The sequence below is a fragment of the Sycon ciliatum genome, chromosome 6 (genome assembly GCF_964019385.1).
Source record: "Sycon ciliatum chromosome 6, ocSycCili1.1, whole genome shotgun sequence".
In the NCBI taxonomy this organism is placed as follows: Eukaryota; Metazoa; Porifera; class Calcarea; order Leucosolenida; family Sycettidae; genus Sycon; species Sycon ciliatum.
Window position 1 is genome coordinate 28,271,893 of NC_088648.1, and position 237,097 is coordinate 28,508,989.

Here is a 237,097-nt window from a genome sequence, read left to right on the forward strand (position 1 = left end):
TTTCTCTGGTGTTATGTTTTTATTTCTCCAGCTATTACATGCCCAGTGCCTACAATACCTAATGCAGTGGCGACACCGGTTGTTGCTAGTGTGCCTCAACAGTATACAATATCCTGCTCCAGTGGATTTACACTCGTCGGGTCAAACACTGTCACATGTCCAACTGCAAATGCCTTTACAACATTTCCCATTTGCCAAGGTATTAGCATATACCAAACCATTGGGGATGAATTATTCCTCACATTTTTTGTCCGCGACAAATATACGTTGGACTTCGGAGGCACTCGTTGTCCTATAAACAGTCGGAAGTCCACTAGGGAGTCGAACTCGTGCTCTAGTTGTATTTCTATGACTCCGTCAAACTCATGTGACATCCCGTGTAAAAAGTCGAGACTTCTAGAGATATTGGTTCATTGGAAATCTCTTGGTTATTGGAATATCGCTGTGCAGCATCTGATGGTTCTGTGGTATTGAGAAAAAAAACAATGAGGTCAAGTTTATAAAATAGCCATTGTCCACTGCAGCGCACTCCAAATGCAGTTCCAGCTCCATACTTGTGACAAACAGGTCACTTGCAGCGATGTAACCTTCCCTATATCAGAAGTTTCATTTCAAATAATTCAACCCGTACATGCGAGAAATCCTGTTATAGTCATTTTCGAAATGTGAAAAAGATGGTTCATGTTGTGAGACCAACCGACAAAAAACGAGAAATGTATTCATTGTTATAGCTATGAATAGGATGAAGGCCGAAGACATCACGCAACTACGTTACTTGTTCGACATGACTGTATTTACTGTGTATTTTATAACAAAAATATTATTGAAAAACCCATAATCGATTTTCTTGTTCCTATCATCAGTGGGAAAAATAAGGAACTAACACATTTCTATTTACAGTACTTAACTTCAGTTTCTTTGGTTGTATCCTTAGTTCCGTATTTTGCCCACTGATGATAGGAACAAGAAAATGGATTATGGGTTTTCAATAATATTTTTGTTATAAAATACACTGTAAATACATGTCGAACAAGTAACGTACTTGGTCCGACTTATTAAAATGTGCGTTTCGCTTCAAACGTCAGCCAAACAAATTCAAATAAACTCAGGACAGAACAAACTTTCCAGCTACCTAACACTATCCTTTAGTTGCCGATTTGTGATGTTGAAGAAGAAATGGCTCCAACCCCAAAGGAGGCAGCGTCTCAGGATCCTAGTCTTTGCGAACCATATTCTGCTATTGTCGGATGCGAAATGCACACCTGCTATTGTGTTTGGTCTTCAATTCCTATGCACCTATTCAGCCACTACATGCCCTGCACTACCTGTGATTACCAATGGATACATCACAGCCACTGTGGTTAGTTTTACAATTGGAGGTACCGCAAGTGTCTCATGTCTTCCAGGGTATGAAATAACAGGGACTGCCACCATCATTTGTGGTAGTGGTGGTCAGTGGCCTAGTGGCGCTTCTCTTCCTACTTGTACATGTAAGTTATCCAACTGTCTTTTTCAAACAAACCTTGAACCAGTGTTTTGCCTTCATCACATTGTTTGTCATGTCTTGAAAAGCTCCTTATTTGGTGTATATATTGTAAATAAGGCCCCGGTCACACCGAAACAAGCCACTTTGGGCTTGTTATCGCTGGCGCTCAGCTGGCTTGCGTGATCCCTGTGACGCGGTCACACCAGACCTTGAGTGCAAAGCTTGAATGGCTTGTTTTTCTTACCCGCCAAATTTTGAATATCTCGAAACACACCAATGTTTGCAAGAAACTGAAGAGCAGAACGTTCGCGATCTAAAACTGTACTTGTTCTAGTGTTCAGTTTTGATGAAGAAGCAAAGGAAGCCCGGATTCTGAATTGCGAAGTCGTGCTCTTTTTATTTGTTCGGTGTGCATGGACGCGATGGTTCGGGTGGTGTTTCCTGATGTCGAGCTTTCTGCCCCGCCGGTTGCCGTTATTGAACTCAGTTGCAATCCACTCTGTTCTTTTTTTTTTTTTTTTTTTTTTTTTTTTTTTTTATACGAAAGTCCACTATATTCCCGAATATGTGCGAGAAGTGGTGGCGGGGCCAGGCTGCTCTGCCGACCTCAAAGGTCTCGGCGTCTACGCAGACAAAGCGCGCCATAATGCAGTAAAACCATGTAGAGAGGAGGAAGAGGGGAAATGAATAATAGTGAGAAACAAGGACAATAGGTAGATGGTCGTGAGAGAAGCAGAGTGAAAGATAACGTCACACTGTGGTAAGGGGGGGGGGGCGGAGGAGGATGCTAGTGAGGCACTGGTCTAAACCGTTTCATAGGGCGTCGGTGGCTGCTTGCCAGTTCAGGTGCAGCAGATACTTGTTGCATTTTTCTTTGAATAATTGGAGCTGGCTGGGTTGCGGCCGTGCTGGTAGAATGGTCGCTGGTAGGCTGTTCCACAAGGGAATAATGCAGTCTGGGTAGGAACCCTGGAGGCTGCTACGAATGCGCACGGGCAGCGTCGACTTGAGCTGGAGCGGGTGGCAGTGGGCAGTCTCCGGGGCTAACCTAGTGGATCGACCACCCGCTGGGCGGGGATTGGCTGGAGGTGGGAGGATGGGCTTCAAGGGGCTTGTTGTTGGAAGGTAAGACAGCTTGAACGTGAACGAAAGCGCAGCAACCAGTCGGCGGTGTTTCAGGCTGGGGAGCCAGGCGCCTGGGCCAATCACCTTCAGTGCCTTGTGCTGGATTTTGTCCAGTCTGGATGTACCTGACCCCATCCACACCAGGCAGCAGTATTCCATTGTTGGCCGCACGAAGCCTTTGTAGACTGCCGTGCGGCCGCTGGAGTCCAACAGGGGCGCAACCTTTCTCAGGAAGTGTAGGCGTTGGGCAGCCTTTGAGGCCACGGCCCGGAGGTGTGCTGCGTAGGACAGTTGCGAGTCGAATGCTATGCCCAGAAGTTTAATTTCCTTCTCTTCAGGAACAGTCACTCCATTGAAGAGCACTGGTGGGAACGCTGGGGGAGGCTTGCGGTGGTCGATGATGAGGGCCTGAGATTTGGATGGCTCGAAGGTGACCTTCCACTTGGAACCCCAGTGGGAGACGGCGTCCACTGCTTCCTGGAGTTGTGCTGCAGAATCGGATATGCTGGCGGTGGCAGAGATGCACTGATATAGTGTCGTGTCATCTGCATACGTGGCAAGCTCAGCACCAGCAGGCAAGGTGTCCTCGCAGTCATTCACGTACAGGAGGAATAACGTTGGTCCAAGGATGCTACCTTGTGGTACCCCTGCTTGGATATGGTGCAGGGAGGACTCTTGGCCGCCCACAACAGCCTGCAGGCGCCGGTTGTGCAGGTAGCTTTCCAGCCATCCGAGAAGCGGGCCGTCTATACCGTACACGGAAGCCTTATGCAGCAGGCCAGCATGGCTGACTTTATCAAAGGCGCCTGCTATGTCTATCGCCAAAACATGGGCGGCTCCTCCTAGGCCGGCTGCTCGGGACCATTCACAGTGGAGCTTGGTTAAGACGTCGGCTGTGCTCAGGCCCTTTCTGAACCCGAACTGTTTCGCAGAGATGACATTGTGGGACTCCACGAAACTGGTTATCTGACGATTGACAATTGTTTCCATCACTTTGGATATGATAGACAGCAGAGACACAGGTCTGTAGTGTTGAGGCAGGTTCTTGGATTTCTTCTTGTGAATGGGTGTGACTCTAGCTGTCTTCCAGGATGTCGGCATAACCATGCTGTAGAAGCTAAGGGAGAACAGTTTGGAGAGTGGCTTACTTAGGGGGTCGGCACACATCTTCAGAACTCGCGCGGGAATGCAATCCGGTCCAGTAGCTTTCGATGCATTTAGGCGCCGGAGTTCTCTCTTGACAGTGGCAGGGCGGAACCGAACCGTTGAGAGCTTTTCAGCCGTGCGCTTTGCAACGTGGGGGAAATCAGTCGCTGGTTGGTTGGCGGGGAAGTCGTCGGCGCCCAGGCTGCACTTTGAGGCGAAATACTGCCCAAAACACTCAGCTTTTTCGGCATTCGATACGCATTCCAAACCAGGCTGCGGCGTAAGAGTTGGGATGGACGTGTTTCTGCTGCTGCCACCTGCTTGCTTGATGGTAGACCACCACGAGCGGTCACTCAGGCTAGCTTTGGAGAGCTTAGTACGCAGGGTAGCCAGGCGGGCCACCTTGGCATGCTGGAGGATGTCATTACAACATAGAGTGGCTGCTGAGGCTGTCTGCCGCGCTGCTGTTGACTTCTGCCGTCTGGCAGTAGCCCAAGCCCTCTCTTTTGCTTTTATGGCATCCGTGCACTCAGGGGTCCACCAAGCTGGATCCGTCGGCCGGGATGTGAGTTGCCGGGATGGGATGAAACGTGACATACCCTGGAGGATAACTTCGGTGATGTTGGCGCACGACTCATGAGCGCTGGTGGTGAAGGCAGTTGACCAGTCATAGGCTAGGAAAAAGTGACAGAGGCGGTTCCAGTCTGCTTGGTTGTACCGCCAGACAGTGCGTGTGGTTTTTGGTTCACGGAACGCAGAGATAGGGAAGTCCATGGTGAGGACAGCGTGGTCAGAGGACCCCAGTGGGGCATGGCATTTCACCTGAACCGGTTCACTGAAGTCAGACATCACAAGGTCCAGGGTGTTGTCTCCAAGTGTGGGGATGTTGACATGCTGCTCCAGGCCATGAACATAGCAGAGTTCCTCGGCTGCTTCTCCTGCCGAGGTAGTCTTGGTGCTCCCTAGCCATGCTGCATTGTGGACATTGAAGTCCCCTGCGAGGATAACATAGTCACCGTGGCTGCGGGCCTCGTCTAGGTGGGTATCAAGGTATTCGATCAGCTCGGTGTCTGTCCCGGCTGTGGAGCCTGATCGGTAGAGTGCACAGATAACAATCTTGGACCGGCTAGCTGTTGATACAGATATCCATATCACTTCGTGGTGTTCCGTGCTGAACCGGTCCAGGTGCTGGAAGGCCATGTTTGATTTCACCCAGATGGCAACTCCGCCTCCATGAGCGTTTCTGTCATGTCGGATTGGGGGAGTGTAACAGTTTTCCCCTGTTCTCTATAACTTTACACTCCCTCGCACCTCATGCGTCTTACGCCTGTCTATTAGCACCTTCATTGGCGCCATTGCCACATGTATACTATCACATTTTGCATATAACTGGTCGAGGCACGCTCAACCAGGCCTCTTACTTTTCAAGTTTGATTAAACCTGTTACACTGGTAGCAGAGGATGGTTACTACTCTGCTTTTGGCAGGTGTTCTGGTCGCTCTGCTTACGCTCCTCGTACTCGTCGTTCGGCTGATAAACGATATCAAGACCGCTCAGCGCGTTAGCCAAGGAAACCGAACGATACATCCGAACTCGGAACCGTGGGAGCCAACACCCCGCCTTACGAAAGAGCCGCCTGTGTTTGGAGGAGATTCCGCTACATTCAAAGAATGGACGTTTGCAATGGACATGGCCCTACGGTCGTTGGCACTCCCAAATGCGGCACAGAGGGTCGACTACGCGGCAGGATTTTTGACTGGAAACGCTCGTCTTTGGTTGATAGCGGCATTGGAAGCTAACCAAGTGTTTTCCGACTGGCCTGCTCTGAAAGCGGCACTTGGCGATGTGTACGGACCACGGCACAACGAGGAAACATCGCGTATGGGACTAATTTCCGCAGCGCAGCGCGGGTCGCTGGACGCATACATTGCTGCTTTCACTCGCCTCAGCCTGCAAGTGCCGGAAATCGACCACAACACCAGAGCGCTGCTGTTCGTCAGGGGTCTAGTGCCGCACATCCAGCGACAGGTCATGCGTGAGCATCCACGTACCCTGGAGCAAGCTGTCATGGCAGCAAACACCGTGGAGCAGTCGTCAGGGCCACCGGCGTCAGGGCCACCAGCCAGTAGAGAGTCGCGTTCCGTGCCCAGCTTCCGTGGTCAGGGCCTCCGCAAGCTGACGGACCAAGAGCGTGTCCAACTGCGAGCAATGGGACACTGCTTTGCTTGCAGGAAGCCAGGCCACCTCGCTAAAGACTGTACTGAGGGTGGACAGCGCTACCCAAACGCTGGTCGCCAGTAAGAAAGGGGGTGCGCTTACTGGCGACGACCCAAGCACCCACGCCGGTACCAGTCGCTAACCGGTTCGGAGCTCTGGAGGTTGAAGACGTTGCTCTCCAGGAACCTACGGAGCCGGAGACACCCATAGCTGTAGGAAATTGTCCCGTTGCAGAAAGGTGTCATGTCAGCAACGTCAGCGTCGGCAATGAACCTGAACACGACCTACTGCGTATACAGGGAAAGATCGGCGGTCGCCGTGCAGTGATGCTGATAGATTCCGGTTCGACGCATGACTTCATTGCAGACAGTTTTGTTCGAAAGCATCATCTTGACACGGATGCAAGCTCAGCAGTGCTGAGCGTAACATTGGCGGACGGCTCGACCAGCGAGGTCCCGCAGATTTCCACACGCACGCTAAGGGTGACAGTCGGGGGCTTCAGTGAGGAACAGCACTTTACTGTGTATCCCCTGACTCGCTACGACGCTATTCTTGGCAAGCCGTGGCTTACAAGGAACAACCCCAGCATCAACTTCCGTACGAACGAAGTTCAGTTGGACGGTGAGCCCTTTGTTGCCAAATTGCCTTCAGCTAACCCGCCGACAGCCGACCGGCCATCTGTGGAAAGCATGTTTATCAGTGGCCGACAAGCTCGTCATGCCCTGAGGAGTGGAGCCGAGGGGTTTCTTGCATGGGTCACTGCTGCAAACGAGGAGAATCGTTCCGGGCCACAACTCCAGGAATCAGAGCAACAAGACATCCAGAACCTGCTCAAGAGGTACCAGGATTTATTTCCAGACGAGCTGCCGAATGAGCTTCCACCGAAGAGACCAGTCGACCATGAAATCCAGATAGAAGATGGAGCCAAACCACTTGGGGCGTAATTTATGGGATGGTCGGTCCCGAGCTTCAGGAGTCAGGAGGAAATCCCGGTAGACCATTACCAAATCTCCCACCTTCAGCTTTCCCTCGACCCTTGTTCATCTACAGGAAACACACCGTTCTTCTTAAATTACGGTCTAAATCCCAGAGCGCCACCCGACTTCCTCAACCCTATTCAGGGAGGCAGAGATTCAGCTGATTGGTTGCAAGCAAGACAAGACGCGGTCAAGATCTCACAAGATGCGCTAGTGGCAGCTCAAGCTCGTCAGGCCTTCTATGCAGATCGGACAAGGGTCGAGGGAAAGCTGAAGGTGGGAGATTTGGTAATGGTCTACCGGGATTTCCTCCTGACTCCTGAAGCTCGGGACCGACCATCCCATAAATTACGCCCCAAGTGGTTTGGCCCCTTTCCTATAACCCATGTGGTCGGCCCGAATGCCTACAAGCTCAAGTTGCCTCATACCAGCCGCTGTCACCCGGTATTTAATGTGTCGGCACTCCGTGCCTACGAGAAGAACGCTATTCCTAATAGGAGACAGCCTACGCCTCCGCCTATCACGGACCTTGATGGTCATGCCCGCTATGTGGTGGAGAACATTCTCAGTCACCGCCGCCGGCAGAATCAGCTTCAGTACCTAGTCAAGTGGCAAGGCTACTCTGATGCCACTTGGGAGCCTGAACATTATTTGTTGGATGAATCTGGTAATGACATTGTTCCACTTCAGAAGTACAAAACCTTGGCTTCTGCCCGCTGAGTTTTGCAGTTGAACTTCTAGTTTCACCTTACACATTTGTTGAGCTTATTACATTTTATTTGCATGGAGTTTCAGTCGTCTTATTGTGTTACTTCAGTGCGAAGCCTTTTTTCGTCTCGCACGTGTTTGCGCTTATTGTACTCTATTCCACTTGAGCATTTGGGTTATAAGCTCCTTCCTCTCCATAGGAGGGGGATGATGTAACAGTTTTCCCCTGTTCTCTATAACTTTACACTCCCTCGCACCTCATGCGTCTTACGCCTGTCTATTAGCACCTTCATTGGCGCCATTGCCACATGTATACTATCACATTTTGCATATAACTGGTCGAGGCACGCTCAACCAGGCCTCTTACTTTTCAAGTTTGATTAAACCTGTTACAGGGAGCGTATCCGGACAGACAGACCTCACTGTCAGTGACCTTTGCGGTTGAGAATTTTGTCTCCGTAACAGCGATGACATCAGGTGAGGAGCACTTTGCAGCATGTGCAAGTTCACCAAGCTTTGACTTTAGGCCAAAAGCATTGGTGAGTAGGAGCCTGAGGAAGCGCTTCATTGGTGACCATGTAGGTCATGTTGTGGCGCAGATCCGTTTGATCTCTTCAGGTCTCCAGCCTCTGGTGGGGAGAGGTGGGAGTTTCTCCGTTTTTGGCCACCAGGCAGTGGAGTGGAGATGATGTCTGCCGGTGGTGGTGGCGGCGGCGGCGGCGGCGGCGGGGAGGAGGTTGAGCCCTGCTGCTGTTGTTGCTGTTGCTGTTTAGTCAGAACACTGGCAGAGGTGCTATTTCTGCTACTGTGGCAGTGACTGCTGGTGCTGCCCTCAGGGCTGGTTTCAGAGAACCTCCATGGCCTGCAGTATAGGGGTCTTGGCCAGAAGTTGGGCGCTGTAACTGTGGAGAATGAAGTGGCATCGATGGTCACTCTGGCGGAAGCACGCCCACTTTCTGACAGCCATACACTGCAGGTGTGGACAGGGATAGAGGCGCCCAGAAACTCACTCCTGGTTTTGATAAATTGCCTGAAGTGGCTCTCAGTGCTATCTGTGGCGATATTGCCCACGTACACTACGGCACGCTTGTTCTTGGGTGGTTCTGAGGAGACAAGCTTCCATGAGTCATCCTCGATAACATGGAAGATTGGCTTGCCGTTGGACTCTGTCACATCTGTCTGAGACTTGGACTCTGTCACATCTGTCTTGGGCTGTGACTCAGAACACTCTGCCTTTGCCAAGCCACCGCTTCCCTGGGCCTGGGGGCCGTGGGGCTTTCGATCCGCGCTTGTGACGCCAGTACGTGATACGGTGCTGCTGGGTTCCATGTGAGCTGCAGCTTGCTTGGCGCTGCGTTTGCTGGCACGGGTACTACCGGTACTACTTTGCGTACGATGTACGTCTGCTTGAACTGGTGAGCTGTTTCTCGTCGTCTTCGACTGCATCCAGGCAATGGCGGAGTTTTTTGAAACAACTAACTCTTCCTTCAAATCTTTTACTTCCGCTGCCAGCTCACCAATTTTGCGTTTCATCCGCGCTTCGCGATCAGCAGACTCTGTCGCGAACTTTGCCAGCGTTTGCATCTCTGCGTACCCGGCTTTCTTCATGAATTCGGTCGTGAGTGTGGTGCCTTGTCTTGGCCTCAAACCACAGCTCCAACAATCTACGCAGCAGTCTAGAGGCACAGCGGCAGAAATCCATGGTTGTCGGACAAAATCCAAATCAAACTGAATACAGTGTAGTTGGGGTAGACAGACTCACGGTCAAAACCAAAGACACAGAGATAGCACGGTTCCCCGAACACAAGAAAGAACATCAATATCAGTTCATCATGTCAACTTGCTACATGGTGTGCTCCGGAGCTCCAAGCGCACTCAAATTATTTTTTGAATTTCGGCTTTCAGCTGCTTGTACAAGCTGTGGCTGAAACAAGCCGGAAAAAAACGGCTGAGAGTCAGCCACGGCTGAAAGTCGCTTGTAGGACATTTTTCAGCCATTTCCATGGTAATAGTGACGTAAACAAGCGCTTGTTTCGGCTGAACGGCTGAATCGAGCTCGGTGTGACCGCGGCCTAACACATGCATGGCTTTGAGTGACTGGCCGGGTGACATGGTCGGCAAGGTGATGTGGTAATCCCGAAAAAACTAGCTGTAACACAAAACATTATGCTGCAAGTGCTAATTTGAAAATTTCTTCGGGTTTATGACTAGCATGCTGGTCATGGAGACCCCATCGCATCTGATCAATGCCGGCACTCGCTCAATACCTTTATATAGTGCACATACCGCACGCACTGGATCGATCACTGTACAAACAGCCACAACTCTAGAACGGAATATCGCATCGCCATGACCAATAGCTCATTGGAACAGTTTTGGACAGGGCTTTCCAGAAGTGTGGCAGTAGCTTAACAAATGACGGACTGCCGATAAATTGAACACACGATTTCGATCTTATCATTTTTCATACTTTCGGTCTGGCGATTATTTTGCGACATTTAAGGCATTTCACCCTCCCAATACCAGCCATTCAAATATCGATCCACGTGGATCGATGCAATAGGCGATCACATAATATTTCGTCATACGTTCAACCATTGTCGTATTTTTACAAATGTGGGCTCTACGTCTTCAGAAAGACCTATCGACTGCAACTATCGCTTTGTCTCCTTGGTGCATAATTGGCGCACGACAAATCTCGAAGGTAGTGCGCGATCAAAAATGCGCACTCAAACATTTTGAGTCGCCGTCACGTTGAGAATAATTCTGATATCTTTTCGCTTACCTAAGGCATTTCGGGGCTGGAAATCCTCCGGGTTTTAGGTATTTTCACAAGAACTTCGTCTGGTTTCTATGAGCCACGATATTAATAATCAGTGAGCCACTCACTGGTAGATTGCACTGCGCGTATTTGTTTGACTTTGAAAACGTCTTTTTCATCACAGCGCAGCACACACGAATGGCGCTTGGTGTTGTAGTTTCTAAGAGCGTGTGACTGCCATCATAAGCTCTCCAGAGAGTGGTTGTTTGTGAGAAATGGCCAAAGGAGAGCAGAGGTATTACAAACGTGGTATTTTGTAGGCTGTGAATTGACTCAATTGCGAAAATAATGGGTATTGAAAGGGAGACTTCCCAATGACGTGTCAAGTGCAACATGATGTACATCGTTTGAATCGCTTAAATCTCACGAGTTCGGGGCAGTTTAATCGTACTTCTACATTGAGTTTGAGCTCCGAATCGAAGGATGCTGTTGAGCACAATAGGGACACTGTTGACAAGGCTAAGGGCGTCCTTGGGGTGCTGTATGCTTCGAAAGCACGTGGAAGATGACAAGTGGGAAAGAGCTTTCCAGGAAACCTTAAATTGTAAAATCCGTAGACAAACGGATGAAAATTCTGCATGAGAATTGCCAGTTGGCATCTGACAGAGATGTCTGGCAGTCGCACTGTGCATCTACTGCTTACAAAGCTGTATAATGCCGTTTATTATTTTATTTTTTTAATTTTACTATTATTATTTTTTCGGCAACGCAGATGATGATAATGATGATGATGTTGACAAACGAGCTGCTATCTCTACAACTACACTGTGGCACTGAATCAGATGCAGTAACAATGCTGTGGCCGTGAATCGTTAATTAACTCATTTATTGCTGCCTATGCATTTGCGAAAATATCCACTAGGCGACGGTAATTAATTTCTAAAAATGGGGATAGGTAGATGCGCTACGGATGTCTTTATTAAAAACCCTGTGTGTGGATGATGGAATGGTTACCATCTTCTTGTGTACAATGCAGTACGAATGTGTCCGGCACTTACCCCACCAATAAATGGTTCAATAGTCAGCAGCTCCAGATTACCATATGGAGTGACTATATTGGCATGCAATGATGGCTATCGACTGACAGGAAATAGTGCAACTGTATGCATGGCCAATGGTGTTTGGTCAACCACAATGCCGACATGTACAAGTAAGGTTTGAACCCAATGCGCACAATTCATCATATGTTGATTTGTATGTTTCAGACCCCCCTACGTTGGGTTTCTCATTATTTGCAATATCTGTGACTCATGATACTGGAGCTTGCGCTTTTCGCCTCCTTAGGCTATCAATAATCTGATTCGCTATTATCTCTCCTACGGAGCAAATCAACCGCTTCACTTAGCAAACCTGCATGAGAATGCAACAACTGTGCTCTTTACACACTATTTCATGGAATTCAGTCTTCAGTTGAGCTTCAACAGCCTGGAGAAACATCTGATCAGCCTCTCTATCAAGGCCATAGTTTAACCAGAATTGGATGGCGAGCTGGGGCATTGACGATCATGGACTTTCAAAAAGGGTCGGAGAACCCTCGGTCATTAGCAACGCTGTACCCGTTTGTTGCAAGTCAGCGCTATGCACAAAACCTCGAAAATAGATAAAGATCTTTGGGAGATTCACTTGCAGGAAAGTTGTATGCTCACTTTGGATTGACATTTTGCTCACTCGCAACTGGCATCAAAGGAATTCATCCCTCGTCAGCTGAACTTCCCAGTTTGATCAATCTGAGATCGATTTGCAAACATACTTTGATTTTCCCAAACATGACTCCTAAAACGGAAGACGTGTGATGTAACCGGATATTCTGGAATTTCCAAGCTTGAGCGAGTGAATCTACAATGTCTGTTGATTGGATATGTTTCCATAGAAATTCAATGTCCTGCAAGTCCAACGTCTCCTGTAGATAAACCCAGAGCTCACTAACGCCATCAGAGAAAAACACCGGCTCTACCGTGCCTACCTGCGCACCCGGACGCCCTGCAACTGGACAGCATACACCACTCAACGCAACAAAGTTACTCACCTTCTCCGAATCGCTAAGTCTACATATGTCAGTAATGGCACTGGGACTAGCCACTCCACACCAAACCTACACAAACTGATGCGCGGCCTCCAGTCATCAGAACAAACTACTCTGCCAGACATGCTCTCCCAGGGCCAGTCTCTCTCAACCCCCGCTGAAAAAGCAACCGCCCTGAACGCTTTCTTCATCTTGCAGAGCCAACAGTCAGTCACAGGGTGCCACGAGGAACTCCCCTCCATTCATTCCCCCACACCCAATACCCCTGGCCTCACTACACTTGAAACAACAGCCCAAGAGGTCTCAAATTTACTGTCAAACCTGGACCCGTCAAAGAGCCCTGGCTGTGATGGCATACAGACACGCCTACTGAAAGAGGCAGCCAGTTCACTTGCGCCATCCCTATCAACCAATTTTTAACATCTCCTTCGATCATTGCACTATCCTGCAAGAGTGGAGGGACGCAACAGTCACCCCCATCCACAAGAAGGGCAGCAAAACCAGACCCTCCAACTATCGCCCGCTATCGCTACTCAGCGTGACGTTGAAAGTACAAGAGAGGATAGTTGCAGACCGCATCTCGAAGCACATCCAACCTCACCTCCCCATCAGGCTTTCGGCCAAACGATGGCACCACATAGCAGCTATCTCGGTTAATCCATCAGATCACCGAGAAAAGAGACGCCGGGCAAACAGTAATTGCTTGCTTCTTCGATCTATCTGAGGCGTTTGACCGGGTGTGGCACCAAGGACTGCTTGCAAAATTGGCCCACCTCGGACTCGATGGCAAATGCCTCCAGTGGCTTGCCTTTTATCTCACGAACAGACGACAACGTGTGCAAATGGACAGCAGCAAATCAACCTGGCTGAACATTCCAGCGGGGGTACCCCAAGGCTTTGTCTTGGGGCCGCTTTTGTTCACGGCCTACACAGTCGATCTGCCAGCCGCCTTAAAAAAATCGCAACACTGAGTGCAGCCAGTTTGCCGACGACACTGCCATCATTGTCGCTCATGAGAAATTTCTAGCCGCAGAAGAGCACCGCCAGTCAGCTGTGACAACCGCGGCACAGTGGCTGAAGGATTGGCATCTCCTGGTCAAAGACAGTAAGACCACTGTCATCCACTTTCACCACACCAACCGGCCACCTCCCAGACCACCATCAATCACACTCAACGATATCAACCTCACTGTGGCCTCAAGGCATCCCCAACTTGGCCTCCTCATACAGCAGAATCTATGCTGGAACTCGCGTGTTGACAACACCATCACTAAAGCGACCAGGAAGATGTTCCTTCTCCTGCGACTACGCAATTCCTTAAACACTTCTGCTCTCTCCTCCATATATCTAACCTACATCCGCCCTATTCTTGAGTATGCTTGCACTGTCCTTTCACCCCTCCCCGCAAACCTGAACGATCGGCTTGAGCGCATCCAACGGCGCGCCGCTCGCCTCTGTTTGCATCTCCTTCTCTTTGAACACAGAACCCACTCGGTGCTGCCGCACCGACTCAAATGGTCATCACTCAGCAGCCGCCGTACCCTCTCTCATATCCTTCTTGCACATAGGCTATCACTTGTCTGACTCGCTATTATCCTACGGAGCAAATCAACCGCTTCACTTAGCAAACCTGCATGAGAATGCAACACCTGTGCTCTGTACACTCTATTTCATGGAATACAGCCGTCAGTTGAGCTTCAACAAGCTGAGAAACATCTGGTCAGCAACCCTGTCCAGGCCATAAATTAACCAGATTTAGATGACGAGCTGAGGCAGTGACGATCAAGGAATTTTAACAGTGGGTCAAAGAACCCTCGGTCATTTGCAATGCTGTACCCACGTTACCCAGCTTGTTGCAACTCACCGCTATGCACAAAACTTCGAAAATAAATGAAGAACCTTGGGAGATATACTTGTAGGAAGGTTGTATGCTCACCTTGGATTGACATTTTGGTCACTCGCAATTGGCATCAAGGGAATTCATCCCTCGTCAGTTGAGCTTCCCAGTTTTATCAATCTGAGATCGTTTTGCAAACATACTTTGATTTTCTCAAACATGCCTACTAAAACGGAAGACGTATGATGTGAGCGAATATTCTGGAATTTCCAAGCTTGAGCGAGTGACTCTACAATGTCTGTTGATTGGATATGTTTCCATAGGAATTCAATGTCCTGCAAATCCAACGTCTCCTGTAAATGGCGCAGTGTCTAGTGGTGGTCGAAATGCTTTCACGATCAGAACATACTCGTGCAGTACCGGATATAAACTATCAGGAGCAACAACAACTGTCTGTCAAACAACTGGAGCATGGTCTGGAACACCACCTACATGCAATCGTCAGTACTTCTTCCTTTTTTTTCACTAATTCTTTTATCAAATAATTAAGCAAATGTTAGCTCGAAGTGAGTGCCTGTATATTGCACATCTTATACAACTGTTGATCTCAGAGAGAGAGAGAGACTAAAAGACAGATCCCAAACTCACCTTTACCTTTCCTATTGTGGCGTGCTTCCGCTCATAAAGCCTTGGCGCTATATTCGAATGTAGGGCCACCGTCACTTATAATGTCATGGCGTTAAAAGCGGTTGAAATACCAAGAGCAAAATTTAATGGACTTGCATGTGACTGGTTCTGCCCCAGTGATTCATGTTCTGCTGGCACATTTTTGCAAAGGCGCTTCTCTTTCTGGCTCCGCATATCTTATCTCAATGAACACTTAACCCCAGCAGCACTGTCATACAAAGTTCTTGTTGGCTCTCCCTGTCAGATACACTGGCTTTAGAACTCCCCAGTATTCCTGTAGGACGCAAATCAGCAGCGAACGATGAGCCCGAGGGTGATACGGCAAACTGTGGACATGCAGCATTGCTAGTCAAGTACTGCTGTTCATACCATCTTTATTGCATTGGCACGGTGCTGGGGCTCTCCGTGAGGTTGAGTGGAGGAGGAGTTGTCTGGAGTTGGTTGGCTGCATTCAGACCAGTAATCGAGCTTAAGTGATCATCAGGGGCCACTGGTGGAGTATCAAGCTGGCTGACACCTCTGTCAATAAGCTGCTTTTGTGTTGCGGCTTCCAAGTGAGGCCATTCTGACTGTTGCGGCTTCCAAGTGAGGCCATTCTGACTTCAAAGTTTGCTGGTTCCTGTGCTTTGCAGGTGTTGTGTGTGGCGGTCAAGTTGCACCTTCTAATGGAGCTATTGCTACCATGTCTTTGGAGATTAATGGTGCAACTATTTTCACCTGCAATGCTGGATACAATGTAGTCGGCAGCAGTGCCTCTGTTTGTCTTCCAAATGGAACTTGGTCGACATCCCCACCAACTTGCCAGCGTACGTATACAATTATTCAAGTTAAAATATGAAATCAATCCTTGAAGAGCCAGAGCCGAAGAAATGTTCATACATGCATTGTATTCATGGCTAAGGGGAAGAATTAGAGGAGGATTAAGATGAGACGTCAGGTGGTTTCTCTGTACTTCTAGTCAGGTGTCTTATAAGATCCAGGTGTGGTTAAGCTGTCCGGCCTTTGGAATTCTTCTAAAGTCACTAGATGTTAGTTTGACTGTTTGTACGTCACAGTATGTCAGTATTTCCCGTTCTGGCATGTAATTCTGTTGATGTTTTGTTTGGTGTATTTGTGATTCTGTTGTTATAGTGATACAATGTCCTTCCAACCCGGTGTCTCCTACAAACGGCGCCGTATCCAGTGGTGCTCGAGATGCCTTCACGAACAGAACGTACTCGTGCAGTGCTGGATATCAACTTTCTGGCACAACAACAACTGTGTGTCAAACAACTGGAATGTGGTCTGGAACACCACCAACATGCACTCGTCAGTACTATGTGATAATGTTGTCTTCATTTATGTTCAGAAATTCGGAACCACGCTTCACGCAGCTTCATTATAGCAACTTGTATTGTGGCAACACTGGCCAACACTCAGATGCACTGCTTCTTCACACAGCTGAACAATTCTTCTTTCTTCTCAACGTTTCGGTCACTCTGACCATCTTCAGGATGAAGCAGACACGGAAGCAAGCCAGACTTTAAAACAACAAGCTGGCTAGGTGCGTGCAGAATACAGCGGGGAGAACAAAACAAAAAAACAACAACTCCCAAGGGAAAAAATGACACATGCCACATGATCACAATAGGGGTGCTAGTCCTCCGTGTGAAAGACTAGGGCGGTGATAATTATGTACAACCTGTGCCACATGACTACAGTAGTGTGGACAGTGCCAACATAATGCTAAAGTCTAGGGTGGTGATACGTACAATTTGTGGGTGCTAAGGTTTCACATGGACAGCTATCACTCCAATGAAAAAAGCCAGGCAACCAGAGTTCACAGGAGATCCCAACCACTGCTGGTGTCGATATTAGGCTCCATGTCCCGGATCTTGACCGCTTCCCGAATCCTTCTCCTTGCCCTGTCTGGCTCTGTCGCAAGCACACAGACGTTGGCGAATCCGGTCTGCCCCAGCGACAATGGCTCATCGGCATGGAAGATCCGGTAATGCTCATCCAGCGGCTTCCCTCGGACTTCGTTGCTTGCATTATCATTGTGCTCCCTTGATCTTGTCGCAACGCTTCGGCCAGTTTCACCCACATAGTCATCACCGCAACGGCACTCGAGGTGGTATACCACGTTTCGGCGGGTGCAGTCCACTGCACCTGCTGTACATGCCACGCAAGCTGATTTCGGTCTTCCCCTTCTCCTTGGCTGCTGCGGATCAACGAATTTGCGGCATAGGGACTTGTCCAAAGCAGACCTGCAAACCCGCGAGCTGAGCCGAGCATTCTTGTATATGATGTGGGTGTTCAGGTGATATTTGCGAATACTGCACCTTCTTGTGGATGTGATCGGTTTTGAATGGCAGCTTGAGTGTTTTGCGAAAGTCCTTTTTCTGTTTGGGTCCTGTCGGTCGTCCAGCCCGTTCCCGGGCCTTGTCAATCACTGATTGGGGGAAATTGTTGAATTTCAGCACGTCGATGACCTTCTTTTCACTCCTCCGGCGCGTCTCAAGTTCGTGGCAATGAAAATGTCTACGTATCTAGAAAAAGCCGAGGCTCTTCTCTACGACGATTCCAAATTTGAACTTGTCAACCTCACCATTGACGACTGGGAGAAGGAGACCCGCAATATCATTGAGCGGATCTGCAAAACCACGCTGGAGAAGGATCTTTACCAAGCTATCCTCCCAGGTGATAATAAGTTTCCGATAATGTATGGTCTGCCCAAAGACCATAAAGCAGGAGTGCCATTGAGACCGGTAGTGTCAGCCTGCGATAGTCCAGTCACCAATGTCTCCATCCTCCTAGAGCGAATACTTAACCAGTGTCTCAAGTTCATCCCAGCTCACCTCGAGAATACAGTGGAAGCATTGGACAGCATACGCCAGCATTACCCCGACCTTCAAGCTCCACCCGGATACCATTGCATTGACCATGGATGTGGTTGCCCTCTATCCTAGTATCCCCATCGTGGACGGTATTGAGGCAGTTACCAGAGTTCTGCAGCAGCATGTCAGTGATATCGACACGTTTGGCCTGAGTATTCTCCAGATCAAGGAGCTGCTGTCATTCGTCCTGAGATCCAATTATTTCCGTTTCGGCTCCATGACCTACCATCAGAGAGAGGGCGTAGCCATGGGTAATAATCTGGCACCCCCCCCCCCCCCTTCGCCATTGTATTTATGCACGACCTCGAAAGGTCACTGTTGCAGTCTGCGCCCGGCGCTCCTGTATTGTTCAAGAGATACATCAACAACATCTTCATGCCGTGGGTATTTGGATCGGCGCTCCTCTGTCGTTTTATTCAACACTTCAACGATGGTAACCCACTGATCAAATTTACCCACCAGTCCACTGAAGAAACGGGCTCCACTGACTTCATGGACACCACAATCCATGTGTCAACAACTGGAGCCATTTCATACGAGCTCTTCCGCAAACCATGTCACAGTGGCTTGGTGGCTGACTACAAATCCGCCGTTCCATATCAACAAAAGTTCTCAATTGCCTCTTCCGAATTCCTCCGTGCCTCTCGACTATCATCGGATAATGAGACCGCTTGTTCAACCATGTTCGATTGGGAATAAAGGAAAAACGCTGCATCGCAGCCTTTTCGGACCAAAACCAGTCGACACAGCGTCCAAAAGACTACAACATATGGGCCAATCGCGGTCATCCGTGCTACTATAAGAACGAAATAGCGCTTTTAGTGACATTTTGCATACGAATCCCCATCTTGTAGGGCGCAGTCACCCAGTTTCGGTGGAAGTGCGCGAGTTCGATTGGGATTTAAGTAGGAAGGGAGAGTCTCAGCTTTCTCGGACCAAGACCATTCGACTCAGCACCCCGAAGACTACAATTGGTGAAATTTTGATTTTTGCCTTAACTTCCCCTTTAATTGCAGAGCCAGCTCACATATCAAAGATTCACAGTTAGCCAGGAAAGCACTCGCAACGAATATAATCGAATTGTAATATTATGTGGGACTGCATTTTAAAATATTCGATTAATGTAGGAGCTAACCGTTGTTAACATTCACGTACCATTGCTTTGCTGTTGGCCTTTCTAACGGGTTCCTTAACCCTCCTTGCGTGTGTGCACAATCTTGCTCTCTCTACATACTGCTGTGTATCATAGACATCACATGCCCACGCTCTACGCATGCACAGATTTTCTGTGCGCACAAAAGAGCTTGGGGTCTTTCAAGTTTCCTTGCCTGCAGTCAGCTTTCAAATCCGGCCAGAGATTATTTGAGTATTATATTCTGACGATGGCTCGTTTCTCGACCAGAAAAAAGACGCCATTGGCCAGAGTGGCAGCTCAACCTTCGGATACAGGACGTAATGTGCGTGTGCGGCGAGATCCTGTTCGTCTTCAACCGCCCAGAACTCCAATATCTCCCCACTTGGATTCTGTTGTCTCCGATGTTGCGCCGTCAGTTTCTTCTGCCACCGCCTTGAATGTGGTCCCTGATCCCGGGGCGGCAACTCAAACTTCGGCTGCAGGCAGTAATGCGCGTGCGAGGCCAACTCCTGTCCGTCGTCAACCAACCGGGACTCCATTATCCACGACCTCTGTCGTCTCCGACGTTGCGCCGTCAGTTTCTTCTGCCGCCGCCTTGAGTGTGGTCCCTGATGTACTTGCTTCGGCTGTTTCTCAGGCCGTCGGCCAGGTCCTCCAGACCCTGATGGAGCGAGTAGAGCAGTTGGAATCTGCTGCAGCCGTCGTGCCGCTTGTCAACTCCAGCTCCGTTCATGCATTGGGCCATCCGCCGGCTGCTCGTCCGTCGCTCTCTGTGCCTGATAAACTCCGCGGGCGAATTGAACGCGGCGAGTTTATTGACTTCGATGACCTCCTCCCGGACCAGCTGGGTGTGGAGCCCGATGTGGTCCAGCTAGCTGTTGGGGCCAACCGCTCTGTCCAACTTGTACAGAAGCCAACTCAGGCCCAGCGCCGCCATGTCCACGATGTAGCGTCATGGCTCGAGGCGTTTACTGTCTACACAAGAGTAATTGTCGCGGCGGCTCCAGATAGGGCGAATGATTTGCTGGCATATCAGGCCACTATTCTGGATGCAAATAACTCGTATCAGGTGGACGCATGGCTAAGTTATGACAGGCGTGTCCGGCGCGCCATAGCCTCCCAACCACTGTCGAACGACTGGGCTATCATCGACTCTAATTTGTGGCAGTCGCCATCCACCAGCCGTGGTCGCCCGCCATGTTCGCGCTGTTCTCTGGTGCACCCAGTGGCCCAGGCCCGGTGTCCCTTTAGACCAGGGCCTCCATCCGTCGGCGCTGGGAGTGGAGGTCCGCCGCAGTCCAGCGCGCCAACCCATCTTGGGAAGCCGATCTGCCGCAACTTCAACAAGGACCAGTGCAACAACTCATTCTGCTATCGTGCCCATGTGTGTCTTCAATGCCGCGGGAAGCACCCAGAAGTCAAATGTGGCAGGGGACAGTCCGCCACCTCAGCGTCTGCTGCGTAAACATTCTGTGGAGACCCCCATCAATGTACGCCGATTAGCCGGGCTCCTTAACCGTCATTCTGATCACTCCTTCTCTCGCTTTGTGTGGCATGGGTTGTGTCATGGTTTCACGATAGGCCATTCTGCTGCTATATCTGGTGTTCATAGTTCTCCCAATCACCTGTCGGCTATCTGTAATATGCAGTATGTTTCTTCCTATTTGACCGAATGTTGTGAAGCTCGGCAAACAGCAGGTCCATTTCCGGAGCCACCCTTTCTGTGCATGCAGACATCTGGTCTGGGTGTTGTGCCGAAGTCCAATGGAAAACTTCGTGTGATACATGACCTGTCGTCTCCCAATGGCAGCAGTGTCAACGATGCTATGCCACGCGGGCAGTTCAGCCTGCATTACGACTCCGTCGACACCGCAATTGCCGCCATTATGTGCCTCGGCAAGGGCTCCCTCTTGACAAAGGTAGATATCCGTAATGCATTTCGCCTGTGGCCCGTCGCCCCCTCGGACTGGCATCTTCTCGGGATCCGTTGGAACGGCAAGTACTATTACGAGAAGGTCCTCCCATTTGGTCTCCGTTCCTCACCATTCACCTTCAACCAGCTGGCAACGGCTATCAACTGGGTCCTTGTCCATGTCGGCTCATTGCCCGACGTAATGCACTACCTCGATGACTTCCTCGACATCTGCCCACCAAGCTCCTCCCTGGCGGCCAAGCACAAGGCCATCATCTTGGACTTGTTCCAGTTCTTGAACATACCTGTCGCCACAGAGAAAGTTGAGGGCCCTTCCGCTGTCCTCACCTTCCTCGGTTTGGAACTGGACACCGATCGTTGGAAGTGCGTCTGCCTCAGTCCAAGCTTCTGGACCTACATCGTTTAGTCTCTACCACCCTCGACAAGGGTTGCGTTCTCAAACGCGAACTCGCCTCACTCCTGGGCCACCTCTCGTTCGCTTCCAGAGCAATTCATGCCGCCCGTACATTCTTACGCCGCCTGTATGACCTCGACAAGGCCACCTCTGAGATGTCATCTCACCGAATGCTGCACCTCTCAGCCTCAGCCAAGGGTGCCCTGAGCTGGTGGCACCAGACTCTGTCAACATGGAACGGAAAATCATTTTTCCTGCTAGAGAAGTGGATGCCCAGCGCTGACCTCCAGTTGCAAACCGACTAAAGTGGCGCCATTGGATTTGGAGCCTTCTTCAATGGTCGCTGGTTCAGAGGTGACTGGTCTCCGCAGCAACTGGTACTAAGCATTTTCTACAAGGAGCTCTTGGCCGTTGTCGCGGCCTGCGCCACATGGGGGATCGAGTGGCTGCGGCTGCGTGTGGAGTTTCGGTGCGACTACCAAGCTGTCGTGGAGTGCCTGAAGACGGGCACGAGCCGGTCTCCTGCAGTCATGGCACTCATCCGCACCCTGTACTCAATCTGTGTGAAGCACAATTTCCTGATCCGAGCATCGCACCTGCCAGGAATTTCCAATACCATCGCTGATGCCCTGTCCCGGAACAGGATGGATGCCTTCAGGACCTTTGCTCCTACAGCTGCGGAGCGGCCTGACACCATGGTCCAGCCGATCACCGAGTAAGTGCAAAGACATTCACTTAGGATGCAGATAGCGTTCTCTGTCGATCCTACTCCACAATATCAAGCTGTCTTTATGCCTCTAGAACAACGGTCTTGTGCAATACATACTTACCATCTATATTGGTTGTTATCACCCGCTATCTACTCTGGCCCTAATGGGAATGTCGGCATGGGCAGTCCCCCGTAACTGGCCTCATAAACCGCTCCTGCTCAACGCAGGCCGACCCACCAACTCGCATGGGTCACAAACCGCTCCTGCTCAGCCCAGGCCGACCCACTTGGTCATATACAGCTCCTGCCCTCGGTAGGCCGACCACACGATTCGTTAACGCGGACTCAATTGAGGCCAGCTACTCTGCCCGATATTCCCATTCTTCCAAACTCACTATCTTGTGTTTTGGTGTGTCGCGTCCTGAACGCGTGTGTGTCTACTCTATACTCTAGCATGGGGATTAGAATGTTAAATGTTCGGTTAATGTAGGAGTTAACCGTTGTTAACAGTCACGTACCATTGCTTCGCTGTTGGCCTTTATAACGGGTTGCATAACCCTCCTTTCGTGTGTGCTCAATCTTGCCCTCTCTACATACTGCTGTGTATCATAGACATCACATGCCAACGCTCTGCGCATGCGCAGATTTCCTGTGCGCACAACAGAGCTTGCTGTCTTTCCAGTTTCCTTGCCTGCAGTCAGCTTTCAAATTCTGACCCACCCTCCTATTCCCATTTCTTACTCTTACACTCCACTCCATATATGAGCCGCAATCAGCGAAAACGACCCTTAGAGATTTCGTAATTTTTTGGAGAAAAAGGTCGATTTGTGACGTTCAACGATTTTTGATCGCGCTGGAGAACAGCGCGACGACTTCTTGAACTCCTTGCTTGAAGTAATTTATTTTGAAATTGAAGTGGTGTCGAGTGGCGACTCCAGTGTTCCTTGATCTTGTTGCGATGTCTGCGGACGCCAGAGCTGTTCGCAGAGTACACACAGCAGTCATTGCCTACAGCTAGCTCGAGCCTGGTGGGGAGTGGATGTTGAAGTAGCCGCTGAAGTTCAGAGTGAGGATGAAACGTTCTTTTGTTCCGACATCGATGTCGACAGCAAGGCGGAATCGCAGCCGTCATCTCCTGCTGCGATGCGGCTCAAGGTGGCCGATGACTCGTCAGAATCGGAAGATGAGGAGTCGTCAAGTGAGATAAATTCTGAGTCTGGGGCTAGGGACGGTAGCGACGTCGTGTCTTCAGCTGCGGAGGAAGAAACGGAAGACGAGATTGCGAATTGACTCCACGCAGGATGCAGGTGCGAATATGTCGATCATTTTTCCGCACTCATCAGCTATTCTTTATCATTATAGCTGCTTACTTCACTATTAATTTCAAAAGTATTCAAGCTGCCCACCCACCTTGGAATGATGAATATTTATTGTACACATACATCGTATACATACATTGCACCAATTTGGAGTACATATTGTATATTGGTGTATACACCCGTTTAGAATCGGAATATTGAACTTTTTCTTGATTGAGCTCCTTCAGTAGATGTGGTTCAACAAATTTCTAACCAAAAAGGAATTTTGAAAATTTTGACCCTAAGGGCTGTTTTCGCTGGTTGAGGCCCATATTTTGAAACACATGGATGCGGGCACTCCTCCGTAACTGGCCTCTCGCGCACTACTATTAAACTCGCATGGGTCATAAACCGCTCCTGCTCAACGCAGGCCGACCTACCAACTCGCATGGGTCACAAACCGCTCCTGCTCAGCGCAGGCCGACCCACTTGGTCATATACAGCTCCTGCCCTCGGTAGGCTGACCACAGGATTCGTTAACGCGCACTCAATTGAGACCAGCTACTCTGCCCGACATTCCCATTCTTCCAAACTCACTCTCTTGTCTTTTGGTGTGTCGCGCCCTGCACGCGTGTGTGTCTACTCTATACTCTAGCATGGGGAGTAGAATGTTAAACCATAGTTAGGGTACAAGCCACATTTTATTTTGATATACATAGTTGTTATAACGTACGCACGCAAGATTCATCCATGCAACTCGCGTAGGATAATTTAGAAGTGAACATGTAAAATGGCAATCATGGAGAGATAAGCAGCAGAGACACGTCAGTGCTGTCGTGGCACTAATGGCGCTATGACACGACAGTAAAGGCCTCGTCAGCTCGTACCAAAGTAAGACACACGCCAGTCATGCAGACGTAATGCAGAAGAAGACTGATTCATAATGAGGTAAGACATTGTCACTCTTCGTCATGCATGCATCAAAGGAGCGTAGAACGACTCACGTAGAAACACACGTAGAACGACACACGTAGCAGAATGTAGATCGTACGACTAATATTAATAATAGATCAATCTATAACAGTTGTTTATACTGTTACTTGGTAAGATATTGTGATAGGGACTTGATTGTTTTTCTTCTTTTCTTGGAGTTTATATAATAGAAAGGTGTTCGTTAACTCGAGAAAGAGTGAATGAAAGAAGGGAGGTGAAAATGCAAAGGAGGACATTTTCCCCGTTCAGACCATTGCGAATTTCATCCATGAATCAGATTCCAGGACAGGTCTACAGTCCATCCATCGGAAACAGTCCAACTGGCTTTTGAAAGTCAGATTTTTTTACTAGAGCCACGTAAACCCGTCATGTGTGAGCCATGAATAAGGGGAGTGGTGGCGTGGTCTGGTTGTGAAAGGAGTTTCAAGCGTCTTCAAATGAGTGTGGTCAATTGATTTTAGCGCTAGGTGAGAGCTTGTCACACGGAGGTTGAGTTTAGACTCAGCGATGGCGACAGGTGTGGGATCGCGACAGTAGGGCGTCTAACAGTAGGTCGAAGTACACCTGGGCGCCAGACTTGACGGCGTCTGTGACAATAGGGCATTGCACCGTAAGGCGCGAGAACATTTTGCCGCGCAGACAGTGAGGCGTATGGACCACACGTCCCCGAGACAGAATGTCACCACTACCACAGGGCGTCCATTGCCTTTTGATTAATTTTTTTCAATCTTCAAGTTTGCTGTGAATACAATGTAAGTTTTATCGAATTATTCTCGAAAGTAATGGTGGTCAGAATTGCCAGTCGCTCGTCCACCTCCACATACTTCTTCTTCCTTGGTGGTGGTGCATCTCCTCCTTGTAGTCTGGCTCTTTCGATCTCACATGTTTGCTGCTGAACAGAAGAATCCGGTCTTCTCCAGGTCCGCTGTAGAACATCAGAAAGTTCTTTTTATTTGCTGTCAATTTAACCCTAGGACGGTCACCACTTTCAGTACTCCTAGAACGGCCAAACAGTGTCATTTGACACCTGCATACATTTCCATGTCTAAGACCTATGATATAGGTTATTATACTTGTTGTTTTCAGTGCTGGCTATCACTAGCGGCATTTATGATGTACACAACACTTTAGGATTCACCCAGACACTATTGTTGGCCAGACGCCTCACCCGCCAGGCTGTACGACTGTCCACCGCGCATCCCCATCAGTTACAGAATGTTCTTCCTGTCAATTCCCGGAACAATGTGAGCCGAGCCTTTCCCCACTCCGTCATCCCAATTTGGAACCAGCTGCCTACCTCTATCATTCCCCACCCATTTCACCCAAAGAACATCCAAAAGTTCAAGACAGCAGCTTATCACCATCTCCTCAGAACGAACTGGCACTGGGCCACTCATAGCATACGCGAGTAAGAGGGTACAGTGTCCTACCCTGCTTGGACATACATGTAATCTCTCCTCACGGACAGTCTCCTCTTGAATTTAAAAGTCTAACAGCGTTCACTTCAATATTCAACTTATTCTTTTGCTCACTGAGCAATACAATCTTTCCATTTTCTTTCTTCTGTTTTCTTTTTCTTTTTCAATTTAATCCTCCCCACCCAATATCCCTTTGGTGCGTCCATGGAGCTATGAAGCCGAGACCTCTGGTCGGCGGAGCTTAATGGGCCCCACCACCACACTCCATCATTCACCCCAGTGTCTGGAGATATTTGGATTTTGTAGAAAGAAAAAAAAGAAAGAAAAAAAAACGCAACTAAAATACGATGTACGAGTAACGGCAATTGCGAAGGATGAACTCAATTACAGGCAAAACTTCAACTACTTGCATATAATCACAGAGTTACAATAACAAGCAATGTGTCAACGTCACTGGGCACATGGGGAACTGCTTTTCGGGAATACTTGCTTTGGCATCATCGGATTACTCGACCGTCACGATGAATAACACGCAGTAACAAGTACAAACATGGACTGACTATGAGCATCATTGTTTCACCAAGCTGACACATATTATGCTGCTAGACATGGTTTTAAAATTAGGCTAGTAACGACTGCATTTTAGACTCTTTCAAAGAGGTATACCCTTCTCTTCTCCTTGGCTGGCACTTAGCAACCAGATGCCATGACTATCTACAAGCTTATTGACCAGTGCAGGAATGAGCGTTTTCTGGATGTGCATGAACTAGCAAAGGTCTGGGATAGTGTGAAGGGGTTGATGCCTGTCATATATGGGCCAGTGCATGCAATACCGTGTCTAAGGGCAAAATTTTGGAAAATTTTTTTTCCCTTGAAAATCAATCACAGGGGTCTAAAGAACACCTCTGTGGAAGATAAAGTTGGATATCATATTTGAAAGTATACAGAGACCATGATTTCTATGGCATTGTCCAACACGGAATATGCCTTATATTGCATTATCTACAGTGTTGCTGAAAACAGCTACAGGTTTGTGAGGCAGACTTTAGTCTTGCCCAAGACATTCAGTGAAGGCTGCCTTGTTCTCCGCATGACAAAACCCAGCAACATTGTCCAGCAAGTACTTTCGGCGTAGAGCTGACAAGCCTGCTTCTGGAAGCACATCAGGAAGAGAGCTGCTTGAGAAGCCTGTGGTGTCACTGGGATTACGCAGCAGCTGGATGGTGTCACCTTCTTCAGCAGCCGACGTTTTTTTCATCTTGATTTTGCCTGGTTGTTCTTTGGTCATGTTGAAATGCTGGTACTGTGTTATGCCAGCAAGGCGCTTGAAGTAACCCTGAAGAAAGGAATCCCAGTCCCTCCACTCCCAGTTTTTCGTACTGGCGACGTTCGAGCAAGCAGATTCCGTAACGACACTCACGAGCTGCTCCATCGTGTCAATATCACCTAGTCGGTACTTTTGCTTCGCAAGACCGAATCCTCCATCAACTGAACACCGAGTGTGGCCGACCACCATAAAGGAGATATCAATCTGATCCTCCAGTCCGCATAGCAAACGCCAGCAAAGATACGCCATCATTGTTTTGTTTTTGTTTTGGCCGCAACAGTTGTCACAATGGAGGTGGAGCTTGCGGCCATGAACGGAGCTCTCAAGGTAAGCATGTAGCATTGATATCACACAGTTAGGGTTGTGATTCAGCTTGTTGTCTTCTCCCATTGTTTGACCCTCATGGTAGAGATGATGAATTTGCTCTTTGGATGCTTCATTGACGATGCCGAAGTCATTCACACGGAACATAACTTTGTAGTAGACCGGCCCTGGTTGTCTCGCGTGCTGAGGCAGGACGAATTGCTCGGCAAAGTCGAAAGTCAAATGAGTAAATTCAGGGTTGGCTGGATTGGCCACCAGAGATTCGGATGCCTGTTCAATCACTGTCGTGTAGAACTCGCGCTCTTTTTGTGCAAGGACCACATGGTCACGGAGCGCTTCCGTCGCAGAAATCTTTTCATCCTCTGCACGAGCAGAACGAATATCGTCCCTGAGCAGCTCACACTTGTTGCACACATCCATCCGCCGCGTCATAAACTTGATGGACTTGCACTTTTTCGTCCACAGGTACAAAAATGCACGGTAACCCAGGGTTTGCGCTTCACCGGACTGCTTTACGTATTCGGAGTGTACGGACTTGTAAGTGGCAGATGCAGGTAAGTAGATGGGAGCTTCCTCACCTCTTCCTCTTGGGGCTGCAGGCATTGGGAGACCGAACACTAAGCTATAGTTCAAGATGAACTGCTGTGCTCTGTCTCCCACTTCTGCTGGAAATTTGTTCCAAGGCACATTGCCAACGTTTCCGTGAGCACCTGGGTGACAGCTACCATTCTCCACATCCAGTTGCAGACGACGCAAACGCGTTCTGCCAACCATATGCAGCTTCATGAACGCGGTGCGACACACAATGTGGCCCATCACAGTATAACCAAATGTGATGCGCGTACGCTCCGGATCCGCTGCGGAAGCTGCAGAAGCTGTCGACTGATTATGTACGACAGGGTCGTCGCGTGTGCAGCGCGCAGCCAGCACACCAATCAAAAAAATGTCGAGCTCTTTGGATTTCATTGCCGAGACTTGGTCTTGGTAGTGAAGGATTGAGTTCGAAGTGAAGCTGCTATAGTGGTTGCTCTGCACGCAGCCACAGCCTTGAAGAATCAGAGAGTCCACAGCGGCAACGCTCTGAAGCGCGTCTTGTTCATCGTCTTCATCGTCGCTTGCTGAATCAGTGTCTCCACCTGATTCCTCGGCACTCGACTCACCTTCAAGCTCAACCCAGGAGTCTTCCACGCGCGGGCGCTTAGCAGGAGGCTCATCAGACTCACTACCAGACAGTGAGCGAGTGCAGCTGCTAGTTGCCGACTCCTCCGACTCGCCAAAGAAACTGTCGTCTTCCGCCTCGAGAACTTTGCCGATCTCTTCGGAGGCGCCGATAATCACGCGGGCGGTACAGCCGGACCGACGTGCTGCTCGGCTTCTACCTCGAGTGTGACTACTCACAGGCCCTTCCTCAAGTGCTTCTTCCAACTCCTGCTGTGCCGCCACGTCCATGATGATTGATGAAAGTCGATCGCTTGTCGCTTCTCTTGAGATCGAGCTGGAATGTCGACAAGATCAGCGATCAAGCTAAAAAAATGTTTGCTCTTCTTTCCGATCGATTTTCTCAAAATTCTGAAAGAAATCGGTTTCCACCGAAGACACGTTTTCGCATGCACTGGCCCATATATTCATTTATGTAACCGTCTTGCAGGGGGACATCTTCTGGAATAGTCTTTGTTGGGTAGATCCACCACATTCGATCGAAATAGTCAAGGACATATCTCGTCTTTTGCTAGAATTGGATTATGTGGGGCTTACTACTCTCACCATGTAAAACATAATTATATTATGGCTCTAGGTGGTCTACACTAGGCGGACCATTGTTAATTCTTGCTAATTCTACCTTCTACGTCTACCGTCTTTGCTTCCTACAATGTAATCTTGAGAACAAAATGCAATCCGCGATTATTGGCAATGAGGTTAGATGATAGTTCACTTCAATTTACCAAAGTGCTTCATACTGCAACTCTTTCTTCTCCAACAGTTTCTTGACCAGTAATGCATTGATGATAAAGTTATCAATTATTACTTAGCAATCAATTTCTGCAGCATCCGGGGGCCCCTAAAGAGAGAGACAAGGCATCACAGGGGCTGCCTACCCGTTTAGCCTGAAGCGTGGGAGGAAGAGGTTTGGTTCAAGAGCCTTATTAGCTCGTCAAGTAGTTAGAAAGGATAATCTACACAGCTCGATGCTTGCGATAATGCGGTGTACCATCTCCAGGTTACAGAGTTGCGATTCCTCTTCCTCAACACTATCTATTTCGGGGTCTCCACCACTCCTGCAACTGTTTCTGACAATTCCTTGTCTGGACTATCCCGCAATCCTCGTCTGCTCTCTGGAGGCTCGTAAACCTCAATGCATTCTGAATTCACAGGTACTCAGGCGTTGTGACCGTGCGATTCGCCCTCATATGACAGAACAGATCCACCACTGCCAATGGTCACTACACTTGAACAGCCATAAAATGAAGATAAAGTGGGCAATTTCGCTTTGATGGTCATAAGATTCATGCATGGTAATAGGCGACATCTATTCTAGTATTTCCTTGGCCGTCAGACCGCGATGGCTCCTCTAGGGTAATTTACAGGGAATTGACAGGGATTAAGCAGTATCAAGGACGATAGCTGAAGAGTGTTTGTGTAATCTGTGCACTAATAGTTACCCACCCCAAATTCGCGATTCTCGCCCGACGGTTGTATGTTGATAATTTATTTTGTCCTGTATTCAGCGATTTTCCTGCCCATGCACCTTTCTTTTGTCTTGCTTGGCATGCGAGCAACTCGATATGGCTAACACCTTCGAAATGTGTTCATATTTTTTTCATCTAGCTGCACTAATGGCTTTTTATAGTGCAGGTGTCAAATGACACTGGTTGGCCGTTCTAGGTATACGTACTCGCCATTATGGTACCTCATCAATTACAAATCAAATATTTATGGCAGACGAAAGAGGAAGCAAAATTAGGAATAGTCACAAGATTTGAGCTTATTCTGATTAGCCAAATTTTGGTAATTCCAAAAGTTTGACTCGCGCGGTGTCAAATGACACCGTTGGCTGTTTTAGGGTTAAATTGCTCCGGGAGAACAAGTTCTGGTAAGTTTCTTGGATTTGGAGGATCATTACCGGCAGCAAGTCGTTCGCGCTGGATAGATTTCTTAAGGGAAGATGCCTTAGGTAACGAGAATAGGCAATCAGCAGACAGATCATTCGTTGCAGCTCTCAGAACGGCACTCGTTGGCTCAATTGTCGTTGCGGCCCTTGTCCGTAGCTCCTCCTTGGCTTTCTCGACTGTGACACGCGTCGCATCCGGTGGGTGGCAGTGGTGAACGGTCTTGAACACGTCATCCCTGACAGTTTTACAGCGTCCCTTGCATTCGCCTCGCCGCTCACACCTCCAGTAAGTCGTGTCCTGTAGTCCGTCCTTGTCCTTGGTGTACGAAAACCCCTCATGGATGAGGAGTCTCTTCTTCTTCTTCGTAGTAGATAAGTGAATACCATCGGCTTGAGCTGCCATAGTCAGATTCGGTTATCGGTTATGACTAGAAAATCAGAACATTTCTTGGGATAATTGGGGGGGGGGGGGGCGTACCTTTGTTTTATTCCGAGGTGATTTGTTCAGTTATTCAACATGGGTCGACATTATACAGTTTAGCGCCGATTCGTCTCGCCTCCGACGTGTCCCAACGCATTGATGTCTCAGTGCCCTCGTGTCTCAGCGCCGTGATGTCTCAGCGCCCTCGTGTCTCAGCGCCGTTTGAGGGCGCCGAAACGTCTAAGCGCCCTAAAATCTCGCGCCCTTTCGTCGTAAACCCTGTCGCGACAAGGTCCAGAGTTGTCAGCGTGAGACTCCCCGTGCGAAGCGGCGCTGAAGGTTAGTTCGCGATCGAAATTGTTTCTTTGGTGGCGATCTCGCTGAGTTTGTCCAGCAATGGCGAGTCTCATATGCATAGCAATGCAGAGCCCTCGTAAAATCGACACTGGATACTGGTGGCTACGATAGTCAGTGCTGGAGTAATAGCGACTGCGAGGAGAAGCTGGATGTCGACCCGCTGAGTGATCTATAATTATTTCTACATCGGCAACGTGATGTTGCAGACACTAGTGAAGGGGCTTCTGATGACGCAAAACAGAGAGCGTAAGCGTAGTATAATCAGTACTCTACCATGCCAGCCGACGCCAAGCTTGTTTCTGCCTGTGCTGAGAAAGGGGATCCCTAAAAAGTCAAACCGGCTGAACGCTTTGGGGCAACATCTTTACGTGGAGAAATCCCCAAAACGATGAAAGAGGGAACACTGAAGAAGTGTTGCTCAAACATAAACAGGCTTCTATCTTCAACCCATAGCAAACTTGAAGTTGAAAGTAAATATTTTCGCGATCACGCTCGAGTAGAATTTTGCCAACTGTGACGTTTTGGTGACTTTCTCGATTTGTTGGCTAAACAAGAAGCCACTTTTTAGCTTGGCGCGGTTCATATGTTGATTTTTATGTTTCAGACCCTGCTACATTGGGTTTGTCAATATTTGCAACATCTGTGACTCCTGATACTGGAGCTTGTGCTTTTCGCTGCCTTAGGCTATCAATTGTCTTACTCGCTATTATCCTACGGAGCAAATCAACCGCTTCACTTAGGAAACCTGCATGAGAATGCAACACCTGTGCTCTGTGCCCACTATTTCATGGAATTCAGCCGTCAGTTGAGCTTCAACAGGTTGAGAAACATCTGATCAGCACCCCTGTCCAGGCCATAATTTAACCAGATTAAGATAGAGAGCTGAGGCAGTGACGATCTTGGACTTTTAAAAAAGGGTCAGAGAAGCCTCGGTCATTTGCAATGCTGTACCCTGATGTATCATGCTAGCTACTCATGTATTGCGCATGTACTTCAAGTTGTTATCACCCGCATAACGCGTATTGTTACATTATACGCCTTGCTTCACGTGATTACGTCATGTCTCTATTGGACGCATGCACGCATCCATATTCTGGATTCATGTGTTCTTCTCCTTGCTCTTCTTCCTCACTTGAGAATGTAAATAATTAGTTTCTATTATCTGCTCACCAAACTAGTTCCTGTTGTCTAGTAGTAGTGGTGTGCATGAGAACATAACATGGCGCAGTGAAGTTTCGTACCTGTGTTTTTCTAGTTGCCCGTGGTGCATCCCGGTTGTGTTCGCACGAGGCCTGCAGGTCCAATTACATTTTATTATTTCTCTAGTCGTGACCGTCTTCCGAAATGTCAGATGCAGCTGCACCAAGTGTGCCGAGCGCAGATATCGCTGCTCTTGCCGATCTCTTCAAAAAGCAGATGGAGGCAGCCAATGAGCGAGAGAAGCGTCTTGATGCAATTATCACTGGTCTTACTCAACAGAGTCAGCCTCGATCGTCGCCAGCACCGCCAGCTCCAAAGCCTGTCGCGGCGGAGCGACCCATGCTGCTGTCTTCCGCGTCCCTGTCAGAGTTTGCTGCCTGGCAGGAACTGTGGGAAGACTTCTCTCGGTGCCAGCACCTGACAGCACAGTCAAGGGAAACCAGGGTATCTGCCATCCGTCAGTGCCTTGACGAAGACCTCAGACGTTTTATCAGGGAGGGCACCATTGTCATCGCGACCAATCCTGATGCGTGTGACGTCTTGGAGGCGGTCAAGCAGTTTCTTCGCCGACAAAGAAACCCGATACTTGACCGAATTGAATTTTATAAGCGCACGCAACAGAAAGGGGAATTGTTTGACGGGTTCCACACTTCCCTGAAGGAGTTGTTTAACACGTGTGATTTTGTGGAACACGAGCTCTGTTCTGTCTGTTCGGCACGTGCCTGTTCTACGTGCAAAACTAATCTTGCACGGGTCCACGCGGACATGATGCGAGACCGCATTGTTATCGGTATCCTGGACGACACCACCCGTCACAAACTGTTGTCCACCTCCGACCTGACATTGGAGGCGACAGTCAAGGTGTGTCGTGCAGAAGAGGCAGCCACACAGACCAGCCACCATATCCCTACCTCCGGCCAAGTCAATGCTGCCAGGAAGTCGTCTTATCAGCGCGCGAAGGTAGCTTCACAGCCCCCAGTTGAGGCGAAGCACACCTCTGCTCGTGATAAGTGCCGTAACTGCGGACGCACAGCGCACACGAAATCGCCGTGTCCCGCGATCAACAAAGTGTGCCTTAACTGTAATGGAACGGGTCACTTCCGGGCAATGTGCCGCAGGCCTGCCAAGAAGCCGGACAAGTCGTCCAAGATCGCACACTTGCGACTCAACCGAGCATCTCTGTTGGACGACGCAACAGTTTCCGTTGCCACCCAGCTTGTGACCGAGCCAGAGCCCGTAGCTCTTAGTTGGCTCCCGGATACTGGTAGCGACGTTGATGCCATCGGCACTCAACACCTTGACCAGTTAGGCGGATTTGTCGAGAACCTGCTTGACGACATCGACGATGTTCGTACCGCAGATGGCGCCAGTCTCACCCCTGTTGGCAAGATTTCGGCGACTCTCAGTTGTGGACCAAACCAGCACACGTCCACCATTCATGTCTATGATGGTTTGACTGATGCCCTCCTATCCCGTTCATCCTTGCACGCCCTAGGATACTTGCCGTCCGGCTGGCCGAAGCAAATCGCAGCAGTCCAACAGGTAGTCCCATCGGTCGTTCCCGATGCACCTGCGGACAAGGTTGTGTCCAAAGCCACCGACTCAGAGTCGATGAGAGCCGAACTCCTAGCTGAATTCGCTGACGTCTTTGATGACTCTGTGTTGAAGCCAATGCTTGGTGGACCTATGGAAATTAGAGTGCGAGCTGATGCTAAGCCTGTCGCTGCATATCATGCCCGCCAGGTCCCGCATGCGTACCGTGACCAAGTGAAGTCCCAGCGTGATGACATGGTCCGGGATGCCATCATCGAGGAGGTCACCGAACCCAGTGCGTGGTGTCACCCAATTGTCATCGTGGACAAGAAGGGGACAAACGAGAAGAGGCTCACCGTTGATTTCAAAAAGCTCAACGACCAAGTCGAACGCCCTGCTCACCCCGCACCAAGCCCTCGTGACGCTGTATCCAGCGTTGGCAACGCAAGATATTTCACCAAGCTAGACGCCCGCCACGGCTATTGGCAAGTTCCTCTGAGCGAGGCCTCCCGTCCGTTGACCACGTTCATGACACCTTGGGGTCGGTACAGGTACCTACGCAACCCACAAGGATTGGTCTCTGCCGGAGACGAGTTTAATCGCCGCACCGACGCCGCGTTCGCTCATATCTCCCAGTTCCAGAAGGTCGTTGATGACTGCCTCGTCTACGATAATGACCTGAACACCCACCGATCTCACGTCCGGGATGTCCTGCTCTGCGCCCGGGAGAATGGCATTACTCTGAGCGCCAAGAAGTTTGTGTTCGGCATGCCAGCCGTGGAGTTCTGTGGTTACCGCATCAGTGCTGACGGCTGGACCGTCGATGATGCCAAGGTTAAAGCTATCAGCCAGTTTCCAGCTCCCAGCAACCGCACTGATCTCCGATCGTTTATGGGTCTTATCAACCAGTGTGGTGAGTTCACCCCGCACCTGTCTGAGCACGCCGCCCCGTTGCGCCCATTGCTCAAGACGTCCAACGAGTTTGTATGGGACTCAGTTCACACAGACGCAGTCAACGCTGCCAAGGCTGAGCTGTTGTCACCATCAACGCTGTCATTCTTCCAACGTGACCAGCCACTCCGCCTAGAGACCGATGCATCTGCTTTGCATGGCCTTGGCTACGTTCTGTGGCAGTTGCAAGATGGCAAGTGGCGCATTCTCCAGTGTGGCAGTCGATTTCTGTCGGATCCAGAATCCCGGTATGCTGTCATCGAACTGGAGCTCCTAGCTGTCGTCTGGGCGGTGAAGAAATGTTCTCTCTACCTCGCCGGTACATTGTTTGAGCTTGTCACCGACCACCGGCCCCTCACACCAATCATCAACTCGTACTCGCTCGATCAGATTGAGAATCCCCGGCTCCAACGCCTGGTCATGAAGCTTCGTCCATACCAGCTGCATGCCACTTGGCGTAAGGGTACTGACAACGCTTTCGCCGACGCGCTGTCCCGCAATCCAGTGGATGATCCCACCCCTGACGATGAGCTCGGTGAACACCCAGCCCTTCGTACTCCTGCCATACGCGCTTGCATTCGGAAAGACACCGAAGGCCAGATTGCCAATCTCCGGTTTGCCGAATTGCAAGAAGCCGCTCGAGCTGACTCGGATTATCAGGCACTCCTCACCACCGTCCGGAACGGATTTCCCGACGACAAACGCGACTTATGTCCTGCTGCCCAGCCGTATTGGACAGTCCGTCATCATCTTACAGTCGACCAGGACCTGGTACTGAAAGGTCCTCGCATGGTGGTCCCGCGTCCCCTCAGGCGTAGTGTGCTTGACGACTTGCATGCTGCTCATCAAGGTCTCAACCGTACCAAGGCTCGTGCTCGCCAGGTGGTGTATTGGCCCCAGCTGTCCAACGACATTGACAATATCGTTCGCAGCTGCGCTGAATGCCGTCGCCACGCACCTTCCCAAGTGAAGGAACCGCTGCTGGCAACTGAGGATCGTTGTCCTGCCCTCCCGTTTGAGAGCACCAGCGCGGATCTGTTAGAATGCCAAGGCTACCAGTTCCTGGTATACGTGGACCGCAAGACCGGCTGGCCCTGTGTTGCCAAGATAGGACGCACCGCCACCTCCGCTGACGTAGTCCGTGCGTTCCGAGGCTGGTTCGCGGATCTCGGTGTCCCAGCTGTCCTGACGACTGATGGTGGTCCGCAGTTTACAGCGCAGAATTTCTCCGCCTTCTGTCAGCGTTGGCAAGTCCGCCACGCCAGATCCAGTCCGCATTACCCACAATCGAATGGCCATGCGGAGGCGGCTGTCAAGGCCATCAAATCTCTCGTGTACAAGACCACCACCAACGGAGATATTAATGTCGACGCCTTCCGTCGTGGCTTATTGGAATGGCGTAACACTCCCCGTAGCTCCGGTCAGAGCCCAGCGCAGGCCCTGTTTGGCCGCCCCCTGTCGTCATTCGTGCTTGCCCACCGGACCAGTTTTGCCCCAGCGTGGCAAGAAACCGCTGACGAAATCGACAGTCGTGCCTCTGCCCAGTCTGAAGCAGCCAGTCAGCACTACAACCAGTCTTCCCGTTCTCTGCCTGCCCTCCGCCTTGGTTGCCCTGTGGATCTACAAGATCCCCGCAGCAAGTTGTGGAACGCCCGCGGTACCATTGTCGCCATTGGGAGCCACCGCGACTACATGGTCAAGCTTCCCAGTGGCCGAATATACTGGCGAAACCGTCGCTTTCTTCGTCCTGTTGTCTTGCCCGTAGCACCTGCACAGCCGATGCCTGCTACCCCCATCACTCAGCCTGCCCCGCCAGTCCGGCGCAGTCAGCGAAGCCGCCAACCCCCGTCTAGGCTGAATATTTCGAACACTCGTGGCCAAACTTATGATTAGCTGCCTGTGTGTCTTTCTGCCTCTTGTTGAGCTCAGCTATTTTCGTATTCAGTTATCTCTATCTGCTTTGCCGTCCTTTCTAGTTGGTATTAGATGCCTTGTTGTCATCTCAGAAGGGGCGTGAGATACATGTATGTAAATGTAATTGTTATATTTCTATCTCAGGAGGGACGTGATGTATCATGCTAGCTACTCATGTATTGCGCATGTACTTCAAGTTGTTATCACCCGCATAACGCGTATTGTTACGTTATACGCCTTGCTTCACGTGATTACGTCATGTCTCTATTGGACGCATGCACGCATCCATATTCTGGATTCATGTGTTCTTCTCCTTGCTCTTCTTCCTCACTTGAGAATGTAAATAATTAGTTTCTATTATCTTGTCACCAAACTAGTTCCTGTTGTCTAGTAGTAGTGGTGTGCATGAGAACATAACATACCCACGTTACCCGGTTGTTGCAATTCACCGCTATGCACAAAACATCGAAAATAAATGAAGAACCTTGGAAGATATACTTGTAGGAAGGGTGTATGCTCAACTTGGATTGACATTTTGCTCACCCCCAACTGGCATCAAGGGAATTCATCCGCCTTCGGTTGAACTTCCCAGTTTGATCAATCTGATATTGATATACAAACATACTTAGATTTTCTCAAATATGACTTCTAAAACGGAAGACGTGTGATGTAACCGAATATTCTGGAATTTCCCAGCTTGAGCAAGTGACTCTACAATGTCTGTTGATTGGATATGTGTCCATAGGAATTCAATGTCCTGTAAATCCAACGTCTCCTGTAAATGGCGCAGTGTCTAGTGGCGGTCGAAATGCTTTCACGATCAGAACATACTCGTGCAGTACCGGATATCAACTATCTGGAGCAACAACAACTGTCTGTCAAACAAATGGAGCATGGTCTGGAACACCACCTACATGCAATCGTCAGTACTTCTTCCTTTTTTTCCCTTATTCTTTTATCAAATAATTTTGTAAATGTTACCTCCAAGTGAGTGCCTGTATATTAAGCATCCTATAAAACTGTTGCTCTCAGAGAGAGTAAAGGGACAGATCCAAAGCTCACCTTAACCTTTCCTATTGTAGCGTGCTTCCAGTCAAAAAGCCTTGGGGCTATATTCAAATGTAGGGCCACCCTCATTTATACTGTCATGGCGTTAAAAGCGGTTGAAATACCACAAGCAAAAGTGAAAGTACTTGCATGTGACTGGTTCTGTACCAGTGATTCATGCCCTGCTGGTACATTTTTGCAAAGGCGCTTCTCTTTCTGGCTCCGCATACACTGGCAGACATAGAGCCATAGACAGCACTAGCAACATCATGCAAATTGAAAGGTAGTTGGCGATGGCCAGATGTTGCACGAGAAATCCTTTCTCGCTCAACTCCCTCCCATTCGGTCGATCATTGTCCGTAATCAACGGTCGAAAGGTCTATTCGTATCAGGAAGGCCTCGGCTGTCGGCTCGAAGGCACCCGAAGACGATCTGAGGTCCTGAAGCAGAGTTATGACAATCGAACGAAATTTGCTGGCACAAGTCAGCCGTGAATTTGAAACACGCGCAAGGTGGTTTCCCTGACTCGCTGCCCACGCATTCACACATGACATACGTCATTTTCCAGCTACATTTCTCAGCTTTCTCCTTTAAAAAAACTGACCGTTCTGCGATCGAAATACCGTATTTCCCCGATTATAAGTCGCACCCCCATTTGCACGTTGGAGTAATATTGTTTCGATATTATCCACTTCCGCAGTAAGTCATGCTCGATTGTAAGTCACATCAGGTTTTTTACCCTGAATTTTAGTGTAAAAAGTGCGACTTATAATTGAGGGAAATACGGGAGTTGAAATGGCTGAGAATTTAGTGCTGCGCTCGTAGGTCTGGCATTGGAATGCTTACATTGCACTGCGGCGTTACCCCTACGACTCTGTCAATAGCGAACTGGGTATGGCTGCGTTCGTCTTGCCCAGAGGTTTCCATAGAGTTAAAGATTGTGAGAATCCTCCAAAGGCTATCGATGTTACATCCAGATGAAAATGTGAGTTTGTGAAAATCGTGCGTCGGCTAAAATCAATTTAGGTGCTAAAGGGCTAGAGGGGAAGTGTACCCTAATATCAAATTTCACCAGTTGTAGTCTTCGTGGTGCTAAATTGAATGGTCTTGCTGAGATTCTCCCTTCCTCCTTTATTCCCGATTGTACTCGCCACTTCCAACGAAACTGGGTGCTAGATGGGGATTTGCATACAAAAATACCACGAAAAGCGCCATTTCGTTGATATAGAAGCACGGATGAGCGTGATTTGCTCATCTGTTGTAGTCTTTTGCATGCCGAGTCCACTGGCTTAGGTCCGAAAAGGCTGTGATGGGCCGTATTCCAAATCGATGGGTTCAAAAGGGAGTTGGTTATGAAGCGTATGACGCATAGCATGTTCGGATCGGAGACGCGCACCAAACCTCCGTAGGTACTACTGGAGTTTGCGCAGCTTGTACCATGGCAGCTGCAAGTCTGCCTTTGTGGCTAGCCCTACCCACAGATGGCTTCTCAAACAGTTAACCAGCGTAGCGCAGCAAATTCTCTCTAGACTTCGTCGACATCACTAGTGGAAAGGCACAGCCAGGGTCACCTCCAAATACCACCCCGGAAATATTCTGCAGAGTCGATTCTCTTCTGCGTAGGACACTGCAATACTTATGTTCTGCTCGACACTGAGGCTGGTGGGCGTCTTTATCCACATGATCCGGCGACGACCAGTCCATTGTTCAATCTTGCCATCGTCCTGCATGCTTGTAATGAGTTTGACAAGGATTTTATGGGCTGTGTTGCCTCGAAGCATACCAGCGTGTCCGGTTATCTTCTGATTAAACTTCTGCAGTATAAACATTTTATACATCTCTTATCTTTTACTTTTTTGAATGCTCTTCTTCATTTTGTCGGAACACATCATTTTGTACTTGCTTTCTATTTCAACTCCTCTAATATTCCTTCCGTACACAGGCAGAAAAATATTATAACAATCACATAACACTGCACCTTTACATCTAATACAACCCCATGACAGTATTTTTCCTAAGCCACTTTGGTGTTTCATATCTGAAACTTGCATCTTTTCGCATGTTTCTTGTTGCTTCCAATATTTTGAAGGCGTCCTGTGTAGCGGTCAAGCTGCTCCTCCTAATGGAGCTATTGGCAGTATGTCGTTGGAGATTAATGGTGCAACAATTTTCACCTGCAATTCCGGATATAATGTAGTTGGAAGCAGTGCATCTGTTTGTCTTCCAAATGGAACTTGGTCGACTTTCGCGCCAACTTGCCAGCGTACGTATAATTATGATTATCTAAGTTGATGTGATGCGGGAGCTGTAACAAAATAGAAAATCAGTCATTAGAGAGTCAGAGCCTAAGAAATAATGTGGATACAAGCATTGTACTCATGGCTAAGAGGACGAACAACATGAGGTGTCAGGTGGTTTCCCAGCAATTCCCGTAATGTGTCTTAAGAGATTCAAGTGGGGCTAAGCTGTTCTGCCTTTGGAATCTTTCAAAGGTCACTAGATGTTACTTCCTCCACGTCATCGAAATTGTCGCAGTTTGACTAGTGACTTGTCACTTGTTACTGACAACTCCATAAGCTAAGCCATTCAAAACCTATTACACAGTATGATAGTCTGAAGACTGAAGTAACGTTCCAGGACAGTTGGACTGAGAGTTTTCAGGCAGAGATGAAGTTCTCGTCGTCGCTGATGTCAATGGACGCAAAAATATCGTTCCGAAATATTTCAAGGAAGGTTGAAAGTTGGTCGCTCCTCATCTCAAACGCTTTGACTTTCTCCACAGGACAAGAGCTGCTATGCTTGTCGTCTGCTAGCTCTGGATGATTTCTATTTCACCAACAACGAAGCCTAGTAAGATCACACGATCGTTGCGAGGTCGGTTGATTATCGTCGGCGGAATCACCTCGATCTTGAAATGAACTTTTTTTAGCCGTGGCATGCCGATTTATTTTAGCTGTGTGGTCACTGCTCATGCACGTAAGTGTACCATCACGTTCAGTTCGCCCTCTGGTATACCATGTTACGGCACCTGCGCGTGCATCACTAGCACTACGTGTAGAGTCTACATGGCTCTTGCAGGTACAGTCATGCACTGAGTGTCTCAGCCAGAGTGACAAATTTTATCGCTGTTGCAGGCATTTAGTTTGCTGGCCCCTCGATGTTTCTCCATGCGCTGCCACTTGTTCCACCAAGTCATTCTCACCCCAGCTAAGGTAAAACAGTGATGAGGCTTGAGTGAATGGCCATAAGCACGAGAAATGTGCAGGCTGCAAAGCCTGACTGATCTCAGCGAGTCGAAATTACCATCGCAGCGACATCAACGAAGAAGTTGCGTCTAGTTCAAAAATGCCAGCTTCCAATAACAGAAAATAGAACTTTGCTGTCACCCTATACTGATGACTATCGCCTATGTCCGATTCCTTGCCTCTGGTACGAGTGCTGGTGAGTAAATACCCCGGTTTATATCAAAAGTCAAACTGCGACAATTTCGATGACGCGGAGGAAGTAGTTCGATTGTTTGTTGTTCGTAGTAAGTTAGCTTTCCCTATCCTGGCGTGGGTTTCTGATATTGTATTTTTTCCTGTACTTGTGATTCTGGTGTTATAGCGATACAATGTCCGGCCAACCCAGTGTCTCCTATGAACGGCGTTGTGTCTTCTGGTGGTCGAAATGCTTTCACGATCAGAACATACTCGTGCAGTACCGGGTACCAACTATCTGGAGCAACAACAGCTGTGTGTCAAACAACTGGAGCATGGTCTGGAACATCACCAACATGCACTCGTCAGTACTATGTGATAACCTTGTTTTCATTTAGGCCAAGTAAAAAAAGGATTGTTTATGGTCCGCGACCGCCCCAAATTTTCACCATTTTGGCCGAATTATTATATTTTTAAGTACTGGTAAAGTACTGTAAGTACGGCCTCTAATCAGCATGGCCGTAGATTTTCGAAGGTGAAGTCCACAGACTGAACCAAAGGTTAGTTGCTAGTACGGGCTTGAAAATGACTCTGATTATCAGCTGCCTGGTTTCCTTCGGTTTTTCTACGTAACGTTGGTTGTTCCACTTTTCATCATTAGAATCTTCAAAATTGTCTTGCGAGGCGTAAATTATTCATTGCTAACGATTCATCTGCATCACATGGATTTATCACACTCTGCGCCAAATGGGTTCAAAAAATGAAAACGGAGAAAAATGCATGTCTGAGGTTGCGAACACCTACCCTACAGCCAACCATGGATAATAAAAATAAAGTTAAATAAAAAACTACTCAACAGTACTTCACACTTCCTTTTCCCCGCGTTATCACCTCAGCTATGCCAGTTTTGTATGTTGAAACCCCCTATATAATAGCAGTTTGGTCTATATTTTTAATCATTCAACATCTACCTTCACTGATGAGCTATGTATTAGCGAAACAGCTGTCTGAAGGAGTTTATCAATATCGTATATGGAAGTGTCCTCGCAATGGTGATGGTTGTGTGCAGGAGGGTCCAGTCGGCTAAAGAGCGCAGTGTAATGGTGGAGGTGACTCAACTTTTTCTTCAATGGCCGAGAGCTCTGTCGCACGCTGTAATAATATTCTTTGTAGAAGTATAAATTGTAGAAGTATAAATTTACCAAATAGATCCATGCCGTAATCTCAATGAACACTTAACCCCTGGAGCACGGTTATACAAAGTACTTGTTGGCTCTCCCTGTCAGATACGTTGGCTTTAGCACTCCCCAGTATTTGTGTAGGACGCATATCTGCAGCTGTGGATATGCAGCATTGCAAGTCAAGTACTGCTGTATATACCGTTTTTATTGCGTTGTCACGGAGCCGGGGCTCTCCATGAGGTTGAGTGGAGACCCAGTTGTCTGGAGTTCGTCGGCTGCATTCAGACCAATTATCGAGTCTGAGTGATCATCAGGAGCTACTGGAGGAGTATCAAATTTGCTGACACCTCAGCCACTAAGCTGCTTTTGTGTTGCGACTTCGAATTGAGACCGTTCTGACTTCATTGTTTGCTGGTTCATGTGTCTTGCAGGTGTTGTGTGTAGTGGTCAAGTTGCACCTTCTAATGGAGCTATTGCTAGCATGTCTTTGGAGATTAATGATGCAACTATTTTCACATGCAATTCCGGATACAATGTAGTCGGCAGCAGTGCATCTGTTTGTCTTCCAAATGGAACTTGGTCGACTTACCCACCAACTTGCCAGCGTACGTAAACGATTATTTAGGTGAAATAAGAAATCGATCCTTGGAGAGCCAGAGCCGAAGAAATGCTGATACAGGCATTGTATACATGGCTGAGAGGAAGAATAAGATGGGACATCAGGTGGTTTCCCTGCACTTCCCGTCAGGTGTCATATGAGATCCAGGTGTGACTAAGCTGTGTTGCCTTTGAAATTTTTCTAAGGTCACTAGATGTTACTTTTACTGTTTGTGGTTCATGGTAAGTCAGTATTTCCAATTCTGGCATTGTTTTTCCGTTGATATTTTGTTTGGTGTATTTGTCATTCTGGTGTTATAGTGATACAGTGTCCTGCCAACCCAGTGTCTCCTTTAAACGGCGCCGTGTCCAGTGGCGCTCGAGATGCCTTCACGAACAGAACGTACGCGTGCAGTACGGGATATCAACTTTCTGGCACAACAACAACTGTGTGTCAAACAACTGGAACGTGGTCTGGAACACCACCAACATGCACTCGTCAGTACTATGTGATAACCTTGTTTTCATTTATGTCCACGTAGTTGTAGCGATTGAGTTGTGCTGTAGTGAGGTCTATAAAAAAAGTAGGAAAAGAGAGTATAATCTGTCGAAGTCATAATATGTCAGGGTGCGCATGTATAATTCATAATTATCATTACTTCCTTCTTGGCATTGATATATCCTCAGGATGTTCACACATCAAGGATTCACAGTTTGGCAGGGAAAGGGAAGGAAAATGGGTATGATCGAGTTATAACTCGATCATACCCATTCCCGAATTGGAATCGCTGAGAATGATTCTTTTTGGAGAATGATCATTCCACCTCACATGCTGGAATGAGCATTCTCATTCCGGTATCAAAATGAATAATGGTTGCCACGAGCCAAACTATGTAGCATCTGGTTCAAGTGCCTCGAATCATGCACTCAGAAGTACCTTGACTCTCTCAAGGAAACTAGAGTCTGGTAAAAGAGAAGAGAGCCGCCGTTCCACAACGACATCATGGAATTGGTATGTCAAGTGATTCCTGGTTGATTCTGGCACGTTTGTTTGGTCAGGTTATTCTTACCCATTCCCATTCTAGAATGGTTGTCCTTTACATTCTGAAAATGCCCAACCAAACGCTACCTAAATGTGTGGAGACAACTCGGCAGCGTCTATTTTCAACTCATCTTTACAGTTCTCACTGATTTTCAGTGCACACAACAAAGGATTACCCACGTCATTGCAAAGGCAAATTACTCAGCTCTCCTGAAAATTGATTTGAGTTTTCTCTGACAAAAGTTGGATCTGTCGAATGTCTTGAAGTGGATGTAAAGGAAAAATTGCAGCTGTTCTAGCATGTGTAAATCCAGCTTGTGTTTTCAGTAAATGTTGTGCACTGTATGACTTTTAATTCTGTTTGTAGATTGTCTTCCTGGCGATGTAATTTTACTGATAACACTTGGTTATGGTTCAAAGTTCACACTATATGGGCCTCAACCAGCGAAAACAGCCCTTAGGGTCAAAATTTTCAAAATTCCTTTTTGGTTAGAGATTTGTTGAACCACATCTACTGAAGGAGTTCAGCCAAGAAAAAGTTCAATATTCCGATTCAAAACGGGTGTATACACCAATGTACAATATGTACTCCAAATTGGTGCAATGTATGTATACGATGTAGGTGTACAATGAATATTCATCATTCCAAGGTGGGTGGGCAGCTTGAATACTTTTGAAATGAATAGTGAAGTAAGCAGCTATAATGATAAAGAATAGCTGATGAGTGCGGAGAAATGATCGACATATTCGCAGCTGCATCCTGCGTGGAGTCGTTTCGCAATCTCGTCTTCCATTTCTTCCTCCGCAGCTGAAGACACGACGTCGCTACCGTCCCTAGCCCCAGACTCAGAATTTATGTCACTTGACGACTCCTCATCTTCCGATTCTGACGAGTAATCGGCCACCTTGAGCCGCATCGCAGTAGGAGATGACGGCTGCGATTCCACCTTGCTGTCGACATCAATGTCGGAACCAAAGAACGTTTCATCCTCATTCTGAACTTCAGCGGCTACTTCAACATTCACTCCCCACCAGGTTCGAGCTAGCTGTAGGCAATTACTGCCGTGTGTACTCTGCGAACAGCTCTGGCGTCCGCAGACATCGCAACAAGATCAAGGAACACTGGAGTCGCCACTCGACACCACTTCAATTTCAAAATAAATTACTTTAAGCAAGGAGTTCAAGAAGTCGTCGCGCTGTTCTCCAGAGCGATCTATTACGAAATCTCTAAGGGTCGTTTTCGCTGATTGCGGCTCATATTACCCCACCCATTATGGATGGGGATAAGCGGTGGCATAATCTTTCCAAGAGTCAAAACTGACAATAGCTGAGCTTGAGAAACTGGACTGGTTTCAAAGTTCTAGAGGGAACGTTGTTCGTTTTCGTAGGGGTAAAGAAGATATGACAATGTCATGTGTTTGGGTTCGAAAAATTCCAAAATGACTTTTGGAAAAGCGAATGAATGGAAATGAAACACAGTGGAGAAAATATTCTTCGTAGTGAAGTACTTCTTTGAAGAAGTACAAATACAATTGAAGGCACAAATACATGTGCAAATATGTCCAATAAAACAGTGCCTGTTATCACAATTAACACTTAACCCAAGGACTGCTGTTTTACAACGCACCTGTGGGCTCTCGCTTTCAGGTCTGATGGCTTTAGAACTACCCAGTGTTTGCGCAGGACGCAAACGAGCCGGGAAGGATGAGCCCCAGGGTGATACGGCACACTGTGTTCATTTAGCATTGCAAGTCAAGTGCTGCTGTTCCTTCCGTGTTTATTGCGAGAACACGGTGCTTGGGCTCTCTGTGAGTTTGAGCCGAGACCTAGCTGCCTGGATTTCGTCAGCTGCATGCAAACCAGTCATCGAGTCTGACTGTCAGGGGCTACTAGTGGAGTATCAGTCTGGCTGAGACCCCACCCACTGAGCTACTTTGTGTTGTGGTTTTGAAGTGAGACCATTCTGATGTGGCAATGTTTGCTGGTTCCTGTGCTTTGCAGGTGTGGTGTGTAGCGGTCAAGTTGCACCTTCTAATGGAGCTATTGCTAGCATGTCTTTGGAGATTAATGGTGCAACTATTTTCACCTGCAATTCTGGATACAATGTAGTCGGCAGCAGTGCATCTGTTTGTCTTCCAACTGGAAATTGGTCGACTTCGCCACCAACTTGCCAGCGTACGTATACAATTATTCAAGTTAAAATAAGAAATCAGTGATTAGAGAGTCCTAACAACAGAAAAGTGTGGATACAAGCATTGTATTCAAGGCTAAGAGGTAGAAAGAGAGAAAGAAATATCGAGGTGTCCGAAGGTTTCCCAGCAATTCCTATCAGATTTCTTATGAGATCCAGGTTTGACTAAGCTGTGCTGCCTTTGCACTTCTTCTAAAGTCACTAGATGTTACTTTGACTGTTTGTGGTTCATAGTAAGTCAGTATTTCTCGTTCTGGCATGGTTTTCTGTTAATGCTTTGTTTGATGCATTTGTGATTCTGATTTTATAGTGATACAATGTCCTGTCAACCCAGTGTCTCCTATAAACGGCGCCGTGTCTAGTGGCGCTCGAGATGCCTTCACGAACAGAACATACTCGTGCAATACTGGATATCAACTTTCTGGCACAACAACGACTGTGTGTCAAACAACTGAAACATGGTCTGGATCACCACCAACATGCACTCGTCAGTACTATGCGATAACCTTGTTTTCTTTTATGTCCAGGTTTTTTGAATAGTTGAGTGGTGAAGAAGTCAGGAGGTCTGTAAAATTAGAGGAAATTGGCTATTGAAGTCCGTGATTGGGCATGTCTAATGCATATCTTATCTTCTTCTGTGTGGTATTAATTTCTGATCATGTTCACATATCAACCATTCACAGTTTGAAAGCTCAGTGGAAAGCTGAGAAAATAAAAAATAAGCTTTCCACTGATATGTCGTTTGATATAGCGCGACGTGGATTCACGGAGCAAGGAAGAGCGAAACACAAAATACGCTTAAAAATGTTGACAATTTGTTTGCGCAGTGAGTGGTCTGTATCTATCAGTATCGCTCAAACGGGGCATCTCGCCTATGAGACATCGTTGCACGGCGCATGTGAAGTATAGCTCAAAGGATTTGCTTGGACTTCACGAATCTGGAGAACTTTGAATCGTTGTCCTGCGTTGAGTAAAACTTCAGAACCGAAGAAAATTGTCGAGGTGGGCACAGTATCTCACTCAGGCGCAATAGGTAGGCCTTTGCGGATAATGCCGGCAGAAAAATTGGCAGAATTCGGTACTTTTCCTGGTAAGTTTCATGCATGCTTGGTATGTGGATAAAAAGAAATGGAGCAGAATTCGAGGAATTGCCCGCCATAAGGTTTTTATAGTTCTGCCAATTTCACTGCTTTTCGAGCAGAATCTGCCACCTTTTCGAGCGTTATCCGCCAACGCCTAGCAATAGGGCAGCTCTCAAAAGGCATAAATACAATTGTATTTCTCCTGTTATATCTAGTTGAATGATTTGGAGGAAGGAGATCTGTAGCTCGCTGATGAGATCGATAAATGTGAAGACATTCCGCAGCTCGTGATTGAAATTATTACATTTTGCAGCTGTGCACTCGGGCTGAAGTACGCATTAGCACGTGCCCTGGCAGGAGTACGTGTGTTGTGTCCTGATCGGACTCTGAACTGATTTATAGTTTCCATTCTTGAACTTATATGAAGGGGCACAAGCGAAAAGGGACGTTATCCCGCGGTACGTGATTTCGGGAATATCTCACTTGAAGCGAATCAGCTGATTTCTGACTTTCACGTTCGGATCGAACTTGAAACCGTGCGTTTTTCTGGGATACGTGATTTCCTCCTCAGCCGCCTTCTTCAGGCCTTCTTTCTGGATATCGGGGCCTTCCTGCTGAGTGATTTTATCTGCGCATATGTGTGCGATTGTCAGGGTTGCAATGTCTTCGTCATCGTCATCATCGTTGACGCTGTCTTGATTCATCTCACACAGCTGGTCTCTCCCTCCTGGCCGATCCACTGGTGCCCTAGGCAAGACATCGGCCAGGAAATGGTCCTTCCCTTTCCTCCAATCCGCCATGAACTGAAATGCCTGCAACTTCATAATTATTAATCACAACAAAAGTCGGTTTTCAATCTTATCCAGTGTATAATGATTAAGCATGGGCATCAGTCTTTTGTGACCTGTGATAATCGTGAATTCTGTGCCAGTCAGAAATACATTGCATTTGCGTGCTGCCCAGAATACTGCCAAACATTCCAGTTCTATCATAGCATATCGCGATTCAGTTTCTGAAATGAATCAACTGGTGCACTGAATTAATCACCAAGCGCCCTCTTGAAATTGTAACAATGCAAATCCGAGGCCATTCTTTCTGGATGCATCTGTTTCTAAGTGCAATGGACTACCAAACCGGAAATATGCCAACGTTGGTGTGTCGAGAAGTGTGTGTTTCATTTCAGACATAGCTTGATTGTGTTCTGTAAGTCATAGGAATTCTGTTGATCTCTTCAACAAATCTCTTAGAGGCTGTGTGTGAGTGGCCAAACATGGTGTGAATTTAGCGAATTGATTCGCAAGCCCTAAAAAAGATCTGAGGTCGTAGGTGTGCAAAATTCTCGAATTGCTTTCAACTTCTCATCTGCCAGTGTCCGGCAACCATGCGAACGTGACTTGGACATGGCCATAATCCTGATTTGTCTCCTATTTCAGTCTGACCGTGTCACTTTCTTCCAATGAGACTCGTTGTAGAGAGATTCTTCCCACTCGCACTTCGTGCACCTAGACTGGGTGGCTGTTTGTTTCTCCGGCGGATTCCATGGTGTTTTTTGTTCCTGATTGCCTGCAAATTTCTCCTTCTTGTACTGGGATATCCTCAAAGCTTTTAGTTGTTACTCCTGGCATGTTTGTTCCATACCTGACTGCGTCTGCGCTGCAGCTTCCTCTGCATGACATAATTATTATTAATTTTATTATTATTCGAAACTCGGGTATTCAGCCAATAATAAATGTAGAAAAGGAAAAGGATATATGGAAACGAGTTGAGAGTAACTCTCCACCACTGTAACTAGATACTATATACAGTCAGATAGTGCAATAACTAGGCACAAAACTGACAGAGTAGTGAGACATTCGACGTCCTGACACCTAGCTTCAACACATCTTCGTAGCGCTAACCGACGGCCTTCCAACTTGGAAGGTTCGAGGTTATTGAGAGACCAAAGAGGGGAAGGTAAGCGCATCTTGCACTTTCCGACTGTATGTGATATCTAGTTACATTGGTGGAGAGTTACTCTCAACTCGTTTCCATATGTCCTTTTTTTCTACATTTATTATTATTATTATTGCTATCGCTTCCTCTAGCTTTGTCGCGACTTTTATGAGGAGCTTCATCGCTTCACGGTCTCAGAGTGAACTTGCTTCACGCGTGTGTTGCGGTGCTCATAAGCTTCAATTGTGGTCCTGTAATCATGGCAAACGGCTTCCAAGGGACTTTGGAAATTACACACTGCATTTAACTCCTTGAGGATGGTGTAAAGACTGGTGAATGTCTCTCCCTCTGTTTGGCATGCTCGATAGAATTCCATGCGATCAAGCAAACCATTCCTTTGTTTCCTGATGAAGATCTCAACAGCTTGAAGCCAGTCATCCACCATGGATTGCTCGTTCAATACGATGACTCCTTGCCTTGAATATCTCCGCCGTTCTTCGTCCACGCATTGTATAAGAACCGTTTTCTGTGTTTCTTCCTTTGCTGCCCTGATGCCTTGACACTTCGCTAAGACAGACCGTGCCTCTTTCCAACCGACAAAGTCTGCGAGACTGGCGATCGCTCTCAGGATAGGACGGTCACTGCAGTAGACTGTCTTGTGCTGTCTTGCTCTGTCATCATTTCCTCTTTGACCGTTTCCGTTGTGTAGTGTCCTTTCCAGCGCTGCGCTCACGCTTGAAGTTGTTCTTGGAAGAGTTGAATTAGCTGTGGGATAGCGTCCTCCTTGACGTGATCTGTCGGGCTTGTTCCCGTCGCATTCGCGTCTGACTGCGCCATGTTGTGTCCTGATCTGACTCATCTGATTAAATTTTATTGTGTCCATGCTTGACCTTACAGTTATATTGATGAGAAACTGAACACAATGCAAGATGACTTCTAACTCAACACATAAGTGATAGCATCAACGTTATCTAATCTCGCACTCCATGTATGACACTGTATGTGTTATCACGTGACACAATATCACATCAACGTGGAATCGGTAATGGCTCTGAGAGTGTTTTAACCCTTTCAGACCCATTGTTGATTCTACGATTTTCAAAATGAAGCCAGCTTGATGGGGATGGGATTTTCATTGTTTGATATTTTGTTTTCAACTACAGATCCAGACGCCACAAAGGAATAAAGCATGCGCTGAAGAAACAAAACCAGAACACATATTCACATGTGTCAGCCCTTCTTTCTCACGTTTTCAAAGACAACGAAGAAAAATGTAGATTTGTTCATGGATAGAGAAGGGAGGAATTGGTGTGTCATTAGTGCTCATGAATGTTCCTAGGAGACTCAGAGAATGTGACAGTATAGTATTTGTATCTCTGCTCCAAAGTAGCAGTCAGGAGATGCTTGTAGCATTCACTTTCAAGAAGAAAAATGACAATTGCTCAAAAGGCCTTGCTATTTCGTCTTTCGTCTCGTTTTCGTCTCATCTCGTGAACAAGATGTGGAATAAGAACCGATTGTTTGGCACCTGCATGAGCAACAATGCCGGTTGGTGCTGTCTGCATTTCACGACGTGTTCTTCGCGCTGAGAACGGATTGTCATGGGACGATTTTGTTCCCACCTGCAGGATGCGTAGTCTTCAGGAGCACGGCATAGTTGATTGCTCCTGGAGAAGAGCATAATGTTAAGTTGCTCACTCCACTCGCTTGACAACTCTAATGCAATCAAATCTTCAATGCCTCCATTTATCTTGTTTTCTTTGTAGGTGTTGTGTGCCCTACCCTTAATGCACCCACGAACGGAGCAATATCACCTGGCGATAATGAGGTTTTTGCCTTGCGAAGATTCACATGTAACACTGGATTCAATCTTGTTGGCAATTCAGCATCTGTGTGTTTATCAGGTGGAACTTGGTCAAATGTCACACCTCAATGTATTGGTGAGTTATTTCGTATAGTTGTGGCTTACTCACTTCTACCCATTCCATTCCATTGATTTACTTCAACGAGGTGAGGTTAGGTCTGTATTGTGCATATGGCCGAGTGGAACACAGAAGTTCTTGTTGGTGTATCACGAGGTCTATGGGTGGCGGTTCGAGCTCTGCAACCTCCTGTGTGCTGACATTATCATGGCAAGATTGACGGGGCATAATTGATAGGGCCGCAGGCGCACAAAAGGAAAGCTGTGATCAGAAGAGGTGTAAGCATACCAGGGGGAGACTAGCTGTCGATGACAGCATTCTCTCTTCCGTGTCACTTATCGCCAGTGCACGTTATAGGGCGAATCCAGATCGACTTGAAATTCGAAGATCAGGACCTACTATTAGAAAAAAGGGTGGTCACTGTTTTGAAGCTAAGATGCACGCATTTATTATATCTACCGTGAAAAATGATCCGGACCACCAGTTTTTTTTCTTCTATTGTGGACACGTAAATAATATTGCCATAATAGTGTGGGCGATGATGGAGAGTACACAATCATAGTGCTGCATTACACGTATGGAATTACTTTTATAGCCCTATTATTCGGTGCGATTTACAGAACTTGGACAAACGCTACTCATTAACACACGATTTCTGCTCTGTATAGCTGGCTGTATATGATAGCTGCTCCTTTGCCTAGCTTTCACACTATCCCTAAAGATGCTCTGTGCGCAGAAAGGCTGCTAAAACATGGATGACAAAACCAAGTTCAGTATTTTTCAAAGCTCTGGGGAACAAGCTTGTCAGATCGAATGCCTTCCTTCTAAATGAAAACCTGTACGTCTGATCCATCACATGTGAGATTTTATTGTGAGGCAATTTTGACATCTAACCAATCAATACGTTGTCTGGTTATTATTTTATTAAAATTAGCGGCGCGGAGACAATAACTTTATTAAGTCGATCAGCCGAATCAGCGAAGCGGACATTGGACGTAGTAATGGACAAAAATGAAAGATGGATAATAAAGTTTCCTAACAAGTTTTCTAGAGACATACATCAGGGAAATACGTCTCAATAATGAAATATAGCAATAAACAACACTACGTGGAAGAGTACGAATGCACTATGTGAAAGAAAATAGGAAGTAAGAAGGTGAAATGCGAATGACAAGAGAATTGTTAAATAATAAATGGGGTGGGTAGATGAGAAATAATAGTGATGTGAGACTCAGAGAGGGCGAAGTGTACTGCTCACCCCTGTTAATGGTTCACACTTCTCTTGACTTTCGCGCTTCACCTTCTTTTTTCCTTTTTTCTTTCACATAGTGCATTTCGTACTCTTCCACGTTTATACTGTTATTTAATGCTGGATTTCATTATTGAAACGTTTTCCCTGATGAATACCGCTAAACAAACTGTCAGAAAACCTTATCATCCATCTTTTATTTTTGTTCATTGCTACGTCCAATATCCGCTTCGCTGATCCTGCATATTTTAATACGCTTCGCGAGAATGAACAGTCATGTCTGCCTTCTTGCCTGGACAAGTGAATTGTCTAAGCTGTCACAACATGACGAAGAATTCTTTGCTTTATGCAGGAATACAATGCTCAGGACCTTTAGCAAATCCCACCAACGGGCGAGTGAACACATCAACTATCTCAGTATTTAGTGTCTCGACATATTCTTGCAACTCAGGGTATGAATTGGTTGGCGAAACAAATTCCATCTGCCTTTCCACGGGCCAATGGTCTGGACCGGCACCAACTTGTAGCAGTAAGTTTCCAAATCTTTGTACAACGTTCTATTCTCCAGTGGTATTCATACTCAGCTTAATTATGGCCAGCAATCGAGGACATCTGGGAGTTTTGCACTCGTCCGAGGTGCGATTTTTGGCCTGGGCCAAGCACAAGGAGAATCCTTCTGCCAAAAAAAACCCTGAAGAAAATGGTTTTTGTTTGATCCTTTCGTGTAATATTTGTAGCCATTCAAAGTTATTTGCTGTCTGGAGCAGAAACACTGAAATTGACTAATTACTGCATGACTGAACTCATGTAGTCATGTACTCAAGCATGAAGCTTCCACTGATTTAAAAGTTTTTTTCTGGAGTGAATCCTGCTCTGTGGCCCTGAATGAACATTACCTGCGCTTGCGGGGCAGCTGAAATGGATCACTAGTGTGTCTTGCAGCGGATGTTTGAGTGCTCATTGTAGATTTTGATGGTAATTGAAAACTCTCAAACCACAGTCGGCGCGGCGGTGGGATTACAGTTTTCTTGTTGATTGATTTTAAGTGTTTCATCTCGTACGAATGTCTGTATCGTACTAGTGAAGTGGACAGGGTAATTTTCTTCCTCTGGTCTTCGTTCGGCCGACTTTGCTTCGTCTTCGTCGATTCGAAAAAAATTATGTTGATATTCAATGTACGTTATGACATGCGATTGTTGGCTATGTTATAATTCAATACGGGTATTCTGAAAAGGGGTATTTGGTCAGTATACTTATTATGAATGAAATATGTTGACAAAGGCGATGGGCAAAATGTTATAAGTTATGACTAACTGTCCACCAACGTAACCAATAGTAATAAAGAGAAAAAGAAAAAAATCTGCTGTCATCGCCACACTACAACAAAGTCATGAAAGCTTTTAAAAATCGATTTTCCTGTCACATTCATCATTGGAATGTCGTGACTAAATAGTATCCGTGTGGAACAATGATTAAAATATTAGTCAATCAAAAATGTGTTACTAGAGCAAATTAAAGTGCTAAAATAGAATGAAGAAAGGTGGGACAATACTATTTATTAGTGTCTCATCCCCCCTCCCCTCCCCGTAGGACTCGGTTCTAACTTCACTTCTATTGTCCCACCTTTCTTCATTCTATTTTAGCACTTTATTTTGTTCACGTAACACATTTTTGGTTGAATATTTAATCATTGTTCCACACGGATACTCTTTAGTAGCAGTTAGTTAGTTATTATTAGTGTCTCATCCCACCCCCCCCCCCCCTCCTCCCCGTAGTACTCGGTTCTAACTTCACTTCTAACGCTAGAACTAGAATGCTAGAACTGGGTCCCTGTTTTTGAGTCCTAGTGGTGACAGTCAATTTTTCTTCCCGTTTGTGTCTTTCCTTCAAACTAGTGAAGGTTCTAGAAATGTGTAATACGACAAACAATAATGCCGTGCACCTACGAAATGTTTTGTCTCCACGTCGATTTTTTGAATGAAATATGTACAAGTTCTTCTACTTTTCTCCAATACTTATATTAGGCATCAACTGCAATGCTCTTCCGTTCATTTTGAACGGAAATGTCCAACCTGGTCAAGCACCACTTATTCGAGGTAGCACTGCCTTTGTCAGCTGTAATGAAGGATTTTCACTCTCAGGGATGAGCACTATAACTTGCCAATCAGATCTCACTTGGCCTACAGCACCAACATGTTCACGTAAGTGTCCAATAATGCTTGCCAATATTGGGCAACGCACCGAGCCTTTTATGCTCTCGTCATATATCGCTTTCTCTTTTTTTTCACCGCATTATGTCAATCCAAGAAATTGTGAACGGTAACATTTTGTTTTTGGATAATGCAACAATCCCTCCATCTTAAATTGTTTGGAATATTTGGTGTGTCTAATGGCTACTGAGAGTAATAACCTCCCTTCCCACTTGAACTGTTTGACCTCACACTCTCCTTGATCATGATCTCGCTTTCCAGTATTATCCACTGGCTTGGGTAGCTACATTCTCACTCCGCATCCAAACATTGCCATAGCTAACAAGGCAAATTAGGTCATGACGTAATCAGGGTGGTTATAATTATTTTATTATAGCAAACGTTGGGCACCTATGTAGTTGGGGTTGTGACATCGTACTGGTTCACTCACAGCCACAAACCACAGATCAATGAATAGTGAATACTAACAACACTTGTACTGATGATTTAGAAGGGGGCTTAGAGAAGGCCTGCTGATATGATTACAGGAAGGTAGCACACTTAGCATTAGGAGACCCTGCCGGGAGTGTGGGAGAGCAAGACTAGACTAAGAGAGTAGGTAGCACGCGAAGACACGGGGGTGTAGTTGATCTTACCAAAGGAGGGAAAGGGGTGAGAGAAGAAGGGTTTGCAGTACAATACAGCAATTACTAATGAGAGGGGAAGCTTGAATGGTACAAGGTGAACACGAAGATAGAAGTCAGCCGTACAGTAACCACAACCTGAAGGTCAAAAGGTAAAGATCAGCGGGAAGCGTATGAATGTGTGTCGTGTTCAGTGGTGTGCAGATGTGTATGTAAATGTGTACGGGAGTGTGTGCATACCAGAATGTATAGTTGCATGTATGGGGCAAAGGGGCCCCTACAAAACTTATGTATCCTCGTGCAACTGTCCAATCCAAGAACTGCCGAAGATCCTCGTCAGCTGTGTATTACAATACTCAACGCTACTCAACGATTCAACCAATCATTTGGCTGTTCTTTTTTTTCTTCAGAAATAAGATGCTTGGCCCCTCTCACCCCTCCAATGAATGGCAATATATCAAATGGAGATAATGTGTTCTTTAGTATACGAGAGTACTCATGCAGACCTGGCTTTGAACTTCAAGGTGCCAAATCTACCGCATGTCAAACTAATGGAAACTGGTCAATGTTACCTCCTACATGCAATGGTAAGTGAGGCAGTACTTTTTTTTCAAATGAGTCTGTCATGCCAGGCATAGTTGGATGGTCTAAGACCATGATTGAGAAACCTATTGTACCAGATTCGAATCCTGCTTGGAGACGGTCGGATTTTGTCTAGCAATTTTTCAGCCGTGCTGCGACCCACAGTTAATTGGAAACTCGTGGCGTGCCACGCCACGAGCGAAACAGCGAAAAATGGATGCAGTGAATGGGATTTTCGGTATTTGACCACTTTGTGGTCGGTCCCCCCCCCCCCCCCACCGCTGCGCCTTGATCCAAGAGGATGGTGGCTTTCTTGCGGATCTGGAAAACTCGGCTTCCAGCAGAGTCTTGTGGAAACCGTCATTTCGTCATGACATGCATGCCTCCTTCCTGGCAAAAATATGTCTACAACATTTTGCAATGTGATACATTTGATCATCAGTAAAAAATTCCGGCAGTAGGACAAGAATCGTAATATTGAAGAATAGATAATAATGGCCACAGTACTACAATCTGGAGTTGAATGGCATCTTTATCTGGCTACCATCTGTAGTAGCCATTTCCATCACCACAGAAGAGTTAAAAGAGCATGTCTGAGAATACCAAAGTATGTGTGCTAGTGCATCTCTCCGATTTCGCTCAAAATTTGCAGTTAGGTTCCCTTTGGGGTGTGAATCGATTGTGCAAGGCCCTTCAAAAGCTTTCTGAAGGGAACCTTGAAACTTGCATACCCTCAAAAATTGCCGAAGTATCCCATTAAATGAGCCACGCCAAAGCTAATACGAACAACCTACAAACAAAACTCCATCAAGCCAACATTGCCCCACCTTAGAAGAGTTCCTGGAAAAAAAATGGCCGAAGTATCCCATTATTCATGGGTCTAGAAACGAGTCACGCCAAAGCTAATACGAAAAACCTACAAACAAAACCCCATCAAGCCAACATTGCCCCACCTTAGAAGAGTTCCTGGAGCAGTACCGCTTAGCCACGCCAGGATCCCAGAAGACCAGGGCAATCACCCCCTGACTCCAAAAATGATCGGTTTTGGAAAATAGCCAATATCCAAGCGCTTGCTAAACAGCCAGCTACGTCCTCAATTTGCAAGAACTATACACCGGCAGATAGTTGAACACCTCTTCAAGCGCTGAGGACATGTCCCCCATCTACCTTTTGGGGTTTTATTGAAATAAACTTTTTGAATTTTTCCACTCCACCATGCTGAATTTCGGCCAAAGTCCTACCTGGGCAGGAAAGCTCGCCCCTCCGCGACGTTTTCTCAGCAATCTCTACTTCAATACTACTCCCAACACTGCAGAACGAAGTGTATTGTTGACACTGACAAGGAAAAGCAGCGGTGATCACTTGTCACTCCAAACGACAAGCTTCTGCTTGCGCCACCAATAATTTTTGGTGCGCCGTTGATGCAAAAGTTACTGAAGTCCTATTCAAAGTATTGGAATTTTATTGTAAAATGCACGGTGAGATCGCGTGCTCTGTGACATAGAATGACGCTTCCTGGATCAGGGCCATCGATCGCGATCGTGCCTGGAACGCTACTCGGAACAGACCGTGATGGCTGAGGTAAGAAGCGCTGCATGTCCTGCTTGACCTGCTGAGAACCCCCACAAACTGTCCTACGAGTGTTGCAATGGCAGCAAGCCGTTGAGTCATACAAGGAGAGTTATGCATCTTTCACATTTACCTCCTGCAATCCAGAACATAGACCAACAGTAAAAGTTCCTTGTCTTCACGTCGATGCTCGACTAGAGCTGCTAGCTCAGTCGGTTTGTGTTCACTGGTACGCAAACAGCACTGGCTGCAGTGCATGCACTTGTCTTGTGAACTGAACGATATATTTCTTACGTTATAAAGAATGTGATTTCATCATCTTTTCACTGGTCTTCGAGCTACATGGCCAGGGAAAGTCCCGGTACGTAGGCCTACAACATGGTCAGCATGTTTTGAGCGCGGTAACAACGTGAGTGTGATCACTTCCAGACCAACGGGCTTTCAAGGCAAGTAAAAAGTGCACTTGATGAACGTGACTCTGAAACCTCGTCAGCCGTGCAAGGACTTCGCATTCTTGCGTCATAAGGCACGTGATTACACCTTGCCCGTTGTAGTAAAATTCAAGAATTGTGCTCAGGACTTCAGTCACTTTTGCATCAAGAGTCGCATACAAAAGTATTTATTCGGTTGGCGCAAGGAGAAGCTTGTCGTTTGGAGTGACAAGTGATCACCGCTACTTTTCCTTGTCAGAGTCAACAATACACTTTGTTCTGCGGCGTTGGGAGTGGGTGTTGGAGTAGAAATTGCTGAGGAGACGTCACGGAGGGGCGAGCTTTCTTGTGCAGGTATGACTTGGACGTAGTTCAGCATGGTCGACTGGAAAAATTCAAAAAGGTTTATTTCGAGAAAACCCAAAAATGATGATGGGGGACATGTCCTCAGCGCTAGAAGAGGTGTTCTACTATCTGCTGGTGTGTAGTTCTTGCCAATTGAGGACGTAGCTGGCCGCTTTGCAAGCGCTTGGAAATTGGCTATTTTCAAGGCGATCATTGGCTGCTTCAGGGGTGATGACCCTCGTCTTCTGGGAGCCTGGTGTGGCTAAGCAGTACTGCTCCAGGAACTCTTCTAAGGTACGGTAATGTTGGCTTGATGGAGTTTTGTTCATAGCTTGTTCGGATATGCTGTAGTGTGATTCGTTTGTAGACCCTAAATAATGTGATATTTCGGCCATTTTTGAGGGGTATGCAAGTTTCAAATTTCCCTTCAGAAACTTGTTCAAGGGCTTTGCACAATCGATCCACACCCAAAGGGAACCTACCTGCACATTTTGAGCGAAATCGGAGAGATTCGCTTGCACACATACTTTTGGTATTCTCAGACGTATTAGGAAATACATGCCTCGTATTCCTTTTTTCATTCCGTAACTCAACACAACACCAGATACGAAAGAAAGAGGCATGTGGCCTCTAATTTACTAATAGTTTGAAATTCGCTGTGAAATCCAACTTTGAAATTAGAGAAAAACTAAGTGGTGGAAGTCAAAACATGAGGCACACAACTAGTTGTGCCCTTCGCAACCGTGTCATGTTGGGCAGAATAAAGAGAATGATCGATTAGCACAGACAATGCAGGCTGCATGTGGCTGTGTACATAATATCAAGTTAGGCTACTAACGCTGTGAGTGTCGATGTGAAGAAGAAGTTGGTGCGACTTCAGCAATAAATTATATGGTTTGGAGGCAAGAACGTTGTGAATGGCCAACGATCCTCAGCCCTTGTTCAGCACGTGCATGAGCGACACTGACTCACGCTGCTATATGGTGTTCACTAGATGTTTGTCGTGCTGGAAAGGGAGTGTCTCTGTAAGTTTGTATCCCTGGTGATGTTCGTGCATGCAGAGCTTTAAAAGTAGTGCTCTTCAGGCACAATCTTCCTCAGCGTACTCAAGCTCAACTGATGAGGGTTGACTTGCCCGAAATACTGTGTATTGAGCAGGAAGTGGTGCTTCTTGCAAGTTTGCGGAGTGGACGGTTCGACGGACTTCTCGTGTGCTCTGGATGACAGTCATGAGTCAGTTCAAGTCGGCAGGAAAACCGCGGGCTCCCATTTAGGGAGCAACACACTCTTCCCCTTCATCATACATGTTCGGTTAACGTAGGAGTTAACCGTTGTTAGCAGTCACGTACCATTGCTTCGCTGTTGGCCTTTATAACGGGTTGCATAACCCTCCTTACGTGTGTGCACAATCTTGCTCTCTCTACATACTGCTGTGTATCATAGACCACATGCCCATGCTCTGCGCATGCGCAGATGTCCTGTGCGCATAACAGAGCTTGCTGTCTTTCCAGTTTCCTTGCTTGCAGTCAGCTTTCAAATTCTGACCCACCCTCCTCATCCCATTTCTTACTCTTACACTCCACTCCACATATTTTGAGACACACGGATGCGGGCACTCCTCCGTAACTGGCCTCTTGCGCACTACTATTAAACTCAAATGGGTCATAAACCGCTCCTGCTCAACGCAGTCCGACCCACCAACTCGCATGGGTCACAAACCGCTCCTGCTCAGCGCAGGCCGACCCACTTGGTCATATACAGCTCCTGCCCTCGGTAGGCCGACCACACGATTCGTTAACGCGCACTCAATTGAGGCCAGCTACTCTGCCCGACATTCCCATTCTTCCAAACTCACTCTTGTGTCTTTGGTGTGTCGCGTCCTGCACGCATGTGTGTCTAATCTATACTCTAGCATGGGGAGTAGAATGTTAATGCTATTAGAACTGATGGAAATATTTTCAATTGAATGCCTACATCATTGTATTGCAAAAACTTTTCAAACAGTTTGAATATGAGTTAGACAAAAGTAATAATCAGAATTGATTGGGTTATATTAATTTTTTATTTCTCCTATTTTCTTTTGGACATAACCTAGGATTGTAACCCACACTATCCCCCTGCATGCATTCCCCCAATACACTTCGCATACATACCCGGTACTCATTCTTCCGAGTTCCCTCACGTTACGATCTTGCATTTTGAAAAGCCTACCCATAAATTTCATATGGCATTCAATTGACCGTAAATTTGGCGTCTCTCAATGGATTTGAATGAAATTTTCACCACACACTCCTGCCACTATGCTGGCCCTCTGGACATGATTGAAAAGTTCTTGCGCCTCACTGTGGGCTTTCCAGGCCGGACAAACTCAAAATTCCGGCATAGTGCCACAGTATGCGAGCCACCCAGGAGCGCAAAAATGACATTTACATTTTTTCACATTTTCGTGCCCATTCTGTCCGTGTGCGGGATCCAAACCTGAAACAAGTCCAGGAGCAGCCATGAGTGGTGGGATAGGTCCCCTCAACGTGGCCCTTGCATCTGTCACAACGGCAGCAGTGGGCGTTCTCTCACAGACTCCCGAAGGTTTAGCACGTGCTACGAGGTCGTACGTTTGATACAACATCCACTGCTTGGACCTCCACAGCAAGCTATTTCCACAGCGCTGCACACCAAATCCAGGATATCCTCAAAAATCTGCAAAGACTACCACTCACGTTCCACTTCTGCCTAGTGCTGAACCCTACCTGACTTCTTGGCACGACTCCAACTTGGCAAAGTCACTAAATCAACGTCAACTACAATAATCAAGGCACATATCTGCAACGTCACGAGGGTACTGGCAAAAGTCCTGGTGCACGGCGACGGGCGAAGCGAGCAAAGTCCGCCGCCGCGCAGCCCAATACTTGGCTAAAAAACAGTCAAAAACAGTGCTGCCTACAAATGACAGCGTGCAACAAAAAAATCTTTCCTTGCAATGGCACATTTTCGGCCATAACCCTTGAACGGCTCGTCAGATCGGGACCAAATTTTCAGATTTTGCAGCTATTCATGCAACAACAAAGAACAACAAAACAGAGAATACATCATCGGAATATCACCTGTGTCACCTGTCGGACAGTGCTAGTTGTCGTGAGTGGTATTCCGATGATGTATTCTCTGTTTTGTCTGCGTGGTAGGTCTTTGTTACATCTTGCCGTGTTGGAAGCTTTGTACATACGTAAGTTAGACCCTGAGCTTTGCGTTCAGAAGTATAATGTGTTGTCTTTGCAGCTGTTTGGCACTGTTCGCCGTGAAGGTGCGAAATTGATCCCTTGATCTCTTGATATTTCTCTCTTTTTCTTGTCACTACGTTTTTGTCACTTATTGGATTTGCATGCTGTTTTCTTGATTCTTCACATCTATTTTTTCGTGTCACTTCTACACGTAATTGGAGTGATATATTTTTGAACTTCTTTTCCTTATAGTTGTAGTCTTTTAGCTTATTTCCATCATTCCCTGTAGTATTTTGACAAGAAGGGAACGAAAACGTTCAATACTTTGACACATGTCCTAGTTGTCTGGTGGTGACTCTTGCGTAGATGCATGCGTAGATAACACATTTTTTGTAATATGTTCTGCCTCCGTCCTACTTTCAAATTATTATTATTATTATTATTATTATTATTATTATTATTATATTCTGGTCAATAAATGCGAATAATGCATCTGCCCCATCTTCAAAATTGTGAATATCCCGGAAAAGCCAGCGACCTTCCGAAGCAACAACCGGTTGCGTGCTTTCGGGCTTGCTCGGTGCAACACATTTTCCACGGTGTACCTACTTTTCCACAATTTCATGAAGGAAGTCCTGCCCGATGTTTGAAGGTTGATGTTCTGTTTTGGGAATGGGCCCATAGCTTTATCACCGCCATTAACCGCTTGCTCCTTCGACTCGGATCCTGTGTCAGAGTCATGGCGAAGCCGAGGCAATTAGTATTCACTCATCTTCATCTGCTGCATATTACTATGTGTCTCTTTGTTCGGTCACTTTTAATTCTTTGCCCAAAATGATCCAGTCACTCTCCTCGCATTCTTCCCCAAACTCCAGCCCCGAATTTCTTCAAATTCAAGAGAATTTCTTTCGACAGCTACACTACGCCTGCCGAACATGGCTTCCGCCAGACCGACCTAAACTCAAAGGAAGTTCCAAGAATATTATACCTGCGCTGGCACGTCATATCGTTCAATGTTGCAAATGATATAGTGGATCACTTTCCACCAGTTAGGGCGAAAAATGGTCTGTTTCGACAGGATTCAGGATTACGATTTTGACCATAGCTACACGTGAAATATGCATATTAGCATTTCCATGTGTACAAATTGCCACCTGTCCCCTATCTACTTTCTCTTCAACGTGTCCCTCTTTGTGATATTCACGTGTGTTTCAGAACCAAATTCGCCCTCTTATTGATGCCTGTAGTATGTGGAGTCATATGATGCCGTGCGGTAATTCTATGTAGCACCCCCTGGCATTTCGGAACAGTTCCCAAATTTTGGAGATACAGCCCACTGCCCCAAACACAATACAAAACAAATAAAAGTCCCAACATTTGGGGGATTCTAACCGCCCATATCCCAGCAACCATATTCTGAAATTCGCAAATGCATCATATGATGCCTCTGGTAGTTCTAGGGTTAAGCGTTTTCTTTTTTTGGATGAGCCGATTGGCCATGGGCACGTTTACGAGTTCTGTATACACTGTACAGTGTACACAGTAAAGTGGTTGTGTATCGCGGGCTATAGATGTGTGTACAAACTGTCATAACTCCGTCCAAATATCTCGGATTGCTAAGATTGAAACACCGCTGGAAATGTCTTGTGCTCAGCGTTCCAGGGATATAAAGTTCTTCGCGATACGACAAGGTATGACCGAGCGGCCATGGCTTTTGTGTCAACGACGGGAAGAATGCATTGGATGCGTACGTTAGTCGTGCTTGCACAATGCCAATGTACACAATATGAAACGACTGTTAGGATTCTAGAGCTGTAGTGGTTTTGAAAAGGAGTACCCTGCGTCAAAAGCATGCAACACGTACAGTGCAATATAAAAAAATATACTGTTTCCCTATCAAGCTATATCGCAAGGAATGACCACTGTATCCACATTTCTAATGATGATGTGTCTTTCCACTTTTTTGACAGAGATTACTTGTAACAGTGTTCCTGTGGCTCCAAACAATGGTTTCCTCACATCCGGTGTGAAGACAATTGGGTCCACACGTGTGTTCGGCTGTAACGCTGGATTTGAACTCGCTGGAACTAATGGAGTCACTGTGTGTCAAGCAGACCAAACCTGGTCATTGACTACTGTGATGTGTGCACGTAAGTCAAATATTTACTATCACTGCTTGGCCACTCTCCACTCAACTGCAAAACCTGTCCAACACTATAAATGTATTGTAGAAATTTCGAGGATGTATCTATAATTTCAGCCATCAGCCCTTGGCAATGTCCGTGAGGTATGTAGAGGTTAGTTTATATAGGAAACAAACTTTATTCCCAGCAGCTCTTACTAAAATGTAAAAGTCAGCGATGCTCTGTTCCTATCAGTTGCTGTGAACACCTTGAGTGGAGAGTGCTTGCTCGAGCGTTGAACCCGGGTTATTATTCCAACATTCCCAGTTCGTAAGGCTGGGCGGGGTTGTCAGCAGGCTTTCATTAATTCATCTATTCTTATTATTCCTGCTTTTCATCTCATTACAAAATATGCAGCGCATTTTTTCCATATGCGCATAAAATCTAGACTGACAACCTGCTTGCAGGCGTAAAAAAACCTGAGTAGTGGTCTCAGTCCTCATTTGGTAGACTTACCTGTCTTTATAAATGTAACTTACTCTCTCTCTCTCTCTCTCTCTCTCTCTTTCTCTCCTCAAGACTGTCAGGGACCTACGTAAGCTGAAGCTTGATCAATCTATACTATTTGCTTTTGGTTTTTTAATCTTCTAATCTTCTCTTTCTAATTTCTGTTGCATTTTCAGATGCTCTTATTAGTCTATCATTCATAGTATACCTCTTGGCTGGCATATTCCATGTCGATTACGAGACCGGAATGATCGGAGGAGTGCACTGCGCCTGACCAGCACAGCTCTTATAGCACCTACTACTCCTATGTTGTCTTTGTATTTTGTCTTTGTCTCTTTCATTACCCCTATTACTTTGTAGGGTTGTGCACATAGTATAAAAAGGGCGTAATGTGTACTCCGCATAACTACGACACGTCATTTAAGAGTCTAAGTCAGAAAACAATAAAGTACTGGAATCCAGAATCTCGCTCACTTTCCAGTATTCTTTCGTGAATATAATTCTATCAGCTGCATTTGGATCGGAGAAGAACAGGTCCGGGCATGCAAAATCCAGATCAAAATTACTTGCGCTGCCTATCTACGTTTACAGCATACTTACGGTTTCATGGTGGTGATATTTCATTGCCCAGCACGCAAATGAGCAGCAAGGGATGAGGGGGGGGGGGGGGGGATATACCCCCAACGTAAACATGCAGTGTCACGTCACAAGCATCTATTTAGATGTCACGGACAAATTCTAGAAAACGTGCTGCTGTTCAGCTAACTACAGTTTACGAAGAGGTCAGGTTATCCTTGTTATAACACACTTTTCATCACATCAGCTTTTCCTAAAATGTAAAATTCTGTGATGCTCTGTTATGCTGTTGTTTCACAGGCCGAGCATGCCCTAGCCCACCCAACATCACTAATTCTGTTGTAATGGCTAGCCCAACAAAGTCCTATGTATATGGAGACAGTGTGTTTGTACAATGTAACACTGGACATAGTGGTAGTGGCAACATAACCTGTACATCAGCTGGAACATGGACAGAGTTAATGTGCTTCGGTAAGTTCATTCGTACGGTAGCAGGCTGTTTCCAAAATTCACAAGAAGATAGTCTTGATTTGTTCTTTAATAATTGTTTTTATTGCAGAGAAATAAAAATAATAGGTGAAGAAACACAAGGAAACAAGTAGCTTTAACACATCTCCAATGTGCAAACCATCTCCCCTTCCGTCCTACCCTACCATGAACCTTCCAAGTTGGAAAGCTGTTGGGTGTTGATCTACTGCAATAGGTCTCAAGTCGTTGAATGCCTCAGTAGTCTGTTAGTTTTGTGCCCAGTTACTAAACAATCAGCTTATGGGATAACATTGTATGACACTCACCGACGGTAATGACGCTGTACAACTAACAGCTCTAGCACATATTGGATGCGCACTCCAACAGCCTTCCAACTCGGAAGGTTCTAAGTTACAGAACTAACATGAGGAGGGGAAGGTGAGCGCAACCAAGATAAGCACGACGTGAAAGACATTGGTGGATGTTCATGGATGTAAATGACCATACTGGCAAGACCATTGGAAAGTAGGGTCAAACCACGATTCAAGGACGCAAAGTAACATTTCACGCAACTTGTGTGGCTCAAAAGGTGTGAAGATTAATAAAAGAGGAAGCTATGGGAACAAGAATCATGTGTGGAATGTTGCTTTGTGTCAGCGGTGATGAATCGAGCGATGGCGACTCCGACTGAGACCCTCTTCTTTTGTTGATATGTTTCCGGAAGAAATAACTGGTTATCAGCCCTAGCTCATCTTGGATTCGCAATCCAACTGCCTTCCAACTTGAAAGGTTCTAGGTTATTATGAACACATAGGTGGATATAACTTGTAGTTCCTTGGTCCGTTTTCCATTTTATACAACTATCCTTGGATCTCCATCCCAGTCCATTTTTCCATAGCTGTTTACTTATGATCCATGTGAGACGTTTGGACTAGGACAAGAGGTTTATTCTTGAAGCTATGCAACATATGTTACTTCAGTCTAGCTAACCAGGGTCCACACGGAATTTGTGGCTGGCGTCGGCATGCCTGGCGCTATCTCGTTCATGTCAGGCATCCTATCATCAAAGACAGCTGGCCACCCTGTTTATTTATTTATTTATTTATTTATTGCAGCATCTCATAGCACAGTGAGAACACCGGCCAATACAAAGAGAGAGGGTGTTAGCCAACCACGGCAAGGAAGGGAGAAGGGGAGGAGAAGAAAAAAGGAACCGGCATGGATAAGTAGTGATTGCAACAAAATGAGAAACACAAAATCAAAGTCAAGGCGCGACAAGGCTCTTAAAAAGGCGGAGGGAAGAAAGGTCCTTAGCTTCTTGGGGAAGTGCCAGCCACGCAGAGTACGCAGTGAAAAGGGGAGAGTGAAGTAGAAAGGAGAACTTGGGTTTCGGAAGGGAAAGGGAGTTTCTCGTGCTACGGGAAGAAAACCAGTTGAAACAGTGGAGGTGAGGTGGACACAGATTGAGTTTGAGAGAATGGATAAGGGTGAAAAGATGTTCAAATAGGGCTTTCAACTGAAAGGTAATAACGTGAACCAACTCGGGAGAATAGGGGAGAATGGCTGCAGGGCGATAGTGCGGGTTCAAATAACACAATTATTATGTCTTGAAAAAATTGAATAAACGATTTTTTTAAAACATCGCTATGCTTTTTTTGCCCAGTCCATAATCGTCACTGTGGTCACTCATCACATTCTCGTTCGAATGTTTTTTTTGGGTGCGCTCCTGGAATGTAAGGATTGGGTAGATTGCGGTGTTGTAATGGATGCAGTTGTTGTATAAAGAGAATGTTGAGATCATTAACAGAACTCTATGCGGAAGAGTGCTTGTCAAAGGCTACGCAGACAGTAAGAAATGACCAAGCAAATCTCCCGCCTGGAGACGACAACTTTGCGACAAGATGTGTCGACATCAAGAGGCATCCAGTTGGCAGGAGCAAAGACTTGATCTTTACCATGCCCAAACTTGCTCCCTGCCCGCCGTTCGGTCCTTAGGCGCATGGCCGTCATCACGTGATGCACCATGGCTGGCCCTATCCCGTACATAATTCCTTACCGTGCAGGCAAAGACTATTGGCCACATATTGAAAAAAGGCTTTCGGCTACAGGATCATAAAGTGACACAACTTTACTTTGTAGAATGTGTATGTATGCGAAATGTATCGAGGGAATGCATGCCATGCAGGGCAATAGTGCGTCTTCGAACCTAGCTTGGGCATTGAAAAAAAAGATGGAATAATGAAAAAAGTGAAACCAGACAGCTATGCTTTTTTGCCTAGCTCATCATGCATGCTATTTGAACTGATGGAAACGCTTTTTCAATAATGTAGCCAATCAGTACTTTTAACATGCATGAGGAGCTAGGGAAAAGAGCATAGCGTAGAGCTCTGTGCTTTGAAGCTCTCTCGTTAGAAGGAGATTCTACTTTCAGCTCAGTGGAGATTCTTGACATATCTTTAAAGTAGGTCTGATTGAGGTAACTTTGCTTGTCCATCAGGGATTATTAACCGTTTCATGTGTTCTCTTTTACAATATGTTATTCAGCAAGCAATTGTGGCTCATTGGGAGACCCAGTAAATGGAATGGTGTTTATGAGTGGCGATGTCTTTGACTCAACTGCTTTATACACATGCTCTGCTGGGTACAACCTCAACGGATCCTCTTCTGCAACATGTACTCACAGCGGAATGTGGTCATCTCCAACACCCAGTTGTGATCGTAAGTTTATGAAACTGACTTGCAACATAACTCAATAAACTTTAGAATACTGGTGTCAGGTACCTCGTCTCGCCTCGTCCAAGTCATCACCACAACATCCCAAACTTTTCTTCCGCAATTCTCAGAAGTTTGTTTCATGTGTATATCAAGCTTGAAACAGAATCGGATAATAAAAAATAAAAAATTCAACGGGTTCGTGTACCGGGCAGGTCAAGAACAAGGAGTCGGACAACTCCCTGGTCAAGAACCACCTTTCCGCTTCCGTGGGACGCCACTACCCCATGATCAGGCGTCAGATGCGTCGGATAATAATATTAATAATAATACGCCGATATAATTAATGGCATAGATAGTACTTACGGTGTTGCTTGCATTCTCGCTCTCCACAGCAACTCCACTGCGCGCTGCGTTCTATGTATTCCTATTATGTACACTGACTCTCTTTCTCACTGACAGGGTTTGCTGCCACCCTGTTGCTGGTTGCAAGCACCCTCTGACAGACCAAACCGATTCGCTTCATTTTTGCAATATTTATCTCCTTTCGATTTGAATTTTTGTTTGTTCTGCACTCTGACTTTTCTTTGTTGCATCTGCGCTTTTAGACGCGGAACTTTGCTGTCACCATTATTATTATATCCTTGGTTACGTTGTACGTCGACTCATCGATGCATCATGCATGATTTGTGATCATCTGCTTTTCTGATCTTCATGCATGCACGCACTGATGTACACGTAAGCCAATGCACGCACCCGGGCACGGTTTGCTAATGACAGCGATTTGGCGATCGTTGTTCTTGGTTCTTTTCTTGTTGTAATCTTCTGTTTCTCCTACCTGGTCGCTTGCTGCACTGTTCTGTGTGAGCAACGGTAATGGTGGTTTGTGGAGTAGAGTAATGAAGAGGATTAGACAACAGGTTCGCACAATGGTCGATTGATGACATAGCGCCTTGCTGGTGTCTTGCACGGACCTGGTGCTTGGTGCTGTCCTTGGTTGCGAACAGTTCGATTTGTAGTACAAACTGTTGTCCGCAGCATTTTTGGCTGCGAGTACGAGCGAGGGTTTTGTTTGTTGGAGTCTGAGGTCGCGGCCCATTTCAGACAATGTCCTCAGCTCCTGGATTTTGTCCTGTTGGTGCGGCAGTTTCAACTGCTGGCCTTCCACAGGTCGTGTCAGATTCTGTCACGCAGGGGACCTATCCTCCTCGGATGTTGGTCAGTTGGATGGCGAAGACGGCGATTCTGGGGACGAGGGGGGAGCCGACGACGATGTGATCGGAGGGGATGTCAAAGGCACTGAGAAAGAACAATTATGTTCGAGGGATCCTGACAAATGAGTTCGTTCAAGGAAAATCCTACGGAGATCGAAAAAGAACCGGTCCACACTGGTGAGACTCAAAACTGAGAGAAGAAGTCAGGAGAAGAAGCGACAATAAAGAACACACCAGATGTCATATTTGCAACTGAAAATATTTCGCGAGAAATCATTTCTCGCCTATCTCGCTGCGCTTGGCCGGCGAGAAAAAAAACCTCTCCAAGGTGCCCAGCATGCAACCCGTACTCACCCTTGTAATCTCTTTTTGTTCCGTTGGCCTGGGTAGCTTCTTGCGCTCTAATATCGGCCATAGCTACCCAGACACTATTATCTTGCCTTCCCTCTTACTTGATGTCTTTCACTTCCATTATGTAGTCAGTCGTCTTTGTCTCCGTCTTCTCGTCTCCCATAATAAATGTCGCAACTCGTACCGGTCTCAAGTTTTTCCGTTGTGTCTGTGAGTATGAATCCTTTCAGTACCTCCACTCTGGTATAGGATTATTAAAAACTTGGGATAAATGGCTCCACATCGAATCTTAAAATAGTTTAATACACCACTGGTGCGTTCCAAGCCCTAATTTCAGGTATTAGCAATGAAAGTGCAATACGTTTTACGGTGTCATCATCAGCCACGACAAGCATCCAATCTTCGCTCATCATAATTCGATTTGTGAAACAGACTAGGCCAGGCTCTTTGTCCCCAGAATTATAATACTATACTGAGTGGATATACAAGTGCTTCGGTGCTGCCAGAAAGGGGAAGCACCAACAGCTAGCTACTTTAATCTTGTGAAGTTGACCATAGAATGATTCCATATACATAATAAACATCCCATCTGGCCCACAACACCGCTCTTGGCGGCAACAGAATGAATGAATGCGGATGCTCGCCAGTATCCAAACAATTGGGGATTATCGAGGAAATGCGGACACCCAATTGGCGAAATAGTGACAATTGTTTTCAATGAAAATTAAAAGCCTCCAAATCCAGTGATTTGCTGGCTTCAAGTTGCAGAATCCTTATGAAACATTTATCGTGAATTTTCAGTTGTGTTTATATCAATCCAAGCCGCAAGCTTTTGACATAAATATTTAACACAGCGTATTTGGGTACCGCACAGTTTGTGCTATTTGCGCCGATTTTGTATAATCTATTTTGTTTCCATAAACATGTAGGAGTGAACTGCGGCCCATTGTCAAACCCGATAAATGGTCGTGTGATAGCAGCAAGAAATTATTTCGAATCAACAGCAACCTACACATGCAGCGTTGGATTTATTCTCTCTGGTCAATCAGCTACAACATGTCTTCTGAATGGCACATGGTCGTCGCCACCACCTATCTGCCAACGTTAGTTCCATGTGTTTAAATCTACTCTAGGTACTTATCAACTAAGGGTGCTGAAAGACTTAAAAAATTGAAGAATTTTGGACATTCATCACCATGACAAACAAGGGACTTTCATTGTAGGTTAGTTATGCTCTAACCGCTGAGGTTGGGTGTAGCTTTCATCCGACCAGAGGCTGCTCGCCATTCGCCAGAAATTGAATACTTTCATTCATCTTGGGTACCACCTAAGAAGACCCTAGGGTCGGTTGGGAGTGCCCAAATTATATGATTAAATGTGAAGAAGAGGTAGGAGCAACACACAATTCCTCAAAATAATACAAAACAAAATCTTTCAGTCCTTTAACTCACACTTTGAGGAAGACAGGAATACCCCTAATATGTCCACATATTGTTGACCAAGTTTACTGTTTACTAGTGAAATGGTTACAGTGCATACTGTCTACGGTACTAAGCATTTCTCCAGCAATTCATTCAAGAGTCACTCACAATATACTGAACAACAGATGTAAAGTCGCCCTTACTTTCCAGTATTCTTTCGAAAATAGCTATTAGTAGTATTTGGAGAAGACTAAGACCGCAATTGGCGGTTGAAAATAACATATCTCCCCAATAGTAATCAGTAATACTATAGCATATTTATGGATACAATGTTGTTATAATTCATCATACAGTCAAACCTCTTTAGGACGAACATCAAGGGACCGATGATGCTTGTTCGTAATAACTTATTGGGAGTTCTTCTTATCCGTATGTTATACCCAGTGAATACACAGTGATTTATCCAATAGAGCTATGAACACTAGTTCTTCTAAAGCCAAAGGTTGTCTTATCAGTGTTCTGAGGTTAGACTGTACCTGTGTTTGTCCTTTTCACTTCGGTGTTACAATTAATGCTACCTATTCTCAAATGTTGCAGCTCGACCATGCCCTAGCCCACCGATCATCAAAAATGGACTGGTCATGTCTGCCTCCTCTCCATCCTATGCATATGGTGACAGTCTGTTTCTCCAATGCAGCATGGGACATAATGGTAGTGGAAACATCACCTGCAAAGCAGATGGAACTTGGAGCATGTTGACATGTTCAGGTAAGAGCAGATTTTTCTCTTTGAAATCTATGAAACGCAATCCATCCCAAATAGTAATATGAACTGGGGAATCCGGGCACCTTTTGCGTATTACTTGTAGGGTTAGCGGACATCATTATTTATTGGTGGTTGATTGTTATAATTACTATAACCAATGCCAATGTACTCGAATGGAGAGCCAAGGATACTTGTAGCTCCTTTGTGCTGTATCCTTTCTACCAATGCTAATGGTTGAAAATTTGGGGAGATATGAACATCCCCTACTAGGCATTGGCGAATCATGCTTGAACAGGTGGCAGATTCTGCTCGAAAAGCAGTGAAATTGGCAGAACCATACGAACCTTATGGCGGGCAATTCCTCAAATTATCCACATACCAAACATGCATGAAACTTACCAGAAAAAGTACCGAATTCTGCCAATTTTTTCTGCCGACACTATCCTATCCGCAAAGGTCTATCCCCTACTCATATCATCAAAAACACAAAACAAAGAGGTTCAATGTGTTTCTGAAGTATGTTGTTCATTTATTTCCATCTGCATTATTTGCATTATTTGTCCAAAACATTAATCAATGATTTTCTTCAATGTCAAGGGTGCAGGTAACTTGGACTTATGCTTAACATTTATTTCGAGGACACCGAGCTGTTCAATAATTTTTACATTGTAAATCAGAATATGAGGTTGTTGTGAATTCGCCGATACTTAAATTGTTTGTTGCTCATTACGTGGAAGCTCGCGTTTTTCCTGGCAACTTGAATTCTTCTCTGACGAGCTCACAACTGCCATCCGGATCTGTTAATGGCCAAAGATTATCAGCGCTGGTACAGCACCTCCATGAGGGACACTGACTGACACTGCTCTCTGGTGTCCATGGGGTGTTTGTCGCCCTAGAAACGAAGTGTCACTATAAGTGTGTATCCCTGGTGATGATTTGGTCTAGAGAGCAATAAAAAAGTGGTGCTCTTCAGACACGATCTTCCTCATGAAACTCAAACTCAACTCATCAAGAATGAATTCCCCCAACCACTGTGTATTGAGCAGGGAATGGTGCTTTCTTGCAGGTTTCGAGTGGAGGGTTCAATGGACTTCCCGTGTGCTCTGGATGGTAGGCGAGCATCAGTCAAGTGAGAATTCAAGTCGGCAGTTAAAGCGCGAACTCCCGCTTAGGGAATAACACATAATTCCATAAGCAATCAGGGTCTATTGATACCATGTTTATTTGTCCTAGAGTGGTAGGTAATGTCTGGTCAGAAAATGTCTGTAACAAGGTTCATAATCATCCTCTCAAATTATGCTTGATCTTCAACTTGTCATTTAATATGTTTGTATTGAATTTTCTTACTTTCGCAGCAAACGTGTGTGGTGCACTATCCAAACCTACCAATGGAGGAGTATTTATGACTGGCACTACTTACGGAGCAACAGCTTATTTCTCGTGTAATATTGGTTATAATATCAGCGGTACATCCTCTATAAATTGCCCCACGAGTGGAACATGGTCAGCTTCCACACCCAGCTGCTACCGTAAGTTCATGTATCCAGTGACTAACACTAACTGAACGTCTTTATCGGCATCTTCTGGAGAGGTTTCAACATCGTAGAGTAGGGTTCTTAAACTTTATGTTGAACAGCTAGCCCCCCCCCCCCTCCCCCCCCCCCAAGTTCAAAAACGGAATCACTTTTTTAATTTCGAAAGAAAAGGTGTCAGCACCGACGCAATCCACACAGTCAAGTAAGCCAATTTTGTAACCGAACGTTTTCGTTCCCTTCTCATCATGGGTAAGTACAGGGAATAAGGAAAAATGTCAAAAACAGCAACTTTTAGAGGTACGGCAAAGGCATAGATCGAAAACCTCACGCGATAGGTGTGTGAAAAAAATAATCAGAACTTGTCAAAAACAGGGTGAACGTGAAGAAATGACTAAAACATAATGAAAACATTAGCGAGGGGAAGCATTCAGGACACTTTCACGATGATTACAAAATTGGCTTACTTGACTGTGTGGATTGCATTTGTGCTGACAACTAATTGCTTTCCTTTCTAAATTGGATACACCTCCAATTTTTTCTTACATTTTTTAACTTTCTTTCATTTCTGGTAATCCGTTCCACAAAACAGAAGATGATCCCTGGGGATAGGGAAATAACCGACTCATAATTCCACTTAGCACGTCATTTCACCAAAACATGTGTTATTTCATTTTCGATACCAATCATGAGGACTAACGACGGGGTGCGAACTTGCAAGTGTGAAGTGCTATACCGAAATAATGAAAGACCTCCAAATGGGCATGTGATTTATCTTGGTAGTTCACTTCTATGACTGTTCTCACTGAACTTCTCCCGTCATTCCAATAAAGGAAATCCCGTGTAAGTGTTTTTTTGCTAGATTTCAAGGTAATCAATCCTCGACATATGACAACATTAGCCTAAAAACAAATACCATTACTCATCAAGCATCCCCTTTGCATCTTTCCATTAAACCAGTGAATATTCGTCAATAATTATTAGTTTTGTTGATCCTTGTTTGCCGAAACTGCATATTATGCATCTCTTTACTGTCCAGGGGTTACTTGTGCTGTACTGATGAATCCCATGCATGGTACTGTAAGAGTAACAGCCAATGATTATCTCGCAAAGGCTAATTACAGTTGCAATACTGGCTACGTCTTGTCAGGTGACGCTGTAACTACATGCCTTCTGACTGGACTATGGTCCTCACAGCCACCCACCTGCCAACGTTAGTACCACATCATGCCAACATTTCCCCTGCTCTTGTTTGCAATTTATTAAGGAGTCCTGAGTATGATTGTGAAAGTCGAGCATGAGAATTAATAAAGAAACATCGCCACAAATGAAGTTCTCTAATGCCAATAAGTAACATATCCATTTCGTGCACCTACCGATAATGGCCGATAAAGGAACCCTCGATTTTGAATTGTTGGCAATCATCTCGTTATGCATCAACAACATGTACATGTAGGAGATTGTGTTAGTTATACTTCATCTTTTGCTGATACTACTTTTTTGATCTGCAGCTCGACCATGCCCTAGCCCACCGATCATCAACAATGGAGTGGTTATGTCTGGCCTGTCAGCATCCTATGCATATGGTTACAGTGTATTTGTACAATGTAATATTGGGCATAGTGGTAGTGGTAACATCACATGCACTGCTGATGGAAGCTGGAGCACGTTGACATGCTCTGGTACGTGATTACCCCTCTCCCTAAACAATGATGTACCTGAAATGCCTTTGACAACTGCAGACCTAATCTATCATAACTGTGGCTTGGATGAGGGCAGTGAGGGTGAAATATGATACGGTACCCATTGTTACTTTAAGCTCTGCAGTGCTCAAACATATACATTACTTGTTGTGGAATAAAAGTAAGATGCCAAGATTAATTTGCCAATGGTTTTCCATGAATTTCAAGTGGTGCATTGTGCACTGGATCTGCAATTACAGACAATCGAATCACTTCTTGAAGAGTCTACCTGACATACCAAAATGCATGTTCAAACTGACCTAAGATTTCTTTTTAAAAGCCAGATAGGTTTTTTTTAATGGCTCAAAAATCAACAGATCATTCCGATACCCTTCACAACACATAGGTTCCTGAACCCAGTGCGGTGGATCAATCCATATCTATCCACGTATAGTCATACACTGGTTCACATAATAATACTTCAAGACTGTTCTAAGTAATAATTCGCTGTTGCCATCTTCATTAGGTACGTCAAATAGTAGTAATAGGTTTTTTCATTGGTCCCGATGATACCACACGACGCTTGCAGATCACAGCACGAACACTTCATTAGCCACACTCCACGAAAGCAAGTGGTAGTAGTACTCCTGACAAATCTTGTTTCATTCCATAGATATAACGGGGAACTCATCAGAGGAGAAGCAGTTGTTGAATGAAGGGGTTTAGCTGAATAATGCTATTCAGCGTTGTGTGATCTCGTCGGGTCAAATGAAAAAATAATATTACTACTGTTCTAAATGTAGAAAACTAAAGGACATATGGATACAAGTTAAGAGTAACTCCCCATCACTGTACTTGGTCCGTTTTATCGCAATTGTCGCTTATCTATCGCAACTAAGAACATGAGTTTTTTCACCGCTCTGTAAAATTTCCAATACGCATAGTGAAGAAGCATGACACAGGATTCCTGTCCGCCACAAGAAATAAATTCAGCGAAGGAATCTGATGTAGCAAGTCGAAGAAAGGAAGCAAGGTTACAACAAATGTACAAAAGAAAACAGCGACGGAGCGCGTTCTTCCACTCACACTTTAGTTTATCCGAATCTGGCTCTGTATCACTCGAGCTGATGCCACTTGAGCTGACATTCGCTGGTGTGTATCTGGTGGCGTAGAGTATCTCTTGCTTTCTCCACTTGGCATATGGCAGGGATGGGAAAGGAACAGTCGTGGCTGTCACTTTGGCACTTGGAGGAAGGTGGGCAGCGTGACCCGTCTGTCACTACAGTACTGTGTGTCTCAACAATGTTTTTGAATCAGGCACACATCCCTCTCCAGACAGCTGTCATACGCTCTACTGGATACGCTGACCACGACTCTTGTCCTGCCGCTGGACAATGTCTTCTTTGCCACCACCTCGCCATCAGTTTGCAGGCTTGCAAAGAATGCCAGCGCCAGATCATCATGGTCATTGCAGTTCAAACGTGGCAGCTGAGCTGGCTGGCCTGGTCGTGACTGTCACGCTCTCCAGGTCAGGATGTCGATTTCTCCTGCTACAGTTCCGGTCTTTGAGCTGCGCTTGGCTTTTCGCTGCAGTGACTGTGTGCATTCACTGCAGTGCATTCACTGCAGCGAAAAGTTTCCCACTTTCCCATCAAAATTGTACCAATCGCGATGCCACTGGCGCTAATCGCGGTGTTTTTTTTCTTTCTGGTCTCCTTTGATCTTGCCATCCCAAACGAATGTGAGTTAGATATCGAGATCGGACTGGGTTTTACATGTCAAAAGGTGCGTGGGAGATAAGCGACAATTGCGATGAAACGGACCAAGTAACTGGATTCTATATACAGTCAGAAAGTGCAATAACTAGGCACTGTTCTAAGTGTCAACATTTATTTAATTCGGACTACGAATAGCTCGGTTATAGGAATGTTCCCATATGGGAACAACAGGATCAAGGGCGCAAGAAAATACCCAATTTGCTACGATACTATTGCGAGTGATGGGATTCACCAAAATGACTGTGGAAACCAAGTGGATTGGTGAGAGAAACATATCCCAGTGTTGGACGACGTCCCTTGTGCCAAAATATACGAAAGCAATTGATAAAGAAGAAGCGCGGGTCAAATTATTCAACGATTTTGTATCAAATCAAGCGACGTCATTTTTATGAAGTAATGCCCTAGAGCACACTGAGTGATCGGAAACTAGAGAACGAAGGATCAAGCTAAATCCCTCAGTAACAAACCATCAGTCGTATGGAATGATCTTGTACTCGAACTGCGCAACGTTTTGCCATAGCGGAGACAAAGTAAGTAAACGGCATACGCATACTCCTCCCAACCTAATATCATCCTTGTTAGTCTAATAGCGTTTCGCGGCTAATGCCTATGAAAGGAAATGTCCGCAAAATAAATGGTTTTCATCAGTGGTTGCTGGATTCAAGAGGCGTAATATCAACCACCGCCTGACGTAGTTGACAGAAATTGTGTCCTTTACTCGGTTTGACGGACTCCGCAATATTAGCCATGAAAAGGAGATCATAGATAGGATAAAACATTCGATGAGCAGATACATGTAACATATCTTTACTCTTCTGCCCTGGAACATGCCACCGACGAGTTTCCATATGGAGAACATCACCTAAATCTGCAAGAGCCCCTTCTCATAACCTCCACAACAATTGCCAAACAAATGCAATTTAGGTGGAAGCTCTCTTATAATTCTGCACAACGTTTGGATATCATTCAATTCCTCAAAGTCACTTTTGGCAGAGAATCCGCGGGTCAAATTCATAACCTCACCCGAACTGATAGCGACAGTCAACTTTGCGTATAACGGCACTCGGCGGAACATCAGAAAAGTGTCCTTATCATAGGATGGTGTCTTTTCAATGGAAAATTCCAAATTTTCGCTGGATCATGGTTGAGAGGTGCACCTACCCTGCAGTAGTAAACGGGCACTGATTAATGAATATTAATTAGGTTGAGGGGAATACACCAATGGGAACTGTCTGAAGAAAAATTTGACGGTCGCCAACAAGACTCGAACAAGGGAACTTCGCTCGAAGCCAGCAATGCTCAAGCCACTGAGCTACGATTTAGCCCGTATCCCAGCAGACACCGCTAAACATTCTCCTCACACTTCGAAACTTATGCTTCATGAGAATCCACGCAGGCGACTGGAACTCAGTGGTCACTGCAATCGGTACATTTCACGTCCAAAATAACAAGAAATGAGCCTCTATTATATATTTTTGGTCTTAAAATATTTTTGGGGAAGAGTGTGTTATCGCCAAAATCGCACCAACCTATTCTTCACATTCATATTTTTGAACAATGTATATTTTGCAGCAAGTGATTGTGGCACAAGCCAGACACCTGTTAATGGGATGTTGTTTATGAATGGAACTACTTATGGCTCCACGGCTTCATTCACATGCGATATTGGTTACAACCTCATTGGCTCTTCATCCGTAACTTGTACTGAGAGCGGAGTATGGTCGGCAAGCTTTCCCAGCTGTCGCGGTAAGCTAATGATAATTACATGTGTGGTACCTTAACTAGACGGTTGGCTTGTTCGGAAGTTGAAGTAGATAGTCGAGTGTACTCCACATCAAATATGATATTTCTGTTATTGTAACAATGAAAGTGAGATCAATCACAAATGGGTGTGCTAGCAATTTCCTACTTGTAATACAGATAGAAGTACATTTTGCACGAGTCTTAGCTGGAGGGCCGATTTTCAAATTCCTTTTCTGTTTGTGAACGATTGGACAGCCACAGGTGCAACATGCTCTGAAACACATGGATCCGGCTTAGTTTTGCTTTTTGCACCTGTTGTAGTGACTGTGAGACTTATCGTCAAACCTCACAGTTAGATGCTATATCTGTGGGTGAATTTATGGAACGTTCTCGGACGTTGTGGGTTAAAGGCGCAGCAGTTTGCTCTCTAGGAGCTTAAAGTGCCGGAAACTGGGAAAAGACTATATTAGCCCGTTGTAACACTTATATAACCGTTATAGGATATTTAATGGCCCCTGCATCTTTGATGGCTTACCTCTGATGCTGCCTACGGTTTGACCTCATAAGATTGGCAATTGCGAGCTTAAAAAGAGGTCATCACCTTTAGATCAGCAGCTGGAGTGCCTCTCAACTCTAGTGAATTCTAAGTGTTGCCTGGGTAACCCTCATCTCCTGTTATATAACGGTATTCTCTTCGCTCTAGTTAAGTTTTTCTGTTATGATTTCTTGGGTTTTTCCACTAGGTTTTCTTATTATTAAACTTATTATTTGGTGCACATTTAGCACCATGTGGTTTGTGATTTTTTTCTCGGTGCATGGCTCATTAACACGGTACGCCGAGCAAAGGGTAAAAGTTGTTCACAAAAAGGGAAAAAACCCAAAACGCTGCCCAATGTGGAAGAACTTGAAAACGAAAATGTTCTGCCGGATAATTTGTTCGCAAATAGTAATTTTTGACATAAGGATACGACGAGTCAGTCAAGTGTCAAGTAAAGTCGGCGGAATAGCGCGAGCTCCGGTGTGGGGAGCAAAACCCTTTCTTATAAGGATACGAGTTAAGAGTAACTCTCCATCACTGTAACTAGATACTATATACAGTCAGAAAGTGCAATAACTAGGCACAAAACTGACAAGAGTACTGAGACATTCGACGTCCTGACACCTAGCTTCAACACATCTCCGTAGCGCTAACCGACAGCCTTCCAACTTGGAAACTTCAAGGTTATGGAAATACCAAAGAGGGGAAGGTTTTTGCATGCATGTACCATGCATGAATCTGATGATCAAAAATGCGAAATTGCCCACTTTATCTTCATTTGATAGATGTTCAAGTGTAGTGACCAATTGCTGTGTTAGATCTGCTCTGTCATATGAGGGCAAATCCTACGGAAACAACACCTGAGTACCTGTGGATTCAGAATGTATCGAGGTTTACAAGCCTCCAGAGAGCGGACAAGGATTGCGGGATAGTCCAGATAAGGAATTGTCAGAAACAGTTGCAGGAGTGGTGGAGACCCCAAATGGATCGTGTTGAGGAAGGGGAATCACAACCCTGCAACCTGGAGATGGTACACCGCATTATCGCAAGGATGGTGTTGTGTAGATCATCTTTTCTACTGGACGAGCTAATAAGGCTCTTGAACCAAACCTCTTCCACCCCCACTTCAGTCTAAATGGGTAGGCAGCCACTGGGTTGGTGTCTCTCTCTTCATTGGCTCGGGATGCTGCGGAAGGTGATCGCTAAGTAATAACTGATAACTTCATCATCAGTGCATCACTGGGCAAGAAACTGTTGGAGAAGAAAGAGTTGCAGTGTGAACCACTCTGGTAAATCGAAGTGAACTATCATCTAACTTCATTGCCAATAATCGCGGATTGCGTTTTGTTTTTCAAGATTACATTGTAGGATGCAAAGGCGGTAGACTTTAAAGGTAGAAGTGGCAAGTATTAACAATGGTCCGCCTAGTGTAGACTACCTAGAGCCAAATGTTTTACATGGTGAGAGTAGGAAGCCCCACATCGTCCAATTCTAGCAAAAGAAGAGATTATGTCCTTGACCGTGTCGATCAAATTTTGATGGATCTACTCAACAAAGACTATTCCAGAAGAGGTACCCCTGCAAGGCTGTTACATAAATGAATAGATGTGACAGGCATCAACGCCTTCACACTATCCCAGAACTTGCTAGATCATGCACATCCAGAAACCTCTCATTCCTGCACTGGTCAATACGCTTGTAGATAGTCATGGCATCTGGTTGCTAAGAGGCACCCAAGGAGAAGAGAAGGGTACACCCCTTTAAAAGAATCTAGAATGCAGTTGTTGCAACCATGTCTAGCAGCATATGTGTCAGCTTGGTGAAAAAATGATGCTCATAGCCAGTCCATGTTTGTACTTGTTGCTGTGTGTCATTTATCGTGACGGTCGAGTAATCCGATTATGCCAAAGCACATATTCCCAAAAAGCAGCTCCTCATGTGCCAAGTGACGTTTACACATTGCTTGTTATTGTTACTCTGTAAAATTAAAAAGTAAATTATCGTATCCGTTCCCGAAGGTAACTTAGATTATACAAAATTCTTTTGCAAAAAATTGAAGTTTTGCCAGAAATTGAGTTCATCGTTCGCAATTGCCGTTACGCGTACATTGTACTTTAGATGCGTACAGCCAACAATAGTGTATGGGTGAACCATCATAAATGCCGCTAGCTAAAAGAACCTACATCATAGATCTTAGACATGGAAATATATGCAGGTGTCAAATGACACCGTTTGGCCGTTCTAGGAGTACTGAAAGTCGTGGCAGTCCTAGGGTTAAAGGGCTCTGGATGGGCAGTCTTCGTTTTCGTGCAGGCGTTCCATTTTCTTGCCATGTTCATTATGTCCAGGCTATTCGAATGTAAACATCACGTACGCCACATTTTTGGCATAGTGGGCAATTTAGATCACCAAAACATGGCGTATGTGACGTTTTCGTTCAGATAGCCATGACAAGATGGAACGTGGCGGGAAAATCGTATCCCTGATACGAAAACGGAGACGACGTACCCAGACCCCTGTACCGCGGTTTGTTCCGTCGTTCCCAGCTGTTTACGTCAAAAGAAAGATGTGCGCAGAGCTATAGGAAAAGAGGATACGTGCCTGTGTGAATGCATGAAATCGACATCTTCCAGTACGTCGTATTGCAAAAAGTAATGTGTGTTGTAACGTATTATGAATAGCCTATAATGTGAATGGCCCATTAAGAGTTGGGACAAATTTTACCTTGTCCGTGTAGCAAATATTGTACATCTGGCAATCAGTGTAGGTTCACCAGCGGTTTGTTGATACACGATGTGTCGAAATACACGAGGCTTCTCACCATACTTTGTCGGTCAAGTAATGGGAAGTAAATCACAAATGAAAGGCTGCCATCCACCACGACACAACTACGCTCTTCAACAGGTCTCGACACATTGCCACGGCAGGGTACCGGCCCGAAAAAAAAACAAAAAAAACACTTTCTCTCGATCATGGCGCTGATGCAGCTCCGAAAGTGCTGATCCACTCACCATCAGTAAAGCGACACATCTATCCGTACAGAATTTTTTCATACAGATGTTTTGATTTGCGGGTAGGTGGATGATGGGAAATTCTCGCTCCACATACATGTATACTGGGACACACAGAGACATAGACAGCAATAGTGACACTTCACAAAGTGAAGGGTAGTTGGCCGCAGGCAGATGTGAACCGCATAACGAGAGAGGTATGGAAGCAAGTACTGAGAATAGAGTGTCTCAGATGGAATAGGCGTGCCAGTGGATAGCAGAAATAGGCCATGATGCAGAGCCGCTTGGGACCGTCAGATTAATTTTTCTGGACCGAGCCAGCCGGGAAAAAACCCTCGCGCCGACGGACGCAGTTTCGAGGGGAAAAACGGGTGTATATCCCCTATACCGATTAGGCATCATGTAAGCATGGCAAGCACATCACGGCAAAACGTGATAAAAAAGCAATGATAATATGCATAGAAATGAAGGGTGGGAGGTCAAGGACACTGGCGAAACTCAAAACTGACTGAAGAAGTCAGGAAAAGAAGCGACAATAAAGAACACACTAGATGCCATATATGCAATTGAAAATATTTCGCGCAAAATCATTTCTCGCCTATCTCTCTCGCTGCGCTCGGCCGGCGAGAAATAAATCTTTTCAGGACCGAATGCTGCTGTTGATCCATTGTTTGGTAGAATACTTCGCTTAAAAAAATCGAAAATTGGCTCAAACAGGAAGTTTGCCTTAATGTACAAATGTATGTTTGGATGACTTGTGTCTTACATCTTTACTGTACAGGAGTTATGTGCAACACACTAATGAATCCCATGCTTGGCACCGTAAGGGTAACAGCTAATGATTATCTATCCAAGGCAACTTACAGTTGCAATGATGGCTATGTGTTGTCTGGTGATGCTGTGACTACTTGCCTACTGACTGGACTTTGGTCCACATCACCACCCACCTGCCAACGTAAGTACTCAATTATGCCTTACTTTTTTGTAATGGTGTACACCAACTACATGAGTTCGGCATACTAATATTCCCGTAGCTATGCAGAAGACGTTACTTCAGTAACGTCTGGCGCTAGCCAGGGTCCACACAGCTTTAATTTGGTGTTTGTTTGTGTCATGCCTGGCGCTATCCCGTATCTGTCCCGTACCGTATCGCACCATCAAACACAGCTGGCCAATTTGCTGGCTTCCGTATCTGTCCCGTACCGTACCGTACCATCAAACACAGCTGGCCACAATATTGGTCGTATTATGTACATGTAGGCAGTGTCTTTTCAGTCACGACCATTGTCGTCCTCGTCTCTCCATTCCCGGTGGTGTAGCTGACCCCCGAATCGTTTCAAACTGCGAAGCTCGGAGGAGTACAGTGGTGGCAGAGGCATGAGTTGTGAGTGGAGACGGTTGCTGGAGATGGATAGTAATGCAGGGAGAAGAGTAACGCTGCCTGACGATGCGTGGAAAATTGTTTGAACCTGCAATTTCAGTTTAAGCGTGGTGGATTTCTAGACGATGTGTCCTCATGGCTATTTTTCAACGCTTGGCCTATCGCTGATATCCCTGCGTGGGATGTTCTTCCAGTGGAGTCCAGGGGGGACTTCGGGTGCCCACACTCCATCACCTTGTTGATTGTTTCGGAACTGGAACTTGGGGCGAGGGTCACTAGGGCGCGCAATGTCGTCTTTGAGGAATACTCTTTCTATTGCTAATGAGTGATTAGCACGGGCTTTGTGCACCCGATTCTGGATGGAAGTAGGGCACACTCCATTTTCCTCACAGCGCTTAAAAAAGATAATATCATGTGAAATGTTTCTAGCCAAGTAGCGTTTGCGCAGAGCATCATTCAGGGTTTCAACCTGACTCCTAGATTATCTCCGTTTAAAATATGCAAATACTCGACGTGGAGACAACAATTTTATAATAGCAATAAAGAGAACAAATTCTGCAGTCATCGCCACACTACAACGAAGTCATGAAAGTTTACCAGAATTAATTTTCTTGTCACATTCATCATTGGAAAGTCGTGACTGAAGAGTAACCATGCTGAACAATGATTAAATATACATTCAATGATGTGTGACGAGAACAAAATACAGTGCCCAAGTAGAATGAGGGAAGGTGAGACAATAGAAGTGAAGTGAGAGCTAAGTGCAGCGGCGGGTGAGAAACTAATAATTATAACGCTAAAACTGTGTAGTGAGACAAACAATCATGCTGTGCACCTATGAAAACAATTTTAACGCAACTACATGTAACCACCGATGGCACCAGATCACATCAGCTGTTGTGCAACGCAGTTACAGATGCGTACAAGGCAGAGTACTGGTGAAGAAAGTTGGCACTGCAATGGTTTGAGCTACATTCTTTGTTGTTAGTACTCTGATTATCCGTATTATCCGTATTCACATGGCCTTTGCCATTCATTCAGTATATTAATGTCATTAATCATGATATTCTTGTTTGTATTAGTTTATGTGACACCATTTTCTATTTTTCTTTGCCTGCCTGCCTGCTGGCGGCCTTTTTTCGCATGGTTCGTTGCAAGCGAATTTGGGCGAGCCCATTGACGCGGGAGCACAAATAATAATAATAATAATAATAATACATGTTTCTTTTGCTTTTGCTTACAAAGATCAGGCTTATGCAAACGAATACAAACAGCCTCAAGTATTTTCAACTGACTAGCATACCGTGCACGACAAAGAACAGAAAAACTAAAATCATCATACACCTGCAGACACTTAGGGTGAGACAACAAGTGAAGAAAAACCGCAGACTTCTTACGATCACAATCACCATCTGATTCCTCGTCTCCAACACTTGGCGAGGAGTTTGACTTGCTGCTTGCTGTCATTCTCGGCCAGTAGTGCACTGAATCTGAGGTAGTCGTGATAGGAAAGGAACGAACGAGCCGAACTATACAGACGTTTAAATTGAGACTTAACAGAACAAAATGTGTCACTAGAGCGCGCAATGTCGTCTTTGAGGAATACTCTTTCTATTGCTAATGAGTGATAAGCACGGGCTTTGTGCACCCAATTCTGGATGGAAGTAGGGCACACTCCATTTTCCTTACAGCGCTTCAAAAAGATAATATTTTTTGAGATGTTTCTAGCCAATTAGCGTTTGCGCAGAGCATCATTCAGGGTTTCAACCTGACTCCTAGAGTATCTCCGTTTAAAAAAAAGAGTATTCCTCAAAGACGACATTGCGCGCTCTAGTGACACATTATGTTCTGTTAAGTCTCAATTTAAACGTCTGTATGGTTCGGCTCGTTCGTTCCTTTCCTATCACGACTACCTCAGATTCAGTACACTACTGGCCGAGAATGACAGCAAGCAGCAAGTCAAACTCCTCGCCAAGTGTTGGAGACGAGGAATCAGATGGTGATTGTGATCGTAATGTTGAATTCGAAACAGGACGACTGACGACACATTATCCAGACATTACAACGGGAACAGGTAGGTTGGGGGAACGACATTTATTATAGACGACGAGACAAGAGACCAAGACGAACGAAACGACTACATTGAAGAGTGAGAAAAGAGAGAGAGAGAGAGAGAGATCAAGTCTGAACGGCAAGATAAAGGGCCTGGGTAGCTATGGCAAATATGGGCGCGCAAGTAGCTACCAAGGCCAACGGAACAAAAGGAGACAAAAGGTGAGTACGCAAGTGCATGCAGGTCAGCTAGAAAAGGTACGGGAGGAGGCGCCTAACATACCACCCCTCCATGAAAAAAATCCCGCGTCCTCGCGGAGAGAAAAAAAAGAGAGAAAAAGATTTTAAAAAATGACTGGAGGAGAAAAAACACACACACACATATTGCACGCGCGCACGGATCTCACGAAAGTGTTCACTAAAAATGCACTACAGATCATTCCTGTACTACTTATAGTGTGTAATAACTATTGGAGTTTGACGAGGAACGTGAATTACTAGTATTTTGCACGGCTAATACAGCCTAGTCACACTTTTGCTAAACGTCCAAAAATTAGAGCGTGGCTCACCATGATCGGACCCCTAACTTGGTAATGTTTTACGAACACACGCGCACGCACACACTACAAAAAATTCAGGAAAATACATTTGACGAAGAAGCATACAAAAAAAAAGAAAGAGAGAAAGGTAGCTGACCTGCATGGCTTGAACGAGACTAGACGAGGTTGGTGTAGGAGAGACGAGGTTGATAGAGACAAGACGAGGTTGGCGTAGGAGAGACGAGACTGACATGGACGAGACGAGGTTGACATAGACGAGACGAATGGCGGTTGAGGACGACTGGGCATGGGATGATCTCAGGGTCGTGGGTCGATCAATAATCGGGCGCCAATGTTGAATTCGAAACAGGACGACTGACGACACATTATCCAGACATTACAACGGGAACTGGTAGGTTGGGGAACGACATTTATTATAGACGACGAGACAAGAGACCAAGACGAACGAAACGACTACATTGAAGAGTGAGAAAAGAGAGAGAGAGAGAGATCAAGTCTGAACGGCAAGATAAAGGGCCTGGGTAGCTATGGCAAATATGGGCGCGCAAGTAGCTACCCAGGCCAACGGAACAAAAGGAGACAAAAGGTAAGTACGCAAGTGCATGCAGGTCAGCTAGAAAAGGTACGGGAGGAGGCACCTAACAGTAAGAAGTCTGCCGTTTTTCTTCACTTGTTGTCTCACCCTAAGTGTGTGCAAGTGTATGATGATTTTAGTTTTTCTGTTCTTTGTCATGCACGGTATGCTAGTCAGTTGAAAGTACTTGAGGCTGTTTGTATTCGTTTGCATAAGCCTGATCTTTGTAAGCAAAAGAAACATGTAGTTGCGTTAAAATTGTTTTCGTAGGTGCACAGCATGATTGTTTGTCTCACTACACAGTTTTAGCGCTATAATTATTAGTTTCTCACCCGCCGTTGCACTAAGCTCTCACTTCACTTCTATTGTCTCACCTTCCCTCATTCTAGTTTGGCACTGTATTTTGTTCTCGCAACACATACATTGAATGTATATTTAATCATTGTTCAGCATGGTTACTCATCAGTCACGACTTTCCACTGATGAATGTGACAAGAAAATTAATTCTGGTAAACTTTCATGACTTCGTTGTAGTGTGGCGATGACTGCAGAATTTGTTCTCTTTATAGCTATTAAAATAATTATTTGTAAGAAAGGGTTTGCTCCCCACACCGGAGCAAACCCTTTCTTACAAATCATCGCCGAAGTCGCAACCACTACTTCGTAAAAATAATTATTGTTTCCTTTTCTTTGTGCGTATCTCTTGTCATCTCTCTTTTCCGTACGTCGCACACCAGATGTACTACTAACGCTGTCTTTCTCTTGCTATCTCTCTCTGCTTGCTGTTTTTTGTTTCTGTTGCCACTGTCCCTCATCATAGCCATGCTTGGGTGGTGGGCGGCGTGACCCGTTAGGGTAGCTGTCAATACAGTACGACTCCCTGATGTATAGGGAGACTTTCTGGAAAGAAATAGGGAGACGAGGAGGAAATGAAATTAGAATGGACGTTAGTTGCCGAATAAGTGATAGAATGCATCAGCAAAAACATACTTTGGAAGAGAGATCCCGTCGTCTCCAAAAAAGGCGTGAACAGGCGGGTCAGCGCCAGTCACAGGAAACGTTGGGAGAGAGATCCCGTCGATTTCAGAACGCCCGTGATCGGCAGAGTCAGCGCCATCCCAGGAAACATTTCCATCAGTTCCCACAACATGCACGATGAACTAAGCCACAAAGCATTGCGTAGGGCCCTGAGCTTCCAAGCTCTCTCGTCATTGTCTAAGCCAGGCATGAGGATCAAAGATGTAGGGGCATAGAATTGCTTCTAAAGAATCGTAGCATCTGGTATGAACTGGGTACTCCAACTTTCCCCCAAAAATATGCTAAGCAGCGATTACATGCCCAGAAGGGGCAGGGACAAGGAAACTTTTCATCTGCACAAAAAAAAAGAATTTAAAGAGTGCAAAATTGCAAGTCTGCTCAAACTTCATCATGAAGAACTCGGATCTCTTCAAGGCCACAACTCAGACTCGATGTCAAACCATGCACGATAAAGAGAGGATGAGTTGGAATGCTGATCTGCCGGCTTTCAGACTACATAATAAAGACGACGTGAATGACTGATCCTCTTGATCATTTTGTTTGTGATTATAGGGATACCAACATGTGCAGTCCTTACAATCGCAAATGGATTATTCAGTGAACACCAGACACGGAGAGTGAACGCAGTTGCGAATGCGACTTGCAACGCAGGATACCAGATCAACGGCAGTAGATCTGTTGTTTGCTTAGAAAGTGGAAAATGGTCTGACACTCCACACTGCACGGGTGAGTTGAAGATATAATCCCTACTATCTTTCTTACCACATAGAAATGAGATGTCATGTGCAACTACCTGCATTCTTGTGGTCAACATGACCACCCACTTGCCAAAGTTAATATTGAATTACCGGAATTGCATTGATTGCTCACAAGTTCAAATGATTTCTCTTTTTTATAGGTATACCAACATGTGGAATCCCTATAATAGCTAATGGGATATTCAGTGAACAGCAGACACAGAGAGTGAACACTGTCGCCAGTGTGACATGCAATGCAGGATACCACATCAGCGGTAGCAGATATGTTGTCTGCTTAGCAACTGGAAAATGGTCCGACACACCACAATGCATAGGTAAGTTGAATCCATTTCCCAAAGGCGTTTTCAATGGAGTGATTGTATATGTTTTGAAGGTTTAATATTTTTTATTATAATATTGAATTCAGGTCAAAACTCTTAGTTCTCTGAAAAATAACATGTTGGGATAGCCATCGCATCTGAACTCGCATCTAAATTTGTATTCCGCTCGTAATGCTGACAGAGTGATAGTGGGTACGCATCCGTTATGGTCAGTGCTGGGGCTAAGTCCATAGCGTCGTCGATGACTCTGAGAACTGACTCATGCTCTGGACTGTCTTGGTACTCCTTGTGAGTTTCATGCTAGATTGTACACGGCGGACTGGTCGAAATCTGGTATAGTTGGCGCAGTCGATCGCGTAACTAACGCCCACCTTTTTTCCTTGTTACAATTCATTCTTTTCTCACTGCACTATGTGAGTGCTATTATCATAGTTCTCACATTGTGCGTACTTTTATAAAATCAATGTTTTAGATGGATAACCTCCAGTGAAGATATTCTACCGATGAATTTGACTTTGTAATCGATTTTGGAAACCTTTATGACTTCTCATTATTCCTAATTTTGCGTTCCTGTGTCCACGCCGTTTATTTAGAAAGCATACTTTATTTAGGAATGGGTTTCCTCCCACAATGGACCTCGCGCTATTCCGTCGACGACTTTAAACTTGACTGACTCACGACTGCCATCGAGAGAACACGAGAAGTCCATCGAGCCATCCACTCGGCAAACCTGCAGGAAAGCACCGCTGCCTGCTCAATAAACAGTGTTCTCTGGTTGGCAGTCGTGAGTTAGTCAAGTGTCAAGTCGTCGGCGGAATAGCACGAGCTCCAGTGCGGGAGCAAACCACTTCCTAAACAAAATCATCGCCGAAGTCGCAACCTCTATTTCGTACATATATTCCTTGTCAAGTTAAATCTCAGGTAAGGCGAGCTTTTGTGAAGACGAACTATGTTCAAGCTTGATTGGAACAAGTTGAGGAGTTCGAACCTTCGTCCACGTACTGGCACTGATTTTTTTCGGTAGTGAAGGCCTCTTGTACGGGTAAAACGATTTGACAGTATGTAACAAGATCGAAGACATACTAGTATTATATTTATATTTATTGCAACATCTCAAGATTCAATGGAAACAGTGGCCAATGTGAAGAGAGTGGGTGAAAGCCAACCAGGGTGATAAATATAAGTATCTAAAAGGTCAGGAGGGACCACAAAAGAGTAGCCAAAGCTTCAGCAAAATGCTGCGATGAATTCATTGCACATTGTACTCATCTGTTGCCGGTTTATGTTATGAATACATGCATAAATTTCCAGCGGTTTAAAGATAAAATGCAAATGCACGCCTTGATTGCACCTAGCACCTCTTGCTTTCTTTGGCCTTTTCTGAGCGACCAAAATGATAGTGCAATGAAGAGTAGTGACAGTGAGGGGTGGGTGACACCAGCACAATGGGCGGGAACACACTGTCACATTCTTCGCCTTCACTCCTCGTGTAACCCCGATTCCACGTCGGACCCTGCGGGTCCTAGCGGAATCTACGATTACACTTCGGAGCTTCGGCTTCGAATGTGACAGTGTGACTTTTAAAGTGATCCACCACCTCAACCAAGGCAAGGGCGTAGCCAAGCATTATGCGCGAAGGAGAAGCGCGCGTGTGGAGTGAAGGAACAGGCATCTCGCAGAGTGCCTGATATACAGTAAAAATGTCTCTATGTATCGAGGATACACCATATGCACAGGTGCCCTTTAAGTCGGAGACAACTTGAGAAGGGAGAAAAGGGTGACAGTCAATTAAAAACGACTGGCACATGACACAGATAATAATACTGCGACACTATGGCGACAAGACATGCATCCAGCTGCTTCAGCTCGTCTGCCAAGCCCTTGTTGGTAACGAAAGCCTGGTACATGGTGGGTCGGGCACAAGGCACACGTGCATGCAATACCGGCGTATCCGCCATATCAGTACAAAACAGTACGAGACTGATCTGGTTGCTACCTATGGTTGCGTAGATATTCCAGGATATGTACGATAAAATGCTATCCACAGTAATACCAGACAGATATGGTTACTTGGAACTGCCGTTGTGCGGAAAGGGCCGCGCTGATATCACAAAAGGTGCTTGAGAAATAGGAATGGCAGTATATTGTTGGCACTGCACAAATGGCGACCATTTGATGTTTATTTGCAGCAGCAGGCAGGCATAGTGGGATGGTCTAAGACCTTGATTGAGAAACAGAGGGTACCAGGTTCAAGTCCTGCTTGGAAGCGGAAGGAATTTTTCCAGCCGTGCTGCGACCCACAGTTAATTGGGAACTCGTGGCCTGGCACGAGGGTAACATGGATGCAGCTAATGGGATTTCGGTCTTTGACCACTTGGTGGTGGGTCTGATCTACTCACCTCCCACCGTTTAGGCGCTGCATCTGCGCCTTTGATCCTAGAGGGTGGTGGCGTTCCCACGGCGGATGCGGAAAACTCGGCTTCCAGCCGAGTCTCACGCGAACCGTGAAATTTATTATTTTTTTTCATTGCTCACAGAGGTGCATCAGCCACCTCTGACTTCGTGATCATGCTTCCAGAACCATGTATCTAGATACAGGTAAACCTGCCTTAACCAGACGCCCGTGGTGCAGCGGAAACTGGTCTATGACATTATTCCGCTTGATATAGGGATGCACGTTCGAGCCACAGCCCTTTGGTGCAGGAACATTTCCCAGTCAATACGGGATTCTGCTTGGTATAGGAGCAAGCAAACACAGGTAGAACTGTACTTGCGAAACAACAAAATGAGCCTGGCAGAACGGCATTAAGTTATGGGCGTGACTCTGGGCATGAAACAAAGCACTCGCCGGTGCTTGCAAAGCCACGAGACCATCGTTCATCACCAATGGACTAATGGTTAGAGTGTGGCAAGGCCCCCGACAGGGCCTGCCCACTGGCGTGACGGACGCAACCATATCTACAATGACCGCACAGTCCACAGACATGGGTGGATGCGAGTTAGGCACAGACATTGGAAAGGCACTCCTGCTTTTCATGAAATTGCCCTGACCACACAAGGAAGGCACGACTCAGGGCAAGAAACAAAGCACTCGCTGGTGCTTGCAAACCCACGAGACCATCGTCCATGGATAGTGGATGGATGATGTATATAATAACACATGGTACGGAGGGCATTATGGCTGATTTATGCCCTAGTGCGTAGCCCGAGGTCGTGCACCGTAGCCCAAGGGCCGCAGGCCCGCGGGCTACGGTGCACGACCGAGGGCTACGCACTAGGGCATACAATCAGCCATAATGCACGACACACCATGTGTTTATTATAGTTCATACATGCCACGTGCCTAGTTGTAGACAAATAAGGTAAACATGGTCAAGGGAGGAGGAAGGTTCCAATCAGCTGTCATATGAATGAAGGGTCGAACAAGATCGGAAGGAGCTTTCTCCGTGGAATGATAGAACGTTTTGTGTCAGATTTACTTGCAGTTCCAGGAATATCTCTTTGCATTTTGGTGTTAGTGTTGCCTATTGGGCGGTACGGAAGTTAGCTGATTCGCTGCTGCTTTGGCGTTAACGTTGGCCGCAAACATCCTTGACCAAGGGGCACTAGTAATTAGACTAGTTTTGAGAGTACATTGTAAGTGTTCTTATTCGGAACAATGATACTTTTTCACTTTCATCTGAGATTTTGTTCGCATTGCTTTCAGTTTACTTGAGGTCCATGTGTACACTGGACAATCATGTAGCTAGGTACATTTGAAGTACAATGTAGATGTAACTGTATATTTTGTAGGAGTTCGAGATACAATCTGATCTCTTCCAGATAGGTAACTTTGTGATGCATGTTCACCTGTTGACTTGTTCGTCTCAATTGACTTGAATTTAGTAATGCATGGTAATGACATGCTGTGTGCTATTGTCACGTTGTTAAAAATTACTTCTCCTATGTCGACATTGCTAGTAAAATATAAATGTTTTGGACGGTGCACGTCAGTAGTTTCGTTTTGTGTGGTGTGTGCGAGTGCATGTGCCGTGATGTGGTGTCCTTAGGAATGGTCCCATGTGTTCTATGTGCGCTGGAGTACTGCCCATTATGTACCAGGTCACTGCCCAAAAGGCATGGCTTGGTGCATATTTGGCAGTGCACCAGCGTACGTAGTACGCCTGGGGTCATTCCTAATGGGCATGGGTACGCCGTACCCGGGCATTATCGTCTGATAATGCCCTGGTACGGTGCTGCTCTGATTGGCCAAATGCTAGCAACGACCTGACAACAGGCACGTGACATGTATGAAAGAGTGGTTAGGCATGCAACTTCACATAAACTTAAAAAATCCATATGATTGTAAGGAATAAATGGAGGTTTATCCAATTTTGAAAGAAAAGTTGTCAGCACTGACGTATTCCTCTCAGTCACGTAAGCCAATTTTGTAACCGAACGTTTTCGTTCCCTTCTCATCATGGGTAAATACAGAGAATGATGAAAAAATGTCAAGTACAGCAACACATAGAGCTACAGCAAAAGCATAGAAGGGGACGAAAACGTTTGGTTACAAAATTGCCTTACTTGACTGCGTGGATTGCGCGGGTGCTGACAACGTTTCTTTCGAAAATCCATATGCTATGCTATACTATGCTATGCTATGCTATGCTATGCTATGCTATGCTATGCTATGCTATGCTATGCTATGCTATGCTATGCTATGCTATGCTATGCTATGCTATGCTATGCAGATTGGGTATGCTATGCATAAAAATTTTTGGTCAGATCTGGACCAGGTGAATTCTGGAATTCCGGATGAGACAAACGAAATTGTTCAGTCTCTTGAGGTTCGTCCTCAAGAGGCTTGAATGTGTGCATCTTGATGGTGGTTGTACTTAGCAGGTCACTGGCTACGTGCACTGTTCCAGAAAAATTTCCCAAAAATTCACTATTTCCCGCAATGCTTCCTCGCACACAATGAGGAGTTTTAAAGCCACTTTTCTGCCAACTATTCCTTAACTCGCAGACAGCACCATGGCGTGCCCTGACTTACTTGCCCCTGCCAACGGGCGGATAGACAACGGCAGCCTGGACGTAGGAACACAGCGGAAGTACTCTTGTTCGGCTGGCTACACAACAATGGATCCAACAACTACATTTTGCTTGAAAGGTGGACATTGGTCTGAACCAGCTCCAGCCTGTACTCGTCCCTGTACATGTAAGTGAAGATTTTGTTTGTTTTTGATCTATTTGAAATCGTTACTCCAACAGCAAAGTGTACAACTTCAAAGAACATTGAACAGTTAACACGATACCTGAGGGTCATCGGAAAGGGTGTGAGATAGGAACAAAACCACACTTACTTGAAGCCTACTTGCTGCAAGAACCATGGCTTATAATAAAAACTAGTTACCTCGCTATAGGGAGCAACAACATTTAGTGCTTCATTGAACTTTGTTCGCCTCTTACTCACTTCGAATTTCCTCGATTTTTCGGACCTCAAGGAATAATGGATCGGATAAACCTTTGTCGAAGGGTCAAAAATTCAGGGGCGGGCGAAGTCCGTGCGCTGCATACCACGCGAGCAACGCTATAGCTCTGGAATTTAATGCGTGAACTGTGTTGCAGAAAACAACAAGACGATGCACAGCAGACCATAGTAGACGCTCTTCAGTCGCAAGTCTGAGCGCCTGTGCTCTGTGTTTCCTACATGTGCACTTTGTGTGGAATTGTAGAATAATCGGATTTTTTCTTGAGTCGTATTCGCTAGATTATTCGATCGTAAAAGTCAAGGTTCGTTACATCACTACCTCTGATGCACTTTCAACTTGGTTGACAAGATTTAACCCTCATTCCAGGTTATGGTGTCCAAACGGATCCCATGGGTATAATTTTGAAATATTTTTACTTTGCTGCATCACATCCCCCTGAAACTTCATGTATTCCTCAACAAAAGACTAACCGAAATTAATAAATAGTCTAGGTTAGAGGTTCATGATGGATTTCACTTTTATTACCGAAAATGTGAGCGGGGTCCAAATGGACTCCAGCAATATAAAACACAGGGAAGTGCAACAATTGCGATAGTTTTGGTATTTATCTACATGGTCACCGAATACATGGATGATTCCCATTGAAGTATGAGGCCCTACAAGAACCTGTTCGTCTATAGCCATAATCCCTCATTCTATGTTCACTTTTTTCCTGCGTTCCCAGTATATGGGGTATTTTTTGACCCCAGGAACGTTTTGGGTGGTATTCTTGCAAACTTGCAAACTAATCCCGACAAACTTCAGAGCTGTCAACAAATGCGGTTTGGTCAGAGCAGTGGTCTATGGGAAGGTAACACAGCAAACAAATAATATAAAATGGAGAGTTTGCAAGAATACCACCCGAAACGTTCTTGGGGTCCAAAAGGACCCAAATACACTGGGAACGTAGGAAAACAGTCAACATGGAATGAGGATTAAGGTGTGAAAGAGAGATGTGTGAAAGCGCTGATGAAGTCCACTTGTTTTGTTTCCAGCAAAATATTGTTCAGATCACCCAGGAAGAGGTAACTACTGTATAAGTACAAATTTTCTTTCACGATATCTTTCGTTATTTTACTCCGTTGGCAGGCTTCTTACATTCCAAATTTCATTTTTGGTCGAGGTCTGTCACCTCGAACGTTCAGAAAAATAACTTAGTTTGGTTACTTTGGTACAAACTTTAGTTATTTTGTGCCCCCTAACAAGTATAGCGAAAGCTAATTCCAAACGAAAATTTGTACTTCTACAGTAGCTCAGAAAAAGTACTTCAGAATTGCTCAGATGCAAGACCAGGAAACAAGGATTGTTGAATTCACATATTCGTCAACCAGACCATTTCAACGTCGAGGTTGGGTACATCTGCCCTCTGGAAATCAAGAGCCGTTTTTGAAATACATAGCCTCACTGCCTCGTTTCCATCATGGCACCCATCGCAGGTAAGCACTTCCAACTTTCCAAGGATGGTCTTTCCGGAATACTGTGAGTGCCAAAATTCGAGTCGGATACACCAGAGCTCAGCCAGGTCTTAGTATTGCCAATGTGTCCATGTCGTGTTGCTCAAGTTCGTATTACCTGTCACCCATATCTTATGCCTCCAACTACATAATGTTGATATGACAAACAGAATATATTATGCGCACGTATGGGGAGTACAACGGTTGCATCCGAGGTAGAACGGAGCTGCGTGCGAGTTTAGGTGATCGTAAGGTGGCATACCTGTTTTCCCTGGTATGGATTCATGTCCATTGTTTGTTTAGCTGTCAAGAACTCACCAGTGGGGTTATGAAAACTAAAGGGACAAAAAAATGTGGAACCAGCGTTGGGGCCATTTAGTTGCAAATACGTGATTACGTGAAACTCGGAGGTGCAACCACAGCATCCAATCTCTCTCTCTGCCTCTCTCTCTCTCTCTCTCTCTCTCTCTCTCTCTCTCTCTCTCTCTCTCTCTCGCTCTCTCTCTTTCTCTCTCTCTCTCTCTCTCTCTCTCTCTCTCTCCGCCTCTCTGTCTCTCTCACTCTCCATCTCTCTCTCTCTCCTCTCTTTTATGTATGTGCCAATATAATATTATACGAGTTGGAGTCATGTTGCTGATGTGAATAAGGTCGGCAAGAACTCGCATTTGGTTCAGCACAATGTTCAGCGCCGCGCACTCCATGCTATCGGCCCTGGGGCACACCTACCCAGCTTGGCCATCCGCCATACTGTTGCCTCGCTTGCCTGCCTGTACAAGCTGCACTACTTGCCTGGTCCACCGCAGCTGCTCTCTGTGTTGCCACCGCGCCATATCACCTCTGCCAACCCCAGAACCCGCAGCGAGCACCGTAGTGTCAGTGGCCAGGACCACCAGCTCCAACACCAGCTGCCTGCATCTGCCCCGCTGGCGCTGAAGCGCTCCTTCCCACACAGCAGCATCAGCGATTGGAACTCCCTCTCTGCCGCTCTCCTGTCCCAGCCTCCCCACAGCAAGAGAATGCAATCATTCAAAAGAACGTTTATCGCCATCTTCGCAGCACAAACTGGCAGTCGATTTACTATGAATAGTATGATGCCATGATAGTTTCTCCCCACAGTCACTCATGTTAAGCCTTGGGTTTGGGGTTTTTTTCGCATCTTTCTGACCTGTACAGCTCTATCTTCTTTTTTTTTCCTTGTTTTGGTGCGTGTTTTTGGCCGTGACGCGGAGACCTCAGGTCGGCAGAGTCATCAATGCCCCACCATCACTGCTGCGTCTAGGCACAGCGCCTGCTTTTTACTTGTCAGTTTTTCCTAGCCTCCGTACCGTTGTCTTTCCTTATTCTTTTCGAGCTGGTTATGTGAACATAGTAAAAATATACTACCTCCGACAAGCGAAACTTGGCGCGTTTTTTTACTTCAAATTGCTAGAAATAACTCACACTTTACAATCAAAACTAATGATTGACTCACCAAAATTCAACTTTGTATTGCTCAACGAGGACATTAGAGACATCTGTTCGGCTGAATCACTCTCCTCTGATTCAGAGATCGCAGCTTCATCTGGAGAGGAATTGTTCCTGTTTTGAGACGAAAGTGCGACTAGAGCGGATTCAGTTGCAGCAAGTACCTCTGTTGTAATCGCTCTGAAAATCTCGATGTCGCTCCTGTGTGCTGTGCTCGAGCGACGGTGTCGAGTGTAGTCGTTTCCGCCGCCACTATCCAGGTCGACGTGGTAAGAACTGTGCAACACCTCCACAAGCGCCTGGACTCCAACTGTTTTGCTGGGTATTCTCGCCAACTGACCAAAATTGCCTGCAGCAATTCCTGGCGATTTTCCTTAGCCACCAGAGACGCATCGCTCTGGTGGCTATTGAAAGACGCTAGGATTGTTTGGCATGGACGTATGGACTCTGTGCTGGCGGAGTGACCAAGTGGAGAGAGAGAACTCCTTGGTTTTCCATTGAAACCAAATATTACAAATTTTTATCTTTTATGTTGAAGAAAGCAAAAGGGCAACATGTTACAAGTTATGACAAACTGTCCACCAACGTAACCAGATCTTATACAGTCAGCGAGTGTGACAAAATGGCACAAAACTGACAAGGACCGGGTTAAATAATTATTATCTTTTAATTAAAATTTATAAACTTTGTCTATCTTCTATTATGTCTATCGTCTATTATATCTATCGTTCTATGACCAATCAGGGGTACAGGGGCTGCACTTCTGTCTCTGAACAAGCGATGGTGCAATTATTAATATGTGGATTTCTGCTGAATCTGTCTCTGCGGTGGAGACTTTGCTACCATAATGTGGTTGCAAAGTCTCGGCCATATAATATGATGTGCTCACTAACAGAGCACATTCAACCGTGCATCAGCCAGCATGAATTTCAGATTCCTTGCTTGGATTACGATAGTCATCTGCAGAAGGGCATGGTCCTCGCAGATAAGAATGTGTGATTTGTTATGTCCCCGTTTTCCCTTCAGCGGAACAGACAACACCATCTTCCACATCGTCCAATATTGTTGCAGGAGCTATTGGTTTTCTTGTTGGATTGATAATACCTGGTGGTTTGATAATACTTTATTTGGTGCGATATCGAGGCACAGCTAAGGCAATCACCGTGACAGAGACCGACAACGCCAAGCCATCGGCCATTTTTGTGAGGCGATTGACAAAGAACGATGCGTACGAAATGACTTCAACTGCAGTCGAAACAAACCCCGAACCAGAGTATGAAACAATGAGCCCGGCATAACTTTCAGTGTTTTCTATGTTTCTTTTCTTGCATCATGCACCAACAAGGAATGAAAGGCGCTGTTTGCATATGCTTAATCATTAGCTGTTTGTTGTTTGCTGTATGTCCTAGCTTGCCATTATGTCTTCTTTTCGTTCAGGAGTAATACTGAATGTCTCACAAAAAAACGCCGCAGCCGGCAGATATAGTTGTCGTATCAACGATATTGTTAAAATAAAAACTTGCAGGAAACATGCCCCTTCACCAATTTAGAACTCCTGTAACGCTTTGTTCTTTTTATCCACAGCTGCCTAAAATGCAATTTTGGTGCCCTGCAATGCCAGGTGCTCAAACCCGGTATTGCCAGCCATCATGCTGACCGTCGACTGACCCAAGTTCAGACTTCCTTGATGATGGCACCGTCTGCTGCATCCTAGAAACAAGTGCACTATGCCTTTCCTTTGCCCTTATAGCTGCTATACATTATACTATGCTTGCGCCACTAGAAACAGCATCTGTAAATCAAGTGCTTCAGGTAGAGCTTTCCTGTTGTGTAAGAGAGTCCATGCTCATAGACCACCCTTTTCAGGTGATCTACGGATATTAGAGAGTTTCCGCATAACGTAATTACGTTAGTAAAAAACGTAGTCGATCTACGGAAAGTCTTACGTAAACTGCATGCGGATCTGGGTTCCGCCATACGGAGTTTTCAAATCGCGTAGCTGCCCTTGGCAACTCCGAACGCGGCAGTGTACGACCAGATCGACATGGGGAAAGAGTCATAAATTTGTACACAATCCATTAACGGACCAGCTACGTTATCAAAGCCCTATCTACGTACTCTCCGTAGACAACTTTCCGTAACTGGAGTGCAAACTCGCGAATTCACGGGTTTTTCCCGCCCACTAACGTAAAGTTGCTCAACTTTACGTAGTGCGGAACCTCTCTAATTCCCCTAGTTTGAGGGGATTATAGCTCATAATCCCCTCAAACGAGGGGATCTCATATCCACAGGAGATCCTGTGGATCCCATCGGACGGTGGGTCGGACCCAGTCCTTCTAAATAGGCCTTCCAGATAAGGTCTAAAAAGGGGAAGTGGCTATAGTTGTCAAAAGAAAAGCATATTGGTGAAACAAAACTAGGGAAGTGGCAATATTTCTATCAGCAACAAACAAGAGCATCTTAATTTGCAACATGCTACATGAACCGGGTGTGCCGAACACCGGTAACCATAGAGACACACTACACTCTCATATAGATACTGGTTATAAATAGACCGAGTAAGGAAAATAATCCAATAGCCTATGGAGAGTAAAGGAAATTGAGGTAATGACAACAAATGCTCGTCCAGCACACGAGTTGTCATAGAAACATTGAACGAAATGACAATGACGCATAGTAATGAGCATTGCCGTTCAATGCAAACTTTGGTTTCTAGTACAGTGTTTGGAAAATTCCTTCTTTCACAGACTTGAAATATAAATCTTTGCAGCAGTTAGCCTACTACTAACTCAATGTCATTGGTTCTACATGTACGTGTAGATGTACCCATTCACGCTCTACTGGTCTTGTCAAATTTGTTCCACACGATCACAAACAATCCATCTTATTTCGGATACTCTTACACCATTTGACTAAGCCATGGGACGGACGTCAGTGTCTGACAATTCTTCATTGTAGTCTTTGATTTGTAGGGAATAAATCGCCTCCACGACGGTAGGTGACAGACGAACAGAGCACCTCAAATAATTTTCAAATAATTACGATATATACTATTTCGTCGTCTTCACTTGATCGCTATCAGTATCGCTTTTCCCCACGGTCTTGTCAGCTACCAACAAGCAGCAGAGTTCATGAGGCTTCGTCTTGGGAGACAAACCAAAGAAAGTGTGTGACAATCCGCATTCGCCTCAGTCAAACCAATAAGTGGATCAAAACCTGGAGAGGCGACGAACAAACGACTATATCAGATTCGAGAACTACCGATACTTCGCGTTCGGTGTTCCGTTCACAGTGCACTGGTTCATGCTGCAGCGCAGCATGAACCAGGTCTATACAGGATATTGCACAGTGTCCGCGAGGATTATTTTTCATAATCCCCGCGGCCTTGGGGATTTGAAAAATAATCCCCTCGGAACCGTGCAATATCCTATACATACATGAGTAGGTGTGTGCATGTTTGGGAGTTTGCCGCAGCTCTCCAGACAGCCTGTGCTGGTGTTCTGGTACTATGCATGTGCATGGCTTGCTCATTGAAATCCATTCGCATCACTCAAGACTGAAGTACGCAACGGCCATGCCGCATCTGTGGCCCTGCGAAATCTGGGGTGCGAGATTGTGCATCACGCAAACTTTGGTGGCGCGACTGAACTTCATTGAGCAGCATTGTAGTTCACGACTCTTAGAAATTAGTTTGTTTCGTACTGATGCAGCCAGGAATATCTCTTAGGGCGCTGAGTTCACAATATCCTATACTTTCATAGCATGTGATGGGTTGCTACCCCATTGGCATTGACGCACGCATGCAACCACATGACACGTAGTTGACAGCATCTGAAACCACAAGCAAATACTTTGAGCTTCTGAGACCAATATGCACCGATCTGGGCTGTCAATCTACAATGCACCTGGCTCTTGACGGTCCAGTAGTAGTACAGTCAATCAGGCTGTCTACAGTGCAAACTGGTTAGCCGTACATGTGCATCATATTATGCCTACAAGCGAAGACATCATTCTATTTACCGGGTACTGATAATGTGTTCACGGTACGATCCGTACAACGGTCAACAAAGGCTAGCCTGCCATTGATCCGAAAACCTGTCAAGACTATGTCGATGACGCGCGTAAGCTGAGTGGGATTCTGTTAGGGAGTGCTATGTTTTCAACTCCATTGGTAGCTGAAACGGGCTGAGAGCGTACAACGGGAACTGTCCGAACACGACAACATGTGATGTGAGTTGCCGCGGTCGGCGGAGCGTACCCCATAGAAAAGGTAGTGGTATGTAGAGTTGCACACTGATGGGGCTTTGGCACTATTGCTAATACAGAGGGTGATTCGAAGCTAGAGCGTAGATCAAAGTACTCAAATAAATTATTGCGGCATCAAGGCACTGTAGGCACACTTTAACCCTTTTAACGACTGAACTCAATGTCTGTGGAAAAAAGTGACCTCCATGTTTCTTTAACTTGAATTGGACGCAGCTATGGTTTCCCTGGGAACATGTACAGTATAATTATTGGGAATTCGGGAAAGCCCCGGAAGAGAGTAACACTGTGGACTCAAAATCGAGCACACGAGTTTTGCTGGACATGCTCTCCAAGCCAGCAAAATTATATCAGTGCCGCGCTTGCGCTCTAGATCAATATCCATCTGCCACCTCACTTCCCATGCTCGTATGAAGCTGGATACTTTTTGTAGGCAATCACGGGAATCTCTGTTTGAATTTGAATGACTGGATCCTTGCCTACAGCCTAGGAGTTTAGGGGAAATCCCGGTCGTTCAGTCACGCATTGTAGCCCTGAGCGCCAAATTACGATGACGAAAGTTACAGGCGTCGTAAAGCACTCACCATTCATCGTATCCCTTCGATGATTGTTGGAGTCGACAGCTAAAGACTAGTAAGAGTTTTCACTTCTTCCTACATATCTTGTTCTGTAAAAACGACTTATGCCATCATTTTGAACTACTTGTAGACGCAGTAGAGATCATCCCAGAATAGTGAGACTGTGCACACGCAGCGCTGAATCTCACAGCGTCCCCACAAGGTAGAATAGACGGCAAGGACAATTCTGGCCCGAGAAATACAACCTCGTGAATAATGTAGCGCCGCGTTCTAGCCCACCGACTAGTATTTGTAGTGCTAGGCAGCACCCGGTCGAATATTATTCATGAGCCTACGGTTAGATGTCTAATCGCTTCGTTACAGCAGCATTTGAGGACATTACCGAAAAGCATCACTTCAGTAATGGCCGAAAAGGTAGCGAGATGTTTCCAAGAGTCACTGGAAATGAGGAATCACACGTTGGTTTCGAACTGCGCGAAGAATCTGCGACGCCTGAATGCCTCTTCATTGTCCATCGAGGCAGGCAAGTTGGACAGCCATATAGATAAATCCGGAAAGCTACATCGTCCCGGTGAAAAAATATATCCCCGGGAGGCGTCTTTCGCTTGCCAGTGTGTGCTGAACACACCCCGTTATTTGTGCTTTTGTCCTTTTTTTGCTTTTGCTTTTCGAATTCTTTCGCCTCACGATGGCACCATCGCTAATTATTTTGTTTGTTTTTGTTATTGAATATAGTTCTGAAGACGTTGGTGCTACTTCGGCGATAGTAGGGGAAGAGTGTGTTGCTCCCTACATGGGAGCTCGCGGTTTTCCTGCCGACTTGGACGGTTCCATGGACCTCTCGTGTGCTCTGGATGGCAGTCGTGAGTCAGTCAAGTGACTGTGGTTCGTAGTAGAACAACGTACAACATCAACTTCAAAGAGTGTCGAACAGGAAACAACAACATGTCGAATAACGAAAAAATCACAGGAAAGAAAACATCAATATAGAATGAATAGAGGAGGGCACATAACGTTACCACCATAAGGACCACTTCATGCTCTAGACATCATCCGGCAATCCTTCACAAAACTGTATTGACGTGACCGGTATGATGACAGAGAGCCACGCAGGCACTACTTGTAGATCTACTACTGTCGTGGACTTCGAAATCGGGTCGCTCGTCTAACTGCCCAAGCGCGCTGACCATGCCGCCGTGGGTACTGCACACATACTTAGGTCTACGCAAGGCAGCTCGCTGGTCGCATATGACTGTGCAACGTTCTCTACGCGCTGAGGGTGCCAGCTCCTGTCAATCGACTGGATTTCCATGTCCAGGACAGTAATTGTAGGTCTACATTGTACTCTAGATCTACTACCAGTACTAGTAAGTAGTAGTAGATCTCCTAGTACTAGTAGTAGTAGTAGCCAGCATTGTGGCGATGGGCCCACGATAGCCACTGCGCTCAGCCAGCACTGCACTGCACACTGCGGACACTGAGTCTGTAGACTCCAGTCTAGTGCAGATTGCAGTGCAACCTCGGACAAGACACGAGATTGTGCGATCTCCGCCCAAGTGAGAAAGTCTAGTACTAAACTCAGGGATCACATCTCGCAGCGGCCTCCTTGGCACCTTGACCTGTCAGCTCGCACTCGGTATGGGCAGGTGGCATAGTCTGTCACTCTGGTCTATGCATAGTTCCAGTACGAGCGTACTGATCTACTGATCTGCTGTGTAATTTGTTTGGCACGAAGTGTAGGGAGCGGCCGGCAATGCACCGTGGCGCTGAATCCTCATCTCCGCTTCATTACTCAGATTGGTGAACGGAAGATGATTATTTTTGAATTGAACGTTTGCAAAGGTTTCTCATAAATAAAGGCGGTGCTAATTGTTCAGACCGGGAGTAGCAGGGTCCTTCCGGGGAGGCTGAGGCTGTGAGGTGTCTTCGACTTCAGCGGTAAGGCATAGGTATTCGCTTGCACTTTGTCCTCTTTGGTTGCTTCACCACCTGCCCCTCGAATCCATTCATTGCAATTTTATTTCCGCGAACGGCAACAACCATTTTTACGAGTATGTGGTGTTTGGGACCGTTGTGTGGAATTGATAGCAAAGCGTTGTTTGCAGTCTCTTCAGCTACCGCTTAGAGTTTGTTCGGACAGCCTGAAAAAGTATATTTTTGTTCGTTACGCTGACACGTTTACCTTCACACTCGATGTGATGTTGATTTCTCGACCTGGAAACCAGCCACCCGGTATACGTTAGGTCTAAGTAGGGTAGCATTTTCTTCGGGTATCGGGTTCCAGTAGTTTTCCACTTATATCACGGCTATCCGATCGGGTAATGTTCCCATCAAAACAGCACAATGCACCCGTTCCCTTACACCCTGGGTAGACCTTCGGAGTGTTTACATGAATGTGTACACATGCACTGTAACGTCACGTAACGTCATCTGCGACTTCGGGTTTTCGGGTACTATGCACCCGTGTACCAGAAGTTCTCACGGGTAGCACGGGTACCCGACTACCCGTGTAGACCACTACTATAATTATATAATGTCGTGGCCGTTCTTGACGGACACATACTTGGTCGTCCCATGAGGTGGGCTGGTTGACAAATCTTTCGAAAACTGAATTACGCAGGCATCTAAATTAATATAAGCTCTGCACACTGAAATGGAGCAGAGAATGAGCAACTGCAGACATTTATCCCCGATGTCTGTGTGTAGTTGGTGGTGGTGGTCCTTTCCGTCGTAGATGGAGCTGCTTGGTCAACACCCTCGCTTTGCTCGACATTTGTTTTATTTTGGGCTTCATGTGTATTAAAACGTTTCTTCAGAATTCACAAACTCCATTGCAGCGTATTCTTTGCACTTGAAAACACCGCCATTCCGGCAACAGGCTCTCAGCTGCACCAAATAAATAACTTTGCCAATATTTCGCCCATTGGGCATCATCAGTGCCCTGGTGATGCCCAATGGGCGAAATATTGGTAAAGTTATTTATTTGGTGCAGCTGAGAGCCTGTTGCCGGAATGGCGGTGTTTTCAAGTTCATGTGTATTATTCACTTTTAAATTGTTGTCTTCTACAATACAAGGACCTGTACCTGATATCAATACAGAAAATATGTTTCGATCCGTTTGAATACGGCGTATGATGACCAATATACGAGGAACAGGGCAGGCCCTGAGCTGGCAGCTACATGTGCCACCACTTTCTAAACGTACATGTATCTCGTTCCGTAGCATTATGCTGTGGCTCTGCTTGTGTACAGCAAGGCCGTGGGCCAACTATGATATCACATGTTACTCTGTATTCGTCACCTGTGTGTATAGCACTATTTGGGACTTTGTGAATTTCCACATGTTGCTTCTTCAATAATACAAGTGTGCGGTATGAGACATAAGCAGGATAGTGTATGTTTGCTGCTACTCTTCACTCCCACGTGTTTGTTGCAGATACAACAAAACTTGTCAGTCGCGTTACATAAGCGAATTGAACTAAAAGTATACAACAACATGAGAATATAATATATGGCACATACGCAGTCTGATGATTTACTAGCGGCATGAAACTCAGAGTTACAACCAACCTGAACGTCCTCCGCTGAGTCTGCTATTTGGCAAATTCATACATAGTCAATAAGGAATTATGGACCCTGTTTTCTAGCCAGATGCCCAAATTTGTAATGTCTTTACATACCTAAGGCAATGGACCCTTCTGGCCACTGGCTAGTGTGCAAGATGCTACAAATTGTACTGGGACCTGAGCAGCAACTTTGTTGAACTTGAACTGCAAAGTGATCAGGAGGCTGCTCCATGGCATACAATTTCCAGTATCCAGGAGGCCTGCTAGCCAATATGGTCAAAATCTTTGCGGTGGTCTCACTGCACACCCTGTAGGCGTCTGCTGCACTTTCGGCCCAAGAGTAGATAAACCCAAATATTCTGAAAATCTCAATGGCGAGGTACTGTGGAGTGCCGTTTTTGAGAGTGCAGGAGCGGGGGGGGGGGGGGGGGGGGTTATGCAGGAAAATAAGCAACACACAATCTTGTGAGTGGCTCCTGGAAAAAAGCATTTGCAAAAGATGAGTCACTCACAATCCACAACATGGAGCACAGAAAAAGCATGTTGTGGTTCCAATATGCAACAACATAATTATGTGTCGTTGTTTCGCATTCCCTCTCAGGATGAAACACATATCCCTGCTAAGTTGTTCATTCTCCACTTGCTATGACCCATTGACTTTTTACATGTTCCTGGTATAGAACGTGTCAATTAGAATTCGTGCTTGCCTGCCTACTCGTGTGCACGCATGCATTCTTGCCGGAAATGTCTACTTGTGGCTTAAATAATTTATTCATGGACTGATCTTCTTTTTTAGTGTTTGCACACTCTTGCCTGCTGCTGTGGCACTTTTGCATTTTCGTACTGCTGCGCTCTGTACGGCTGCACTAGCTGTATTAACTGTCGTACCCAGATGCACACATTCAATCCCAGGCTTCGCTTTGGAATTGTTTTCGTTGCCTATGTCCTCATCTCTCTTCGTTTTGTTTTCGCTGCCTGGGCTCTCAATTATCTTTGCTTGGTTGCTTGCTTGTATTGCCGAGGGAACATATGCTGGTTTGTATTCGTGGGTCCCCATGGTGCATGGGCCACGCGTACTCATCCGGCGGATATGTGTGAATAATAATAATAATAATAACACATTACTGAATGTATATAAATTATTGATTTGGCATGGTTGTTCTTCAGTCACGGCTTTCCACTGATGATTGTGACAAGAAAATCGATTTTGGTAAACCTTCATGACTTTGTTGTAGTATGGCGATGACAGCAGAATTTGTTCTCTTTATAGCTATTATAAAATTGTTGTCTCCGCGTCGATTATTTACAATAATAATAAAAATAATAAATCGAATTCGGCACAACAAGCGAATGCTACTTGCGGGCCGTCTCTGTAGAGCAAGTGGGCTACTGAGAATTTGTTAAATCTACAGTTGAAATTTCTGCCATTGTGTTTGTACTCCAGTCCAGGAAGAAGTGGTACACCATGGGTCACCTTGGGATATACCTTTTTGCATTGGTGTTGATCAGTGCAAGTTGGCTGCAGATAGATGCCCAGTCCTATGTGTGTAAGTTTGAATGTTGTTTCAGAGGTTTTGCACCAAACCAAATTTTGCAGGACTTTTCACGCTGTGACTGAATTTATACGAATGAACTTTGAAATATAGTGAGTGTGTTCGCTCCGAAGAAGCGTACAGTTGTTCAGTTGTTGGGAAATATTCTGGAGTAGACCGCACCAAAATGTCTTCTGTTTCGGGTAACCCGATCTACCGATGTTTTCAGCGCCGACTGGCCTTTTTTGTATGCAGCATAGATCCTATGAGTGTGAACACATACTTTTAAACTGGTTTTCCAAGGATGTACTCAGATAAACTATTTGTGCACCAGGCCCGTCACAAACTGTAATTTACATTATCACATGGCACGTGATTGTTGCCCGTACTACAGAGAATCAGCACCTTTCCCGCTGGGGGCAATAATATGCGATATTGCCTGCAAAAATAAAGTTCTTTGCCCGCCAAAAAATTGTTTATTTCAATGATCCCGTGACTACGATCGTATGAGTGGTACGACTCTGCTGCACTGAGCTTTTCGAGTCGAAGTGTAGATGTCTACTATCGAGACGAGGATGGATTTATTTTTGGAAATGGACATGGCCTCCAACTCCTGCCGGGTGGTGGTTGCAGGGATCATTTGTTCAGTCATGTTGACAGCTTGACTGTCGGTAAGCTTGTGGATAGGAGTCAGTTCTCCTGGATGTGGTACTGCGAGCACAAGCAATTATTTGAATTCGGACATATTCAACTCAGCATCGTGCGTACAGAATTGTATTCAAATCCTCGCAAAGTGCCTAGAGCCGGTTTGTGATCTTCCTGTGCCACGAGAAACTCTGACCAGGCTCATCTATCCTCTGCCTTCAACTTTGCTTTAACAACGAACACAACAATTCAGGAATGTTTGCAATGAAAAAAATACAGCTAGCTGGAGCTGAAAAAGGAAACAAATTGTGCTCAGAATTACACACCAGGGCTATTGAGTCGTCAAATACTTCCATGCAGTACTGTATTTGATGACTTTCTGGTACACATACATGTACATGTGAACAAACAATATCTTGTAACTGTGGTACATGTAAACAAGAAGAAACTCTTCGTTCTAGCATTCTTAATTTTTTTCAACTGAAATGATGATTCTGCTGTGTAGTTGCCATGTCTATTGCTATGAGGATGCCGTGCCAGCTCTTTTTTGTCTCCGTTTCAGTTTTGTATAATCTCTGATGACCTGTAGCAGACTTTTAGGTGGCGAAGAAATATCTTCATTTTTCCTGTTTTGATAATGATAGCACATCAACGAGAGAGCTTGGAAGCTCAGGGCCCTACGCTATGCTTTTTTGCCTTGATGACCTAGACAAAAAAATCATAGGGATGATATAAATTCTTTAAAAAAATCCTTTTTTTTTAAGACATAACCTGGGATTCGAACCCGCACTATCGCGCGCCCTGCATGCATCCCCAGATACACTTCACATACATACTAATTCTTCCAAGTTGTTTCACATTGTGATCTTGCATTTGAAAATCCTATTTGAATATGCATTGTGGCCAGCCGTCTTTGATGGCACGGTACGGTAGGGGATAGGTACGGGGCAGGTACGATCGAGGGTAATACGACACCGTCTCCCGTACCGTACCGTACCACCAAACACAGCTGGCCACATACAGCTGCCCGCAATATTCAAATAGGGCTTTCAAACGCAAGATAATAACGTGAAGCAACTTGGAAGAATGGGTATGGATGCGAAGTGTATGGGGGAATGCATGTAGGGCGATAGTGCGGGTTCGAATCCCAGGATATGCCTATAATAAAATAGGAGAATTGAAAAATGTATAACATCCTATGCTTTTTTGCCGTCAGATACGGATAGCGCCAGGCGTGACAGAAACAAACACACAAACAAACTAGTGCTGAAACGATTATATCGATTACTCGTTACTTACTCGATAAGAAATATATCGAACGGTTATTTCGATTTTATCGGCTAAACGAGTAGAATGGTACTTACGCTCGGTGCGGGATTTCCCCCCCCCCCTTTTGGGGATCGCACAAAGCGTGCATGCATCGAAAGTGTTGCGAGTCCGACACGAATATGTACATGACTGTACACTTGCAACATCGATGTACGTGTAAAGTACAAGCGCGATCTGAGAAACATCGACGCGATCACCGTTGCCGTCTTTTGAGCTGACTACTTTTCTTACATACAGCATGCAGGACTGGCAGGCTCGGTATGTGTCTACACTAGCTGCAGGGGCTGGAGTTCCCTCCACGTGCGAGTAGTCTTGAGCTAAAGACAGTAAAGTGGTCTTCAGTTTCATGTTTTCCGTTCTGTCAACGGTTCCCGAACCAGTTTGCTCGACGACGAGCTAGGCCTGGCGTCTGGGCCTATTTTGAGCATAGACAGGAAAACCAACTACAGTCAACTTCGCTAATAACGACTTCGGATATAACGACAATTCGCGAATAACGACAGCATTTCCATGCCCAGAGCAAAGTCCCATCTGACTGTATACATTTAACTTCGGATATAACGACTATCTGAATAACGACAATTAGCGAATAGCGACATGATTTTAGTGCCCCGAGGTCATATTCACTGCTTGAATAACGACTTTCTGGCTTTTTGACAGCTATTTCAAGTACCTGTCAAGTGTTATGCAGAAGTACCAGAACCCGTGGCGATGGATAAGGCACACATACAAGAAGATGCAGCCAGGGGGGGGGGGGGGGGGGTCTTTTTCTTTTTCTTTTCTTCAAAATAGTGGGAATGATCAGCGCACCTATGTTGTACATGATTGCACATTAATCTTCATACATGTACATGAACATGTCCCTGCAGATGGCTCCAAAAGGTTGATTTTTCGATTTATTTCCCTTGGATATTGACTTTATTGTTCCTTTCAATTGCAATACGAAAATAAAGTTCAAATTGACGTAGAGCATGAAAAGAGCTTCATTTCGATATGCTTGTCATACTATACAAAATATGGGTTCACATACATTCAAATGGGACTTCGGATATAACGACACTTCGCGAATAAGGCCACTTTTATGATGCCCCGCCGAATGTCGTTATTCGCAAAGTTGACTGTAGTTGCTTGTTGGTGCGCCTCAAGTCAGCTCATCCGTCAAAATCCGCCGATCTGCACCCCTGGCCGGCTTCTCTGACTTCATCGTCGGAGTCAGCGAAGTCACAGGCAAAAGGCACCATCAGCTCTTGGGTTGCAACCAGTGAGTTGCCTCTGTCTTGTCTGTATTCGTCTGGTCAGTCCGAACAGCTGACGGACTTGTTGCGGGATCATCGGATCTGTGCGCCCGCTTTCCGTCGTTGGCGATGTTAGACTCGTTATTTTTTTGAAATTCACAGAATGTACATTTTACTGATGTAGTTACAGGGTACCTCACTTCAAACTGTCCAACTACGGTCTCTTCGCTGCATAGGTTCACTTCACTTCCAAAAATAAAAAATTAGATATACAGTCAAATCTGCCGTTAGCGACCTCTGCTGTAGGCGACCATCTACCGTTAGCGACCGATTTTCCGTGCACCGACGGTTTCACATACAAACTGATCTGTCCAGAGCGACCATCTGCTGTGCGCGACCAGCGACCGCGATTTCATGCACGGTGGCTGCATTCAAATCTGCTGTAAGCGACCGCGACCCAGGTTCAGTAAGGTGCGAAACTGTACCTGCCAGTGCGCTGTCAACTGCAAAGTGTGAAAATGCGCTGTCTTGCAAGTGCGATCGACTGGCGCCTGGCCTGTACTGAGGCTGTGCTGTAGCTCTCGACTCAAGTCCAGGCAGTAGTGTCGATCTACTGTCGCATACGCGTACTATAGTATACGGGTATGGTCGTCGTTGAATATCCGATAAAATGATATTAAAAATTACATTATTCTCGTCGATTTGAGTACATGGAAGCATATACCTGGTATGCCGGATTTACCATACATCTGCCGTAAGAGAACATCTGCCGTAAGCGACCGCTTTTTCTTGCACCAAGGGGCGGTCGCTTACGACAGATTTGACTGTAAATGGAATGCACCAAATTTTCGGGCATGGCCCATCTTCAGGGTGAAAAACCATTCCAAAAGGGAACCGTTGAATGGTTTTTCACCCTGAAGATGGGCAATGCCCGAAAATTTGGTGCATTCCATTTATATCTAATTTTTTTTTTTTGGAAGTGAAGTGAACCTATGCAGCGAAGAGACCGTAGTTGGAGAGTTTGAAGTGAGGTACCCTGTAATGTGTGAGTGGCTGCAATGGAGTCTGCGAGTGCTTAGAAATGTTTATACTGATGTAGTTACTATAATCGTTTAGCCGATAAGCCGATCGTTATGGTATCAGCTAAGCCACTAAGGAAAAAACGTAATCGTTTCAGCACTAAAACAAACAAATACCAAATTATAGCTGTGTGGACCCTGGCTAGCGCCAGACGTTACTGAAGTAACGTCTTCTGCATAGCTACGGGAATAATATACATTGTGGTCATAATGTGCTGGCATTTGGGCTAGTTTCAACAGCAGACCAATGGTCTGTTCTATGGGCCATGTGATAAATTTGTTATCATAATAATTCATATAATTGTCCCGAGAGGTTAGCCCAACGGCCGTAGGCCCGAGGGCTAACCGGTGGGGGCGATTATATACCATAAGGGCCACGCCACCATGCGATAACATATACTTACAGTTTGTCGTGCTAGAGTGTGATTATGCCATTTGGCGTATTCAAATGGGTTTTGCACCGGACAGAAGAGAATAAGGGCGCGTTTGGTTGGTAAGACGCAAAACAGGATCCACCAGTACAGTGCGTTTGGTTGGGACTGCACCGGTGCTGGGTCGGCCAGAACATGTTCTGCTTGCTCCTGCCTCGAGGCCGGAGCAGACCGAGCAGTTTCACTTTTTTTTGAGCATCGATTTTAGTGCCAAATGATCATGTGCATACGCTTTTGGGTTGGATTCGTTGTACCGTACAAAGTGGCCAAAGTGACCCATACAGATTTTGAAGAATGCACCAAGTTTGCCACATTTTTCACAAAAAATGTGCTCTGTTTCTGGAGTACCGTTTGGTTGACATGAGGCTGCTTCATGCCTGTTCTAGATCGTAGCAACCAAACGGACTCACCCTAAGTTATATGTTGATATACCGTAAAGTCGCGGACAAAAGCCGGGTTTGCATACAAGCACATCGCGGATAGAAGCCTGAAAATCAAACGGGTCAATGCATATAAGCCTATCGCGCGTAGAAGCCTGGCTTCTATGCAAGCGCGGATCGGGTAGGTCAAGAGTGCATGCGCTATGAACAGTGCATAGTAAAACTGCCGCCACACCGGTAGTCAGTGGTAAATCTACGCGTGTCGCGCGTAGAGCCTGGCTTCTATGCAAGCCCGGATCGGCCGATGTGCATACACGCCTGGCAAAAATATCAGTGGTGCATATAAGCATGGTTTGCATACAAGCCTGGTTTGCATTGAAGCCTGATGCAGAAAGCGGCTGATGTGCTTATAAGCCCGGCTTTTATCCGCGACTTTACGGTATATAATTTTTACCCCAGTTCAAGGTGTCTGTAAGTGGTGGGGCAATGAAAGATAATTATTGCATGAGGAAATATTCGAAATATTAATCAACCTGGTCAACCCTGTATTGTTTTCCCAGACATGTCAGACATTCATTTGAAGTTGGTGTGTGGAATTCATGCTCACCTGAATCATATCACAGTTAGTGATTTCAAACCGTAGGAAGTGTGCTTTTTGTTCCTGGCCAGCACAAAGATGGAAAAGAGAAAAACAATTGCTTTCGAATAAGGTATTGTTTAACCCTTTATGTACAGCGCCCATCTCGAACCGTAAAAATATTAGCAGTAGTATTCTATTATTCCCGTAGCTATGCAGAAGACGTTACTTCAGTAACGTCTGGCGCTAGCCAGGGTCCACACAGCTTTAACCCTTTACCGTTTTTACGTACAAATTTCAACCGCTCGCGGTCGATGACTAGTATGCGCACAGTGCTGGACTGTTTCCCCCGCAGAGAGCTGAGGTTTTCCCTACTGGTAGCCAAGATGTACGCGCAGAGGGTGCCGACAATTTTTTTGTGTGATGCAATATAAAAATCGCGAAAATCGCGACTTGAAAAATGCGCTTTGGGAAAAGTGCGTACCCTACGACTTTTGGTATTGCCTGCAGATTATTTCGACTTTTGCTTGAGCTGGCCTCACGACTGTCTGCCCTGCTGTGCAAGCCACGGACGCGGGGCAAGCTCTTTCGCTTCTGGGGACCCTTCCTGATGACTCTGTCGATGCCTCATACAGCGAAGATGAGTTTGTGGAGCCAGTCCATCCTGTTGAAAATATTTTTTCTGACGACGACAGCGACGATGACATGGGGAGTGAAAGCAGCGCCAGTCAGAGTGACATGGATGTCACAGACAACGACAGTGTCACTGAGATGAGTGCCACTAATGGTGGAAGGGGACGTGGCAGAGAGAGAGAGAGGATTCGGCCGTGGAAGAGGGCGTCGTCACGGTAGAGGTTGTGGTGCACAGGTACTATGTACAGCCAGCTTTGCAACCTGCAATAGTCGATATTTGCAATACGTGGGACAATGCTGACACCGCTGTGACTGGTAACACTCCTGCGTATAACCCAGAGAACGAACCTGGTATCCACTTACCTGGGGGAGCCACTCCAGTGCAAGGATCTGATTTATTGCATCTTGCAACAGTTTGCCCGATGGGCAATAAATACAAATAATTATTAGTGCTAAATAGTGAAATCTGTGTTCGTTTTCTGGACTTGAAAGTCGTTGCATCGCATTCCTGAGGGTTTTTACTTTCAGAATCACCCCATTTTGTACGTAATAAAAGTGAAAAATGAGCCCCAGCCAGCAGAAACCTGAACATGTGTAATTTTTTCAAAAATTATTTTTTCTCTCGAAATTGTTTCTACACTATTAATCATTCAAGTTATCAAGTTTGGTGACAATCTGATAAGCGAAAGCATGGAAAATAGAGTTTGAAGTCACACAGGTCAAGATTCGGTACAGTTGGCGCAGCATCCATGCCTAGTGATTCCATGCTAGTTGATCCTACAGTTTCTGATTGTGATGTGGAACAGGTACATGTAAGTAAATAGAATGCAAGTCAGGCTTGCCCTCTTGGTGCTGCAGGCATGAGTAGTTCAGAAGTGTGACGATATTCCGTATACATCACTACCTTCTTTACAACACCAGAGTGCAAAACGATGATTGGTGGCTGGCCTTCCAAATTGTGTTCAGGTACCTCTGTGCTGGCAGTTTGACCGTTGTCCCAAAGCTTGCCATACTGATAGATGTACTGACCAATACCACAGACATCCACTCTCTTGCACACTTTCACTCAGACCATGATTTCAGCATAATTGTATTTCAATGATATGAGCGAATACTCGCGTTTTGTAGCACGTGAAGATGTTTCCCCAAAGCGTTCAGCTGGTTTGAGTTTTTAGGGATCCCCTTTCTCAGCACAGGCAGCAGCCAGCCTGGCGTTGTCTGGCAAGGTAGAGTACTGATAATACTATGCTCTGTTTTGCTCCGTGAGAAGCCCTCCATCAGTGTCTGCAACATCATTGTTGTCGATGTAGAAATACGGATCGCTCAGCGGGTCGACATTCAGCTTCTCCTCGCAGTCGCTATTACTCCAGCACTGACTATCGTCACCACCAGTATCCAGTGTCGATTTTATGAGGGCTCTTCGTTGCTATGCATATGAGACTCGCCACTGCTGGACAAACTCAGCGAGATCGCCACCAAAGAAATAATTCCGATCGCGAACTAACTTTCAGCGCTGCTTCGTACAGGGAGTCTCACGCTGACAACTCTGGACCTAAGTCTTTGTCGCGACACCTGTCGCCATCGCTGTGTCTAAACTAAACCTCCGTGTGACGAGCTCTCACCCAGCGCTGAAATCAATTGACCAGAGACATTTGAAGACACTTGAAACTCCTTTGACAACAAAGACACCCACTCGATCGAAAAAGAATCTTCAAAAGCCAGCTCACTGCGCGTCCCAAACTTTGACGTCACATTTTGATGATTGATATCAAGTACACAAGTGCTGGTTTTCGCTGGCCGGGGCTCATTAATATAAAAGTTACGGCATGAACAATGACGGTCGGTTTTTACTGTACAAATACCGAAAACAGTAAAGGGTTAATTTGGTGTTTGTCTGTTTGTGTCACGCCTGGAGCTATCCCGTATCTGTCCCGTACCGTACCGTACCATCAAACACAGCTGGCCACATACAGTTGGCCGCAATATTCAAATAGGGCTTTCAAACGCAAGATCATAACGTGAAGCAACTTGGAAGAATGGGTATGAATGCGAAGTGTATGGGGGAATGCATGTAGGGCGATAATGCGGGTTCAAATCCCAGGATATGCCTGAAAAATAGGAGAATTGAAAAATGTATACCATCCCTATGCTTTTTTTGCCGTCATCAAGGCGGTGGACGGTGTCGTATTACCCTCGATCGTACCTGTCCCGTACCTATCCCGTACCGTACCATCAAAGACGGCTGGCCACAATGCATATTCAAATAGGGCTTTCAAATGCAAGATCATAACGTGAAGCAACTTGGAAGAATTAGTATGTATGCGAAGTGTATCGGGGGATGCATGCAGGGCGCGCGATAGTGCGGGTTCGAATCCCAGGTTATGTCTTTAAAAAAAGGAATTTTTTAAAGAATTTATAACATCCCTATGCTTTTTTTTGTCTAGGTCATCACGGCAAAAAAGCATAGCGTAGGGCCCTGAGCTTCCAAGCTCTCTCGTTTATAGTGGAGAAACCAAAACAGGCAGATGCCTAATAGCAATGGACCCTCTGTGTATTTACGGTTCGGCGCGCCGCACTTGGACGCGCCGTTTGGCGGCATCCTTTCTCTGATTGACTCGCGTTTTTTGCAGTGGACAGCTGAGATCCCACTGACAATTTTTTCTATGATATGGGTAGGTCGTCATTTGAAAGTATGGAGACCGATCGCTGCTAAAAGTGCGCTTCGCTTCGTGCGTTTTCGTTCCGTCACGCTGCTGCTAATAGAGATATAGCCTTCTGGAGCTAATGTCGAAATCCTCTAATCATGGTAGACATCTGGAGAGAGCTGAAGCAGCGATATCTCCTCAGGATCTCAATCGAAACTGCCAATTTTCATCGCTGAAGCCATCACAGCATTCGCTCTCCAAGTAGCAGCGAGAGGGAGGGCAGCGAAGGCATAAAATCACTACGGCAGGCGGAGGTCATCCCCTAGTAACTATTTCTTGTCTTCTAAATCACCAATTCTTGCTCGACGTGAGTAGATCAGCCAAAACTACATAATCTCAAATCTGAAAGAATTCCAATAATTTGAATATTTGACGCATTTTTTGCGTCTGGTATTTAGACGATACATCCGTTTTAATATTATTATTATTATTATTATTTGAACAAACGGCGAGGAGACAACAATTTGATAACCGCAATCAGTAAAACAAGCTCGATCGACATTTTGTGTACACTGTATTCATGTAATGTAAAACTGTGGAGACAATGTGCAATAAAACAATGAAAATGAGAAGAAATTGTGTAGAGAAAGAAAAGGGATTCAAACAAGTTTTCGTACGATACTCATCAGGAACCTTCGTTGTACTAAAGGACACTGAACACAAGATTGAACTATTATAGAAAATCTAAGTTAGAGAAATAACACTAAGAATCGTACATAAATAAAGTAATAAAATTCTTCAAACAGAGAGGAAGCCTTCATGCTGCTGACATGGCAACAACAACTCTGACAAGGTCTCGTTAAGTGAGATCCGCTGATTCGCCTGGCTGTGAAAATCACGGCATGCGTAAGCTCGCGCCTGAGTACTCATCTGAGCGAGAGTGAATCTGACACGAGCAGCTCTGAAATGAACGAAACTAAACTGTGATCTCGTGGAAAGGGAATTACTGCTAATGGTGTATCGCTGATGGCGGAATTGTAGAGCGCCTACACTGCTGGTAAAGACGTAGCCATTACCTGACTTCGGGTTTATCATCAATTTCGTACACCCTTTGTGCTGTCATGTTCGTGTACTTCATTACCAATTGCATTTTTTCTCAACTTGAAGGGCTACCGTGGCCCGTATCCTTGTCTGGAAAGAGTCATATTTGAATTTTCTGGACGCATTCAAGCATACCGATTTTAACAATAAGATTTTTTACGCAAACCTACATCCCATAGTTCTTGACTTATTTCTGGTTGTGTGTTCATGTATTTGCATGACCACCCCTCACATACATTGAGTTAGACCGGCAAATAAACAGGTGTTTGAACATGGCCACTTTGTATGTTCTTCATTGCATTGGGCAGATCATTTCAACTGCAATAATCCGCAAGGTCTCTTCTACATCAGCAACCCAGTTTGGACCTCGACAGCGTCCTGTAGTGGGGCAAATCTTCTTTTGCCAGATTCAGAAGCAAGTTCAACCTGCGTCCAGAATTACATTGCTCATATTAACTCTCAACTCGGGACCATGAGTACAGTATATACAGATTTGAATGGAGCAGTGTCATGCTACCCAAGGGTGGATCCATGCCCTTCCACAGGAACGGTTGTCATGTGCCGCAATACCCTACCTGCCGCTAGCAATGGTAAGGCATAAATCCCAACCCCCAAACATTTCAAAAACGGGAATGGAACATTTTCTAGGGTCTAAACTGCGGGAAACATGGATGCAGCAAATGGGAATTTCCGGTTTTGACCACTTTGGTGGGTTAGATCTACTCACCTCCCATTGCTTTAGGAGCTGCATGTGCGCCTTGTTCCTTCAAGGGTGGTGATGATGCGGAAAACTCGGCCTCTGCCCGAGTCTCACGTGAATAGTATTTTTTTTAACTAAATAGATATGCACTGTTTATGGGGTGTGCCATAGACTGGCAATATAAATTTAATCCTAACCAGTGTGATACACACAATCTGCCTCGAAAAGCCCGGTTACAAGATAATTTGTGTGTTTAATACACACATTGCAGTGTCCACATATTCTCCACTAACTATCGAGGATGATTTCTTATGTTGTAAGCGTACGTGTAAACGGCTGCATAAACCATGTTTCGTCAGAGAATTTGAGATTTCTCTCTTTCAGCAGGCCATAACAGAGTCAATGCTATTTTTTATTCATCTACAGCTACCACCAACCCACGATGTCCAGAGGATCTACAGATCTCGAATGGCAAAGTACTGTACCCGTCAGGAAACATATTTCCATCACAATCATTCGACACATGCAACCAAGGATACTACATCAGTGGCTTTAGACTTGCAGAGTGCAGCACAGCGGGCACCTGGGGGAACCGTGTGGCCACTTGTACAGGTATGGTACAGGTGTATCTTGCCTGTATATTGCACAGCAAAGATATTTCTACCTCCCGTATTTCCCGGAATATAAGCACTTTGAACAATAAAAAAAATCCCAAAAGGGGGTGGTGGGGTGCCGCAGATAATTAGCCAATCACATCAATGGTGATAAAATTAAAAGGATAGATTACTCTATTCATGGCAAAAAGGGTGCGGTTTAACCCATTCACCGCTAAAGAGGTATAAATTATATATATATATATATATATATATATAATTTATTATGACTTGGGGCTCCCCGCGTGCTAGTTTGTACGTGAAGTGTGTGGGTTACAGTGAGGGCTGCGTCCCACCCGCCTGTGTGGATTCATAGGAAGTGTGAGTTACGAAGTCTGAAGAAAATGTTGAACGGCCTCTGCTGGGATGACGACTACACCATAGCTCAGTGGTTAGAGCATCGCTGGCTACAAGCGAAGGTCCCTGGTTCGAGTCCTGGTGGTGACAGTCAATTTTTTCTTCAGACTTTTCCCGTTTGTCTCTTTCCCTCAAACCAGTTAATATATATATATATATATATATACGTCATTGAGAATGACACCAAGGCACTGAGGACGCATATATGCGTCCTATTATAATTGGCCGATTTGAGCCTTACCTCTTGTGTGTACTCGTCCATGGTCTATTGGTACAGTTCCAGCCTTCGGTACGAGCGGTTGCGGGTACGAACATCGCTTAGTTAGGGCCGGGTTTCACTGCGGCTCGGCTGTTCCGAGGCACTTGGCTGCATGCAGCGGAGCAGCGCGGTTCCACTGACACTCGTGCTCCACATTTTTTGATGACGTTTCACCTGCCTGCGAAATAAAAAAATCGTGTTCTGGCTTGCGAAACGAATTAAATTTGAATTTTAAAATTCTCTCGTACAAAACAATGCAAAGTCCAGGAAACAGGTCGAGCTGTGACCACGGCTCGCAGTTTTTTGATCAATAATCGGAGCAAAACTCTTGGTGAGCCGCGGCCTAGCTGCTCCAGCTCGAGCCACGGTCATTATGGTAATGGTGACTTTTCAAGCCGCGAATGACGAGCAGGGGAGCCGCAGTGGAATCCGGCCCTTACATGATGCGTCTCTTTTTCTCTTCTTTTTCGTGCGGTGATTCAACTCAAATTGCCGACTTTTTCGTATTCTACGCAATTTAGATGAAATTACGTGTCATATAGCACTTTTTTCCTCTTTTTGGGAACTATATCGAGTTGATCAGCATGATGATCACAGCCTTGATCAACATTTCACAAAGAGTTCAACAATCTCGTTGCCTAGACTATGAAGTTGCGGAGCTTTACATTGGCCCTATTTTTAGTAATTTCTTCAGAGCCTCACATGAAAGGACCTGTAGCCCTCAATGGGTTAAACTAAAGTACGGCTCATACTCCGGAGAATACAACAGCTGGTAGTGATATTGCATATCTATGCCGTTGGTTGTATAACATCTGGGGAACAGTCTTTAGACCACATGATATAGGGACATATACTCCTTCACGAAAATGGACATGCCTCCATAGATATTTTTTGTGCATTTGGAAGATACAGAAGCAAGTAATAAGATGGTCAAACCTCCCCAAGTTTATTACTAGTACACTCGCCATGCAGACCCCATCGCGGTTGTGATATGTACCATTAGTACAGTGGTTATACCGTAAGCTTTGGAGAGTTCTTGGTGGGGGATAATGTTATCACCGTGAAAAATAGCTCTTTGGAAAGTCTTGGAAAGGCCCTTTCCTAGTGTAGTATGTGTTACTTCAAAAAAATTATCCCAAGACGATAAATTGAATGTGGACAGAAATCGTGTAGCAGTCTCCATCCAGCGATTTGTGTGTGTGTGTCTCTGTTTCTTATATGAGTGTATGTCTTTCGGTTTGTGGGGACACTCAATTCCAGGATACAATTGCCCTCAACCAACACTAGCTAACGGTCTAATCACGGGTACTGCTCCACTATATACGGCATCATGCAACAGTGGATATCTGCTATCTGGCAGCATCAATGTCACATGCCTTACTGCAAACACAAACACACCTTTACCAACATGTATCGGTATGTAATTTATCTGCGTGTCATTTGTGTTATTAGACGTTCACGTGATCATGATCCGATTGCAAGAGGTTGTCACTTTGGATCAATGCAACTCTAGGAAAATTTAAATGATTTTGTATTCGGTAATACTAGCCATCTGAACAGTTCTCAAGTAAGAGCCAAGGATTACAGAAGCTTCCACTTTTCACATCACAATAAGGTTATGTCGTTTCAAAGTTTCACAGTACCGTGAAGCATAGAGGTAGTCAATTGTTGTCTGATTATAGCTGTCCTGCTGTTCAGGAACAAATTTGCTGAAGATGAAAGGCTGACACGCAACTGCTGAGCAGTACTTTGACAACAGTGAAGCTGTTTAATTCCCAGTGAAATTCCTGAAGCGATAGCACATCACTTGAATGATGCAACATCGGAACCCTTTTCCATACCAAGGACGAGTTAACTCGTCCTAAAACACCCACCGTGAATGGCAAAGGAGGAGATAACTAGTCACGAACACGGAGCATCATAGAAACGAGCATAAATCATAGTACATTCCGCTATAACTTCGGTCTCCCTACTTCAAATTCAACATATGATGGCTCCTTCGAAAGCTATTGAACAAACCTTTTTGTCGATGTATCATTCCATATAGCGTGAAGTAAAATACGCAAGCGCCGAAGCTCGAAGACTGAGAAACAGGTGAAGGTCGTATTTCATGCATGTCACTGTGACGCACTTTATGCTAGAGTTGATGATGTGTTTGAATGCGGGGATCTCCCCGGGGAACAACCCAAGCGTGACATACACCAACATAAGCGCTAGAACAGCCTGATTTTGCTGGTGCTGGAAACGTGGCTGTACGTTGAGTATGAGCTGCAAATCGAAAGAAGTTGTCTCTGAGTGTAGAAATGCACTACAAAACGTTTTGAAGCCAAGTTTTTGTAGGCTGTTCTCATGGGCCTACAGAGCACCGTGTGCCGTGAATCAACAGGGGAGATCCTCAGCTTTCCAGAGAGCCTCAGATGATGGAAAAATTGCCTGTAGTTTCAGCGTGCGTCCTGTGTAGGAAGTGCTCTGGCACTGAAAGGGGTATTGCTTGAGCTCCAGCACGTTCGATTCGTCAGCCAGCAATCTTGACGCCAATGCGGACAGCGACCGTGACATTAGGCCTCTACAGAAGACGTGAAGTAGTGGAGTTGTATCAACTAGATCAAAAGCTGCAAGTGCGTTGGCCTAAAACCAAACACTGCAAGCTTGGACGATATAAGTGCGCGGCAGTAATACTTCTGCAGACTGCTGAGAATTAGATGATTGATGACCCAGATGGGAAAGACCCTCGGCTTCCAGCAACTAAGTAGATGAAGAGGGATTTCCTGACATGAGTGATTAGTTTCAGAAAGGCTATTTGTTGTAAATCGAGAGAACCGCCGATTCTTGAATGAACATGACAACAATTATTGGTGTAAATAAGTTTGCTTCAGAATCACACATGCCACTTTGAGATGGGTTGTAAACACAGTTTGGGCAACTTATCACCTTTAATTACTCATTTGCATTTTTATATCTAACTCAGAAGCTGCCTTGAAACCGGCCATTTGGAAATAATTTGAAAATGTCCCCCTCTCCACACTGCGCTCTTAGGCAGAATTCAAAACACCACCTGCCTAGCTATGGTGTGTTGAAAGTGGGCCAAGAGCACAGTGTGGGAAGGTTTACAGTTAGAAATACTTCCTCCGTTTACAATATCTTCGTGACCATTTAGTACAGTGCTCTTGAGCAACAACCCGCTCTAAGCACTGCACCAAAGGCTGTCATTGGCAACCCACGTTGATGTCGAAGTGAGTTTGGTTTATCCCGAACAGATTCTCCACAAAAACCATGCGTGTGGGGACGTTGCGAACAGGAACTCAAGAGTCAAATAAAAAAAACATACTTGCTCGAAACTGACACAGTGACGGAGTGGTGCTCGCGTCTGGAACATGAAGTCACGCTGCACTGTCTGCCCCGAAGCTGGCCATGGCAGACTCTGTACTTATAGTAGCACGACACACGACCTCATACGCAGCATGAAAACATGAAGTTGTTCGGCTTGCATGGCCAGATGAAACATTTCGGTCGTCGTGCAACCAGGCTGACTCCGCACAGGCATGTTGATGACATGGCTTTCTTTGCCTCTCTCTAGTCAGACGTCTCCTTTGTCGCCAAGGGGAATCGCAGGGACCTCCTCAAAGCCATTGAAAAATTTATCCTTCCGAGAATATGCGAAGCATGTTTTTGTATTTGTACGACTCGTTTCACGGCATAATGGACGTCGCGGGTGGAACGACTGAATATAGTAGACAAAGAGGGGTACGCAGCTCTGGAGATGAAAAGGACTCAACCGAAGTGCCACATCCGATCATCTCTGCAGTTGACAAGGAGACGAGTGAAATGCATGCGGAAGCTGCGACTGTTGGAGATTCGGAGTCAGCGTCATCAGGTGGCAATGACACAAGCGAAGACGACTCTGAATAAAATTAAACTCATGCGTCCGAGTTGCTACCTTTCTTTGAATACCGCTTATGAATAGATTAAAGAATGCCACGAGTGTCATTCCAAGTCCAACTGAACAATTCCTGAGCTGTGCGCAGCCTTAAAACAGTCACAATTTTTTTTCGGATGAAGTAAATTGTACCTCTCTTTGTTTTTTTGGGGGACCATTTTTCCCCCCTTTTCTGGTGCTCTTGGGGTATCCTGATGCCAATTGCGAGTGGGGTGCTTCCCGACTCGCAACCACGGATTTTCTGGACCACTCACCTTCCCCTGGTTCTCTAGTGTCGGTTTTATTTTCTCTTATGGTCTCTTTCAAGATGGAGCAATGTTATTCAAACAAGAGAGCTTGGTAGCTCAGGGCCCTATGCCATGCTTTTTTGCCTTGATGAACTAGGCCAAAAAAAGCATAAAAATAAATTCGACGGGTTCGCGTACCGGGGCAGGTCAAGAACAAGGAGTCGTACAACTCCCTGGTCAAGAACCACCTTTCCGCTTCCGTGGGACGCGACCGGCCCATGATCAGGCGTCAGATGCGGCTCCTAAATGGTGGGGGAGGATAGATCAGATCCATCAACCAGAGGCCAGAAAAAAAGGGATGTTATATATATATACATATTTTTTTTAAAGATATATATGATAACCTGGGATTCGAATCCGCACTATCGCCCTGCATGTATCCCCGATACACTTCGCATACATACTTATTCTTCAAAGTTGCTTCACATTATGATCTTGCATCTGAAAGCCCTATTTGAATATTGTGGCCAGCCGTCTTTGATGGTACGGGACAGGTACGGTCGAGGGTAATACGACACCGTCTACCACCTTGATGACCTAGGCAAAAAAGCATAGGGATGTTATACATTTTTCAAAATCCTCCTATTTTATTTTTCAAGGTATAACCTGGGATTCGAACCCGCACAATCGCCCTACATGCATTACCCGATACACTTCGCATTCATACTCATTCTTCAAAGTTGGTTGGTTGGTTGGTTTTTATTTTACTTCGCACATTCAAACGGGATGACGAACCAATAGAATGACGGTGAAGGCTTAGCCTAGAAGTGGCTATGGAAGAAAATAGTAAAAGCTATGAAAGCACATAGTAAGAGAATAGGATACTAATAACTGCGAGTAAACGGGGGGGGGGGGGGAGAGAATACAATGTATCTGTGATACTATCTGTGATACTACGTGAGGATTAACGAGGTTGCTTCACGTTACGATCTTGCATTTGAATGCCCTATCTGAATATTTTGGCCAGCTGTTTGTGGCCAGCGGTCTTTCATGGTACGGTACAGGACAGCTACCGGATAGCGCCAGATGGAGGTCCGTGCGCCACAAACAAACAAATAAATAAACAACAAATTAAAGCTGTGTGGACCCTGACTAGCTCCAGACGTTACTGAAGTGACATCTTCTGCATAGCTTCGGGAATAAAACATTTAGATTATCCCCATAATTGTATTGTCCTCAAACACTGCTTATTAATTATTTATTTTACTATGATGATCCATTCTTTTGTTCCCACAGAGCAATGCCCTGTGCTGGCTATAAGCGATGCAACATACGATACGACAACAAGAGTGGTTGGGACAACTGTTACTGTATCTTGTGCCTCAGGGTTTGGAGTAATGGGATCTGCCACAGTCACTTGCATGGCAGGTGGCAGCTGGTCAACATTGCCGACCTGTGTCGGTGAGTTCCTCCATTAGCTATAGTCCTTTGATTGCTCACATTTTTCTCCAACCGTACAGTTTGTTATCACTCTCTTATTATTGACCCCCACAGAAACTTGTGATCTCTAAGCGGTCAAATATCAGCATATATTGACCGCTTATATTGACCACTTATTATTGACCACTTAGCCCGAGGACTTAGAACTTTTTCCTCAACTTAGAAAAAAATTAGAACTGAAAGAAGAAAAATCTGAAGCCAAATGCTGGGATTTGAACCCAAACTTTCAGATTCTCAGTCAAAGAACTTGGGGAACATACTACAAGAGACAACTGAAAACTTTGGTTTACACAGAAGTAATGTCCAATGTAAACGGCATATGTACATACTATTATACTATTACAATAGTATTCCTTTCTTCCTATAGCAAAGCAAAAACAGTTTTAGGTATGCTATGTCGTGATAAATCTATTATTGCCCTCATAATCGGTCAATATATGAAATATAGACCTCGTAAAAGACCTCGGGGGACCTCGGTCTTTTACTCGTTCTATATTTCATATATTGACCTCTTTAATCGGGCAATAATAGATACATATTGTCGTCAGCAGTGGTGTATGCAGGGAGTTTCGAAATCATAATCAATCCTGGAGACCCTGTGGTGACTGTTTCATCATACGGACTGCTTAGATAACTTACTGTGGACTGTAAGAAGGAGTATTTTGAAAGCACCAAAAATGAGTAAACAACTCAAACATGAGCGAATTTGGCGAATCCGGGTCCGGGGCCCACTGATTCGCAGAATCGAACATGGCCTAAATCCATTTCTTCAAATTTTGGATAATGGCTAAAAGAAGTGAAGGACTTATTTATGTGTGGTTTGTATCTAAACCCATATTTTGGGTTTCAGTTTTGAAATGGTTTGAGTCAGATTTTGGACTGGAAATCTTGCCCGATGGTCGTCTATAGTCCGCTTCAAAAAGATTAGCAATCAGGTTTTGGTCTTAAAAAGTTTGAAGATAAGGGAAAATTGAACAACGAAGTACATAAAAGGGCTGGTTAGGGCACGGCAAATTGTTCTGTGAAGGTTTCGGAACAATTGGACCAGCCGTTAAGGAGTTAGAATTTCAGCCAGGTTTCTGGCCTTTTCCCATGGTTTACAATTTGCCCTGGAAGTCATTATCGATTTTTCTATCAAAAGCCACGATTTATCTTTTCCTTTCTGGCCTTGTGGCTATGGATGCTGTCTGCTGACCATGAAGCTGTGAGTTCAAATCCCAACCTATCTTCAACTCACACTTTGTTTCATTGTTTTTTTGGTGATCAAGCAGACTTGTTGTTGTTCACGGTTGTTGTTGTTGGAGCTCCCGAACTGACTGACACTTGACTGGCTTTCACTGCGCTGCATGTAGATCTTCAAGCACTAGCGGCTCGCGTGGGTACGGGTGCTGATTAGCAAGTAGGACAAGCGTAAGAGGCGATTTGAAAAAAGGACACTGATATGGTGTTGCTTTTATGTCTCATACAAAGACGCATCATTACGACGAACGGGGATAACACTAAAAGTCAACATGCAGGCAGTCTCACTCAGCTTCTGATGGGCAGGGGACAGGCACGCACTGCCTTTGTGATTCGAGACGAAGAGAGGTGGAACAAGCTATGAAACGACCCGTGCAGCAGCTGTCCGGATCGTACGTTTTGAGCTCTTCCTCCAGCGACAATAGTAGCGAGGAGGATGTGTAACTTGCTTGAATTTTCGACTGAGTTGCTTACTGACATGTAAAATAATCATGTATATAGTGCTTTGTGATCGTGGCTTGCTTCAAATATTCGTATTTCAGTTTTAACTGGGCGGACCAAATATAAGAAAGCAAAAAAAGTTAAGGTATGCTATGTCGTGGTCAATCTACTATTGCCCTCATAACCGGTCAATATAGGTTACATACACCTCATAAAAGACCTCGGGGGACCTCGGTCGTTTACTCGTTCTATATCTCATATATTGACCTCTTCAATCATGCAAGATTAGATACATGTCCACCAAGCCACAGAAACAAACCAAGTAACTATTTACCTGAAGCTATCGACTAGTTTTTGACTCTTTTAAACACAACTGTAGAAGTTTGTTATGTAAACTGTTTCCTTTGTGAAAGGTGTCTGATACAAATCACACGTTCTAGTTCTTACTTATTATAGCCAGTGGTTTGTGATATACAAAAATGTGGCTTCTGGTCAATATGCCATATTCTGCATTACAATATTCTCTTCTCCAACTACAGAGGCATGCCCGGCATTAAATATCGCACAAGCAATCTACAGTTCCACGACAAGAACAATTGGAACAACCGTAGCAGTGTCATGTAATCCTGGTTATCAGCTGCTTGGCCTGTCAACAGTTAACTGCATGGCTGGGAGAATTTGGACTCAGTTACCAACATGTGAAGGTGGGTTATTGGGGTCTTGTGCCTCTTTCATGTGGATATAATATTGGAATTGTGAGCTTGAACCTGATTATAGGATGCATGCCCCCTTATTTGTTCACAGACAACTTCTGGCCCTGCTGAATGTGTTGTTTCGCATATCATAAAATAATCTACTGTGTGTCCATGACAAAGACATTGATCTCTCTACTCTCAATGACTGAGCTGACTGCCCGTAAGAGGCATTGCGGTGGTGCTAACATGTGTTTGGTGTTATTTTGGTTTGCCCCATTTCAGATATTGTCTGCTCCACTCTACCGACAATAACAAATGGCGTGGCTGCACCAATAAGCACTGCTCGCTATGGAGTGGCGACAGTTCAATGTATGGCCGGGTACACTCTTAGTGGTAGTCTGACAACAACTTGCTTACCAAACGGTTCATGGGCACTCCCTATTGGCACATGCAATGGTAAATACCTACAACTTGTATTTGCTTCTTTTCGCCAGACAGTATAATGCCAGGGGGAGGGGGGGGGGGGGGCGAGCACTACACCGGATATGTGTGTTTGTACTTTGTGCTTAACAAAAAACTTTGAGATGGATATTTGAGGGACTGGTTTATGCACCAACTCCTGTGAAAGGAGTTGCGATGGTTTTCTCGGGATTCCCTGGTATGCCATGAAAGAGATACAATGAAAAGAAAGCAACTTTTCACAACAAACCGAGCGGAAAAATAAATAGTTGTGCTGTGGAAACATAGATCATGACAGTCATGGCGACGAAAACTGAAATACCACTTCACCGAGGGCATAGTGCGCTGCGTGGGCTCTCTACCAATGAGCTTGAGAGTTTGAGAGTGATTTAGGGCGTAGTGGTGCGGAGCAGAGATCCCACACAATGAGCGAGTGAACAAGCAGCTGCTCCAATCGCAAAGCTCAATTAAACATCTGAACTCAAGTTTTTATTTAACCTGCGCAAAGCCTAGATTCGAATGCTGAGTGCAACTCATGTCTGGAGCCCGACGTGAGTCTCTTGGCTAAGGGAAGTCGGCGGGATCTGCTCGCCGATGCCGTTCAGTGCTGACAGGAGCATCCACCAGAAATATAATTAATTGGCTGTGCCTTTTTCCTTGTTTCAAGGATCATTCTTGAGACTGGACGTGAAACCAGCGAAACATAACATATTTCTACAACTCCCTGGCGGAAACCAGTAACCACCCCCGAGGCGGATTCACACAGCTTGAAAGTCAACTTGAATGACGCCGATACCACCAAAGTTCAGCGAAGTATGATCAAACAAGGCTAAAAAGAGCTGAAAATTGTGAACAACCACTCTAGAGAGATGACAACTTGAGTGCAGCAGATGACAGCAGATGACGATACCTAGCGAAAGCGACGCAAACTGAACTCCTGGATCATTCCGTCAACAGTTTATCTTGTAAAACGCTGTACATCGGCTGAACTGCCTTCGTCCAGTGATTTGCAGTTGATACAAACTGTTCATGACCTGTTCTAAACGTTTTCATTGTCAATCAAAATCCATCCCGAATTTTTTTAACGGAGGCAGTAATGATTATACCAATATCAGATGAAGCTATCCTGGAATCTCCGCCTTATTATAACCAATGTGGGCGCAGAGAGCGGTAGTGCAAACCCTTTGAGATCCCAAATCGCAATTCGTATTGCCTTCCAGGCAATTCCTATACTGCACCATTTCTTCTTGTGGATGCACCATTGATTTCAACACGCCTTGGGGTTTGATGTCGCACACAGTTTGTGTTGTATCAGCGTTCTTTCTGGATTGTTGTTGTGCATGGCCTACCATCGCCTAAAAATTGCACTTTGGTTCCTCAAAATTATCCCCTAGGGCTGGTGATACCGATGCCGAAGTTGCTGACGTAGCCACCGAACGCCTACAATGTCTTCCCATATATAGGTCCAACCAGCTCTCATAGAGAGAGAAACCAAGAGAGAGAGTAGGGTTCACTGACTCTCACATTGAAAATCAGCACAACATCAAATGTGGACGGATTAGTTAATAGCACATTGTACGTGAAATGGTTTCTTTGGTATTATGTTTTTTTTCTCCAGCTATTACATGCCCAGTACCTACAATACCTGATGGAATGGCGACACCGGTTGTTGCTAGTGTGCCTCAACAGTATACAATATCTTGCTCCAGTGGATTTACACTCGTCGGATCAAACACTGTCACATGTCCAACTGCAAATGCCTTTACAACATTTCCCATTTGCCAAGGTATCAGCATATACCAAACCATTGGAGGCGAATTATTCCTCACATTTTTTCTCAGCGACAAATATACGTTGGACTTAGTAGGCACTCGCTGTCCTATAAACAGTCGGAAGTCCAGTAGGGAGTCGAACTCGTTCTCTAGTTGTATTTCTATGACTCCGTCAAACTCACGCCACATTCCGTGTAAAAAGTCGAGACTTCTAGAGATATTAGTTCATTGGAAATCTCTTGGTTATTAGAATATCGCTGTGCATCATCTGATGGTTCTGTGGTATTCAGGAAAGAATGCAATGAGCCCAAGGTCATCAAATAGTCATTGTCCACTGCAGCGCACTCTGAATGCAATTCCAGCTCCATACATTCGACAAACAGGTCACTTGCAGCGATGTCACCTTCCCTAGATCAGAAGTTTCATTTCAACAAATTCAAACCGCACATGGGAGCAATCCTGTAATATTCATATTTCGAAATGTGACAAAAGATTGGTCATGTTGGGAGACCAACCGACAAAAACCGAGGAATGTATTCAATGTTTTTCTTTTTCATTACAGTTCTCTGAAGGACATAAACGAACCTTATTCTTACATTCACTGGATATTTACGTAATATGCTCTTTCTCTTCGGGTGGTACCTTGTCGATAGTCTGTAGTTCCATAAATTACATATCACGTTTGCAGACCATATTCTGCTACTGTCGGATGAGATATGCACCCTGTTATTTTGTCTGGTCTTTAATTTTCCCTACACCTATTCAGCCAATACATGCCCTGCCCTACCTGTGATTACCAATGGATACGTCAGTGCTACTGTGGCTAGTTTTACAATTGGAGGTACCGCAAGTGTCTTATGTCTTCCAGGGTATGTAGTGACAGGGACAGCCACAATCACTTGCGGTAGTGGTGGTCAGTGGCCTAGTGGTACTTCTCTTCCTACGTGTACATGTAAGTTGAATCAACTTTCTTTTTCAAACAAACCTTGAAGCAGTGTTTTGCCTTCATCACATTGTTTGTCATGTCTTGAAAATCTCCTTAGTTGGTGTATATGTTGTATCTAACACATGCATGGTTTTGAGTGACTGGCCGGGTGACATACTCAGCAAGGTGATGTGGTAATCACGAAAGAAACTAGCAGTAACATAGAACATTATGCTGTATGAGTTAATCTGAACATTTCTTCAGGTTTATGACTAGTATACTCGTCATGGAGACCCCATTGCATCTGAACAATGACGAAACTCGCTCGATACTTCGTATACAGTGCACATACCATACACACTGGATCGATCACTGTACAAACAGCCACAACTCTAGAACGCAATATCGCATCGCCATAACCAATAGCCCATTGGAACGGTCTTGGACAGGGCTTTCCATAGGTGTGGCAGTAGCTAAAAAAAAGATCGACTGCCGATAAATTGAACACACAATTTCGATCTATCATTTTCTTACTTTCGGTCCGGCGAATATTTTGCGACATTTAAACCTTTACCATCCGACCAAATTTCCCCAGCAGTCCCAAATGCAATAATTCTCACCTTATTCTGAGAATATCTTCGGTTCTAATCAACCAATTTTCACAATCTTGGGCATTCTGGAAAGCTCTCCACGAGCTGCGTACATTGAGCTCAAACAGGACACTACTGAGATCACATATCCAGCGCCAGGGAGCTTCAAATACACCCCATCGCTGTATACACGAGGAAATTCTCTCCTCGCCAGCCATTTCTCGCTCCTTCATCGTAAACATTCCAATTTTTTTGCTTGAGTTTCTGTTCATGCTGCCCACGCGCTCGAAGCATGCCAAAGTGACTCAGCATCTCAGGGAAGGGGAAAATCCCCGCTCAAGGTCAGTCACTTGGAAAGAAATTCGACTTTTGCCGTAGCTGAAAAGTCGAGCGAAATATCTTTGGAATGCGACATCGCAGCCCTTTACCGATTGATGCAATGGAAAGCTGGGCTCTTCGGCTTCTTCCTAGATACTTAGTTCTTTAAATTCTGACAAGAATCGATCGAGTTATGAATGTTTTAGTGTATTCATGTCCATCGATCTCTAGAGATCGATTCAAGTAGGCACGGATGGTAAAGGTTAAGGCATTTTACCCTCTCAATATCAGCCATTCAAATATCGATCCACGTGGATCGATGCAATAGGCGATCACATAATATTTTGTCATACGTTCAACTATTGTCGTATTATTACAAATTAGGGCTCTATTTCTTCAGAAAGACCTTGATTATTGACTGCAACTATCGCTTTGACTCCTTGGTGCATAATTGGCGCACGACAAATCTCGAAGCTAGTGCGCGATCAAATATGCGCACTCAAACATTTTGAGTCGCCGTCACGCTGAGAATAATTCTGAAATCTTCTCGCTTACCTGTGGCATTTTGGGGCTGGAAATCCTCCGGGCTTTAGATATTTTCACAAGAACTTCGTCTGGTTTCTGTGAGCCACGATTTTACAAATCAGTGAGCCACTCGTGGTAGATTGCACTGCGCATATTTGTTCGAGTTTGAAAACGTCTTCTTCATCACAGCGCGGCACACACGAATGGCGCTTGGTGTTGTAGTTTCTATGAGCTCGTGGCTGCCATCATTAGCTTTCCAGAGAGTGGTTGTATATCAGAAATGGCCAAAGGAGAGCAGAGGTATAACAAAAGTTGTATTTTGTAGACTGTGAATTGACTCAATTGCGAAAATAATGTAAAAGTGGGGAGGCTTTCTGCAGTTTCATAAAACAGTTAAGTAGTAGAGCCCACGCGCTCTCTTCCATTAACACTGCAACAGTTCAACTCATTTCACAATATTACAACGTTTCGGCAAAGGATTTCGAGACAGTTTAATCGTAGTTCTACATTGAGTTTGAACCCCGAATCGAAGGATATTGTTGAGCACGATAGGGACACTGTTGGCAAGGCTAAGGGCGTCCTTGGGGTGCTGTATGCTCCGAAAGCACGTGGAAGATGACAACCAGGAAATAGTTTCCAGGAAACCTTAAATTGTGAAATCCGTTGACAAACGAGCTGCTATCTCCACAACTATACTGAAGCACTGAATCACAGTGCTCAGATGCAGTAACCCTGCTGTGACCGTGAATTGTTTAATGACTCATTTATTGTTGCCTATGCATTTGTGAAAATATCCACTAGGCGACGGTAATTGACTTATGAAAATGGGGATAGGTACATGCTCTACGGATGTCTTTATTAAAACCCTGTGTGTGTGGATGATGGAATGGTTACCATCTTATTGTGTACAATGCAGTACGAATGTGTCCAGCACTTACCCCACCGATAAGTGGTTCAATAGTCAGCAGCACCAGATTACCTTATGGAGTGACCATATTTGCATGCAATGATGGCTATCAACTGACAGGAAATAGTGCGACTGTATGCATGGCAAATGGTGCTTGGTCAACCACAACGCCGACATGTACAAGTAAGGTCCAATGCGCACAATGCATCATATGTTGATTTTCATGTTTCAGACCCCGCTACGTTGGGTTTGTCAATATTTGCAATATCTGTGACTCATGATACTAGAGCTTGCGCTTTTCGCCGCCTTAGGATATCAATAATCTGACTCGCTATTATCCTACAGAGCAAATCAACCGCTTCTACTAGGGAAATCTGCATGAGAATGCCACAACTGTGCTCTTATCCACTATTTCATGGAATTCAGCCTTCAGTTGAGCTTCAACAGGCTCGAGAAACATCTGATCAGCACCTCTGCCCATAATATAACCAGAATTAGACGGCGAGCTGGGGCAGTGACGATCATGGACTTTCAAAAAAGGGTCGGAGAACCCCCGGTCATTGGAAACGCTGTACCCGTTTGTTGCAAGTCAGCATTATGCACAAAACTTCAAAAATAGATGAAGAGCTTTGGGAGATTCACTTGCAGGAAAGTTGTATGCTCACCTTGGATTGACATTTTGCTCACTCGCAACTGGCACCAAAGGAATTTATCCCTCGCAGATCCAATGTCTCCTGTAAATGGCGCCGTGTCTGCTGGTGATCGAAATGCTTTCACGATCAGAACATACTCGTGCAATACCGGATATCAACTATCTGGAGCAACAACAACTGTGTGTTCTTACGTAGACAGACTTTGTATAGGAGTAGATGGGGAAAAACCAAGTTCCTTCCTGTTTCTGTGCAACAATGAAGTTCATACTAGAATTTTTTCCAATCGGGATACTGGTAAGGTGCCATATGCCCCATACCAAAGTTTGAAAAGTGACCCGACTTCTTTGGGACAATGGAGAGCCAAAACACTTGAATTTCACCATCTACTCCCATACCAAGTCTATCTCTCTGATGTCATAAATCTGGGCAATATAATGACTTCATCATGATGTCCTCAAAGTTAGTGCCAACTTCAAGCTGGTATAACTTCAGAACGGCTGCTCTCATCAACCTGAGACCTTCACCATTGGAATCACTCCATTTTTGCTACAGGTTGTGAAGTTTTCATTTTAGGGTGAACTTCCCCTGAAGGCAAAAAACTGTTCGTGCTTTCAAGCTGATTCTTCTCAACGAGCAGCACAAAAGCCTTATCTTCATGCGAAACTTTCTCGATTCCGTGGCAAAACTCCAGAAACAAGGCTGAGTCACATCAAATTGCTCCATAACCAAATTGAAAGCTGCTGTCACGAAAAATGCAGGTCTGATCAAAAAGGCGAGTGAGACGCGCAAAAAATAGCACAGGACAGTTCAAGCTCTTGATCACGGCATGGGCATAACTTTGGCGAACAGGTTATATTTGGTACTCATATCTCTGGGAACTTGCCTGGTGATATGACATTTCCCCCAAAGCTGACTTCCAAGAGCTTTGTCATCTTCACCAAAAATTCAAATCTCATCGGAAAATCAGCTGGCTTTTGAGTGGCCGTTTTATTGCCCGCTTTCCAGTGGCGTTTTTGGGTTTTCGATTTCTCAAGAAAATGATGGAGCGGGAAAAATTGAATGCAAGCTTCGATCTGAACTTCTTTTGCAGTTTCAATCTAGTGATATTTTTGGATTCTTTCAAGCCATTCAAGAGGGCAAAAACGAGATGCTGCTTTCACGTGTAAAGGGGCAAATTCAGTATCTCTTGAACAAATTTAATCCTACAAGTTCTTTGTAGTTTGGTGCTGGCTGCACGGCAGTACTTCGAGGCTGCTTGTTGTTGTACACGACAACGAGGTTCGACTGAAACGGAGCGAAATCATTGTGTTTACTACTATCGTTTACACGACAACGCTCGAAACCGATACCTAAACAAAACGGAATGGAAACGCACTTCAAAGTGTTTTGAAACGTTTTCAAGACGTTTTCCAAAATTTTTCGTTCTCGTGTAAGTGGTGAAAACAGTGAAAACATTTGGAAACCAAGCGCAGTCATGGAAATAATTCCCCATGGGACTATATTGCGCGGGAAATATCCAACCCTTGCGCCCGTCAGCAGGTGCCAACTCCAACTAACGTGTTACTTCCCGCTCTTGCGACAATCCAGCATGTGTTAACTCCAGCCTGATCACCCGTTTACATTGTGCACTGAATGTATACAAAGAATAGCACTTTCCAAATTTATGAATTGAATTGAACGTAACCTTGGTTTTCTTTGGATAATTTGTATCCTGTTGTGCATCATGGAAAACTCGTGACAAGAGGAACACTGTAAACTCCAAATTATTCCCAATGGATGTGCTTGAACAGGACTGCAAGCCAGCGAACGGGATTTGCGCTGTCGATCCATCTACATCCGCAATTTAACCCATTGCGTGCGGATGACTTGTATATACACGTGACTGAACCCCATGCCGGTTCGCCGAACTCAAAAGGCGTTGGTGCAAAACCAGTGGTGATTCCGCATTCAAAATATGATTCGAACCATTTCAAAACTGGAACCCTATAATACGGATTTTGATGCAAACTGGCTGCACATGAAGGAATTCTAGTTTAGGCCATCATTCGAAAATTGATGGAATTGATTGTACTTGCTTTCCATTTCACCTCCTCCAAAATTTCTTCCATAGACAGCCATAAAAATAATAGAACAAACACATAACAATGCACTTTTACATCAAATGCAACCCCAAGACAGTTTTTTGCGTTAGACATTTTTATGATCCAAATCTGAAAATTGCATCTTTTTGCATGTCATTCTGTGTTGTGAAGGCATCATGTGTAGCAGTCAAGCTGCTCCTTCTAATGGAGCTATTGCCAGTATGTCATTGGAGGTTAATGGTGTAACAATTTTCACCTGCAATTCCGGATATAATGTAGTTGGAAGCAGTGCATCTGTTTGTCTTCCAAATGGAACTTGGTCGACCTCCGAGCCAACTTGCCAGCGTACGTATTATGATTATTGAAGTTAATCTGTAAAAAAATAAGACATCAGTCATAAGAGAGTCAGAGCCAAAGAAATGACGTGGATGCAAGCATTGTATTCATGGCTAATCGAAGAAAAACTTGAGATGTCAGGTGGTTTCCCAGCAATTCCCGTAAGGTGTGTTATGGGATCCAAGTGTGGCTAAGCTGTTCTGCCTTTAGCATGGTTTTCTGTTGTATTTTTTCGGTCTATTTGTGATTCTGGTGTTATAGCAATACAATGTCCTGCCAACCCAGTGTCTCCTATGAACGGCGCCGTGTCTGCTGTTGGTCGAAATGCTTTCGCGATCAGAACATATTCGTGCAGTACCGGATATCAACTTAGCGGAGCAACAACAACTGTCTGTCAAACAACTGGAGCATGGTCGGGAACACCACCAACATGCACTCGTCAGTACTATGTGATAACCGTGTTTTCATTTATATCAAGGTTTATATAATAGTTGATTTGTGCTGAAGCCAGAAGGTCTGCAAATGAAGTATGAATAGAGAAAATAATCTGTACAAGTCATGTGATGTCAGGGTGTGCATGTCTAATTCATATCTAGCCTTCTTCTTGGCAGTACATGTAGTATATTCAGGGCATGCTCACAATGCTCACAATATGCTCACAATGTGTCAATCCTTGATATGTCATATCAAGGATTGACAGTTTGGTAGGTAAACGGAAGCAAAATCAGAGGTTATAATCGAGTCATATTATAAAGCAGGACAGCATCCGACCATAGTTAGGGTGCAAGCGGTATTCGACTTTGAGAGAGGCAGTTTAACCCTTAGCCGGTCTAACTCAATGTATGTGAGGGGTTGTCACGCAAATACATGTACACACAACCAGCAATAACTCAAGAACCATGTGATGTAGGTATGGGTAATCCATATATTTTCGAAATCTGTATGCCTGAACGCGTCCAGAAAATTCAAATATGACTAGGTCCAGGCAAGGATACGGCCCATGGTAGCCCTTCAAGTTGAGAGATAATACAATTGCGAATGAAATACACGAATATCACAGCACGAAAGGCATACCAAGTTCGTGATGGAGCTGAAGTCATACGATAAACAGTCAGGTAAGGGCTACGTCTTTACAAGGAATGTAGGCTCTCTACAATACCGCCATTGAACACCAACACCTCGCCATCGGCGATACGCCAGCAGCAGCAATTCCCATTCCACGATATCGCAGTTTCGGTTTGTTCATCTCAGCGCTGCTCGCGTCAGATTCACTCTCGCTCAGATGAGTACTCAGGCGCGAGCTTACGCATGCCGTGATTCTCACGGCCAGGCGAATCAGCTGATCGCACCTAACGAGTCCTTGTGACAGTCGCTGTCGCGGTGTCGGCAGCAAGAAGGCTTCCTCTCTGTTTGGAGATTTTTGTTTCTTCATTCGTGGACGATATATTTTTGAACTAGCAGGACTCAACGGAGCTCTTTTTCTCAATACACTACACTGCAAAACCTCCCGAGACATCCAGCCTGGACTGGTGATGTTACTGCTCTCAGAACGCTTGTCAAACACGGCCCCAAGAGATGCACTCGCATTCTTGAAATGCGCGCATGGCGGATGGTCGTCTTTTCCAATTTCAACAAACTTCAGTCGATCGATACGGCAAAAATTTGTATGGTAAGCATGGTTGTTTTGCACATCGTCAGAAAGCCTTGGACCTCCGCTACGCGTAGAGCGCCATTTTAACTGTCTCCTAGCAACAAGACCCCAAAAAAATGAGGGCCAAACGTACCGATACTATGTATCGGTACGCTTATGGTAGACCGGTAAAGGGTTAAACTGTTACCTAAGATATAGTCGTAGAGACGTGATGATTTTTCCTCATTTGTTGGCATTGATTTCTTGGGGTTACTTTTATAGAAAGACTTTTGCTCCCCACCCCAGAGCTTGCGCATTTTTAACAAAATCGATTTTGCATTTGTTAAGGAATGTAAATGAAAAGATAATGGAGAAACATTTCTTTTTCCTTCTTTGTAGAAGTACATAGACGCCATATATCTCCATGCCCCTTATCTCAATGAACACTTAACCCCAGGAGCACGGTTATACAAAGTTCTTGTTGGCTCTCCCTGTAAGATCCGTTGGCTTTAGAACTCCCCAGCATTCCTGTGGGACTCAAATCAGCAACAAAAGATGAGCCCGAGGGTGATACGGCAAACTGTGGCCATGCAGCATTGCAAGTCAAGTACTGCTGTATATACAATCTTTATTGCATTGGCATACTGCTGGGGCTCTCCGTGAGGTTGAGTGGAGGCCGAGTTGTCTGGAGTTGGTCGGCTGCATTCAGACCAGTAATCGAGTCTGAGAGATCATCAGGGGCTACGGGTGGAGTATCAAGCTGGCTGACACCTCAGCCACTGAGCTGCTTTTGTGTTGCGGCTTCCAAGTGAGACTATTCTGACTTCAATGTTTGCTGGTTCCTGTCCTTTGCAGGTGTTGTGTGTAGCGGTCAAGTTGCACCTTCTAATGGAGCCATTGCTAGCATGTCTTTGGAGATTAATGGTGCAACTATTTTCACCTGCAATGCTGGATACAATGTAGTCGGCAGCAGTGCTTCAGTTTGTCTTCCAAATGGAACTTGGTCGACTTCGCCACCAACTTGCCAGCGTACGTATACGATTATTGAAGTTACAATAAGAAATCAATCCTCGAAGAGCCAGACCCGAAGAAATGTCGATACAGGCATTGTATTCATGGCTAAGGGGAAGAATTAGAGGTGGAATAAGAAGAGACGTCAGGTGGTTTCCCTGCATTTCCCGTCAGGTGTCTTATGAGATCTAGGTGTGGCTAAGCTGTCCGGCCTTTGGAATTCTTCTTAAGTCACTAGATGTTAGTTTGATTGTTCTTTGTTCATAGTCAGTCAGTATTTCCTGTTCTGGCATGTATTTCTGTTGATGTTTTTTTGGTATATTTGTGATTCTGGTGTTATAGTGATACAATGTCCTGTCAACCCAGTGTCTCCTACAAACGGCGCAGTGTCAAGTGGTGCTCGTGATGCCTTCACGAACAGAACGTACTCGTGCAGTATGGGATATCAACTTTCTGGCACAACAACAACTGTGTGTCAAACAACTGGAACGTGGTCGGGAACACCACCAACATGCACTCGTCAGTACTATGTGATAACATTGTCTTCACTTATGTCCAGGTTGTTTGAATGTTGGAGTTGGAAAAATTGCAAAATGACTTGAGAAAGAGTGAATGATTAGGACTGCTGTTTTACAAATCACCTGTTGGCTCTGGCTTTCAGGTCTGTTGGCTTTAGAACTACCCAGTGTTTCCGAAGGACGCAAACGAGCCGGGAAGGATGAGCCCGAGGGCGATACTGCACACTGTTTTCATGTAGCATTGCAAGTCAAGTGCTGCTGTTTCTGCCGTGTTTATTGCGTAGGCACGGTGCTTGGGTTCTCTATGAGGTTGAGCGGAGACCGAGCTGCCTGGATTGTGTCAGCTGCATGCAAACCAGTCATCGAGTCTGAGTTATCATCAGGGGCTACTGGTGGAGTATCAATCTGGCTGAGACCCCAAACGCTGAGCTACTTTCTGCTGCGGCTTAGAAGTGAGACCATTCTGACTGCCTTGTTTGCTGGTTCCTGTGTTTTGCAGGTGTTATGTGTAGTGGTCAAGTTGCACCTTCTAATGGAGCTATTGCTAGCATGTCTTTGGAGATTAATGGTGCAACTATTTTCACCTGCAATTCCGGATACAATGTAATCGGCAGCAGTGCATCCGTCTGTCTTCCAACTGGAACTTGGTCGACTTCCCCACCAACTTGCCAACGTAAGTATACGATTATTTAGGTGAAAATAGGAAATCTATCCTTGGAGAGCCAGAGTCGAAGAAATGTTGATACAGGCATTGTATACATGGCTGAGAGGAAGAATAAGATGGGACATCAGGTGGTTTCCCTGCACTTCCCGTCAGGTGTCATAGGAGATCCAGTTGTGGCTAAGCTGTGCTGCCTTTGAAATTCTTCTAAGGTCACTAGATGTTACCTTGACTGTTTGTGGTTCATAGTAAGTCAGTATTTCTAATTCTGGCATTGTTTTTCTGTTGATATTTTGTTTGGTGTATTTGTGATTCTGGTGTTACAGTGATACAATGTCCTGTCAACCCAGTGTCTCCTATAAACGGCGCCGTGTCTAGCGGTGCTCGAGATGCCTTCACGAACAGAACATACTCGTGCAATACCGGATATCAACTTTCTGGCACAACAACAACTGTGTGTCAAACAACTGGAGCATGGTCTGGATCACCACCAGCCTGCACTCGTAAGTACTATGTGATAACCTTGTTTTCATTTATGGCCAGGTTGTGTGAGAAGTTGAGTGGTGCTGAAGTCAGGAGGTCTGTAAATGAAGTAGGAATATAGAACATAATCTGTTGAAGTCATGTGATGTGAGGGTGTGCATGTACAATTCATATTATTACCTCTCCTTCGTAGCATTAGTATGTGCTGAGCATGTTCACACATTAACCCTTGCTATGCCATGGACGCGTATACGCGTTTTTTTAGTATGAACCGATTGGCCATGGACGCGTTTACGCGTTCTGCCTCCACTGTACAATGCACACTGTAGACTGCATGTGTATTGCGTGCTAAAGACGAGTGTACAAACTGTCATAACTCCGTCAAAATATCTCAGACTGCTAAGGTTGAGACAACGTTGGAAAGGTCTTGAGCTCATCTTTCCAGGAATATAACGTTCTTCGCGATACGACAAGGCATGACCGAGCGATGACAAATTGAACGGCCAGAATGCCCAAATTTCACTTTTTGGCGATCGATTCAAAATGTTTTTTTCGCAACTCCCTGCGGGCTAGGGGATTTCCCCTAGAGACAGCGCGTGCACAGTCAGCTTAAAAAAAAATCGCTTGAATCTCGACTTTCCAACGCAGTTTGAATTGTGAAAATCAGTTCACAATGAGCAAGAAGACGAAAGAAAACATGAGAGGCCGTCATTTTGTTATTCTCAACAATGGTAGGGGGACTAGGAGAGGAGATGGAAGTGGCCCTGGTATGCCTGTCACGCTGTGAGTCCCTGAAATGGCTTCCTGTGGTCCAAATCTTTCCAACAAGCCATGGATCGTGAAAATCCATCAAGGTACAGTGAAATAGCCAAAAAAATTGTTCTGACGTGCGCGTGAAGCTTTGAATAGGTGAGCTCAGCGCCTGAACAATGCGTGGCCAACACAGGAAAACATGCTGGCATGGAAAGAGTTAATTAAAGATTCACAGTTTGGCAGGTAAAGGGAAGCAAAATGGGTATGATCGAGTTTAGGTGAGACAGAATCCGACCACAGTTAAGGTCCAAGCGATATATAATTGGGATAGAGTTACTACAACAAAAGTAAAGTATATCTTGCTTATTTCACGTAGTTTCCATTGATATGGTTAAAGTTGATGTTTTATGCTCCAGTAGTAATTCTGTTGGACTCTGTGGGCTGTTGAATATCTGTAGGCAGGCGTGCTTCCCGTATGCAATCTAAATCACTATACCCTTTGAGGCTTATAGTACCGGGGAAAGGATGTGATTGTCATTTTTAGTTCAAATAGAGGTAGATAGCGTACCTAACATGACAAATCTAACTGATGGATATGCAGAAAACTGGGTTGAGAAAACTCAAAGTACAATAGAACCTGAAACTGAAGACCACCGTGACTAGCGACCAGCCTCGTAATAGAGACCACTTCGCCAGGCACGGAAGGTCTCACCGTCATATATGGTTGTGAGGTGGAAACCTCTAACTAAGGACCACCTGCCCCTAAAGACCGCTTTCTCTGGCCCCAAGGGGCGGTCGTTAGTTACAAGTTTTACTGTATCATAAATCTATGGCCACAGGTGGGAAGGCAACTTTACAGCACGAAAGTAAACACACTGGTTTCAAGTGCCCTTTTCTCAGTTGTGCACGTGAGGAAAATAGCAGCCTCTTCTCAGCCTAATGCTCATGTGTGTATCCGTGGTCAGTGCATGCTTTTCAAAGCGGAACCTGGCGTGCCTCGGCTGTCCCCTGGCCAAATTGGACGATCGAAAGGAATTCAGAATTTTTCTCCACAGTCGGCACAGAAAACCCCCAATGCTAACTGAGCTCAGAGCTCAGAGTCTAGAACTAAACGTGCGGAGACAGCTCAGCCGCGTCTATTTTCAACTCATCTTTACAGGTTTCTCTGATTTGCAGTCCACACAATAAGGGATTACCCGTGTCATTGTAAAGGCAAATTACTCAGCTCCCCGGTAAAAAGATTTAAGCTTTCTGTGATAAAAAAATGGATCTGTTGAATGTCTTGAAGTGGACATAAACGAGAATTTGCAGCTGTTCTAGCATGTGTAAATCCAGCTTATGTTCTCATGAAATGTTTTGCACTGTGTGACTTTTAATTCAGTTGTAGATTGTCTTCCTTGCGATGTGATTTGACTAATAGCACTTGGTTCTGGTTCAAAGTTCACACTATCTTACCCCAGCCATTATTTATGGATTAAGCGGTGGCATAATCTCTGAAAGAGTCACAGCTGGCAAGAGCTGAGCTTGAGCACTGGACCTCTTTCAAAGTCCTAGAGGGAACGTTGTTCGTTTTCGTATAGGTTATGAAGATATGACTACGTCATGTGTTTGAGTCAGAATAATTGCAAAATGACTTGAGGGAGAGTGAATGACTAATACTGCTGTTTTAGAACGCACCGGTTGGCTCTCGCTTTCAGTTCTGATGGCTTAAAGAACTACCCAGTGCTTGCGCAGAACACAAACGAGCCGGAAAGGATGAGCCCGATGGTGATACTGCACAATGTTTTCATGTAGCATTGCAAGTCAAGTGCTGCTGTTCCTGCCATGTTTATTGCGTAGGCATGGTGCTTGGGCTCTCTGTGAGGCTGAGCGGAGTCTGAGCTGCCGGGATTTCGTCAGCTGCATGCAAACCAGTCATCGAGTCTGAGTGATCATCAGGGGCTACTGGTGGAGTATCAATCTGGGTGAGACCCACCCACTGAGCTACTTTGTTTTGCGGCTTCGAAGTCAGACCATTCTCATTTCAATGTTTGCTGATTCCTGTGCTTTGCAGGTGTTATGTGTAGTAGTCAAGTTGCACCTTCTAATGGAGTTATTGCTAGCATGTCTTTGGAGATTAATGGTGCAACTATTTTCACCTGCAATTCTGGATACAATATAGTCGGCAGCAGTGCATCTGTTTGTCTTCCAACTGGAACTTGGTCGACTTCGCCACCAACTTGCAAGCGTACGTATATAATTATTCCAATTAATTAAAAAAAGGAAATCAGTCATTAGATAGTCATAACCAAAGACAACTGTGGATACAGGCATTGTATTCATGACTAAAGCGGGATTCACAGAAGCTATTTTGCGATGCGACACGCGATGCGACAGACGCAAAACCGGGAAAACCCCAAATAGCAGCCATGTCGCACCCAACGCAACTGCCGCAACTAAACCATCGCAGGCCATCGCAGAAGTTGAGCTTGGCTCAACATTTGCGATGCGATGCGATGCGACGAGCGATTTGGCGTACGATTTTGACCTTTTTTACAGCAAAGTTGTACAAGGGTGCAAGAGTTGCCTATAAATTTGTAAAGTTGTATCAAACCGCGCGAATATCATGGTGACGTACCCAAATCAGCAAGACTTTGTCGCATCGCTGACTTCTTCTGTGAATGGTATTTCGCGAGTTCGCATCGCCTGCGTCCATCGCAGATCGTGTCGCATCGCGTGTCGCATCGCGTGTCGCATCGCAAAAAAAGCTTCTGTGAATCCCGCTTTAGAGGAAGAAAAAGAAGAAGAATAAGATGAAGCGTTTTGGCGTACGATTTTGACCTTTTTTACAGCAAAGTTGTACAAGGGTTCAAGAGTTGCCTATAAATTTGTAAAGTTGTATCAAACCGTGCCAATATCATGGTGACGTACCCAAATCAGCAAGACTTTGTCGCATCGCTGACTTCTTCTGTGAATGGTATTTCGCGAGTTCGCATCGCTTGCGTCCATCGCAGATCGTGTCGCATCGCGTGTCGCATCGCAAAAAAAGCTTCTGTGAATCCCGCTTTAGAGGAAGAAAAAGAAGAAGAATAAGATGAAGCGTTAGGGTGTTTCCCACCATTTCCCTTCAGGTGTCTTATGAAATTCAAGAGTGGCTAAGCTGTGCTCCCTTTGTGAATTCTTCAAAAATCATGAGATGATAATATTCGATTGTTTGTTGTTCATAGTAATTCAGCATTGCCTGTTCTAGCATGTTCTTCTCTCGATGTTTTTTTTGGTGTATTTGTGATTCTGGTGTTATAGGGATACAATGTCCTGACAACCCAGTGTCTCCTACAAACGGCGCAGTGTCTGCTGGTGGGCGAAATGCTTTCGCGATCAGAACATACTCGTGCAGTACCGGATATCAACTTTCAGGAGCAACAACAACTGTGTGTCAAACAACTGAAGCATGGTCGGGAACACCACCAACATGCACTCGTAAGTACTTTGTGATAACCTTGTTTTCATTTATGTCCAGGTTGTTTGAATAGTTGAGTGGTGCTGAAGTCAGATCTGTAACTAAAGTAGGAATAGAGGAAATTGATTATTGAAGTCAAAGAATGAACATGTCTAATGCATATCTTACCTTTTTCTAGGTGGTAGTAAGTGCTGAGCATGTTCACATATCAAATATTCACAGTTTGGCAGTCCTTTCCGGGTTTATGGTGAGTGCAGTCGTCATGCAGACCCCATCGCGTCTGGGCAACGACATATTAGCGCTATACGTTTCGTACAGTGCACATACCATACGCACTGGATAGATCACTGTACAAGCAGCCATAACTCTGGAACGAAATGTCGTATTACCACGATCAATACCGTATTGGAACAGTCTTGAAAAGGGCTTTGCACAGGTGATTCCGGTGTGGCGTTAGCTCAACAAATGTTTGAGTGACGACGATCGCGCGATTTTGATCTCAACTTTTTTCTTACTTTCTGTCCGGCACCGTTTTGCGATTTTCGAGGGATTCGATGGGACTTCCCATACCATGAGCACAATTTTTTTACGGTTTGAGAGAGCATGTCTCAGTAAACACGAACATTTGTGCAAGTGAATCTCTCCCATTTCGCTCACATTTTGCAGGTAAGTTTCGTTTGGGTTGTAGATCGACTACGCAAAGCCCGCGGAAAGTTTCTGAAGGGTACCTTGAAATTGACATACCCTCAAAAAGAGAAAAAAAAATCCACATGATAAAGTCAACTTCGCTAATAACGACTGCGGATATAACGACTAATTGCGAATAACGATATAATTTTCATGCCCAGAGCAAAGTCCCATCCAATTTTGAAACAAATAATGAGACTTCGGGTATAACGACACTTCGCGAATAAGGACACCTTTCTGAGTGTCGTTATGAGCGAAGTTATCTGTATATGAGACTAGAAATGAGACATGCCTCAGCGTACCAGAACAAGCTACAAAAAGCTTAGCCACGCCAGCATCCCAGAAGACGAGGTCGTCATCTCTGATGCCATAATGGTCGTCTTGAAAATAGCCAAATTACAACCGCTGATGAAACAGCGAGCTACGTCCTCAATTAGCGAACACTATTTACCAGCAGTTAGGTTGAGTTGGGTAACTCCGCTCTTCTTCCTCGCTCACCGGAGGAATTTCTCTAGTCTCCTCGCGCAACTGGGGAGCACTCCAATGGAGAGAGAAAGATTTTTATAGGGCGGCTTGGTGTGAGAGGTGGACTGAGACTTGACGGCGAATATCAAGACCTTACGGCCACGGAGCTGCGGGACTCTGCGCTGGTCGTCTATCCGTGTGGAGGCAAAGCAAATGCGGGCAACATTCTGCTGAAGCGAGCGTGGAGCTGAAGCTGGATTGGTGACTGACGTACCTGCTTACTCCACAACACCGGCGCATAATGATGTGCATGTACAAGACTTCGTGAGTATTCAACTCAAATTCGTGTTCCGTCAGCGTCAGTATCAGCAAGTACAGTCATGTAGTACAATTTGTTCCCTAAATAACTTCGGGACAGTCTGTTCATGGTTTTCATTTGTATTGGACTCGTTCTCTATACTTGCGATAATTTAGCGGCAATTCTAACGTTGTAGCGTTGTTCTCTTGTAATTTAGTGGAACCTGTATTGAGTAACTGAGTTTTATGTTTCGTTACATTGTCGTCAGATCTCCTGTGTACCGGTTTTGTGGCACAATGATTATAGCCATTTGGTCGTCTCCATTCTTGTGCAATCATGCATATGTAGGTTGGTTCTCTTCATGTTATTGTGACCAATTTCATAGATGTTGGCTGCCTTGTTGCTTTCTCTCCCCTCTCCTCTCACCCAAGCCATTCTGCATAAGCGAAGCTGTGGACGCAGCATACTGCTGCTACACTTCAACGCGGGAATGCGTATAATAATAAATAATAATAATAATTTACCAGCAGATAGTAGAACAACTCTTCTTACATTGAGCACATGTCCCCATCATCCTTTTTGGGTTTTCTTGAAAAAAGCAATTTTGAATTTTTCCACTTGACCGTGCTGAAATACGGCCAAAGTCATACCTGCACAGGAAAGCTTGCCCCTTCGCGACATCTAGTCAGCAATTTCTACTCCAACACTACTCATAACGGTGCAGAATAAAGTGTTTTGGTGACTCTGATAAGGAAAAACAGCGCTGATTATTTGTCACTCCAAATGACAAGCTTCTCCTTGCGCCACCAAACTTTTCCGTGCAACAGTTGATGCAAAATTGACTGAAGATTTTCTTGTAGTTTTTGAATTTTAAGGCAAAAGGAACGATGAAATCACGTGCCTCGTGACGCAAGAATGCCAAGCCTTGTAGATCGCGATTCACATTTACCTTTCTCACCTGCAAATATTTATCAAATCTACACTTGGTTTCACATTGCTCGCTGCTCATGTCATCACGACTTCAATAGTGCTAGCTTTAGAATATTAGTGTTTTAGAACAAACACTCTTCACTTTATGGTACCATAAAATAATATCTTTCCTTGATTGTCCCACTCTTAGCGTTATGCCTATTTCTGATGATTATCACGTGGAAACGACGTCTAAGTCATATTATAATATTGTTCCATTGTTCTAGTGGTATGAGTGTGCTGACTTTACCTTCACAGTATGGCAATCTCGAGCACTTTACGACCCCACCTTCAGGAGTATCAAATGTAATTTTTGATCAAACTTGGAATTTTTACTGCAAATACAGGTCCCACATTGTACTTGGTCCGCCCAGTTAAAATTGGCGCTTATCTTCACACTTGTCTCAGGAAAGAAATACGAATATTTGAAGCAAGCCACGATCACAAAGCACTATAATACATGATTATTTACATGTCAGTAAGCAACTCAGTCGAAAATTCAAGCAAGTTACACATCCTCCTCGCCACTATCGTCGCTGGAGGAAGAGCTCAAAACGTACGATCCGGACAGCTGCTGCACGGGTCGTTTCATAGCTTGTTCCACTTCTCCTCGTCTCGAATCACGCTCAAAGGCAGTGCGTGCCTGTCACCTTCCCATCAGAAGCTGAGTGAGACTGCCCGCATGTTGACTGTAAGTGTTATCCCCGTTCGTCGCAATAATGCGACTTTGTTTGAGACAAAAAGGCAATGCCATATCAGTGTCCTTTTTTCAAATCGCCTCTTGCGCTTGTCGTACTTGCTGATCAGCACCCGTACCCACGCGAGCCGCTGGTGCTTGTACATGCATGCAGCGCAGTGATAGCTTCCGCTGGATGTAGCACCTGTGCGTACTGCACGTGCAACGCCGTGCACCAGGCTTTTCGGCTAGTTTCCTGAAAGTCCTTTGCACGAGTGTTTCTCTCAGGACTTGGTGTTTCCTTTGATTAGCTCCTTTGCCCTGTCCTCTGTGAGCTTCAAAGTGTGTCCGCCGGATTGGTCTCACTTACTGGAGACATCGACATGAGCTGCAGTTTCTTCGTCAGCGATTTGCTGGTGATAGCCCTTCACTAGGCGCTGTACTGTGCAAGCACTGAAATTCAAGCTCGCGAAGCGCTTTTTCAGCTTTTCTATACCTCCCCGGGGTAAACAATCCTTACCATCAGACAGCTGGAAGCAGACAGAAACTGTACTCTCCATCGCTCTGAAATGCGAACATCCTGACCTATTTTACGGACTCGAGCGGAGGTTGCAGTGTTTTCTTGCGCTGACGGAAGTGTTCGTCGGCGGCAGCTCCGTCAAAAAGACTCAAACGAACCGATCGCAACTTCTGTGATGGTTTGTGCTGCCATGTCGTCGGATGCAATGGTCAATGGTTATGTTCGGATGGTGAATCGGTGGTTCCATGCCGTGTGGCACAGGCAGAACACCAAAAAACCAAGTGAGAAGATAAGCGCCAATTTTAACTGGGCGGACCAAGTACACGAAACAAGTAGTGATTTTTTCAGACCTAGGTTGTATCAAAGCTGAGATCAACTGAGGCAAGCGCACCGGAGACTGGAAATTGCAAATTTGAATGACTAATTTCATAACAGAAGATGCAATCTGACAGCTCACATAGTTCAGGCTTGTAGATTTCGGCTCTAAGAAATACCATCATCTTCTGACAATATCTGATGTTAGGCATATTTGCTGTTTCCTGTGTATTTTTGTAGGTGTGCTGTGTAGCAGTCAAGTTGCTCCTCTGAATGGAGCTATTGCCAGTATGTCTATGGAGATAAATGGTGCAACTATTTTTACATGCAATTCGGGGTACAATTTAGCTGGCAGCAGCGCGTCTGTGTGTCTTCCAAGTGGAAATTGGTCAACTTCACCGCCAACTTGCCAGGGTAAGTACATGCTTGAAGATCCTTCTGCATCTGCAATTTTCTGCTCTAGTTGGTGGGAGCTCTGTATTCATTCACGCACAATATGTATAGAATAAACAGTGACAACGTGTCTAAAGTCCTTGCTGCAAATAGTGCTCAATACCTCAAAAAAGGCAGGGCGTACTACAGAAGGCAGAACAACAGACGATGAGTGTTTTCAACACGAAACTTGGAGTGAGGAGAAAGATGTTTGGTCTCTGTTGTTCTGCCTTGTGTATGATAAACAGTAATGTCGTAGCGTTGATGGGAATATAAACACTGCTTAAAAAACAAATTGAAACTGCAGTTTTTTATAAACAGCATATCATTAAAACAATGCAGGGGTGTTTATTCTATTTAAAACTACAACGCACATCCGTTTTTGGCCTGAAATACTGGTCCGAAAATAGCTAGTTAGTATCCCAGTATACTATAGTTTAGTATTATGTGTAGGCAGCATTGGGTGGTCCAGACCTAAGACACATCTTTCAACGAACTTCAGCATCGCAACCCCTGTGGCTGAGTGGTCAACGTAGGTGCTTTGGAATCTTGTGGTTTCAGGTTCAAATAGTGCTGAAATTCTTTAAGAGAGCATGTCTGAGAATACCAAAGTATGTGTGCAAGTGGATCTCTCCAATTTCGCTCAAAAATTGCAGGTACGTTCCCTTTGGGGTGTGGATCGATGGTGCAAAGCCCTTGAAAAGTTTCTGAAAGGAACCTTGAAACTTGCGCACCCCTCAAAAATGGCCGAAATAGCACAGTATTTATGGATCTAGAAACGAGTCAAGCTCCAGCAAGCCAGCAGATAGTAGAACACCTCTTCTAGCGCTGAGGATCGTCTTGAAAATAGCCAATCTACAAGTGCTGTCAAACCAGCCAGCTACTTCCTCAATTGGCAAGAACTATACACCGGCAGGTTGTAGAACACCTCTTCTAGTGCTGAGGACATGTCCCCCATCTTCCTGTTGGGGTTTTCTTGAAATAAACCTTTTTGAATTTTTCCACTCGACCATGCTGAAACACGGCCAGAATCATACTTGCGCAGGAAAGCTAGCCCCTCCGCGACATCTCCTCAGCAAATTCTACTCCAACACTACTCGCTACAACACAGAACAAAGTGTATTGTTGACTCTGACAAGGAAAAGCAGCGGTGATCACTTGTTACTCCAAACGACAAGCTTCTCCTTGCGCCACCAACAAGTTTAGTGCGCCGTTGATGCAAAAGTAACTGAAGTCCTGGGCGCAGTTTTTGAATGTTATTGCAAGATGCACGGTGAGATCGCGTGCTCTGTGACGTAGGATGATACTTCTTGGATCATGGATCACGACACGCGGCCATCGATCGCGATCGTGCCTGGAACGCTACTCGGAACAGACTGTGATGGCTGAGGTAAGACGAGCTGCATTTCCTGCTTGATCTGCTGAGAACCCCCACAAACTGCCCTAGGAGTGTTGCAATGGCAGCAAGCCATTGAACCCCCCCCCCCCCCCGGACAGCAGGGAGAGTTATGCATCTTTCACACTTAACTCCTGTAATCTTGAACATAGTCCAACAGTAAAAGTCCCTTATTTTCATGTCGATGCTCGACAAAAGCTGCTAGCTCCCTCGCTTTTTGTTGACTGGCAAGCGAGCACTCGCCGAGCAGCACTGACTGCACGCACTTGTCGCGTGAACTGCATGAGAGATTTCTGACGTCATAAAGAACGTGATTGCCTCATCATTTCACTGGTCTTCAATCTACATGGTCAGTGAAAGTCCCAGTTCGTTGGCCTACAATACAGTCAGCGTGTTCTTGAGGGAAGTAACAACACGAGTGTGATCACTTCCAGACCAACGGCAACGGGCGTTTAAGGCGAGTAACAAGCGCAAATGCGATTATAAGGAGATAAAAATTAAAAGAAGCAGTAAACCAAAAGTGGATGAAGTGGAAGAAATTAGCAATCCCCATTAAATTCTGCAATTGCTTTTGCCTAACTCATATTCAAACTGATTTAAACGTTTTTGCAATAGATGTAGCCAATCAATGGGAAAACACATTTCCATCAGTTCTAATAACACGTATGATGAGCTAGGTAACAAAGCATAGCGTAGGGCCCTGAGCTTCCAAGCTCTCTCGTTTCAAGTTAACCCCAAAACTCAAAAGGAAGGTGGGGATATGTCCTCAGCACTAGAAGAGGTGTCCTACTATCTGCCGGTGTATACTTCTTGCCAATTGAGGACGTAGCAGGCTGTTTTGGCAGCGCTTTTAAATTTGGCAATTTTCAAGACGATCATTTGTAGCGTCAGGGCGTGATGGACCTGGTCTTCTGGGATCCTGGCATGGACAAGCGGTCCTGCTCCATGAACTCTTCTAAGGTGTGGCAATGTTGACTTGATGGAGTTTGTTTTGTTGCTTTTTACGCTATGGCGTTACAAGTTTCTAGACCCATAAACAAAGTGATAATTCGGCCATTTTGAGGGGTATGCTAGTTTCAAGGTTCCCTTCAAAAAATTTTCAGTGGCTTTGCAAAATCGATCTACACCCGAAAGGGACTTACCTGCAAATATGGAGAGAAATCGGAGAGATCCACTTGCACACATCCTTAGGTATTTTCACCCATGCTCTCTTTACACTCTTTGAATTTTCTAATCGGAGAGAACATTTCTAAGTCATTTGAAGGTGGAAAAGTTTCAACCTATAAGTAGATGATCTAGCAACGTATATACCCCAATTTAAAGTGGTGAATATGGAGATACTGGGGAGGTTTAGCAACACGAAGGTTCGAGCTTTTGGTGGAATGAAATCTCGCGAACTTTAATTCGAAAAAGGAAACCTTGTGAGGGTTAGCAATGCGAACTGTTTTTTTCTTTTTGTAGTTATTATAAGTACCGTATCGTATATGCTGCTCAGTCTCGAGCAGGGGGCTGCAAATTTGCTACTCCCCACAGTCAAATGCGTACCAAGGAAAGAGAAAATAACTTTCGCAAACCACTGCAAGTTTCGACCTTTGTTTCTGTACTCATTCCCGGACTCGAATTTTCTTTCGAACTTTCGCATTGCTAAACGTCCCTATAAACCCCACCTATAGTTCACAGGAAATAGTGGGGGTTAAAGGGGAAGTGCATTGATCTTTCAAGTAGGGTTCATAGGAAAGACAATTTGAGATCGGTTCGAGTGGCAAATCTCTCGCTTACATACGATTAGCCAAACTCGCCAAATCGCCAATCGTGTGATATAAATTGCCGTAGCGCCCAGCGCAGTGATGATATACGATCTGCTTAGCTCTGCCACACAGAAAGTCGCTCAGTGCAGAATTTGGTCATTTTAAATTGTCCTATTACTTCCTCCGCGTCATCGAAATTGTCGCAGTTTGACTAGTGACTTGTCACTTGTTACTGACAACTCCATAAACTAAGCCATTCGAAACTTATTACACAGTATGATAGTCTGAAGACTAGAGTAACGTTCTAGGACAATTGGACTGAGAGTTTTCATGCAGAGATGAAGTCCTCGTCGTCGCTGATGTCAATGGACGCAAAAATATCGTTCCCAAATATTTCAAGGAAGGTTGAAAGTTGGTCGCGCCTCATCTCAAACGCTTTGACTTTCTCCACAGGACAAGAGCTGCTATGCTTGTCGTCTGCTAGCTCTGGATGATTTCTACTTCACCACCAACGAAGCCTAGTAAGAATGCACGATCGTTGCGAGGTCGGTTGATTACCGTCGGCGGAATCACCTCGGAATCACCTCGATCTTGAAAATAATGAACTTTTTTTAGCCGTGGCATGCCCACAGCTCATGCAGGTAAGTGTAGTATCACGTCCAGCGCGCCCTCTTTTTCAGCACTGGTATACCATGGTACGGCACCTGCGCGTGCATCACTAGCACTACGTGTAGAGTCTACACGGCTCTTGCAGGTACAATCATGTACTAGTAGTAGTACTGAGTGTCTCAGCCAGAGCGACAAATTTTATCGCTGTTGCAGGCATTTAGTTTGCCGACCCCTCGATGTTTCTCCAAGCGCTGCCACTTGTTCCACGAAGTCATTCTCACCCCAGCTAAGGTAAAGCAGTGATGGGGCTTGAGTGAATGGCCATAAGCACGAGAAATGTGCAGGCTGCAACACCTGACTGATCTCAGCGAGTCGAAATTACCAGCGCAGCGACATCAGCGAAGAAATTGCGTCTAGTTCAAAAATTCCAGCTTCCAATAACAGAAAATAGAACTTTGCCGTCACCCTATACTGATGACTATCGCCTATGTCCGATCCCTTGCCTCTGGTACGAGTGCTGGTGAGTAAATACCGCATTTTACATCAAAAGTCAAACTGCGACAATTTCGATGACGCGGAGGAAGTATATTCTCGATGTGAGAGAAGTTCTGTGTTGAATGCTGTTAGTGCCGTGAACTGTTTATCGTCCTTCTTCTGCATTTTCCGAGCCTGCCTGTAGCCAACGAAATGGTTCCTCCAGGGGAACATGCTTGGTATTCGTAATCTCTCCGGAGACATTTACGGTAAACTTTCAAAAAAGGTACGACATCATGTGGTTCGTCAATCTCCACCACCCGTCGTCTCACCTGGCTTCAGAAGATGTTACGAGAGTTAGGAGGGTCGCCAGCAAGCACAGCACCCATCTTTAGGAAGTGGAAAGAACAAATGGCATGGTCCTTGGTTGGGGTAAATGCTGAACGTCTGATTTGTTCCAACCAAGATTTCTGCACTTGGTCCATCGCTTTTTTGCTTGTCTGCTGATGTCTCCGCACCCCAGCCTTCTCCTATCAGTTTAATGTCTCAGTACACAACCGGGAGAACTACTGATAAACAGTTAACGGCACTAGCAACATTGAACACAGTACTTACTTCACATCGGTGCACTTTCCCTTTAATATAATCACTTTCCAGAAGGAACATCCATTTATTGAACATTGTTAATATATTATAGTGCCGATAGACTTTTCAATGGGTGAACTCGCCCTAGGGGTAGCGGAGTTATGCAAAATACCCCTCCGGGGATGTGCCAATTCGCCACTGGAGAATATGCTAAACACAGTATGTACTATGGCGTGATACGGATATATCCCATTGTTTGGACTTTTGGAAAAGTGTGCAATCAATAGCATAAGCTTAATAGACATGTGGATGCGTTAATCCGAGAATAGAATGGCCAAAGTTGACCACACTTAAGAGCCACAAGATGTTGCTTGAACAATTGCTACATGATGATGAAATACGAAAACCATCCAACAACCAGGGAAGTATCGCGGGAATTATCGGACATTTGATATCCAAGTACACTGTGTTTCGTATACAACTATCTCTATCTCTATCTTTCTCTTTCTTTCTATCCATCCATCTCTCGCTGTCTCTGTCTGTCTCTGTCTATCTCTCTTTAAATCTCTCTCTCACTCATTCTCTCACTCTGTCTCTCACTCTGTCTCTCACTCTCTCTCTCACTCTCTCTCTCTCTCTTTAAATCTCTTTCTCTCTCTCTCTCTCCCTCTCTCTCTCTATCTCTCTCTCTCTTTCTCTCTCTCTCTCTCTCTCTCTCTCTCTATTTCTCTCTCTCTCTTTCTCTATCCTCTCCTCTCTCGGTGCAGGTATACAATGTCCAATGACTGTTCCGACACCTGCTAACGGAGCCATCGTCACTGGAACTAATGACGTGTTCATATCCAGACAATACACCTGCAATTCTGGTTATCAGCTGCAAGGCAGTTCAAATACAATTTGTCTCTCAACTGGTGACTGGTCGACGCCAACGCCTACATGTAAACGTAAGCAGGAATATGTTTTAATAGAGCCATTATGTTTGGGACTGGGATTTTATTTTTTGTATTTCGCTTTCAGTTACAGATTCAGAATCAACGAAGGAACAGAGCATGTACTGAGGAAACAAAGCCAGAAGACTTATTCACATGCGACAGCCCTTCTTTCTCAGGTTTTCAAAGACAAAGAAGAAAAATATAGATCGGTTCATCAACAGGAAAGGGAGGGATTGGTGGGTTACTAGTGCTCATGAATGCTACTAGGAGACTTGAAGAACTCTGCTGCTATGTAACAGCATTCTGGAGGTGCGTGTAGCCTTAACTCTTTGCATCCTGAGCACATTTTCACCAATCCACTGGCTTTTCACCGCACTGATTCTCTTGGGTGGATTTGCCCTCACAGCTTTGAACGAATTTTATTCTTATTTCACTCCACCTTGATGGATTTAATCATCCTGGGCTCGTTGCAAAGATCAGGACCAAGCGAATCCATCCTGGCAGCTCTCCGCTCCATAGACACATCAGGGCCATTTCCAACTCCTCTCGAAACTACTTCACCGTGCCTCTGAACGGCACAACAACTCTATTCCACATTCTTGTTCGGCTTCTTGCCCAAACTCAACCGATTTTCACGATTCAAACTGCGCTGCAAAGCCGGGATCCAAGCGCTTCATTTGATGTCCTTTACGCATGCGTTGTGCCAAAGGGAACCCCCCTGACTCTCTCCAAAAACTGCAAAGTCATTAACCAAAAATCGCGTTCACTCTGGGCCCTGATTTCCTTATTCGTTTTGTCGCCACTCAGTTTTTTTAATCTTTATCATTATCGCGAAGAACTTCATATCCCTGGAAAGATGATGGCAAAACCTTTCCAATGGTGTATTGATCGTCGTTACCTTGATGTTTGACGTTGATGTTTGACCGAGTTACGACAGTTTAGAAACTAATCTATGCACTGTGATGTGTCGCACGAATTTATTTGCGAGTTAACTCGTACGTAGTGGATCAGCACACTTCAAAAGCGCGAGTTAACTCGTACTCAGGATGCAAAGGGTTAACTTTCAAGTTATAAATGGTGAATGCTAAAAACGCCTTTCTATTTCAACTTCTCTCATCAAGAATATGTGGAAAAACAAACGGTCATTCGGCACCTGCATAAGCAACAATGCCAGACGATGCTGTCTGTATTTCACGTTTACTTGAAACTCGGAATGTCATGGGACGTTTTGTGCCTACCGTAATGATACCTAGGCTCTATTAGCATGGCATAATTTAGTTCTCGTGAAGAACAGCATTGGGTTAAGTTGCTCACCCCAGCTCCAGTTCTCAATTTCTCCTGTGTTCCTTGTAGGAGTGGAGTGCCCTATCCTTAATGCACCCACGAATGGAGTCATATCACCTGGTGATAGTGAGGTTTTTACATTGCGAAGATTCACTTGTAACACTGGGTTCAATCTCGTCGGCAATTCAGCATCTGTGTGTTTATCAGGTGGAACTTGGTCTAATGTCACACCTCAATGTGTTGGTGAGTTAATCCGCATAGTTCCGGCTTACTCACTGTTATTCTATTCCACTGCTTAACTTCAATGAGGTGATGTCTGTATTGGGCATACGGCCGAGTGCAACACAGAGGTTCTTGTAGGTGTATCACAAGGCCTATCGGTGGCGGTTCGAGGTCTGCAACTTCCGCTGTGCCGAAAATATCATGGCAAGATTGACGGGGCATAGTGGACAGGCCCGCCGGCGCACAAAAGAAAAGCTGTGGAGGAACCAGAAGAGGTCTAAGCATGCCAGGGAGAGACTAGCTGTTGGTGACAGCGTCCTCTCTTCCGTGTCAGTTATCGCCAGTGCATGTTATAGGGCGACTCCAGTTCGACTTGAGATTCGAAGGCCAGGGCCTACTCTTAGAAGGCAGGGTGGTCACTGTTTTGAAGCTAACGTACACGCATTATATGTCTACTGTGAAAAATGATCCGGACCACCAGTTTTTTCCTATTGTTGACACGCAAATAAGTTGCCATGATAGTGTGGAAAATGGAGAGAACACATCGTGCTGCATTACACATAATATAGAATCAATTGTTTAGCCCTATTATTCAGTGCGATTTACAGGACGTGGACCAGCATGACACATATACACACAATTCCTGCTCTGTATAGCTGGCTGTATATATAGCTGTTCCTTTGCCTAGCTTCCACACTGTCACTAAAGATGCTCCGTATGCAGAAATGCTGCTAAAACATGGATGACAAAAGCAAAGTTCAGTATTTTTCAGAGCCATGGGGGAAAAGCTCGTCAGATCGAATGCCTTTCTTCTAAATGGAAACCGTCTGATCCATCACATATCAGATATTTATTTGTAAAGCGATTTTGACATTTAACCAAGCAATTTGTTGTCTGGTTGGTATATTTTATTATACTACGCCAGAATGAACAGGCATTGCTGTCTTCTTGCCTGGACAAGTGGATTGTCCAAGCTGTCACAACATGACGAAGATTTTTTTCTTTATGCAGGAATACAATGCTCAGGACCTTTAGCAAATCCCACCAACGGGCGTGTCAACACATCTACTATCTCGGTATTTAGTGTATCGACATATTCTTGCAACTCAGGGTATGAATTGGTTGGCGAAACAAATTCCATCTGCCTTTCCACGGGCCAATGGTCTGGACCGGCACCAACTTGTAGCAGTAAGTTTCCAAATAGTTGTGCAACATTCCAGTCTCCAATGGTATTCATAGTCAGCTTAGTGGTCGTCGCAAAAGTTTTCTGTCGTCCCTAAAACGAACATCGTTCATTTCGTACTCGGACCCCTCCCCTCCCTCTGAAACAAACACAGCTTGCTATACTGGACGACGAAAATCGCATCCATGTGCATGTCAGATGTACAGTGTCTGTCGACTAGCGATTTTGGCTCGCACCCACTCCCCCCCCCCCCACAACAAATGAATAATTTTCTTTCAGGGACAACAAAAAACTTTTGCGACGACCCCTTAATCATGGCCAGCAATCGAGGACATCTGGGAGCTGTAATTATTGTACTCAACCGATGTGTGATTTTTGGCCTTGGCCAAGCACAAGGAGAAGCCTTCTGCCGAAAAAATCAAGAAAATGGTTGTTGTTTGATCCTTTGAGGTAGTATTTGTAGCTAGTCAAATTTAGTTGATGTTTGGAGCAGAAACACTGAAATTGACTATTTCCTGCATGACTGTACTCATGTACCGTGTTTGCCGGAGTATAACGCGTACCTTTGTATAACGCACACCCCAATCTTCAACCACAAATTCACACAAAATGGCTCTATTCGGTGTTTAACACGCAGGCAAATCGGGGATATAATTATTATGGTTCTGAAATTGATCTCGTCAAAGAATGGTGAAACTTAAGAATATTTTCCGGTAAGTCAGACTATGACTATAAAATTGATGGAATTACGAACTTTGAACATGAAAACAACATTGTTTTTCCGTGGATGTTCTTGAACGTCGATGGACCTGAGCACTCGCTCCGTACGATGCAGTGCATTAAGTGTATAGTGCGCACTTGAACTCTTGAACTCTGGCACTTTTGTACTAGATTCTCGTATTCGGTGTATAGTGCACACTGCAGATTTGAGCTTCAAAATTCACATTTCAGGGTGCGCACTATACACCAGCAAATACGGTATTCATGTACTCAAGCATGCAGCTTCCCTTGAATGTTAGCTGTTTTCTGGAATTAATCCTGCTCTGCGGCCCTTGGTGAACATTACCTGCGCTCGTGGAGCTGCTGAAAAGGACTACTAGTATGTCTTGTTCCCGGTTTGAAAGTGGACAGTCGACTTTTGTTCCTTGAAAAAGGAGTAAGGAGCAACAAAGGTCTGTCTCTGATTTTTGAATGCTCCTTGTAGTTTTTGATGGAAATAGAAAATTCTCAAACCAAAGTCAGTGCAGTGGGGGTTCTGTTTTCTTGTTGATTTTTCAGTTGTTTCATCTCGTACCTATGTCAGTATCATAATGGTGAAGTGGACAGGGTGATTTTCTTCCTCTGGGTTTCGTTCGGCCAACTTTGCTTCGTCCTCGTTGAAATAATAATAATAATACCACAGCACGCGTAATAATATAATTATGTGTCCTCATTGAAAGGTTGTGCTGAAAAAATGGTCGGTTCTCAAAAGTATGTTGATTTTCAATGTCCGTGATGATATGCGATTGCTGGCTATGTCAGAATTCAATACGGGTATGTTGGTAGGGGAATTTGGTCAGTATAAATATTTTCAATGAATTATGTGCAATAAGTTATTCTACTTTTCTCCAATACTCACATTAGGCATAAACTGCAATTCTCTTCCGTCCATTTTGAACGGCAATGTCCAACCTGGTCGAGCACCACTTATTCGAGGCAGCACTGCTTTTGTCAGCTGTAATGAAGGATTTGCGCTCTCGGGGATGAGCACTATAACTTGCCAATCAGATCTCACTTGGTCCACAGCACCAACATGTTCACGTAAGTGTCCAATAATGCTTACCAATTGTGGGCAAAGGCTACCGAGCCTTTTATGCTCTCGTCATATATCTCTTTCTCCTTTTTTTCACTACATTATAACAATCCATGAAATTGTGAACGGTAACATTTGGCTGTTGAATAATGCAACAATCTCTGCGTCTTAATTAAATTGTTTGGAACATTTGGTGTGTGTAATGGCTACTGAGGGTAGCAACCTCCCTCGCCCCCCTTCCCGCTTAAGTTAAACCAATAGATCTCGCACCCTTTCGCACAATCATGACCTCGCTTTCCAGTATTACCCACTGGCCTGGGTACATTCTTGCTCGGCGTTCATACATTGCCATAGCTACTGAGGCAACTTAGGTCGTGACATGATCAGGGTTGTGATAGAGCAAACTTTGGGCAGCAATGGAGTTAGGGTTGTGACATCGTACCGGTACACACACAGTTACAAACCAAGGATTAACAAGTTGGGAACACTTATATTTTTATATTTGTACTGAAAATCCAGAAGAGGGCGGAGGGGTATTATAAAAAAAGAGGCTTAAGGAAGGCCTACTTATATGATTTTAGGACGGCTGGATACTTACCATTGGGAGAATGTGCCGGGAGAGTGGATGAGCAAGACTAGACGAAGAGGGTAAACAGCACAAGAAGAGACTGGGGTGTAGCTGATCTTACCACATGAGGGAATAGTGTGAGAGAAGAAAGGTTTGCAGTGCAACACAGCAATTACTAATGGGAGGGGAAGATTGAAGGGCACAGGGTGAACGCGAAGATATAGGTAAGCAGTGTAGTAACCATACCTGAAGGTCTGCAGGGCAAAGATCAGCGGGGAGCATATGAATGTGTGTTGTGTACAGTGGTGTGCAGATGGGTATGTAGATATGTACGGGAGCGTGTGCATACAAGAATGTGTAGTTGCATGTACGGGGCAAAGGGGCTCACGCAAAACGTATTAATTTTAGCCTCGTGCAACTGTGCAATCTAAGAACTGCCTAAGATCCTAGTAGGCTGTGTATTACAATACTGAACCATTATTATTATAAACAATCATTTGACTGTTTTTTTCCTTCAGAAATAAGATGCTTGGCCCCTCTCATTCCTCCAATGAATGGCAATATATCAAATGGAGATAATGTGTTCTTCAGCATACGAGAGTACTCATGCAGCCCAGGCTATGAACTTCAAGGTGCCAAATCTACCGCATGTCAAACTAATGGAGACTGGTCAGTGTCACCTCCAACATGCAATGGTAAGCATACCATTCAATGCCGTGGTTGTTCTCTTTCCCTTGCATCTGTCATGACAGGCATAGTGGGATGGTCAAAGATTGTGAGTGAGAAACAGAGGGTACCAGGTTCAAGTCCTGCTTGGAATAATAATAATAATAATAATATCTTTATTAGGATGACCCAGAGGCTTGTCGCCTATCATGGGGTTGAAGCGGTCGGATTTTTCCAGGATTGTTTTCCAGCCGTGCTGCAACCCACAGTTAATTGGGAACTCGAGGTCTGGCATGAGGGAAACATGGGTGCAGCTAATTGGTTTTTCGGTCTTTGCGTAGTCTGTCTGATCATTAGGAAAATGGCTTGCTGTTGGGGCCCCAGAACACAATGTCATGTTTAACTGTCCACACACATGCAAGCACGCCTGCATTTTACAGTTACTTGGTCCACGTCAGCAATATTGTCGCTTATCTTTCGACAATTCGAACTTGGACTTTGGACATGAACGCATGAACTTGAATTGATAAAACTTGGTACGATGGACAGTAAGGTATAGAATGACAACTAGCTGTGAGGAATTTATTGTACAAAGAAGGGTTCCTACTTTTTACGGTCCTCCTCATCGCTGCTCTCGTCGCTGGTGACAAATATTTTGCTCGGGATCGGCTCTCTTGCTTTTGCAAGCTCATCTCTCTTCCTCTCCGCTGCCTGGCTATTTTCTAAAGAGAAGTCAATCGTGACGGTCGTCTTCTCTATAGGACTTTGCATGGGCAGCACGACAGCCTGTGCGCTTCAGATCAGACGCCGTTCTTTGCAAGATTATACTTTGAACGACGACGACGACGCGTACAGTACTTGCAAATCTCCACGGCGCACTGGATACTCCGAGCGTTGAGCTGGAGGTAAGGGAGCTGCGATCTCAACTTGACGAGCGATCCCTGAGGTAAGCGATCTCGGCCGTTCAGCAAAATGGAGCTGATTCCGAGTAGCCGATTACTTTCTTGTCGCTTTCGCTGCTCTTGCCTGCATAGAGTAACAAGATAATCTTTGATGCGGCGCTGTATCAATCAAAATCACCCACCCGTCGCTCTCGAAATCCACTCGAACTCTAGCTAGACCTTTCAGGTACTAGTAAACTAACCTGCTAACCAAAATTGGGTTGAAATGGGCTACCAAGTAAGCATTGGCGACATAAGCAAAGCTGAAAGATAAGCGACAATATCGCTGACGCGGACCAAGTACATGTACATGTACATGTACAATGACTGGCCAAACGCGACCTGGAAGTGCCGATTGGCCAACTGGACTAAAAAGCGCTCAAAATAAAATAATCGGTTGTCCCTCTTTGGGAGCAAAATCGGTCGGTTCGTCCGACAGGCTTTCAACAATCGGAGAAGTTCCGAAAAATAGGCGCAAGTAGCAGCCCTGATATGTCTAAAACATTTGTCAGTATCATACATTTGATCATGAGTAAAAGAAAGCCGGCAGATAGGCAAGAAACATAATATTAATGATAAGATAATGTACTGCAGTCATACCATGGCCCGTGTTTGTGTGTGAAAATCATATTGGACTGAAAAGAGAGAATGATCGATCAGCACAGATAATGCAGGCTGCACATGCCTGTGTACATAGTATCAAAAGAGTCTTAGGGCCCGCTCTCACATGCACTTGAGACTTGCGGATCCCCTGCAGCGATGTGGCAACAGCGTGTATCACCATGGAAACTGCGAGTAGCAGAACTTCCGCCGTGGGGGAAAGTTCAAATCTGCTACTCCACAATATTTGGAGTGTATACTCTCCTGCAGAAGTTCCGCTCCTGCGACACTCCGACATAACGTTAGTGGGATTTGTGTTGTTGGATTCGATTTTCTGTCATAAAGTGGACACTTGACCTTAGTCAGAGCAGCTACTGCTGCAGTTGTAAATGTATGTTGAAGTCAAGACTCGTGTTGACAAACGAATGAAGAGAGATACGGCGCGTTATAGGTGGATAGCCGAGAAGGTGAAGCTGAAACCGACGACTGCGGCGTCGGCCAAAGGCCAAATCCCGGACCCGTGAGCAGCCAAGCCTGGCCATCATGTAAAACCATGCAAGGGGACCCCTGTCATGAAAAGATGAGGTACATGAAGGACTGGGAAGAGCAATACTAGTATCTGTCTCAGTTATCGTCGACGTGCTGCTCAGCAGGTTCGTGCTAGTATTCAGCAACAAAAATGTCGCTGCAGTCTCCATTGCCTGTCGACAACGTCTTGCCAATCAACCTCTACCCAACGGAAAATCCATTCTTTCAGCTTATTCCGAACAAAGACTCAAAGTCAACAATACTGAACCCACGACATGTAGCTATTGCTTGATACTCCACAAAAACAACGATCTTCCCAACACCTAGTATGTACATCATCAGTGCATCAGTGCTGCGTTGATGTGTCCATAAATGACGAAACAGTTCTGTCCACAGACACAGTACTGAGTCTGTCCACCATCAGTACAAGTGCACACGTGATTGTACTTTTCAGTGAAAGCATGTTTGAGTTGCAGGAGAGCTGCAGTGAATTTTGGAAGTCAGAGAGGCGCGCTCGATTCGTTCGCCGTGCACTCTTTGATCATATGAGACCACGCGAGCATGTTGTCGCAGGAGAGGTTCGAGAGGTTAGACACCACTCCCGCAAAACCTTGTCGCAACAGCGGATCCGCCACTGCATGTGGGACCGGGCCCTTAGAATGCTAATGCTGTCGATGTAGGTCCCTGCTTCAAAAGTATAACCTGAAGACAAGTATCATCTGTGGGGAAAATGTGAAGGGAATGCTACAGCGTACAGTACAAACAAACATTTCCTATGATTTCACTGCTTTCCATTTCTCAACAGAGATAACTTGTAACAGTATTCCAGCTACTCCAAACAATGGCTTCCTCACAACCGGAGTTACAACACTTGGGTCAATACTTGTGTTCGGCTGTGACGCTGGATTTGAACTCGCTGGAACTAATGGAGTCACCGTGTGTCAAGCAGACAAAACCTGGTCATTGACTAGTGTGACTTGTGCACGTACGTCTAATAAAATTATACTATCACTGCCTGACCACTACCATTAATTTTTTAAAACCTTTGCATTACTATAAATACGACGTTTTATTGCAGGACCTTCTATATCTGCAGCCTTCATCGCTTTGTAGTAACACACTTTATTCCCAAACATTCAGTGATGCTCTGTTATACTGTTTTTTTGTTTTGCAGGTCGAGCATGTCCTAGCCCACCCAACATCACAAATGCTGTTGTAATGGCGAACCCAACAAAATCCTATGTATATGGTGACAGTGTGTTTGTGCAATGTAACACTGGACATAGTGGTAGTGGCAACATCAACTGTACATCAGCTGGAACATGGACAGAGCTAAGCTGCTCTGGTAAGATGATTTGCACCATCATGTTCTGTTTCCAAAACTCACAAAAGTATACATTGGTCTTGATTTTGTCTTGACTTAAGCTTAAGGAGAATAGACTGAGCTCAGCATGAGCTGCTTGTTTAGTAGCTGGTGTTATTTTTGGACATTATAGCATAAAATGCAGTTTTTTGGTCATTTTTTCTATAAACCTTAGCCCTTTAAGGCTGGCCCATACATTGATCAAACACCGATGTTCGATGGGGTAGGCATTTTGAAATTATAGTAACTTGGTGAAATCTCAGTCTTTTGGAGAGATCGAAATACGAGCCCCAGCCAGCAGAAACCTGAACATGTGTAATTTTTTCAAAAAATATTTTTTCCCTCCAAATTGTTTCTACACTATTAATCATTCAAGTTATCAAGTTTGGTGACAATCTGATAAGCGAAAGCATGGAAAATAGAGTTTGAAGTCACACAGGTCAAGATTCAGTACAGTTGGCACAGCATCCATGCCTAGTGACTCCATGCAAGTTGATCCTACAGTTTCTAATTGTGATGTGGAACAGGTACATGTAAGTATGCAAGTCAGGCTTGCCCTCTTGGTGCTGCAGACATGAGTAGTTCAGAAGTGTGACGATATTCCGTATACATCACTGCCTTCTTTACAACACCAGCGTGCAAAACGATGATTGGTGGCTGGCCTTCCAAATTGTGTTCAGGGACCTCTGTGCTGGCAGTTTGAGCATTGTCCCAAAGCTTGCCATACTGATAGATGTACTGACCAATACCACTGACATCCACTCCCTTGCACACTTTCACTCAGACCATGATTTCAGCATAATTGTATTTCAATGATATGAGCGAATACTCGCGTTTTGTAACGCGTGAAGATGTTGCCCCAAAGCGTTCAGCCGGTTTGACCTTTTAGGAATCCCCTTTTTTCAGCACAGGCAGCAGCCAGCTTGGCGTCGTCTGGCAAGGTAGAGTACTGATAATACTACGCTCTGTTTTGCGCCGTGAGAAGCCCTCCATCAGTGTCTGCAACATCATTGTTGTCGATGTAGAAATACGGATCGCTCAGCGGGTCGACATTCAGCTTCTCCTCGCAGTCACTATTACTCCAGCACTGACTATCGCCGCCACCAGTATCCAGTGTCGATTTTATGAGGGTTCTTCGTTGCTATGCATATGAGACTCGCCACTGCTGGACAAACTCAGCGAGATCGCCACCAAAGAAATAATTCCGATCGCGAACTAACTTTCAGCGCCGCTTCGTACAGGGAGTCTCACGCTGACAACTCTGGACCTAAGTCTTTGTCGCGACACCTGTCGCCATCGCTGTGTCTAAACTCAACCTCCGTTTGACGAGCTCTCACCTAGCACAAAAATCAATTGACCAGAGACATTTGAAGACACTTGAAACTCCTTTGACAACAAAGAAACCCACTCGATCGAAAAAGAATCTTCAAAAGCCAGCTCACTGCGCGTCCCAAACTTTGACATCACATTTTGAGGATTGATATCAAGTACACAAGTGCTGCTTTTCGCTGGCAGGGGCTCATATGTAGGTGAAAGAGAAAACTCCCAGCTGTCGCCTGGAACAATTTTCAAAGCGATAGTGGTTGAGTTATAGCACTCATAATGTTGGTCCCGGGAAATATGCGCTCAGAGCGCGATGCGTGGGTCAGCGGCTGGGATTTTCCCTGCTTACGTCACCTGTTGACAAGGCTGCACCGATTCAACTTCAAAAGCAGGTTCCCGGCATCTCTACGAAAAATTTGAGTTTGATACGAGCAACAGGAGTGAAATGGTGGGTAGAGATAGATCTAGAGCGTGAGCCCAGCGCTGGTGGGCCTTCCCTGGCTTGCAGCGCTGGGCCAGTGCCTCCCGTGGAGTCGAATGTACGCTCATTGCGCTCCTCTCGCCAAAGCCTTTCCAGGATGCCCAAGATCGTGGAATTTGCCCAATGCAAAACTAAAGTTACGTCCTATTTAGGTACAGGTTTGGCGATTGCGTGGGCTTGTTTGTATTTTAATCGGCCAATGAAGGGTTAAGTAGGAGAGGATTATCATTGGGAATAGATCATGTACCGAGCTAGACATTGAAACCAATAGGACAGTGCCTCTTTCCAGCCATAAAAGCCCAAATTAGTAGAAGGGCGAACATGGTTTAATCTTTTCCATGGCAGTCTGCTTCTGATCCATGTTAGATATTTTTCCTTGTTCAAGAGGGTTATTGAGGAGGAATTTCTATTTTCATCCCAGTGGAGCTTCCCGATAATTTTTAAAATAGGTCTGATTGAAGTAGTGGTCGTCTGCTCTGGATGGCAGTCGTGAGTCAGTCAAGTGTCAAGTAAAGTCGGTGGAATAGCGCGAGCTCGAGTGTGAGGAGCAAACCCTTTGTTAGGTCTACTTGAGGTAACTTTGCTTGCCAAACAGGGATTGTTTACCGTTTTATGTGTTCTCTTTTACAACATGTTATTCAGCAAGCAATTGTGGCTCATTGGGAGACCCAGTAAATGGAATGGTGTTTATGAGTGGCGATACCTTTGACTCCACTGCTTCATACACATGCTCTGCTGGGTACAACCTCAACGGATTTTCTTCTGCTACATGTACTCACAGTGGAATGTGGTCACCTCCAGCTCCCCGTTGTGATCGTAAGCTTACGAAACTAGGTTGCCACCGAACTCAAGAATTTCTAAAATGGTGGCATAGGATTAAATATTTGGGATAAATGACTCCACATCGAATCTTGAAATATAGCACTTGCGCCTTCAAACCCGGAAAATGCAAGGTATTAGAAAAGAAGGTACAATGCTTTTCCTGTAGTAATCGGCTACGAGAAGCATTCAGTTTTCACTCACTTTTGTTCGATTTGTGAAACAGGTCACGTCAGGCTCTTTGTAATAATATCCCCCGAATAATATTGAGTGGATGTATGAGTGCTGACACATCAACCTTGTGTTGTTGGTCTTTGAATGATTAAATATACATCCTATGCCTTACCAATGTGTTCTGGGTTCCACTCTTTGAACAATCTAGTCTACAGTCGTAAACACCTCTACCTTTTGCCCCGCAAAACCGCTCCAGCGCAGCATGAGAATGAATGAATGAAGCCGCTTGCCAAATACCGCCAATTGGAGATCATCGAGGCAATGATGACCCCCAATTGGCGTAGTAATGGCAAACGTATTCATTGATTTCTTTTGTGCAACAAAGAGACGTTGTGAGACAAAAAAATGGCAGAATTTCCAAACCCAGTGATATGCTGCATTCGAGTTGTACAATATTTATCTTGAATTGTCAGTTGTATTTATATCAATCCATTTTGACATCACTCTTTTACACTTTGTATTTTGGTTCCACAAAGTTTGTCCTCTTTTCTTGCCATATTAATACAATCTATTTTTGTTTCGATAATCGTGTAGGAGTCAACTGCGGCCCATTGTCAAACCCAACAAATGGTCGTGTTGTAGCGGCAAGAACTGATTTCGAATCAACAGCAACCTACACATGCAGCGTTGGCTTTGTTCTTTCTGGTCAATCAGCGACAAACTGTCTTCTCAATGGTTCATGGTCGTCGCCACCACCCACCTGCCAACGTTAGTTTCATGATGTCTTTGAATGCACTATAGACAATCATCAACTAAGGGTGCTGAAAGGGTTAAACTAATTATTATTATAGATGTGACTATGATCATCATTACAAACACGGGATCTTCATCATAAACCAGTCATGCTCTAGCCCCATGGCTTGGGTGTAGCCATCATCCAATCAGAGACTGCTCGACATTCCTTCAGACCTCACACTTTTTCTTATTCAAGATAGGGAATGCCCCCAACATGTCCATATCTGTTGAGCTGTATAGGTTTTTCACCATAATTGCTAGTGAAATGCATTGCATGGTGCGTACTACGCATAACTCCGGCAAGTCATTCAAGAGTCACTAAGTCAGATAAAACAAAATACTGAAATACAGATTTGAAACTCGGGTATTGAGCCAATAATAAAAGTAGAAAGGAAAAGGACATATGGAAACGAGTTAAAGGGTGAATATGTCTCGAGACGAATTTAGCGGATCAACAACGCTTCGCTGGAGATAAATTCTCCTCTGGAGGACCTTCAGGGTACCTGGAAGGGTATAGAAGACGGGATCGCTCACGACGTTGAGAGAACATAGAAAACAACCTCCTCTTCGATTGAAAATTGGCCAAAAAGTATGTGAAATGTATGTGCGCAGATGCATTTCCACTGGCAAGCTAATCTCTCATTACGTCATCAGCGCTCGCTCGGCGAAATTCAAAAAGTCGTCTTCCTGCTCGACTCGATCGCTTCTGGAGACTCGTTCTTGTTCGAGGGGTCTTCTCTTTCACCTACCTTCGTCTTGGCATCGAAAACTCGGCGTCGAAAATGAAGCCGGAGTGCCCCTTTAAGAGTAACTAAGAGTAATTTGCTCCCTAAAAGACCAGCGGCAGGTCTCCTGCATCTGTTTCTTCGACCTCTCCAAGGCCTTCGACACCGTGTGGCACAAGGGCCTGATCGCCAAACTTCGTGCCCATGGAGTCTCCGGCTCCCTACTCGCCTGGATAACTAGCTACCTCTTGGACCGAAATCAGTGCGTCACAGTAAATGGAACCTTATCTGACCCCGAGTCTGTGACATCCGGAGTGCCCCAGGGCTCCATTTTAGGTCAGTTGCTCTTCCTCACATACGTTAATGACCTCCCCTATTCAATTCCCAATATTTCTTTGTTTGCAGATGATACCACTGTCCTTGCTTCCTCCCCATCTCACGCCACCCTGTACCCCAAAGTTCAGACCTGTATCAACGACATTGTTCACTGGATGAGCACTTGGTACCTTAAGCCAAATGTGACCAAAACCGAGCTCCTCCTGTTTCCCCCTCCCACAGATCCAGTGCCCATCTTCCACTTTCCCGATGATCCCGGTCACCCTATCTCTGTAGCGCCCCACCATAAACACCTTGGCATTGTCATAGATTCCGCCCTCTCCTGGTCTCACCATGCTGATCATGTGTCGTCCAAAGTATGCCGATCTGTCGGCATAATGTCAAGTCACTTGTCCCATTTGCCCAAAAATTGCCGGATTGATTTTTATAAATCATACATTCTTCCCCTCTTCACGTACGGCTTCCCTGCCTGGTCCACCATTAACAAAACCCACATAGGTAAATTAGAAGTTCTCCATCGCCGTATACTGCGAATCATATTCCGTACTGATCGTTATACCTCAAATCTAGACTTGTATGCTGCTGCATCCACTACCACTCTGCAACATTACCTTGATGCTTCCAAGTGCACCCTGGCGCATTCAATTTTCCTTGACCAGCACCCTGCTCATTTACAGTCCCTTAATTGGTTCAATTCAGGTGGCACCACCCGAAGCTGCGTTCGTCTCCCCCTAGCTAGGTCTACCCTATTCGTAAATTCCCCTTTCTTTTCCTCCTACTCCACGTGGCTCCAACTGCCTCCCAGTGTTAGACAAGCTCCAGATATGCCCAAATTCCGTACCCTCGTCAGACAGCACTTCAGTATCTCCCAGTAAACAAAGTCACAGTCACCACTTCCGCTGCACAGCTCGCTGAGCGTCCCATTGCTTTGTAAGTTGCTAATCCCTTCCCACTTTGTGTACGTGCTCTTAATTTTCTTTTTTTCTCTTCTTCCGTGGTTGGTCTCACCCTCTCCTCAATTCAATTGGCTGTCTTGACATGCCACGAGGTGCAGAAATAAATAAATAAATAAATAATTAAGAGTAAGAATGTCTCAGTACTCTGTCAGTTTTGTGCCTAGTTGTTGCACTTTCTGACTGTATATAGTATCTAGTTACAGTGGTGGAGAGTTACTCTTAACTCGTTTCCATATGTCCTTTTCCTTTCTACTTTGAAATACAGATGTAGAACTTAAAAGTTGCGACTTTGGCGGTAATAGTCATGATGTTGATTGTGCCAACTAGGAACACAAGCTACTTGCCGAACTTGAAATTTGACTTGGCAAGAAGCGTGTGTTCCTAATTTTATACAGATGTAGAGTCTCGCTTACTTTCCAGCATTATTCCGGGAATAGAAGACTAAGGGGACATCCGTAATTGTGGATCTTTTTCACGAAGAGAAAAAGTTTCGTAGATGAGGAGAGTTTCGTTATGAAAATTTTTCTTTCATAGGGTGGGTAGGTGGGAAGGGGGGGGGGCAAAACTATACTTTTCGATTCTTGAAAATTAACAATAATTCCGGATGGTCGCTAAGTCCTCGTTTTAATTTGGGAAGAAAATCTCTCCCCAATTGGGCATGCAATATCCAGATCAAAAATACTGGACCTACCTATCCTTGGCTCTCCATCCGAGTATAATCTACCTATAATTATAATGTTCAGAGCGTATTTAACGGATTCAAGGTCATGATGATTCATCGTGTATGTGCATGTCTTTTTCACGTCTGCGTTATTTTTCAATGCTATCATTTCTCAAATCGTGCAGCTCGACCATGCCCTAGCCCACCAACCATCGACAATGGAGTGGTGATGTCCGCCTCATCAGCATCCTATGCGTACGGTGACAGTGTGTTTGTCCAATGTAGCATGGGACATAGTGGTAATGGAAACATCACTTGCCTGGCAGATGGCGGTTGGAGCATGTTGAACTGTTCAGGTAGGAACCGATTTGCTTGTTTATGATCTATATGAAAAATGATTCATCGTAACCATAATAGAAATATGACCCCGGGATTTCAGACACCCTTTGAACACAACTTGTGGTGTCATTTGACATAAATAATATGTCACTGACCATATTATTAAAATTTACTACCTTTCCTAATGGTTGAAAGTACGGTGAGATATGCCGTCATCAGCAAACACAAATCACCAAACGCACTTTACAAGGAAGTCCATTCCTGATATATCTGCATCTGAGGATAGTATCGAGAGAGTATGACATAATAATGAGCTACTCATGGTTATTTTTTTTCCCGTTTGTCTCTTTCCCTCAAACCAGTTAATACTCATGGGTACTTATTTTTTTAGCCAATAAATTCATCTATAATTCTTGTTAGTGTCAAGGGCGTAGGCCACTTGGATTTATGCATTCGAGCTGTGTCGAGTACATCAAGCTGTTCAATATGTTATTAATATTATTATTATTATTATTATTATTTATTCACAATCACGTGGCACTAGCAAATGAAATGGTGATGTGGGCGATAGCCAGCCATGGCGGTAATAGAGCAGCTATACATAAGCAAGGGCCAACAATATCATGTGCCATTGTCCTCGAGTTGTGGGAAGTGTCTGGTAAGGAATTGTTTGTAGAAAGGTTGATAATCCGCTCCAAAAGTATACTTGCTCTTCAACTCTCGATTTATTGTGTGTTGTGTCGAAATGAACTACTTTTTGCAGCAAGCGTGTGTGGTTCAGTGTCCAAACCTACTAATGGAGGTGTGTTCACGACTGGAACCACTTACGGAGCAACGGCTTCTTTCTCGTGCGACGTTGGTTACAATCTCAAAGGTAGTTCTTCTATAAATTGCCCTGAGAATGGAACATGGTCAGCCACACCGAGCTGTGACCGTAAGTTCTTGTAACCAGTGCTTTTCAGTAACTGAACTCCTCTATGGCGTCTTCGGGAGAGGGGCAAAATCAAAGAGCATGTTTATTGAACTTAAAGGTCCTCAAGGTTCAAGACATGAATCACATAATACAATTGCCATGGAATGTACTTAAGTGCAAATTTAGTAGTGTGGTGTACACACATGCATATGGTATGAAAGAAGATGAACTGATGGAAAATGTTTTGCAATACAATGAGCCGATGCTTGCATTGCAAACACGTTTTAGTCAGTTTGAATAGCATGCATGATGGCCAAGGCAAAAAGCGAAGTGAGGGCCCTGAGATTACAAGCTCTCTTGTTGCACCCACCACTGTAAATGTAGTCTCTGTAAACGTGTCGTTCCCTTAGGGGTCGTCCATAATTGTCGATCGTTTTCACGAAGAGAAAAAGTCTTGTTTATGGGTGGGTTGGTCGAGGAGAGTTTCGTTTTCAAAAATATTGATAGCTGAAATATTAATCCATTCTAGCAGTCAATTCAATCTATTCATCGTCGAATGGGATGGGTGGGTGGGGGAGGGTCATAACTATGCTTTTTCGTTTCGTGAAAATTATCGATAATGCCAGATGGTTCTCGCTCTATATACACAGACATAATGCCATGGAACCAGACAACAGAGGCTTGAGCACACATAGTGAGGGTAGTAGGCCGCAGCCAGATGTGACTGCTGAGGGTAGTAGGCCGCAGTCAGATGTGAACCGGAATGCAGAAGAAAACTAGGAGCAACAACAGTGAGACAGACCCCAGGAGGAAAAAATTAGTACATTCACCTAACATAAATACGCCAGGACAAGCACGACTTGGGACTGTCAGATTACTTTCTCTGGACCGAGCCAGTCGGGATAAAACCCTCGCGCCGACGGACTCCCGAATGAGGGGAAAAGCCGGGTGGATAACCCCGAGTGGCAACATGGCAGCATAAAAACAGGCACAACATATCTACAGCCAAGAAAGAAATGGAAGAAGATGGGCAGACATGAAGGGTGGAAGGGTGGTGACACTGGTGAGACACAAAAAAACTGACTGAAGAAGTCAGGCAAAAAGAACAGCAACAAAAAGAGAGCACATCAGATTCCATATTCGCAAGAAAAATTATTTTGTTGCTCGAGAAATCCTTTCTCGCCTGACTCGCTCCGCTCGGCCGGCGAGAAATATAACCTCCTTATGCCACAAATCACAATGGCAAACGAGGGGATGCGACTTACCAAGTGTGACTTGCAGCTGAAGTCAACTCCCTGAAATCATAAAACAAAGACCTCCAAATGTTTTTGTGACTTATAATGGGATTTTGAGAGATGAAATCCTCTCTGGTTTTTCATTTGGAACATGGGAAAATAATCGATCCTGTGGCTGACTCATGGCTGCACTACCCCTAAGGAACTGGCTCATGGCCTGATTACAGAATTACTAGTAGGAAACGAATTCCTATTCTGGAATTCTAGAGTGGCTGGCTTCTATGGCTTTCTTGGCAGTTCAATTCCCTGACTGTCTCACCAAACTTCTCCCCCAATTCCAATACAGGTAAAGTTGTGTAATCATTTGTTTTGCTAGATCGCAAGGTAATCTTTCTTCTAAAGTGCAATACTAGATACTGATATTGTTGTAAACAGCTTACGCTATTTTCGTGAGAAGAGCGTAACGCGAATATTCATACATGTCACGTGCCTGTTGTCAGGTCGTTGCTAGCATTTGGCCAATCAGAGCAGCACCGTACCAGGGCATTATCAGACGGTCATACCCAGGTACGGCGTACCCATGACCTTTAGGAATGACCCCAGGCGTACTACGTACGCTGGTGCACTGCCAAATTTGCACCAATCCATGCCTTTTGGGCAGTGACTTGGTAAATACACATGCAGTACTCCAGCGCACATAGAACACATGGGACCATTCCTAGGACACCACATGTACTCGCACACACCACACAAAACGAAACTACTTACGTGCACCGTCCAAAACAATTATATTTTACTAGCAATGTCCACACAGGAGAAGTAATTTATAACAACGTGACAATAGCACACAGCATGTCATTACCATGCATTACTAAATTCAAGTCAATTGAGACGAACAAGTCGACAGGTGAACATGCATCACAAAGTTACCTATCTGGAATAGATCAGATTGTATCTCAAACTTCTACACAATATACAGTTACATCTACATGTACATGTACTTCAAGTGTACCTAGCTACATGTCCAGTGTACATATGGACCTCAAGTAAACTGAAAGCAATTCGAACAAAATCTCAGATGTACATGTATGTGAAAAAGCATTGTTCCGAATAAGAACACTTACAATGTACTCTCAAAACTAGTCTAATTACTAGTGCCACTTGGTCAAGGATGTTTGCGTCCAACGTTAACTCCAAAGCAGCAGCGAATCGGCTAACTTCCGTACCGCCCAATAGGCAACACTAACACCAAACTGCAAAAGCATATTCCTGGAACTGCAAGTAAATCTGGCACACAACGTTCTATCATTCCACGGAGAAAGCTCCTTCCGATCTTGTTCGACCCTTCATTCATTTGACAGCTGATTGGAACCTTCCTCCTCCCTTGACCATGTTTACCTTAATAGTCTACAACTAGACATGTGGCATGTATGAACTATAATAAACACATGGTGCGTCGTGCATTATGGCTGATTGTATGCCCTAGTGCGTAGCCCTCGGTCGTGCACCGTAGCCCGCGGCACTGTGGCCCTTGGGCTACGGTGCACGACCTCGGGCTACGCACTAGGGCATAAATCAGCCATAATGCCCTTCGTACTATGTGTTATTATATACTTAACCATCCTGAAATCTAATTTCAACACTGTGTGTATGTACCTGACCCCCGTGTTTTACAAATGTTTGCCATCGCACTCTCGCTGGTTCTAAGAAATCGCGAAAATTTAGTGACGCGAATATTGGGCGGTTTACAGTGCTACTGTCAGGTACCTCCTCGCGTACGTTCTGCAACCTTTCCAAGCTGGCCTGCATGAACCCTTGTACTCACCTTGTCTCCTTTGTCACATTTTGTTCCGTTGGCCTGGGTAGCTGCTTGCGTGCCCATATTTATCATTTCTACCCAGGCCCTTTTATCTTGCCGCCCCCACTCGATCTCGCTCTCTCTTCCATAATGTAGTCGTTCCGTTCGTCTTCATCTCTCTAATAAATTTCGTTTCCAACTACTTGTTCCCGTTGTCCGTTGTCTGGAGAGTACGACTCCTCTTCGTACCCAACACTACAATAGGGTGCAAACAATTACTCGTTAAGTATCCTTTTTGAATATTTCGCTCAAACCAGTGTATACTTGTCAATTCGTTAGTTCTTGTTGATTTTTGTTTGCCACAACTCCATATTGTGCATCTCTTTACTGTCCAGGGGTCACATGTGCTGTACTGATGAATCCCATGTATGGCACTGTAAGAGCAGCAGCCAATGATTATCTCGCAAAGGCTAATTACAGTTGCAATACTGGCTACGTCTTGTCGGGTGACTCCGTACCTACATGCCTTCTGACTGGAGAATGGTCCTCACAGCCACCCACCTGCCAACGTTAGTACTACATCTTGCCTTACTTTTACCTGTTACTTTCTACACGAAATACAGGTGTCCTGCAAGTGATTGTGAAAGTCGAGCAAGGAGAATCTACTTAACAGGAAGAATGCTCACAGCCAAAAGTACCGTTTCAAGCCTTTGGTGCGGTGGATCGATTTCCACCTATGCTTACAGTACATGCTGGGAATGATCGCAAAAGCGACCTCGTACATCTCAGATGACTGATTTTGTTTAGAGACATACCTTTACTTAGTTAGTAGCTGGCCTATTGATAGCTGTAGGGAAGTTTGTGGGGTTGCTTTGGAAAAACTCAAGTTTGGATCGCCATGATCATGCTCAGGCGGGCACCAACGGAAAACGTTAGTCACGTTTTCAATTCAGGCTTTTCAATTCAGTGATGCAGGAGGAAGGCTGTCATTAGAGTTGTTGGACCCAGTCACGAGCAACAGCAACCTGTACTTGTAGGAGATATGGAAATGTTACATTTTCCTTCATGATTCTGTGTTTTGGTGTGCAGCTCGACCATGCCCTGGCCCACCGAACACCAACAATGGAGTGGTCATGTCTGACCCTTCAGCATCCTATGCATACGGTGACAGTGTATATGTACAGTGCAACACTGGACATAGTGGTAGTGATAACATCACATGCACTGCTGATGGAACCTGGAGCACGTTGACATGTTCTGGTACGGTATTTTTTCCTTACAATTTATGTGTTCCAGAATCCTTGGTTGGCCACTGTAGAAGTATCATGCCTGTTATTTGGATGAGGAGATATTGGCAGTTACAGGTGGAATCCTGAATTAGAACTTTTTCCAGGACCGATTTCTGTCAATACGATTCCCACATGTTCTCTGATAATTCGAACCTCGAACCAGACATGTCCGGTTAATTTGAAGTTCCACGATTCCCACTTACATAGAAAATGTGTGGGATTTGTGCTGATAATTCGAAGTTAGCAAAGTTTATTTCGAAGTTCACTGTACACTGCACTGGTCAGTTCAGTTTGCATGAGAAGGCTGTGCCGGTCAGTTCAGTATCCGTGAAATCTGTGTCTAAAGTCCATAGCCCATAAGAGCATTTTGATATACATATTGTGTTATGGGTTCATGTTTGGATAATTAGAATATCCGGCTAAGGGCGCGTTCAGACTACCGATAAAAAGTGACGGAAAGTGGCCAAGGTTATTTGATCACGTGACGTTACTGGCACGTTACCGGTGGAAAAGTTTTACTGCCGCGGCTGCTTCGGCAGTAAATTTTTACCAGCAGGAAAAAAATTGCTCAGGCTGCATGCGCGCTGGGAAAAAGGTGAAATCCCTTGTCAGTGCAGCGGTGAGAGTTGAAAACTTCACGGTAACTTTAGTTTGTTATCAGTAGTGTGAATGTCCTTCACGGTTTATCGGCATTCACGGTGTGACGGGATTCACGGTAGTCTGAACGCGCCCTTATTAGTAGTTTTTTCCTGGCATTTCGAGATTCGAATTATCAGTATTCCACCTGTAGGGTGCAATAATATTTTGCTTGTCATGTCTACTTTCACCCGTTCCATGCCGGGCCCCTTTTCTCCAATCGGTCAGCTGTCCAGCGCACTGACTCTCTTTGTGTATATGTAATTTGCGCGCACAGCTCTGAACGAAATTTATTCTCATTTCACTCCACTTTGATGGGTTTTCATCATCCTGGACTCGTTGGAAAGATTAAGACCAAGCGAACCCATCATGGTAGATCTCAGCGACATGACACACCAGGGCCACTTCCACCTCCTCTCCATACTACTCCACCATGCCCCGGAACGGCACAGCAACTCAATTTCACGTTCTTGTTTGGCATCTTGCCCAATTCAACCGATTTTCACGATTCGAACTGCGCTGCAAAGCTGAGATCCAAGCGGTTCATTTGTTGTCTGTCATGCATGCGTCGTGTGAAAGGGAAATCCACTAGCACGTTCAAAACAACTACAAAGTCATGAACAAAACAATTCGAGTTCACTCAGGGCCGTGATTTCCGTGTTCATCCTGTTGCCGCTCAGTGATTCTTTATCCTATTGAGACGAACTTTATATCCCCGGAAAAAAGGATGAGCTCAAGACCTTTCCAACGGTGTATTGATGGTTGCGATGCGGTTATGTTTCAAGGAGTTACGATAGGTTTTACACTGGTTTATGCACTGCAATACAATGTGCGCTCGCTCCCAGCCGTGATTTCGGTGTTCATCCTTCTTTATCCTATTGCGACCTATTATATCCTCAGCAATGCCTTCACCCATACACTTCCTGCAGTGTGAAAGAAGTATGGCCTGCAATCCATTGAGGGCATAACCTGGCTTTATTCCCGTAGCTATGCAGAAGACGTTACTTGAGTAACGTCTGGCGCTAGCAAGGGTCCACACAGCTTTAATTTGGTGTTTGTTTGTTTGTTTGTGTCACGCCTGGCGCTATCCCGTATCTGTCCCGCACCGTACCGTACCAACAAAGACAGCTGGCCACAATATTTTTGTTTGTTTGTGCCGTCGGCATGCCTGGCGCTATCCCATACCTGTCCCGTACCATCAAGAGCACGGTACCATCAAGAGAATGAGTATATATTATGCGAAGTGTATCGGGGGAATGCATTCAGGCCAATAGTGCAGTAACATTTTGTGTGGATTTGTGTGTGAGGCCGAGATCCTACTAGCAGGCTGGCCGGGCCGCCTGTCGACCAGCCCGGGAATCGCTGTAGGCCGATAGCATAATAATTGTAACGTATATAGATGTATAGCAGGGAGTCGTATTATGTAAACGACTCCCTGCTGTATAGGGAGATTTTCTGGAAAGAAATACGAAGTAGGGAGACTAGCAAATGCAATTAGATTGGACGTTAGTTGCCGAATAGGTCACAGGATGCTTCAGCAAAATCATACTTTGGAAGAGAGATCCCGTCGTCTTCAAAATAATCCTGAACGGGCGAGTCAGCGCCGGTAACAGGACTCCAGAACGTCCTGATCGGCAGAGTCAGCGCCGGTCACAGGAAACGTCGGAAGAGAGATCCCGTCGACTCCAGAACATTCGTGATCGGCAGAGTCAGCGCCGGTCACAGGAAACGGCAGGACAGACATCTCGTCGACTCCAGAACGCCCGTGATCGGCAAAAACGAGACTGGTACAGGATAGCGCCAGGCATGCCGATGGCACAAACAAAAATATTGTGGCCAGCTGTTTGTGGCCAGCTGTCTTTGATGGTACGGTACGGTACGGGACAAATACGGTATAGCGCCAGGCGTCACAAAGAAAATAAAAAATAAAAAATATAAAACAAACATATAAAGGAAAAGGACATAATGGATACGAGTTAAGTGTTACTCTCCATAACTATAACATAATACTACGTATACAATAAATGAGGAGGCCGGGGGTTTATGACCAATAAAAACTATTATAAAAACCGAGGTCTCTCGAGGTTTTTAGACTTAGTTTTTATTGGTCATAAACCCAAGGCCGGAGCATTTATTGTATTTAGAATCAACCAGTAAAAACTCCTACTCAATCTCCAACAACAAAATAAGTGGACAGCTGTTATTTGTGTTGCTATGACAACTCGTGTGCTGGACGAGTATTTGTTGTCATTGGTTCAATTTATTTTACTCTTCATAGGCTATCAGATCATTTTCCTTATTCGGTCTATTTATAACCAGTATCTATAATGAGAGTGTGGTCTGTCTCCATGGTTACCGGTGTTCATTTCATAACTATAGCCACTTCTCCTTGTAAGACCTTATCTGGAAGGCTCATTCTTGCATATTCCAACAGCAGCCAAGGGAGCTAGCTCTCTTGGTTATGCGGACTGGGTCCGATACTAAAAAGCTGTTTTTATGAACTGTTTTTATTAAGAAATGGTTTGCTCCCCACACCGGAGCTCGCGCTATTCCGCCGACTTTACTTGACACTTGACTGACTCACGACTGCCATCCAGAGCACACGAGAAGTCCATCGAACCTTCGACTCGGCAAACCTGCAAGAAAGCACCACTCCCTGCTCAATACACAGTGTTTCGGGGAATTCACCCCTCATCAGTTGAGCTTGAGTAGGCTGAGGAAGATTGTGCCTGAAGAGCACCACTTATATAGTGCTCTCCAGGCACAAACATCACCAGGGATACAAACTTACAGAGACGCTCCGTTTCAAGCGCGATAAACACCTCGTGAACACCAGATAGCAGCGTGAGTCAGTGTCGCTCCTGGACGGTGAGACAGACGTCGAGCGGAATAGCGCGAGCTCCGGTGTGGGGAGCAAACCATTTCTTACAAATCATCGCCGAAGTCGCAACCACTACTTCGTACTGTTTTTATTAACTCTTTTTATTGGATAGGATATGATTATGTTGAATAAACGAGGTTTGTGTCAATGGGAGATTGACTTGGAGTTTTTAGGAGTTGATTCTAAATGTATATACAGTCAAAAAGTGCAATAACTAGGCACAAAACTGACAGAGTACTGAAGCGGGATTCACAGAAGCTTTTTTTGCGATGCGACACGCGTTGCGACGCGATCTGCGACGGACGCGTGCGATGCGAAATCGCGAAATACAATTCACAGAAGAAGTCAGTGATGCGACAACATCTTGCTGATTTGGCTACGTCACCATGATATTCGCGCGGTTTGATACAACTTGTACAAATTTATAGGCAACTCTTGAACCTTTGTACAACTTTGCTGTAGAAAAGGTCAAAATCGTACGCCAAATCGCTTGTCGCATCGCATCGCAAAAGTTGAGCCAAGCTCAACTTCTGCGATGGCCTGCGATGGCCCAGTTGCGGCAGTTGCGTGGGCTGCGATTTGAGGTTTTCCCGGTTTCGCGCCTGTCGCATCGCGTGTCACATCGCCAAAAAAGCTTCTGTGAATCCCGCTTGAGACATTCGACGTCCTGACACCCGTATATAGTAACTCGTATCCATATGTCCTTTTCCTTTCTATATTTATTTATGGCTCAAAATCCGAGTTTCAAAAAATAAACACCAAAAGCCTTTGGGTCATCCTAATAAAGTTATTATTATCATTATTAATATTAACCCCGTAGCTATGCCACAGACGTTACTTCAGCATCGTTTGGGGCTAGCCAGGGTCCACAGAGCTTTGACACATTACATACATGATGAGCAAGCAAAAAAGCATAGCGTAGGGCTCTGAGCTTCCAAGCTCCCTCGTTTCAGCATGATGGGCTGGTAATTCTACGGGAGGTATTCGACGATCACTTTCTGGGGGGTCTTATCTACTCACCTCCCATGCCTAGGACTTACATCAAAGGGTGGTGGCATCCACACGGATGCGAAAAACTCGGTCCAGCCCAATTTAATGGGAAGTTTAGCCCAAGATCCTATTGTCACCAGTTGCAGTCTTCGGGTTGCGGAGTCGAATGCCATGCATGGTCTTGGTCCGAGGAAGCTGAGATACTCCCTTCCTACTTATTCCCAATCGAACTCGCCACTTCTACCGAAACTGGCTGACTGTGCCCAACTAGATGGGGATTTGCATCCAAAATGTCACCAAAAGCGCCATTTGTTCCTATAAGCACAGATAACTGCAATTGGCCCACTGGTTTTGGTCCGAGAAGGCTGGGATGCAGCATTCAGTCCTTATTCCCAATCGAAAATGGTTGAAAAGCGGTCACGTGCTCATGTGTACACCAGTCACCTGGTCAAAGTGTCTGCAGGCTACAAATTTCACACCAAGGTTCAACTCGAGTGACAGGAATGCGCAGCAATAGGCTATAAGAAACACGTTTCTAACTTTGCCGCTCAAGTATTTTGCAAAGCACCACGGCAAATGATGCACCTCTCTCAAGGTCTTTCCCTCAGGTTTCCAATTGTACAAATGCTGCCACAGTTCCAAATGTTTTCTATGTTGTAGGTTTTCAATAGAAATGCCGCATTTTCATTTACTCATGGTGGACAGGTTGCACTACCCTGCAGTCTTTTAGGATCCAGCTATACCTTAACCCTTTGTGTACCAGCCCCATCTCGAACCGTACCATATGGTACGGTTCGCTGCACTCCAATCAAGTGCGCCGTTCCCCGCCGCCGTAGCTCCGATCGACCCGCGGTTTTTTGCGCTTGACAGCTGAGATCCCACTGAAAATTTTGATGTATGACATGGGTAGGTTGCCATTTGAAAGTATGGAGAACGAACGCGTTCAAAAGTATGCTTTTCAGCGCAAACAATTGTCGCTGTTTCGATCGTGTTCTCGCTCAGTTTCTCTGCTTGTAGCGAAGATGTAGCTTGGTCTAGGTCATGTCGACGTCTTCTAGACGTGGTGGACGATTGGAGAGATCGGCTGTGGCGATATCATCGCGGAATGCGACTCGAAATTGAAAATTTGTATCGCTGATCCCATCGCAGTATTCGCTCTCAAAACAGGAGCGAGAGAGAGGGCAGCGATGGCCTAAAATCGTCAAGGCAGGCGTAATTCACCAGCCAGCGACTGCTTCTTGTCTTCTCTTTCACTTACCTGACGCTGGATGTGAGTAGATGAAGAAAAATACAGATTTCGAATGTGAGACCAGAATTCAAAATTTGCAATTTTGAACCAATTGTTTTACCTCAAATGTGTGAAAATATGACCATTTCCCTGGTATGTTGTTACTCTTCATGCACTGAGACAACGCTTATGAGGTTGTTTTGTCCCTATGTTCCCAGTACAAGAGCACAAACTAATTCTCAGTCTATTTGTTTGTGATACCCTGGTTGGTCAGAAATATGCACAATTGGCGCGTATCTTTGGTATTCCACCTATGGCCTTCATATACTACTGCATGCTGTACCAATATCCATGCTTACCTGGGTGCAGTGATACATATGGAGTCAGGAAAACACAACTTGCATATACAAAAGTTGTCTAGATTTCATACCATGGTTGCTTCTTTGGCTGCGATAGCCCCTTACATACATTAGATGGCTGGTACATAAAGGGTTAAAAACGTACAAACTCCTTCTTCGTCCTCAAAAGGTGAAAGAGTTATTATTAATTTTTATGTCGATGCCATGTTGAACCATGTCTTTGCAGCAAGCGATTGTGGAGCGATCCAGGCACCTGCAAATGGAATGTTCTTTACGAACGGAACTACTTATGGCTCTATGGCTTCATTCACATGCAACATTGGTTACAACCTTACTGGCTCTTCATCAATAACTTGTTATGAGAGTGGCGTATGGTCGGCTTCCTTCCCAAGCTGTGACCGTAAGTTCAGAGTATTACCAAAAGCTTATCCCTCTATGCACTTGCTCCGGGGATGTTGTACTTGATAGATCGCACACTGTATTGAATCACATTTTTATGAAACAACTGGCATTCAAATATTGTATTTTGGGGGGGGGGGGAGGGGGTGAGAGACGTCATCTGAACGATAATAGCTCTCCTCGCTTCAAGGGTTTTCACCAAAGGTACTGTGTCGTCCCTTAACCCTTTGAAGGTCAGCTGGTTTTCCATAATTCCAGGACGTTCGCACAATACAGCACCCAGCCACGGATGGGCGATTTCAAAAATTTGCAACTTCACTCGCCTGCCATGGATGTTGCTGATGTTGGGGTCCAGGGGCGTGCTCGGCCCCCAACTAGGGGGGGGGGGGGGGGGTGCACAGGAGGAGAGGGTAGCCCCCCCCGGCAATTTTCTGCAATTGGTTTGCAACCTTTCTTGAATTTTAGAGCATATTTGCATACATTACAATTGCAATTACCCAGATTGAAAATTTTTGGGGGGTGCACGTGCCCCCCGTGCCCATCGCCGAGCACGCGCCTGGGGTCCTTAACCCTTTCACAACTGTCGACGTATATATACGTCATGACGTGTGCACCTGCCCCACTGACGACGTATATATACGTCCTCAGTGTACGTCGCGTTTGTACTGATGCCTCAACATCAGTGGGGCCTGGAACTGTTCCTCAGTGGGCTGAAGGCCCTGATCGACGTGTACGCAGCGTATGTGGCCAGAACAGCCGCGAGCATCGAGTTTGAAGTGGGTATTTTTGGCATGTCGTTCAAATAAATTGTTTTGGTCAAAGTTCGTTTTCGTCATCTTGCCCTGCTGTTTCTCGGCAAGGTACGTAGCTCAACTACTCTGTGTCTATGGAAGGAGTCCTGTGAAGCAGTGTGAGGGGGGTAATGACTCTGAGGATGATTCTGGAGACAGCGAAATTGTGTCGGAGTCGTTTTCCGAGGCTTACGAATTTGCTGCTATTCAAAAGATCGCAGCTGACTCGGATGCAGGGGATGCTGGAGACCAATGAGATTTGGAAAGCGATGCTGAAGTCTCTGACACCTAGGCATGGTGTTCTGAGCAGGAGCTATCTGTCGTGAGCCCGTTTGCTGAAGTTCCTCAAGTAAACTGCGATCAAATTTGAAGGTCAGATTTTTGAAAATATTTGAATTTGAAGTCAAGTGTACTGGTCAGGCATACATGCAGAACACAATAGAGATGTGCATACATGTAAGTATTGTATGTTGAGTACAGAGCCAGGCACCTACAGGATGGAGATTGCTATCTAATATGAATCCAGAATAATCCAGAATAGTCAACAATTGTGCAATTTTGAATCACTATCAGAAATTGCGCAGCCGATTGTTTCTTGAATTTTCATGCGTACGTACACCGGTACGCAGTATGCACTCGGCTGTTTAGGGAATGCTTCAGACTATTTAGATAGCTGGATTGTCTTGCCAGTGAGTGTCCAAATCAGAGACTGAGCAGCATTGCATTCTCCATCAATATGACTTTACCTGTGCCGCGTACGTACGTACGTACGCGTGCGGCCAGAGATGATTCACCCTGGGATGCGCCGAGCACAGTGAGCCAACCGCTGCCACTGCACCGGCTGCTATTATAGCTGATGCAGTTGCTGTGGTTGCTACTCCAGTTACTCGGCATCCTCACTGTCCATCATATGGTTTTGTCTTGAAGTAGGTAGGGCTGCTGGAGGATTCAAGCTTTACGAGACGCCCAAGAAAAAGAAAGACCCATTCTGGATCGCGAAGTCGCATATGATGCAAGCGCCGTATAAAACGAGTTGCTGTACTCTAGTCTAGGTTCCGTAGAACACCAGGATCATCTCAAGCATGTTATATGACATTTCTCCATTCTGAAGTCAACACTGACCAGCTCTAGCACTGCTTGCCATTGCTTGTCTGATCTTTGTCGTCAATTGCCCAAATTGGATGAATTTTGAGGAAAAATCGCCAAAAGTCGCATATCTAAATATGGTGTTATGAGTCTCGTACAATGAAATCCTACAAAATTTCTTTGGATTCACAGTGCATATGTCCATACCCAACATTTCCAACCAATTTTGGACCAGAATATGCATTTTCAAAAATTGCCATTTTTGGCCCAGTGGGAGGTGATTTTCCGGTCAGGGCTGGAAGGGTTAACTAAAAAGCTTGTGATCTCCTTCATCGAAACGTAAACAAATGCAACGGTAGCCCCTCTAAGTCCTTTCAGTGCAATTGCGCCTGACTGAGATACACCGTACACATTCGTAATTTCCTTTGGTTCAGGACTTTTACTCAACGCAGAATAACGATTCAACCTTCTCCATGTCACCGAAGTTCACGCATTCGTCTTGGTACCCACTGCGCATGTGCCTCTGCTATGTGTCATGGGGAACCACGTGCGCGCGCAATTTCAGCTCGAAAATTTCGAAATGCGCAAGTAGAGTGTATAGAAACGCATTCCTAACTTTGTCGCTTCGGGTATTTCGCATCGCGCCACAGCACAAGAGGCAGCTCTTGAAAGGACTGTCCTTCAGATTTCCAATAAGCCCTGGTTTGCGAAAATCAAGTATAAACCGCCTCCTACATGAACACAGTTGGATTATGCGGAGCGATGAGAGCCTCATGCACGTACTGTGTTGATCTTGGCGCAATTTGTGAATAAAAAAATGTGTCAAATTAGCTGAAGTTTCTAACCGTACCTTGTCGGATAATGAATGGGCGGTTTTCCGGTTTCAAAGACATGGAAAATCATTCTTACAAGATGAGTGCAATACTACATACAAATATACGGGATATCCCCTTCTGAAAGAGAAAGTTTGCATTAGTCTCTAAATGTAAGGATTACATAACTTACCGTACTAGCGTGATTAGTACCCTTGGGGCACTATATTTTCAATTTCCATCACAGATGGGGCAGTATTCAAGAGAGTGCACTATTTATGAGATGGCACTATGTTTTAAATGCCCGTATGTTTGCATCATGCAGCGTATAACAGAGCAAAACAGAGCCCAACGCCTACTGTAAACTATCACGACTCAAAACAAAAAGGCAACAAGAACTGCGATGTTGATCCAGAAACCACCAGTTCAATGACATGGACAAGCACATTACCAAAAGAGCACCAAACTTGCACATACGGTTGGTTACAAGCTCGGGGGGGGGGGGGGACTATTCAAAAGAGAGAGCTCATTTTGTTCACTGGCTCTTAGAGACTGGGGCAGTTTTCGAGATAGGGCACTATTCAAGAGAGGGCCCTAATCGCTCGCGTACGGTATGTCTTGTTGCTCTACTGTACAGGAGTCGTGTGCAGCGCACTGATGAACCCCACGCTTGGCACCGTAAGAGTTCCAGCTAATGAGTATCTATCCAAGGCAACCTACAGTTGCAATGATGGATATGTGTTGTCTGGTGATGCTGTGACTACTTGCCTACTGACTGGACTATGGTCTACATCACCACCCACATGCCAACGTAAGTGCAGAATAATGACTGTATTACGTTTAGTTTGTGCAAGAACTTTAGGAGTTCTGCTTACTAGTTATTATGGTTGTCGAAGCAAGGCACCAGGATCAATATGAGTCACATACACATAAACTGATATGAAGTGGGTGTTCAGATTTTTTCTTCAACACAACCAAATACAAGATCCCTGTGCATATGATGAGTGAATGGTTCAAATATTTGGTTTTGACTGCTGCGGAATTCTGTCGCCAGTGCACTGAGTAAATGTACAAGGAAAGGGGATAATTTTCACTGGAAACACCCCACACCTAACAGTCTGTAATCTGGGCACCAATTATCTAAATTTTCAACCCGAATCACTAACAAATGAGAAGGAGAGCAACGGAAAAAATTGTAACTTGGACACATCTGGTTTAGCTGGTGGACTCGATCGCATAACTTGTGCCCTAATGTTTCCATGAATCACTAACATTTCAGAATTCGCAGTAAAATGCTCACTCCTTTCTAGAGATTCCACGGTAACTTCATTTGTAATTCACCAATGTTGACGATGTTAGGTTCACTGGAATGCGCTTAGAGAGATAAGAACACCAATTACAAACTTATCAAAAGAATCTATCACTGCGAAAACTTCAGAAACTGCCGATAGATCTAATCTCCAAGTCAAGTCGTCAAACAACACATGTTGTGCAATTTCATCTCCATTCAGTCAAAGCTTCTAAACATTTTGGAAAATATTCCGATCATCCTTTGCCGTCTTCATTAGGAATGTTTTCATACTCATCCGTGGCAGGGACAGAAAACTCGTCAGCTGCACAAAATGTAAAAAAACAATTGCAAACGTTCCATCAAGTGCAAGCTGATCAGAATTCATCCCCAAGAATTGAACACTGTTCAAGCCGACAGACATTTCTAGGGTGGGACTTTACCGTGCACGACAAAGAGCGAATTTGTTGAAAACAGTGCTCTGCCGTCTGTAAAATGATAACGATGATATTGCCTGTCCCTTGATCTACATCTTCTTTTCCAACCGTAGGTATACCAACATGTGCTGTCCTTACAATCGCCAATGGGGAATTCAGTGAACAGCAGACGCAGAGATTGAACGCGGTTGCGAATGTGACATGCAACGAAGGATACGAGATCAACGGCAGTAGATCTGTTGTGTGCTTGGAAAGCGGAAAATGGTCTGACACTCCACACTGCATGGGTGAGTGAATGATACAATTCCCTACTCTATTTCTCTCTTCATGGAATGGAGATGTCTATACGCTTGTCCAATCCGTTATCCAATCCGATGCTGATCCGACATCATTTTTAAAATAGATTCTAATACGCCTGTGCACTGAACCCATACTATTATACGATGAGTTTAGAATGCGTATGGATGAGAATTTCCAGGAGTTGCTCTTGTTCACATGATTCTAAATTCGTGATTGCTAACCCCATGCTAACACGAAGGTTAAAGAGGAAGTTCCCGGTTTGTGATTGCAAAAGTGTGTTCAAATACGGTTTGCTCAAACTCCATTGTAGATATATTATAGCAAGCGTACATACCGTATTTCCCCGTAAGTTAGTATGTACTAACTTTCGAACTTAGTAGCCACATGAGTACTAACTTTCGGGGGTGATACTATCTTTCGGAAAGTACTTTTTTATCGGGGGTAAATGACTCGCAGTGGGAAGCCTGCGCAACTCTAGTGTCCGTGCATACGATGTATGTACTGTACGGTGTCTGTACATGTAGGACGGGTACGAACTTACTACCTTTCGAGGGGAACTGTCTTTCGGGGTGATAACCTCGGCAATGGAAAGTGTATTTTATAGGGGGTACTAAGTCATTGGGGAGAAATTACTTACGGTGAAATACGGTAACCCCCAGAGTGTGTATCGCCGATCCAGCTGTGCATAGTGTCTTGGTCCAGCAGAATCGGATCTTCTTATGTCATGCGTACACTACACACCAGCGCAAATCCTGCCTCGAGGCAGGGCACCCTTGTTTTTGATCCGAGAGTACCCGCGACTCCCTGGGTTCCCCTGAGATGTGTAAGGTATTATGACGCAAAGATCCGATTACGCTCGACTAATACACTATGCAGAGCTGGATCACGCGTTGCACGCTGTGGGGGGTTATGTACTCTTGCTTATAGTTGTTGAAACCGACAGCTCCGAATCTGCGCTGTTATTTGTTTCGAAGATTCGGATCTCAGTTGAGATTTGACTGAATTACCATCAATAGAGTATAGTTGGGAGGGCTCAAGTTTCCATGGACCGACGTCAGGCAATCCACAATATAGGATTGATAGGTTGGAAAATAGGGCTGCTCTGTTGGTTTTTCGACCCAAGACATCACAAGCATCCATAATGATGGTGATGGGGATAAAATAATGTACACTGATCCCGCCTTATGTTTGATTTCCGTTCTTAGAGATACCGACATGTGCAGTGCTCCAAATCGCCAATGGTGCATTCAGTGAAGCGCAGACACAGAGAGTGAACAGTGCTGCTGAAGTGACGTGTAACACCGGATACCAGATCAACGGTAGTAGATCTGTTGTGTGTTTGGAAAGTGGAGTATGGTCCGACAATCCACACTGCATGGGTAAGTTGTTAATGACTTTTCCTCCTACATTTCTTACAGCCTAGAATGGAGAATGTTGTGTGCTAGTCCGATCCCTTCAATTTGATACGTTGGTTCATTGAAGTGCTCCCACCAACCATTTTGGAGAAGAGGTCACGGCCACTTTGGGGATACCGGGGTAATTGTTGAGTGCTCTACAGTCCATTTCAAAACTATAGACGCGTACCTAGGCAAAAACCGTTATGCCAGCATCTATACCACATAAAATCTGTGATCACTTTGTGCATAAATTTTTCCAAATTGGGCGTCTGTTATCCAATCCTTTAGAAACTATATGAGAGTAATTGTGGAGCGATCCTGAGCAATATTCCGAAAACTATTCTCAAAAAGTTCCAGCCAAATTTGAAATATTTCAAAAACCCTACGCGTCTATAGTTTTGAAATGTGTTCTATACTTGGGACGTCTAGCTTGTCATACCTACAGTCAAACCTTGTTAGGACGAACACTGATAAGGCGAACTTTCCATTAGTACGAACTAGGGCCAATCCTATGGTTGGCCAGGCATCATATCAAGTCAAAATGGTTCGTTTACGACGAACTCCTGTATGGCGAACTTTCGTGAAGACGAACTATTTTCCAGTGTGATTTGAATAAAATCAGCCGCGTAGTACGAACTTTGGTGTGTGCACGTGCGCTGGCTGTCTTTTTTCTTCTTCTTTTCGATAGCCGAGTCCATACATTGATTGTGCATGCCTGGGAACTCGTGGCCTGGCATGAGTAATACATGGATGTGGCAAATGGGATCGATGTCTTTGGCCTCGGGTTGGTGGATCTGATCTATCCTCCCCCACCGTTTAGGAGCCGCATCTGACGCCTGATCCTGGGGTGGTGGCGTCCCACGGAAGTGGAAAGGTGGTTCCTGACCAGGGAGTTGTACGACTCCTTGTTCTTGACCTGCCCGGTACGCGAACCCCGTCAAATTTATTTATTTTATTTATACATTGATTGTACGTACATACATAAACATAATACATGTAGATCTACGTTGTGAATCGTAGTAGACGCACTGAGGTACGTGCTTTCTAGGCATAGTAGTTTCAGCGTGCTAGCGTACACTGTTCGCGTCATTGATCGCGCTTCAGGCGAAGGTGACTTTTTTCCATTGATGTTTGCAACAACTTCAAGGTGGTCCCTGCCAGTACCAGTGTTCTAGGTGAGTTATGAAGTGAGCTGTGAAGAGATTCGTGAAGTGTTTTGTGAAACAAAGAGCGTTGATCCGTAGAGGGTAGTGGCGTTCCTACGGATGCGGAAAACTCGGCCTCAACTGGCTCCAACCGAGTCTCACACGAACCGAGAGAGTTTTTTTGTTGAAGTATGAAACTCGGATGTTGAGGTGTTGTGCTTCACACTGTGCTTCACACTCGTAATCGCTTATATTCAATCCATGATTTCATCGTAATGTATTTGTATGTGTATGGAGGCACAGTCACATTGTACTTACCTGTTTCTGGCTTATGCTCAGAATAAATGTTTCCCATGTACCACAGTATGCACCTTCACGTAAATACAATCCATATGATATGCATAACGATTTTTTTGTCAGATCTGGATAAGAAGAACTCCCGATAAGACAAACAAAATTAATGTGTTCAGTCCCTTGAAGTTCGTCCTAGTGAGGTTTGACTGTACTTGCATTCTCACTTTATTGACCCACGACTGCCATCCCGAGGACATGAGAAACAGGTGGCACCTTCCAAATCTTCTAGAAAGCACCACTAAAAGCTAAATATGCGGTGTTTCAGAATTCCCCCTTCGTCCTCTACGCTTGTGCAGGATAAAGAAATAATTAGTGCTGAACCGGGTATAATTTTTTCGGGTTTCAGGTTCGGGTAGGTTTCCACGGGTACACAATCGGATAATGTTTCCATGGTAACAGCAGACAGATGGAACATGCTTCCACCTGGATGTCGTCAAGCTAAGCCCCTTTCTGCATTTGTCACAAGCACCAAGTCATTCGTAGGGCTCCCAGTAAAAAGGCAACGCCTGTTGCGAGTTCTCTAGTAAAATAATAAATTCTACTACGTGTACTACTACTACTACCACAATGCACCCCTCCCTTACACACTCGACACACGGAGTATTACATGAATTTGTACACGTGCACTGCACATGATGTCATGTGCGACTTCGGGTTTTCGGGTACTACTCCGTATGTACCCGGTTACCCGAGGTTCTCACGGGTAGCACGGGTACCCGACTACCCGTGCACACCCCTTGAAATAATGTAGTCATATGAAGAAAATATTACTGAAATATTGCCACAAGATGATGTCATAGGATAGTCAAGTAAGCACATGATTTCAAGTAAAACCATGTACACCAGCATCTTTTGTGCACCACTTACCTGGGCCGACGTGAGGGCATCAACCTATAAGCAAGTAGACGTATCCGATTCCAAGCACGTATCCAAGCAAGTTGACTTATCCGTGGAATAATTATAATCTTTTGGCTACCGTTCTGCTTTCGTTGGGCGTGATTCTTTGAATTAATCCTGACCTTCCCAAAACAATTCGTCACTGAAAGCAGAGGGGTGCGATCACAGATCATTGTGCACGTTCATACAAAACTTAGCTGTCGTCATCTGCTGCACACGAGTCGTCATCTCTCTCGAGTCGTTGTTCAGCTCATTTCAGCCTTGCCTCGGCTTCTTTGATCACACTTTGCTGACCTTGATGTCGCCGTCGTTCAAGTAAGTAGGTTTTCAAGCTGCTTGATACGCCGCAATGGCGATTGCTCGTTTCCACCAGAGTCGTGAAAACTATTTTACGACTCCCTGGTTTCATCTTCGCTCTCCAGAACTCTGCGAAACGAGAAGTAAAGGCACAGCCAAACTGATTCCATTTTCTCTAATGAATTCCCCTGCCAGTACAGAATGGCAGCGGCTAGCAAGTCCAGTCGACTTTCTTTAGCCACGAGACTCGCATCGGCATGGCGCATGCCCATCAGCATTTGAATCTGGGCTTTGCGCAGGTTGAACGAGAACTTGATTTCAGAATTATTTTCATTGAGCCGTGCGATCGAAGCAGCTCCTTGTTCACTCGCTCATTGTGTGGGCTCGCTGCTCCGTTTTATCGCTTTCTATCACTCTCTAACTTACTCAGTGCTAAAGTGGTAGAGAGGCCAAGTAGCGCAATATCCCCTCGGAGAAGTGGTATTTTAGTTTCGCTCGCCATGACTGTCATCACCTATGTTCGACAGCGCAACCATCGATTCAGCTTGGCTTGTTGTGAAAGGTCGCTTTTCTTGTATCGTACCTCTTTCATGGCATGCCAGGGAAGTCCAAGAGAGTGATTGCGACTCATTTCACGGCAGTTAGTGCCCAAATCAGCCCCTCAAAAAATCCATCACGAAGTTTTTGTTAACGGAGGAAGTAGCACAATGTTATATACCATTCTTCTGAGCTATCTGTTATCCATCAGTTTGTTTTCCGTTTCTTTTCTCTTTGCTCGCAGCCAATCCCACAACTGCTCCAGTCACGGAGGCGGCCTGGCTCGAACAATCTAACAGTCTAATCGTCATCATTGTGGTTGGCGTGCTTGGCATCCTGCTCCTATTCTTCATCATCGCCTTCATCATCGTGCGACGAGGAGCGTCTGGTCACAAGGGCGAAATCACGTTCAACAACCACCAGGCTGAGGAAAGCTATCAAATGGACGTGCAGAATAGCACCACCACCTCCACGTTCACGCAGAAAACCGATTCAGCCGCAGACATGTACGCCGTACCGGAGAAAGCGCCAAAAAAGCCCGCCCCGCAGGTTTCTGACGAGGGCATCACGTATGCAGCAGTGGAGTTTTCGGCCGACCGGAAGCCCACTATCTCGGTTTCACCCAAAGTCGACGACAACACCACCTACAGTGATGTCACATTCCTGCGAAAAACGGCCACGTAACTCAATCTTTTGCCATGTTTTACCACTATTTTTTTCATTTCCAAACCCATTGCTATGGATGCGGTATGCCAAGCTTGCCTTGCGAACTGCTTTATTTTGCTATGTCGTCACAAGATAGGATTTAAACATGGTAATTTTAACTATCAATAATATGCGTAGGCCATACACCTAGTGGTACATTTGTTTCAATTACAGAGACAATCTTTTTTGGTTTAGATCTCTTTGATGCTAGATATTCGCTTGCCATAGCTTTTTCCTTGTAGATACCCCCATTTTCATGTGTCTTCAGCATGAGCTCAATTATCTTTACATCAATGCAATTATGCTGATTACCGGTATGTGCAATGCCACATTTGGAGGAGTAATTCAGGCCTGGCCCGATTTAGTGGTGGCCTACACATATGGATCACTACAGCTGCGGCTAGCATGCATGCATAGTGGGTTGGTCTAAGACCATGATTGAGAACCAGAGGCTAGCAGGTTGAAGTTAGTTCTGCTTGGAAAGCGTAACTTTTTTCCAGCCATATGCCGCCCACAATCAATGGGGAACTCGTTGCCTCAGTCGGGATCGAGGGATGCATGGATACAGCGAATGGGATTTTGGATCTTTGACCACATTGGTGGGTTTGATCTAGTCACTCCCCAACGCCGTAGGGCCAGGTTCCAATTCCGCTCTGCTGCTCCGCTGCATGTCATCAGCGCCATGAAACGTCATCAATACCATAGCGACGGCGGCCAGAGTTGTGCAGCGAGGCCGCGGCTGCGATTCTTGATCAAAAACTGGGAGCCGTGGTCACGGCTCGATCTGTTTCCAGAACTCTGCATTGTTTTATATGCGAGAATTTTAACATTCTATTTTTAATTCGATGTGCCCGCCAGAACAAGCGGATATTTTTTATATTTCTCGCACTCAGGCAGGTAAAAGACCATACAAAGAACGTGAATCACGACCGCGGTACCGCCATAGTGAGTGTCAGCGGAACCTCGCCACTCGTCTGCATACAGCGAAGTGCCATAGAGTAGTGGAGCCGCAGAGCCTTTAAAAGACCGATTCATACTTTATTTCGCGTACGAGAAACGCGTCGCGACGCGAAAAAGTTGATCTGAGCTCAACTATTTCGCGTACAGGAAAGTCATCGCGCGACGGTCGCGCGATGGCTTTCCCGTATGCGACACGAAGTATAAATCGGCTTTAAGGGATGGGTTCTCACTGCCGCTCCGCTGCCACGGTGTGTCCCAGAGCTGCAGCTAGCAGCGTACCAGCATAACCAAACTACGCACAGTACAATTCTTGCTCAGGCTGGAGCGAAACCACAGGATCGTGTGTAAGATATCCAGTCACCCTGAGCAACTGGTTCTCGTCAGCGCTTGTTCATGTGAATGCCTGTCCTTTTATGCGAACTACAACCAGCCGGGGCGTTATGTATTATAATAACAAATCAAAACCGGTATTTTCAACACCCCCACAGGTAAATTATTCCATCTGCTACATACTGTATTACTCAGACCAACGTTTCTATAAAAAAATTGTTGAGTCACCTCCACCATTAAACTGCGCTCTTTAGCCGACTAGACCCTCCTGCACACAACCATCACCATTGCGAGAACACTTCCGTAGACGATATTGATAAACTCCTTCAGATATTATGTACAGTGTAGGTCTGCATCGTGTAGTTCGTCATGAACGTGCATGGCATGACATTATTTTTTGTGTTCGCATAATTATTTACACTGGGTAAAACCATGCTACTGTCGTGGACATGGAAATCCGGTCGCACGTCTAGCGGCCCCAGAGCGCTGGCCATGCAGCCGTGGATACGCGGTAGATCTACACCAGGGAGTGGTATACTACTGTCGTGGACATGGAAATCCAGTCGATTGACCTGGGCCGCCGCCCTCAGAACGTTACGATGCATGCAGTGGACAATCATGTTGATCCGCTGCGACCAGCAGCGCATAATGCCTGCGTGTGCTGCATATCTACGTACTGGTAGTCTACCGCTGCATGGCCAGCGCCCTGGGGCCGCTAGACGTAGATCTACGACCGGACTTCCATGCACATGACAGCAATACGACTCCCAGCCTGATCTACACACAATGCATTCGTATCGTGCGCTGCATGCAGCGCGCTGGTCGCGTCGAGATCAACATGTGCACTGCATGCAGCATACCGTAGATCAACGCGCTGAGGACGTAGTGAGGGCGCCGGCCCCAGTCAATCGACTGGATTTCCATGTCCTCGACAATAGATCATGGTTGATGTCTACGATCAAGAGCACATAAACACGACAATGCTCTTCCTACAATTAGTATTAATAATACAGCCGGCTGTTCAGGCCCAGACAGCACTGACTCAGTGACTGTTACTCTGTTGTGGGCATGGAAATCCGGTCACAAGTCTAGTGGCCCCGGGGCGCTGGCCATGCCGCCGTGGATAAGCGGTACATACGTACATGTACATGTGGTACATACGTACATGTACATGTATCTAATATTGACTGAGTAATATTAATAATATAATAATTTGAAACTCGGATGTTGAGCCATAAATAAATGTAGAAAGGAAAAGGACATAAGGATACGAGTTAAGAGTAACTCTCCTTCACTGTAACTGGATACTATATACAGTCAAAAAGTGCAATAACTTGGCACAAAACTGACAAGAGTACTGAGACATTCGACGTCCTGACACCTAACTTCAACACATCTCCGTAGCGCTAACCGACAGCCTTCCAACTTGTTACTGGTCTAGTCATCGTCCAGTAACAATCGACATCCTTTGTTCCATTGGGACTGTAGCTTTTGCTAGTTTTCGTTGCGCTTGCCTTCCCCTCTTTGGTCTTTCCATAACCTTGAACCTTCCAAGTTGGAAGGCTGTCGGTTAGCGCTTCGAAGATGCGTTGAAGCTAGGTGTCAGGACGTCGAACGTCTCAGTACTCTTGTCAGTTTTGTGCCAAGTTATTGCACTTTTTGACTGTATATAGTATCCAGTTACAGTGATGGAGAGTTACTCTTAACTCGTATCCTTATGTCTTTTTCCTTTCTACAATAATAATAATAATAGTAATAATACCACAGCATGCGTAATAATATAATTATGTGGGTATAATTATACGTTCCGCTTCTGTCCTGCCTCCTAAGATCAAATTGCATTATCAAGATAATTATTGTCAATACGGTGCACTGATGACCTGTGACGCCAGATCATGGATTGTCGGCCAGCTTTCTCCATTTAGGCTTGTCCAGAGCGATAGCCCTCACATTCTCCAGCTGATTGCTGCGCTTCAAGTCGATGTTCCTTCTCTGTAAGTCGCTTGTGATGCGCGTCGCAATGGATGTCCTTGCCAAGTTGAACGTCCACGCCCAGCCTTTGCATCTGCTACAAAATAGCCCGTCAGCGCGATCCATGGCGGCGCATCCCTGTCCATACGGAGAATAGGGCCGGTTGGCTGCCATCTTCTCCTATCCACGATGTCAGATAGTGGTTCCGTGTTGCACCTCTCATACAGCTCAGTATTTGATGTTTTTTTTTCCTAAATTGTATGTTGACTGAGTACGAGGTCAATATACAATGAAGGAAATAAAGCCGAGTAAAGGAACAAGGCGAAGCCGAGGTCTTTTACGAGGTGTTTATTTCCTATGCTCACCAAGTACGAAGTCAATATTCGATTTATCACAACAAACAGTCCGTATTTCTAATTCCAGAACGATCCATCTCATGAATCCCGGTTTTATGATTGCACAACCGTTGCACCATCACCATGTTTACCTACGCATGCAGTGACCATGCTGCACTCCATAGTTTAGGAACCGTTCAACTGCCCAACCCCTAAGCAGTCAAATATAAGCAGTCAATAAGCCCTTAGGAGTGAAATATGCAGGAATAGTTGACTGCTTAGGTATAGCGAAAATCAATGGGCGTCTAAAGAGAGTGACAAATGCATTTATGCGCTGCAGCGCGCTGGTCGTTTCGGATCAACATGTGCACTGCACGCAACGTTCTGAACGCGCTGAGGGCGCCGGCCGGCCCGGCCCCAGTCAATCGACTGGATCTCCATGTCCACTAGCGCTACAGTAGTAGTCAGCGATCCTACACCATGGGCGTTGATTTTCAAATCATGGTTCATAATAATTATGCATGTTCCCAGTTTTAGGTTTGCACAGCGCTTGGCTAGCCCATGCACTTCACAGGTTTGTTTGGAGTTCGCTGAGCTGTTCAAGCAGTGTCTTGTCTTGACATTGCACAGTCCGGTACCGCAACCCATCAACCAACAGACAACAACACCCTCGTTAGATCTTACACCTGTCATGGTCACAGCCAGCCGCGCAGAGACAGTCGGCTGCCCCAAAAGACGAGTGGAGAAATCAACATGAAGTCTAGACTACTAGTATGTCCAATGCACCAGTGCAGTGGTATAAAGGGTTAGGCTGCGCCCTTTGTTCGCGCTTTGTGAAGTGTTGTTTCTGTTCTGAATCAGTGCGGATCCGGATGGCAGTCTGGTACAGGGCTGCTCTCGATATAACAACTCTCACTTGTACGCCGACCTCGCTAACACGGAAAAAACAAATAAATGACGCGCCCAACTCGCATCACTGCAATACAAATTTTGTTCTGCACAACGCAACCCTGCATAACGTAAACCTCGACATAACGTACGCTACGGCGCGTCCCCGCCCGACGTGCGCACTCTCCACAGAACGTAGATTCACGATCACGTGCGCCGTACGATCAAGCTGTAGCTGTAGCTAGCCAGTTTACTCCTATTCTGCATATATTCTGCGGCATTGATGGTATCTGATGTCGATGGTGTTGCAGTGTTTACACTCTTGTCTTTTACTTGTCATCTTGACTTTTTTTAAGCCTAATATACGGGCAATCACAGAACATGATTTCACTGGCCTGACCGCGGCAACAACTGCAAAGCAAAACAAAACAAAAATGTAAATAAAAAGAAAATGAAACTTTACAATCTGCACAAAATGACAACTCCATTTTTAACATAGTCTCTGTTGATCAGTCAGTGAACTCAGTATCCGTTACCCGTGTTAGCTAGTTGCCAATCTTGTCTGCATGGTTGGATCCGCCTTGAGAGTGAGAGAGAGTGAGAGAGAGAGAGGAGAGAGAGAGAGAGAGAGAGGAGAGAGATAGAGATAGAGAGAGAGAGAGAGAGAGAGAGAGAGAGAGAGAGAGAGAGAGAGAGAGAGAGAGAGAGAGAGCGGGGAGGGTTGGGGAGCTAATGAACTAAATAAGAGAACTAAATAAAGTATTTAAAAAAATGAGAGAGAGAGAGAGGAGAGAGATAGAGATAGAGACATACCAAACATTTCGATATACATGTAACATAGTTTTGGCGTTATCTTAGGTGGACATGAAAATGGGACGGACACACATGTAGGCATTTCCCAAATCGGAGGGCCGAAAAATTGGCCCAAAACAGTGGTTTTGAAGTAATCACCGATCTTTTCGCCGAATACGCTATTTTCGCGCTGAATTCGATGAAAATCGATGTTTTAGGGCCGCAACAGCATGCAAATACAATTTCTGTAGGCATTATGATGAATATCTGCGAAAGGTGACTGCGACTTTAGTGCATTTCCGAAAACGGTCAGCAGGAAAAGACGCCGAAATCCATGGCTGTCAAGAAATTGCCTGCAATTGCTCCGAATTTATCAATTTTGCGCTGAATTCGCCGAAAATGAATGCTCTAGTGCCTCTACAGTGTGCGTGTAAACGTACATTTACACAGCGAGCGGTGATGTCAAGTACCGCTTTGAGCCGAATTCTGACTTTGGGGCTCATTATACGGCCATTTTTGGACATTTTCTTAGCCGATTGAAAAGCGGATTCGGCGAAAAAATTAGGCCGATTTGGGAAATGCCTACACACATGTCATTATAGCAATAAAAACTGCTTTATGGCAGTTTTCTAAAAAAAGTTATTGTGTTCTAGTCCATGGACCCCGTCTAAAAAGTAAGAAATTAACGAAATGTGATAGCTGAAAATTCAAATTTCACACAAAACCTCACAATAATCACAACACTTGAAATGCTGCTTTCAACACTAAACTCGTAGTGCAACAACAATTGGCAACATGCATGCGTACGAAAGAGGATCACGAGGTTAAAAGGTCTTCTTCATGTAGCTTTTCATTCTGTGTGTGATTATTGTGAGGTTTTGTGTGAAATTTTAATTTTCAGCTATCACATTTCGTTAATTTCTTACTTTTTAGACGGGGTCCATGGACTAGAACACAATAACTTTTTTTAGAAAACTGCCATAAAGCAGTTTTTATTGCTATAATTTCTTTTGTTTTTTCTGTCACCAATCATATCAATGGAATGCCCTACAACTTGTATATCAATATGTAAATGATGGCCTTCACATCGTATCAATACCGTATTATACGCATTGATGTGCAAGCCTTTTCTTGCAGAAAATGGCACTAGCATAATGCATGCCCACACTAAGGGCATGTTCGATTGTACGAATCCATCAGCCCCGGACCCGGATTCGCCAGATTTGTGCATGTTCGATTGTACGAATCCGAATCCCGAGAGCACGGATTCGGATCCAGTCAACCCACCTCCCAGAGACGGATTCGACGGATTCGACAGATTCATTTCGATAGTACGACTCGCATCTACTCAAAACTCGCAATATGCGTACACTAGGTCAAGAGCTTACCACAACGCGTACAGATACTACGGGATGAGCTGTAGCTACGCGGTTGCTAAGGCCTTGAAACGGATTATCGGTTGTGCACATTCGATTGTATCCGTCCGATCGAAGTGATCTGGTCGGCGGGGATCGGGATCCAGTTTCGACAATCGAATGCAGCCTAAAGCTGGTTTTTCTCGTCTTGGCTACATAGGTTCTGATCGGTGGAATATGCTGCCTTCCACTGTTCGCTCTTGTACAGAATATCGCCCATTTGTTCGTTCATGCTTAACCCTTCTAGGGGCTCCCGTAAGAAGACCATAGGTCTGTGGGAAACACCCTAGTAAAATAAATAAAATAATAATAATAATAATAATGTTCTTCTGCGGGGAAACATGTGAGTAGTGGTGGACCGTGGTGATACTTTTTTTTTATACAGAGGTCATTCTGTGCATGTTGCTGTAGCAGAATTTCATGACTCATAAAATTGTCTTGCCTTTCAGATATTTCAGATTTCCCCACCCTCGATCAGATTTATTTGTGAAATGTAACCAGGTGCGTGTCGCAGATGTTTTTGTTGATTCTGTGTTTATAATGGTTTATAATCATGGGTTATCGTGATAAGGTCATCCTGCATCATATTGCACTGAAATCGTAATCCTGTTGATGTCGATACAACTTTTGGAAGTAGTTCAATGACTTCAAACTGTTAGTCCACGATTTTCTAAAACAACACAGCAGAGGAGGAACAATAAACATGTATTAAAATGTAAACAAATACATTGTTGAGTCCAACACCTCATTCCAACAACTACACTGATCCTGAGGATAAAAGGGGCAAGGCTATGGTTGGAGGTACTGAGAGATAAACAAGGCACTCCATAATAATAAAATCTTACACATCTTCTGGTGAGTGTGAATGATATCCAGTCGAACCTCTTTAGGACGAACACCAAGGGACCGATGGTATTTCTTCTGTGAGTTTGTCTTAACCTATTTTATAACCAGTGAATACAATTATTTCTCCAATAGACATATGAATAGATTTCTTCTACAGCGAAAGATTCTAAGCCACACCAACTCATTGACTCGTCTCGTATGAAACAAAATAAAGAGTCACTAGAGAGGTTCTGCAAAACGAAAATGCGTACAAACTTTCGTTCCACGTCATGAAGTGCGAAACTTCGCACGAACTTTCGCAACTCTGGACGCGAAACTTGCAGGGAACGCGAAATGAACAGTCGTACACACTTTCGTGAGATCGGGTCATGGCGTACGTGCACTTGGCCCGCGCAAACTACGAAAATGTGCAGAACGCAACGTTCGTGCAAAAATTCGTACACACTTTCGCAAAGACTGTCGCGAAACTTCGTTCGAATTTTCGTTTTGCAGAACCTCTCTACTGAACGCTTCTTTAGCAACATGACGGCAACTGAAACAGCAACAGAGAAAGTACGATACATGTACAGCACATTCTTGCAGGTACTACAAACAGATTGCAGATCGTAATTCTTGCTTTGGCAGCACGAAACTTTATTTGGGGCAGTGCAATCTCGGTGGTACTCACAAATAATAAATCAAACAGCCCAGACTCGAGGAAACAAATCCAATCAAACAAGTACGAGATCTTCACGAGACGAGACTGCACCCATTGGCTTGTTTCGTATGAAGCAAACAAGTTTACTGAACCTCTCCACAATGGAGATTTTCCCTGATATGCGAATTTATTTTGCAAACTCGGTCAATGGGTCCTTGAACCTTTCCCTCCAGATTGGGAACTGCCAACGATAGTATGCCACTGACCAGTGCCTTACTTGTAATGTACCAATGTACAATGAATATGAGTATTTCGACAACACATTTAACATAAGCCTTATCGTCAAGAAGGTGAACTCGCGTTCTTCGCACACTGTAGACAAGGGCAAAGAGATTAAAATGGATCTAAATCCGAATAAAATCAGCACACGTTTCCGTAAATGAAAGGGTGAGCATAAGCAAATGAATCGAAGGAAACCGGTCAACTCAGAGATCACCTGTCATCGAGTATTCCGTAAAAGGAGGCCTCGGCAGCGGAAAAGCTAAATTTAGAAAAGAGATCCTGTCAGCTTTTCCATTATTTATTGCATTCCGCCCAAAATCAGCACACTTTTCGTAAATGAAAGAGTCAGCACAAGCAAATGAATCAAAGGGAACTGGTCAACTCACCTGTCATTGAGTAATATTCCGCGAAAGGAGGTCTCAGCAGCGCCGAAACGAAATAAGCCAGGCCAGGAGACGAAATATCCGAAACAGCTCATACAAGAAGCAGTTCCAAAGGAGAAAGTAATATAAATTCATTATTAGTTCCTCGCGCATGCACATCCAAACACGGACTGCATGCACTGCAACACAATGTCTGCCGGGCACGTGCACAGCACGCGGCTACCACCCGTTGGTAGATCTAATACCGAGCACCTTACGTAGAGACTTACGTAGCCTAAGTGAAATACCGAGCACCTTACGTAGAAACTTACGTAGCATAGCGGTGTCGTTTTTCTTGCCATGTGAACACAATAATAGAAAAGCTGACAGGATCGCTTTTCTAAATTTAGGCGCTCGTGTAGCAATCATATGGGCAAATAATTGGTCATAGATACTATTTTTTTCTTTTCAATTCAGCAACATCAAAGAATCTTGTTTTTACGATCAACACTTGGCATGAGTTTTAGTTTTATTCCAAGCAATGCATGTCTGCGGTGTCCAATGACCACTTTTCGTAGCGATTGCAGCGTTTTTATAACCAAACACGGCTAATACGATCATATTGAAAAGCTTCTTGTACGGGCATAACGGGAACTAGAACACAACACACATCTAAAACCATGGCAAGTACAGACAGTTGGCGGACACGTGGCAACAAAAATCACCAAACGTAAGCGATGACAATGTTGAAACATGCTTGCAGAACACAAAGACCTAGGCAGCCGTGCAAGAAGCCGTGGTCTGCCCTGCACCCGCGGAAGCATGTTCTGGCCCAACGGAGCAAGGTAAACGACAGGAGGCTTCGAAGCCCGCCCATCACTACTGAATAAAAATATTATGATAATATCATAAGATTTTTTATTATCATACACAACGTTTGGGCTTACACAGGTCTGCGCGATGCGATCAAATAGCACGAGTCAAGAAACCAGGGCTTCACAGCGCCCTGACTTCCTTCCAGAAATGAAACCACCTGTGACTGTGCTGGAAATCCCAAACTGCATTATAGAACGGATGAAATTCGGTGTAACCTCTTTGGAATCCCTTTTGTCGAGGCCCGCGTCTGTACTGCATGTACTGTGCAATCATAATCACTGAGTGTGTGTAGTAGCGCTAACGCTTGTAACAGTAGGGAGTTTTAGCAACTCGTAAACGAGAAAGAAAACGAAACGAGTGGGACCCATTCGATATGCATGATGCACGTCACTAATTTCCATAGTCGATATGCGCTAGCACTTTTGTGCACTGGAACTGTGTGCTAAAATGCATACAAACAGGAGTTCGGATCCTGTCTAGGACTACAGCGTGTTGCAGAGAAAATCGAAGCAGTTTGGCGCAATCGTCGCGGCTGAGCTTGTCTAACCCAAGCCGAGGAAACTTCACAAATCATGCCGCTCACCACGATCATCTGCACCACGATCAATTCATGATCCAGTGCAAAGTAAAGGAAGACAATTTCGTCCTCATCAATGATCTTCTCGCCGTAAGCCAGAAGATGAACACGAGCATAGAAATCAACCACCAGCAAAAGAAAGCAAAAGCAAGAAGCTTCCCTCTTCTCAAATCATGCCCGGCTTTTTGAATAAAATCTCCACCCCGTGCGCGCTGCGCTGATCGATAAACTAAATCGAAAGAAAGGACTCGTATGCCATAACGAATCAACTGCTATTTATTCGTACAGAACGAGCTCCGATTGCGGAGCGAAACGAGACTCAAACCCAGGCATCCGAGTCGACCACGGACAGGGAGCCCTACACATAGAGTATGTGTACATGGTGTATGTGTAGGGCTCCCTGACCACGGACTCGTAACTCTACTCGTTTACGAGTTGCTAAAACTCTCTAGTGTTGACATTACGGAGGATTAGCAAGACGAAATTCGCGTTCGCGTTCGCTCTCCACAGGAAAGTCGAACTCAGTGACGGAATTCGCGTTATGAGAAGGATTAGCAAACAGAATTCGCACATGCATGACTTTGACACGTCGTCCATTGTGTACAGAAAGTACAGCGTAGTAAATTTATGACTGTCTTGACACGAATCCGCGATTCGTGTTCCGACTACTTTTCCGAACGAAAATGCGAAAGTTCGCAATCCAGTTCGCGAACTGAAAAATGTTTGCGAACGCGAACGCGAATTTCGTCTTGCTAATCCTCCGTATTATCCAGCGATTCGCAGCGCGGCGTGACTGTACGTCATCACGGACCCAAGTACCGTCGTGGACGTGGAAATCCGGTCGCACGTCTAGCTGCCCCAGGGCGCTGGCCATGCAGCCGTAGCACTTTTAATATGCGCTTCTGCTAGTCACATCGGATCAACATGTGCACTGCATGCAACGATTTACGTTCTGTACGCGATGAGGGCGCCGGCCCCGGTCAATAGGGCTTGAAAGTGTAAGATGGCTTGAAATGTGCTTGGATCCATACAAAAACTGGATCCAAGTGGATCCAGTTTTTGAATTTTGAAATTGTTGCTATGCTGTGACGTAGCACTTTCAAGCCCTATCGACTGGATTTCCATGTCCACGACAGTACAGTTCATGATTCAGGCAAGGGAAATCACTGGTACCCGTATTATAGCCTAAATATAGGGCTTGAAAGTGCTACGTCACAGCATAGCAACAATTTCAAAAATTCAACAACTGGATCCACTTGGATCCAGTTTTTGTATGGATCCAAGCACATTTCAAGCCGTCTTACGAGCTATATTATGGCACCGCAGGCCGTGCACCTGAGAGCCTTTCTGGAAGCCTTACTCGATCGGATAGAGCGAAACTGAGCACCCTGGGATGCGAGTAGTGTTTGGTACTCCCTGGTCCAAAATATCACCACCAGGCCGGGCTGATCAAAACGTCTGCCGGGTCTGCAGCCTACAAACGTGAATCTGCCGACACTGTGCTGTCGACGACATGTCCGGCAAGGCACCTTGCGTGAAAGCAAGGAACGCTTTTTTTTTTAGAAAGGAAGCTTCTTCTCCAAAATTTAAAAAAATTAAAATTATTCCTTCTGAAAATATCATCGCGCTCTTGACCTCGAAGCCTGAATGCGATTGGGAAAGAAGATTCCTGAAGATGCACCAGACTGACTCTGGCAAGCCGTCTGTCGTCTGGATATGCAGTTGTTCGTCATGGTCAGCAATCTTCTTCGTTCGTCCTTTCGTTTTCCTGACCACGATGATGACAAAAAGCCCTCATGCTCAGGTTAGTGCTACTTGTATGTCTGGGCACACAACACATCTGAGATGCACCCACTAACGTTATCGAACTGAAGAATTATTATTATTATTATTATTATTTAAAAATTCGACGAGGAGACAATAATTTTAATATGGCAATAAGTAGGACGAGCTGAAGCGACATGTGGACTACTTTATTAACAATGTAAGCGATGGAGACGATGCAAGAAACAACCTAAAGGGTAAGGAAAAATACATGTAAGAAGAAAAAGGGCAATGGAAAAAAAAAGATGATTCGAACAAGTTTTCGTACAACACTCTTCAGGAATCACCGTTGTACTAAAGAACAAAATGAGAACAAAGGAAATAATATAGCAATCAAGGTAGGGTGACACGATACAATGACAGCACTAGAATATCGAGGTGCGATTTCTCACAAAAGTGTGCAGAAAACAAGGGTATACAAGTAAGAACTAAGCGTGACAAGTGTGTATCAGCAACAAAAAACAAAAAAGTGAGAACGAATGATAATAATAACAATAATAAACAAGAAGGTGACAAAACACATTTAGGCACAAGTGGCAACGACGTTGCCACACTACACAACAGAACATTATTTGAACAATTTTAGGGTAATAACACTATCTTTTTGGACATACAAATTCGGCTTATGAATGCGCTGACAAACAGCTTCCAAAACTTGTAACTACAAAAGATAACCATGACGAGCACGGCACAAAACAGAAAAACAGGAATCAGAATAAGTACGACAACAGTCAGTACTAGAAACCAAATGATTGTATACTGAAGACTTGTTATTACGAGACGGACGCACACAATCTCGACTCACGCGCACACCCTCACACTCCCTCTCACCCTCACTCAGCTCACCTTCTCCCTCACTGTCCGAATCAGAGCCTGCTCCGTCATCCACCGCGGTTTGACTCTCCTCCTCACTTGCATCGTCCTGCGTCTCACCTTCACCCCCCACGCCAACCCTGAATGCCGTTGCCTTCACGTCAGTCGTCGTCCTTTCCGATTGTTTCCTTTGTATTTTTACCGTGAATTCATAGGTCCGGTTGTAATCTGCTGTAGATCTCCGTGGTCTGTCATTTGCTGCTTTGTTTTGTGGATTAGTTGTTGTTGTTGTTGGATGTGAACCTGTTGTTGTTGTTGGATGTGAAGCTGGTGTTGTTGTTGCCGCCATGGTTGTTGGTCTTTCTGTTGAATCCAGCTCTGGTTCCGGTGGGACAAATCGACCGCCGCGGGTGCTCCCCACCAACACAGACCTCGAAGGAGGAGGAGGGTCAGGGGGAGGCAGAGGTGCTGTCACCACTCGAGGCACAGCCCCATGCAAAGCACCCAGAGGCACAGACTTAGGCACACCCGAGGGCTGCACCAGTGGCGGTTCCGCACGCACCTCCAAAGAGCTGCCAAGCTCCAGCCCGTCCAACACAGATGTCAGAGGGGGAGCGGCAGACAGCGGCAGGGAACTATCCTGCCGTCTAGGTGATGGGTTTTTCCTAGGCCTCCCGCGTTTGGGCCTCTCAGATTGCGCACTGGGTGGAAGGATGTGAAGTGGAGTGTGTTGTTTGATACGTGCGTTCAGGTGCTGAACAGTCCTACCAACATACCGACTAGCACAATGTCGGCATTCGAAGTTATAGATAACATGACTGAGGTAGAGGGTTGGTAGGACGTCCTTCCGCACCGTGAACGCACGCATTGTTGTGAAGACTGGCACAAAATGTACTGCATAATAAGTACGACGGACGATAGACTTGACTGCGTGACACACTTTGATCGATTCCTGCCCCTTCCATGGCAAACATAGATAGACGGGACAGCGAGGTGGACCAATCAGCACTCCCTTTTTTTTTTTTGTTGCTGATACACACTTGTCACGCTTAGTTCTTACTTGTATACCCTTGTTTTCTGCACACTTTTGTGAGAAATCGCACCTCGATATTCTAGTGCTGTCATTGTATCGTGTCACCCTACCTTGATTGCTATATTATTTCCTTTGTTCTCATTTTGTTCTTTAGAACAACGGTGATTCCTGAAGAGTGTCGTACGAAAACTTGTTCGAATCATCTTTTTTTTTCCATTGCCCTTTTTCTTCTTACATGTATTTTTCCTTACCCTTTAGGTTGTTTCTTGCATCGTCTCCATCGCTTACATTGTTAATAAAGTAGTCCACATGTCGCTTCAGCTCGTCCTACTTATTGCCATATTAAAATTATTATTATTATTATTGTAAGAAAGGTTTGCTCCCCACACCGGAGCTCGCGCTATTCCGCCGACTTTACTTGCCACTTGACTGACTCACGACTGCCATCCAGAGCACACGAGAAGTCCAACGAACCTTCGACTCGGCAAACCTGCAAGAAAGCACCACTCCCTGCTCAATACACAGTGTTTCGGGGAATTCACCCCTCATCAGTTGAGCTTGAGTAGGCTGAGGAAGATTGTGCCTGAAGAGCACCACTTATGTAGTGCTCTCCAGGCACAAACATCACCAGGGATACAAACTTACAGAGACGCTCCGCTTCCAGCGCGACAAACACCTCGTGAACACCAGATAGCAGCGTGAGTCAGTGTCGCTCCTGGTCCTGGACGGTGAGACAGACGTCGAGGACCCTCGGTCATTCGCAACGCTGTCACCTCCAAACCAACTAGTCGCAAGCCCGCGCTGGGCACAACAGTACGAAGTAGTGGTTGCGACTTCGGCGATGATTTTGTAAGAAAGGTTTGCTCCCCACACCGGAGCTCGCGCTATTCCGCCGACTTTACTTGACACTTGACTGACTCACGACTGCCATCCAGAGCACACGAGAAGTCCAACGAACCTTCGACTCGGCAAACCTGCAAGAAAGCACCACTCCCTGCTCAATACACAGTGTTTCGGGGAATTCACCCCTCATCAGTTGAGCTTGAGTAGGCTGAGGAAGATTGTGCCTGAAGAGCACCACTTATATAGTGCTCTCCAGGCACAAACATCACCAGGGATACAAACTTACAGAGACGCTCCGCTTCCAGCGCGACAAACACCTCGTGAACACCAGATAGCAGCGTGAGTCAGTGTCGCTCCTGGTCCTGGACGGTGAGACAGACGTCAAAGACCCTCGGTCATTCGCAACGCTGTCACCTCCAAACCAACTAGTCGCAAGCCCGCGCTGGGCACAACAGTACGAAGTAGTGGTTGCGACTTCGGCGATGATTTTGTAAGAAAGGTTTGCTCCCCACACCGGAGCTCGCGCTATTCCGCCGACTTTACTTGACACTTGACTGACTCACGACTGCCATCCAGAGCACACGAGAAGTCCAACGAACCTTCGACTCGGCAAACCTGCAAGAAAGCACCACTCCCTGCTCAATACACAGTGTTTCGGGGAATTCACCCCTCATCAGTTGAGCTTGAGTAGGCTGAGGAAGATTGTGCCTGAAGAGCACCACTTATATAGTGCTCTCCAGGCACAAACATCACCAGGGATACAAACTTACAGAGACGCTCCGCTTCCAGCGCGACAAACACCTCGTGAACACCAGATAGCAGCGTGAGTCAGTGTCGCTCCTGGTCCTGGACGGTGAGACAGACGTCGAGGACCCTCGGTCATTCGCAACGCTGTCACCTCCAAACCAACTAGTCGCAAGCCCGCGCTGGGCACAACAGTACGAAGTAGTGGTTGCGACTTCGGCGATGATTTTGTAAGAAAGGTTTGCTCCCCACACCGGAGCTCGCGCTATTCCGCCGACTTTACTTGACACTTGACTGACTCACGACTGCCATCCAGAGCACACGAGAAGTCCAACGAACCTTCGACTCGGCAAACCTGCAAGAAAGCACCACTCCCTGCTCAATACACAGTGTTTCGGGGAATTCACCCCTCATCAGTTGAGCTTGAGTAGGCTGAGGAAGATTGTGCCTGAAGAGCACCACTTATATAGTGCTCTCCAGGCACAAACATCACCAGGGATACAAACTTACAGAGACGCTCCGCTTCCAGCGCGACAAACACCTCGTGAACACCAGATAGCAGCGTGAGTCAGTGTCGCTCCTGGTCCTGGACGGTGAGACAGACGTCGAGGACCCTCGGTCATTCGCAACGCTGTCACCTCCAAACCAACTAGTCGCAAGCCCGCGCTGGGCACAACAGTACGAAGTAGTGGTTGCGACTTCGGCGATGATTTTGTAAGAAAGGTTTGCTCCCCACACCGGAGCTCGCGCTATTCCGCCGACTTTACTTGACACTTGACTAACTCACGACTGCCATCCAGAGCACACGAGAAGTCCAACGAACCTTCGACTCGGCAAACCTGCAAGAAAGCACCACTCCCTGCTCAATACACAGTGTTTCGGGGAATTCACCCCTCATCAGTTGAGCTTGAGTAGGCTGAGGAAGATTGTGCCTGAAGAGCACCACTTATATAGTGCTCTCCAGGCACAAACATCACCAGGGATACAAACTTACAGAGACGCTCCGCTTCCAGCGCGACAAACACCTCGTGAACACCAGATAGCAGCGTGAGTCTGTGTCGCTCCTGGTCCTGGACGGTGAGACAGACGTCGAGGACCCTCGCGGGCTTGCGACTAGTTGGTTTGGAGGTGACAGCGTTGCGAATGACCGAGGGTCCTCGACGTCTGTCTCACCGTCCAGGACCAGGAGCGACACTGACTCACGCTGCTATCTGGTGTTCACGAGGTGTTTGTCGCGCTGGAAGCGGAGCGTCTCTGTAAGTTTGTATCCCTGGTGATGTTTGTGCCTGGAGAGCACTATATAAGTGGTGCTCTTCAGGCACAATCTTCCTCAGCCTACTTAAGCTCAACTGATGAGGGGTGAATTCCCCGAAACACTGTGTATTGAGCAGGGAGTGGTGCTTTCTTGCAGGTTTGCCGAGTTGAAGGTTCGTTGGACTTCTCGTGTGCTCTGGATGGCAGTCGTGAGTCAGTCAAGTGTCAAGTAAAGTCGGCGGAATAGCGCGAGCTCCGGTGTGGGGAGCAAACCTTTCTTACAAAATCATCGCCGAAGTCGCAACCACTACTTCGTACTGTTGTGCCCAGCGCGGGCTTGCGACTAGTTGGTTTGGAGGTGACAGCGTTGCGAATGACCGAGGGTCTTTGACGTCTGTCTCACCGTCCAGGACCAGGAGCGACACTGACTCACGCTGCTATCTGGTGTTCACGAGGTGTTTGTCGCGCTGGAAGCGGAGCGTCTCTGTAAGTTTGTATCCCTGGTGATGTTTGTGCCTGGAGAGCACTATATAAGTGGTGCTCTTCAGGCACAATCTTCCTCAGCCTACTCAAGCTCAACTGATGAGGGGTGAATTCCCCGAAACACTGTGTATTGAGCAGGGAGTGGTGCTTTCTTGCAGGTTTGCCGAGTCGAAGGTTCGTTGGACTTCTCGTGTGCTCTGGATGGCAGTCGTGAGTCAGTCAAGTGTCAAGTAAAGTCGGCGGAATAGCGCGAGCTCCGGTGTGGGGAGCAAACCTTTCTTACAAAATCATCGCCGAAGTCGCAACCACTACTTCGTATTATTATTATTATTATTATTTTTTTTTTACATCGGAAGGTCATGAGAGCAGCTGCACAAATATTAAGAGGCCGATGGGACCAAAAAAAAATTAAATAAATAAATAAATAAACAATGTATATACATCAGTGTAAATGTTCATACATCAGTGTAAATGTTCAAATGTTTAGAAAAAAAAGGGGGATGAGTGGTGAGCATAAAGAGAAAAGAAAAACGTATGCTGAATGAACCTGGGCAATATTTACATGTAGCTGGTGAGAGACTAAACGTTGCCAACGTTGTCAAACAAAATTGCACGATATCGTTCAAACCAAACTGGATCATCCAACAAGCGCTTAAAACCACGATCGAACTGAGAGGTTAACAAAGAGGATTTCAAGTCATTAGGTAGAGCATTAAAAAACAGAGCAGCACGAAGCACAAAGGATTTTTGACCGAGTGTTGTTCTGTAATTTAAATAGGGGATATCATGTGTGTCGCGATTACGCGTGCTCCGGGTAGATTGAGGGGCTGGGAATAACGATGTAAATACAGGCAAAGGGCGAAGAATATGATTAATGAAAATGAACTTCCCAGTTGACACCAGAAAATAGTAGTCCAGGGGCTTAACATCAAGGTTTTCAGAAGGCCAGAAATACTGTCCCGGCTCGAAGCCCCACAAGCCGCTCGGATAGCTCTATTGTACACGCTTACTAGACGATTGTGATCCTTCGAAGTAATGAGTGTGACGAAGGAACAGATGCAGTACAGAATGTCAGGAAGAACGACAGACAGGATGTACTGGCGGCGTGCAAGTTTGCTCAGTTGCCGGAAGGTGCGACGTAAGACACCCACCTTCTGGGATACTTTTCTAACAATTACATCGATATGCTTGGTCCATGACAGGCAGTTGTCAACTTGGATACCAAGGAGACTAGTTTTGGTCACAAAATTAAGTGGCTCACCTTGAAGGCTAATGACACTTGGGTGCGTCGTGGGGTTTCGGCCGGGGGAAATGATCATAACACCTTACTTTTTAACATTGATCATCATGTGGAGCTTTTGTAGCTCGTCACATAGTACATTCAAGCAGGGAATGACGGAGGCAATACACAGTTTGAGTGAGGGGGCACTTCGGTAGAGGGTCATATCATCTGCGAACATGGGAAGGGAACAGGTGAAGGAATCCGCAATGGTAGGGAGGTGGCTTATATAGACATTAAAGAGTACAGGACCCAGAACAGTACCTTGCGGGACTCCACGCGAAACTGGGAGGACTCTGGACGTAGCATGTAGCAGAGTGACTTTCTGCCGACGATCATACAGGTATGAGGCGAACCATGTTAGTGCTGTCCCTCCAATACCCTTGGCTTGCAGTGAAATGAGGAGGCACTGGTGGTTCACCCGATCGAATGCCTTACTTAGGTCTAAAAACACAATCATGGTAGTGTGTCCAGTATCCCGGCTCGCAGTCCACTGGCTTACAGCCTTGGTGACGAGTTGGGCAGTAGAGTGATGGCGGCGGAAGCCATACTGGTCTTTATGGTATGGGCACTTGTCGTCAAATAGCTGCTGGAGCTGTCTAAGAACGACTTTCTCCAGGGCTTTGGCAATGACACTACTAAGGGATATGGGTCGGTACTGGGACGGGTCTGATCTGTCACTGCGTTGGGACTTTAACACTGGGCAAATGTTCGCTTCTTTGAACGTGGACGGGAGTATACCAGAAGAAAAGGAGGCATTAAACGGGATTGCTAGTGATGGGGCAAGAATGTAAGCGACAGACTTCACAAGACAGGGCAGTATATTGTTTGGAACCGGGGCTTTGCGGGGCTTCAGGTCTAGTAGAAGAAGTTCTACTTCCGCAATGGTGACAGATGCGAACGACTCCAAATCGGTGGAGGAGACCGGCCCGAGCGGTACGTTGTAGGAGGCATCGGGGTCGTGAACGATTGAATGGAAATATCTATTCAGCGTCTCTGCTTCGACTGAGGTTTTGGGTTTAGCGGGTTTACGTTTTGTTACGCCATTGATCGCCGACCAGAACTTCCGAGGAGATTGTTCATAGTCTTGACAGAGCTCCGAAAAATATTTGTTGCGGAGCTGGCGATACAGGTTGTTGGATCGGGTGCGCAGTTGCATGAATTGGAGTGCAGTAACTGGATCTTGGAAAGCTGAGGCTCTTAATCGGCGGAAGGCACTTTTGCGTTATCGTATCATGTGCAGTAGCTCCTCAGTCATGAAAGGGCATCTTACTTTAGAGGTAGGCCTCCCCGCTCTTCGTGAGACAATTGGCGCGAGTTCATCCAGTGCACAGTTGAACTTCTTCACCCACTCAGCAGCCATTTGGTGGGGGTTCGTGGATGAAAAAGAGTGTAGGGATACCGATTTCAGCAACTTGTGGAATTCATGCATACAGAACGAACTATAGTCTCGACTGGGCTGCCTTGGCTTGTGGTCTGGCGTGGCAGGCTGCAGGGAAGTGATAGGCATGAAGGTTGTGATGATGCGATGGTCAGAGAATTCACAGTCAAAGACTGAGGCGGTTGTGGCGTCTTCCGAATTCGTGAGGATGCATTCAATAGAGGTTTGGGTTTGCCGTGTAATGCGTGCAGGGGAGTTTACTAAGTTGGAGAGATTAAGGGGCAGGAGGATGGTGTGGTATAGGGCTTTATAGGTACTTGATTGCTTGTCCAGGAAGTTCACATTGAGGTCTCCCAACAAGTACAGCTCTTCGCAATCGGCGCAGTCTACAGCTGCAGCAAGACTGTCCCAGTAGTCAATGGACTGACCTGGCGGGCGATAGATGCAGCCGATCAATATCTCGGATCCTCTTTGTGGCGTACATTGTATGCAAAGAAGCTCTAGGGCATCATGTGAGTAACGTTCGTCCAGGGAAACTCTGAGGGTTTCTTTCAGATAAAGGCACACACCGCCACCTTTCTTGCAGGGGCCGCATGCTGGGGCCGCGATGTCTCCTCCCTACGGTGGTTTGGCTTTTGCGGACGTTTGTCGTGGCCAGGTGCATGCGGCCTTGGTGGCTGCCTTGCGGAGTCTGCGTACGAATTTTCTACAATGTGCTGTGCAGCTGGGCCTTGTGTTTGTACCGGTGCACGTGGTGATGTGTGTGACAGGTCTGGGGTAGCTTTGATAATACTAAAGTGCATGGGGAGAGTACTACTTGTAGTAGTTCTGAGATGAGTTGTTGTATCCCCAGGGTCAGCGTGGACGTGGGTCAAACGGGATTGGTGATCTTGTTCAGCATGCAGTTCATGTCGGAGCTTTTGCACGTCGTCCTTCAACGCCTGGATTTCCCTGTCGGAATCTCTCAGCTGTACATTCACTTCTTTCATCGTCTTTAGCTCTGGTTTCAATTCCCTTACTACCCCAGTAAGTTCGGAGAGTGCGGCGCAAAGGCTAGCTACATCAGGGTTAGCATGACTTACGGGAGCCGAGTCCTTGGATCCTCTCAGTAGGGCAATCAGCATTGGCCTGTTCGCCTTTCTGGGGAACTCCAGTCTTAGTCGCTGGATGAGCTCCTTGAGCTCGTCATCAGTAAGCACGGCGATGTCCGTATTGGAGTATTGGGGTATTGGGGTCGAGTTTCCCGCCCATTATAATTTATATCACTATTTACTGGTGTTCCAAGGGCCTAGTGCCCCGGGAAACCGAAAAAAATAGTAAAGGTCAGGAGCTCGCAAATTTGCATCCACCCAAGTACGAGCAAAAAGATTCTCGCAGCAAGGGTTCCTCGGATTCTCTTGATTTCGGAACAAATTTCCTTCCCTTTCACCCTCTCCGTCTCTTCCCCATGCCCCCATGCACAATGGAGCTTGCATTTCAAATGTTGTTTTTATACTTTGGTAGTGCCTCTGCTACACTTTCATATAGAGTGAGGTCCTGTAAATAGGATCCAACATTGTTGGTGGTGTGTGTGGGGGGGGGGGGGAGGTATGTTTGCAGCCAGGATGTAGGAATGACACTTCTGCGCAGCAGGTGGCAATAGTCAGAACTGGTCACTCTACAAATTCCATACCTGCCAACCGTTGCAAACCTGAAATCGAATGACATACCTAGGCATGAAAATGTATACAAATGTAGCTCGTGGTGAGGCATGGCTTTTTATAATGCACTTTTGGGTGCCTATTACCGCCCTCGATGTCGGGACGGTCCCGGCCAAATTGGGATGGTTCTTTGGTAAGAAGTCCCAACCTAGAAAACCATTTAATTAAAAAATAAACTCAGCTGGAACGCCGCTTCACTGGGAAAAGAAAATTTGTTGTGCCACTTTCGGCTAGTCCTTTTTGCAAAAGTGATTCAGTGCCTCCCTAATGCTGTATGAGGGCCAGGACATAGCAACTTTCTGTATGCCGGGGGGGGGGGGGGGAGGGGTCATCGTAACTGGACATTATAAAGTGTCGAATACAATCAATGTGTTACTTACGGGAGGTTTAGTGAAAACAGACCATTTGCTGTTCTTTTTTTGCGGGCCTTTTTAGTACTTTTCAAGAGCAGTAAGACAAAATGCAACCACATCTCCTCTTGGGTATGACTGTCTTTAGCCTCTATGATACCTAAGGCGAAATAATTTTCTGATATCACGCTACCACGCTATCCTTTACACATTGTCAATGCTCGTAATAATTGTTTATTGCCTAGCCTGCTTGCAACATGTACGCTTTTCATGCCTTTTCTTATTGCTCATAGCTGGAGACACTTACTCTACTCTCTGCTTGCTCCACTGCAAACTCACGTAATAATTATCTTCAATTGCACCAATGATTATTAAAGTTCAGTGTCTCCCTATTCCGTTGCAATATGGGGAGGCCGCGGTCTTCCAGAGGGTGTACACTATACAGTTACTCGTGCACTAAATAATGCACTGTAACAAAGCCATAACCATAGCATGAACGAAAAATGGTCTGTTGCCAATAGTGATAATTGCAGTCTGGCCAGAAGGACAAAAGGAAAGCAGAGAGTACGAAAGGGCTGGGAATGTTGAGATAAAGGTCCTTATAAAGAGAGGACTGATGGGTTTTTTTTACTGGGAACACAGCCCTATAATTATACGTATGAGAATATGGGGAGAACACCAATGAAGGGAAGAAGTATGACTCTGGAAGGGGAGGGGTGGGCACGCAAACGAATTTGTGTACCTTCCTTCGGTTTTAGGGAGTAAATATCTAAAAGATGCTTCCATTCATCTCTTTATGAATAAATTCCTTTTGTTCCAGTGTGAGAAGTTCAACAATCGTACAGGACAATCCAGATATATATACATGACAATCATGTGATCCATACCGGACAATCTTTTTATCCATCTTCAACTACATATACACGCTGCCTTTAGTATAGTATTTCAATAATGACGGTGCAAGCACACAGATGAGCCACAACTCCGAGTTCTGTAACGTGCCGGACGTCAGTTACCCGCACTGGAACATCTCCGTTGGTGGCAATCACTAGTGGCGTGCCACAGGGCACCATTCTGGGTCCGGTTCTATTTAACATCTATGTACGGAAGCTCCCATTGACACCAGAGGCCTTTTCTTGCAAGCTCCCGATGTTCGCTGACGACATCACGTTGTATGCCAGCAGGCGTACACAAGCTGAGGCCGTCGCTACCGTTACTGATTCGTTATCTGCAATTTCGGTGGATCTAGACGAGCTTGGGCTGCGCACTAATACAGCAAAGACTGTAACTTTGATGATTTCTAAGTCTTCTAAACCCCTCTTAACTCCAATCGTTTTTAACCAACAGCCTCTGACTCAAGTGTCTAGCACGAGAATCCTGGGAGTCATTGTAGACAGTGATGTTTCTTTGTCTGATCACATAGACTTTATCGTTAGGAAGACTTGCACAAAAGTTGGCGTTCTTCGACGGTGTTTTCGGCAACTAAGTTTGAAGGCAACACGGCAGTTTATCCTCTCTGTTATCCTGCCAGACTTATTATACTGCTGCTCTTGCTTTGCAATAAAGCTATCCGCCAAGGACCGACAGCGACTCTCGTCCGTTTATCGTCGTTCTGTACGCGCTGCTTGTGGCTCGAAACTACAAGATGACGTCATGCCGCTGTTAGCTAGATTGTCGATTGATCCGTTTGAAGTTTGAACATTACCTTATTTGTAGCATTGCAAAATTTATCCATGTTAATCATGTCGTTTTCCCTCTCCCAAATCTGACGGACCTTTTCCCTCAAGTTTCAACCGGCCCTAGGACTACAAGAAGCTCTTTTAATGCTGCTATTGCAATATCTAAATTCCGGACGACTGACGGTGTCAATTCCTTTTCAAATCGTGCTGCACTGTTCTTTAATTGTTTGCCTGTGGAGTGGCGCACCCAGCACCGCACTACATTTGCTAAGCACCTTCAGACCATGCTAAAAGACGCAGCGTCTTTTCAGAAGTATTTTGATCTTCTTTTCAGCAAACGCCCTCATTGATCTGCGCCGCCTGTATTGTATAACTGTGTTTACTGCGTTCCTAGTTTAAATTCGTTTTTAAAAACATCTCTTTAATTCTTGCCTTATCCATTATGACCATGCTTAAAGACGCAGCGTCTTTTCAGAAGTATTTCGATCTTCTTTTCAGCAAACGGCCTCATTGATCTGCATCGCTTGTATTGTATACCTGTGTATCAAGTATCAGTTTAGTTTAGTTTAAATATCTCTTATTATTATTTTTTCTCACCCCACGCCCCTCTACTCTGTTATCGGCCCTCTTAAGAGTTGTGTTCATCACTGTTGAGGCTTCCGATGGAAAATAAAAGAATACTACTGCTACTACTACTACTACTACTACTACTACTACTACTACTACTACTACTACTACTACTACTACTACTGCTACTACTACTACTTCAATGTAAATGCTGACCCAGTTTCTCCTGGCAGCAGGATCGCCAAGCCCTACTCAAGGGCCAGTTTTATATGCAACCGCGGGAAACAAAGCTCCCATGACGTCGTCTTTTCAGACCTTCAGGAATGGCCGAGCTTCCGAAATTTGTGGAGGACTCTACATGGCCCTCGTCGTCTCAGAGGCCGGTCAAGGGCAATCAAAGGGTGTTTTCGGCTCCGTAGGGATACCTTCTACCCCTATATTTTTAGTTTGAGGATCAGCTGCGCGAAGCGCAGTTACACGGCTGATGTTTGTTGGACGTCGTCATTTCCATTAGAATTCATCAATCCTCTCTAGCTGGTAAGTGAAAACTGTAGAACTGGCACTAAAGCCACTTGGTGGGTAGGTTGCCGCAACACTCTCGTTTGTCAAACAACAAAAGAAAGCAGTATGGGTGCTTGCCACACAACGCGGCACGAAATTCCCAGAGGTGTGTTGCCATTACGTAAAAATCAAGACGTAATATTTTCGCATAAATCAGGGGCAATATGTTTCTGTTTAGCATAGCAATCATGGGCAATGCATGTGTGACGCATCTATGGACAAAGAGCAAAGGGTGTAAAGTAATGTCGTGCATTCCATAATGCTTGGACTTGAAAAAAGTAGCATTTAGCCAGTGAGTACTGTAGTTCTCTAAAGATTTCTTTGAGTTGTATACTTGTATTGCATAATAAATTCACTAGGAAATCTTTAGATTTTTCATACGGCAGTAGTGGATAGTCCGAAAAGATTCTTGGTACACTGCAGTATACATTATAATATAGTACCATGCACATCATAAGCCGCGTCATGTTCCTGCTGTTGCAGCTGTTTGTGCTGGTACCGCTGTGGTTGCCGTAGCTGAACATGATGATGCTGCTGCTACATGTACTGCTGTTGCTAATGAGGAGATTTGGGTTGATTTTGTGAGGATAGGTTCTGCAAATGGTTGTTGTAAGGGGTTGGTGCTACAGCTAGTTGTGCTACTACGACGGGTTATTTTGCTTAGTTTTTGCAGCAACAAATTGTGGGGCTTTGGAGGGTTGGGCAGGTTTGTAAGGTTTGTGCTGCTGCTCGAGGTGCGCTCACACTTCACATCCCCCACTGAGGCCGCAATCAGGATTTGGAACCTCACTGTGACGTTCAGTTCATGTGTGTGCCGTTGCCATGCAACTTACCTGCTTTTGCGCATGGCCACCGGCTTTGGTCGCAATGTGAGCACTCCCTCAGTGGGTTGTGCGGCTGTGATGCGTTTTACTGCTGCTGCTGCGATTGTTGCTGCTGCCACTGGCATTTCCGCTACCGCTGGTGTTGCTTTTATTGGCGTTGTTGCTGCTGTCGTTCCTCTTGGGACCAGTGTTGCTGCTGTGATCGTTATTGAGTCTGTACACTTGCCGTTGCAGTCTTGAATCTGGATCACTTTATCAATGGTCCTTGTGCACGTTGTACAGATGTACGAATTCCAGTAGTTGTTTGTATTCCTGCTTGGGTGTTCATTGTGTGCCATACAAGCACATTTGACCAATTTAGACCAATAATCATGGGAAGACAATCGCCTTTCCAGCTTCATCACTTTGAATAGAGCTCAAGACTAGCTAGATCTTCTTTGGACAAATGGTTCCGTATGAAATGTGGGTCCAATGTTATTAGGCATTTTGCCTGTTTTGATTTCCACTATAAATAAAGTATACAACAACAACAACAACAAATGCCTTCAGCGCACGTTCATAAGGTTCTACGTCACTTAGGAGCGGGACATTTCGACGAGCGTCAGTTCGAAGAGGTATTATCGTCGAGAACCGTCTCGTCGCGGACACATTTCGAAACCCGTCACTTCGCTGCCACGACAACTCATCGCACGTCAACTGGGATCCGAGAAGTTCGGACCCCCGACGTTTCGAATCGCCATTGCAATGTTCCCACAGCTGAACAGCTACAGAGTACAGACCGACTGCTTCAAAGTACAATACAGTATAGTGTAGTATTGTATAGGTATTTTGTACATCAATGCAGTGACAGTGAGAAAAGTGGAACTGCAACTCCCCGTGATACAGAACTGCCATTGTTATAATAATTTTGTTTGACTGTGAGTCTGTCACTGCATTGATGTACAAAATACCTATACAATACTACACCATACGGATTTAACCAGCTTCGGTCTTCTTCGGCTTGTGATGCCAACATAGTCGGGTTGTTCCTCAGCCATCGTCGACCTCGACAAGAATCTGTGGTAATTAGTCTGGTGCCATTGCTTTTGAAGGACAAAGGTGTAAAGTTAAAACCAGGGAGTCGTGAAATGAACAGGCGAAAAGTTAAAACCAGGGAGTCGTGAAATGAACAGGCGAAAAGAGGTGCGATTCTTCTCCCAGCAAAAGCCATTGCTTTTGAAGGACGGAGGTGTAGAGTTATAACCAGGGAGTCGTGAAATGAACAGGCGAAAAGTTCAAACCAGGGAGTTGTGAAATGAACAGGCGAAAAGAAGTGATGTTGTGATGTCAGCAACCTAGATTAAAATGCACTGACCACATGGATTCGATCACAAAGGTAATACGACACCATCTACCGCCTTGATGACGGCAAAAAAAGAATAGGGATGTTATAAGTTTTTCAATTCTCCTTTTTTTTTCAGGCATTACCTGGGATTCGAACCCGCACTATCGCCCTACATGCATTCCCCCATACACTTCGCATTCATACTCATTCTTCCAAGTTGCTTCACGTTATGATCTTGCGTTTGAAAGCCCTATTTGAATATTGCGGCCAGCTGTATGTGGCCAGCTGTGTTTGATGGTACAGTACGGTACGGGACAGATACGGGATAGCGCCAGGCGTGACACAAACACACAAACAAACAAACAAACACACAAATACCAAACAAGAGAGCTTGGAAGCTCAGGGCCCTTCGCTATGCTTTTTTTGCCTTGATGACCTAGACAAAAAAAGCATAGGGATGTTATAAATTCTTATAGATTTCTCATTTTTTTTTAAGACATAACCTGGGATTCAAAACCGCACTATCGCCCTGCATGCATCCCCCCATACACTTCGCATACATACTAATTCTTCCAAGTTGCTTCGCGTTATGATCTTGCATTTGAAAGCCCTATTAGAATATCAAGATTACATAACCCCCCAGAGTGTGCAACTCCACTATGGGTGCTGTCCCGACAGAATTTCAAGTTGACGTCATTTTGATGATGCAATGCGCAAACCAGGCGCGAACGTCGTGCCCGTACTCAACAGGAACGCGACAGACAGGGCCCACTTTCACATGGCGCCAGCACCCCTGCAGAGATAGGGGAAGATCCAAAGAGTACGGAACCCGCACTTAGGCGCACTATCACCTCCAGCTACAAAAAACCCCGCCCCCCTGCACCAGGGAAGTCGCAGCTCTGTGGCGTCCAGCCCGTCAAATATGCAGCTCTATATGTGGGAGGGATTAATCCTGGCTGCCACGCAGATGGAATCGTACATTCGTGCAGGGATCGGGACGTTGAGGTCGTATCATGCAACATTTCAGAATCCAAATACTTTGGCACCGCTTTTGCACATGTGCTGATAGACGCAAAGGACATGGATACAGTCAGCAAACCCGAATTCTGGCCGTCAAACGTCTCTGCCCGACCCTGGAGATTCAAATCCGATGATGATCGCACTTCAGGCAGAGAAGACCAGCGTCGCTACTCAACGGACGAGAAACAATGACTGAAGTCAGATCAAATCTAAATCCTCTTGCCCAACCCTTTGTGCCCCCCGCAAGTTCATCACACCCTTCCCCTCATTGCATTACATATTCTTCTATATCTATTGGTCATATTAATATTTGTAGTTTGCGAAATAAGCTTTTCGTGTTGTCCAAGCTTGTCCGGGTCCATAACTTAGACATTTTAGCAGTATCAGAAACATGGCTCGACAACAGCATCTCGGACTCAGAAGTCGACATCCGGGGGTTCTCAATGCACCGTCTCGACAGAAAGTGCAATTACAACTGCTCCTGTACAAATGGAACACCTTGCCAAAAGCGCGGCGGTGTAGTGATTTACAGCAGGTTGCAACTTGGATTTAAGCGGATGTTGATTCAGCACATCGACCTGGAAATGGTTTGGTTGCGTTCCAAAAAACGAGAAGCAGGTGAATCATTCCTCATTGGCTGTCTCTACAGGCCACCGTCCGCACCGGCGGCTTTTTGGCAATCTTTACAGCAAGTCATGTATGACATTCAGGGCGAAGATCTCATTCTGATGGGCGACTTAAATGTTGATTTCTTGTCCCCTCAAACGCATCATTTTGACAATTTGACCACATACCTGCTACTTCCCCTTGATCTGAAGAATATGATTACGCACCCTACACGGATCACATTACTCTTCAGAGAATATCATCACAAGTAGAACAATATCTCTCTTCAACGCACAGCGGTTTCCGCAGAGGCAGGTCAACGGCGGATGTGGTCTGGAGCCACCGTTGGTATGCTGCAGCCTGTCAGAAATACAAGAAGCAATTGGTGGTCCTCGGCATTGACATGTCAAAAGCATTTGACTGCATCCGCAGAGACCGTTTACTGGCAGTTCTCAATTCCTTCCTGGACGAGGACGAGATCCGTCTCATCCGTGTCCTACTAGCCAACACGTCCTTCTGTGTACGCATCGGCACAGCAACATCCGAATCCGCCGACACCACTATCGGGACGCCCCAGGGCGATTCCCTGTCCCCTGTTCTATTTGTGGTATATCTCGAGGCAGCTTTGCGGGATGTAAGGAGCACTGCTACTGCCAGGGCTCGGCCATCATCGGATCTCGGCTTGCCGTTTGAAATTGCGTACGCCGACGACGCGGATTTCATCAGCACAGAGTCTGGCTGTTTGGGTGACCTGGAGCCGGTTATCGGTGACGTCCTCGACGGATGGGCTCTGAAGGTAAACCCGGATAAAACAGAAATTACCGTTCTGGGCCGATCCCTGGACAGGGTGGCGGAACAGTGGCGCACCACCAAGAAGCTCGGCTCACTCCTCGGGGATAGCGAGGATGTCTCTCGGAGGAAACAACTAGCCGCTGCAGCGTTTCGATCGCTCTGGTCACTATGGAGCCGGCGCAGTACCGTTGGAGAAGAACTGAGGCTTCGTCTCTACAATGCGTTTGTACTACCAGTGCTAGTATACAACGCCGGCACATGGGGACTCACGGCAGCTGCCGAGGGTGGACTCGACGCATTCCACCGCGGCCAGCTCCGTTCACTGATCGGCTTTGTCTGGCCGCAGAAGATCGCAACAACAGCACTCTACGACAGGTGCAAGGCAGAGCCGATCAGCCGCATCATTACCAGAGCTCGGTGGAGGCTATTTGGCCATATCCTTCGACTTCCCAGTGATGCCCCCGCCGTCCTAAGCATGGTCAGCTACTTTCAATGTGATGACCACAAGTGGAGAGGCCGCCCTCGCATCACCCTGCCGGTGAAGCTCGACGACGACCTCCACCGAGCTGCGTGCGGGCAATTGCAGAGCCTGGAAGATCTGGAGCGCCTATCAGACGTAGCTGCAGTTCGAAGCGAATGGAGGCAGCTACTGGATATGATCTGCAAGTAGAGGTTGCGGCGATGAAACCACGCCGTCACCTTTTTCCCAGATCACGGAAATATCGCTCAATACACTTTAAACATTCTATACACAAAGGATTTACAGCTACGTTTGTGCTTGTTGTCTTTATGTCTCCTATATCAACTGTTTCTCTTACCATGTCCAGCATAAGCGAACGTGTGGACTGTGTTTGTGCATGGGTGACTTGCACTTGCACTGTTGACGCTGCCGCGGGAATGCATATAATAATAATAATAACACGGATCACACCTACATCTAAAACACTTCTCGACTGTGTACTAACGAACATGGATTGTGTTGAGCACGGAAGCGTTCACTTCTGTGAGTTCACCGATCATGAGTTTGTTCACACCAGTATTATTTTTCCGAAGTCAATTCCCACACAAGGACAAATATATCGATCCCGCCGCCGTGATTACAGTAAGGCCTCTGCCTCTGATCTCTCTCATTTATTGTCAATTTCTGATCTCGGATCCTTCTCGTCCCCGTCGGTCGATGTAATGCTAGAAGAGTGGCAAGGAAAATTTGAAGACGCCTTGGATGTGGTTGCACCCTACATAATATCACGGAGGCAATCCCCTGGAAAAAGGAAGAAGTGCCCATTCATGACACCGGAATTACTAGCTCTCATTAGGCGACGTAAAACCGTCTACAGAAAGTACCGCTCGTCTGACTGCAGTAGTACGGTTCTACAGAAGGAGTTCAAAGTTTTGCGCAGCAAATGCAATAACCTTTATCGCCAACTCCGAAATGCCCACTTCCGCTCCATCTGTGACGATTACCGGCGAGATCCTAGGCGTCTTTGGAGCACCATCAACTCAGTCACCCGGCGCACAAACCCTAGAACTGAGCCTCTCGTCCAGGCAGATACCTTGAACAGGTATTTCCATAGTATTGTGTCAGATCCGAACCCGGCTTATGTTGTTCCAAGTGGTACCTCAAGACCGTGTGACTTGCACGAGTTTCGCCCTATTTCTGAGGATGAGGTACTTCGGCACCTTCAGAAACTCGACGGTACGAAAGCGTCTGGGCCAGATGGTCTCCTCCCGAGCATCCTGAAGGCCGTTGCATCAGTTATCGCCTTCTCCCTCACCCTAATATTTAATACCTCTTTGTGCACTGCTGTGGTCCCGACACAATTCAAGTTGGCTAATGTCACGCCGATATTGAAATCCCGTATGGGCGATCCTACTTCTCCTTCGAACTATCGTCCTGTGTCACTCACGTCGATTCTGGCTAAGACTCTGGAACGCCTGGTTCTAAATCAGGTATGTGACAGTTTGACCATCGAAAATCACCTCCACGATCACCAATTTGGGTTCCGACCAGCTCGTTCCACGATACAACTGCTCACACTTGCTGTAAATGATTGGTAACTGGCCCAGGACCGCGGAGAGACTACCAGTGTAGCCTTTGTCGACCTCAGCAAGGCGTTTGATCGCGTCCAGCATCAACAGTTACTCATTGCGCTCCATGGCATGGGTGTTCATGCAAGCGCCCTGCGTTGGTTTGCGTCGTACCTCGCAGGGAGATCTCAGCGTGTCGTCACGCAAGCCAGCCAGTCCTCAAGTCTTGCAGTGTCTCGAGGAGTTCCTCAGGGAAGTATTTTAGGCCCTACCCTCTTTAATGTCTACCTGAGGGACCTTCCCCGGCTTGCGGAGACAGCTGGTTCAAAATTACTGATGTTCGCAGATGACAAGACAGTCTACTCTAGTGATCCGTCGAAGGCGCGTTCCGAAGCCAAGTTGTCATCGGCACTGGAGATACTAAACAACCACCTTTGCTCCATTGGTATGCAGATAAATACCGACAAAACCGTTGTCATGCAAATCCATCCCAAACGTGCCACAGGGAGTCAGCAACAACAACAAAGGCAACAACTGCAAATCACCTTGTCAAATGTTACGCTAGGGGAAGTGGAAAGCACCAGATGCTTAGGAGTCGTTGTTGACAATAAGCTGTCCTTTGACCAACACATTAACAATGTCGTCCGGAAAGCCTCACGGAAGATCGGTGTACTGCGTCGATCTTTCCGCCAGATGAACCTGTTTGCCCGCCGTAATTTCGTTGTCGGTGTTATTCAGCCTGATCTAGAATATGCTCTCCCTGTATACCTTTCGTTTATATCCGCTAAAAATAGAAACAAGCTAGCCTCACTCCACCGGCGCGCTGTACGAGTTGCTTGTGGCGCATCACCCCAAGCTAATATCACGCCACTTCTTCACCACCTCAATGTTTCCTCTTTCCAATATCGATCAGTATTTTTGTTCCTTGTATTCATTTTCCACTGTTACTGTATTAAGCTGCTGTTTGCTTGCAGTCCCTCTTTCCCATCTGTACGTCTACCCGAACTACTCGCGGCTCTACAACTCATAACATGAGTATCAATCGCTATAGATCTATGTCTGGCTTTCTGTCCTTTTCAAGTAAATCGGCTCTTGTTTGGAATTATTTACCAGACGACCTGAAGTCCTGCACTACTATCGCAGATTTCCGCGTCAAATTGGCTATTTGGCTAAAAGACAGCTTAACTCTTAATCATTGTTGTGATTTGCTTTCAAGCAATGTGCATAATCAGTAACTTGATGTTGCTGTTTTTGTTTTTTTGTTGTTGTTTTTTTGGTTTCCCGTTCTCGGGGCCTTCTATTCGGTACTCTTTGTAGTTGTACTTCTGTACTGTTGAGCTATCCGAATTCAAATAAACATAAAAAAACAAAAAAACTGTACACGGATGATCAGACGAATCCGGAACCTGTGGTTGACCGAAGCCGACCGATCCTGTACAAATGATTGCAAAGAAAAACGTGTGATGCGTTGACACCCGTACACATGTTGTAAATCACTGCTGCAAGGAGGATTGCGTCATAAATAATGACGTCAACTTGAAATTCTGTCGGGACAACAGGGAATGTGGGAGTTGCACACTCTGGGGGGTTATGTACTCTTGAGAATATGCATTTCGCCCAGCTGTATGTTTTTTTGTTTTTTGTTTTTTTTTACACGGAAAACTGAGCCTCTTGTACGGGCAAAATAACACATTTTGTGAAGAATCAACACATATATAAAAACGAATCATCATATACAGTATTTACAGAGTCTGTCACTCAGTAGGATCACTACATTGTGCAGGTTCACTGGATGCGTGCCTCCGCCGCCACTAGCACAGCAGGGGACTCAGGCATGGCAGGAGCAAACATGCTCCTTGAGCCACGCAGGCACATAGCACCACAACGCACCAGGGCAAACCCAAGGCGGCAGCGCAGCAAGGAGATAACCTGCCCGTATGGCTCCTTCCCAGCTGTATGTGGCCAGCTACATTGTATGTTTGATGGTGCGGTACGGTACGGGAAAGATACGGGATAGCGCCAGGCGTGACAGAAACACACAAACGAACAAATACACAAATACCAAATTAAAGCTGTGTGGACCCTGGCTAGCGCCAGACGTTGCTGAAGTAACGTCTTCTGCAAAGCTACGGGAATTAAAAGCTGTGTGGACCCTGGCTAGCGCCAGACGTTACTGAAGTAACGTCTTGTGCATAGCTACGGAAATTAAAGCTGTGTGGACCCTGGCTAGCGTCAGACGTTACTGAAGTAACGTCTTCTGCGTAGCTACGGGAACGAGAAAGCTTGGAAGCTCAGGGCCGTACGCTATGCTTTTTTGCCTTGATGACCTAGACAAAAAAAAAGCATAGGGATGTTATAAATTCTTTAAAAAAATCCTTTTTTTTAAAGACATAACCTGGTATTCGAACCCGCACTATCGCGCGCCCTGCATGCATCCCCCGATACACTTCGCATTATAGCAATAAAAACTGCTTTATGGCAGTTTTCTAAAAAAAGTTATTGTGTTCTAGTCCATGGACGGACCCGTCTAAAAAGTAAAAAATTAACGAAATGTGATAGCCGAAAATTAAAATTTCACACAAAACCTCACAATAATCACAACACCTGAAATGCTGCTTTCAACACTAAACTTGTACTGCACCAACAATTGGCAACATGCATGTCATGCATGCATAGGAAAGAGGATCACGAGGGGAAAAGGTCTTCTACATGTACATGTAGCTTTTCATTCTGTGTGTGATTATTGTGAGGTTTTGTGTGAAATTTTAATTTTCGGCTATCACATTTCGTTAATTTCTTACTTTTTAGACGGGGTCCGTCCATGGACTAGAACACAATAACTTTTTTTTAGAAAACTGCCATAAAGCAGTTTTTATTGCTGTAATTTATTTTGTTTTTTCTGTCACCAATCAATGGAATGCCCTTTTTCAATATGTAAATGATGGCCTTCACATCATATCAATACCGTATTATACGCATTGATGTGCAAGCCTTTTCTTGCAGAAAATGGCACTAGCATAATGCAATTGCATGTTCTTCTGCGGGGAAACATGACATGTGAGTAGTGGTCTGGTGGTGGTGATACTTTTTTTTATACGGAGGTCACTCTGTGGTCAGCAGCAAGTCAGCTTGCTGTTGCAGAATTTCATGACTCTGTCATAAAATTGTCTTGCCTTTCAGATATTTCAGATTTCCCCACCCTCGATCAGATTTATTTGAGATATGTAGCCATGCGCCAGGTGCGTGTCGCAAATGTTTTTGTTGATTCTGTGTTTATAATGGTTTATAATCATGGGTTATCGTGATAAGGTCATCCTGCATCATATTGCACTGAAATGGTAATCCTGTTGATGTCGATACAACTTTTGGAAGTAGTTCAATGACTTCAAACTGTTAGTCCACGATTTTCTAAAACAACACAGCAAAGGAGGAACAATAAACATGTATTAAAATGTAAACAAATACATTGCTGAGTCCGACACCTCGTTCCAACAACTACACTAATCCTGAGGATAAAAGGGGCAAGGCTATGGTTGGAGGTACTGAGAGATAAACAAGGCACTCCACAATAATAAAATCTTACACATCTTTTGGTGAGTATGAATGATATCAAGAGTACATTATAGCAATAAAAACTGCTTTATGGCAGTTTTCTAAAAAAGGTTATTGTGTTCTAGTCCATGGACCTCGTCTAAAAAGTAAGAAATTAACGAAATGTGATAGCCGAAAATTAAAATTTCACACAAAACCTCACAATAATCACGACACTTGAAGATCTAAATAGTACGGCTTTCAACACTTGTTTATTCCGACACTTGTACTTGTACAAGTACACGTACTGCGCCAACATGCTTGCATATGAAAGAGGACCACGAGGGGAAAAGGTCGTCTCGCATCCTGTGTGTGATTATTGTGAGGTTTTGTGTGAAATTTTAATTTTCGGCTATCACATTTCGTTAATTTCTTACTTTTTAGACGAGGTCCATGGACTAGAACACAATAACTTTTTTTAGAAAACTGCCATAAAGCAGTTTTTATTGCTATAATTTCTTGTTTTTTTTGGCTAAAGGATATAATTGTGTAACCAATGGAATGCCCTAATGATGGCCTACATGTAGCGCCTCTGCATGTTATTATTATTATTTTATTAATTTTATTTTACTAGGATGTTTTCCCAGACCTATCATGGGCTATGTTCTTCTTACGGGAGCCTCTATGTGTATCATATCAAATTCAATACCGTTTTATACGCATTGATGTGCAAGCCTTTTCTTGCAGAAAATGGAACTAGTCTTGCATACATGTATTCATGTTCTTCTGCAGGGGAATCATATGGGTCGTGGCGGTGATACTTTTTTTTATACGCAAGTAATTCTGTGGATGTTGCAGAATTTCATGACTGTCATAAAATTGTCTTGTCTTTCAGAAAATTCAGATGTCCACACCCTAAATCACATTTACTTGAGAATTGTAACCAGGTGTGTGCCGCAGATGTTTTGTTGATTCTGTGTTTATAATAGTAGTCATGGGTTGTCGTGATAAGGTCATCCGGCATCATATTGTAGTGAAATCGTAATCCTGTTGATGTCGATAAAACTTTTGGAAGCAGTTCAATGACTTCAAAGTGTTACAAGTCAACGATTGTCTAAAACAACACAGCAAAGTAGGAACAATAAACATGCATTAAAATGTAAACAAATACATCGCTGAGTCCGACACCTCGTTCCAACAACTTCACTGATCTTGAGGATATAAGGGGCAAGGATATATTATGGTTTTAGGTACTGAGAGATAAACAAGGCACTCCATAATAGTAAAATGTTACACGACTTCGGGGGAGTATGAATGATATCCAGTCAAACCTCTTTAGGACGAACATCAAGGGACCGATGGCATTTGCTCTGTGAGTTTGTGTTAACCCTATTTTATAATGAGTGAATACAATTATTTCTCCAATAGAGACACGAATAGATTTCTTCTACAGCGAAAGATTCTAAGCCAGACCAAACCATTGACTCGTCTTTTATGAAACAAATGAGTCACTGAACCTTTCTTTAGCAACATGACGGCAACTGAAACAACAACAGAGAAAATACGATACTTGTAGCACATTCTTGCAGGTACTACAAACAGACTGCAGATCGTAATTCTTGCTCTACCGGCACGCAACTTTATTTGGGGCAGTGCAATCTCGGCGCTACTCACAAATCAAACAGCCCAGACTCGAGTAAACAAATCCAATCGTACGAGATTTTCACGAGACGAGACTGCACCCATTGGCTTGTTTCGTATGAAGCAAACAAGTCACTGAATGCATGAACCTCTCCATAATGGAGATTTTTTCTGATATGCGAATTTATTTTGCATACTAGTACTCGGCCAATGCGTCTTTGAACCTTTCCCTCCAGATTGGGAACTGCCAACGATGCTATGCCACTGCAAAATTCAGATTCTACCCTATGATCGGAGCACGGAATGCCGGAAGCAATCATGACCAGTGCCTTACTTGTAACGTACCAATGTACAATGAACATGAGTATTTCGACAACACATCTATTTAAAGCCTCAGCAGCAACATAAGCCTTACCGTCAAGAAGGTGAACTCGCGTTCTTCGCACACTGTTGGCAAGGGCAAAGAGAAACGAATGGATCTAAATCCGAATAAAATCAGCACACGTTTCCGTAAATGAAAGGGTGAGCATAAGCAAATGAATCGAAGGAAGCTGGTCAACTCAGAGATCACCTGTCATTGAGTATTCCGTAAAAGGAGGCCTCGACAGCAGAAAAGCTAAATTTAGAAAAGAGATCCTGTCAGCTTTTCCATTATTAATTTTATTGTATTCCACCTAAAATCAGCACACTTTTCGTAAATGAAAGAGTCAACACAAGCAAATGAATCAAAGGGAACTGGTCAACTCGCCTGTCATTGAGTAATATTCCGTGAAAAGAGGTCTCAGCAGAGCCGAAGCGAAATAAGCCAGCACACGAAATATCCGAAACAGCTCATACAAGAAGCAGTTACAAAGAAGGAAGTTCCTCGCGCATGCACATCCGAAAACGGACTGCACATGCAACACAATGTCTGCCGTGCACGTGCGCAGCACGCGGCTACCACGCGTTAGTAGATCTTTAACCGAGCACCTTACGTAGAAACTTACGTAGCCTAAGTGAAGTACCGAGCACCTTACGTAGAAACTTACGTAGCATAGCGGTGTCGTTTTTTCTGCCATGTGAACACAATAATAGAAAAGCTGACAGGATCGCTTTTCTAAATAACCCCAAGAGTGTGCAACTCTGCTGTGGGGTCTGCGATGGCAGAACTTCACATCACGTGATGAACCCGTGCACTCTGTGCATGATTTAGAAAAGCGATCCTGTCAGCTTTTCTATTATTGTGTTCACATGGCAGAAAAAACGACACCGCTATGCTACGTAAGTTTCTACGTAAGGTGCTCGGTACTTCACTTAGGCTACGTAAGTTTCTACGTAAGGTGCTCGGTATTAGATCTACCAACGGGTGGTAGCCGCGTGCTGTGCACGTGCACGGCAGACATTGTGTTGCATGCAATGCAGTCCGTTTTCGGATGTGCATGCGCGAGGAACTTCCTTCTTTGGAACTGCTTCTTGCATGAGCTGTTTCGGATATTTCGTGTCCTGGCTTATTTCGCTTCGGCTCTGCTGAGACCTCTTTTCACGGAATATTACTCAATCAATGACAGGTGAGTTGACCAGTTCCCTTTGATTCATTTGCTTGTGTTGACTCTTTCATTTACGAAAAGTGTGCTGATTTTAGGTGGAATACAATAAATATTGGAAAAGCTGACAGGATCTCTTTTCTAAATTTAGCTTTTCTGCTGTCGAGGCCTCCTTTTACGGAATACTCAATGACAGGTGATCTCTGAGTTGACCAGTTTCCTTCGATTCATTTGCTTATGCTCACCCTTTCATTTACGGAAACGTGTGCTGATTTTATTCGGATTTAGATCCATTCGTATCTCTTTGCCCTTGCCAACAGTGTGCGAAGAACGCGAGTTCACCTTCTTGACGGTAAGGCTTACATTGTATGTTGCTGCTGAGGCTTAGATGTGTTGTCGAAATACTCATGTTCATTGTACATTGGTACGTTACAAGTAAGGCACTGGTCATGATTGCTTCCGGCATTCCGTGCCCCGATCATAGGGTAGAATCTGAATTTTGCAGTGGCATAGCATCGTTGGCAGTTCCCAATCTGTAGGGGAAGGTTCAAGGACGCATTGGCCCAGGACTAGTATGCAAGATAAATTCGCATATCAGGGAAAATCTCCATTATGGAGAGGTTCATGCATTCAGTGACTTGTTTGCTTCATACGAAACAAGCCAATAGGGAGGTTCTGCTATACGTGAAACGTAGAAAAATCACGTAGAGAGCAGGTGTCTGGGTTAGAGTCTACGGCTTCGCGTGTTTTGGCTCCAGATTTCTACGCGGAGATGGGGTTCTCTACGTTGTGGCACACGCAGAGAAAATGCGTACGGATTTGCTGGGTATCGATCAACTGCATGCAGAAAACTGCCAAATATGGAAGGGAAAAATTCCCAGTACACATTCCACGTGACTTCTCTAGGTGAAACGTAGAGCAGAACAGCATTTCTTTACGTTACGGGAACGCGAAGAAAGTTCGCGTGATTCTTTGCGTCGCGTTCCCAAAACGTAGAGCAGAACCTCCCTACTGGGTGCAGTCTCGTCTCGTGAAAATCTCGTACGATTGGATTTGTTTACTCGAGTCTGGGCTGTTTGATTTGTGAGTAGCGCTGAGATTGCACTGCCCCAAATAAAGTTGCGTGCCGGTAGAGCAAGAATTACGATCTGCAATATGTTTGTTGTACCTGCAAGAATGTGCTGTACATGTATCGTATTTTCTCTGTTGTTGTTTCAGTTGCCGTCATGTTGCTAAAGAAAGGTTCAGTGACTCATTTGTTTCATGAAAGACGAGTCAATGGTTTGGTCTGGCTTAGAATCTTTCGCTTTAGAAGAAATCTATTCGTGTCTCTATTGGAGAAATAATTGTATTCACTCGTTATAAAATAGGGTTAAGACAAACTCACAGAGCAAATGCCATCGGTCCCTTCATGTTCGTCCTAAGGAGGTTTGACTGGATATCATTCATACTCCCCCAAAGTCGTGTAACATTTTATTATTATGGAGTGCCTTGTTTATCTCTCAGTACCTCCAACCATATATCCTTGCCCCTTATATCCTCAGGATCAGTGTAGTTGTTGGAACAAGGTGTCGGACTCAGCAATGTATTTGTTTACATTTTAACCCTTTGCGTGCTGAGTACGAGTTAACTCGCACTTTATGCATGACCTGATCCACTACGTACGAGTTAACTCGCAAAAAGTTCGGGCGCTGTATCGCAGTGCATAGACCAGTGTACAAACTTTCGTAACTTCGTCAAACATAAACGCATCACGACAATCAATACACCGTTGGAAAGATCTTCGCCTCATCTTTCCGGGGATATAAAGTTCTTCGCGATAGGATAAGAATTCATTGAGCGGCGACAAGATGAACACGGAAATCACGGCCCAGAGTGAACGCGCGCTGTATCGCAGTGCATAGACCAGTGTACAAACTTTCGTAACTTCGTCAAACATAAACGCATCGCGACAATCAATACACCGTTGGAAAGATCTTCACCTCATCTTTCCGGAGGTATAAAGTTCTTCGCAATAGGATAAGAATGAGCGGCGACAAGATGAACACGGAAATCACGGCCCAGACTGCAGAGTGAACGCGAATTTTTTTGTTCATAACTTCTTTTTGTTGCAGAGCGTGCCAGGGGATTTCCCTTTTGGCACAGCGCATGCGTGATGGACATCAAATGAAGCGCTTGGATCTGAGCTTTGCAGCGCAGTTTGATTTGTGAAAATCTGTTGAATTTGGGCAAGAAGCCGAACAAGAATGTGAAATTGAGTTGTTGTGCCGTTCCGAGGCACGGTGGAGTAATTCGGAGAGGACCTGGATGTGGCCCTGATGTGTCTATGGAGCTGAGAGCTGCCAGGATGGATTCGCTTGGTCCTGATCTTTCCAACGAGCCCAGGACGATGAAAATCCATCAAGGTTGAGTAAAATCAGAATAAATTTCGTTCGGAGCTGTGAGTGCATACTCCACCAAGAGAGTCAGTGCGCTGGACGGCCAGTGGATTGGAGAAAAGGGGCTCAGCATGCAAAGGGTTAATACATGTTTATTGTTCCTACTTTGCTGTGTTGTTTTAGACAATCGTGGACTTGTAACACTTTGAAGTCATTGAACTGCTTCCAAAAGTTTTATCGACATCAACAGGATTACGATTTCACTACAATATGATGCCGGATGACCTTATCACGACAACCCATGACTACAATTATAAACACAGAATCAACAAAAACATCTGCGGCACGCACCTGGTTACAATTCTCATGTAAATGTGATTTAGGGTGTGGACATCTGAATTTTCTGAAAGACAAGACAATTTTATGAAATTCTGCAACATCCACAGAATGACCTGCGTATAAAAAAGGTATCGGGTCATCCTAATAAAGATATTATTATTATTATTATCACCGCCACTGCACTACCCATATGATTCCCCGGCAGAAGAACCTGAATACAGTGTACATCATACGCAAGACTAGTTCCATTTTCCGCAAGAAAAGGCTTGCACATCAATGCGTATAATACGGTATTGAATTTGATATGATACACGTACATGTAGTACATAGGGGCTCCCGTAAGAAGACCATAGGTCTGTGGGAAACACCCTAGTAAAATAAATAAAATAATAATAATAATATCCTTGAGCCAAAAAAACAAAAGAAATTATAGCAATAAAAACTGCTTTATGGCAGTTTTCTAAAAAAAGTTATTGTGTTCTAGTCCATGGACCCCGTCTAAAAAGTAAGAAATTAACGAAATGTGATAGCCGAAAATTAAAATTTCACACAAAACCTCACAATAATCACACACAGGATGCGAGACGACCTTTTCCCCTCGTGGTCCTCTTTCACATGCAAGCATGTTGGCGCAGTCCATGTACTTGTACAAGTACAAGTGTCGGAATAAACAAGTGCCGTACTATAAGATCTTCAAGTGTCGTGATTATTGTGAGGTTTTGTGTGAAATTTTAATTTTCGGCTATCACATTTCGTTAATTTCTTACTTTTTAGACGGGGTCCATGGACTAGAACACAATAACTTTTTTTAGAAAACTGCCATAAAGCAGTTTTTATTGCTATAATAGATACTGGGTTGTACGCAGCCCTGCTTTGGGTGCAACTCTCTTGTGGTCACTTTGCACTGTTTGCCAGCATAACCTTTTGAACCATGTCACGTGATGTGAAGTTCTGCCGTCGCAGCAGAGCATAGAGGTTGTGCAGGCAGTTGCACACTCTTTGGGTTATGTACTCTTGATGATATCCAGTCGAACTTCTTTAGGACGAACACCAAGGGACCGATGGTATTTATTCTGTGAGTTTGTCTTAACCTATTTTATAACCAGTGAATACAATTATTTCTCCAATAGACATACGAATAGATTTCTTCTACAGCGAAAGATTCTAAGCCACACAGACTCATTGACTCGTCTCGTATGAAACAAATGAGTCACTAGAGAGGTTCTGCAAAACCAAAATGCGTACAAACTTTCGCTCTACGTCATGAAGTGCGAAACTTCGCACGAACTTTCGCAACTTTGGACGCGAAACTTGCAGGGAACGCGAAATGAACTGTCGTAGGAAATTTCGTGAGATCGTACGTGCACTTGGCCCCCAGAAACTACGAAAAGGTGCAGAACGCAAAGTTCGTGCAAAAATTCATACACACTTTCGCAAGGACTGTCGCGATTCGCGGAGCATCGTTCGAATTTTCGTTTCGCAGAACCTCTCTACTGAACCTTTCTTTAGCAACATGATGGCAACTGAAACAGCAACAGAGTAAGTACGATACATGTACTCCACATTCTTGCAGGTACTACAAACAGATTGCAGATCGTAATTCTTGCTTTGGCGGCACGAAACTGTATTTGGGGCAGTGCAATCTCGGCGGTACTCACAAATCAAAAAGCCCAGACTCTGGAGATTTTCCCTGATATGCGAATTTATTTTGCAAACTCGGTCAATGGGTCCTTGAACCTGCCAACGCGCCACTGACCAGTGCATTACTTGTAACGTACTTATGTACAATGGAGATTAGTATTTCGACAACGCATCTAACATAAGCCTTACCGTCAAGAAGGTGAACTCGCGTTCTTCGCACACTGTAGACAAGGGCAAAGAGATAAAAATGGATCTAAATCCGAATAAAATCAGCACACGTTTCCGTAAAATTTAATGAAAGGGTGAGCATAATAAGCAAATGAATCGAAGGAAACCGGTCAACTCAGAGATCACCTGTCATCGAGTATTCCGTAAAAGGAGGCCTCGGCAGCGGAAAAGCTAAATTTAGAAAAGAGATTCTGTCAGCTTTTCCATATTTATTGCATTCCACCCAAAATCAGGACACATTTCATTAATGAAAGAGTCAACACAAGCAAATGAATCAAAGGGAACTGGTCAACTCACCTGTCATTGAGTAATATTCCGCGAAGGGAGGTCTCAGCAGCGCCGAGACGAAACAGCTCATGCAAGAAGCAGTTCCGAAGAAGGTAGTTCCTCGTGCATGCACATCCGAAAAGGCAACAACAAAAATTCTGCAATGCACACGCATGCGGCCAGCCGGCCGCTCGATGGTAGGAGCAATGGAGAAGCTCCCTGGTCCAGGACCAGGTACCGAGCATCTTCCGTAGAAACTTACGTAGCTACGTAGCCAACGTGTCTGAATAGCGGTGTCGTTAGGTAGCGCCATGTGAACACAATAATAGAAAAGCTGACAGGATCGCTTTTCTAAATACATACTACTTCTTCCAAGTTGTTCCACATTGTGATCTTGCATTTTCAAAGCCCTATTTGAATATGCATTGTGGCCAACCGTCTTTGATAGCCCGGCACGGTAGGGGATAGGTACGGGACAGGTACGATCGAGGGTAATACGACACCATCTCCCGTACCATACCGTACCATCAAACACAGCTGGCCACATACAGCTGCCCGCAATATTCAAATAGGGCTTTCAAACGCAAGATAATAACGTGAAGCAACTTGGAAGAATGGGTATGGATGCGAAGTGTATGGGGGAATGCATGTAGGGCGATAGTGCGGGTTCGAATCCCAGGATATGCCTATAATAAAATAGGAGAATTGAAAAATGTATAACATCCTATGCTTTTTTGCCGTCAGATACGGATAGCGCCAGGCGTGACACAAACAAACAAACAAACAAACAAACACACAAACAAACAAATACCAAATTAAAGCTGTGTGGACCCTGGCTAGCGCCAGACGTTACTGAAGTAACGTCTTCTGCATAGCTACGGGAATAATATTTAATTAATATGTATAGGATATTACCCAAGTACGAGGGCGGTTACCTCCCGAATATCATCTCGACTGCGTAGCAGGAGAGATTATATGAGGGTACGGTAACACCCGAGTACGCGGGTCAATATCCTACTTATTATTATTATTACGCGCACACTCATGGCCAAGGCCAATCAAGGAGGAGGTGAGGGCGAATATAGCCAGCCATGGCAAAAAAAGAAGAAAAGAAGACAAAAACAAAAAAACAAGTGCAAATCAGAACAACAACAATAAAACAAAAGTTGATTCGATTTGCAGCCATTGGGCTGCAAATCAAGTTGTATTATTAGTAGGGCTGAAACGATTATACCGAATAATCGAGTACTCGTTTGATAACTCTAACGATCGAGCAATCGTTTAGATTACCGATTACGATTATTTTGCGTTTTTTAATCTTTTGAGTACTGTACACACATCTGACAGCTGCTGAACATGAAGAAAGAAATGTTCTGAAAAACGATTTCTGGCCCGAGCATGTAACAGCACGAGAATGGAAGTTCAAGAACCCACCCCTCCCCAAAAAAATCATAAACTGTGATGTTGAATTCACACGCGCCCATCTTTTTTCCCACTAGGACCACATCGACACCATCATCTAACAGAGTGTCAGGGCAACTGAACCCAGATGCACCTACCTTCACTCTCCCAGTACCTTACGATACCTCAGCCTTCATACCAAACAAACATCCCCATCATATTCGGCTAGCCACAACCAATGCTTGCGGCTGGTACCCAAAAGGCCGATGAAATTAATAACATATTTGGTACTTCACACATGGACATATTAGGCATCACCGAAACCTGGCTAACTCAGAAAATTACTAACTCTGTATTATTGCCAACTGCCGCTTTTGACATAGTGCGAAGAGACCGCCCATCTCATGTCGCTCTGCGTGGCGGTGGTGTTGCTTTCTTACTCCGACCAGGACTCGCCTACGTCAGACGAGCAGACCTCGAGCCTGCCAACACCAACCTTGAAATCCTATGCATTCAACTTAAACATGGCCACAAAGATGTCTATATTTTCTGCTGTTATCGGCCACCAAGGCAGGATCATTCAACCTTTCTCTCTGGCTTGCGTGAGTCCATCTCTTCCATTACGGACACTACGGCTTCCATTATCATCCTCGGTGACTTTAATGCTCGGCACAACGAATGGTATAGGCAGGACCCGAACACTGCTGCTGGAAGATGCCTTGTCGAACTGCTGGATGATACTGGTTTTACGCAAGAACAACACACTGGACTTAGTTATATCTGACCTCCCAGGTGCAGCATCTGTCACCACTGGTCCGCCGCTTGGACGCTCAGACCATGTCACTATCTTAACGGAGTTCAAGACCGTACGTCCCCGCAAGGAGCAACCGGCCCTAAGAATCGTCTGGCAGTATGCTAGAGCAGACTGGGGAAGGATGCGTGCACATCTTAGCCGCATTAACTGGCCAGCTGTCCTATCAAA

At 45.3% G+C, this 237,097-nt stretch overlaps 2 protein-coding genes across 3 annotated transcripts; both read left to right on the forward strand.

Annotated features, from left to right (window-relative positions):
* Window positions 1-11,583: 11,583 nt before the first annotated feature.
* Window positions 11,584-192,175, forward strand: LOC135819839 (sushi, von Willebrand factor type A, EGF and pentraxin domain-containing protein 1-like). Of its 2 annotated transcripts, none has more exons than XM_065333122.1 (38): window positions 11,584-11,630; window positions 14,664-14,840; window positions 15,660-15,833; window positions 16,159-16,335; window positions 37,665-37,841; window positions 40,056-40,229; window positions 41,573-41,749; window positions 42,998-43,171; window positions 43,485-43,661; window positions 46,207-46,380; window positions 46,707-46,883; window positions 135,495-135,668; window positions 135,921-136,097; window positions 138,145-138,318; window positions 138,643-138,819; window positions 139,318-139,491; window positions 139,806-139,982; window positions 142,769-142,942; window positions 143,998-144,174; window positions 148,325-148,498; window positions 154,096-154,272; window positions 155,614-155,787; window positions 156,778-156,954; window positions 158,573-158,749; window positions 159,828-160,004; window positions 162,850-163,029; window positions 163,219-163,389; window positions 165,854-166,027; window positions 166,799-166,972; window positions 169,863-170,033; window positions 170,780-170,950; window positions 174,358-174,531; window positions 175,052-175,222; window positions 181,572-181,745; window positions 185,071-185,244; window positions 186,272-186,445; window positions 187,664-187,837; window positions 191,330-192,175. In XM_065333122.1, the coding sequence occupies exons 1-38, from the start codon at window positions 11,588-11,590 to the stop codon at window positions 191,767-191,769; spliced, it is 6,783 nt and encodes a 2,260-aa protein (XP_065189194.1). In that variant the 5' UTR covers window positions 11,584-11,587; the 3' UTR covers window positions 191,770-192,175. The 2 variants fall into 2 exon arrangements, with proteins under 2 accessions (XP_065189194.1, XP_065189195.1); XM_065333123.1 differs by lacking the exons at window positions 11,584-11,630; window positions 14,664-14,840; window positions 15,660-15,833; ... (6 more) ...; window positions 46,207-46,380; window positions 46,707-46,883 and adding exons at window positions 103,722-103,870; window positions 106,943-107,045; window positions 117,394-117,675; ... (6 more) ...; window positions 130,091-130,276; window positions 132,599-132,772.
* Window positions 192,176-220,749: 28,574 nt separating this feature from the next.
* On the forward strand, window positions 220,750-221,808 carry LOC135820187 (uncharacterized). The gene has a single exon (XM_065333499.1). It carries the CDS (start codon window positions 220,750-220,752, stop codon window positions 221,806-221,808), a length of 1,059 nt encoding a protein of 352 aa, XP_065189571.1.
* Window positions 221,809-237,097: the final 15,289 nt, after the last annotated feature.

Excerpts from the sequence above, each read along its gene's own strand:
- LOC135819839 (XM_065333122.1), top strand. The coding sequence starts at position 11,588 with ATGGCCAATGGTGTTTGGTCAACCACAATGCCGACATGTACAA. Across the intron at positions 16,336-37,664 it reads AACACCACCAACATGCACTC|GAATTCAATGTCCTGTAAAT; the intron begins GTCAGTACTATG and ends ATGTGTCCATAG. Across the intron at positions 166,028-166,798 it reads TCCAGCTCCCCGTTGTGATC|GAGTCAACTGCGGCCCATTG; the intron begins GTAAGCTTACGA and ends ATAATCGTGTAG.
- LOC135820187 (XM_065333499.1), top strand. The coding sequence starts at position 220,750 with ATGTCAAAAGCATTTGACTGCATCCGCAGAGACCGTTTACTGGCAGTT.